The 251,175-nt window shown below is 39.2% G+C and overlaps 3 protein-coding genes and 1 long non-coding RNA gene across 13 annotated transcripts; 3 read left to right on the top strand and 1 right to left on the bottom strand.

The window, feature by feature from the left end:
• Positions 1–38,315: 38,315 nt before the first annotated feature.
• Positions 38,316–47,413, top strand: GPR160 (G protein-coupled receptor 160). Its single transcript, XM_008705346.2, has 2 exons — positions 38,316–39,609; positions 43,580–47,413. The coding sequence occupies exon 2, from the start codon at positions 43,652–43,654 to the stop codon at positions 44,666–44,668; it is 1,017 nt and encodes a 338-aa protein (XP_008703568.1). The 5' UTR covers positions 38,316–39,609; positions 43,580–43,651; the 3' UTR covers positions 44,669–47,413.
• Positions 47,414–53,498: 6,085 nt separating this feature from the next.
• On the bottom strand, positions 53,499–123,574 carry PHC3 (polyhomeotic homolog 3). 10 transcript variants are annotated; one of them, XR_572025.2, is made up of 17 exons: positions 123,465–123,574; positions 120,594–120,759; positions 116,287–116,442; positions 115,111–115,188; positions 101,862–102,020; positions 99,717–99,815; positions 91,649–91,895; positions 84,109–84,980; positions 83,769–83,816; positions 79,379–79,529; positions 74,557–74,807; positions 71,608–71,767; positions 63,397–63,511; positions 60,266–60,398; positions 59,943–60,174; positions 59,645–59,772; positions 54,558–54,631 (listed from the first exon to the last, which is right to left on the bottom strand). XR_572025.2 is itself a non-coding variant. In XM_008705347.2 (16 exons), exons 1-16 carry the CDS (start codon positions 123,476–123,478, stop codon positions 54,477–54,479), a joined length of 3,036 nt encoding a protein of 1,011 aa, XP_008703569.1. In that variant the 5' UTR covers positions 123,479–123,574; the 3' UTR covers positions 53,499–54,476. The 10 variants fall into 10 exon arrangements, 9 of the variants coding, with proteins under 9 accessions (XP_008703569.1, XP_008703570.1, XP_040477553.1 ...); XM_008705347.2 differs by lacking the exon at positions 59,645–59,772 and having other exon boundaries at positions 53,499–54,631; XM_008705348.2 differs by lacking the exons at positions 59,645–59,772; positions 83,769–83,816 and having other exon boundaries at positions 53,499–54,631.
• LOC121100432 lies at positions 120,810–125,235 on the top strand. Its single transcript, XR_005832237.1, has 2 exons — positions 120,810–123,276; positions 124,536–125,235. It is a non-coding gene; the product is annotated as an uncharacterized LOC121100432 (long non-coding RNA).
• Positions 125,236–147,479: 22,244 nt separating this feature from the next.
• Positions 147,480–220,955, top strand: PRKCI (protein kinase C iota). The gene is made up of 18 exons (XM_008705387.2): positions 147,480–147,798; positions 163,926–164,047; positions 186,135–186,224; positions 187,871–187,921; positions 191,152–191,237; positions 192,788–192,928; positions 196,028–196,082; positions 200,104–200,162; positions 205,164–205,340; positions 205,769–205,866; positions 206,861–206,947; positions 208,720–208,855; positions 211,984–212,071; positions 213,508–213,633; positions 214,165–214,244; positions 216,360–216,449; positions 216,827–216,942; positions 220,796–220,955. The coding sequence occupies exons 1-18, from the start codon at positions 147,698–147,700 to the stop codon at positions 220,881–220,883; spliced, it is 1,791 nt and encodes a 596-aa protein (XP_008703609.2). The 5' UTR covers positions 147,480–147,697; the 3' UTR covers positions 220,884–220,955.
• Positions 220,956–251,175: the final 30,220 nt, after the last annotated feature.

The following is a 251,175-nucleotide window of genomic DNA, read 5'->3' as shown; positions in this document are numbered from 1 at the left end:
CCCCCCCGCCCCAACATCTATTGCCTTCCTGAGCAACCTCTGCGTTCTCTTGGAAAGGTAGGGCAAGTGGATATCAGCAAGGCAGTGAGCAATGTCTGCCCCATGAAGAATATCCCACAGATCAAAGATGTTGGGGGAGGAATAGTCACCTCAGAAGTGCTACTGGATCAAACAGATTCTAGGGGCTCTGGGCACCACTGTGGATGAATTTTGTTGCAAGAGAGGAAATGTAGTCTTTGTTCTAAGCGGCCCTAGGCTCAGCTTCAGTTCTGTTATTATGGAAGGAGAGGCTAGATGTTGGGGAACAACCAAGGGCTCTGCCTCAGTCCCTCCACAGGCCCCTGAGACTGGGTTCCCCTTGGGAAAGAGTCTGATGTGCACAGCCAGGAGCTCCGGAATCTTTCCTAGACAGGAAGGGTCTGAGGGCCGTTGTTGATACAGGCTTTGGAGATGGAGGGAAAGCAGTAGGCACTCCGGGGACATCTGGGGATGCTGGGAGCCTCTGAAGACAAATCCAGCCTGCTGGTCCGGCCTGGAAAATGTAAGGGTGAGGCCAGCCCCCCCGAGTCACCTCTTCCCAACTCTGTCCCTAGCGAGCCTTCATTTCGTTCTTGGAGGAGTAACAACCCTACCTCGTAGGGCCGGTGTGAGCTTAGTTTCAAGTGATGCATGTCCAGCTCCTGCTTTATATACGCTCCAGAGATGGCAGGAGCATCATCTGGCCCCCACGGCCCTGGCTCTAACTCAGCTCACATGCTCTCCTTCGCAGCTACACTGACTCACGTGCCACTCCTCTATCAGAACACGCACACCCGCCGAGCTCCCTGCTTCTGGCGTTGCTCACGGTGGACTCCCGGCTGGAACACGTCACAGCCCGGTGAGTCCTGTAGCCCTTCCGGACAGCTCACCTCTCCCCTTCTTCAGGGAGCTCCTGGGTTCCCGTGCCAGCGCACCCTTACTCCTACCACGGCTCGGTTCTTATTGCACCCTCTGGCGGGCGTTTACTAGATTCCTAACGCCAGGCCAGGCTAAGAACGGCTCCGCCACTCCCCTCGTTCAAGGCACTGCCTGAAAAGGAGGAGGAAATTGTGCCACATTTTGAATGTTTAAACGACTGGCAAGTTGTAAGTGTTCAACAAATACTTACTGAATAAAAGCAACACTTTAACACCGTTGTTGACAAAAAAAAAAGATAATGCAATATAATAGTGCTATTTGCAAATGTGCTATTTGCAGATTTTTATATAAAAAGGTGAATTCATAGCGCGCTACAGGCGTTTGCTTAGTGGCACGCATGTTTCAAGCTCTGTCACCCTGTGTGTGCCTTCATCTGGAGACAACTGCCAATGGCCCCTGCCCATCCTGCAGATATAGGAGCTCCTTGGGGTTGGGGCTGGGGCCTCAAGGCCTGGTACGCGGAAGGGGGTCTCACCGAGCGGCGGGCGGCTCCAGCTCTCCCCGTCCTCCAGCGCCTTTCGCCCCCCCGCCGGCAGGCGGCGCCCCTCCGGCCAGCCTCCCGCCGGGGTCGCGACGGGACGTGCGCGCTCAAAGGCTGCCCGGCTCGGACGCCCGCACTTCCTGGTGGGAGCGGGCCTAACGGCGGCGGCGGCGGCGGGGTCCCACTCGGGTCCCAGGGGCCGCGCTCGCTGCCCCCGCCCCTCCTCCTGGGAGCGCTCGGGGCGGAGCCGGCCGGGCGCGCTGGGCTCCCGCCCCTCTCCCGGCGGTCACCTGGGGCCGGGCGCAGCAGGTGTCTGGTCTGGCGCCCCGAGCCGGCGACGCAGAGCGCGAGCCCGGAGCCTCGACGCGTCGGGTGAGTGCGAGGGCCGGCGGTTCGCCGCTGCTTGCCTGGCCCGGGCTTCGGGAGGTCTGCGGCACCCGCGCCGCTCGCGGCTTCTCCGGCGGGCGCTTTGCGCGTCGAGGAGGGAGACGAATTTCTCTTGCAGGGATTCAGAGGCTGGGGTTTCTCTACCACTTACGAGATCGTGGAGTAGGGCGCGGGGGCCCTTGGCAGAAAGCTGCAGACGCCCGAGCCTGGCCGCTCGGGCTTATCGTGTAGCCTCCGCGGTCTGTCGTGGGTTTGGGGTCCAGGGATGGAATCAGCTGGCCTGGGTTGGCCGGACACTCGTACCCTGTCTTCGCAGTGGAGATAGCTTTTAAACATTATAAAATAGGTGATGTTTTAGAAATGGTGTATGTAATTTTCATTCTTCTGGCACCCCGAGGTGGGTGTAAGCAGTCACGTACACAGACGCACGTGTGTTCGTTGGGTCGGACTCGGCGTCCCCTCTCCTCGCCCCTGCGCGCCGGGCACTGGCATTAAGCCTCAAGGTTTTTGCGGGCTGTTTTTCGCCCGGAGACTGTGGCGTCCTGGCTGGCTCGAAATTCTCCCTCGGAACTTAGGACTGCCCTCCGGAACTCGGCTGAAGCTCCTTTTCTCACCTGAGCAGGTGGCCCGGAGGTGTCGGCGGCCCACCCGCTGGAATTCAGAGCGACGCTAGGACACAGCCGGCGGAGGAACGTCCAGCTGGGAGTAAAAGTGCTTGCTTCGCCCCACCTTGTGCAAATATTCGAATGGCGGGGTATGCTCAAACCCCAGAAATAAACCCAGACGGATCAGAATTGCAATGGACACGTGATTGAGTGTTTGGCTCTGAGAATTGCTAATTGCTCAGGTCAAATCGTTTCGCTTGTGCTTTTCAGATTATTTTTAAAAACTTGTTTAATTATAAAAACCACTGCTTAATATACGTATCTGATTTTTTTGACAAGACTCTAAGACTGGAATCTTTCTGTGGTATCCGCGGTATCGAATTATTGGGAATTGCCAGTAGAGATCAGCCTGGCCGCTCTGAGAATCACGGGGGAGGGGAGCCTACGGTTTAAACACTGTTGAAGAGACATGACACAGCATCGTAGTGGGCGAACATTGGTTGGATCCTGATTTGAAGGAAAAAAGTTCATGAAAAATTGAGCTGATAAAGGAATTTTTACTGGTTAGTTGGTAGGATTAAGATTGATTTTGCTATTTTTAGTAATGGTGTTATGATTATGTTGTTTTTTTTTTAAACTGATCTTTAGAACTACATACCGAAGTTGAAATACAGGTTGAAATTTAGTTTAGGGGAGCGCTGCTGGTGGAAAAGTGAGGGGGGGAGCTCCAAAGGAGATTGGCTGTGAGTTGTCACTAGCTGGGATGAAGGATGAGGTATGGAATTCCTTACACTATTGTCTCTACTGTGGTATGTTTGGCATTTTCCTTTAAAACTAACACCACCACCATCATCACCAGTGGACGTTTTTTTGCAGTGTTTCTAGATTCCAGGCCTTTCGCAGACCCTCAGTCTTTGTGTAAATCAGGTGTAAAGCTTGCTTCTCCAGACTCATTAAAAAGTCTTTTTCTCCCTCCTGTGTGCTTTATTATTATTATTTTTTTTTTTTTTTTGTGGCTCCGAAGGCATCAGGTGTTGCTGAGCGTGACAGAGCTGAGGAGATCAAGTGGATGCAGGTGGATGCTGGGTCAGCTGTTTTGATACAAAGGGCATTAGCAAGCTGGGGATTGAGTTGTGTGCCAACAGACAGGTTGTGTAAAATGTGTTAGCAATTTTTCTGAACTGCCCAAATCCTTTCCAAGTTATGCTCATCAAAAAAACAGAGCTCAGAGTAGTAAACACATCACTTACCCACTTAAGACTAGTATATACTGGGCGCCTAGGTGGCTCAGTCGGTTAAGCATCTGCCTTCGGCTCAGGTCATGATCCCAGGCCCAGCTGGGTTTGCTCAGCGGGGAGTCTGCTTCTCCCTCTACCTCTCCCCCCTGCTTGTGCTCTCTCTCAAACTTGCTCGCTCTCGCTCGCTAATAAATAAATAAAATCTTAAAAAAATATATCTGTATAATTCTGGAAGCATGGTATACATCGATAAAAAGTGTATGTTATAAAAACAAATCACAGGGTGAGTGGAGAAGTGCTTATTGCCTGAAAGACATCGTACCTGTTTGTATTGCCCTTTTCACCTTGTTTGCCTCAGGCTTCATAATGTGTAAATATTTAGCAAAGAATTGACTCCTAAAACATTCTGCACTGTTCTTTTTGCTTTCCAAGAACCTGTTTTGAAGGGGAGGGACATGGGCAGTAATATCTGTATATTCATCCAATTTGCTCATTTTTTTTCCTCTAGATTTATCATACAATTGCTACTCATTCTGTCATGCTTGATGAGTAATTCGGAAATGTGGCGATTGCATGAGGGGGGCTGTTAAAATTGGGGGTGGGGGAGGCGTACTCCTGAAAGATAACCCTACATTTCTTAGTACTGTCAGTAGAGCTGATTTTAATGCCTCTTTGCTTTTAAGAGAAAAACGACGTTATACTGTGACCGTTGAAAGTTGGCATGCTAGATCACCCCGGCCCTTGCTGGTGTGGCTCCACTAGTGGAGAGAAGTTGTAAAGATGCTGTAAGTCGGTCTGTGGAGGAAATGCCAAGCATGTCCCAGTTTTGTCACAGGGTGTGGGGAAATGAGAACTGACAAAAATCCCCTTACAGTTGGAAAATGTCATAGTGAATTCTTGAGGATACTTGAGTGTAGTCATTTGGCCTGTGGCTCATTTTTTTCTGTGTGGGTAAAAGAAAGATGCAGCTGGTCAGTGACTCTCTTTTCTACCTCAGTTCTCTAAAACAAGAGCGTGGAGGGAGAAAACAAACTCGCTGGGCCCTTAAGTGACCAGGCAGTGACCTAATGTTTCCTGGCCTCTGTGTGAGGGTGGGGGGATTTGGCGCAGAGGAGTTGATTGCTAATAGCTGTTTTAAGGAATGACCACAACTGTGATTCCATCTTCTCCCCGCCTTGCGTTATGGAAGGGTAGAAACGCATTAGGGAAGCAAATTAGTGCGTTGTTGGCCTTGAAATGAGAGGGAAAGGTGTTGGCAATTATACTTCTCTAATTTGTAAGCACCCTGCTTTCATCTGCGCCACTTCATGCCATCCTGTGGCCTAATTTCCTCGTCTTGAAACTTCCAGTTAAGGGTCATGGAACAGATGTTCTCACCTCTCTCCATATCTGGAGTTTTCGTATAGTTGAAGCTTCTGTTTTGATCTGTTTCCTTCCCCCTGAAGTCTGAGTGTTCATAGATCTCGTGGGGGGAGAGGGGGTCGAAAAGGAAGAGAAAGTACCACAAATGGAACCTCATGGAGTGGTTTTGAGGACATGTCAGGTGATGTTTTGTGCTCTTTGTCACTAGAACTGTCAGTGCATATACATACCTTAGGGGATAGAAAAGAACACATGAGGAACAAAAAGAAGAAATGGTAGAAAAGAACACCACCAAAAAAGTAGCATGCCTTGTTTGCTTGAAAGACAAGCTTAGAGACTGGGTGTTTGGGATATGCTGGACTAGCGCCTTGACTGGATCCTTTCAGAGCTCGGATTCAGGCTCGTGGGTGCGCGCCCCCTCAGCTAGGAGTTAGAAGTGCTGGTCGAGCGACAGCCGGCCAGGGAAGGCGGCTGCGGGTTATTGGCCAGACCTGAGGCGCTGAGGCGGGGCGGTCCTGCGTGCGGACTGTCGCCAGATCGCTGGGATTCTTTCTGGCTCTTCGGCTACCTCGCTGTGTGTCCTTGACCGATTTTTTAGGTCATTCTGAGCCTCGGTTTTCCCCTGTGTGGAAGGGAGGTAGTAATACTGCGGATCTGGTAGGGCCGTGTGGGTTCCATGGCACGTCACGCGTCGCGGAATGAGGGTCACCGGGGTTTAGCTTTTACTGTGGTTGAAGAGCCCCGCCCCCCTCACTTTTGCCTTTGTTTGCAGGACACCCCCCCATGGCTTTAGAAGGCAGGCTGCAGGGAAGAGAGGGGTCCCAGCCCTGGCCCCTCTGTTTTCAGAGTGAGCCGAGGGCTGCCCATCGGAGCTGCCTCGTGGCCTTAGAGAAATGTTCTCCACGACAAATGCTAACAGGGTGTTTGGTGCAGCGGCAGCTTTGGACCTGATGAAGAGAGCGAAGCCCGAGCCCATGCCGGTGAACCCTGAGCTTCGGCTCTGTTGTCGGGGGATTAAATCTGCCCTGACTCTGGAAAAGAGATGGACTCTCCTGGGTTCCATGTGCGTGCGGACTCCGTCCTGTGGTGGAAGGACAGGCTGATGTCAGCGTGGAATAGGGGGATGCAGGAGCCCTCGTCCCATCTCTGCCACCTTCTTTGGTGGCTTGTGGCAGATGGAGGACGCTGTGTGACCAGTGCCCCTCCGTCAGCTGGGGATAAGTGTGTCTCATAAGGGTGTTAAGAGAGCCTTACAAAAAATTTGTGAAATCCTGGCACAGGTACAGTGAAGTCCAACTTTTTTTTTTTTTTTTAAGATTTTATTTACTTATTTGACAGGCAGCGAGAGAGGGAGCACAAGCAGGGGGAGTGGGAGAGGAAGAAGCAGGCTCCCAGCGGAGGAGCCCTATGTGGGGCTCGATCCCAGGACTCCGGGATCACGCCCTGAGCCGAAGGCAGACGCTTAACGGCTGCGCCACCCAGGCACCCCGGTGAAGTCCAGCTTGCCCCTTGTTAGAAGTGAAATCATAGGGCTGGTACTCTGGCGGGATAACCCTTTAACTTGGAGACATAACGGAGATGCCATTAACTAATACTTACATAGCATTTTGCAGTTTTAAAAGGAGTGATCTAATTCGATCATCAACCAGTGGTGCAGATTTATTTGTATTTGTTTCTGTTGCCTTTCATTTCCTATCAGGAGAGGTATAAAAGGGAGGTGAAGATCAGGCCAGAAATGAGCCCAGAAATGGGAACACAGCACTGGGCTTCATTAGAGGAGGTCAAGGTCAGTGTGTATTCCTTATGCCCTTAAGGAATTCTAAGGAGCCATGACATCCTGGGGAGGGAAAGGGGGAGATCGATAGTTGGGTGTTCCTAGGAAGCAGAAATCATCCATTGTGTCCAGGGAGGCTGAGTGGAGGCGCAGCTGGCCCCCTTCCCTGTTGATAGCTTCTGCCCAGCCCCATTCGTGGACGTGCCAGCTGGGGGTCAGGGAGAAAGGGAGTGGGCTGTTGGACAACTTCGTCCTCCCGGCCCGTCTCCAGACTTAGAGCTTCAGCAGTCCAGCCTGCCTGCATTAAACCCATTGTCCTCCTCCTTCTCTGATTTCTCTCCCTCCGCTCCCAGCAAGGTGTTCCACTGAGCTCTCTTGCAGCCTCACGCTCGCACCCCACCCCCCAGCTAATAAGCCCCCAGGCCTGCTCTCTGTCGCCGGCTCTTGGATGGACTTCTCTCCACTGCCTCCTCCACTTTCCATGGGTACCCTTCCAGCCAGTTATCCTAATCTCGCTCAGCCTCCTTCCTTTCCATTTTATTTTATTCTGGAAAGGTGAAAGGAAAAAAATCGTCTATTACCCCCACTATTCAAGGACCCAAAGACATGAACATTTTGGCATATTTCTTGCCAGTTTTGTTGTGTTTTGCTTTAAAAAAATGGTTTTAACATCTTACAAACATTTACTTCATTTTATGTTAGCATTTAGCAAAGTTCTCATACTGTGATTAAAATTTACCATTGCGTTTTTTCATGTCATTATAAATGCAATATGTAATAATTACATGCTATTTCAACCTTTCTTAAGCCATTCTCTTAATATTAGAGAACTAGGTGGTTGCTTATTTTTTGATATTATAGATCATGCTAAGTTGCATGTACAGAAACTTGATTCTGTGATATAATAAATACACTTGGTCTTGGTCCCCGGTTCTGGCACAGAGCTCCTGGTGAGAGGAGTGTCTTTTGTTATTCAGAATAAGCCCCTCTCCATTACAAGGGCGTTTATGCTGCTGAGGTGATTCTGACCTTACGGGGGCTGGGTGCCAGAGGAGCCAGCCCTGTGGTTAGAGGGGTGGAGCTTGCGACCCCTTCTCCCCCCGCAAGGGGCTGGAGATTGGCTTGATCACTAATGGCCAATTACTCCATCATGCCTGTGTCACGGGGTTTGGAGAGCTTCAGGTTGGTGAGCACATCGGGGTGCAGGGAGGGTGACGTGCCCAGAGCAGCTGTGGAAGCTCTGCACCCTCCCCTCGTACTTTGCCCTGTGCGGCTCTTCCGTCTGGCTGTTCCTGAATTGTAGCCGTTATAATAAACCAGTAACAGCAAAGTGTCACCCTGAGTGCGGTGAGCTGTTCAGTTGTTAAACCTGAGCAGGGTGTTGTGGGAACCCCCAGTTTTTACCTTGGTAGAAGTGTGACAGCCTGGACTCGTGGCTGGCGTCTGGAGTGGGAAGCAGCCTTCTTGGGGGCGGGGGCTGAACCCCCACCCTGCGGGGTCTGTGCGAACTCTAGGCAGTGTCAGAACTGAGTGGTGTGGAAAACCTCACGTTTGGTGTTAGAAGTGTTGTGAGTAGAAATGGTGTTTTTAACCTTTTGATTCTATTTCACATTATTTGGGGATGGACTTAATTACCGAATAATTACCGAGTGCCAGGTTTTGAATAGTAAAAAGTTTTCTTTCTGATTACAAAAGCAACATATTTTCATTGCAGAGGATCCATTAAGCGTGGTGGGGGGGTGTAAAAAGTAAACGCGCCCATCCCGTGACCAATCAGAAAGTCACTGTCAGTGTAGCTTGGCTGCCCTTCGGGATGTGTGCACCTGCAGCCATGCTCTCCAGCCACGTGTGGCCGGTGGACCAGAGTCTGGGCGTCACCTGGGAGCTCGTTAGAAATGCAGAATTTCAGGGGCGCCTGGGTGGCACAGCGGTTAAGCATCTGCCTTCGGCTCAGGGTGTGATCCCGGCGTTATGGGATCGAGCCCCACATCAGGCTCCTCCACTATGAGCCTGCTTCTTCCTCTCCCACTCCCCCTGCTTGTGTTCCCTCTCTCGCTGGCTGTCTCTATCTCTGTCAAATAAATAAATAAATAAAATCTTTAAAAAAAAAAAAAAGAAAGAAAGAAATGCAGAATTTCAGGCTCATGCCAGACCCTGAATCAAATCTGTTTTTTAAAAGATTTTTTTTATTTGAGAGAGAGAGTGAGAGAGAACGGGTGGGGGAGTTGGGAAGGGCAGAGGGAGAGGGAGAAGCAGACTCCCCGCTGAGCAGGGAGCCAGCTGGACTCGGGGTTCCATCCCAGGACCCCAAGATCGCAACCCAAGCCAAAGGCAGACTGTCAGCCAACTGAGCCACCCAGGCACCCCCAGAATCCATTTTTTAACAAGTCCCACACAGCTTGGCGAAGTGTTGGTTTACAGAGCCATAATCTTACTAATCACAGGGGCCTGGCACTGATTGCCCCGATCTGTATATATACATACATTTTTCCTAGTCAGCCGGTGTTGGGATAGCGCTGTCCGTACCACTGTGTTTCAGTCTCCCATCTGCCCTACCGCAAGACTGTCTGAGGGCGAGCTCACTCCCCTCGGGAACACCGATTCCCGGATCAGCGGAATCTCTGGGAAGCAGGGGGATTCCACTCTGCCCCGCTGTGAGAAGCCCTGACAGATACAGCTTTTAGCTTGCTTCTGTCATCGACCATTTGTCAGCATCTTCCGATACTCTTTCCCGCCAAGCCTGCCTTTCATGGCTGTAGGTAGTGTGACTATCATGATTCATGTGACTGCGTCCCTGTTGTCAGGCACCTAAGTTGTTTTGATTCTTTGGGGGCGCGAGAGTGTTCTGTAGGCAGTTATAAATATGCCAAAATGAGCTGCTCATGGGGTACTTCCTTCCTTCAACTTTGATTATTTCCTTATGATAAATTCCTGAAGTGGAGATACTGGACCAGAAAGCATCAACATTGTAAACGCTCTTGAGGACGTACCCGGAGTGTAGGAAGTACCCTGACACTGTACCCTCCCGGGCACTGGCCGCTGTGGTCTGTAGACAGCCTCCCTGCGGAGCAGAGCTCATGCCTCCTTCGTCATCACATCTCCAGGCCTGGCTCAGAGCAGACTCTAAGTTGTGCCTCTAAGGGGGGTTGGGGGAGTGGAAGGGAAGTTACTGGAAGGGTGGTGGCTTCCTGTGGTGGCAGCGTTCCCTTCCTCCTAGCCTGAGTCCTGAGCTGTAAAAGATGCCACTGTGCAGACAGCCGCTTCAGGGCAGCTTACAGCGGTGGAGGGGCGCAGCCGTGTGTGTTGTGTGGGTGGACCCGTAGTTGGCGGGAGCCCCAAGTGCCACCTCATTTACTAGTCCTGAGTCTGCTGGCCGTGACTGGCGCCAAGCGTGGTTTTGCCTCAGAAGTCTGAGACGGTTAGGTGGTCTGACACTTTTTCTTCCCATGACCAGACCAGGAACTCATGTGAAGCAAACATCGTTCTGAAAGGTACACTCTGATTCTGACATAAAGAAAAAGCGAACGATCCATATTGCATTTGTGATTGAGTTGCAGTTTGAACCTGGATGCCTGGAAAATATTTTTAGCCCTCCATAAATGTTTTTGGAGTAAATGAGTGAATGAATATACAAAGGATAAATGGGTTTGATTCTGTTCCATAACACACATAAGTTAAATATATGTGTGTGTATCATATGATACAATTAAAACATTTAAAAATGAGTATTAAATCACTAGCCAGTCATTTTTATTAACTATTTGACATGATACGGTTTCCAAATAGACACATACCATACTTCCAGGAAATAAATGTGATAGGTTTGTCCAGTAGTAAGGTTTTTGTGGAGTTTGGAGGGCATTTTTAATCACTTAAAAATTCGTCGAGGTGCATACAATAAAATGCACAGCTCTTAAGTGTTGTGTTTTGATCAGTATATGCACCCAGATAAACAACATCCCTGTCAAGGTACAGAACATTTTCGGCGCCTAGGTGGCTCATTCTGTTAAATGTCCAACTCTTGACTTCAGCTCAGGTCATGATCTCGGGGTCCTGGGATCCAGGCCCTCGTTGGGGCTCTGCACTCAGAGGGGAGTCTGCTTGAGGATTCTCTCTTTCTCTTCCTCTACTCCTCCCCCCACTCACTCTCACTCTCTCCCTCTCTCAAATAAATAAATAAATCTTTAAAAAAAAAAAAAAGTACAGGACATTTTCATGCTCCAGAAAGTTCTCTCATGCCCCTTTGCAGTCAGTCTCCCTACCCTAGAGGCAATTGCTGTCCTGATTTCTAGCACCGTAAGTGAGCCTTGCCTGTTCTCAAAGTTCATATAAATGAAATGTAATATACATTTTATAAATGGAATACAGTATATAATAGAACAAAACTGGCTTCTTTTTGTCAACAAGTTTTGGAGATTCATGCATGTTGTATGTTTCAGTAATTTGGTTTTTATTAACTACTCTTTTTTTTTAATATACCACAATTTATTTATCTGTTCTCCTTGGAAGATCATTTGGGTTGTTTCCAGTTTGGGGCTATTATGATGAATAAAGCTGTTATAAACGTTCTTGTACAAGTTTAAAAAACGTTTTATTGAGGTGTAATTTACATGCTCTAAAATCCACCCATCATAAGGTTACAGTTCTTTATTTTTATAGACGTTTACACCCATCACCACATTCTAATTTCAGAACATTTCTATCACCCCAAAGTTTGCACATGCCAGCTTACAGCCAAGATGGCCATTAATCTACTTTCTGTCTTTTGCCTTTTCTGGATATTTCCTATCAATGGAATCCTAGAGTACACAGTTTTTTGTGTCTGGTTTCTTTCACTTAGTATAATAGTTCTGAGGTTCATCCGCGTTGCCACATTTGTCAGTAGCTTGTCCCTTTGTATTGTTGAATACTATGTAATTTTACGGATGTGTACCGGAGTTTGTTTATCCGTTTACCAGTTGATGGATATTGTAATTGTTTCCAGTTTGGGGCCCTTGTAAATCATGCACGCGTGTTCATGTGGACCTATGTTTTTATTTTTCTTGGGTGGATTCTTAGGAGTGTGATTACTGCATCATATAGTAAGTTTATGTCTAACCTTTTAAGAAACTGCCACACTTTTCCCAGAAGTGGCTGTACAGTGTTCGTCTCACCAACAGTATAGGAAGGTCTTGATTTCCCCACATTCTTGCCAACACTCAGTGTTGTTAGTGGTTTTGATTCTAGCCGTTCAGGTGGATGCGTAACGCTCTCTCATTGCAGTTTTAATATACATTCCCCAGTGACTAATGATGCTGAGCACCCTCCGTGTGCTCCGTAGTCATTCATATATCTTTGGCGAGATCTTCTGCTCATTTTTAAAATTGGGTTGTCACTGTTATCTTAGTTTCAAAATTTTAACAATATTCTTCAAAATGTTTAATAAAAATATTCATATTTTTAAAAATTCTCTTAAAAAGTCTTATCAGATATATGTTTTGCAGATATTTTCTCTGAGTCTATGACTTAGCTTTTTAATTTCTTTTTTTTTTTTATTTTTTATTTATTTATTCAACAGAGATAGAGACAGCCAGCGAGAGAGGGAACACAAGCAGGGGGAGTGGGAGAAGAAGAAGCAGGCTCCCAGCGGAGGAGCCTGACTTGGGGCTCGATCCCATAACGCCGGGATCACGCCCTGAGCCCAAGGCAGAGGCTTAACCGCTGTGCCACCCAGGCGCCCCAGCTTTTTAATTTCTTGATGGTGCCTTTTATAGAAAAAGTTTTAAATTTTGATGAAGTCTAGTTACCCATTTTTTCCTTTAATGGTTTGTGTTTTTAAGTACACATCTAAGAGATAGTTCCTAACCTACAGGCCTTTTTTTTTTTTTTGGTGAACTTTTTCTTTTAGAGCAATTTTAGATTCACAGCAAACTTGGGCAGAAGGTACGATTTCCCGAAGAGATTCCCCGTTTACACCCCCCCTCCACACGCGCGCAGCTCCCCTGCTGTATCAGAGTGGTGTGTTCGCTGCAGTTGTTGAACCTACATTGACACATTCATAATTACCCAAAATCCAGTTTACACTGCAGTTCACTCTTGGTGGTATGTATTCTACGGGTTTGGACAAATCCGTAAAGACATGTATTCACAATTATAGTATCCTACAGAGTGATACTAAAAATCCTCTGTGCTCTGCCTGTTCTTCCCTCTCTCCCCTCTATCTCCTGGCAACCACTGATCTTTTTACTGTCTCCCTAGTTTTGCCTTTTCCCGAAAGTCATACACTTGGAATCATATAGTGTGTAGCCTTTTTAAATTGGCTTCTTTCACTTAGTAATATGCATTTAAGTTTCCTCTGTGTCTTTTCGTGGCTTGATAGTATTTTTCTTTTTAAAGCACTGAATAATAACCGTTTATCCAAGGACATCTTGGTTTCTTGCAAATTTGGGCCATTGTATGTAAAGCTGTTTAAACACTCGTGAGTAGTCTTTTGTGTGGACATAAGTTTCCAACCCCTATGGGTAAATACCAAGGAGGACGATTGTATGATAAGACATTTAGGGGCGCCTGGCTGGCTCCGTTGGTGGAGCATGTGACTCTTGCTCTCCAGGCTGAGTTTGAGCCCCATAGTGGGTGTAAAGATTGCTTAAAAACAGTCTTTTAAAAAAAAATATGTTTAGTTTTGTAAAAAAACAAAACAAAAAGAACTGCCAGCCTGGCTTCCGAAGTAGCTGTACCATTCTGCACCCCCACCAGCAAGGAGAGCTCCTGCTGCCCCAGTCCTTGCCAGCACGTGGTGGTGTCACACAGGTTTTTGGTGAACGTGTATTTTGGTCTCTCCTGAATACACACCTGAGAGTAGAAGTACTGAATCGTAGGATGGGTATGTGTTTAAGTGCCAGACTTTTTCCAAGGGGTTATACCATTTGACACTCACTCGTCTTTTCCAGTATGCGGTGTTGGCCATTTTAATTTTAGCCGTTCTGATGGACGTGAAATTGTGTCACTGTGGTTCTGATTAGCTTTCTCCTGGTGACTAAGGATGTTGAGCACCTTTTCAGTTGCTGTTGATCATTTGTATATTTTCCTTTTGAGGTGTCTTTGCAGGTACTTTGTCCATGTTTGTTTTGAGTGTTTGTCTTTCTATTATTGGTTTGTAGGCTGTATACGTGTGTGTGTATGATCTGACCCTGGGCACAAATCCTTTGTCAGATGTGCATATTGTGAATATTTTCTCCAGCGTGTTTCTTGCCTTTTCATTTTCTTATGAGCAGAAGATCTTAATTTTATTGAGTCCTCTTTATCAATTTTTTTTTCTTTTATGGTTGGTCCTTTTGTGTTTTGCTTAAGAACTTTTTCCTACCCCAAGATTGCAAGGATATTCTCCTTTGTTTTCCTTCTACAGGGTTTAGCCTTAGCGTTTATGTTTAAACTTGTGATCCATCCTGAATTAATACTTGTGTGTATGGTATGAGGTGGGATTGAGGTCCTTCCCCCCCCACACACATATATTGAGTTGGTCCAGCACCATCTGTTGAAAAGACTTTCCTTTTCTCCATTGAATTGCATTGATATTTTCTTGTAAATCAAATGGGCCTTTGGAGCCTTCTAATCTGTTCTCTTTGTTCTTAAGTCAGTACCTTTGGTTCTGCGACTAATAGGTCTGGAAATCAGGTAATGTAAATCTTCCAACTTTGTTCTTTTTCAAAATTTTTGGCTACTCCAGTTCTTTGTATTTCCTTATACATTTTAGAATCAGCTTGGTTGGTTTTCTATAAAAAAAGCATCGTTGACCAGGACTATATTAAAATCTGTCAGTCTGGGGAGCATTGCCATCTTAATAGTAATCTTCTCATCCACGGACACGGCATATTTGTCACTTATTTAGGTCTCCTTCAGTTTCTCTCAGCAGTATTTATAGTTTCTGGCCTTGATGTTTTGTACATATTTTAAAAGTTTTGTTTCTATGTATTTGATGTTTTTGAGTCTATTGTAAATGGTATTTTTTGCATTTTAAAATTTTATTTGTATATATATAATTTTTTAAAATTGGTCTGCAACCTTAATAAAATTAATTTATTAATCCCAGTAAGTTTTTGGTTGTTGCCTTAGCATTTTCTCTATACAGTCGACCCTTGAACAGTGCAGGGATTAGAAGTGCTGACCTCCCCCCACAATCGAAAATCCACATACAACTTTTGAATCCCGAAAACTTAACTACTAGTAGCCTACTGTTGACCAGAAGCCTTACCAATAATATAAACAGTTGATTAACACATATATTGTGTGTGTATTATATACTGTATTCTTACAATAAAGTAAGCTACAGAGAAGAAAATGTTAAAACCATGAGAGAAAATACATTTACGGTACTGTACTGTATTTATTGATACCACAAGTTGATGTTGTTTGCTTACAAGATGAATCATTGTCTCAGTATTATTTATATGGCAAAAACACTGTAGCTGTTACATATATTGCTAACACTAGGCGTCAGAAATGACAGACAGTGTGAAAAAGAAATTCATGTTTATTTACAGGTATAATGATTCATGCATTGATAACAAAGAAGCAACAATATGATTGCTTTTGGTAGCTTAGCCTATATGCTAATGAATGAATCATAATGTTTTTATGGCAGGGAGCTTAGGTAGCTCAATCAGTTAAGTGTCCAGCTCTTGGTTTTGGCTCAGGTCATGATCTCAGGGTCATGAGGTCAAGCCTTGTGTCCAGCTCTGTGCTGAGCATGCAGTCTGCCTGAGATCCTTTCCGCCTCTCACCCCCCCACCTCATACTCTCTCTCTCAAATATATACATCTTTAAAATTTTTATGGCATACGGTATTACAGTCATGTTTGTAATGCAATATTGGAAATACTACATTTTTTTAAAACTGCTTACCTGTGGTGGTAGGCTGATACGGTTTCTCCAATTGGAGAGAGGGGCATACACTATGGTGGTGTTATTCTTTGAAAACAAAGTTATAGAACAATATGAAAAATAACACCTTAATTTTACATTAACTATCACTCAGCTTATGCCCGTGTAGGAGAGGCTGTCCACGTACATACAAGCTTGTGCACGATGTTTTCTACGATGAATACTTAGGTGATGATGATGAGCTAAAAGTGTGTCCTACGGTTCTTGCCGTACAGTTATCAGATTTCACACGAGATGCTCACCCCCCCACACACACCAGACAGGCTTGTTAACCGTACAGCATGATGATTATTTACTGCTCAGTAAGCGAAAGGGGGCCGTTGTAGGTCTTCGTCCTCGGCCTCCTCACACTGGGCGAGCTGAGGAGGCTGGCGGAGGGAGCGGGGGTGGACGGGCAGGCAGGCGAGGTGGGCACGCTTGTGTGACTTTATGGAAATCCGTCGTCATTTCTATCTGAAATGTTTGCTTTTTCACTTCTCTAAAAGGTTTCTGTATGGTGCCAGCCCTCCTTCCACCGCTTGCTTTAGCTTCATGCCCGTGTTGAAGAAGAGTCCATGCGGCGAGAGCAAAGAGCAGTCGTGACTAAGCGGAGCCTTACTGTCGCCCGGACTGTCCGGTCTGTTTTCTGGGCCGGCTTGGGGCTCTGCGTCTTCTTCCTCATCATCTTGGCGCAGGTTCGGAAGCTCTCAAGGCATTTTCTGTTCATTCCCCTGGTGTGGTGTCTATTAGCTCTTGAATTTCTTCAAAATCCATATCCTGTAACCCTTTCCCCCACCTTTCCCCCCCCATATCCACAGTTTCTGTCATGACCTCTTGGATCGGCTCGGTTGTAAACCCTGTGAAGTCATGCACAACATCTGGACAGTTTTCCCCAGCAGGAATTTGTTTCAGGTTTGATGGCGTTTTCAATGGTGTAATCCTTCCAGACTTTCATGATGTTCTGCCCATCACAGTTCTCTACCGTAGCACTGACATTCCTTTCCCTCGAGTACCGTGCGTGATGAGCCCTAAACGGTCTCTGTGACCCCCTGATCTAGAGGCCGGGCTGGAGACACTGTGTTCGGAGGCAAGTGGGCCACTTCAATGCCTTGGTGCTCACTCAGTGGGGTTCTGGGGTTCATATGGGTTCTGTCATGTTATTCAGGGTTGGTGGTATTGAGCTAAACATGATGAAAAATACTCAAGAACTGTGAGAATTCACTTTTTACTCCGAAAAGCCTTTTACTGGAGAGGCAAGCTGCTCATGAGGAGATGAGTAGGTTGGCATCACAGGGCATCTTACGTGGATGCTCACTGCACCTGAGCCCACCGCAGATGCGCGGTGGCTGGGAGACTCTTACAGTAGCGCTGTGCATACCACAGTTAATTTTATGGCGTCGTGATTCCACACTGCGTCTTCACGCCTGTTCACATTCTCTTGACTGCAGATGGTGCCATGTATGACCTGTGTGTGTGTGTGTAAGTTGTGAGTTTAACTTTTTATAATAAATTTGTGTATATTTTACATTAGTAAATGATAAAACAGACTAGTATATTATATCTGTATATATTTTCTGCTTTCATGGCATACCTTTTACTTAATTTTTTCAATATTTCTAGGATACACAGTGTGTGTCTGAGTTTTTTCAAATTGTCACAGATCTCCAAAGAATTTCCCCATATGTTTATTGAAAAAAATCCACACGTAAATGGGCCTCCACAGCTTAAACCTTATCGTTCAAGGGTCAACTGTCAACTGTACGCATCACTTACAAGTAGTTTTACTTTCCCTTTCTAATCTCTGTGCTTTACCCCCCCGCCCCCCGCCTAACTGAACTGGCCAGGACATCCTAAAATGTTGGATAGAAATGATCAGAGCAGGTATCCTTGCCTTGTTCCCAGTTTTAAGGGGAAGTGGTCAGTCTTTCACAACTAAGTGTGATGGATGATAGATGTCTTTGCTCAAGCTGAGGAAATTTCTCACAATTCTTACTTTGCCAAGAGGATTTTTTTTTTATCATGAATGAGTGTTGAATTTTGTCAAAAGCTTTTTCTGCATGTCTAAAGATTATCATATGATTTATTTTCCTTTATTCTGTTAATATGAATATCTCTTTTTTTCATAGGGCAGTTTCTCCTCAAATTAAGGAAAAATTATTAGGGGGAAAAAAACTATTACTCAATTTTAACACTTGAACATCTTGGTATCATTCATGGAATGTAGGTTCAGAAGCATGATTTAGACACTTTGAATCACGCAATCTCTGTGAAGTATAAACTAAAAAGCACGATATATATTTGGGTAGAATTATTTGACTTGAGGGATCTGCCTGCCCCAAAAAACTTGTCTCGGTCTCTGAAACTTCCACCGTTAGTGTTATGCTTTTAAAGAAAAAAAAAATCAGTCCGAGGAGATGTGTACGTTATCTTTTCTGAACGCTGAGGGAATGGAAACGGACCAGGCAGGTGCTCGTGGTAGTAGAGGAAGCTGGTGCAGGACTCCAGTGCCGTTGTGGCCGATTGACTAGGCTATCCCAGATTGTGTGAGGCTGAGAAAAGGCTCTCCCTCAGGTGACTGGCTTGGTTCACTTTCTCAGCAATGACACACAGAGCCATTTAGAAGCCATAAATAACTGAACTGGCGCAGTGTCGTCATCTCTCTGGCTATTGAGTTATCCCAGGAGCTGTGTTCAGTAGCTTGGGACTTCTGAGTAAGGTCTCAGGACTACTGAGCATATGTTCCTGACTGATACTTCCTAGGTCACTGTACGGTCACTCTTCCTTTGCTTAAGAGCGAGACTAAAGTTGATGATAATCACCGAGGACTAAGAAACAGTCTCTAGTTCAAATGCGCTCTGATGACAGAGCGGCTTTTATGAGCGTGTTTGCTAAGCAGTCATCCCATCTGTATTTGGACATTTCTGGTGGTGGCACAAACCTAGCTCCCAAACAGATATATCCTTTCAATAACTCCCGTTCTTATGATCCTTTAACTGTTGCTGTTATGAATAGCTTTGTTAATTTCTTCAGGTATATTCCTATTTATTGATATCTCAAAATGTGATATCTTCAAATTTGGTAGCAAAAAGTGAACAACCAATACAACTTATAAAACTCCTTTTTCCCTAATTCTGAGCATTGTACTTATATTAATTATCTGTCCCCACCAAAATGATGAAGAGATGAATATATGTGTGGAATTCTCAGTAAATAAGAAGTCACAGTCACATTGTGAGGGGAGGGATATGTTAAAATATACATCACCAGAATATTAATTTACTCTATTTAATCAAACATAGAGCATTGGGTAAAAATTAATGGTAGCTGTATGGAAAACTGAATCATATCAGTATAACCTAATTTTTTCAAGAACCATTGGAAGGATTTGGAGGAAGCAGGGCACATATATCTTGACTTTCTCATACTGCTTATTTAATTATGAGAAATGTAATCATCAACAAGCCAGGGAAACATAGTTTAGCTCAGATGATACCACAATTAGATGGTGGGAAGATCATACAGAGACATTATAAAGGATATGGTGCTGTATGGATAGCTTTTATCAGTTAACCTTTCAGAGGTCAGGCTGGGACCCAGTTTTATTTAATCAGTTTTAGTCCATGACTAGTGATATACTGTGTATATGTTATTCATATGCCAGAAATACTGGAAACAAGTCAAAATAACCTAGATAAATTGGGTACTTACAAATTGGACAAAGTCAAATGAAGACTAATTAATTTTATAAGTAAGTTCAAATTGCTAAATGATTGGCTTTGTGCCTGTTCCTGGTGGGAAAAGCCCCTGGGCCATGGTGAGTCACAAGGTAGTTGAGCCATCAGTAACCGTAATCAAGTACTTGCAGAACACCACATTCCATAAATGTCAGCTCTGGTTCAGCTGACAGCAGGCCAAGGATAGAGTGAAGGCTTACAGTGAATAAAGATTTTTGATGGAAGTAGGGACATAGGCAGCAAGAGGGGAAAGATATGAAAAGAACCGATTAGAAGTATATTGTATTAAGTAGAATGGGCTAAAATGCTGTACAAATAGACCAGAAATGGCTCAAATTTAGTACAGGTTTATTTCTTTCATGTCACAGTCCTGGGTGGGTATTTCAGGTTGTTGGGTGGCTCTGCGTACTCAGGGACCCAGCTGATGGTAGGTCTGCTGCCTTCACCGTGTGTTCTTTAGAGTAGTTCTGGTTGCCCACAGGAAGGGGGATGAGCTCAGCCCAGAAGTGGGCAAAGTCACATCTGCTTACATCCCTTTGGCTAGAAATCAGTTATGTGTCCATACATAACTGCAAAGGAGTTTTCCTAGCTGGGAAATACAGGTCAGCTCTGGATGTCAGAAAAAGAAGGGGACCTAAATTTTGAGAGCTGCTGACGGTTTCTGCCATACCTCTAAGAAACAACAGTTAAACTGACAGCAGGTTTCTCATCAACAATAGAATTTAGAACACAGGAGACTAATATTTCATCTTGGAATTCAGTATTAAACCATCATTTAAGAATGAAGGTCAGCGAGGGGAAGGATGGCAAAGTAGGAGGATCCTGAGCTCACCTTGTCCCACAGACTCTGTGAGGCAACAGTTACATCTGTGCAGCTAACTCTGAAAGCCTGAAGACTGGCAGAACAGATCTGCTGGTTGCAGAGAGAAGGCCACACCGAAAAGGGTTGGACGGGGGGAAGTGCAGTCTGGGACCAAACTCCCTGCTGTGACTCACTCCGGACAGAAGGGGCATCACAAGCATAGAAGAGCGAGGGATCACATGACCCCCACTAGGCACCCTGGGCCTGGGGACCCGCCCTGGGGAAACAAGACCCTTTAACATCTGGCTTTGAAAATTAGCCCAGGCTTAACTCTGGATGACAGGAAACCAAGTCCTTGCCCTTATAGAGCCAGCACACTAAGCCAGGAGGGATGGCTGGGTGGGTCAGTTGGTTCAGCGTCTGCCTTTGGCTCAGGTCACAATCCCAGGGTTCGGGGATCAAGTCCCACATCGGGTTCCTTGCTCAGCAGGGAGTGTGCTTCTCCCTCTGCCTGCTGCTCCCCCTGCTTGTGCACACACGCTCTCTCTCTCTCTGACAAATAAATAAATAAAATCTTTAAAAATAAATAAAATAATTAAATAACTTGCCCAGAGACAGCACAGACGCTGCAATTTGAAAAGCACCTGGGGTATACATGAAGGAGATTTATTGACTAATCTTGTAACATGTACTGCAGGGACAGGAATCTGCAGGAGATTTCTCCTGGAACAACAGTACTGGTGGGTGCCATTTTTCTTGCCCTCCCTTAGCCTAGATTGCCAGACACTTGCAGGAGCCAATTCTAACATTCTCCATCTACCTTGCTAGCACTGTGTGCTCTGGTCCAGAGTTCCCCTGCAGACCCAGCCCACCTGCCTCTGCAGGCACTACTCCAAAGTGATTAGTGTCCTAGGGAGGCAGAGAAAATAACCCCACCTACTTGCATACCCTTAGTTCCTGCAGCCAAACCTCTTAGGTATCTGCTTGGGGAGCAAGCTCTGCCCTTCAGTGTGCCTGTAGCTATGGCAGAGGTTAATTGCGGATACTTAGGCTGAGTGCTAGCCCCACCCACCAGTGAGTCCACCACAGCTGCAGCTGGACCTCTCAACAGCATGGGCAGTAAACTCTTAGTGCACCCACATTAGATGAAGCAGGTCACTGCATCCAGCTGGGCTAAAGGCCAGCCCCATCCACCAGCATACCCACAGCAATTGTAGCTAAGCCAGTAGGGGAGGTTTGATGCAACCCGCACAGGGGATACCCCTGGAGAACTGGTATGGTTGACCAGTGGGGACTGTGCTGTAGGGAACCATAGGACCTTTTCTACGCAAGACCACTACTTTCAAGATTAGGAGACAGCTGACCTACCTAATACATAGAAGCAAATAGAGTTAGACAAAATGAAGAAACAGAGGAATGCATCCCAAATGAAAGAACAAATCAAAAATCACAGAAAAAGCTAAATGAAATGGAGATAAGCAATATACCTGATACAGAGTTCAAAGTCATGGTCTAAAGATACTCACTGGACTTGGGAAACAAATGGATGAATGAACTCATGAGAACTTCAACAAAGAGATAGAAAACATAAAAACCAGTCAGAGCTGAAGAATACAATAACTGAAATGAAGAATACTCTAGAAGGAATCAGCAGCAGATTAGAGGGTATAGAAGAATAGACCAGCAATCTGGAAGAAGGGTAATGGAAAACAACCAAGCTGAACAGCCAAAAGAAGAGAGGAAAATAAAATACGAGAACAGGTTAAGGGAACTCCGTGACATCATCACGAATGATAACATTCACATTATAGGGATCCCAGAAAGAGAAGAGAGAGAAGGGACCAAAAAACATACTTGAAGAAATATTAGCTGAAAATCTCTCTAATCTGGGGAAGAAAAAAGACATCCAGGTTCAGAAAGCACAGAAATCCGCTAATAAGATGAATCCAAGAAGGGCCACACCGAAACACATAATAATAAAAATGACAAAAATTAATGATAAAGATCATCTTCAAAACAGAAGAGAATATCGGTATACATCGGGAAACCCCATAAGACTGTCAGCTCAGTTTTCAGCAGAAACTATGTGGGCTGGGAGAGAGTGGCATGATATACTCAGAGTGCCGAAAGGACAAAACTACAACCAAGAATACTCTCCACCAAGATTGTCATTCAGAATTGAAGGAAAGAGAGAGTTTCCCAAACAAAAGTTAAAGGAGTTCATCACCAGTAAACCAGACTTACAAGAAATGTTAAACCAAGTTCTTTTAAGTAGGAAGAAAGGGCCATAAGTAAAAGAAAATTATGAAAGGAAAAAATTTCACAGGTAAAAACCATATAGTAATGGTAGTAGATTGACCACTAATAAAGCCAGGGGAGGTTAAAACACAGCAGTAGTAAAATCAATTGTATCTAAAAAAAATTAGTCAAGGGATACACAAAATAAAAAGATGTAAAATATGACATATGTAAAATGGAGGAGGGAGGAGAAGTTTAGGGCTTTTAGAATGTGTTTGAATTTAAGTGACCATTAATTTAATATAGACCGCCGTACACACAGAACGTTGTATATGAGCCCAATGGGAACCACAGATCAAAAACCTGTAATAGATACACAAAAAATAAAGAGACAGGATCCACACACACCACTGAAGAAAGCCGTCAAACCACAAGAGAGGAGAGCAAGAGAAGGGAGCAGAGAACAAAACTACAAAAACAACCAGAAAACAGCAAATAAGATGGCAGTAAGCACATACCTATCAACAATTACTTTAAATGTAAATACACTAATGCTCCCATCAAAAGACATAAGGTAACTGAATGGATAAAACGACAACATCCATCTATATGCTGCCTATAAGAGACTCACTTCAGACCTAAATACACATTCAGACTGAAAATGAAGAGGTGGAAAAAGATATTTTCCGTGGAAGCAAAACAAAAGAACAAACTGAGGCAGCAACTTAGAGAATATAGACTTTAAAACCAAGATTGTAGCAAGAGACGAGGGCATTAAATGATAAAGGTATCAATCCAAGAGGAGGATATAATGATTGTAAATATCTATGCACCAACATAGGAACACCTAAATACATAAAGCAAGTATTAGCAGATATGAAGGGAGAAATTGAGAGTAATTAAATAATAGGAGGGGACTTTAACACCCCACTTACATCAGTGAATAGATCATCCAGACAGAAAATCAACAAGGAAACAATGGCTTTGAGTGCCATATACAGACCAATTGGACTTAACAGATTTATAAAGAACATTCTGTCAAAAAAACAGAAACACATTCTTTTCAAGTGCGCATGGAACATTCTGCAACATAGGTTACATGTTAGGTCACAAAACAAGTCTCTGTAAATTTAAGAAGATCAAAATCACTTTAAGCATCTTTTCTGACCACAACGGTATGAAACTAGAAATCACAAGAAAAATCTAGAAAAAACACACACACATAAAGGCTAAAACATGATACTAAACAACCAACGGATCAATGAAGAAATCAAAGGAGAAATAAAAAATACGTGAAGACTAAAATGAAAACAATGATCTAAAATCTTTTTTTTAAAAGGATTTTATTTATTTATCTGAGAGACAGAGCGCAAGGAGGCAGAGGCAGGGGGAGGAGAAGCAGACTCCCTGCTGAGCTGGGAGCCCGATGTGGGGCTTGATGTGGGGCTTGATGTGGGGCTTGATGTGGGGCTTGATCCCACAACCCTGAGATCATGACCTGAGCCAAAGGCAGATGCTTAACCAACTGAGCCATCCAGGCGCCCTGGATCTAAAATCTTTAGGATACAATGAAAGCAGTTCTACGAGGGAAGTTTATAGCAATACAGTCCTGTCTTAAGAAACAAGAAAAATCTCAAATAAATAATCTAACTTTATACCTAAAGGAACTAGAAGAAGAACAAACAACACCCAAAGTTAGGAAGGAAGGAAATAATAAAGATTAGAGTGGAAAACAATGAAGTAGAGACTCAAAAATAACAGAAAAGATCAATGAAACCAAGGGGTGGTTCTTCAGAAGGATAAACAAAATTGATAAACCTTTAACCAGACTCACAAAGCAAAAAGGGAGTTCTCTAAAATGAGAAATGAAGAAGGAGAAATAAAACCAACACCACAGAAATGCAAAGGGTTATAAGAGAATACTATACAAAATTATATGCCAACAATTGGACAACCTAGAAGAAATGGATAAATTCCTGGAAACATACACTTTCCCAAAACTGAATCAGGAAGAATAGAAAATTTGAACAGACTGATTACTAGTAACGAATTAAATCAGTTATCAAAAAACGAAAGTCTAGAATTAGGTGGTTTCACAGGGGGATTCCACCAAAGAAAGAAGAGTTAATACCTATTCTTCTCAAACTATTCGAAAAAGTAAAAGAGGAAGGAAAACGTCCAAATTCACTTTACAAGTCCAGCATTAGCCTGATACCAAAACTAGACAAAGACACTACAAACGAAACAGAAGTATAAGCCAATATTCCTGATAAATACAGATGTAAAAATTCTCAATGAAATATTAACAAAACTAATTATAATACATTAAAAAAGATCATTGACCACAATCAAGTGGGATTTATTCCAGGGATGTGAGGGGTTGTTCAATATTTGCAACTCGATCAGTGTAATACATCATATTAACAAGAGGAAGGATAAAGACCATATGATCATTTCAACAGGTGCAGAAAAAAGCATTTGACAAAGTACTACATCCATTGATGATAAAAAAAAAAACTTCAACAAAGTAGGTTTAGAGGGAACATACCTCAACATAATAAAGGCCATCTATGAAAAACCTACAGCTGTCACATTATATTCAATGGTGAAAGACTGAGAGCTTTTCCTTATAAGATCAGGAACAAAACAAGGATGTCTGCTCTTACCACTTTTATTTAACATAGTACTGGAAGTCCTAGCTACAGCAGTCAGACAAGAAAAAGAAATAAAAAGGCATCCAAATCGGTAAGGAAGAAGTAAAACTCACTGTTTGCCGACGACATGGTACTATATATAGAAAACCCTATTAGAATAAATGAATTCAGTAAGGTTGGAGGATACAAAATTAATATACAGAAATCTTCTGTATTTCTATACACTAAAAATGAAACAGCAGAAAGAAATTAAGAAAACAATCCCATTTGCAATTGCACCAAAAATAATAAAATACCTAGGAGTAAATTTAACCAAGAAGGTGAAAGACTTGTACTCTGAAAATGATAAAACACTGACGAAAGAAATTGAACACCACACAAATGGAAAGATATTCCATGCTCATGGAATGGAAGAATTATACTACCCAAAGCAAGCTACAGATTCAGTGCATTCAATTTCTATCGAAATACGAGTAGCATTTTTCACAGAACTAGAACAAACCATCCTGAAATTTGTATGGAACCACAAAAGACCCCTAATAGCCAGAGCAGTCTTGAGAAAGAACAAAGATGGAGGTATCACAATCCCAGATTCCAAGATACACTACAAACCTATAGTAATCAAAACGGTGTAGTACTGACACAGAAATAAACACATAGATCAATGGAGCAGGATTAAAGCCAAGAAATAAACCCATGCTTCTATAGTCAATCTGTGACAAAGGGGGCAAGACATGGGAAGACATTCTTCAGTAAGTGGTGTTCGGAAGACTGGACAGCTACATGCAAAAGAATGAATCTAGACCGCTTTCTAACACCATACACAAAAATAAATTCAAAATGGATTAGAGACCTAAATGTGAGGTCTGAAACCATTAAACTCCTAAAAGAAAAATAGTCATCTCTTGGTCATCGCCCTTAGCACCATTTTCCTAGATATGTCTCTTCAGGCAAGGGAAACAAAAACAATAAGCTGTTGAGACTACATCAAAATAAAAGGCTTTTACACAGCAAAACAAAACAAAAGGGCAAGCTACTGAATGGGAAAAATATTTGCAAATGATATATTTGATAAGGGGTTTATATCTAAAGTATATAAAGAACTTTAACAACTCAACACAAAAAACAAACAAAACCCCAAAACAAACAAACCGATTAAAACACGGTCAGAGGACCTGAACAGACATCTTTCAAAGGAGATATATGGATGGCCAACAGACACATGAAAAGATGCTCAACATCACTCATCATCAGGGAAATGCAAAATCCAAACCAAATGAGATCTCACCTCACATCAGTGAGGATAGCTTAAATCAAAACCACAGGAAACAACTATTGGCGAGGATACGGAGGATACGTGCACTGTTGGTAGAAATGCACACTGGTGCGGCCAGTGGAAGATAGTATGGAGGTTTCTCAAAAGACTAAAAATGGAAATACCCTGTGGTCCGGTACTTCTACTGGGTATATGCTCAAAGAAAACGAAAACACTAAAAACTAATGATGTACTGTATGGTGACTAACATAACACAATTAAAAAAAAAAAAACACTAACTCAAAAAGATACATGCGCCCCTATGTTTATTGTAGTGGTATTTACAATAACCAGGATATGGAAGCAGCCCACGTGTGCACAGACGGATGGATGGATAAGGACGCTGCATGTACACACACACACAATGGAACATAACTCAGCCGTAAGAGAAGGAAATCTTGTCGTTTGGGACAACATGGATGGCGCTGGAGGGTATAATGCTAAGTGAAATTAGTCAGACAAGAAAAATACCACATGATTTCACTTACATGAGGGGTCTAAAAAACACAACTATCAAACCAAAAAACAGACTTAAATACAGAGAACAAACTGGCTGTTGCCAGATGGGAGATGGTGCGACGGGCAAAATTGGTAAAGCAAATTCAGAGGACAAACTTCTAGTTACGAAGTCAGTTGTCATGGAAATGAAAAGGTCAGCATAGGGAATGTATTTAATAATATTGTAACGATGTGGTATGGTAACAAGTGATGACCACTTACCGGGGTAAGAAAAATGAAGTCAGCAGTCACCACGGAGGAGAATTTGGTGAGACCTAACAAAGCTTGTAAGCATCGACCCTTTGACCTAGCAGTTTCACTTCTAGTAATTTTTCCAGAGGAAACCCCCCCACAAATCATTTTTGCAGAAGATGCTTAGGAACTGTAAACCAGGAACAAATGGTAAGTGGGTGGTGGGTGTGGTTGGAGGGGCGTAAGGATGGAAATGGGGCTTCCCTGAGTATTCTTTTACATATAGCCTTGACTTTCAACCATGTAAATATTTTACATATTCAATTACATAAAATAAAATGAAAACAAAGCAAATCCTATAACTGAATATATAAAGAGCAACTAATATAAACAAATTGATTACATAAACACAAAGTAAAAAAAAAAAGTTCGGTGACTTTTAACGCAGTGCTCTGACTGTACACCATAGTGGAATATGTTCTGGGGACAAAAAGAGTGGGAAAGAAATGTTGCCCTTTATTTCATTGTTAGTTATTGGCAATAGTGTCAGTGTAGTAAGTCAGGAACTATTAAGTACGTGTTATAATCAGAACAAATCCACATACTAATGTAATTGGGAACCAGGCTCTCATTATGGGAGAAGGGAGATAAAAATAATGAGGTAAGGTGAAGGGAAGAATCTTGTGATGTTGGCTTTGAATCGGAGGTTATCATTATGAACTCTTGATTTAAAAACATTAATTTCTAGCCCCACCTACTGAAAGGGCCTAGACGCAGTGACACCCCAGTGTAATGTGCATACCTGGAGCTCAGATGTTGCTTTCTAAATACCATTTTTTTCAATTAAAGGAACTAGGGTTCCTTGAAAACCATGCCTGGGGCGGCAGAAGTTCAAGATGCCAGAAAGCAACCAAGTGCTTAGAGACTGAGACCCATCAGGAGGACACAGGAGCTGGCTTGAAGGGACTCTGACAGGAGGAATTTGGGGTAACTCAGGCATTCAGAAGAATAATGATGGTGCTGGATTATAACACATTGAATAAAAACAAACCCAAAATATGTTTCCAGGGGGAAAACCTGCCAGTTCATGAAAGCAGAATGACTCCTAGAATTAGAAAATCAGTTTTCCCAATCTGGTAATTGATTCAGGCAAGGATGATAAATGGATGATAAGCTCTGAGGTGAAACTTTGTTGCAGAACAGTGTAGCTGTCTGGAGGTCTTAGCCTGGAGATTCCTTAGCGATTACAAAAGGAGGACGGTACCCCTAAGGTGGAGAAGTATGGCACACACCTCCCTCAAATGATCCAGCTCCACGGGAGCGGTAACAAGACGAACGGACATAAGGGGACGCGTAAGCTAGGTAGTGTTTTTGTGAAAAATGTTTAATGCTGAAGACTGACTGTAAGAGGCCATCAGCATCCTGACTCAAGAGATAAAAAATGTTGGGGAGCAGTGTGCCCTAAAAAATCGGTGAAATACAGAATTTTGTTGTAAAGTAAAATTTCCTTATTGTCATTTTCAAATATAACTTTAATTTTCACCCAAGTAACAAAGGTACATTGTTCAAAGGACTACCTCATTGGGGGTCACAGGCTTATTCCAGGACTTAAAGAAAAAAAAAAAGGAGTCCCTTCTCTGCCTGCTCCTCACAGGCAACTTCGGTCCTTTCGCTGACGGTATTCACCCTCATACCTGGTACCACGCTGGTTACACCTTCTGCACTTCTCACTCGGAGCATTAGCTGTTCACTTCCTGAAGGGAAGGTACTTATCCAGGCCTCTTGTGTCTTGCTGGGAAGCCCCACTACCGCCATTCTGTACCCGTGCACCCTTCCCAGGCCCCGTGCTACCACCGTCACTCTGGTCTAATCACGTTTGGAGCGCTGTCCAGTGTTACCATCAGTAGGACTCTGCAAAAACCATCCACAGCCAGCCAGTGTTGTGTGTCTATTACACTTGCATTTCCTTTCCCCAGCGACATGTTTGTTTCCCTTTTGTCTTTTTTCTTCTTTCTTTCTTTACATTTATCACTAATTCAACTGTAAGCTCTTCCTTATTCTGTCCGTCTCATCAAGTACACTCAAAGGTGTTTGGAATGTCCATCTTCTCCTAGAAATTTCTCCCCTAGCCATATGCCCTGCTCTAATTTACATGGGGTGCTGTGCACAAAGATGTTTAGCTTAATGGATTATAAGGTGGACACCCTTGTAACTGCCGCTCAGATAAAGAGCTAGGCCTCTGCCCATACAGCCCTTCCGTGTGGCCTCTCCCATTCCCAGCCCCTTCCCCCCAAAGTAACACAGCTCTTAGAGCAGTCATGCTCTTGTATTTCTGAAAGATCGTTTTATCACCCGAATGTGTATCCCTGGAGACTTTAGTCTTACTCTTTAAAAAAAAATATTTGAGATGTCTTTTTTTTTTTTTTAATAGGCTCCACACCCAGTGTGGAGCCCAGTATGGGGTGAACTCACAGTCCTGAGATCAAGACCTGAAATGAGATCAAGATTCAGACACTCAACCGACTGAGCCACCCGAGGTGCCCCTGAGATGTCTGTGTCTCTTTTTTGCCCTGTAGATTACTTGTCCATTCCCCTTTCCCCTATTCTATTGAAGAACTGAACCATTTGACCTTCAGAATTTTCCACAGTGTGACTTTTGCTGATTACACGCTCATGGTAGCACCAGCTTTACTGAAGTATAGCTAACATACAATAAATGGCACATACTTACTCTGCACAGCGTGATATCTTCTGCCATATATCTGCACCCCTGAAAAGATCACCAGCATCAGGATATTAAATACAACTGTCAGCCCCCAAAAGTTCCTTGTGCCCCTTTGTAATTTCTCCCTGTTGCCTCGCCCTATCTCCTTTGCAACTGAGGGTCTGCTTTCCTTATGAGAGGCAAGTTTGTATTTTCTAAGATTTTATATAAATGGAATCATAAATGGAATCGTGCATTCTTTTTTTTTCTTTTGTCCTGGCCTCTTTCATTCAGCATAATTATTTTGAGATTCATCCCCGTTGTTGCAAGTTTTGATATTTTCTTCCTTTTTTATTGCTGGGTAATATTCCATCGTGTGGCTACACCACTGTTCGTCCAGTCAGTTGTGGAGAGACATTTGGGTTGCTTCCAGTCTGTGTCCTCTGTATTTCTTTCCGGAGATTTTTATCAGACTCAGGGTCAGTCTGTAGGAGACACAGAATGTCTGGTTTCTCTCCCGTTGTGATGATGGTGGTAATAGTTGCTTCAGGCGTACACCGTTAATTCATGGGTGGGAGGTTGGGGAAGAAGAGCTGGTTGCAAAATGATGGAATTCTAAGTCTACAGCTTATTTTTTATTTTGCAAGTCAGAACACTCTTTAAAGAGCTACTCCCCCCCATCTGCTGCTTGGTTGTCCAGTGGTACATCTCATATGGAGTGGGGTAAATGCTTTATTCTTTCCCTTAATTTACCTGTTTTCAAGACATCCACCCCAGCTCTCATTTCTTCGAATGAAACCTGTTGTTTTTGGTTTTGTTTTTCTGTTGGAAAAACTGGTAATCTCTTTGTTACCTCTGTTTTGAAATTTCCAGTGATGTATCTCTGTTTTCTTCCATCAAGGTGGGCACTGATGGACTCTTTTACTTTTGAAAAACCAGTTCTAGAAAATGTTAGAGCCTTTTCTTTGATTTCTTCTCCTCTAGTTCATTCTCTTTCTGTGACACCCATTATTGAAATTTTGCACCTGCGGGTTTGGTTCTCTAATTTTGTCCTTCATTTTTTTCTGTTTTGCCGGGGGCGGGGGGAGGGGGTATTTCCTGAATTCTCTAACTCTTATGTTCAGCTTATCATTTCTGCCATGATCATACTTTTATTTTCCAAGAGTGCTTTCTTGTTTTCTGTTGTTGTCATTGTAAATAGCCTCTCTCCTTGTTTCATGGAGGTAGTATTTTCCTCCTTGAAAACAACGTTTCTGAATACAGTTTTCTTCTAACATTGATTGCATCTCTTTCCTCCAAGTTGTCTTTTTCTCCTTGTGGTTTTGACTTTTCATAGTAGAGATTTTACTTGAATGTCTGATGATCTTTGGATGTGTGGTCACATTGGCCAACAGGGCATTATCTAGGTTGTTTCCTTAGGGAAAACTCAAGGTCAGTATCATTAGGTATTTTTGTGATGATGGAATCTCTAAAATCCAAGTGAGGAAAAGAAGGCTGGAGAGGTCTCCGCTTTTACCATGTGTATTTTGCCTTGGTCTCCCTCTTTTTCGGCATGGTATCCCTGTATTCTCAACTCTTTCTAGAGTCCAGAGACCATCCGTTTTACTCTTGCCAGAGGAGAAAACCTCCCTTCTTATTCCATGGAGAGGCAGTCATCTGTTGCACCAAGTCAGGGGATCAGGGATCGAATTGTTTTTCATTTGCCACAGTCCTGGTTTTAGCCCCACCTTTGCATCCCTTTCCAGAGTTACCTGAGCCAGCAATTCCTGAGCCTTTTGGGGGCCCGGAGGTAGAAATTAGGCTGCGACTGTGCCTGCTTGCCTGCTAGCTTTCTTCAGGCTATTATCAGTGTATGTGGTTCATTGGAGCATTTTATTAAAAATTTGCACATTGAGAAGCGCCCGGGTGGCTCAGATGGCAAAGCGTCTGCCTTCGGCTTAGGTCATGATCCCAGGGTCCTGGGATCGAGCCCCACATCAGGCTCCCCGCTCACCAGGGAGTCTGCTTCTCCCTCTGCCTCCACCTCTCCCCCTGCTTGTGCTCTCTCTCTCAAATGAATATATAAAATCTTTTTAAAAATAAATAAATAAAATGCAGAGTGATTCAGTAGGTCCAAGTCGGAGCCTGAGATTTTGGATTTATGAGCAGCTCCTAGGTGATGCTTATGTCTCCGCTCCTCAGACCGCACTTTACGTAGCAAGATGCTAAGTCACTGGCCATTCTTCCATTCGTTCTCCAGCCTCTGGACTTTTTTTTTTTTCCTGGTGTCTGCTCTAAATTCTTTTGTCATTGGAAGTTCTTCCCTTTAAAAATTTTATTAAAAATTTCAGACATGCATGCAAATAAATAGAATAACCATTAACCTGTGGTCGATCCTGCCCCATCTATACTCCCATCAACACCCACCCCAGCCAGACACATACACTGTGTTATTTTGAAGCAAATTCCAGAGCATGTATCTCATCTGTAAATATCTCAGTACGTATTTTTACATTTTTTGAATTACCGAAGAAGTTGTTTAGGGCTGCACGCCTTGGCTTGCAGTAGCCGCCTGCTTGGCATGTCCTTGCGTGGCCTTTCCTCTGTGTGTACCCAGCCCAGGGGTCTCTTGTGTGTGTCCAAATCTCTCCTTCCTAGAAGGATACCAGTCAGATTGGATTAGGTCCCAGGTGGCCTCATTTCAATTGTCTCTTTAAAGGCCTCATATTCGAATACAGTCACATTCTGAGGTACTGGAGATTAGGGCTTCAACATATGAATTTTGGGGACCGCAGTTCAGCCATCACAAAATACCATTATAATGCCAAAAATTAATAACTCATTAATATCATCAAATTTCTAGGCAGTGTTCCAATTTCCAGTTGTCTTATAAGTGTAATTCTCTTTAAAGATTTTATTTATTTATTAGCACACAAGCAGGGGCAGCAGCAGGCAGAGGGAGACGGAGCAGCAGACTCCCCACTGAGCAGAGAGCTGGACGTGGGGCTCGATCCCCCAACCCTGGGATCATGACTTGAGCTGAAGGCAGACGCTCAACCAAGCCCCCCAGGTGCCCCATAAGTGGAATTGTTTCGCTGAATTCAGATGAGTTCTACACAGTGCACTTAGCTGATGTATCTGAAGTCTTGCTTGGTTTTTTGTTATCGATGCAGTTTATTGAACATATGAGCTGTTTGTCCTGGAGAGGTGGCCTCCACCTGGATTTTGCTTACTGCGTCTCCGGGGGCAGTGCGACGTGTTCTTTTGTAAGTAAGTAGGTGAGTCTCCAGGCTTGGTCAGGCTCTGTTTTGGGCAAGTCGGCTTCACAGATGGTGGTGCAGCCTTCCTTCTGTCCCTTCGGATGTTTGTAGCTACGGATCATCACTGGCTGCTTCCCTTAACACGTCAGGAGTTACCGGATGGTGATTTTTCAGATTTTATTATTCCTTATTCACTTATCAGAGTGCTTCTCTAAAAGTAAACATCCCCTCACTTACTATTCTGTCACCTAGTGGCACAGTTAAAAAAAAAAAAAAAAAAGGAAAAAAAAGAAAAGGCAGAAAAAAATGCTTGATTGTTTCCTATTTTTACCGGTTTAAAAACATAGTGACTTGGTTCCCTAGTGTCCTCACATGGGACAAATTAGGTTTGCTTGTTCATTTTCGAATCAGGTACAAATTCAATTTACTAGTAGTTTCGTGGCATTATGAGAGCGAGTAGAGGTAATTGCATTCATTCAAAATGCCATCTTTCACTGGAAGCTGTATCATAATTTATACAGCCAATTTCTTATTGTTGGATATCTAAATTAATTCTGGGCTGTCACTTGTATGTCCAGTACTGTGAGATGAACATCCTTAAAAATAAATACCCTCACTTGCAGGGCACAGCTTGAGTTGTGAGAGCTACTCCCTCGTTGAACCACCACCTCAATCCAAATACAGAACATCTGCCTCTCTACCGGAAGTTCCCTGGTGTGCCTTTGCCCCAACCTGGCCCCAGATGTCCACTGACAGTCCGCCTGGCTTGTGGGTTTGTTTTGCTGTTCTGGAATTCCGTGGAATCTTGCCATCTGTACTCTTTTGTGTCCGGTTCTTTTCATTCAGCACATTTCGGAGGTTTACCCCAGTGTAGCACATATCCTTTTTATTCATTCCTTTGTATTGCCGGGAAGTACATTCTGCGGGTGCAACACAATGTGGCCATTCCTCGTCCTGTTGGTGGACCTGTGAGACATTTCCAGTGTGGACCCGTGGTGAATAAAGCTGCTACACAGTTGTGTACCAGTTCGGGGACATCTGTTTTCACCTCTCTTGGGTAAATGGTAGGAGTGGGGTTACTGGATGGAATGGTAATTGGACGCTGGGCACCGTCAGAAAGCTCCGACGTGCCCGCGCGGTGCCGAGAGCTCTCGCCCTACTCCCTGCCAGCACGTGCGCGGTCAGTCTTCCGAACTTTACTGTTCGCGCGCGCACAGCAGCGTCTCCTTGTGGTTTTCATTTGCATTTGTGTCTGTTCAGTGTGTCTGTTCAAATCTCGTGCCCATTTTTCTAACAGGCTAATTGCCTCACTGAGTTGTAAGAGTCCTTTTACATTCTGGATTCAAGTCATTGGTCACACAGTTATCATATTTTCTCCCAATCTGTAACTTTCCCTTTCTTTTTCTTAACTATGCTTTTAAAGAGAAGTATTTCTTTTTTAACAAGCCCAATTTTTCAATTTGTGTATATGTACCTGGATGGCCTAAGAAAAGCTGTGCTTACTCTAGTGGATTGACTAGGATCCCCCCAAAATTCCTGTCCACCTGGAATGCAGCCTTATTTGGAAATGGGTTTTTGCAGATGTAATTAAGGTGAGGTCATATAGGATTGAGGGGGACCCTAAATCCAATAGTGCTCTTACAAAAGAGGAGAAGGCCACATAAAGACAGAGGCAGAGATAGGTGGTGTGCTGCCACAAGCCACGGACTGCCAGCGGCCATCAGAAGCTGGGAGAAATGAGGAAGGGTTCTCCTCCAGGGCCTTCGGTGGAGTGTGTCTTGGCTGACACTTTGGTCTTCTGGGTTCTAGAACCGTGAGAATAAACTGTTGTTTTGAGCCCCCCGGTGGTTAGTTTGTTACGGCAGGCCGAGGAATCAAATACACCTGCCTCGGATCACAAAGATTTTCTTCTTTCTTCCAGAAATTTCAGTTTCATGTCTACATTTTTAAGTTTTTTAAATGTTTAAGTCTTAAGTTTTTATTTAAATTCCAGCTAGTTAACATACGGTATAGTAATAGTTTCAGGTATATAATATAGTGATTTCAGCACTTCCATACAACAGCCACTGCTCATCACAAGTGCACTCCTTAATCCCCACCACATATTTCACCCATTTCCACATACACACACATACACACAAACATTTAATCTTACACATTTTGAGTTTATTTTTGTGTATGATGTGCTGTAATTTTTCCCAGATGGATATCCACTTTCCAGCATCATTTTTAGAAGAGACTGTCCTTTTCCCCCATTGACTTACCTTGCTTTTGAAAATCAAGTGACCATAAATATATGGGTCTATTTCTGGATCCTCGTCTGTTTCACTGATTTATAGACTATGCTTATGCTGATACCACCCCTCTTCCCTCTTTCTGTACCTTTATAACAAGTCTTAAAATCAGGTAGTATAAGTCCTCCAACTTTGTTGTTCTTAAAAATTATTTTGGGGGCGCCTGGGTAGCGCAGTCGTTAAGCGTCTGCCTTCGGCTCAGGGCGTGATCCCGGCGTTCCGGGATCGAGCCCCACATCAGGCTCCTCCGCTAGGAGCCTGCTGCTTCCTCTCCCACTCCCCCTGCTTGTGTTCCCTCTCTCGCTGGCTGTCTCTCTGTCACATAAATAAATGAAATCTTTAAAAAAAAAAATTATTTTGGCTCTGCTCAGTCCTTTACATTTCCATAAAAATTGTAGAATCAGCTTGCCAGTTTCAACAACAAAAAAATATACTGAGTCTTCCAACCCATGATATATATCTTCATTGATTTAGGTCTTTAATTTTTTCCCATATTGTTTAAAATTTTCAGAACACTGTGCTTGCCTGTGCTTTTGTCAAATTTATCCCTAAATGTTTCATATTTTTAATGCTAATAAAATGTTATTTCATTTTTCAATTGTTTATCACTACTGTCTAGAAATATGATTTTTTAAAAACCTGCAATCTTGCTAAATTGTTACTTTTAGATTTATTATAGATTCTTTAGATTTTCTAAGTACATGACCCATGACTACGGTTTTACTTCTTTCTTTCTAGTCTTCATGCCTTTTATTTCCCCTTAAGGCCTGTTGCACTGGATAGGGTGTCCAAACTATGTTGAGGAGTGAAGGTGGATCTTAGGGGGGGAATGGCCACTCTTTCACCACTAAGCATGAGGTTAGATGTAGGTTTTAGGTTTTTCGTAGCCGCTTTTTATCTGGTTGGCAAGTTCCCTCTCGTTGTTTGTGGAAGCTTTAATCATGTTGGATTTTGTTAAATGCTTTCAGATGATCATACGGTTTTTCTCCTTTAGTTTTCTGGAAATGCTTTTGCTTTTGGTATCAGGGTGATTCTGGTCTTGTAAAAGAAGTTAGGAGGTGTTTCTGTCTTCTGTTTTCTTTCAGGGTTGGTGTTTCCTCCTTAAATGTTTAGTGGAATTCATCTACATTGAGCCGAGGTTTTCTTTGTGGGAAGGTGTTTAAGTGCAAAAGGAGTTTCACAGACATTGTTCGGGATCTTTTTGACTGAGATTTGGTGGTGTCCCTCCAGAAATTTATGTTCCGTGACAGTTGTCTCATTTATTAAAATTATTCATAACTGTCCCTTATCATCCTTTTAATGTTTGTAGGATCTGTAGTGAGGTCCTCTCTTTCCTAATTTTGGTAGGTTCTTGCTTAGTTTGGCTGAAGTTTTATCAATTCGTTGTTGTTATTGTTGTTGTTGTTTTTCCAAAGAACCAGCTTTTGGTTCACTGGCTGTTCTGTTTCTTTTATAAACTTCATTGTTTTCTGTTCTTAGAGCCTTCCTTTAGCTTACTTTGGGTTTAATTCACACTTTTTTAAGGTGGAAACTTAGGTCATTGAATTGAGACCTTCTTTTCCAAAACAGACAAATGTAAAGAAAACCAGAACAAAACAATGCAAAAGCAGTTAATGTATTGGGAATTAAAAGTGGGCTTTTATTTTACCCATTTTCTGACATTTGCACTGTTGCTTTTCAAAGTTGTTTTCTACTATACCTTTTTAAAATTCTGATAATATAAATAATACATGCTGTTGAAAATTTTCAAATTCTATGGAAATGTGTTAGTTAGGATAGGCCATAAGAAATAATCACAAATCCTTACAGCGTAATATGACAGACTTTTATTTCTTGCTTACACCATACATCCACTGTGAGTCATCAGGGGCCTTGTCCTACAGTCACTCAAGGACCCAGGCTGACAGAGGCTCCACCATCTTGAGCTGTACCATCGGGAACACATGGCCTCTTTATTTCCTGTGGCAGGAGAAGAGAACACTGAAGGGGCTCTCCTCTGCAATTAAATGCTTTGGCCTCATAACCTTTTGGCTAGAAATAGCCACATCACGGGCCCACCTAATTTTAAGGGTCAAGGAACTGAAATGTCCACATGGGCCTAGAAGCAGAGAAGTAGGTAGGAGTGAGCACTGTAATTCTACACTCCAGGAAAAAGAGCTCACCTCTCCCCCTACTCCAGGATCATCCTTACTTCCTGTCTTCCTGCCTGGCCTCGCTGACCTTCCTCATGGCCAGCCTCATGTTTGGGGTTGGTGGGAATTACTCCTGATCTGACTGATCATTGACTCCTATTTTGGGGTGCTCTACTTTTGCAGCTCTTATGTGATTTTATCAGTACACGAATGAGACTTGGGAAAGGGCAGATCAAGAATCCTTTGCTAACTGCCTTAACAACATGGAAATTTCTTTTTTTTTTTTTTTTTTTTTTTTTTAAAGATTTTATTTATTTATTCGACAGAGAGAGAGACAGCCAGTGAGAGAGGGAACACAAGCAGGGGAAGTGGGAGAGGAAGAAGCAGGCTCATAGCGGAGGAGCCTGATGTGGGGCTCGATCCCGGATCGCCAGGATCACGCCCTGAGCCGAAGGCAGACGCTTAACCGCTGTGCCACCCAGGCGCCCCACAACATGGAAATTTCAAGTTTGTTTTTTAAACCTTGCTTTAGAGTATCTCTGAAAGATAGACAAGTAACTGGTAATCATGGTTTTATCTAGGGAGGGAACTGGACTGGATAGCGAGGAGTTGGGGGTAAGGAGTGTTGAGAGAGTGGGCAGGATGAATAATTTTCACAGCATACACTTCTATAACTTGACTTCTTTACCATGTAAATTATGTTACCTATTTTTAAAAACAAGTTAAATAAAAACCTGTTTCCTATATTTTAACTTTCTATATTGGATTTAATTATACTATGTAAATGAATGAGAACATGTTTCTTTAAAAGTTGTCAGTTGAATGACTTTTTGCTTTTTTTAACTGAACTTTGACATATCATCAAGCAAGGACCATATTTTGAAAAGTTTATTTACAGTTACCTTTTAAAGGAATAAAATTACATTATCCACGTAGATTAGTTCCAGTCCTTTGGGTATCAGTAATCAACCTAGTCACTTTTATTGGATGTTACCTTTTCAGAACTTTTTCACGTACATAATTTGGGTCCCTTTCTACATCTCCAGTTGTGAGTTGAGCCATAATGTAACTTAGTGAAGAATATGGGCTTTGAACTCAGACCTGAGCTTGAACTTCGGCTCCAGCGTTATCAGTCATCCACCCTTGGGAGATGCGCTTCTTTACCCCGCTCCTGTTTCCGCGTGCGGAGAAATCGCTACCTTTTGGGATTGGTGTAAGGGTTACTAGGTAAAAGGTATGCAAACCCCTGACGAACAAGGCTCAGTCCGTTATTTCTACGATAGGTTTTCTCCATTCACTGGGATCAGCGAGTCTAGCTACAGTGCTCGTTCCGTTTTCCGTACGAGAGGAGACCGGGATGTTACCCCGCTCCTGACATACTGCTGCCGAATGCACTTGGTTCTGGAAAACCTGAGATGGCATAACACAGCTCCGAGTACAATATTATGTATTTGTATTCTCGAACTCTCATCATGGAACACAGGACTTTGCAAAAGCTACCTTATGGGCGATGGCACAACTGACCGCAGAGGAGAAGCTCACTGCCTGCCGTCAAGCTGAGCACCAGAGCAGTTCGTGAGATGTGAAAAAATGCCACTCTGCTCGCTAAATGTTTCTTTTTGGGAAAATACAGTAATTTTCCATTAAAAAAAATGTTACTTATGTTACATGCAGCACGTGTCAAAAGGTCCTGAAACCAAATAGTTTGGGAACTACTGGTTTAGACTCTGAAGCCCCAGGGCAAAAACTGCAATGCAAGCAGGACTTCTTTAAATAGATGCCGTGTGATATGTACATGTATCTTAGGGTCTTCGGGGGCTTCAACCTAAATGTATCCTCTGTCTTCCCTTCCCTGGAAGAAAAGAACATAGGCAGTTAATTAGTGGCTCTAATCCCCCAGAAAGTTACAGTTTTTCTAAGCAGAGTTGGAGCCAGTTAGTTACGGTGAACTCCCACTATGACTGCTGTTAATGGTGGTTATTTATGTTTTCTGTCTCCCACAGAGCTTAGTCACATGGCATTCTGGAATGCCAGGTACCAAAAGTAAGATCACTGAAGGCAGTACGACTGAGATGATCAGTCAAGACAGACCTGCAGAAAGCGGAGTAAGTATGTTAAGTGTCATGTGTTGCTAAGAATTAATTGGGTTTGTTGTTGTTTATTTGAGAGAGAACTCGAGGCAGGGGGAGGGCAGAGGGAGAGGGACAAGCAGAGTCCCTGCTGAGCTCAGAGCCTGACACAGGGCCACAGGGCTCTCACTCAATCCAGGAACCTGAGATCATGACCTGAGCTGAAATCAAGAGTCAGATGCTTAACCAGCTTAGCCACCCAGGTGCCCCTGCTTTAAACAGGAACCCAGAGACTGGATCAGTGAAAAGAAATCATGGTTTGTTTCCTGCTAATTCTTCTAAACTGGCCAGATCAAAAAGCCCAAAGATGCCTTAAAAGGACTTCCACATTAACTACTCACTTTGTATATGAAACATATGAGTCGATTCATACATAGTTTTAAAAAATCATTCAGGAAAAGAGCCATTATCTTATAAATCTCTGGACCCCTGCAGTTATTGTGAACGTTTTTCAAAGGAAAATTCAGGACAGGTAGCCTGTCAACGGATTTCTTGTCTTGGGAGGTTGTTTAAAGAACAAAATACTGGAGTTTTGAGTACTTTCAGTGGTTTATGGGGGAAGCGTGGTGTAAAATTGGTATCACGAGAAAGTTCTGAATGGTTTCCAGGATCACGATATTCAGGAACTGGTGTAAAACGACTAGAACCTCTTGTTCCGATATACTTCGTTTTGGTTGCTTAAATTGCCTCGAGTTGCGTATCTTCCCAGGGCCTTTTCCCCCTCATCTCTAGTTTCTTACAGCTTTCTGATTCTCTGACGTGTTCCATTTCAAACTTGTCTTCATTCTTCTACTCCTCTTCTAAAGAGGTTCCTGGCTGGTGCCTTGGTGGCCATGGCTGATCGTCCTTCTCGCGACTTTCTTCTTCCAGGGACTAGCGTGCTTTTCTGTCCTTCCAGTCGGCCCCTCTCTGAGAGCCAGTGAGGTAGTGGGAACTCTGGAAAGATCCCTTGGATGCTTACCACTTAAAATGGGTTCCTTAGCTTTATTTAGTTTCGGATGAGTTATAAAGGATGCAGATAATTCTGTTTCTTTTATCCTAAAGATACATTTCTTCGAATGGGGGTCTTTATAAATATGAACCTACTCTATTTACCCTCTTCACAGCCCTTCCAAACCAACATCGGCTATTTAAAACAGCCTGGGTTTTTTCTTGGCACAAGGAAGACTTCATATATTATCATTCTATCTGGGCTTCCTTATCCAAACACCGCCACTTATAAAGCCAGTGGCATTTGTCGAGGTGGTAGCCATGAGTCAATCCTTTGTACATCAAATCTAAATGGAACTTTTTGGGAAAGGGTCAAGTTAAACTATGTAATTTAAACTATATATAATTTGGGGGGAAAATTGAGCATACAAAAGAACTTGTTTCATTGGTTCTTTTATAGTTATGAAAGTAGGTATTAACTGATTTTTTGGTAACTGTCTTTACATATATACACGTGTGTCTGTGTGTGTGTGTAAATACATATTTGTGTACCTTAGTAAGTCAGCTTATGACATGGTAGATTTATAGCCATGACAGTATGTTAAAGAAAAAATTATTCATGCCCCTTGCTCAAGAACAGTAAGGCAGACTTACCCAGGCCCCTTGCACCAGCTGTAGGGACCACCACAGTGGGATTCTGCAGTTGGGTAGAAAGATTGGGCTCAACTCTGGATACAACAAAGAATAGTGGGAATTTATAGCCAAGGAGCAAGGTGGAGGTTAGCGGGTAGAATATTATTGAGGAAACATCAGGGATAATAAGGGATTCTTGCTAAAGGCAGGAGAGGGTGATAGGTCATCAGTGGAAGATGGTGTGGTTAGATAAGGAACCCAATCCGATATTGAAGGAGGTCAGATTCCGAGGATGACAGAGTCTAGCTAACCTCACTTAGCAGGAGTCTTGCTAAAGTTGGACAATGGAAAGATGAACAAGGAAGCTCAACTTTCTTCTCAACATGGAAAGACTCAAGTTAGGTTCAGTCTGTCGAGAGAACGGATAGCCTTCCCTCACCCTGATCTTTTTTCTTTACCGTCAGACAATGTCGTCAACGACTCCCTTGAAATTATTTAATCCTCATTTATCTGGTTTCAGGCAAATTCAGTTTTTTACTTTTCAGACTTGATATTCCCTTACTTTTTTCCTTGAAGTTTGAGAAATTCAGAGAACGCTGTAACACTATATTCATAACTCGATGTGTACCCTTTTAGTCTTTTTCTGTATGTGTATAATGTCTTAATAATTAGATGTTGCGGCAGAATTCTGTAACCTGCAATTCACTTAACATACTGTAGAAATTTGTATTTTTAACATGTAACAAATTCATTAGGCTTAACATTTAATGAGTACAGAAGAGAAAGAGTGAAAACAGTCTTCCTCCTATCTGGAGAAGCATTTTTAGTAGTTGCCTTAACAGTGTATCATAAGGATGTACCCTGTATTATTTTTAACCCATCTCCCAGTTGTTGACATTTGTGTATTTCATTATTTATAAACACTGTGGTGGAACAGTCCTACAGAAACAACTTTTGGTCAACCGTGTGTTTTTTTTAATGATAAATTTCTTGAACTTCCTTCCATCCTTTTTTTTTTTTTTTTAAAGTAATTTCTACCTCCAGTGTGGGGCCCAAACTCACTACCCTGAAATCAAGAGTCGCAGGCTCTACCAACTGAGCCAGCCAGGTGCCTCTCCTTCCATCGTCCTTTTTCTGATTTCTTCCCCTTTGACCTTTTTCATCATCATCTACTACTCCCTCCAAATGCCTTAGTCCCTCAAGCCTTAACTCTTATCCCTTTGCCTTTACCTAGCAGTTCTTAATGTTCTCTGATATCCATACTCAACCACTGTTCCTTCCCTGGACTCCCTCATTTGTCCGGGTGCCATATCTGAAAGATCAGGTCCCAAAGCGAAATCTTGTTCTTTCCTTTGGCTATGTCCCCGGTATTTTCAGCTTTACCGTCTGCTATTTATATCTTCAAGTTTCAGAATGATGATCCTGCAGCAAAATGCTATCATAAACTTCACTGACAAAAAGAAAGCTGGTCGGTAATAATGCTCATTGTCTGGAGTCAGGGTGAAACTGGGTTAACAGCCATCAGTGATCGTTAAGGAGTATTTGTCAGGCTGCTATTTTTGTGTTTTGGTTCTGGTAGCTAAAAGTACTTTTCTATCTCTACAAGTTATTAAAACCTGTACTTTGACAGAAGTTGTAGTAATATATGTAACATTTTGCTTATAGATCTGAGAGTTCTGGACCATCTGGGTCTCAGAAAATGACCGAAGTGTACACATTAATTCTTTCTGATCATATTCTGTATTATGAGAAATATAAATTCCTATTTATATATAGTGGGCCCCTGAACAACACAGGTTTGAAGTGCAAAGGCCCACTTATATGCAGATTTGTCCAATAAATATGGTACAGTGCTATATACGTATTTGCCTTATGGTTTCCTAATATTTTCTTTTCTCTAGCTTACTTTACTGTAAGAATACAATATATAACACATATACAAAATACGTGTTAACTGACTTACCAGTAAGGCTTCCAGTCAACAGTAGGCTATATTAGTAGTGAAGTTCTGGGGGAGTCAAAGTTATATAACAGATTTTTGACTGTACAGGGGTCAGCACCCCTGACTCCTTCCTTGTTCAAGGATCAACTGTAATTATCTGGGAAGTGACTGAATTAAATTAGTTCTTTGAAAATAAAGTTTGTTTTAAAGATTTTTATTTATTTATTTGACATGCGGGGTGGGCACAAGCAAGGAGAGTGGCAGAGGGAGAAGCAGGCTTCCCACTGAGCAGGGAGCCCGATGCGGGACTCGATCCCAGGACCCTGGGACCATGACCTGAGCCGAAGGCAGACACTTAACTGACTAAACCACCCAGATGCCCTGAGAATAAAGCTTTAAAACAGACATAGCATCAGGTTTTCTTTTCATCTTTCCTTACAGGGATGGAAGCTACAGTAAAGCAGTGTTTTATCCTATGTACTTCAGCAGACCTTCTGCAATTCAGCTAAAACCATGACTGCTCTTTCTTCAGAGAACTGCTCTTTTCAGTACCAGTTACATCAAGCAAATCAGCCTCTAGATGGTAACTGTCTGCTATTCTTGATTATACTTGGGAAAATATTACTGAATATCCTCACACTAGGAATGAGAAGAAAAATCATCTACCAGAATTTTATGGAATATTTTTGCATTTCACTAGCGTTCATTGATCTTTTACTTTTAGTAAACATTTCCATTATATTCTATTTCAGGGATTTTGTGCTTTTAGGCATTAGGTTTACTAAATACCACATCTGCCTATTTACTCAAATTCTTTCTTTCACTTACGGCTTTCTGCATTATCCGGTTTTCCTGACAGCTTGTATAGATTATTACCTGAATTTCTCTAAAACCACAAAGCTTGCATTTAAGTGTCAAAAATTATTTTATTTCTTTATAGTAATTTTAATTTGGATTTCAGTCCTTGCTTACGTTTTGGGAGATCCAGCTGTCTACCACAGCCTGAAGGCACAGAGTATTTATTCTTACCAGTGTCCTTTCTACAGTAGCACTCAGAGTTACTGGCTGTCATTTGCCATGGTGGGGATTTTATTTGTGGCTTTTCTAACCTCTTGGTCAGAAGTTACTGCTTTGGTACAGGCTGTTAGGATGACTTCCTATATGAATGAGACTATCCTATATTTTCCCTTTTCATCCCACTGTAGTTACACTTTGAGCTCTAAAAAAACACTCTTGCCCAAGTTCATTATCTGTTTTCTCGGTACCTGGTTACCATTTGTACTACTTCAAGTAATTATCCTTTTACTTAAAGTACAGATTCCAGCATATATTGAGATGAACATTCCGTGGTTGTACTTCGTCAATAGCTTTCTCATTGCTACAGTTTATTGGTTTAATTGTCACAAGCTTAATTCAGGAGACATTGCATTACCTGTGGATCCATTCGTCAGCTGGAAATGCTGCTTCATTCCACTTACAATTCATAATCTTGAGCAAAGTGAAAAGCCTATATCAATAATAATTTGTTAATGTTGCCATGTTAAAACTCATTAAAACTGACAACTACAGTAAGAATCGTAATTTTACAAACGGGAGAGGAATTACAAAGATTGAACTGAACTGAAGCTCCCTTCCCCGGCCCCAACTTACATACCTTTGCAGAATGTGTCTTTTGGGGGCTATGGTATTAAAAACAAAATAATTCCAAGACAATTTTTTACACCTGTTCAGAGCACTGCGTGTTACCAATATTAACACAAAGTGAAACCAGTTAATATTTGGCCATACTGATTTCATGTTACCCAAAAAACTAATGGATGCAAGCTGTTATGTCAATGTGAGATTCTCCTGCCAATAATATACAAATGTAAATAAACATTTTTATTAAATTCAGAGCAAGAAAATCAAGAATCATTTTCTTAAAATTATTTGGTGTAAATATTCTTTTAACATAAAGGGAAGATTAGCTCAATTTAAATGTCGGTAATTTTCAAAAATATATCTCTCTTTTTAATACGGATATTCCTGGAAAAAAAGTTTTAGTTGCTCACCTTACAGAACTGGGAGTAGTGACTAGGTCTCTTTCCATGACATACCAGATTCATTTTCATTTATAACTTATAGGTCACATACTTGCATGTCAAATCATAATCATATGGGCAGTGTATCACACTGTAAAAGTAACTGTTCACAGTCTGGGGTGGGTAATTCTTGGTTGTGGGAGACTGCCCTGTGCACTGCAGGGTCTTCAGCAGCGTGCCTTCCCTCTGCCCGAGACATGCCAACCAGAATGTCTCCAGACATTGCCAGATCTCCGCTGATGGGCAGAACTGCCAGAGTAAAGCAGTCTAAGTGGCAGAATCACCTGAAGTCACTTTGTTGAACTACCTGTCACCATTTCCAAACTTGGTCCCCCTCCTTCTCGGTGTTACTCTCCCCCTGACTGTACCACTTTCTAACTGGCCATTAAATAGGACTGAGATGCTTTAAAATATATTGTACTTAATTAGTAAAGATATTTACACTCTGCAGATTTTTGTAACTATTTCAAAGCCCTCATAAGCTTAAAGAAAAAAATTATTCAATAGACCAGCCAAATGGAAGAGGCTTTTATTTGTAAAGAAATGAACTTACAACTGGTCTACAATATATTATTGTAATATAAACAATATAAATAAATGATCCTGTAGGCCCACTAACCTTCCATCCAGACCCACACGAGGCAATGTTAACAACAATATTCTATGTGAAAATGTGCAGGTAACAAAAGGTGCAATTACAAGCAAGTTTAAGCAGCAGAGTATAAGGTGCTTTAATTTAACAGTTAATGTTGCCATCAACAAACATCTGAATGCTCAATTTTACTTCACTGAATACAGACACAACAAATATGAAAATCTAAAATTCATACACATGCTACTTGTTAATATGAAAGTGCTTTCTTTTTTAAAAAAATACACCAAATGGACAGTCTTTTTACATAGATCATGGTGTGCTCTCATAATGCAAAATTAACTTCATTTTCAGGTTATACATTTTAAAACTGTAGCTATAGACACCAGCCTAGGAACGCTAAGAGTGCTAAAACTATTTCATCTCTTGTAAGGAGACTCTAATACAATATCCAATGGAAAGAATACATCTATACATAATCTTAACACATCTGTTTTCTGTAAAAGTAAAAAAGGTTTCCTTTCCCCTTGGTGATGCTTTTTTCAACCTGGGTAGATGAGCTTTTGAGGTTTTAGTAATATGAAAGTCCTCTTTTAGAACAGTGGGGGGAACCAAAAGGAATTTAAAAATCAGTTAACATGTGCTTGAAACATCAAAAAAAAACACAATTTGCCTTTGTTAAATCAACAAAGTAACTTTTTTTTAAAGAAGAAGACAAAAGCAGTAATTTAACAGAGGCTTGAAATGCCCACCCTTGCCTCTCCTGTCAGTACCCCTCTGCACACTGTGTCTACAACTCCAGCCTTCACCACAGCTCACGCCTCACTCTGAAGATAGTTTTTAGAACTCACTTTTTTTTTTTCCCAATGGAAAAAACAAGACCAGACTTCTGAATGAGTTGACTGGGAATCTAATTAAGTGTACTGGCAATCAGACATCTAAAATTATACCATCTTTGCACACTCCGTTAGCTTTTTAAAATTTAAAAATACATATACAAAAAGTATGCAATAGCTATTTTGACAGCATAACATATTTGAAAAGTTAGGTAAATTAAAACATTTTAAAAGTAAATTTTAACTAAGACCATGGCAAATTTTTTTTAAGCCGAGACTATCTGGTTACTCAGATGTCAGTGTTCTACTTTCAATCCGTTTTAGATTCTAATCTAACATGTATTGGGACATCTTGCTTTAAAAGCTGCGACTATGATGCATAAAAGGTCTTTTTTAATATTAGATATTTTTATATTGAGGGGGTGAGGAAAAAAGATATTTTCACTTTGTATCTTCACGGGGAGCGCTGGCATCAGGTGATGTTAATGTGTACTGCTGCTCAACGGGAGTGCGAACGTAATTTCCCAGAACCCCAAGTGGTAAGGAACCTTCACCCGATTAACCAGTGCCATTCGATATTTATCCCCCAAGTAGCTGTCAGTTCAAGCATGGGATGCTTTTATGTTGACCAGTTCTGCATTTTAAAGGAAACCCTTTTACTATGTAATACATGTGTGCTTTCTAAAAAGTAGATTTTGTAGTAACAATAAATTTTGTGTAATTTCTTGCTTTATAAACAAAAGACAATAAAAAACCTGTTTAGCGATCTCCTTTGAGACTTTTCAGTTTTAGAAAGTTACTCCACTGTCAATACTGGGTGTGAAGCTTTTGTAGTTAAAAAAGCAGAGTAAATCAGCACCAGCTTCTTTCTGTATTGTTCTGCCACACACCCTGTATAGCAACACCTCTGGAATAGTCAAGTGTCAATAATTCTGAGAAACATGGGCTGTCGCAACAGTCTCAACATGTAAATCCTTATCAGGGACCCTTGATTTTGTATCCTAATCAGGTATATGACTGACTATGGTTAGTACGTGAAATGTGTTTGAGGAATATTGTGCTGTGATTCACTCAGACCCCTTAGATGTCATCTAATGTAATAATACTTTATTTGCCCAGTGCATAAAAATTTCCCTCTCGGTTCCAACTTCACATTCAGTACAGTAAGGGGTAATAACAATGTCCATGTTCGTTTAAAGCCACAATTAGAATTTTGTCTGTACTTACTACCAGATCAAGTCCTGTCTACCACACACTGCACATAGTAAGTGTTCAAATGGTTTGCTAAATGAATGGATCGATGCACGAATGACAGTGTTCATATGAGTTCATATGTTCAGTGGTTAACTAGTAGGAAGCATTTAGAAAAATGCCCTCATTTGCTTGTCTGTACAATTTTCCTTCTCTACTTTAATCCGTAAGAGAACAAAGACTGCAGGCGACCCAGGAAATGGACGCTTAACAATTACCTTTCAGCAAAAACTCTTAGTATGAAATGAACCATCAAAAAGTGAAAGAGAATTAAGTAGAAGCAACTTTAAAAATACCCCATTATGTGGCCTAGAATCACAGATTTCGAGCTGGGAGGTGCTTTAAAGATGATTTAAACCAAAATCAGCCTTTTGAGTAGTAGAGGCTCCATACTGTGTATTCAGAAGACGGAACACATTAAAGGCTAAGGAGGGGCTGAAGGTGTCACTCGCCCCTAAGTCCACAACTGCAAGTAAAACTCCCAGCCCCCCAACCAGCGTTTTATCTTCATTCATCACGTTAACTCAATGATTATGTTCATCTATTATTTACTACTGAAGTAGACTATTTAGTACTACCTAAAACAAAAGACGACTTTAACAACACAGTCTAAACAAAGATTTTAAGCAATGGACCCTTCTGGTTTGCTTGAGGCAAGACTAAAAAAAAGTTCCTCCTTTCTAAAACAGATTGATGTTTATTTCACTACCAGCCCCACCACTATCATAAACACCAACTTCTTCACCTCCATTAATTAAAGCTCCACAAAACATGGATTTAACACTGATAATATTCCCTAAAGCATAACTTTTAAGCCAATAAATGATGGCTACTATCAATCCTTAAGAAGATTACTGGAGTCAAATAGGTGGTCTAAAAGGACTTACTAAATTACTCTTATATTTAAAACTATGCATGTTAGCATAACAGTATTTTAAATTTATATTAAGTTTTTTCTGAATTAAAATTCATCATTAGATTTCTCTTCAACAATACATTTTAAAACCTTTGTACAGGTTTTCTTTCTGTGGATTCATACTGACGCCATCAATATCACTGAGAGCAATTATACTTTTCAAAAGTAGTGGGAACAAATACTTCTCTAATGTACCCTCTTCTCCAACATCTGAGATTAAAATTGTCATCTTTAAATAAAATTAAATGTTCACAAGCTATAAAAAAAGAAAAAAATGAAACATTCATGGAAAACCTTTCCTAAAGGGTCCCATGAACATGGCACTTAAGAGGTGTGTGTTCATGGGTTTGAGTAGAACGGGTTTTCATTAGAGAAGCTGGGCCTCAGAACTGAGGAGGGGGGAGACCACTCCCTTTCAACGTCTGTGAGCTCAAGTGAAAGTTCAGAAAAAGCCAAACACTGTGCTTTGGGAAATGATGCTGTTTGTATTAGTGCTTTTACAACTTTCAAAAAAAGCTTTCTCATAGTATTATTTTAGAATAGATTAAATAAGCTCTAAAAAATAATATGTAAAACTTTAAATTCTTAAAAATTTAGGAAACTTTTTCCAAAGAAGGTAATATAATTTTCAACATTTTTTATTATTGAAGAAATGGCTTGTATTGCTGCTATGAAGGAAACTATATAGTGGTACATATTATGAACTAACAAAAAAGGAATGTCTTCCCAAAGAATTTTTTTTAAGATGTACAGCTTATAATAGGTTGAAATTAAACTTTAGCAAGATTGCATATTTATTTTTCTAATACTGTATTTGTGCTTATCTAAATTGAATCACAATCTTCAAGATGAAATCAAATGCTCTAAATAGACTGATAAAATACCAATATTGATGAATGTGAATTAAACCATTCATTTCATGATCCACACTACTGTGCATCAAAGAAATAAGAGGTAGGCTTCTGTTGAAATCCATAGAGAGAAAGCTATAGCTCTTTAGTCATCCAATTCTTAGATACAACCTAACAAAATACTATCTTAAAATGCCTTTATAACAATCTACAAGGTTGATTCAACTGTGGTATCTGAAAATGGATACTGTCCTCTATAATTCCAATAACTCAATTGTAACAATTAACCTTTGAGTTTTTGACAGATATTCTCCAAATACAAGTTGTCACCTTTTTCTGAAGTCAAAAATCACTAACTTATGTATCATTGGAACTATTTATTAATAGTCCTGTTAGGGGCAGGAAGTCCTCCTAAGGGCAGAATCACTTGACAGACTGAAAGAACCAGTATGATTACAGGTGAATCTTATTGCTGTAACTGGGATCCAGCCATTACACTGTATTATTTTGAACTGAAGGTCATATCTATACTATACAACCTCACTCCTTTAACTGTACTATCCCCTGGTCTGGAATGCTTTTCCTCCTGTTTGTCTCTTCCTCCACTTCCCTATCCTTCTCCCTGGAAAGCCTTCCTCAAGGCCCAGCTACATATATGGTATACAGGAAACAGACTAAACATTGTGCATAGATGGGCCAGTTTCCACTGCCCAGAGGTTTCACTGAAACATGACCGTTAGGTATTAGAAAGTCTTGCCCCAATTGCCTTCCTAAAATTAACCTTACTACAAAATCTAAGGATTTTCAGACAAAGGTGTCTAAGAAGTTTTCCCACAGTTCTCTTCCGGCTAGAACAGGCTTTAGGGGAGGAAAGCAGTAAGCAAGGCCCTCTGAGGCTGTCGGGTCAGGCTCAGTGCCAGTTGCACACAGGCAGCCTGTGTTCCTGCCAGTCATTAAGGGTGAGGATCTTCAAACCACAAACTATAATCACATGGTTCTAGTTTAAAATGTCTTTAAAACTTTTTAACAGTGTGTCCAATCAGGATTTCAGCTACTCAATATGGCTGTGAGGATAGCATCATTCCCATCCATCTATAATAGTTTATTCTTTCCGAAACAGTTTACACGCGTGTAAACACAACCTAAGAGTATACGATCTATATACTGCCTTCCTACCATACTTACGCTGTGATGGTACCAGAAGCTTGCAAATGCAAATAACAGGACTTTATAACATTTAACTGAACAAGTCTGTGATACAGAACACTGTAACAGATTTCAGTCTCACACTGGTATCTGAATAAATGTCTGACCATAATTTCACACTAGATATATGAAGATTATTAGCTAAGTCAAAAATTATTCAAAGGCATGGGCACAACAATACTTACTTCATACAGTTCTAAGTGTTTAAACACACTAGGAAACAAAAACAAACAATGGGCTACCTAAAAAAATCATTTCTATTTAACACTAGGTAAATCATGAATATTAACTTTAAAAGTGCAGAAATGTGTTCAGTGTTGAAGTGGGATAAGCAACGTGGCAGGTCTCTTGTCTGCCCCTCTCCCATTCTCAAGCTTCTTCACTACCATGTCTTCCCCCCCATTCCACCTTCTCTAGTCCTATGTGACAGCCCTTAAGCTGAGACTAAGAAAAACATCTGTTTAGCGATGCCACAGCAAATTGAAAGTATCATCCTGGAAATAATTATATGCCACGTAAAAAGTGACAGGTTTGGGGACAGCACTCTGCCTTATACGGTAGTGATTATATGAAAGCTGCATAGCTTGTCAGACACGTGCCTACACAAGGCTTGATGAAAATCCAGGTCATGTAAAAACGTTTACAAACCAGCTCTCTCAGTGTTATTTTCTTAGGAACACATGGCTTAAAGCAAATAAAATTTGAAACGTGTAGGTTTTATTTCCCACAATGGGAAAAGAGTGCATCAGTTTAAAGAAGTCAAAAAACGCAAACTTAGGTAGCAAAAGTAGGAGGAACTTCCCATGTCCCCTTTTTGTCATTCCTTCTCAGTGAAAATCCTAGAACAATTAGTAGCATGAAGGAAAAAGAAAATAACGCTGTCCCCACCTACATCATACTAGAACTGTGCTTAGAACTTAGGAGAGAGGTGGACACCCAGTGTTATCGTCCATATCCATCATACATAACTGAAGCTGACTTTAAGATGGTTAAATCCTCTAGAAAGAAACAGAGGCATCAACAGGGAAAACTACCAATTGAGCAGATAAGCCATTTCTAAATAAAATAGCTCATTTGAAAAACCAAGTATATTTTCTAGGTATGTTTTAAGTGAGAACAAGAGAAGATGTGGACTACTTTCGAGAGTATTACAAGATTTAAGATTATAAGGTGCTCTCATCAAATGGAAAACCCCCCTTCTTATAAGAGCTTTCTTGGATATTTAACACAGTGCTAGGCACCGGGGCTTTCCGTTAGTATATAATGACTGATATTAGGAAAAGGGAGTAAAATAAAAGGAGAACCTATACATAGTTCAAAGTTAATACCTTAAAGGCTATAGATGACATAGTTATGGGAAGTAATCATTATTGCTAGGGGATTCTATCCCCAAATAATCAATTGCTTGTGGATTACCTATGAAAAAGTTTTAATTCCAGGGGAGATTTTCCTCTGTGCCCTCCACACCCGCCCCCCTACAGCAGACCATCTGCTACTAATGCTTAGCCTATACTTGAGTTCTGAAACTGCAAGATGAGGGGGGAAGTCAAGCATATGACAACTCTGTCATAACGAATAACTGCTAACAAATGAAAACCGACTGTAGAGTACCTACCTGTCCTTGAAACTTTAATCTAATAATTAAAAACGTGATATAAAGAAATATGTAACGTAGACTACAAGCTATTGTAGGTCTGGAACATGAGCCTTACACTATATTACACATTCTAATCCTACACGTAACTATCAGTAAACAGCTTTTCTCAAAGATTACTACACAACAGAATCCCACAAAGCATACATTCAAACAAGAGGCATCTAAAGATTAAAAAAATTACCCGCTGTATTTTTGTATAAAAATAATCAACATTCTCTAATGTACACAAAGCCAAAAGATAAATATCTGTGATGTCTTTCATGACATCTTTAGTCCTCTACTAGCTCAACACAGTCTTTTGAAAAGAGCAGTGACAACGACTGAAACCCATGGACTCTTCCCCACTTACTGAACTTCTGCCAAGTATCTGTGTATATTCCTTCAATTTTAAAACATTTCCATCCTGTGGCAAAGATTAAAAAAAAAAAAGATTAAAACAAATTCTTTTTATGTCCAGGACTATAAGGCTCTCATGGCTCCCACAACGAATCTGTTTTAATGTCGTAATTCTGATAGGACACTATTCAGTGAAAATTTTTGCTTTAAAATTTTTTTCCCTAAAACATGTACATACAAAATTAGGTCTGATGATCCAAGAGATATTACTTGGTGGGTACTTTGTAGGAAGCATGCAAGGGTTTAATCAAGGAAAAAGGAATGTGCATTCTAGCTAGACCCAGCATGTTCAAGGTTAGAGAAAAATCCAAAGACCAACCACATATCCACTACAAACTTCTGTCGTGCCAAGTAAGCCTGGACTACTTGCAAAGGTTATGCACTGGTTCATAAGGTATAATCACATTATGCCTTCATCAGTGCAGAGAGCAGACACTGAAGATAATTAATATGAATCTGTACTTTCTGAGAGATTATTTGTACGCTAGTCCTTATTTTACAAGTCAATGTAGTGGACTGTTCCCCTTTTTTCTAGTATGCATAAAACTGGGGAGCATACTTCAGCAGGATACTTCACATATCATGTATTCCTTATTGTGCCCGATCTTTTCAAAATATCCCTCTGGGGAAAAAAGAGCAACATTTATCACTCCTACAGGAGGTTTTCCGAACTTTGACACTACTTGACATTTTGGACCAGATAAATCTTCGTTTTGGAGGACTGTCCCACGCATGGGGGGATATTTAGCAACACCCCTGTCCTCCATGGTCTAGATGCCAATAACAACCCTACCCAGCCCCTCTAAGCTGTGACAACCAAAATGTCCCTAGACATTGTCAGATGTCCCCTGGGAAGCAAAACGGACCTCTGTTGAGAACCACTGTTCTAAATATACAAAAACAAAGAGCAAAACTAACTTTCTTAGCCGCACCAAATTCTTAGCCAAGTTTGGAATAGAAACCAACTCTTCTGGCTTCCAGATGAGTATTATTCATGCTAGAATGCAATCCTTTTTTATAGACAAAGCAATTGTCTATAAATATTTTTTAAAATGCACACTGATATCTCATTGCATACAATTTCAGTCACTGGACTCCTAAACTATTCCTAAATTACTCCTAAATTATATCCCTCATGACAACCTATAGAAAACTTACAGGGTAGAAAAATGTATAAGAAAACCGAATCAAAAGAGGAGAAATGTAAATCATTAAATTACTTTTAAAAGGTTTCTTTATATTAACGATAAACATCACCTTTAAAAAATTATCTAGTATAACACGTTTCTTTGAAAAATATCATGGCCCTCTATATCAGTCTTTCGTTGTTGCATGTAACCTGTAAAATTAATTTTACCAATGTTGGCTAATTATGAAAATGTATGATGAATTATATCTGTAGAAGAAATGCCAGCTGTTGATGCGGAGACCCCACCGTGCTTGGCCATCCAGCACAATATATGATAACATTCTCGGTCACCTGGAGCCTTTACCTCACAGGTCTGTTTAAGAAGAGTAAAAAGTGCTATTTTCTCACAGCCTCATGATCCTGTTACGATTCCTTCAGAGAGTTGATGCGTGCACAGATCTTTAGGGCTGGGCCTAGTTTGATATTCATTGCACTCATAAGATGGTCTTCTTTTAGCAAAAGAAGGGCCTGTCCATCAATCTCCTGTGCTCTGAACTCATCTGCAATATCTTGGCAGCCTAGAATTTGATCAGAGGAAGGAAGTTAGCATTAATACATAAAATCAGATGTTACTTCTAATAGTCACAGTTATGTTCTCAGTGGGTCTGAGTATCTGAAATCCAGGCTGAGAAACAAATGAAATTTATTTATGGTAGTCTTGGGTTCACTCCTGAAGAAGAGAGTATTTCTTGGCATTCTGAAAATAAGAATTCAAAATCCAGGTAAAGCACTTTACTTGGAATTCTTGTTCTAAAAATATTATTATAGAAATAATCAGTAAGAGTCAGGAAAAATGTAGATTCATCAGTTCAGATATAACATACCTTGACAAAAAAGACAATGTTACCTCAAAGCATGCCACACATATCACAAGTTTGCATTAACTAGTTAATACACCTCATGAACTTGTCTTTGTATAATACACCCTTCTCGTACAGGTACAGAGAAATAAAATACAATGTTCTGTCATTTGAGTAACAATTTAGAAATATTTTCTCAAGTACCAGAGTACCACTTTCATTATCATCTGTACCTTATTCTAATTTACAATCTTCAATTGCCAAGCACATGCAAAACACTTTTATTTTTCACTCAGGAAAGAACTGAAACAAGATTGTAGTGTCAATCTACTGCAGTGCTGCTGAAATGTATTACACTGCTTGACTTGTAATTTCAACTTCAAATCTTGGTATCACTGGATTTGTCTCCACTTTTAATAAGAAAACATAAATTCCCATTGAAATGATGAGCTTGCTCTCTAATCTCTTGACAAATAATAGTTTATCTCTCAGTATAAACCAGGTGCTTTAGCAGGTACCAACGCTAACACCTACTTGAGCCTCAAACGTTCTTACTATCTACCAAATTCTGCACAGCAGGCTACTCAGTAAACTCCCCCACTGAGGGTAAAGAACCAACCAGGGACCAGGGAAGGGAATGAGTTAAGGAACCAAGAAAGGAGAGAATGCAATAATGTGGAAACTTCCTTAGAAGAGACAGTGAAATTATACAAATGAATTTAAGAGTAAAAACTAATAGTTTCAAGTCTATTTTATGCAAATCAGCATTCTAAGAGAAAACACAAAGATAACAAATAATGGAAATGGTTACATTACACTGCTTAAGAGCACAACTTTGCTGGAATGATTATCCTTTTTACTGCAAATGTGTCATCCACTTGTTTACATAAAATGGTGTCACCCCTATAACCCCGGTACCAAGCACAAAGCATTGTTAGGTGCTAAATACATACATTTCTGTATAAGTGAAGGACTGGATGAGTGAATAAACAAACAATAAACAAAATAGAATCTGCTAGGGAGGAACTATTTATAAGAAAGAGTAATACACTTTCTTCGGTATTCAGCTGTATGGCCATCTTTTCTCTTGGTTATTTCTTTTCCCATCTTCTCTGTTAGTTGTTTCTTTCCTGTTTCACATATAGCAGCCAGCTTTTCAATTTCTCTCTTTTAATTTCTCAGACTTAAAAACTGACATTTCAAAAGTACCCTAAGCAGAATGTTATGGTTTTGCCCATTTACCATATAAAAGAAATTATACAGTTAAAATGGGATTACTCACCATAGAAAAGCTCCCTTTCTTTTCCCAGAGGTAGCTCTCAAAACTGGGCAGACAAAACTGACTAATCTTGCATCTAGTTGTGACTTCATCCTTCTTTTTATGAAAGAACTAATGTTCTTCTCTCTTCAGTCTTACTTACAAGAACACAGGAAAGAAAAGAAGAGAGAGAAAGACAGGGCGGGACTTACTTAGATTCAGAAAACAGGAGCAATGAGAAGTAATGAGGACTGTAAGAGCTACATTTGGGAATAGAAACAAGGAGTTCTCCATGAGGAAATATACAGCAGGTGTTGTTCCTCTGTCCTGGGAGATCCCTCTTCAAATGTCTTCTTGTAGTAGGTAAATGTATTAGCAAAATAATAAAGTACAAAAAAATGTTTTGGGAAACGCATGATTGTGTAGGAATGCATTATCTTCAGAATTTTAGATCACAACTTCATAAGCCAACCACAACAAAGAGCAGTTATGCTATACATTAGTATAGAAATGAAAAAATAAAATTACTTAAAAAAGAAAAAGGGGGGGAAGGCAGAAGCAAATATTTTTCCAGAAACTCATTTAAGAAAAATGAATTTTCAAAAACTGTTTAGATGCTCAAGGTATTCTGAGCTCTAAAGTTCGATGAGTTTCTGACATTAGAATCTACTTCTCTAAAAGGACTTACTGCCCCCAGGGACTCGTGTAAAACATACCCCAATTGCAGCAACCAGTCAGCATTGCTGGCTTTGTGTCACCAGAAGCAGCTATCAGGATGGGCACGGACCTCTGCAACTGGACAAGTCCCAACCAAGGTCTGCAATGTCCAGCCACTTTTCCAGCTAAACCCAAAACAAAACACTCTGCACAAAAATGATCTCAGTAAGGCTGGTGAAAATATATCACCTGCCACTTAATATTACATAAACAAGTCCTAATATTAGTATTATGAAAACCAATAGTCATATGTTTTTAGGTTAATTCCTACTTTATCATATGCCTACAGAGAAACCAAATCTGCAGATTCACAAATCAATAAATACAGAATAAATTGACCTCTGCACTGTATCAAGAGTTAAGAAGATAACTACAGTTAATTGAAAATAAGAATCATTCCCGTAGAGACCTTTTTAATGCACAAAAATTAGAAGAAAATATATATTTTTTAATTTAGAGAGCACGCACACGAGTGTGTATGGGAGGGGGGCAGAGACGGGGAGAGAATCTTAAGCAGGTTCCAATCTCAAGGCCCTGAGATCGTGACCTGAGCCAAAACCAAGAGTCAGACACTCAACTGACTGAGCCACCCAGGCAGCCCAGAAGAAAATAATTTTTCAGTTTGGTAGCAGCTCTGAGATTGGATATACAGCATACAGCTCTAATATGGTCCCACCAGGATGGTTCACAAGATGACATTACACACAAAAAAAGAGAAAACTCCAGGAGTAAATATAGGTGCCCTGATGAGAGAGGGAAGCCTATCTCAACTGGAAAGAAAGAAAATACAAGAGATTACAAAATGTGTAAGTTTGTACATTCTATGAGGAAAGGTTGGAGGTAGACCACTTGGGGGAAGAAAAACAACGCAGCCCTGAATGAGCTTGAAAGAGGCTCAAAAGATGATTACAAGGGCCAGAGGAACATAGAGAAATGAAGACAAAAGCGTTTTCTGATATGAGATTTACTTTAGGCCACAGGGATTATTCAGAAAGAAACACTGAGAAAGAAGATATAACTGATCACATAAATAAGCCTAGCCCGTCAAAGCAGTTTGGAAGTACTCCCATTTAATCACTAAAAGCAAAGCAGACTCTTCAACAGTACCAAGCAATTCTAAATTATAAAGCAGTTTCCCTTTAATGATAAGTAATGTTCTCTAAACAACTGGCAACAAAATTAGGTCTTGATGAACTAAGGTAAGCATCTCAAACATAAGCAATCATGTTTTTTTTTTTAAGTGAAATGAAGCAAGAATGAGACAAAGGAGTTTAGCCCTTGTTCTAATACAGCAGCCAAGAGTAACCTCATAGCAAATGGATATTGGGGAAAGTTAGAAAATTAGCCCTAAAAAAAAAGCATATGAGATGCTGGAAGAATCAGAGACCTATTATTTGTTAATTATTTGACCAATTACTTTCCTCAGGATATGAACCAACGCTCCTCCCCAAAGAAAAGGAAATAGTTTCCCCAAATGAGAAATCAGGCTAACAGTTCCAATGCCCCACGTGGAAGACTGAGACCACCGAAGATGACAGAATCAAAGTCCAACCCCAGGGGATCAGCAGAGATTCTGGTGTTAATTCAAGATATCTAGACTGGTCTAAAAACTAAAATTTATGTCATTAAATATTAAAACCACAACCAGTGAAGACTCACCATCTTCTAACATGTCAGTTTTAAAGCGGATTCAAAACCTATATGGTTAGCACTTAACTCACACCTACGTTTCCTTAGGTACGTGTTTAAAAATCTTCCATGAAAAATGTATCTTCTCTTTAAACAACTGCAATCTTTCTTTAAAAGTGACCATATCTTGTTTAAAAAAATAATAAAAAACTTATTTAGCATTTCTGAAACAAGCTACTGAAAAAATAATAAAACATCATAGAATTCTGTTGATATAAGGTAAAATGGCAGGCAGTTGTTTTTTTAAAGCAGTTAACAGTTCTGAATATACTTTCTTCACTCAGCACATTAACTCTAGTTTGCTTCTGAGATAGTGGTTACCTTCACAGAAAGACTCATCAGCAAAAACAGCCGGATTAATTTTATTAAGTCTGTAGAGTTCAAAGGGGATATATTTTTCTGGAAAGCTTGTATCAAGAGAAATAGTGTGACTCACAATAAAATCAAAATGGAGCAAACATTTAAAAAATCTCCTTGTTTTCTACATTCATAAGGTCAAAATGAGTAAGATTTGCTGATTTAAAAAAAATAGTCTTAACATATATAATCAGTGTGGCTCTGATCATTGAGCAATGGTGCAGTTATCTTTAGTAACCAGCCCCTTGAAGAAAGTAGATATAAAAGACTGCTGCATTAAAGAAAAAAAAGATAAAGAACACAAAGAATTAAGCTGATGGAAAGAGTACCAAAATGAGAGAGCAGAAAAACATAAATAAGAAAGTTACCCTCAATATTGGAATGGAATATCATAACTGAATTTTAGTTGTCTACTTAAAAAATCAAATTTTAGAAGTGTTCTTGATGTCTACTTATTGAAAAGAATCAAGGAATGCAGCTTCCTTTAAGAGAACCAGCTTGATTTTTTAAAAAGAAACCAAAATGTTATCATATTCTAAAAGGTCTTGTTTAGCTTTCTAAAATGCAAAAAAATAATAATAATAAATATATATATATATAGTCTCTCTTATTTTATTTAAAAAAGGTTAAATAAGGAAATAAAGAGGAAATAGAATAGAAAAATAGAAGAGCAGAAGGGAAGAAGTGTCTGACTCAATCTCTCTACTGACCTCTCGAGAGAAATCAGACTGAAGAGAAGAGAGCACCTTTAATATCTTCACCGGCTGAGGTGTCACAGCAGAAGCAGGACTAGTCAGTTTTTATCGACTTGGGGGGTATGAGAAAATACCCAGTTGTGCTGAGGGAATAAGCAAGAGGAAACAGATCACATTTCAATAGCAAATGCCATTTAATTAATACATATACACAGTACTTCCCTAGCCCTTTCGTGCAGTAGGTGTGGATGGATCTAACACTCCTGTGGTGAACGCACGAGGAAATGTAAGGCCTAAGTGGTGCATTACATACCAGGCAAAGAATGGATGAAGGCCCAGACATCATCAACTGTCCAGATAGACGGCTCTGTTTGTGCAACTGGTAGTAAGTCACTGTTCTCGGGCATTTTCCTAATTCTCACATCCCGAAGCTCACGCTCTCTTTCCCGCTCACTCTGCCTGCGCAGGCGCGTTGTCATAGCAGATGGAACAGAATCTTCATGAGAAGCCAAGTCTTCTTCTGCAGATGGATAAGTAATTGGAAGCTGGAAAATGTAGTACAAGTAAAATACAGCATTGCACTTTCCTTGCGTTTCGGAAAAGGGTATAGTACATTGAAGCAAGGTTTCTACAGACCTGCCTAAGGATATGTTCTCTTGCTGCCCCATCAGGGCCACTTGGACGACGGCCACGATGCCCAAGACTTTGATTATCAGGCTTACGATTCCAACGACTAAGTGCAAATTTTTTAGAACAGCTAACATTGTACCTAAGAAATTCAAGTAAGAAAAAATATTAAACGATATATGGAACACTCCATTTATATTTAATTATGACTTTAAAGTGCACTTGTGAATCAGTAAGTGCCAGATACTTCATTAAGGCCTGCAATATCTCAGAAAGTAAACCACAGTGTTCAATGGATTTACTTATGCTGACAGTCAAAAATGGCCTCTGTATATTTCATAATATAGCTCTCAATACATTACTGGACACCTACAACAAGGTACTGATATTTTCTCCTAATAACAGCATGATAGTGGGAAACTTCATGCAAAATACAGATGATAACCGATTTTTTGCAAAATAATTCAAGGGTCAGGAGAAAACAACGTTATGAATGAATTGTGTAGATGTTCAAACTGGTGTTTTCCCAAGTAATCATTTCTGAAGAGAGATTAATATAAAGAAGTTAAGGGAGAAGAGAGGGGGAAATCTCAAATGGCTAGTAAAAAGTTTTTCAAATATTACTGAAATCAAAAAGTGAAAATGTAAAGTTGAGATTTCAGAGTTACACAAGGAATTCATAGTTCTCACTATTCAGGAAATTCAAATACACATATTCTTTAAAGTTAGCTGAAAGATTATTTTCATTTTATCAAAATAGACTAGTATTTTTTAATATAGACCTTTATAAGGCATGGTGACAGTTTAAAAGAGTCCTATGCTATTTACTGGGTTTCAAGGCCTAGAACAGGACCGGCAGACTTTTTCTACAAAGGGCCAGACAGTAAATATTTTAAGCTTTGTGGGCAATACAAGTCTCTGTCACAACTATTCACCTCTGGAACTGTAACATGAAAGCGACCATAGACAATAACAATGAGCACGGCCATGTTCCAATAAAATTTTACTTAGACCAAAATTTGAATTTCACATAATTTTCATATGTCATGAAATATTATTCTTCTTTTCATGTTTTTCTCAACCATCTAAAAATTTAAGAACCATCCTTAGCTCAGGCACCATCCAAAAACGGGCTACACGAAGGACTTGGCCTGGGTAGTTTGCCAACCCCTTCTCTAGAAAGAAGAGTGAAAAATAATCTAAGAAACAAATTTCTGAGAAGCTAAAGAAAGGCAAAGAAAACTATGTAGTTCCTTTTTAACACATATAAAACTGTCACTGTGATTTCTTATTTTCAAAACTCCTTTGCTCTAGAATATTTCTCAGAAAAAGGACAAGAATAAATCCCAATGAACTTTGCTATTGATAACTATTCTAGGACCAATATAGAAATACCAAAATAAATTTTCCTCATCTACGTTTTATGAAAATATCGGGAGGTGGAAGTAAAGAATGCTATGAAAATAAATAGGCTATTTTTTCCCCCAAAAAATAGATTTTTAAAAAAGTGCCCTGATGGCCGCTTCCTTTTACCCTAAAACGATTCAATAAGCCCCCGCTGTGTTCAATATGCTGACCTGTGCGCTCAGCTCTACAGGTTTCTGATTTCCACTCACAGTAATCTACAAAATTTCCTTCCCCACTGACTAGAGAACAGACAGACTAACCTTGCACTTGCTATTTAGTCCCTCAATATTTAGGTCCCCAAGGCAGACATGTAGATAGCAGTCCTTCCCTGACCTAATTTATCCTGTCCTCCTTGCTCTCTCTTCTGCATTCCCCTTATATTAGGATCCCTTACCCCCTAAAGAGGTTCACCTAAAGGTATAACAACTTTGAACTCAGCAATCATCTCTGGGAGGAGTGATGATAGTGTTAAATGTTCTGAAATATTTAATAGTCAAGACATTTAAAATAGTCTGAAAAGCCATCCTTTTCCCTCAGTTGTTAATGACTTAGAGAGCCACCCATCTTTCTTGTGATGTATGCAAACTGGAAAACTCCCGAGTTAAAACAGGAGTTACATAACTTGGTTAAGGCTATCAGTAACATGAGATAACATGTGAATAAAAGACTGACAACTTGAGAAACCAAATGAAGCCATTTTTGGAGGAAAATACTCCCATTATTTATTTATCTTAAGTTTTACTAAATATATTGTAGTGGCATCATACAAAATAATATGTTCATGCAAGAAAATCCCTAGATAAAAACAATTAAGATCTTATATTCTTGGGGCGCCTGGGTGGCTCAGTCGTTAAGCGTCTGCCTTCGGCTCAGGTCATGATCCCAGAGTCCTGGGATCGAGCCCCGCATCGGGCTCCCTGCTCGGCAGGAAGCCTGCTTCTCCCACTCCCACTCCCCCTGCTTGTGTTCCCTCTCTCGCTGTGTCTGTGAAATAAATAAATAAAACTCTTTTAAAAAATAAATTTAAAAAAAAAAAAGATCTTATATTCTTTGAGAGAATAATCACTTCTTGGAACAGAGAACAAACTTCAAAATAACCTGTGCATACACTTTACCTCTAGTGGTAAATACCTATATTAGGATTTATCATCAGTATCAGAGGGTTTTTTTTTTTTTAATGGAAACTAAACCTGTGATGAAAACAATGAAGATACTGAACATTTCTTTAGTTATGAATACAGTTTACCTATCATATTACTATTGAAAACAGATTTAGAAAAGACCTATTTGCTCTCTGATGATTTAATAATGCAGGGAACTAGTGCTGCAGCTATCCCACTTAAAAACCCAGGATAAACAGGGTATAATAAAAACAGTTTAAAACAAAACAAAGTAAATCCTGGTATTTTCATACTGATCAAACAATGAGGTGATAAAACAAATACTATTTTGATACCTTAAGGACTAGTAGGTCTGTTCACAAGAGACATTCTCCTAAGCGTATTCTTACCAAGAGATTGCTACTTCAATGTGAGAATATGCTGTAAAACTCACTGTAAATGTTATGAATATTGTAATTCACAGAGCAAAATTTAGTAACTAAATATCAAAGTAGCTCCAGATAATGCCTATTTGATATTCTTCCTTTTGGCAACGTAAATTCTACACGTTTTTTGGCTTTCTTACAATAGTTGTTGGTTTCCGCTTTAGGAAAGTCAAGGGAATAGGAATACCTTTTGGCACAGGACATAGTGCAGAATCGTTTTGACCGAAGAAACTCATTAGCATATCCCATCTTCCCACAGAATTCACACTTGAGCAACTCACTGTCCATTTCTTCTAATGTCTCTAAAAAAGAAAGAAACAAAGGGGAAAACTTCCAAAAATTTAATTGTGGCAGATTTTCTTATCGCATCTACTTTGGTTGGATACAGTTAGTTCAGTCTCTCCAGGAAACTTAAAGGAATGGTCTTTTAACTTTTCAATCCATAGCCACTGTGGCAGGAAAAATACTCCAAAAACAACTGCCTCCACCAACTCCCTCTTACTCCTCCATAAGCATTTTAATGGAGTTTTCTCTGTATAAATAAGCAATGCATTTTTAAAGGTTCATTTTGTTAAGAATCCAATACCTAAAATGGGCAAATAACTTTATTGAGCAGTGTAAAAGAAACGAAGATGAATAAGGCAAAGTAACAACCTTCACAACGAACACTCTCAAAAAGCACTGTGTAGAAAGTGAACTTCGGTGCATGGTGCTCTGAAGACACATAGCAGAGAACACTTATTTGTAACTGGAGAGAATGAGGGTGACTTCAAAAAGAAGCTAAACTTTTGATTAGCTTGATTTTAGAGGAGCATGTAAGATAACATTTTCAAAGGTACAACAGAAAATACAGAGACACATATCTAACTGTAAAACAGTCCCTTTGAGGTATATCATATTAAAACAAAAAAAATTTTAATCTTAAAAATCACAATTAACTTTATAATTTCGAACTTCTCCTTTTTGTCAGAGCGCTCTCTATTAAGTTAGAATGTCCTTCCCTCCACCTCTATATCCATAATTTTCTTCAAGCCATATTATTAGACCCAAGGAAACTTCCTACCTAAATCCTCAAGTATAAGCAGCGATCACCTATAAGCAATAAATTGTATTTTCATGACCCACAGTATCTTCATCTGTAAAATGAGGTTTATAATACCTTTCCCAAAGAACTGCAATGGAGACTACATGAGTACCCAGTAGATAGGAGACATAAAAAGTGACAGTTCCGTTTCCTATTTTCCACATAAGAATTAAGAGTACCAAGACCTGTAATAAGTATTTTACAAGTAAAAATGGTTAAATTCTTTTTTTTAACTGTTACAATCTTAAATCCACCATATTCTGCCATGTTCTTGCATCACCATAATTCCTATGCCAAGTCACGTAGAACAAGTAAAAAAGCATACTTCACTAACTAAAGCCTTTAGCTCTGAGCCCCCTGTGTGCTTCTCTATGTTACTCATTTAACCAAATAAGATGAAGAAAGGGACTCTGAAACGTAGACATGGATGACACGTACTCAGAAAATTTAAGCAGTCACATTATCTTAGTGTTACTGAAGCAGCAAACAGCAAAGTGCTAAATCAAGATAAGACTGCAAGAACTACTAAAAAACATACTGTGAAATATCTAAAGTTCCAAGGGACATCCAAATATATAAACATGACTGATCAAATCATGAACCAGCAAGAGTTCATTGTAAAAAAATTTTCAGGACGACCTTCATAAGCAAGTCATCCGGTGAGTAGCAATGAGAAAGAGTCTCAAAACAAGTAAAATAAAAATTGCTCCTTCCAATGACCTAGAAATGGCTTTTACACAACTGTGGCTCAACAACACATTCCTGGGAACTGATGTCATAACTTCCAGTATTGTTTTCACTTTGTCATGCTTGTAACCTGGTCTGACAGGAGACAGAACCTCTCATTCCACCACCACTGCCACCAATCTGGCCCCAAAGAATCTAGTCAAGTTGTTCCATTTCCAGACTACACTGAAAGCTTTAAAAAGCTTGTATTCATTAATGTAGCAATATATAACACCTGATAATGGGTTAGAATCCGTTATAAAGGAGAAGACATGTTTTTGCTGGTGAGAGAGGGGAGATCCAAACAGGTATGGTCTAAGGCAAGACAACCTAACAAAAAATGAACATCGGTTTTATTTCTCATAACGAAGAGAGGAACATTAACCTTCAAAAATCCCTGTTCTCATGTTTGTCAGAATTTTAACAGATTTGGTATTACCAAGGCTACTTTTTCACATTTGTGAATAAAAAATTACAGAGCCAAATGAGTTCAAAAATTGTTGCTTTAGTTAATAAAGATGGAAGTCTATGGCATAAACAGCTGGTAATTCTCCAACATCCATTCTTCACTTTTTTCCCACAGTAACAAAATCCTAATTTTCAGCAAGGTTATATGGGCTCTGAAAATAAACTACGGTTTCTGCCCTAGGTGTGGCCATCCATGACATGTGAATGGAAATGCTTGCAAATACCAGGTGGTATCCTTTTCCCCCATCTCACTTCACTGATTAGAATGTGAAAATGAAAATTAGCCATCTTGGAAACGAAAGCAGCATTCTAGGGACGAGAGAGCCATAACACACTGGCAGCTGGCAGCTTGGGTGCCCAGCACCTGCTTGCATTGGGGCAAAAATTAAACTTCTACCTTATTTAATCAAAAATTATTCTGGGGGGGCGCCTGGGTGGCACAGCGGTTAAAGCGTCTGCCTTCGGCTCAGGGCGTGATCCCGGCGTTACGGGATCGAGCCCCACATCAGGCTCCTCCGCTATGAGCCTGTTTCTTCCTCTCCCACTCCCCCTGCTTGTGTTCCCTCTCTTGCTGGCTGTCTCTATCTCTGTCAAATAAATAAATAAAATCTTAAAAAAAAAAAAAAATTATTCTGGGTTTCTAATGGAGTGGCCAAATATATACCCTAACTAAGAGATGTCCCCTTTTTTGTGAGGAGTACTTTTTCGTTTTCCAGAAAACTTGAGATCCCTTAACGATAAGAAGCGAAAGAGAGAGGCAGTGAGCCAGAAATCATGATATGATGATTTACCAGGGAAGCCACAAGATATTTTGGTAAATCACAGTCTACTGGTTGGAGATATTACAGAACCAGAAACAGAGATTATCCTCTAAAAAGACAATAATCCTCACACTAAGTTTTTAAGTACTGAATTACACTGTATATAGTACTAAAGCCAGTAAATAAATGACTTCATTTCACTCTATAGTACTGAAGTACACAGTTATAGAAACACTTTATAAAATTACCTTGGGAAATTAAATTATGAAGTATTTAAAAATTTGGCATATTTTATGTAAATAAAGCTCCACTATGAAACAGATTAATCTTTTTTAACTATATTTACCTTATAACACTGTGCACATTTAAGTGTACAATGTGTTAATTTGATACATTTATATATTATGGTTGTTGTTGTAGCAATATTTAGCACCTCCATCACCCTCTATCACTTTACATAGTTATCCTTTTTAGTGACTGGAATACTTAAGTTTTAGTCTCTAAGGAATACTGTTGTCTATATTTGTTATACTATGCATTAGATCTCTATGGCTTATTTACTACTCAATGCATAGATCAATCATCTTTAAATCTTCCTTTTCTTTACTCTGGTAACTTCTCCTGTTAAACTACCCTTTGCCTTGTCTTCCATAAATCCTTTCCTTCCTCTTCCCACTATAACTACAAGTATCAATTACAGACCAAACCTACACTCATCCTACAGATGACCAGCAGCTCTAAAAACACCCCTTTCATGTAACCTACCTAAAAATCTTCAGTAAGCATCCTCTTGACAAGAAGACAACTCCTAACGACTTGGTCAACTATCCAAAATACTCTAGAATCTGATTCTGCCAGTCTTCTCACTATTTCTTTTTTTTTTTTTTTTTTTAAGATTTTATTTATTTGACAGAGACAGCCAGCGAGAGAGGGAACACAGGCAGGGGGAGTGTGAGAGAAAGAAGCAGGCTTCCCATTGAGCAAGGAGCACGATATGGGGCTCAATCCCAGGACCCTGGGATCACACCCCGGGCTGAAGGCAGACGCTTAACGACTGAGCCACCCAGGCGCCCCTTACTTCTCACTATTTCTCTAAGCCCACAGTCCACTCCTCACTGCCCCCTCCTGAAGTTATGTGAACATCCTTTGTACATTTATTCATGGTTCCAATCTGAAAGGCTCTTCCTGTTTGTTATCTATGTTTTATCGTCCAAGACCCAGGTCAAATCCCATCTCTACAGAAAACTTACCAAACTGGCAATAATCTCAGCCACGTTTGTTGTTGTTTTCCATCATGATAAGCATATTCTTCAATCCCCATCACCTACTTCACCTACCTCCCCTCTGGAAGCCAGTTTGTTCTCTACAGTTAAGAGTCTGTTCCTTGGTCTCTTTTTTTTCCTTTGATCATTTGTTTCTTAAATTCTACATGAGTGAGATCATATGGTTAGCTGTCTTTCTCGGACTTATTTTACTTAGCATTATATTCCCTAGCTCTATCCATGTTGTTGTTATGGCAAAATTTCATTCTTCTTTTTGGCTGAGTAATATTCCTTTGTATGTATATACCACATCTTCTTTATCCATTCATCCATCGATGGATACTTGGGCTGCTTTCATAGTTTGGCTGTTGTAAATAATGATGCAATAAACACAGGGGTGCATATATCCCTCTGAATTAGTGTTTTTGTTTTTGGGGGGTATATAGTGCTATCACTGGATTATAGAGTAGAGTAGAACTACAGAGTAGTTCTATTTTTAATATTTTGAGGAACCTCCATACAGTTTTCCATGGTGGCTGTACCAGTTTGCATTCTTTTCAAGTGTTGTACAGAAATAACCATAAAACAAGTAACAAAACGGCAATAAGTACATATCTAATAATTACTTTGAACATAACTGGACTAAACGCTCCAATCAAAAGATAGGGTGACAGCATGGATAAAAAAACAAGATCCATTTATATGCTGCCTACAACAGACTCATTTCTGACAGAAAGACACCTGTAGATTTAAAGCGAGGGGATGGAGAAACATTTATCATGCAAATGAATGGCGAAAGAAAACTGGGACAGCAATCAGACAAAACAGACTTCAAAACAAAGACTGTAAGAGGAGACAAAGGACACTAATAAAGGGGACAATTCAACAAGAAGACATAACAATTGTAATTATTTATGCACCCAACACAGGAGGACCCAAATACATAAAACAGTTACTAACAAACATAAAGGACATAATCGACAGTAATACAATAATAGTGGAGGACTTTAACACCCCATTTCCACTATGGACAGATCATTCAAACAGAAAATCAACAAGGAAACAGTGGTTTTGAATGAAACACTGGACCAGATGGATTTAATAGACATATTCAGAACATTCCATCACCCAGGTTTTTTTTAATTGCAAATATAATTTACATGTAATATTAAATTAGTTTCAGGTGCACAACAGTCATTCAGCAATTATACTCATGAAATACTTGCTACAAGTGTATTACAATATTAGTCACTATATTCCCTATTCTGTACACTTTTCAGCCCTGTGACTTATTTATTTTATAACTGGAAGTTTGTACCTTCTAATCGCCTTCATCAATTTCACCCATCCTCCAACCCTATCTCCTTTGGCAACCACCAGTTTGTTCTCCATATTTATAAGTCTGTTTCTTTCTATTGTTATTTGTTTGCTTGTTTTATTTTTTAGATTCCACATATGAGTGAAATCATAGGGTATTTGTCTTTCTCAATCTGGCTTATCTCATTTAGCATTAAACCCTATAGATTCATCCATGTTGTCACAGATGGCAAGATTTCATTCTTTTTTATGGCTGAGAAATACTCCATTGTGTATACATACCACATCTTCTTTATTCATTCATCTATTGATGACGGACACCTAGGCTGCTTCCTTATCTTGGCTATTGTAAATAATGCTGCAATAAACATAGGAGTGCATGTATCTTTTTAAATTAGTGTTTTCATTTCCTTTGGGTAAATACCCAGAAGTGGAATTACTGGATCATATGGTACATCTTTTTTTGTTTTCTGAGGCACCACCATACTATTCTCCAGAGTGGCTGCACCAATTTACATTCCCACCAACTGTGCATGAGGGTTCTCTTTCCTCCACATCCTCTCCAACACTTGCTATTTCTTGTCTCTTATCTTTTGGATACTAGCCATTCTGACCAGTGCGAGGTGATACCTCATTTCAGTTCCAAAACCACAGTGTGGTTTATCTCAACTGGTTTTAAAATCAGTTTTAAAGTCCCAAATTCTTACCATCTATACAATTCATTTAAAATTTACGTTACTCCTTAGTTATCTTAAATTCACTAGTTCCTACTAGATCAAAAGTTCCTCTCAGATTCTACCACAGTCTAACATATGCTGTATGTCTATTATAAACCACGAGTATCATGACATATGCTGTGAAGCTTCCTAAGCAGTTTTCCATTTTTCTCCAATGTGTACACACAACAGGGCACAATATATATTTTTTGTAGCCTAGAACTTTCATTTATACACTTCTTGTAGTTCAAGGCAAGAAAAAGAATCCCTGCAGGGTACCTGGGTGGCTCAGTCGGTTAAGTATCCGACTCCTGATTTTGGCTCAGGTCATGCTCCTGGGGCTGTGAGATCAAGCCTCACATAGCAGCCCTCCCCCACCCCGCGCTGGGCATGGAGCCTGCTTGAGATTCTCTCTCCCTTTGCCCCTCCCCCCTCAAAAAAAAGAAAAAAAGAAGAAAAAAAAACCCTGTATATTCATCTTTACTACTCTTCATCTCAAATGAAACATTTTCTCAGATAAAAGTATTCAGGAATTAAATGAAATTAAGTTCATAACAAAAGGCAAAATGTAGACCTGTCTGGATTCTGATTTGAAAAATAACTATAAAAGGATATTTATAACAATTTATACAATTATACAATTGAGGAAATCTTAATATGAACTAGGTACTAGATGACCCCAAAGAATTACTATTAATATTGTTTTGTGTGATATAGCACTATAGTTACATAAGAAAATGCATGTTTTTTAGAAATGCACAATGAGTTATATACCAGTGAAATGAAATGAGGACTATGATTTTTTTTTTTTTAAACAGAAAGGAGGGAAGAAAAGAAGAGAAAGAGAAAGGCAACAGAGAAAGAGGGGGAATGGAGGGAGGAAAACAAAAGGGATAGATGAAGCTGGTATGGCAAAAATAATGTTTGAAATTGGGTAACAATGCTGAGTCTGGGTGAGTGAGGATTCATTATACAATTCTAATCTATGTATGTTTGAAATTTTTCATTGTTAACATTCTTTTAAAGTGAAAAAAAATCAAACCGATCTCAATATATTAAGTTAGCAGTAAAAACCAAATTTTATACCACTAGCATACTCTTTGCTGTTCAAATAATACATTTCAACAGTTTATAACCTACTAACAATGACACAGGTGCCTTCCTCCGAACAAACAGGAAAACCGTGGGCGAAGACTATTTTGTTTACCAGCATGCTATTTTGCTTAATTTACCAAAGTATAGGCACACATAATACGTGCTCAATAAACATGTGAATGTTAATTAATTTTAGATGAAATATACTAAGATATTAAGGACAATTACTTAGACACAGATGTTAATTAAATCACTACTGTAGAGCCCTGACTACACTAAATGCTATTTGATTAAACTGTATCACAATTACAGGACCATGATCAGAATCAATAAAAAATAAAATATATAACTTCTGCATTTATTTGTGTTTGTTTTCCTATAGTAAATTTGTATATGACTGACTTTTCTGTAATATTTCACTATTAGACTAAAATCTATAAAGAAGGAATCTCTGACATTAAGAAGATTTAGTGATATTTTCTTCTTTGAACAAATTTAATCACCTCTTGATTGACAAGTACATCCTTACTACAATTGTTAACACCTACCCGACATCAAACATCAGGATATGGAAAGTCTAAAACCAAACAACCCAGGAGCTTTAAATTTTTAAGCAAACTCAGCAAAACAGTCACTTAGTTAAGTCTGCTTAGAAAAAAAAGACAGAGAACCGGTTGCTTTGATGCTAAAATTCTAAATTACTTTCATATACAATGGAACTTTCCCTCCCACACGCCTTCAAAAATCAAATTGACATTATGCAAATTAAACATCAATCTTTTTATTTGAATTATTTATCCATTAAAAGTCTGATTAGCTTTCCATTTACGTCAGTTAAATAATGCATTATATAAGAATAAAAGTGAATAGCTTCCTAGTGTGTGAAAATATGTGTAGAATAAAAATCCATATCCTGTTTCAAATGGTAAAGGTCAAAGTTAAACAGTATCTTAAGTAAAATCCACAAACCTTCAGCAATCATGTCTTCCATCTCTGTGTCAGATGAATTATCTGCATGCTTCGTATTATTCTGTAGCTCTGGCTGAACACATACAGAATTTATCACCTGATTATCCAAAAGAGGCCTTTTTTTCACAGGCTGTTCTATTAGCAAAGATGAACGACTCACCTTTAGAAGAGAGAATAAAATAATCTTTTAAAAGGCTTTTCAGAAATAACTTGGTTAAAAAACCTCTTGAAATGAACAGCATCTGTGCTAATTTACTTGTTCAACTGATCAGTTGAACTGATTCGCTAAGTGCTTTATTCCTTAAGAACATTTTAGGCAATCTGGACATCAACAGTTTGTATTTCAAATCATCAGCAGTATGGATGCTTCAAAGTCTCTGTCAAACAGAACCTAGTGTCCTGGTTTAGGCAAGTAGTTAAAAAATGTCCTTAAAAGGCAGTAATAGGGGCACCTGTGTGGTGCAGTCAGTTAGGCATGACTCTTAGTTTTGGCTCAGGTAGTGATGTCAGGGTCGTGAGATCAGATTAAACCCTGCACTGGGCTCCACACCCAGTACGGAGTCTGCCTATGACTCTCTTTCCCTCTCCCCTGACCCCTTCCTCCCATTCCCCATGCTTGCTCATGCTTTCTCTCTGAAATAAGTGAATAAATCTTTTTAAAAATAAATAAATAATAAAAATCGGTTATAAATTTTGATTAACCAGTATCCTTAATTTTGTTTCTGCAACAACTTTTAAGATTTATTTTTCATGTATAAGCCTTTTTACTCATAGGGTTGGTCTCCTCAGGATAGATCATTATTGTATGTATTTTAAAGATGAATGAACTAATAATGTTCTAAGTGTTTAGGTGATTTCTTTACAAAAGCAGAATCAGGACTAGAACTCAGTCTCCTGACTCCTACCTAGTTCAGCAACCTAATCCACTATGATCACAAAAAGAAATGGAAAAATCCTCAAACGTTAGCATGAAAATCAATAACAAAATATTCGCTTATGTTCAATATACTTGGTTAAGACATAAATACTACTTATTTTAGAAATGTTCTCAGCAAAAACAATCCAGACCAAAAATATTTACCGATTTACGAGTGAACCTTTAGCTAATCTGATATAGAACCTCCTTTAAGAATGCTGGTTAAGTCTCCAATATCTGCCAGATGGTGAATGATAGCTTATTGTAAATTTCTACATTTAACTTTAGAGAATAAAGCACCCATGAACTTTCAAATTTTGTTCATTTCAGTTAGTATATTTAATATACCTCAAGTAAAATTTACAAAGGGTATTGCTGAAGAAACTAATACTCAGTGCTGCTAAGAGTTCACACTTCTAGTGTGTGAATATATTTAAATAATCTTTCCAGGAGCGCCTGGTTAACTCAGTCAGAAAAGCATGTGACTCTTGATCTTGGGGTTGTGAGTTTGAATCCCACACTGGGTGTAGAGATAACTTAAAAATAAAATCTTTAAAAATAAAAATAAAGCAAATAAATAATCAATCTTTCCAGAAAATAATTTGGCAATATATATCATGAGCCTTATGAATATATATGTAATGTGATTCAGTATCTGTACTTTTAGAAATTTGTGCTAAAGAAATTACTAAATATGGAAACCTAAAATGTCCAATAATAATGCAAGGATTACATAAATTATGGTTTTCCATAAAGTGGAGTATTATGTAACCTTTCAAAATGTTTCCAAAGTACTATTAAGCATATGAGAAAACAAAAACTAAATATACTGACAGAAGGACTACATATATATATTCTTGATCATATGAAATATATACCTAAAAAAATACACATTGTGGTATTGCTTGGGGATTATTTGCTCTGTACATTTCCCATATTTTCCATTTACGATAATACATTATTAATTTTGTAATCAGAAAAAAAAGTTGTCATTGTCACTAGTGATTATTAATAGCAGCAACTATGGGTATTAAGTGCCAGGAACTGCACAGAACAACATGTGCACATTTAATCCTCACAACAACCCTCAGAGCCAAGTATCATCTCCATTTGTCAGATGAGCAAAAATTAAGATCAAAAAGTTTGAGTGACTTTATGCAGCACTGAAAGATCCAAACCCTGAGGAGCAGGGAAAAAATACTGCTCCACTATCAGAATTCTTACAGGAGATCCAAATTTGAAACACACAGTTAACTGAAGCCAAGGCAAATGATGAGGCAACCCACTATCACAATGCAAGATCTTCACCACCATGAATCTAAAACACCGGATATAATTCAAAGGCTTTTGAAATGAATGCTTTTGTTGTCTTAGATTTTGGCTTTGACTTTGGCCACTTGTCTTTATTTTCTAAGGAAAAATGGACGTTCATCTCTAGATATTAGCATATAAATTATGTATAGCTAGTCTCAACTTATAAGACTTTCAGTGACAGAAATAGCACCTCCAATGTGAATATTTTAAGGCATTTTTAAAATATGGCTAAAGGCTGAGATTTAAGAATGAGAAAATCTATTTGCTAATTATAAACCATCAACTGGGTAACTTCAGAAGTATCAGGTCATTGGGCAGTTATTATTTTATGCACTCAAGTTAAAGATCACAAAGTATCACATTATATAAGAAACACCATTTTAAAAAAATAATGCACTTTAGGTGTCATTTCACGCCCTTAAACAGAAAAAAGAAAGATTTATTTCACTGGAGTAAACTTCCCATTATCTTTCTCTAAAAATTTTAAAACTGGTATCCTTAATATCCTGAAATTTTTTCCCTTAGTTTATACAATAGCTAGCATAAAAATTCTAGAAATATATTTGGAAATAAATAAAGAATATATAGAGAAATTCTAGACAAGGGATCGACAACTTTTTGAAATAAAATTGTAAGTATTTTATTAAAGAACAACACACTACATTTAAAGATAATGCTACATGAATAATTAAAAAAATACAAATTTGCTTACTACTTACAGGAAATGGCTCCAATCCCTCCTGAATTACAAAGCCTTCAATAACATGGGTTAAGATCTGTGGTTTAACAATAGCCTGTGGAGGTTTGTTTTCTATACTGGGAATGCTACTGGGCACGGATGTACTATTACTCCTCGTGGTAGCAGCTGGAAGTAAAAGTGGAGGTGGAGGAACAGAAATATGTGAAGGATCTGATGGAGATTTAATTACTGAAGCACTGACTGATGCCACAGCAGGTAATTCCACTTGCTCTGGAAAAAAAGTCATTTTTTTATCTTTAGCATTCTGTGCAGGCAAATAAGAAACAAAATTCAAGAATAAACATTTATTAACAGTCCACACCTGGTGCTTTAAAACACCATTCTAAGAACTTTATATTTAATCTCATTTAATCTTATGAGATAGAAGCTACTATTATCCCCACTTTACAGAAGGGGATAACTAGCTAAAAGTGATCATTCCAACCCTGGTTAAAAAGAACTGTCCCATAAGATATGAAAAGTGTTTTAGAGTGTCAATTTAAGAATAATTATGAATACTGTTGCTTTTTTAAAAAATTTCAAGCTACACAGATATTAAATTCCCTATGTTCCTATTTATGTACTCCAGATGGCATGGCGGAAAAAGTACTTTGAAAGTACACTTAAATAGGGGCGCCTGGGTGGCTCAGTCGTTAAGCGTCTGCCTCCGGCTCAGGGCGTGATCCTGACGTTCTGGGATCGAGCCCCACATCAGGCTCCTCCGCTGGGAGCCTGCTTCTCCCTCTCCCACTCCCCCTGCTTGTGTTCCCTCTCTTGCTGGCTGTCTCTCTCTCTGTCAAATAAATAAATAAAATCTTAAAAAAAAAAAAAGAAAGAAAGAAAGTACACTTAAATAAAAAAGGATCATAAAATCCACAGAATAAGTAGAGATTTTTAAAGGATTACACAGCATCACCTTTATTTCAAGTAGTAAGGTTAATCCAAATCCATGCACAATTTTTTTTTTTAACAATTCTTCAGTGACACTGTGTATGTCAATTTGGGGGAACACTTTAGTGCCCGGCAATTGCAAAATATTGGGTTGGATCACTGTGATCCCTCCCCTTCGAACTCTGAAGACCACAATAAGATAGACCCCACAGCCTATGACAGACTTTACCTACCCATACGATAGCACCAAACCTTTACTCACTGTACTAAAGTGGGAAGATGGAACCAGCTGGCAGCTAAAAACATCAGTGAGTACAGATGTCTTAGAAAAATAGCGCAAAAGAGCACAAGTGTAAAGATAATGCTACAACTTACCGAGTACTAACATGCCAGGTACTGTGTAAATGCCTCACATGCTGTAACCATTTAACCCTCAAAACTAGCCCAAGAGTAGGTACTGGTGTTATCTCCATCTCGTAGTGCGGAAACAGAAAGATAAAGTAACTTGCCCGAGGGCACACAACTATTAAGTAATGGAGCTGGGATCAGTTCCTGAGACAATGTTCTTAACTGCTGTGGTTAACTCCTCTCCACTAGTATGAAAAGGGTTGACACCACTATCAAAGATGCTCGAAACAAAGCCCAGTTAGGTGAAAAAGAAAGAACAGGAATCCCTACAGAATAAAAATTTCAGCTAAGAAAATAGTGTAGTGATCATCTGTATAATCTCAGATATGGAAAAGCTCTAATAATTCACACTCAGAAATTGTGATTAATATAATATAGCTTATCACTGCGCTATGATAAGGCATCAAATAATCCACCAAGATAAACTGCACAGGAAAAACACCTTAAAATTACACAATCCCTTATTAAAAACTAAACAAGAAAGTCAACAGAAAATGCTAGTTTGCTGATTTCAGGAACACACACAGTATTGTACACATGCATTACCAAACTGAGAAACTCCAGGAAAATCCTATCCTACATACCAAATCTTCACATTTACTCCTAGAGGAAAAGGGATAAAAATTATAAAATTCTAAAGTGGGACTGAAAGGTATTTTTCCCTGTCTGAAGGAAAGTATAAATCTATGGGGTACTGAAAAATAAGATAAAATTTTAATGTCCCTTACAGATTTAAAGATACTTTGTTACTTTAGAAATATAAAGCTGCCTTGGGGCACCTGGGTGGCTCAATCGGTTAAGCATTTGACTCTTGGTTTTGGCTCAGATCATGATCTCAGGGTTATGAGATCGAGCCCCATGTCAGGCTCCCAGCTCATGCAGAGTCTGCTTGACATTCTCTCTCCCTCACCGCCGCCCCACCCCCCACTGCTACTGCTCTCCCTCCCTCTCTCTAAAACAAATAAATAAAAGCTTTAAAGCTTTAAAATATATATATATATAAAGCTGCATTAAGTATAATATGGTTTGTTAAGAAAATATTGCTTGGTGTATGTTCTAATTAATTTTTAGATCATATGTACCCATCTTTTAACATCCTAAGTGTTGTTAAAACTAGAGCTGTAAGTTACTACTGACTTTTTGAAGAAGCTAATTGCTATTACTTGTCAGTGTACAATCAGCTGTTAAAATAAAACATATGAGAAACACTGATGTATTACAGTAGAACAAAACCACAATTATCACACTCTTTAGATTTAAGGTAACTGTGAGAGAAAACACAACTGACAGAACTTTGCCACAGGGTACTCTCTGCCTATTCACAGTCTCATTTTCTGCGCAAGATCTATGAGCTTCTTCCACCCTTTTTTATGGATGTTTTTCACTTCTAAAGAATTTTTAGAGATTTATGAAAACTGAATATTGGATGGAAACAAATCCCTCTATTTCTGCAGGTCAGTTTATTTCATGATTTGATGAGAGTTATTCTAAAAATCAACTTGTGCTTGCTTTTCCCCCTCACACGCAAAGTAGTAAGAATGAATTATAGGAAGATTCAGAAGTCTACATTGTACTCAGACAACTTAGCCAGAGGGATTTGCTTGACAGGATCTTGCCCTGCATTCTTGAGGGAAAAAATGTGAAGATGTTATTGTGTTCCAATATTTCAGAAGTGTTTAAATTTTCTTTGCGTTACCATTAGTAATGCTTTTTAGGTAATTAAATCACAGTCACAATGCAAGCTTAGTATCCAATTAAACTTTTATTTCTGCCTTTAAATCAAACTCCAGGAAATCTGCAGCAACGTTAAATCCATTTTCAGTTCAGAGAAACTACAAAGATTTAATACTATAGATTTTCCTAAATCTATCTTTTGAGGTATTATTATGAATAAACACAGGCAATACCATTAAACTTGTCTTAAATATTTTATATCATTTCATTGACTAAACATTTTCTATTTCTTGGGAGGGAGAAAATATTGAAGAACACTGATTTTCCCCCCTTCTGTGCTTTCCGAAGATTCACACTGATAGTATAGTAAGGGAGAATATCAGAGAGAAGGAAAGGGTTAGAGTGCTGGCACAGTTGAAAAAAAGAGAGGGAGGGCAAGGCTTTGGTAGCAGTTGAAAAAAAGAGAGGGAGGGCAAGGCTTTGGTAGCAGTTGAAAAAAAGAGAGGGAGGGCAAGGCTTTGGTAGCAGTTGAAAAAAAGAGAGGGAGGGCAAGCTTTGGTAGCAAAGTCAGTGTCCTGTTACAATTTGTTTGCCTGTAAGTGATCGTGGTTCTTGTTTACTGTAAATAATCACGAGGGCCAAGAGATGTTCAAGAGAACTGAATCCTTACAAGAAAGACTGACTCAAGATTAGCTGGGTCAAGGGTCAGCAAGCTTTCCATGAAGAGCCAGCCATATGGGCTCTGCAACTACTCTTCTTTGCCACAGTAATACAAAAGTAAACAAAGATAATATTTGAATAAGTGAAGGCAGCTGTGTTATACAGAATTTTATTTATGGACAATGAAATTTGAATTTGGCATAATTTTCACGTGGCATGAAATATTACTCTTTTATTTTTTTTTTCAACCATTTAAAATTTTTAAAACCATCCTCAGCTCATGGGTCATGCAAAAAAACAGGCAGCAAGAAAGATTTAAAGCATGAGCTATAGTCCGCCAACCCCAATCTAAATAAATTATTCATAAATTTTTAAAAAATCTAACAGTCAGTACAGCATGCAGCTCTTGATCTCAGGGTTATGAGTTCGAGCCCCACATTTAAAGGGGAAAAAAAGAAAAGCTTTTATTAAATAAATAAAAATAAAAATCTAACATGGACTATGTCTTTTTTAGTACTTAGACACTGGGCTCTAGGTCATACTAATGTTTTAGTAAAACACTCAGGATTCAGTCACTTTAATATTGTGAGGAGGAGAAGGAGCATACAAAAGATTTACTTGATCTCATGAGTAGCACTAAAGTAGTGAATAAAAATTTAAATGCTTAAGGCCAACGATTTTTTGATTTTTTAATCCATGTCGTTAGTAAGAATTAGTGAGGTTTAATTTAAGAACTGTCTGGGAAAGAACACTTTTAAAAACATACTCACAGCCTGGATCAAAAGCAATTATGAGGAATGTCAGATATGACTCAGAATGCTTTGTGATTTCTGGAAAGCATAACTGAAATCTTTTAATAGAACTCGATTTATTCTAATTTTTCAAGCTTAGAAATAGCTTGACACATGAATCTGAATGGGCATATAAAATATATCTGTGCAAACCACTGAAAATTTGAAAGCTAAAGAATGTTTTTTATTTGGGTGGTTCCTCATCAACTGTTTTAATTGTTCCCCATTTAAAAAAAATCTTGAATTCTATTTATATTTGGCTGCAATTATATAATAGCTTAATACCATCTCCAGTTATTAAACTTCACTAACTTTACTAAACTTTGTTGCTATCATTTACCTAATAGAAAATTCCCCAACATTTCAGTATTTCCTTACCTAACAAAGGATGTTCCGAAGTCAAATCTTCTCTCCCGACAGTTACAGCTGCTGGAGACAGTGTGGGTGGTGGTGGGGTTCTGTCCGTCCGGACACACTCATCAGACTCTTCTGGCATTTCTTCTTCACACACGTCTTCTACTTGATAAACCTGCAACGACAACCACACTGCCTTAAAATGTTTCTCAAAATACATTTACTAAGGTGTTCCTAACTTAACTGAAAAAAAATAAATTCTAAGTGTTTTAAATTTTTAAAAGGCAGAATAATTATTTGACAGGCTGAAAGGAACCTTTAAAACAGCTCAAATGAGGTTTTTCATAATGCTTGACAATATTTCACTAAAAGCAAGTTGTGCATCAGGGGCGCCTGGGTGGCACAGTGGTTACGCGTCTGCCTTCGGCTCAGGGCGTGATCCCGGCGTTCTGGGATCGAGCCCCACGTCAGGCTCCTCCGCTATGAGCCTGCTTCTTCCTCTCCCACTCCCCCTGCCTGTGTTCCCTCTCTCGCTGGCTGTCTCTATCTCTGTCAAATAAATAAATAAAATCTTAAAAAAAAAAAAATAAATAAATAAATAAAAGCAAGTTGTGCATCAATATCTAAGCTACAAATTACAAAAGTTTCAAAAAGGTGAAAGTCAAGTCAGAACATATTTTTAATTTTGAGAATAAAAAAAAGTTTTGATTTTATACACTCATATAACTACTTGGGGAATTCACTACCGTTTCTATTAACTTCAACTGTCATGAATCAAAATAAATACTAGTATTTTTCACAAGCACACTAAGTAATTCTCCAAAATGACATACATCAGGAACTGCTTAAAGGATGACACCCCAGGCTCTTCTTTTATTTATGTGAACTGAAGATTAAATCATAAAAAGTAATGCTTAAAAACATACAAAAAAGGTACGCAATTATATCTTTAATTCTTTAATCTTCTGATCTACGCAATCTAATGAATTTTTATAAGCTAGTACCAGGTAAACAGAAAATATATGTCCTTGAAATAATACACACACACATACCCCTCCTAAGCCATTTGACAAATTTTTAGTTCTTTAATATCGTTCCATACTTATAAAGTTTTTAAGTTTTTAACTTAACAACTTAACAACCTTGTTATCTAATGCTAAAGAGCATACTGTAAGAAGAAAACATGGACTCAATCTGAGAAGGTAATATGTAACTAAAAATAACTCATTAATTTTTTCATTAAACTTACGGCTGTTTTCAAAGGCCACTTTTAGACTATTTTGTGGTCATTATTTAAACATTATTTTTGAAAAATGATAGGTTACTAAAAACAAAGCCACAAAGCAGTTCCCTTCCTTCCTTTTATATACAAACTTACTACTAAAATTTACAAAGGCCATGAGTTTCACCTAAACTGATTAATATTTCTAATAAACGTTAAAACAAAAATCTCTCAACAATATTCACAAAAAACTCTATGATATATAATATTGTATTTTTAATCAAATTATTAAAGTTTGATGATTTGAAGTATATAAAATTAAATATAAAAATGGTCAAGATTATTAAAACCAGCATAAACCATGTGTTATAAAAAGGATATCAAGTTTCACCTACAAAGACATAAATCTAGCAACAGTGATACAGTTTTTTAAAAACCAAACTTTCCAAGCCTCTATTAAAAATAAAATATCTTTAAAAAAAAACAGTCTTTTCCTTTGTCTTTTTAAAAATTTAGAAATCCTAAAAAAAAAAAAAAAATTTTAAGAATCTTCCAGTTACTGATAATTTTATACCAAATATAATATCCAGAACTGTGATCTGATAACTGAGTAGACTACATTTTTAAAAGTTATTTGCTCCGAACCCTGCATCTGGAAATCTGTTTCACCAAGAGATTCCCTGCCTCATGTTTGGATCCCCTGAAGTAAAAACAGTTGCTTATTATTGTACATATCGTACAGCACAACCATGATAGCTGCTAGTATCTGTTCACATGATAACTTTTTTAAATGGCAATAATGTCCAATACAGGGAAAGTCATCCAAAAGAAATGTCCTGGGGGTTAAAGGAAAAAAAAAAAATTTTTTTCTAGTGAGGGACATCTGCTGTCATGGTGATTACCTTAATTTGGCAGTGGTAGGGATGTTGATTCAGAGGTAATTAGACAAGTATGGTTTTATCAACCAGTTCAACTGTATCTGTGTAACATTCCCTTATTAGATATTATCTTTTCTCAAAATGTTGAAATTCTCTCTGTAACATTAATGCTGTCACAAGTTTTTCAAGCACCTACTATAGTAGCTTTTAAGGAATCAAAGTTTGATCGTGCACAGAATTCTGGTTTTTAAAAAATAACGAAAGAGTTTTAAAGGATAAGAGTTATAATAACATTAGCAGCATATTCTGAAATAATCCATCAAAGAATATTATAAAATACTTGTCATTCTTTATAGGTAAGCCTAACTACACACACTTTCTTTCAAATCTGCTATGTAAAGGCAAAATAAGTTAATAAAAGAAGTAGGCAAAAACAGACCTGTCACAGACATCTGGCACCATCAGCATAAAAAAATCTAAGTGCAACAACTAAAATATTGAATAAAGCAAAGAAATGGAGGTTTTACTCACAAGATCATTAGGAGACTGTACAACACAATTTCTGTTTAGCTCACAACTACAACTATTCTAACACTGGCAATGACTGCCAAACTTACCTCAATAAAACACATTAGTCCCATCTGTCCCCCTTTCCTAAACAAACTGTAGAACATTTATTAGCTCTAAATTATCTACTCTCACGTATCTTATCATACCCAAATGTCAATGAAAAATTTTAGTTTTATAAATGTATCTTTTATAAATATATTTTTTTAAAAATACACTTTGATAATTCACACTTAATCTTTTAAAATTTCACAATTCTTAAGAAGTTAAACAGATACTGCTATCTTTAAATATTTGAAACAAACAAGTAATTGTGAAGAAATGTGCAATTCATGAAGAAACATGATTTGATAAAAAAATAAGATGTGATCAAAGGTAATAAAAGAAAAACACAGTAACTTAATAAATAGGCTATGGTACTCAAAGAAAAAGGTAAGAAAGATAACACAGGAACATCTATAGCAAGTATGACCACACCTGTGACAACAGAAAAAGTTACTGTTTTCATGGGGGAAAACAAAAACTTCCAAGAATGAGATAATATAAATTTTTTTTAAATCTTTTTTTTTAAGAGAGGACAGCAAGAACAAACAAGACCTTAAATTTTTTAGCTTTTATGTTGATATTTCTATCCCAAATACGTTCCTCCAAAGTTTCCCCTGACAAAAACAATTAGAAAATTAGAAGACATACAAAGAAATTTTATTTTTTACTTATTAAAACCCAATTCACTGAACTAGAACGAATATAAATTTAAATTTGATTCTTTGAAATTACTGTACACTTTGAAGCCTGTGTTTTTATGTTACAATTTCCACTGTGAGTTCTTCAAAAATCTAAAAGAAGATATAGAGACATAAGAATTGAATGACAAACTTATTTCTAGAAGCCCATTGTTTTTTCTATCAGGCTGTTTTAATAAAAGTAAATTAGAAGTGGAACTCAATCTCTTTATGTCTATTAACATCAATGAGGACAAGAATAAAGAATCTACAAATTTGCATCCTAAAAACCAAAATGTTTCCCATTAAAGAACAGACTTTGAAACTCCTTTCCTTCCTGAGTTAATGGTTATTAATCTTTAAGTGATAAAATCCCTTCAGTGAAATCTGATATGAAACCTGCTTTGGGAAGACTGCTTTCCCCAGTTATAAATTAATTATTAATTTGATCATTCTGCCTAAACATTTAGAGACTTACTTCAATTTTTATTGTAAATTATTTTACAAATTTAAAAAGTCTTTTAGAGAACGTTTTAAAAAACATTCCTTAAGCTAATTTTCTTTTCTAGGCAACATGTACCATTGCTAGAGGTTTATTCTGATAAATTTCTCCATAATCTCAATTATTCAAAACTTTTATTCCTGCCAATGGATTTTTTCATCCTCAGTATTCAATTCATGCACTCAGTTTTTTTAGCTTTTTAAATGAGAAATATTTAAAGTATATATTTTCTCTTCAAAGAAATTTAAAAATCATAAGTTTTAATAATTCTAAAAGATGGGCTACAGTTAATGTTTTTTGCAAAGTTGGATTCTTTCCTAGAGTAAATGTCTTTTTTTACAAAATTTAATTACAAAATATAATCTTACCCCAAAATTACATCATACAAGCATACCTCCACCTTAAAACCAAAGCCCCTAAAGGCCCAGGACTTCAGAATGCACACAACCAAAAGGGTTAGGTAGATAAACCATACGTTTAAGAACATACAAGCCAACAGAAGGGATCTATGAAGGATAATCACCTTAAGAGAAAAAACTTTGTGCAGATGACACTGGTTCAAATGCATTCCCTTGGGGAAAAAAAATCAACTCTGTAAAGATAGCAGATGGATTTGTTTAAATAGTAATAAAATTAACGAGGGACTTTAATAACCATCACAAATTATCAAGCATGCAACCATACTACAACAAATGGCATTATTTTTTTTTGCCCATACAGCATGTTTGTCAGACACTGACAGATGGAAATTTCAAGCTTTTTAAATTCATAGGCATTTAGATCTAGCGATATAACATAATGTGGGAGAAAATCGTTTTTACTCTCAGTTCAGCAAGAAAGTCAAAGAGCTTCCAAGGGCTTACCACTGGTGGATCAACAGGTGCTGGTGGTTGTACTTGTAGGTTTACCGCAACAGTCTGTGGAGGAGGAAGAGTCTGAAATGGCAACTGGACCAAAGCTTCTGCAGCAGGAAGCTCCTCTTCTGACACCAAAGCATTCTGCACCAAAACCTGGCCCTGGGATAGAATTTCAGGCTGCACTTGTAAAGACTGCATAGACTGCAAGGGCAGTGGTGGAATCTGAGCTGGAGGAGATGCCGACATCTGCGGAGGGGTTGCAATTGGGATTGGAGAGGACTGCAGGGTTGAATATTGCTGGTGTGATGTTGGAGACACAATCTGCTGACCTGGGGACACCAAAGCGGACTGCTGAACTGGGCCAATGTGTACAACAGGGGAAGGTGGAAGTGGAAGATGGGATGGAAGATTCAGCTGTGCTGTAGGCTGCACCTGGTTAGCAGTGGATTGCTGCAGGTTTGGCCCTGGCTGGAGAGCAGATGACACAAGAGGGTGTGGCTGAATAAGTGCTTGTGGATGGATAATTATAGTAGGAGACTGACTTGGTGAATGAGGCGGTGGCGGAGACACCACTACAGACTGCTGTGCTGACTGTGACTGGCTAGGAGACATTGTTAAAGGAGGGGGATGGCTCTGAATTGGTGAACAATGCTGTGACTGGGCATTACTAGGAGCTGGAGGAAGGCCATGGTTTTGGAGTGGCATACAGTGCTGGGATGGGGGTGGGTCTTGAGTCGGATTTTGAAGTGTGATTGGCTGAATTTGCTGTTGCTGCTGCTGTAATATCAGCTGATGATGGGAAACCTTGGGAGGTGGTGAATGAAGAGGAATCTGCTGATGTTTTATTAGAGGATGAGGCTGAATTGGAGGATATGAAGCTGTGAGAGAAAAAAATGACAATTAGTATTTTTTCCAAAAATAGCATAGAAATTTATAAACAAATCTAAAAGAGGAAAGTCTTCACATCAGAAAGTTATAATCACCAGAAATCTTTTACAAGTCTTCCAGATAAGAGTGATCTGAAAATGTAATGACAAACGACTTTTCCTTGGAAAACTATAAAGACTTCCTGAAATAAACTGTACTATGATAAGCTCCAAAAGGAAAAACGGCCTAAAACGATTGATTCATAAACCTGAAATATACACGATTTATTCTTATTAAATTTTAGAGGTCACCAGAATATCTGCATTAACTTTTAACAAAGTATATCCATCTGAATTCCTCCTTTGGGGAGAAGAGGAGTATCCCTGAACAAATATAAGATCTATAAAAACAACTTCAAAATCATAAAAATGCAATATCAAAATTCATAAAATAAAGGTCTCATAACTTTCTAATCTATGTCTAAATAGTCTTCCAACTAACAGTCAATGTAATTATTTTCCCAAATTTGAGCCAAGATGAAAAGTTGGTATTATTTGACCCAGGAAGAGAAAATGTCTTATATAACAAGTTAATTCAGCTAAGCAAAACACATGTGTGAATTCTATAGCACTGTTTAATAATTATTGTAACTAAGAAATACAATTTCAGGGGCCATTCCAAATTCAGGAGAGCACTACACTAGTTTTGCTTGCAGAGAGAATGAGGCAATCGGATCTTGTTTTACTTTTCCCCCTGACCCACCCCCCCAAAAAAAAAACAACAACAAAAACAATAAAAAAACTCTACAGTAATCTACAAATGACAGTATCCGTTTTTTCCACAGAGGAGTCACTCACAACAGGGATAATATTTACAAGAATTAGCAAAATCAAGTAGTAAATAGTTGTCCCATTATTATGCCTCTTCTGCATACTAGTGCGTATGTTTACACAGAGGGAGATGCTGGTGAAATCCTCTCTAAATAAAAATGAAAATGGGGCTCACAAGAAGATAAAGTGAAAAGATTGCTTAATATCATACAAACGCTATATGCATTTAAAATAGGTCTAAAGAGAGGGCAAAATTTTTTTCTTAATCTCAGAATATTAAAATAAAAGCTATAACATCTTGCATCTATTTTTATAGTTAACCACATTTGTGACAAAGGCCCTATAAAAAACATAACTTTTTTTTTTTTTAACATTCTTGCTTTTGGTTGGTTATCATTTAAAATTCTGGAGATCCTTTAAGGAAATTAACATCTGATTAACATCTCAAAAGAGAAGCATTTAGAAGGCTCAACAAATATCCACAAATTTTATTTAAAAAAAAAAAAGAGATTAGGTCTAAAATTTCACCTAACAAAGTAAGTTTCGCATAACTAAACTAGCACTTCAAACGAAGGCTGAAAATTTTATGTCAGCACTTTATAAATGTGTTGATAAAGACTCTATATTATAGAGCATTCAACAAAATCTTAGAATCCTAGAGTGTCTTTCCTCCAAAGGGCACAAGATGCTTTCACATTTCTCTCATTTTGTTCTCACAAAATGCCTGTGGAGTAGGTAGGTATTATTTTTCTTCTTTTACATATAGGGAAATATAGGTTTTGCCAGCATAACAGCAAAAGCCCAATTTAATTCAATTTTTAAGTTATAATTAAAATACCATATTCTTGATGTACAATGGGTATATTTATGGGAATAAAATTTCTTTCTCAGCTCTAGTTAGTAAGCAATCTTTTTTTATATTCTAGAGCTGATAATTCAATAGTATTCAATTAATACTCTTTCACCTAAATTAAATTTTTCTTTGATGAGAAACCAAAGTGAATCTATATGTTTTGTATTATTAGTCCCTAAGCCCGACTGACAAGCATATATTAGAGAATAATTGTGAGGATATCTGAAACAATACTTCCTGTATAAGAAAAGTCCTAGTGCTCTGGAGAATGATACCATGTTTGTTAACTTCTCTGATTTTAATAAACCCTTTATTATTGTCAGGATGGCCTTTATTTGGAGAATTTATGATTGGCATCATCTCCGACATACATAGAACTCTTTATATAATTACTTACAATTAAATACATTATTAAATAATTATATATTATTGTAAATTATTAAACACATTATTTTACTAAGTAGTTACAACAACCCCATGAGGTAGACAGGGTGCTACATTAGTCCAATATATTACTGTAGAGGAAACTAGGCAGTTAAGTGCATTGCCTGAAATCACCTGGCTATTGAGGGGCAGCCCTGGGTGTAAAAGAACACATAGTCCCAGCTGAGTCTGGGTTCCTATTAAAGACTGAATGTTTGAGTCCCCCAAAAAGCACATGTTGAAACCCTAAACCTAATGTGACTGTATTTGGTAATGGGGTCTCTATGGAAGTAATTAAGGTTAAATGAGGTCAGAAGGGTGGGGACCTTACAAGAAGATATATCAGAAAGCTCTCTCTGGCACGTAGATGAAAGGCCACCTGAGGACACAGCAAGAAGACAGCCATCTGCAAGCTTCGAAGAGAGCTCTCACCAAAAACCAAACACTGCCAGACCTTGATCTTGGGTTTTCAGCCTCCAGAACGGTGAGAAAATAATATTCTACTGTTTAAGCCACCTAGTCTATGATATCCTTTATGGCAGCCTGAGCAGACTAGCATAGGCTTTTCACTACATATTAAATTAATGTCTACAAAAAGTGGTATATTTTTTTTCCAACAAATTTCATAAAAGCCCTAAAAACTGCTATAAAAACCTGAACTCAAATACAGTTCATGATAATTTCCAGTCATATGGTTAAAATTCACCATTATTTTATATATTAAAAATAGATTAACTATAAAATGAGAGCTACACATTCAAGAAGAAATGAAGAAAACCAAATGATTTTAGCACCCTAGAAACAAATTTAAGGAAACAATAACCATACCCATTATCTATACTACAGAACACCAGTAGATTTTTTAATATTTGAGAGCGACCTATATAAATAGGCATTTTTCTAACTGAGGAATAGGATAAATTACCAATTCAAGAATCTCAAAAAAAAAAAAAAATCAAAAAAAAAAAAAACCAAAAAAAAAACTTTGCTTCAGACTAATTTCTCACCAACAAAAGCAGAAAAACTGAGTGGAAAAATCCAGCTATTGCCTAGCCAGAAGATACAAACTGCTTTGAATAACTGCAGTGTAAGGCTTGAGTGAATTTATAAGTTTGGTAACTGCAAAGGTTTTTGTGGCTTAGGGTATTTCATTTGGTTTTATTTCTAATCAACAACACCATGGGAAACTGGAGTTTGGTTAATACACTTAAGAGATCTAAATTTGGAATTCCAATTGTCCTGAGAGTCTGATGGTTTTAGCTTACTGGTCTCCTCCATACCTACCTAAAATATTGGCCATCAGATGAAGGCAGCTATAGGGATCCTATCACACTATCAGTGAAAGAAAAGGGAAAAATTGTCGACTTAGAACCAGGTACTGGGAGTTCAGGAGAACTGAAAATCTAAAAGTAGATCTTGTTTGAACTAACCCTGCAAGAGGTCCTAGCTTTATCTGAAGGTAGCATTCTCTTTGGAAAGAAATTAACCTACCCTCCATTATAATCTATCAAAACTATAAGAATCACTAAAAATTGTCCCGAGCAGTCGTATCAAGTGCAGTGGGTCACTACTGCTCCACAATGACTCCTATCAAAGCTGGCCAGAGGCTGGTTTGAGGCTGAAAATACTCTGGACAGTACAGTACAAAAATCCTGTTATCAAGCCATACAGAGAGCAGGACCTAGGCACACAGATGTTTAGCAAAAAGAATTCACATCACACTATACTATGAATGGATTTATTAATTTATATATTACAACAAAGACTGCACTTTTCTAAAGATTCAGATTTAAGAATTCCAAGCAGTGATACCCAATCGGTATGAATGAAAAAAATTGTACTGTAATTTCCAAAATTCTAATAGAAAAAAGATCAACTGTTAATCCAACAAATATTTACTATCCACCTATTGTAGGTAAGTACATATAAGGCACAACTTAGTGCTGTCAAAATAAAAGGATGAAAAGGTGAAACTGAAAAAGGATTAAAAAGTTAATAATTGTAAAGTACCTGACATGTAAGTGCTCATTATTATAATCCTACTCTCAAAGAGCTTACTATACAGTAGAAAAGCTAAGATCAGTAAGTATATAAATAACTATAAAAGAAAAAGGACCACAAAGAAGCATAAAAACGCTATACAAGTTCAAAGTGATGAGATATTTCTAACTAGGGGAATCAAACAATTCCAAGACACTGAGATTGGGTACTACAGAGAATGCAAGCAATATTAGCACAGAGGAAACATGCAAGAGAAATAGGTTTAGGTAGAGAAAAAGCAGACTTCAGTAGTATAAAATGTATTTTTAAAAAGTAATATAGAGAGGCGCCTGGGTGGCGTAGTTGTTAAGCGTCTGCCTTCGGCTCAGGGCGTGATCCCAGCGTTCTGGGATCGAGCCCCACATCAGGCTCCTCCGCTAGGAGCCTGCTTCTTCCTCTCCCACTCCCCCTGCTGTGTTCCCTCTCTCACTGGCTGTCTCTCTCTGTCAAATAAATAAATAAAATCTTTAAAAAAAAAAAAGTAATATAGAGTTATAAAAAGACAGAAGGAAGGTGCTTATTTGAGGAAGCTGAATCAAGGAAGGATTTTTTTTTTTTTAATTAAACATGTGGTGTCTAGCCCAGTGCATGACACACACACATACTTTCAATAAACAATAGTTGGACTAGAATAAAAACATATGCAGATATATTACAAATAGAAGAGATCCAAGTATGCTTGAGAAGCAAAGGAAGGGATCCAGCACAAGGGAGACAAAAGATCCTATAACAACTACAAGAGAAGGTTAGGAGCTGGTAAAAAAAGATGCAATCAATGACACAAACAGTATTAACGTTAAAGTAGAAAACGAATAACTCCTTATCTTATTAGAAGTGAAGAAAGCTCAACACTGAGTAATTGTGAGATGAACAGAAGAGGTGATAAGGAACTCACTCTGGATGGCCCCAACATTTTCAGCATGAGAACCATGAAGCAGAGGATCTTATCTTGTGGATAGCAGAGGGAACACATGTGGGATTCAAAGGTGGATGAGAATGGAAACGACTTAGTTAACTGCCTGACCTCTTCCTCTCAGAGATGAAATCAGAGATGGAAAAAAAGCAACATGGTAAAAAAAATAATTATACAAAATCATTATTTTTGGAAAGTGGTAAACTCCACTCACTAATGACAACTTTAAGCAAAAAATAAACGTGCTTTAAGAGCTTTTAGTTTTGTTCCACTAAAGCATACTAAATAAACTATAGGCAAATCTTATTATTATTATTTTTTTTTAACTAAAAGGTTTTATAAGAAACAAGTGTTGACGAGGATGTGGAGAAAAAGGAACCTTCTGGCACAGTTGGTGGGAACGCAAACTGGTGCAGCCACTGTGGAAGACAGTATAGAGGTTCCTCAAAAAATTAAAAACAGAGCTGCCCTACAATCCAGTAATCACACTACTGGGTATTTACCCAAAGAATATAAAAACACTAATTTGAAAGGATATATGCAACACTGTTTATTGCAGCATTATTTACAACAGCCAAACTATGGAAGCAGCCCAAGTGTCCATCAACAGCTGAATGGATAAAGATGTAATACACACACACACACACACACACACACAGACACACAGAAATATTATTCAGCCATACAAAAGAATGAAATCTTGTCATTTGCAACAACATAGAGCTAGAGAGTATAACACTAAGTGAAATAAGTCAGAGAAAGATAAATACCATATGACTTCACTCATGTATGGAATTTAACAAACAAATGAACAAAGGAAAAAAAGTAAGAGACAAACCAAAAAACAGACTCTTATCTATAGAGAACAAGCAGATGGTTACCAGAGGGGAGAGGATTGGTGAGGGAGAGGCGGGGGAGGAAGAAACAGGTGAAATGGGGGGGTGATGAGGATTAAGAGAACTCTTTTTTTTTTTTTTAAGATTTTATGTATTTATTTGATAGAGATAGAGACAGCCAGCGAGAGAGGGAACACAAGCAGGGGGAGTGGGAGAGGAAGAAGCAGGCTCATAGCGGAGGAGCCCGATGTGGGGCTCGATCCCATAACACCGGGATCACTCCCTGAGCTGAAGGCAGACGCGTAACAACTGCGCCACCCAGGCGCCCCTAAGGGCACCCTTTTTTTTGATAGGCACGGAGTGATATACAGAATTGCTGAATCACTATATTGTGCACCTGAAACTAATGTAACACCATACATTAACTATACGGGAGTTAAAATTTTTTTTAAGTAAATCATTAAAGTAAATCATTAAGTAAATCAATAAAAAATAAAAGCTATCGGTTTTACCAATACAATGAAAGACCAGCACATAATGAAGATGTTAATCAAATGTCAATTAACCAAAAAAATTTATTTTATTACTATTATTTATTTTAGCTGTTGGGCTCTTTGATTTCTCTTTTTTCAAGTTACAATACTGATTTTTTTTTAAACTCATGAAATTCACATTTTAAAATGTTTTAAAAGTATTGTTCTTGTTCAAGTAATAGACATCTTCTGTTTTGCTCTGCCTGCTAGTAAAGTGAATAATGCAACTATTTTCAACAAGTTTATCCCACCTGGTGCTATTAACTGGTGAATACTTGATGTCCGGGTGACAGCTGTGCTTCGTGATTCCAGACTTGGGCTTTCTCCCTTCTTATTACTTTCTGGAGAAGGATCTCGTTGGCTGATTTTAGAACTGGTCACTGTTGTTTTGTTATGACAAATGGTCAATGACTGAGTTTGACTAGTGCTTTTTGGCGGACCATTCTGTGAGCTAGATAATACACCCAACTTCTGGCTGCGTAATGTTAAATTCTGAACCTAAGAACCACACAACAAAAAATAAGGATGAAACAGATGGTATTAATTGAGATGTGATAATCATTACGATTATAACAACAATACATTTATATTGTTTTTTACATATCAAGTTTCAAGCATTTGAAACAACTGATTAATCCTAAAGGAAAGGGAACTTATTCTAAGCAATCATACCTTAAATATTAAATAAAAAATTTTTTAGAAAACATTAAGGGAATCATTAAGAACAAAATGAAAACAGTATATATATGTATCTCAAATCAACTATGAGTATGAGGAAATCACTCTGCAACATACGGCATTTTGAAGTTACCAGCTCAGAGACAGCCAAAGGGAAGGAGAGAGAAGGGTACTCCAGATAAAAAGGAAAACTTGAGCAAAGCTGCAGAGGCAGAAAAGCTCAAGGTGCATAAGGGAAGGAGCAATTCCTTCAACTTTGCTCTGACTTCTCCAGGCCAGGAGTGTGAAACATTAAGGTTACAAGTGCTTCATACCCTGTGGGATGTTACTACACACAGTTAGGAGTATGCATATACAATACTGTCATCCTCATAAAGATCAGAAAGAGAGAACTCCAAAAAAAAAAGCTACCCATTCTACAGAGATTATAAGGGAACACTCATCTTGTAAGTTAGAAAAGTCATTCATCAAATCACCTACCCATTGTGTTAATTATGAAAAGCATTTCCCATCAACTCCTCTTTAAAGTCCTGTTGTTGTTATGGAATGCTCACTTGGCTTTGAGAACTAGAGCACATACGCTGTGCATGGCCTCGAAATGGCTTACATCATGGCTCCTGTCTACACTCGCGGCTATTCTGAACACACCACCAGTCCAGATGATGGCAGAATCATCCCAATGACTCTCACCTGAGGTTTATAACATTTCCAAATGATAAGGCAGAAAATGCCTTCTAATAGCTGCCTAACCTTTTACCTATATGGAATGAATGCATTAAATACATTTATGCTAACAATGACCCGAGAAGGAAACTGAAGCAAGATTCTAAATTAACAAGGCAAATGAGATACTGCTGCTTTATGAACTTTCTTCAGTTTCATGTGTCTTCTGTCTCTACAACTATATCATTAACTGATATTCACAGGCTAAACCTTCTCTTCCCAAGTGCCAAATGCAGCGGGCAGCCAACAGCAGGTGCTAAACAAATGTTCACTTCAGAGCAGGTGAGGCTTGAATCAGTCTATTCTAAGCTACTGAAAGAATTTTCTAAGACCATATGGAGCATGCTCTCGGATTTTTGTCAAACATTTCATAGCAATGTAAGGGGACTAATAATTGTTGTATTGCTGAAATTTAATACAAAAGAAAATGTGCTAAAATCCAGGTTTCTCAGCTTGCCACTCAAAGCCCTCCACAGTCTAGCCCCAAACCACTTCAAGCCCCACCTTCCACTACTTCAATCCACAATATTCACATTCTAGCCAAACTGTTCTGCTCACCCTTCTCCAAACACACCTTGTACTTCCTCCATTTAGAGGCCTTGCTCAAGTTTCTCTCGCCTAAAATGTCATTCTTCCTCATAGCTGTCTCCTAAAGCCCAATCCTTTCAAGGCCCAGTAAAAATCCCACTCTCCCCCAAAGAAACCTTTCCCCTGGTTAGAAATTTCTCCTCCCCTCTACAATGCCTTTCCCACAGAATTTCGATCATACTGGCCTACAGCACTGACAAATGTCTAGCTTATTTTAGAATTACTAATGTGTCTATGAAATGCTGAGACACTCACTGGCAGGCTCTCATCTCTGACATTCATTTTTGTACTTCCCACAGTTGAATGCTACAGACATAACATAAACTCCACTAGTCTGAGATATTCTCATATACCTGATTTTAGAATATATATTAACTGACTTTTTTTTTTTTTTTTTTGCTAAGTGTTTAGTTCTACTTATGGTTTTTTTAGGCAAGCGGTAAAATCTGTTCATATTTAACCAAAAAAATCTCAACAAAAAAAATAATGTGGAGGCACATTAAAATCTTTCAGGAAGAAAGGGGAAAATAGCATAAAATTTAACATCTGCCATAAATGATCTACAAAGGGAACCAAATCATAATGATATCCAAAGGCTAAATTATAATCTGAAAATCTTGAAAACTTTCTTTCAAATAAAAAGCATATTCACAGTAAATGAGGATTTCACACAATGAACCTTAAACCTGCAGCAGTTCATTTCTATAGAATAATATACTTTTTCTTCTAATTTTGTTCTCTGAAATTCTGAAAGAAAATGTGTGTGTGCTTATTATATATTTTATATACATTACTTATATGAATAAATTTTGGAACATGGCTATAATAGCTATGGTCATCTTGGCTTACATATTCATAACAAATTTCAAACATGTCAACCATACTCCTAAAGTATGTTAGAGCTAATTTAGCTGTTAGTAGAGAGATCACATATTCAGATGTCCTTGACAGACCTTCCCTTTTCAGAAGAACCCACCCTTTCCAGATACAGAATAGTTCTCTCATGTCCAACTTTCATTTCATCTGAACTTTTCCTAAGATCAAATTATGGAAACATTCTAACTTTTGAAAAAGTCTAGGTTGCACATGACTTATTTCGGCTAATTTCACACATTACATTTTTATAATGGATTACTCAAATACTCTCACATCTATCATTTAATTTGGTTCTAACAAATACTGTGTGAATTACTGTGTAGCATCCCTTTTTTGCAGATCAGGAAACTAAGATTTAATGTCACACTGCCAGCTGTAGAGCTCAGTTTCTAGCTTTTAAATCCAAAGGGCTATTTTCTTCTCAATTCTAAATGCATTCCCCAGATAGCCTTTGTTAGTAAGATTTGTTACTTTTAGTCCTACGTCTTTCTGAAAGTCATATTTTTACTTATTTTTATTTTCTTAGTCATGGTGGGGAGAAGGTATAGAGCATTTAAAATAGTAAATAAGGGTAAGATGTTCCAAATTTCTTATTTTTGGACAGTATGCTACAAATGAATTTTAATACTAAGGAAAAATTAACTGTTATATGACTTCTGTAAAAGAGCATTAAAATAAAATGTCAACTTTGGCATCTCTCAATTACAAATTCATTGTTTTAAAATATTTCATGTAAGTTTAAAAGTTAACAAAGTGGAGCACAAATTTTTTCAAAACTAACAGCCCCGAATTTGAGGAAAGTTACCACTAGAATATGCAAGGTATTAGCATCCCCTACCACTGCCAGCTTCATTTACTGCCATTTCAAAAGCACAGAAAAGAAAAAACATTTGAAGATAAATTCCTAAAGGTCAATCCAACCCTTTAATTTCTCAAAGTCTATCCCTGAATTAAGCCAGATTATCACAGAGCTATATACCTACATCACATCAAACTGGACCCCAAAGAGCCACTTTTATAAATTACTTCGACTATGCTCACATTAAAGGTACTACTAAAGACACTCTAAGATGTTTTCTCCATGAGAACCCACAAGACAGACTCTAGAGCACTCTCTAGAGAGCATGTTGTTTTTCTAACAACTGGTTTATTTTATCTTGGAAACTGTGAATCATTTAAATGGCTGTCTTTCTCTCTTCACTATTAGCTACTTGAAAGCTAAGAACTAAATTCATGACTTATCTTTAGACAATATATAACAAAATGATCAGTGATTAGTGGCTTGTGATATGTGCCAGGTGCTATGCTAAATACTTTGAGTATTGTCTCATTTATTCCTTTTCACAACTCTGAGCTATTCTAGTTCACAGTGAAGAAACTGAGGCTCAAGAAATTATATCCAACATAATTTCATTTGAACACAGTTTAAAAAACAGGCAAAACTAACATAGGTCAGGATAGTGTGATCCTTGAGGGGCAGTAATGGCAGGACCAAAACAGGCCATCAGGGAGGCTTCTTTTGGTCCTAATAAGGTTCTCCCTCTTGATCTGGGTGCTTGGGACATAAGTGTATTCTGGTAGGGATTGTTGAACATTTAAGATATGTTCTGGATGTATATTATACTTTAATAGAAGCTTTTAAATGTCCAAAAAAAAGAAAAAAGAAAAGAAAAAAGAAACTGAGGCTCAGAGCACCTGGCTGGCTCAGTTGCTAGAGCATGTGGACTCTTGATCTCAGGGTCATGCGTTCAAGCCCTACACTGGGTGTAGAGATTACTTTAAAAAAAGAAAAACATAGGTAATAAAAACAACTAACATCTAGTAAGTGCTAAGTATTAGATACTGTTCTATTTTTCAATTATTTTTTAAGGATGTATTCATTTATTTGAGAGAGAGAGAGAACGTGCATGAAAGAGCGCGGTGGGAAGAGCAGAGGGAGAGAGAATCTCAAGCAGACTCCCCGCTGAGTGTGGAGCCCAACACAGGGCTCCATCTCAGGACCCCTGAGATCAATCACCACCTGAGCTGAAACCAACAATCGGACGCTTAACTGACTGTGCCACCCAAGCGCCCCTTATTTTTCAATTATTAATATATTTAATCCTCACTCCAGCCAATGAAGTATTTTATAAATATCTATTTTATATTGTTGAAACTGAGGGGAGAGATCAATGATTACAATGAAAAAGTGGCAGAGCATGTACTTGAACCAGGAGAGTCTAGCTCTAGAGTTCAAATTTTAACAGTATGCTACACTATCACCTTGTCCAAAATCAATCAACTAGCAAGCGACATAGCTGGCAGTTGTTGCTGAAGTCAGAATTTCAACCCAAGTCTTTCAATTCCTCCCTTTGCAAAAAAAGTACTGAGTACCTGTAATGTTCTAGACACTAAACACATCTATTATTCATTCTTCAACTTACAAGTATGTATGACTATATACATATATATGATAAAAATGTTTGATAACTTGGCTAAAGTCATGCAACTAATAAATAATTGAAGTGGGAGCTGAAATTAAATCCAAGGAGGACCTCATGAATGTAATTTGAAAAGGAACCTCACTCCTAACTCTATGCCACTTTTCTATTTTTATTTCTGCTTTTTTCATGCATGTTTTCAATTTATTTTATCTTGTTTTATTATATGCTTGTTATCAATTAAAATCTTAGTTGGAACAAAGTCAAGAATAAATAAAATAAAATTTAACATGTTTTGAAGGTTGATAATGGTCTATCTTTATTAGGTTTTATAAAACCAAAAGAAAACAGGAAGATCATTACTTCAACAAATCACTCCACAAAGAGATATCAAAAAGGTTTAGACCTCAAAGAACCTTAAAGGTAAAAAGGTCTCATTTTGTAAATATGGAAACTTCTGTAAATATGGAAACTAAAAAACAAAAAAGTTAAGGAATTGTGGATGGTCGCAGAGCACATTAGAAACCTCAGTTTAACTGATCACCATCTTTATATGCTGATATATGAAAACTGGCCTTTATTATTAAATAAAATAATAAAGAGGTTCTAGGAAAACTACCAAAGAATATAACTACTCTCTCATTTTTACCTTATACCAAAAAATTGAGATTAAATTAAAAATAAAAGCCAAGGATGACTCTAAGTTATATCTATTTCTGCCATATGTAGTCTAAAACATTAGCTATGGAAAAAATACCAAAACAGTATCATACAAAGTAATATCCTACTCGATTGAGTTGTTTTTTTTTTAAAGGTATGTTTATTTGAGAGAGAGAGAGAGTGTGTGTGTGTGTGTGTGTGTGTGTAAGAGAGAGAGAGAATCTCAAGCAGACTCCGTGCTGAGCACAGATCCCCAAGCAGGGCTCAATCCCATGAGACCAAGATCACGATCTGAACCGAAACTAACAGTCAGATGCTCAACTGACTGCACCACCCAGGTGCCCCTTCTACTCAATTATTTAATTTAAAATTTATTCAGGGTGCCTGGCTGGCTCAGTCAGTAGAGCATGAAACTCTTCATCTCAGGGTTGTGAGTTGGAGCCCTGTGTGTAGAGATTACTTGAAAAAAAATAAAATCTTAAAAAAAAAAAATTAATTAAAAAATTAGAATGTATTTAATTCACTTTAATCAACTTTACTGAGGTGTAACTTACATACAATAAGATGAATGAACCAGTTCAATGAGTTTTGATATATGTAAACACCATGTTACTACCACCTTATGAAAATATGGAACATTTCTATCACCCATGCCCGTCCCCAGTCAATCTCTCCCACCTTCTAATCCAGGTACCACCAATCCAATTTTTTTCACTATAAATTAGCTGTGCCTGTTCTGGAATTTCATATAAAAAGAATCACAGGAAGGGCTCATGGGTGGTGCAGTCAGTTGAGTGCCTGACTCTTGGTTACGGCTCAGGTTGTAATCTCAGCATTATGAGATCCAGCCCCACTTCAGGCTCCATGCTCAACCTGGAGACTGCTTGGGATTCTCTCTCCCCCTCCCCCTCCCACCTGTGCACTCTCTCGCTCTCTCTCTCTCTCTCTCAAGTAAATAAATAAATATTTTTTAAAAATCACAGGGTAGGTACTCTCTGGTATCTGCCTTCTTTTGCTATTACAATGTTTCTGAGATGCATCAGGGGAGTGTCCTTTTTTATTCCTGAGTAATATTCCACAATTTGTTTATCCATTCACCTGTTAAAAGACATTGGTTGTTTCCAGTCTGGGGCTATTCTGAATAGAGCTGCTACAAATATTCATTTACATGTCTTTATATGGATATACATTTCCAAACCTCTCAGAGTAAACAACTATAAGCAGATTTGCTAGGTCACATGTTAAGTGTATGTTTAACTTTATAAAGAACTGACAAACTGTTTTCCAAAGCTGTTGTACCATTTCACATTCTCAACCAGCAATATTATGAAATTATGGTTGCTCCAAGTTCTCACCAACATGTGGTTATTATGAGTCTCCTTCATTTCAACCACTTTAGTGAGTGTGCAGTGATACTCATTGTGGTTTTGATTTTAATTTCTGCAAGGATTAATGATGTTGAACATGTTTTCATGAGCTTATTGGCCTTTTGTGTATCTTCCTTTGTGAAATGTTAAATCTTTGGCCCATTTTTAAGTCAACTGCTCATGATCTTACTGAGTTGTAAGCATTACTTTGTATATTCTGGATACAAGTCTTTTGTCAGATACATGTATTATGAATATTTTCCCCCTCAGTCTGTGGCTTGCCTCCTCACTTTTGTAACAATGTCTTTTGAAGATTTTAATTTTGATGAATTCTGATTTGTTATTATTTTCTTTTATGGTTAGTGCTTTTTGTGTCCTAAGAAAGCTTTGCCTAGTCTATGGCCATACCACCCTGAACGCACCCAATCTCATCAGAAAGCTTTGCCTACCCTAGAGTTCTAAAGATAATCCTTATGTTTTCTTCTAGAGGTTTTATAGTTTAGGCTTTTACCTTTAAATCTATATTCTACTTCTAGCTCATTTTTGTGAATGGTGTGAGGAGAAAATTAAGGTTTCTTTCATAGTACCAAACAAAATAATACTCTATTCCATTTTCAAAGTTAAAAATTTCCCCAATTCATTTTTAAATTTAAAATCTATCTTGACTTAGTTATTACACAACTGCTTGCAAAGGAATCTATACAAAAGAATACAACTCACAAAGTAAGAAAAATAAGCCTGCTTTATAAAAAAACTAAACAATGTTATAGCAAAAACTCATTAACTTTCACTAATGTCAAATAACCTAAATATCTGTGCTCAATGGAAATGTAATTTCTAGATAGCCAAAAAACTTTCCTGAAGTTCTCACAGAATTTCATTAAATTCCAATCCGAAATGTAGGACAAAGAGCACTGAAATTATCAGTAACTTAAACACAATGTATGTTTATCTTTAACCTGAAGATCCAGACCTCAAGTACCACATTATGAAGCAGACAAGCTCACCTGAGTAGCTGCAGACTGACAGGAAGATGACGATGACGACGAGACAACAGGAATGTCAGACTGTACAGCAGCCACAGTGGTAGCGGGTGTGAAAATCAGCTGTACAGACAGAAAAACCAAAAAAATACCCTAAGACAAAAGAACGTGTCCCACACACAATGTATAGCAGGCAAGAGAGACTGAAATTTGTGACAGAAAGACAATGCAGTTTAGGATTGTCTCCTAAGCAAAAGGTTTTACGTGACAAAGAGAAGTTTCTAATAGAGAACTCAAAAAAAAAAAAAAAAAAAAAGCATAAACATTTTGAAACAGCTCATGATTCTGATGAGTAGAAAAATAAATCAGTGCTCAAAAAAGAAAATGTATTTTGGTAATGTGAAATCCTCATACCAAATTTTGCCCCAAATAAGCTATTATTACACTCAAACTTTTCCCAGCTCAAAACTACTATGGCAGGATTCCTAAAATGGAAGTTATTTTTAATAGACAACCATAGTCACTACTCTTGAATACAAATTTCAGTGAGAAACCTGAAAAGAAACACAAAAGTCTTTTCGGTCTTCTTTATCACAAAAGATAACTATACCCCATACTACACTATTTCACTCAGCTACATGGGATCCATAGTACAAACCTAGGTTGCTCTTGATTTTAAAACTATTCATAAAGAAATATTCATTCCAAATGTAAATGCCACAACATGTCAAAATGCAACAACAAAACTGCCTGCAAAAAAGCTTCACATCAAATAAAGAAGGAAGAAAAGACATACTCGATTTATTTACTTATCACCATCTCTTCAAATGTTATTTTTCAATACTGAAACAGAATGCCATTATTTTAAAAAGGCACTACAATCCACTCAGAGATTATCCAATTTAGTAAATTATGACAGTCATTTCCAACAATGTGTAAATACTCTTTCAAAATTGCATTAGGAGTTATTCAGTTCCTTGAACCGTTCCTGTTGAAATTAGAAGTACTGACTAAAAGATCTTTTAAATTTCAGTTCTTTATAATACTAAATTTAAGTGAATTAAAGAACAAAGTATAACTTTCACAAGAAGGTAACTGCCAGAACAAACAGTTGAAAGCACTCAAAATAAAGAGAAGATGTTTGTTCTACTTAGCTTGAACCAAACGAAACTGCAAGTTTTATAGAGGTCAAAAGTGGTCATTTCAAATGATTTAGCCCAATTTTAAAGCATATTATTAATTAAGATCTCCTGGAGAAAAAAATCCAGAAATATGGTAATGTCCACTGAATAATCTGTAAATAAAAGGTGGGTCATGTCACTGTTTCCTGTTAGAAATATGATGGAAAACTTTCTTTATAATTTTAGTAGAGAACTGGGGATCCAGATATATATTCTCAGTTCATTGGACAAAAAAGAATATACGTAAATATATAGTAGACCAAAGCTCGTGTCTAGCTACCTGTAAAGACATCAAATAAAGTAAATGCCAACCAACTCCTTAAAGAAGCTCAACAGTTACATTAGGAAATCAGTAGGTACTCAAATATAGAACAGCCAAATTAACATTCCTGTATTAACAAAAGATCAAAGTGAAAATAAGAACACAAATACCTTGCTAATTTTGAGATGGGAATAACCAAAGCTAAAAATCATTTGGTAAATTACCAGGAACTCAAATCCAGATTTAAGAAGATCCCACGGTATAAATTCTAACTTATACTTAACCACCAACTTTTTAACACTGCTAACTATTTCATCAAATTTAAGATGTCAAAGATATACAATGACTTGATATATATATCTCACTGAAAATATTAATTATAACTGTAAGATATCATCAATTATAAATGCATCTCAACTTTCAGAGACGTTAAGATGTGAAAAAGGCCTGAAATCCATAAATTTTGTTATTAAAAAAATAGTCACTCCATGGTACAGAATCTGTTAGCTTCCCAATGTTGCTACTATTTGATACACCAAGAAGGCCTACCAATTAAAAGCAGAATTTTTCATGACATAAATGTATAAGAGCTAAGCACACATACATAAAAAATTTGTTAAACATTTCTTAAATATTAAAAATGCCTCTTATTGCATCAAATCAAGAAACATTTCGATCTCTCTCAAGTCCTTAAACACTGAAAAAATTTGGTAGCTCATATCTTACCATTTGAGCTCGGAGATACATTTGAGCTTGGCTTGCCGTTAGGGTAGGGGAGGTACTCCCTAGTAACATAGTCTGTTGGGTAATACTGCCGCTGGTAGAACTGGAAGCCTGGGAACGGCTTATTAACTGTGCAGGTGTAGGAGAAGTGGAGAGGTTGATCTAAGGAAGAAAACATATAGGTCATAGGCTTCCATTTCTTGCTTCCATGCCAGTGAATTTCACCACGCTGCAGTTAGGCAATCAATGGTATAAACTATGGCTAAGGAACCTAAAAGAGAGGGCTTCATCTTTGACAGAGCCTCCCTCACTTCTTTGGGCAATTATTTGCACATATGCAAATAAAAGTATGTACTGATTAATAATTAGGATAATTTTTAAGGATATCCTCAAGGTGCTTCACTCAGTAAGATTCCACTATCTTAAAATATCATTTCCACTACCTCCCAAAAATTAGGGTTAATGTTCCACTATTTTAATATTCCACATACTAACTTAAAAAGTCTGAATCAACAGTTTATACTATTTTGTCAGATTCTGTCACATTTTGAGGGGTTTCTCAAGTGAACAAAAATTAAAACACAGATAATCCATTCACATATATATAAACATACATGTAACATATAATTAGTATAACGTTCTCACTCAAAAGCTCTCAAAGAAGAAAATAGAATTGCTACTTGTCAAATAGATGGAAAAATCCTGAATTCTGGTTACAAAATTAAATTATAAGCACGACTTTAAAGTTAAAACTGCTGTCAGAAAAAAGAAAACCAGTTCAGAGACTATCTCTAGGCTACATGAGAACCTCATAAATGGTTCTTATCTATGAAGGCAAACTGGCTGAGGCAAATTTCACACCACACCACATGCATATATTATCCTTTTTTCCTTCTTTTTTTTGTGTGTGTGTTTCATTCTTCTATTTGGTTTTTTTCTTCATTTTTATGTGTTGTCCATTTTAAAAATAAATATTTTAATGAGTAATGTAACCTGACCACAAGTACTTTTTGTGGACAAAGTATTCAGTAAGAAGTTATAAATAGTTTATTAGACTTTTGATTCAAGCAACAAGGTAGCCTGGACTAATACATCCATGTGCCCAAATATTCTCACTGAAATGACAAATCAACATGAATTACTAGAACACAACTGAACTCATAAAAGGGGAGGGGGGAGGGAAATTCCCAGGTTCCAGGAAGGAAGAAACTCCAGCTTGACACCAAGCACCAAGGCAGACTGAGGGGACACTGGTCTAGAGACAGAAGACCTGATTTTGAGCCTATTTCAGGCAAGAGCTGGAGGTAAAACCCCTATTTTGAACCAAGATCTTCAAAAGGGGTGCTCAGTATGTGAGAACGGAGCAGGAAAAGCTCCACTCATGCCCTAAGAACCAGCAAGGAAGCTTGCCATCTGCCTTGCCCCCAGTGGAAGGAGAAAGGCTCCTATGAGAATCAAAACGCCAGGCTTGTGCCATGTGGTGGGGTACAATATCCAAATTTACACTATCTGCAATTTCATAACCCATCCCAAAACATCAGCATTTAAACCAGTCCAGGACATTTGTTAAACTGTACAAGTGCCTGGAGGAAGGAAGTGAAGGCTATACTGGAGGACCTCTCTGTGCTGGTTTTGCATAACTTCCTGTAAGTCTATAATTATTTAAAAATTTAGTTTTTTAAAACTGAAAACAACTGTATAGGGAGTACACAAGAGTTGGTTAGCTAATTCTCTAAACTTATCTGTAGAAGTATTTTTAATTTTAATAAAATACATTGTACTTAATTCTATAATTCAGTGTATAAAGGCAATGAATACATATAATTATTCTGCAGTATGGTTTTTACTCCTAGCACACCACCACTAAAGTCACATTAGCAACAATCACCAACACCTTCCATCTGACAAATTCAATAGATCTTTTAAGACCATTCCCTCTCAACCTTCTTTACCAGCTCTTCTTTCAGGCCCACCTCCAAAATGTTCAACCCCACATTTTTCTTCTTGAACTCCCAGATTATCACATCCATACTCCCACAGTTTCAAAATACTCAAACCTGATGACTCTGAATCCTTAATTATAAACTCATTCTGAGCTCCAGATCCACATACCTACAGAACACATCTTCCTGGATATCTCTTATCAACTCATATTCAATATGTTCAAACACCAAACTCATTATTATTCCTTCTTAAACCAGCTTCTCCTCCAATAGTCACTGGCATCTCCTAAAATCCTACAAAACAGATTATCTGGAAGTCATCCTGATTCTTCCTTCTCCTTTACCACACATACAAAATCAGTCACATCGTACTGTTTATACACCTTGATTTTCTTCATTTTTGTTTTACTCACTTAGTTTGAGAGTCTGGGCCTATGGCACTTCCAGCTAGATTACTTTAACAGCTGTAAACTGACCTCCCTGCCTGAAATCTTGTTTCCTCCTACTTGCCAGATAATCTTTCCCTGATTTAATTAATTAACCATTTAAAAATCTGGATAACATTCGACCTCCCCTGACTAGCCCTCTAGCATCATCTCTTCCCACTCCTCCATATACACCCTCCACATTAGCTCTATGAAGCTATTTGCAATAGCATAACGTTCCAGGCCTCTGTGGTCCTAGTAACAATGCTCTGGATTGGTCTGGCATCCCCCTAGCCCCATGTCCCACCCCATCTGCACCTATGTAGTGAACAACCCTCTCCCAAAAATCATCTGCTCTAAAAAGCTTTTTCAGGCATCCCTACATCCCCCAAACGAAATATTTCCCTTCCTTTTTTCTTGTTATCATCCATATACTTCTACCTCACCCTTCTAAACAATAATTTCTGTTAAGGGTAGGGATCATGAACTATTCATCTTCATATACCCAATATCTACAAAAGTACTTTCATTCAATGTTTAAGTTAACGAATGCCATGTTATTTTAAGGCATACTTCATAGTTTTAATGTAATATATAAGCTCATCATACAGTGTGTGTCTATAAAAAAAAAACCATTTTGGTGTAGTCTCTAACAAAGCAGAGTAAAAATGAAGAGACAGTGTGGTGATATTAGTTCAACCCTATTTTTGATGTGCTACAATAATAAATTATCAGTAAGCCCCCCAAAAACTTTCTATTTTCCTACACCTCTACAAATGGACATTTTGTATAAAGCCTTGCTACAAAGATTAAATCACTTAGGAGGATAAAACTGGACCCAGGTTTTCTGACTCATGTATTTTGGCATTCAGAGTGGTTCCTACACCCTGATAGCTTGTGAATTTGGGTCACTGCAATAATAGTGCAATGGCACTTTTTTTCAGTCAGTGGAAGGAAGAGAAGAAGGGAGGGAAGGAGGGAAAGAAGGAAGGAACTCTAGTAAGGACAGATCACATAGTCTTTAAACAAACACAATAAAAGTCTTTTTAAAAAATGACTGGTTGGGGGGCGCCTGGGTGGCACAGCGGTTAAGCGCCTGCCTTCGGCTCAGGGCGTGATCCCAGCGTTATGGGATCGAGCCCCACATCAGGCTCCTCTGCTGGGAGCCTGCTCTTCCTCTCCCACTCCCCCTGCTTGTGTTCCCTCTCTCGCTGGCTGTCTCTATCTCTGTCAAATAAATAAATAAAATCTTTAAAAAAAAAAAAAATGACTGGTTGGTAGCTAAAATGCCTGAGAGAGTGCTCTTTAAGGAAGCAGAACACAAAGTACAAACAGAATGCTTTTCTTTTTCTTAAAAAAGAAAAAAAGGAAGTAAGAAAACGAAATAGTAACTTCCTAACCACCTGCATTCCATTTTCTCTAAGTTATGAGATCAAAAAGCCAATATCATGTTTATTTTTAAGTTCCATATAGCAAGTAACATTTCAGGTAGTGTCTACTAACAAACGCCCAACCTGTGAATAAGGGCAATTATATTTCTGCAAGAAGTCCATCTCCACAACTGGCCTAACTAAAAAAAAACTTCCCTTCTTTTCCACAACTGATAAGGCTCTCCTCTACTTTCTGCTGTGCTCTGCTGACCTGCATCCGAGGCCTTAACTGTTTGCGTTACATTCTCTGTCAATTCCATCCCACCATTCCTAGTTCCTTTTCACTTTAAAGCCTTGGTCAATCCTGTCACTTCATACCTCAAGCCCCAGACTCCATAAAGGAACGCACTCCTTGAGCCCTTACTACTGGAAGCTCTCTCCCCAGTTGGAAGTACTAATTCCAAGAGTCACCAGAGAAAACCTTGTCTACAAAGAAAAGCCATTTAACTCACAACCACATCTTGGTGTCCCTCCAAAACGAGGTTACATAGGATTTCTGGCCCAGAGTACTCCCTAGAACCAAAGCCCATTTGAGAACCACTGCTGCCATTTGATCAGAAGCCATCAGGTATATCTATAGAAACATAGTACACAGACATTAAAAGGATAATGTATACCTGTATTATTCAATGACATGAAAATATCTTTATAACCCACTGCTGAATGAAAAAAACTACAGAATAACATACACAGTAAAATCCCGTTTATATAATTACATAAAAATGTATTCATGTATACATACATACCACACGTGAAAAATATGTTGAGAGAAAAACAATAATGCACACTCATAAAGCTGTGTACGATTAAATTTGATATAGATATGTAGGCATACACACACCACTCTGGAAGAATAATCACCAAAATGTAAAGGTGAATAATGCCTACTAGGGGTAAAATTTGGGATGATGTGTGCTTTCTTTTACCTTTTATGTCTTTTCTGTGTCGGTATTAACTTTAGAATCAGACAGGAAATACTACTTTCCTTTTTTTTCCCTAATGTTTACTTTAGTACACTGTTTGTTTTTACCACTTCAAAGCAGTGTATACATTTACTTGCTTCATAATTCAGTGGGGATTTGTATATGAGTAATTCAAGTATCTAGAAGTGTAAAATGCTATATTAAAATTTCAAATAGTAATATCTACCCATGAAGGATTTCCTTTAAAGACTGTATTCTTTTAATAATAATATGAAACAAAATATGAATCCTATTTATTACAGAAAACCATTATTTCTACTATTTGCAATACAAGCTATAAACACAATAGCAGGGACGCCGGGGTGGCTCGGTCAGTTGAGGGTCTGCCTTCGGCTCAGGTCATGATCCCAGGATGGGATCAAGTCCCATACAGAGCTCCTTGCTCAGTGGGGAGCCTGCTTCTCCCTCTGCCAACTCCTCCCGCTGCTGTGCTCTCCCTCTCCCTCCCTCTCTCTGACAAATAAATAAAATCTTTAAACACACACACACACACCAGCAAAACAAACAAGAAACCTCGTAATTTCCCATTTGCTTTCAGATTTAGACATCTTTAAAAAGTCGCAATGCTGAGACAATTAAAATGCTGGAAATAAAGTGTTCAGCAACAGAGATGGTCACATAAAATAAAGTGCATCCATACCGTGCAACACCATGCAACAGCTTGACTAAGTGAGACTGAGCTTTGTGTGCTAATACATAAAGATCTCAACACTGCTGGGTGTAAAAAACGAAATGCAGAATACTGTGTTTCCAGTGTATAAAAAAAAAAGTGTGTTACATATACATACATTTCTTCATGCTATATATGTCCATAACACATGGGTAAAGATATGGAGGGATATCCAGCAAACTGAGGAGTCAGAAGGACTGAAGAGGACTGAAAGAAGGCTGAAGGGGACTTAACACTTTCTCACTTTTTCTGTACTATTGGAATATTTTACAAGAATGAACTAAAGCTGCTCATGACCATACAAACTTCAGGCTACAGTTTTACTTTAAGGTAGTATTAAGTTTTGGAATAGATTTCTAAACTCAATCACCTGAAATTATATTTTTAAAAATCCTTGATTAAAGTACCCCCTAAAATAGGTAAGAGGATGAGGACATTAGCAATAGACCACTGAGAATGACTGGTTATAAGCAAGTAATCTCTCAGAAGAAACTTAAATGGGTTCATTTGATATGTTATTGATCTGATTTAGACATTTTTAGAGAAAAGTAAACATTTTTAAGTTTCTTGACTTAAAAAAACAATCTCACTGACACAATAAGTGTACTCTTAAGAAATTTTTTAGGGGCGCCTGGGTGGCACAGCGGTTAGGCGTCTGCCTTCGGCTCAGGGCGTGATCCCGGCGTTATGGGATCGAGCCCCACATCAGGCTCTTCTGCTATGAGCCTGCTTCTTCCTCTCCCACTCCCCCTGCTTGTGTTCCCTCTCTCACTGGCTGTCTCTATCTCTGTCGAATAAATAAATAAAATCTTAAAAAAAAAAAAAAAAAGAAATTTTTTAAAAACAAATAACTAAATATGTATACAAAACAGAATATCCAATGCAGGTTTACTTGTAATAGCAAAATTTCTAACACAGTCACGTGGGGTTTAGGGGCTTCAACACATGAACTCTGGGGAGATGCAATTCAGCGTAAAACACCCTCCGCTGAACCTCCTCCTTGATCTAGACCCAGGGTTATCTGGATGAGAAGAGTAATAAAAACCATGTAATTAGACAACTGAATTGTACACAGAAGAAAACTGGGTATATATAAATGACTAAGGAGTCTAAATGACTGGCCCTAAGTCACACCACCAGTCAGTCACAGAATGAGGACTAGAACCGATGTCCCTCATCTCTTCTGTTCTACCAATGTTTCATGATAACCCAGAATTGGTAATAAAGTCATCATGTACTCTTTCTTGTGACTTCAATTTTCAATGAGATTCACAAGACATCACTGATCACCAGACCTCCACATGAACTCCAAACTCATATATCCAATGTTTATTCTACATCCACCACAAAGTCAGAAGGCCCAAAACTGAACTCCTGATTTTCTTCTCCAACATCTGCTTTGTCAGATCCTTCCAGATGTGCAAGCCAAAATACTACAGTTATCCTTGACTACTCACCTTTCCTCACACCTGTGATTCAATCCATCATTATACCCTATTAGCTCTGCTTTTAAAACATATACGAATTTCTGTAATAAAATATTGGTGAAAAAAAAAATACCTAGAATCTGGCCAACCGCTTTTCACCACATCTACTGTCACCATCACAGTGCAAGCCACCAAACTCTCTTAGATTACTACAAGAATCACTTACCTGCTCTCCCTGCTTCCATCTTTGCCCCTAGAGCCTAACAGTGTCACTAAGTTAAAACCTGAGATCACGTGGCTTCCCTACTGAAACAGCTTTCCAATAGCTTCCCAACTCGAGTTTCATAATCTCCTCATGATTGGATTACAATTACCTCTCTAATGTCATCTCTATCCACACTCCCACTCTCTCATTCTACTCCAGTCACAATACCCTCCTTTCTGTTCCTTAAGCATTTTTGCCTCCTTCACTCTCTCCTTCAAATACCATCTTTATTAGCAATGCCTTCCCTGACCACCCTAGTTAAAGCAGCAAATTCCCTCATCCCATTCCCCTTTCTTGCTTTCTTTACAGCACTTACCATCTGACATATTATATACCAGTTTACCATCTGTCTATCCCTAGCACCATTAAGAGCTGAGAGTTTGTCTGTTGTGTTGCTGTGCTCCCAGTACCTAAAGGGTTTTGGCACATATTAAATGCTCAATAAATATTTGTTGTATGAACGAGTGAATGTATGAATGAAAAAAACCATAAAACTAACCCGGCTTCAAAAGCTCATCTTGTCTAGCACCATAACTAGAAAGCTATCACAAACAACGTTTTTTTTCCCTTTCTGACTAAATAGTGCAGTGAATTAAAGTCAAAACATCTGGGATTAATGTAGATTCCGGGACCAAAAAACAACAAAGAAAGAGAAAGGGAATGGGATACAAACAGCCCTTGAGTCATTTAGAGACTTATGACTGCAATTTTCAGCTACATAATCCTTTCCAGCTGAAAATACTCAATGAAGCAAAAGTATAGAGAATGATAGAACTTCACTTATATTAAAACAAATAAAATTAACCACAGGCCTATCTATTTACATTTAGGTATAGAAACAGTAATAAAATAGAAAAGCTTCACACAAAACTTTTTCACGGCAAAAGGGACTACTGAAAAGGGATGTCCCTTTTACTCTACACATTTTTAGTGTCTGTCCCTTAGACAACAAGAGTATATTCATGTTTTATTTAGGCAATATAAAAATTAACAAAATAGGGGCGCCAGTCAGTTGAGCATCTGCTTTTGGCTCACGTCATGATCCCTGCAACCTGGGAGGGAGCCTCACATTGGGCTCCCTGCTGAGCGGGGAGCCTGCGTCCCCCCCTCCCCCCTCCCCCCTCCCATGCTCGCTCATGCTCTCTCACTCTCTCTCAGATAAATAAAATCTTTATAAAAATTTAACAAAATAAAGCTCTTCAACCTACTTCCTCAGAGATAACCACTGATTAACAATTTGTTGTGTATTACAGATTTTCTTCTTGAAAAATTAGATAATTTTTTAAAAAGTTAAATTTTAGGAATTCTGTTTCCAGAAACAGACATACTTTTCCCTACTCTTTCCCCTAAATACAACTAAAAACCCTGAATGTAACATATATAATAAGCGTAAGAAGATCCCGCAAGATGGAGAAAAGCGGACTGGCTAGGGACCTCAGAACATACAGAACCATGTGGTTGTGAGCTCCCTGGGTTTTCCTTTTGTCTTATCTAAGCCAAACTTAGAGCTGAAAAAGTCTGTAACCCAGAAATACAAATGGGTGCAAACAAACAAATAAAGACCCAAAAGAAGCCTGCTCTTTCTAGCCAAAGGAACAAGAAAGAGACTTCCTAGCAACATAGAAAACTTTTAGACAAGTGCTCTACTCCAGCCAAACACCACAGAAAACACTATGGCCCCACCCACACCAGTAAAGACTTCCACCTATACCAGGTTGTAACAAGGCACCCCAATTCCCCTAATCCCTCCAACGGATAAGCATCCAAGAAGGTGAGGTAGAGAGCCAGGACTTTCATCCCAGCCATGCAGGAATAGACTACCCCTACCAACCCACCCCATCCCTAAGGTATCAGTGGAGACCAAGTGGGGAGCCATAACATGGCATTCTTATTCCCTCCCCCCACCCCCTCCAGCCAGGGATGCATCCATGAAGGTCTAGTGAGGAGCCAGACCTCTCACCACTCCCCCCTCAGCACTTAGGAGAAGCACCCTCTCAGGTGTCAATGGAGACCAAATGGTTAACCTGGACTTCTACCCTCAGAGAGTATTAAGGAGTTGGAACACATTCCCTTTCAGAAGCCAGCCAAAACACAAAGTTTAAATACGATCCATAGTCTCATAACACTCAAAATGTTGAGGTTTCAATCAAAAATCACTCATACCAAGAACCAGAAAGACCAACGCTGAATAAAAAAGACAATCAATAAGTAGATGCCAACACCAAGATGAAAGAGATACGATAATTCAAACAGATTTTAAAGCAGTCATCATAAAAATGCTTTGAACAAGCAACATGAGCCCACTTGAATGAAAAAGCAAAATCTCTCAGCAAATAGAAGATATAAATAAGAACCAAATGGAAATTTTAGAACTGAAAATAGAACCTAAATAACTTATGAGATCATATATTTTTGCTTTTTTTACTTAATACCTAATGAAAATCTAAGTCTCTCTGTATACACTCATACAGCATTTTTTATTAGCTATAGTATTCCTCTGTATGAATTAACTATAATTTAATCTTCGATTAATGGGCACTTATTTATATTGTTTATGATTTTTCACTATTATAAACCATGCATATTTGCATAATTATGTCATTTTTACATGATTATCTGTCATAATTATCTACCATTTTTAGTAAATGACATCACTAAAAATAACAGTGATAAGTGAAAGGGAATGCACAGTTTAAATTTTTATACCCATTGTCAAATAATCCTCCAGAAAAGTTGTACCAAAATATATTCCCACTGATTGTGCATGAGTGTATCTACTTTCTCATATCCTTGCCAAGAACAGGTACTGGCTCAGTGTTTTTCCCTGTTTTCTAATTTGAAAGATGTCATTGTTATTTCTACATACATTTCTTTATTACTAATACGGCAAATACATTTCCACATGTTTAAAAGCCAGAAATAGTCTTTCTTTTGAAAATTACCAGTGCAGGTCTTTTGTGAATCATTGTTTATCTCACCACTATAAAAGAGCCTTCGTTATTCCACAAATATAAGCTGGTTGACCTACAAGGTACAAATATTTTTTCTTTTCTTTTTTTTGCAATGGAACTTCTTTATTGAGCAATGAAACATTGAGAATTTACAATGAATTGGCTGCTAAAGACTCCCTGAAAATAATTTCAAGAGGGCATTTTAAACACAGTTTGAATACATTTCTGTAAAAAATAGGGGTATATACAAATGCACAGATTAATACAACACCAAGAGTGCACCCTAATGTAAAATATATTTTCAAATATGTTTTTTAACTTTATTGATGCTTTAAAATGGTTTAGATTTCATTTTGACAAATCAGATTTGACTAAATCTAAGTCCTGTTCAGTAAAAGTACAGAGACATCAACCTAAACACTCAGTCCCAACTAGTTTTAGAGCCAAACAATCATAAAACCACCACTCTCACTACTAATCAGTGTCTAGAATTAGTCTTTCTGTTTTGATGAGAGGAAAGAGGAGGATGCTGGCACTCACTATTTACCTATATATTCAATTAACAAAAGCCTTCTCCAGTTTCCCCAGGTCATAATGGTTGGACTTATGATTACACTGTTTAATCATACTCCATTTTCCCCACTGGGATCCCACTCCTACTCTAAACCCAAGTTTACCTGGCTGATGACTTGACCACCTACTTTCTAGTCCTTTTTTCTACTGGAGGCTGGACCCTTCCCCACGGGCTTTCACTGTTAATCTGGAACCCCACCTCGAAATAACCAAAATTCTGAAAATTTCTAGACTGCCACCTAACATGGGTCATTATTATTATTACCTAGAGATTTCTGCTACCACGTCCTGCCACTCTTTTGGAGACTGACCCATATTCACTAAGATACCTTGGTATCATAATTTGGACACCTAGTCAACTCACTTGAGCTATTATTATTCAGCTGGGATAGAAAATGAAGCAAATGCAATGCACTATTCCTTTTTTTTTTTCCTGGACATCTGTTCTCCTTCCCCCACCAACCACTCACAGGTTCTGGCATACTTTATCATACAAGGCTGCCTGGTTTATGACAAGCAGCACTAACATCATAAAAAATAAACACAATCACTGGAATTATAATTTCTGTGAAAGTCACATACATAAAAATCATAATGAGAGAAAAATAGTTTAACGGATCTCTTTTAATAATTTGAAAAAATTCAAAAATACCTCTCTTTATACATATAGACCCTAATGTTATTCCAGTATTTCATAGAATAAAACAATTGTCTGTAATTTTTTTAACCAGACCACAAATGTTTATCAGTGCTTGCCTTAACTACCAACATATTAAAGACAGACATGACATCAATAACCATAATTGTAGTATTAATGCTTAGGGCTAGATTACACTACTTAAATTTTTCATTTTCTTCAGTCTAACATTTTCAAGTCATAAATAATTTCTTCACTAATTTTATTTATGTTCCAGGATACTTCCATGCTAAAAAAGAATAGAATTTTTTAATTAAAAACGTCATGGCTCTTACATCGGAAACCGGGGATGTACTGTATGGTGACTAACATAATATAATAAAAAATCATTAAAAAAAAAAAAATGTCATGGCTCAGTCAGTTAAGCGTCCAACACCTGATTTTGGCTCAGATCATGATCTCAGGGTTGTGAGATCGAGCCCCACAACAGGCTCAGCACAGGGTGTAGAGCCACTCAAGAGTCTCTCTCTCTCCCCTGCCCCTCCCCTGCCTTTCTCTCACCCTCTCTTAAAAAAAAAAAAAAAAAAAAAAAAAAAAAAAAGATCGACTTCCAGAAAAATAACCATAGGCATATATATATTCAGCAAAGACCAAACCCCTAGCTAAAGAAATACAACACAAGTTCATCTTCAATTTCTTGGCAATCTACAAACTAAATTCTACTGGAGTCAATTTTACAAAGTATCAAAGTATTATCCTCCTGGATCAGGAAAAAATAGATAGTAAGGATATGATTAGGTTAACTTAATGGATCTCAACCAGAGGCAGGTGTGCCCTCCAGAGAACATTTGCCAGGGTCTAGAGACTTTTTTGGTTGTCACACTATGGCAAGCAGGAGAGCCACAGCCTACTAGTATCTAGGGGCAGAAGCTAGGAATGCTGCTAAGCATCCTATAATGCACAGTATAGTCCCCCCCACAACAAAGAATTATCTGGTCTATAACATCTACAGTGATGAGGGAGAGAAATCTGGAACAAGTGATGAAATGTGAAAATGGACTACACTGCATCAATGTTAAATTTCCTGAATCTTATCGTTTTCATGTCGCTCTGTAAAAGAACAACTTTGTTCCTAGGAAATATATATCAAAGTATTTAGAAGTAAAGGAACATGTCACAACTTATCTGCAAATGGTTCAGAAAAAGATATATCTATGTGTATATATGTAGAGAGAAAGAATGAATGATAAAGCAATGAGCCAAATGCTAACAACTGGTGAATCTGAGTAAAGAATGTACAGAAATGTCTATTATTCTTCCAATTTGAAACTAAATCAAAATAAAAAGTTAAGCAAGTATTACCATGCCCATAAATTTCTTTTAACTGAGAAACTTTGCACAATTTCCCAGTATATATGTTTAATATAGCAAATCAGATTTACTCCTTTCTCAAAATAAATTACATTATCATGAATAGATACTTGTAAATTTGGTCGAGATAAGTAAGCATAACTGAAAAGTATTAATTTCTAAAATGGGAGGTGCCTAGAAAAAGCTAGAAACATTTAGATGTCTACCAAGAGTTAACATTCTTTAGTATATCATAGTATATCACAGTAAATGCACGGCCTAATATCCCTTGCACTGGATATTTCAGGCTTTCAATACACACTGAAAACTGCAATCATTTTGAATCACATAAGATCTGAACAAAATCAGTGGGAAAACATGTATAAGAAATAATAAAAAACACTTTTTTTAAGACTCGGATTTTCAGAAGCTTCACATTAGTTCTGAAATCTTGAAACTTAACATTTCTATTTCTAGGCACTTATTACTTAATTAGCAATCAACAAATCACAACAGCAACTTTGTAAATATTAACAGTTTACTTTTAGAAAACAGTAGTTAAAATTTTTAAATCCAGGAAAAAAACTAGGGCACTTACAGATGTCTGCGACATACTTGACTGTTGTGTGACACTTCCTGTGGGGGATGTAGATGGTCTTCCACTGGACAAACTTGCCTAAAATAATAAGACCTTTATAATAGATCTATAAGAATCTGAAGTTAAAAGCTTTTGGTACCAGGATACCACAAAACCACGATAAAAGTCAAAACATCTACATTATAAACCAATCCATTTCACAGTCAACATAGATTAAGCTTTGGCCAGAGTATGAAGAAAAGAAAAAGCTGAACGATGAAAACAGAGGATCCAAAGGCTAATCTTATTTCAATAGCTGCACTCATTGTCAGTTTTACTCATCAGCTCTCTGTCTTCTTTGAAGGGGAACCACCATTCCAACATTATGAAAAAGAAATTGGAGCTACATCAACTGCCAGTGGGTTTCAGTTTCCTAACTTGTATCATGAACATGAGCTTATTGAAAATTACACTATGAAGAAGCAACAGCTGGGGATGTGTTTCTAACAGAAGTAACTCTTTTTCAGGTTTAGTCAACTGAGATGATCCTCTAGTAAGAAGACTTAAATCTCACATATAGTTTTATTTAAACAAACAGAATAAAGAAAATCTTTTTAAAAAAGCATTTAATCATAAAATTATCCTGTTATCAGTAGGAAAAGTATGCAGATATTAGAAAGGTGCATGGATACATATATTAGATAGAAAATTTCTGGAATGATACGTATTAAGCAGCGGCCACCTCTGAAGAATGAAAAACAGCAGTGAGTCTGGAAAAGGAACACCCCCACTTTGCCTCTTACAAACAATTTTATACAGTTCCATTTTTTTAATGAATGTAAATTACTTACATTAAATAAAAACCTTTTTTCATTGAAATGAAAATACAATTCATGCAACCCAAAGGATTCACTGTTGTACACAATTTTATACACAAATTCATTACCCTAGCATAGTATTTCTGCAATGCAGATAAAAAGCAGTGGCTAGCGACGAAGTACCATATACAACAAATCCATATTTTTTTAATTAACTTGTATTTGGCCACCTATTAATTTCTTTAAGAAAAAATTATCACAGGACATTTGAGAATTCTGAAATAATACCCAATGCTTTTATTTTCAGTAATTATCTGCAAATAATGTCAACTTTATGTCAACTCGAGCTTCATGAAGTCTTCATTTACTGAAGTCTCACCTGAACAGCAGCAAGGCTCTGCAGCTGGGAGCTGCTCAGGTGCTGCTGCTGAAGAGCCGCGGTGTGCAGCATCAGGTGCTGCTGCTGAGCCGCGTACATCTGCTGAAGGTACTGAGCCGCGGAGCTGGGCGGGCGATGCAAGGCCTGCTGAATGACCTGTGATGAGTCAATTGAACTAAGGTCAAACCATGATCTTAACATTAATCTTAACTATAAAATAAAGTATAAAAACACTGGCAGTTTAAAATTTCACTACTTTAATATTCAATGTCAAGTTTATTAACATAGTTCTCTCCTAGTTACATATCACTGAGACTCACTTATTTATACAAATTAAACCACCCAGAAGAGGCAATTCACAAAAGAAAAAAAGAACCAAATAAGCACTTGAAAAGATCTTCAATCTCATTAGTAGACAAAATTTACAAATTAAAACAAGAGACTATTTTCCAACTTTCAGATGAGTAAAGATTTAAAAGAGTATTACCACTAAATGTCAAAACAGATACCCCCACATAGTGTTAGTAAAAATGTAAATTGATATAACTATTTTAGATAAAACTTAGAATTCGGGGCTTGGGTGTAAAGAAGAATATGCATAACCCTGCAGTTGTTACAAATGGTAACACAGAGGTGCCTGGGTGGCTCAGTCAGTTGAAGGTCTGACTCTTGACTTCAGCTCAGGTCAGGTCTTGATTTCATGATCTCAGGGTCGTGAGATTGAGCCCTGTGTGGGGCTCCGCACTGGGCATTGAGCCTGCTTAAGATTCTTTCTCCCTCTCCCCCATCTCCTCCCCACAGCTCTCTTTCTCTCTCTCAAAAAAAAAAAAAAAAAAAATTATTGTAGATCAATGCTGTCCAATATAACAGCCACTAGCCACACGCGTCTCCTGAATACTTACAAATGTAGCTAATGCAACTAAGAAATCAGTTTTTAATTCTACTAAAACTTAATAGCCACATGTACCTAGGAGCTACTGTGTATTGAACACAGACATATCTACATTTATCAACAACAAAAATTCCCCAATATATCATTAGGTGAAAAAAGCAGATTACTAAATAGTGTATAGAGTAAGATACCATTTTTATATTAAAATATTTGAAGAATATTCAGAAAAACATTAAAAGACTACCAATAGATAACTAGATTTGAAGTGATTTTTACCTTCTCATTTGTACTTTTCTTTAAATGTCTGAAAAAAATCTGAGTAGTATTATATTAATAATCACATAAAATTATAAGGCTGTTTCATGTTTTAAATTATTAACTACTTTCTTGGGGCGCCTGGGTGGCACAGCGGTTAAGCGTCTGCCTTTGGCTCAGGGCGTGATCCCAGCGTTCTGGGATCGAGCCCCACATCAGGCTCCTCTGCTATGAGCCTGCTTCTTCCTCTCCCACTCCCCCTGCTTGTGTTCCCTCTCTCGCTGGCTGTCTCTATCTCTGTCAAATAAATAAATAAATAAAATCTTTTTTTAAAAAAATAAATAAATAACTACTTTCTTAAATTTTTTTTAAATGTCAGATTCCTGGGGCGCCTGGGTGCCTCAGTCGTTAAGCGTCTGCCTTCGGCTCAGGGCATGATCCCAGTGTTCTGGGATCGAGCCCGGCATCAGGCTCCTCCGCTGCGAGCCTGCCTCTTCCTCTCCCACTCCCCCTGCTTGTGTTCCCTCTTTCACTGGCTCTCTCTCTCTCTCTCAAATAAATAAATAAAATTTTTAAAAAAATAAATAAATAAACGTCAGATTTCTTTCAACATGGAATAAAACTATTCTAACTAAAAAAAAAAAATTCCTGAAAAAGTGTTACTGTGAATATTTGTTAATGAAATATAAAATCTGAGCCTGAAACTTCACAAAAAGATAAATGTAAAGTCAAGTATTCTAAAAACAGAGAAAAATCCTTTATCTGTCCAAACCCGTAAGTCAGACTACGCCAGTCCTCTGCAACCATGTCCCAAAGTCACATCGAGCCCACAGTGACTCTGAAACAGCACAGAACCCTAATCTCAGCATCAAACCACAGAGTTTTCAGAGCTAAGGGAGTAATAGAGCCATAATCCTACAGCTTGAGGTCTGAGTCAGGACACCATGAACCACAAAGCAATGAATCTCTTTATCCAAATTCCAAGAAAATATATTTCCTTGTGTTTACTTTCATGTATTCTTATCTCGTCTCTCCAACTATAGATTGCTAAACCTGCTACAGACTCTTGTCACAAAATCAATGTAGGCTTCTGACCTCCAGTTGTAGAAGACTATAGACTAGCACTAAGTGATTTAAAATTACAACAGTGTGTCTTTTTGGTCAGGTAAATCTATATATGTTCTTTAAATTACATAACAAAACTAAAATCACACTGAAACAACAAATGAATAATCTATTTGACACATTTTTGCCAGAGTGTAGTCATTTCTTCTATTGTCAGCATAGTCTTTCATCCATTCAACCATACACTCATGGGAGAGAGACTCTTGTATAAATACGAGTTAAAATACAACACACTGTTCTTATATTATTCCTCTAAAGAAATGAAGAGGGCAAGGGGATTCATAGGACTGAAAAAGAATGCTGGAAGGTATTAAAGAACTCCTTAGGTAATTCAATAAATATTGATTTGGTTACATTTAAGGGGAAGCAATTATATGACTTCATGAGAACTAGCGTTAGTGCTATTTCTGAGATACATGTATATGTATACATATCCCGGAACACTTTATTTTTTATTAACACATCCAAGCTTAGGTAAGAACTAGAGATCAAAATGGCACATTAAAATACCACATCATCTGTGTGTTCAAAGATCTGGATACTCTCTCTTATACCCTTCGCCTCAAAGAAAGGTGAAGAAAATTAAAAACACTCCTCATTCCAGTTTGAACTTTTGCTGAACTGACTCAGTCTCCAACAATTCTGATTCCACCCCATGGTAACTTCAGAATCCTAAACAACAGAACAGTTAAATAGCAATGGAGTGGAGAGAGGAATATGTTGCAAACAAGTAAGTTATTTTCAGAGTAGAATGAAATTATGGAGATTATAGAGAGAATAAGCAGGTATAACGAAAAAAATAAAACTCAGAGTGGTTAAAGGCACAACTCTAAAACCAGACAACCTACTAGCTATGTGAATTTAGGAAAAGTTATTTAACCCACTTAAAACATCGGTTTTCCCACCTGTAAAATGGAGATAATAATAGTACCTATTTCATAGAGGTGTGGTGAGGATTAAAAGAGATAATCCATGTAAAGCATTCATCAAATGCTTGGCACACAGCAACTGTTCAATAAATATTAGCTATTATTATTGACTGGGCATATATATTGTGCCCCACACAGCTCTAATGCTTCCTTTAATCCTCATAACTGGGGCAAAGGGTGGCTCAGTCGATTAAGCCTCTGATTCTTGGTTTCAGCTCAGATCATGATCTGAGATTAAGCCCCCATGACCAGCTCTGCACAAAGCCGGGAGTCTGCTTGGGATTCTCTCTCTCTCTCTCTCACTCTCCCCTCCTCCCCCTCTGCCCCTCCCCTCACTTGAGCTCATGCACTCACGCTCTCTCTCCAAAATAAAGAGAATCTTTTTAAAAATTCCTCACAGTAACTAAGGAACTAGGTAGTCTCATCCTCATTTTAGTTTCCTGATGCGCAGAGATCACGCCCCTCAGCCAACACTACATAGCTACTAACGGTTAAGAAAATGGAACTCAAACAAAGACCCTATCAGACTGCACAGCCCGTGCCCTCTTTATGCAATACCATACTGTCTCAACCTCCATTATTACAAAGATTAATTTTCTCAATCAAGCGAATACCTAAAACTTTTCCTAGTTAAACATTCCCTTCCCCCTCTGCCCCTAGGAGCTTTAAATGGATCCTCCTACTTAAGTTGTTAGGCCACTTGAGTTTAAAATGAACCTCTTAACACATCTACAGACCTGAATAGATCTTCCTAAGTGTATATTTTGGGTTCAAATACAAAAGAACCCAGAAAAACCGAGAGCCATTCTGCATATTAAGGCTGTAGGTTGAATGTCTCCACGTTGCAGCAGCACCTAGAGACCTTCCAATTATAATTTTCCTGACAGATGGTTTTATAAGCCACATGCTGACAAATATAAGCCCTCTCAAAAGAATGACTATTAAATAACTCTTTGATTGTTCCAAATGTTAACAATTCTAACTGTACTTATTTAGAGACTATCGAGTGACTTATTTGAGGATGTGAAACAATAGCTTCATCTAGCTTAAGAGGAAAGTAATGACATTCTAAGTCTCAGTCTCCCCCCTCATTCTAACTGAAATACCTGTACAGCATGTCGGTCTGAGCCACTGTAGACAGAGATCTGTGGCTGCTGCATTCGAGAGGAGGAAGTGGTGATGGTGGTGGTAGTGGTGCTGCTGGTTGTTGTCGACACAGAAGATGTGCCAGGGTTTGGTTCACTATCCATAGCTGTATTGTGGTCCTTGAATCTGTCAGATAACACAAAGGATTTGCATTGGCAAAAGCATTATTTCATGGGCTTTAAAGAATATTTAATTATTTCAAAGAAATAATCAACAACGATCTAAATTTTTAAGAAGACCCTCGCAAAATGGCATAGATCGCACACAGCCACCATAACCACTTAGAAAGGAAAAGTACTTCACAAATATGTAGCATATTTGATAGTTGATACCTACTAAATTTGTGTTCAAATGATTCAGGGTATGCAACTTAAATAAATCCTGGCCTAAACTTTATCTTTCTGTTATTGAAAGGTAAGTGAAACCAAAACAGGTTTATAAGAGAATACTAAACTACCTGAAAAATACTTAAGCAGCATCAGAGTACTTCAAAATATTTCTTTACATTCTTTTGCCCACACTAATTACAAATTAATTCTTATCTATACATTAAAATAACATGCCTAAGGACTTGTGTTGATTAGCTTACTTCTGGTTATCATATGCACTCTGCTTTAAAAACATATTCTCCTATTAAATAAGTTAATTTAAAAAATAATTTTTTAAAGATTTTATTTTTTAAGTAATCGCCACACCTAACATGGGGCTCTAAGGGGCGCCTGGCTGGCTCAGTGGGTAGGGCATGTGACTCTTGATCTCAGGGTCGTCGTAAGTTTAAGCCCAATGTTGAGCACAGAACTGACATTAAAAAAAAAATAGTAATTTTTTTATTCACTCACACTGGCTTTTCCCTAATTAGTCTACAACACTGTCCTTACTACATCTAATAACTCTGGTTATGCTTATAAGCAGATCACTCCGGGAAATCAGAGAAGCAGCTGACAACAATTTTCCCACTTCCTTACCAAAACCTCTTTTCACAAAGAATTGCTCCAAATTCTGAAAACAGCACAATTATGTCACCTTCCTCAGGTATGAACAGTAAAGTTCATAAAGTACATTTTTGTACCAGACTTTCTGATTCCCTCCCCTCCAATATTGCAAATTCACTTCATTATTGTGATATAAACTTCCACTTAACCCTGAATCTATACTTGAATACATTCAAACAACATTGTATTTTAAGTCAATTCTGAAGGCCTCAATATTGTTAGAACGTAAAACTACAATAGTTTTTGTAGCGTTAGAAATGCACCAGAATGGTGAAAAAGCACACTTGAGAATACACTGGTCTTATCTGCCTTTCTTACCCCTCTTTTCTTCTGAGAAACAAAATCTGACACACATCACATCAGCATCATTGACAAGAATGTTAACAAGAACACTTTCTACTTCATGAAAAGACAAAGGAATTTGGCACTAATTGTGCATGCATATGCTATTCCCATATGGTGTCCTTTTATGTACAAATATTCTTTGTTCTTTATATCATTTATGTAAATAGTATTTATATGCTCTTCAAGAAATTAAAAGTAAAAAAAAAACCTCAATTTAATAAAAGGAAAAGTGAAAGCAATACAGTGGAGGAAAACAGCTGACTTCACTTTTCTGATTAGTAAATGACTCACACATCTTTATACTTCTCTGGTTTTTGGGGTTTTTTTTTATAGTTTCTCAAACTGCCTTTCAATCATCAAATCACAGCATCATATGGTAACTATTCAACATCATTCAGATTTAGTAGTAGATAAGGTAAACTTTATACCAAATTACTGGTTGTCATAACACTTCTGAAACATGTAGCAGTGATATACAAAAAGCCAGTTTAAATTCCAGTCCTCTTAGAGTGCTCTTCTACGCAATCATGTCCTCAAACTCAAACCCCATGGTAGGTTTGTTCAGTAACAAACCAAAATGGTCACAGATAATCCAAATTCTAGGCACAAATCTAAACATCAGTGAGTAGAACTGGCCAAACCATTGTACTGCATTTGGAGACCTGGCACAAATGAGCAATTTTGCTAACTCCACCGTCTGTGCGTAGTACTGTCTGCAAAATACAGCTGGCAGTCCTGGTGCACAAGAGGCCTACCCAGGAAACACTAAGTTTGAGTAGCTAGCTAAGGATACCATCACACCACACCGCCACACAAGAATACGGCCCTCTAAGGAGGCATCAACACTGCAGCCAGAGATACAAGGGAAATAAGGTCCTTCTTTCTGGGGTGTTTCTGCCCGTCCAGACCCGCAGGAACAAACCCCCCCACACACACACACTCCACCCTCCGCTCTAAGGCCCGCGCTGGGACACCTTCTCCACGCCTCCCGGGGGAGGGCGGTGAGCAAACTCGTCTCGGGTTCTCCTACTAAGGAGGAGTGGGGTGACGCCGGCGCGGGAAGGAGAGGAGCGCGAAGGAGGCCTGGCAATGCCCGCCCAACCCTCCCCAGCCTCCGCGGGCCCCTGGCGCGAGCATCCGTGACAAGGCTGCCCGCGGGGCCCACTTGCAGGGATGACAGCGCCTGAGGAGCCCACTCGGGCTCAGCTCCCGGAAGACCCCAGCGATCGGGGTCCCTGGGGTGACTCTGCGCGCAGGGCCCCGCCGATTTGGGATCAGACGGCGGAAGGGGCGCTCCCGCCTGGAGGTAACTAGACCCTTACAGTTGGCCTCCGCCCCCCGGTAGGGCCAAGCGGGATCTCAACGATAAGGAAGCTCTTGGGTCTCCCTTTCCCTGCACTGCCCGCCAAAGAGCCTTGAGCTTTCCCCTTAGGGGACATGTCGCTGTCCCACTCGCCCCCCGGTTACGACATCAGTCACCAGCAAGTCACTCACTCCGCTTCCGCCATCTTCTCTCCTCCATCACTAACACGGGCTGCGCATGCGCCCCCCGGCTGCAAGCGGAGGGGCGGGGTCGACTCAGCCCGGGGGCCCCCGAGGTCACGTGGCGTCCTCGGCTTCCAATCCCCCCTCCCACCTGGGGCCTTGCTCGCTCTGGGAAGTGACTAGGTTTCCCCCCAATTTAGATACCGGTGTTTCCCCTCCAGCCCCTCCCTTTCTCTTGCCTAAGGTCTCACTTTTGAGAAGGGGTCTGTAACCAAGATATAAAAAGTTCTGTTTAGATTGTTAAATTAAAAATTTTTTAAACATCTCAAATACACGAAAGCCTGTGTAAATTGCAGAGTGAGATGAAAGAGAATAGGAAGAAGACTGGATGCTTAAAGTTTCAGTGGGAAAGAAAATGCTGTGGTGGCTGCAGGCCTTGTTACCTGGGGCTCAATAGAGTTGTGGGTCCAAACAGCAGTTCCTCTCTCAGGCTCAAAGATAGTGTTCCAGACGCTGGTGAGATTAAGGAATCACCCTGATTACCCTATGAATATCATTCATGACTACAACTTGAATTTACTGAGCACTTGGTAGGGATTGCAAACTTTTTTTTTGTTCTATATATTTTATTTTTTATTTTTTTCTAATAATTTTTTATTATGTTAGTCACCATACAGTACATCCCTAGTTTTTGATGTAAAGTTCCATGATTCATTACTTGCGTATAACACCCAGTGCACCATGCAGTACCTGCCCTCCTTCATACCCATCACCGGACTATCCCAATCCCCCACCCCCCTAGGGATTGCAAACTTGAATACCAGAAAGAGTAAGCAGGAAAGGCCACCAGTTTTTGCTACAATGTTTTACTGTTAGAGTAAATATGGCAAGTACTCTGAGGCAGAATGAGACAAACAAAGATGAGTACAAAAAGTCCCTGTCTTCCCGGAAGTCTTAATCTGGAGAGTGGGGAGAGTTTTGTAGAAATATCTGTGCAATATAAATGTTCTGAAACAGATCCATTAAGTGCTTTGGAAACCTTAAGTTCACGGAACAATCAATCTTTACTACCCTTAACAGGAGGAGGAAGAAGAAGAAGAAGAAGAAGGAGAAGGAGAAGTTGTTTACTGATCACAATGTCTTCTTTTGGTATTTCTTAAGATGTTGGAGCTGCACTAATTTCAAGACCTGAGAAATGAAGTATTGATATAAATCCATCATAAAGTGTAACGTGGTCTAATGAAAACTATACTTAATCTTAGAAATTTTGTGTTTCAGGCTCTCCCTAGGGTAAGGAAAAGAATGCTTCCAATGTAAACTAAATTGTGTTTACCTCTTCCCCCACCCCAGAACATGGGTATTTTGTTTTTTTAAAATACTTTATTTTTTTAAGTAATCTCCACACCTAACAGACTCAACTCACAACCCCTAGATCAGGAGTTGCACCCTATACTGACTAAACCAGCCAGGCACCTCTGAAAATGTGGTTTCTTTACCTTATTTTCCTCTCCGAGAGCAATGTCTTTCCTACTACTCCTAGGAGAACTCCCTGAGAGAGTCCCCTTTGAAAAGTCCCTGTAGATACTTAAAAATAAGATATTACCACTTTTTCTTTCTTTTCTGACCTGCTTGTATGATGTCATTGTCATTTGACTCTCAAGAATCAACTGTCCATTGGTATTGCTGAAATTTGTGTTTAGAGAAACAAAAGTGAAGAAAGCCGTCTTAAACCTAAAGATGGAAAATGCAGAGTTCAAAGAAATAAAAAAGGGGCAAATTGTTCCTGTCATCCTTCTTTTCCTTGAACATCTAAGGCCGAGGTCTATATTGTCACTTGGTGAAGATCGGCTTTAAATCTCCAGATGTATGTTAGGTAAAGTCAGACCAGTATTGCTTTTTAGAAACATTTCCAAATTCATTAGTTATTTTAACAGCAGCCATTTCTACAGTCTTTTACTAAGTGCAGAGGATTTTCACAAACTCATTACCCTTCGCAACAACCCTGTGATATAATTATCATCATTCCCACTTAGCACAGAACCATAGTGAGGTGATTAAGTACCCAGGGTGTCTCTGCTCAAATGTACCAGACGCAGGGTTCTAATTTAAGCTTTCCATCTCCAAAGCCAAGTTGTTTTTTTTCACAGCAGCATTCAACAAGCCACTGTGAGATATGTTAGAATAGAAAAAGTATGATAAGGGACTACTTTTAAGAAATTTATCATCACTTACCTGATCAGACGGAGGAAGGTGTTTCACTGCTTTGTGGTTTCCTCAGGAAAGGATGTATATATCATGCTAGCAGGTTGAACTTCTTTCTAAAGTTTCCAGGAACCGTTACCGTGGAGAAGTGCTAGGATCCTATTTGATTTTAGAAAAACCCCTCTAGCTTTGTGAAGAATGGATTGGAAGAAAATAGAAATGGACACAGGGCAACTAATTGAGAAACTGTATGAATCCTAAGAGAAATGGTAAGGGCTACGGGAGTGGAAGAAAGGTTTACATCAAAATTTTAGTTCCTTAGTTGCATGAGTCATACATCAAGGGCTCAATAGCCACATGTGGCCAGTGGCAACTATATTGTGCCGTGCAGATATAGAACATTTCCATCATCACAGAAAATTCTACTGGACAACGCCAGTTTGGACTCTAGATGAGGGGTTGGCACACTACTCTTTCTGCCTTAGTCAGTTGCGGCCACTTACAACAAATACCATCGACTGGGTGGCTTAAACTACTGTTATTTCTCACAGTTCTAGAGGCTGGGAAGTCCAAGATCAAGGTGCCAGCAGATTCAGTGTCTAGTGAGAACCTTTCTCCAATTTGCAGACAGCTGCCCCCTTGCTCACAGTGTCACAGACATGGGGACCATAGGCATTTGGGCCACTTCTTCATGAAACCCACTTGTGCTTTCACGGTCTGCTGGGCCCTTTCCATTTGATGAGGGAATGCTTATCCCCTAACTTTATGCCTTGGTAAGTCAGATAACACTCAGTTTATGATAGGTAGCTCAGGTCTCATGGTAACTGGGTGACCCATTCAGTCTCTACGGAGGCCCAATAGCAGGCCAAGAGCTGGTTCTCAAAAGAAAAGTAGTTATCTGCAGAGGATGGGGCTTTTTTCCCCAAAATTCTAAGGGCCTGCATGATGATTCACCTATAGGGGCCTATCGAAGGCTCCAAACAGCATCGCCAACTGCAACATACACTTCAAGCACCATTGGATCTGTTGCATCATATGGCCCAAGTGGCAACACAGCTTGCACAGCAGCCTGGACCTGTCACCGAGCCGTCTCTTGTTCGCCCCCTACAAAAGTAGCAGCTCTTTAGGTCACTCAGTAAATGGGATGGAGTAAAACACCCAAATGAGGCATATGTTGCCTCCAAAATCCAAGAGGCCCACTAGGCATTGTGCCTCATTTTTGTTTGTAGGAGGCCAGATGCAACAATTCATCCTTCACATTGGAAGGGATATCTTGATATGCCCCATACCACTTGACCCCTAGAAATGTCACTTAGGTAGAAGCCCAAAGGTCTTTTTGGATTTATTTCCCACCCTGTGACATGCAAATGCCTTCCTAACAAGTCTAGAGTAGTTGCTACTCCTTGGTTACTAAGCCCAGTCAGCATAAAGTCATCAATGTAATGACCCAGTGTGATACCTTGTGGAAGGGAAAAGTGATCAAGATCTCTGGGAGCTAAATTATGACATAGGGCTGGAGAGCTGACGTACCCCCAAGGTAGGACAGTGTATTGATGGCTTTGCCAGCTGAAAGCAAGCTGATTCTGCTGGGCTTTACTAACAGGTATCAAGAAGAAAAAGCCTTTGCCAGATCAATAGCTATGCAGCAGGTACCAGGGTATGTGTTAATTGGCTTAAGCAAGGAAACCACATCTGGTACAACAGCTGCAACTGGAGTTACCACCTGGTTAAGCCCATGATAGTTCACTGTCATTTTCCAGGATCCTCCTGCCTTCTGCAGGCCAGCTAGGGGAGTCGGATGGGTATGTGGTAGCAGGTATCTGGGCAGTCCCTCCAGGAATGGGCTATTGATTTTTGGCTTACTGTTCTTCTAGGTAGAAGCAGTTCCAGGGCCTCCCACTTGCCCTTTTCCACCATAACAGCCCTCACTCCACAGGTCAGGGAATAATGTGGGGATTCTGCTGGCTGCCAAGTGTATCTATTCCAAGTATTCCAGAACTGAAGAAGAAACCGCGAGATGGAGTTGGAGACCAACTGGGCCCATGGTGAGACCGCCCTGAGATCAAACTCCACCAATCACCTGACCTCTGTAAGCCCCTCCTCTGACTAATGGGTCACAGTGACATTTGGGTCTTCTGGAATCACTGTTAGTTCAGAGCCATTGTCCAATAGTCCCCAAAGGGTCTGATTATTTCCTTTTCCCCAATGCAGTTACTCTAGTGGAAGGTTGTAGGTCCATTTGGTAAAGGCTAGAGAAAGATTAACTATAAATATTTGGTAGTGTCCAGCATCCTTCCTCCAGGGGATGTGGCCTCCCCTTCATTTAGGGGTTTCTGGAGTCTGTAAACTGGCTGGAGTCTGAGAATTGATTGAGGGGCTATGACTCTTTTTATGATACAGGTTAAAGTTTTGTTTCCTTAACCAAGAACTTTTCTACTGATCCAGTTCAAGTAAGAATTTAGTAAGCTTCCTATTTCCCTTCTAGGAACACCATGATGAACTAGCTAATGACATAGGTCTGCACAAGTCAGACTCTTTTGATTGCTGCTTGGACTCTGCTGTCCATCATGGTAACCATGCCCACTTAGCCTTTGGCAGTTAAGTGCTGCCACTTGGCCCCTGCCTGCTTAGGATCCAATTACTCCTATTGCATTTACTTTCCCAAGTCAGTGACTGCAGTTCCCACTGTAAGGTCTGGCCTGCAGAGAAGAGTGAGCACAGAACTCTTCAAGATGCCAGGGCTCCCCTCATTCAATGCAGTGGAGTGAATGTGCCCCCCCCCGCAAACTTCATATATTAAAGCCTTAATCCCCAATGTGATGGTATTTAGAGACTTCTCCAAATTAGGGAGGTAATTAGGTCATCAGGGTGGAGCCTTCATAAATGGAATTAGTGCCCCTATAAGAAGAGACAGGAGAGAGAGATGATTTCTCTCACTGTCCTGTGAGGATATAGCAGTGAGGTGGCCATTAGCAAACCAGGAATAAGGCTTTCAGCAGACACCACATCTGCCAGCATCTCGGTCTTTGACTTCACAGCCTCTAGAACTGTGAGAAAGGATTGTGTGTCGTTTGAGCCACCTAGGCTGTGATATCTGTTATAACAGCCCAAACTCACCAACTCAAGCCCATGGGCCAAATTCAGCCTGCCGCTTGTTTTTGTATGGCTCTCAAGCAGAGAATTGTTTTTCCATTTCTCATGATTGGGGGGGTCAAAAGAAGAATGGCAGAGACAAGTGAAAATTACGGGACATTTAAATTTCATTTTCCATTAAGTAGAGTCTCGTTGGAACACAGCCATGCCCACTCATTTCTGTTTTGTCGTCTGCGGCTGCTTCTGTGCTACAAGGGCAGGACTGAGTGGCTGCAACAGACAATATAAGAATCTGCTCACTAGGGGCACCTGGGTGGCACAGTGGTTAAGCGTCTGCCTTCGGCTCAGGGAGTGATCCCGGCGTTATGGGATCGAGCCCCACATCGGGCTCCTCCGCTATGAGCCTGCTTCTTCCTCTCCCACTCCCCCTGCTTGTGCTCCCTCTCTCACTGGCTGTCTCTCTCTCTGTCAAATAAATAAATAAAATCTTAAAAAAAAAAAAAAGAATCTGCTCACTATGTGGCCCTTGACAGAGAGAGTTTGCTGACCTCTGTTGTAGATCACTGACACCCCCCCTTGCCGGACACTTTCCGGGTGGTTAGTACAGCTCACACACTGTCCCATGGCCCAACTAGACCGTGATCACTCTCATAGGATCCCGTGTGGGGAGACAAAAAAATCCAGCAGACCCAGATCTGAAGACTGGGTTCACTCCCTTACCACGTGAGCCCCCTTGGGCAAATGATTACACTCTTTCAGGTTTGAGTTTTATCAGACGGAAAAGAAAGGGGCAACAGCACCTTGTAAGATTGTTGTGAAGTCTTGGGGCGCCAGGATGGCTCAGTTAAGCGTCTGCCTTCAGCTCAGGTCATGATCCAGGAGTCCCACATTGGGCTTCCTGCTCAGTGGGGACTCTGCTTCTCCCTCTGCCCCTCACCCCACTCGTGCTCTCTCCCTCTCCCTCTCGCTCTCGCTCTCAAATAAATAAATAAAATCTTAAAAAAAAAAAAAAAAGATTGTTGTGAAGCCTTAAAAGGCCAAGTGTAAAGTCTAAAAAAGTCCTCTTGTTTATTTTTTAACTTTTTCTCGTGGTCTCCCTTCACCTAAATTTGCTCAATAAATGTTATTGAGTATGCCTGACACTCAACAGGTTTTAAATGCTTGTTGAGGGAATAAATGCTTGAATATTTGGATGAATGAGGTGTAAAATTCTAGTATATCCTGAAAATTAGAATGACAGCAATATATAGACCTGCTTTCTCTTTTCTTTGAAAGTAATCTCCTAAAAGCAAATACTTTTACTAAGCCAAATAGTGTTGAAACTGAAAAGACGGTCTCTAGTCCTGCAGCCTCTCATCTGCTCTAGCGGTAATCAGTATGCTAATCATATGCTAATCCATGTTATCTTCCCTTGTACACCTGTGGGCAGCACCATACCCAGTCAGCTGTGTTTCCCCAGGTGTTCAGTAGTGGAAACAGAGCAATAAAGCTAAAAGGGACATTAGACGTCATGTGACCCAAGCTGATGAAGAATCAAAGGCAAAGCAGAGTTTGAACCTCGATCTCCCATCAGCCCAGTCCAGAGTTTTCATGTGTTGTGCCATAAAGCCTTACTTCAAGTATAGAGGTGCTCAATAAACACTTAAAATACTATGTACTTTCCATTCTGCCTTTACACTTTAGTCATTTAGCACTGTAGTGCCTAGAATTGTCGTTAGAAGCATGGCTGTCAATCAGACAAACTTAGATTTGAAGAATGACTCCACCACTCACGAGCTGTGTGACCTCTTGTAATCCTGTGAGCTCCACCTTCAAAATATCACCTCATCCCTGGCCGCACCATCATGAACATGCATGAGATCATCAAGATACACACCGAATCTGACACTTGTCACCGCCTCTGCTGTTACCTGCACAGGCCCCGCCACCGTCATCTCTTTCCTGGACGACTGCAATAGGGTTCCAGACAGGTCACCCAGCTTCCAGTCTTGTTCCTCTACAGCCTATTTTCCACACAGTAAGTAAGCTTTTAAAACTTTACATCAGATCACGTCACAGCCCTGCTCAATTCCTCCAATGGCTTCACATCACACTAAGAAGAGGGTCACCGGGGTGGCACAGTTGGTTAAGGGTCCAACTTCTGGTTTTGGCTCAGGGTCCTGATCTCAGGATGGTAAGTAAGCTCAAGCCCCATGTCAGTCTCCACACTCAGCATGAGTCTGCTTAAGACTGTCTCTCTCTCCCTTTGCACTCTCTCTCTCTCTCTAAAATAAATAAATACATCTTAGGAAGAGGGAAGGAAGGAAGGAAGGAAGGAAGGAAGGAAGGAAGGAGGGAAGGAGGGAGGGAGGGAAGGAAGGAAGGAAGGAAGGAAGGGAGGAAGGAAACAAGCAAGCGAGCCCAGAGTTTTCTCTTGTTCTTCTGCTCCAGCTACACTGGACTCCTTGTTTTGCTTTTCCTCCTTTGCACTTCCTACTTCTGCGGCTGGGAATGTTTCTCATCACTTTCTTTCCTTTATCCTACTTTTCTCCATAACACTGGAATGCATCCGACATGATGTTGTGTACACATTTGTTTGTTTATGACACCCCTCAACTTGCAGGTGGTAAGCTCCATGTTTTATTGTTTTGTTCCCTGCTGTATTCCTAATTCTTTTTTTTTTAAAGATTATTTATTTATTTATTTGATAGAGATAGGCAGCCAGCGAGAAAGGGAACACAGCAGGGGAGTGGGAGAGGAAGAAGCAGGCTCCCAGCAGAGGAGCCCGATGTGGGACTCGATCCCGGAACACCGGGATCACGCCCTGAGCCGAAGGCAGACGCCTAACGACTGCGCTACCCAGGCGCCCCTGTATTCCTAATTCTTAAAACATTATGTGCTCAATAAATATTTATCAAATGAATGAAATTACTTACCCTCTCTAATTATGGGTTTCCTGATCTGAAAAATGGGGATATTAACCCCAAAGTTATTGCAGGAGGTAACTAAAAATGGGGACGGCATCTGGCTGGCTCAGTCAGTAGAGCATGTAACGCTTGATCTCAGGGTTGTGAGTTCAGCCCCACATTGGGTGTAGAGATTACTTGAAAATAAAATATTTAAAAGAAGAAAAATTAAATAAATATGAAATAATGTATATAAACGGTAGCACATAATAAATGCTCACTAAGCATAGCTGTTATGATTGCTCACTTTTTTATTTTGTCACACACTATTATTATTTTGAAAGTAAAGGAAAATAATCTTCCTATCCTACTTCCAAAGGTTATGCATTTTTAAAAATTATGAGGCAGTTCTTACTTTTGAAAGTTAGTTAGCATTATACATTTTTTAATTTGCATAAGCTGTATTTAAAATATTTAGTGTTCGTATCTGAGAATAGCTTTTTGCCCATATGCTCCTAATGTATTAAACAGTGTCATATCGATTTCATCTTAAATCTCTTTTTAATTTTTTAATTTTCTTCAATATTTTATCTATTTATTTGTCAGAGAGAGAGAGAGCAAGCACAAGCATGGGGAGCAGCAGGCAAAGGGAGAAGCAGGTTACCTGCAAGCAAGGAGCCCCATGTGGGATTCTTATCCCAGGCCCCTGGAATTGTGACCCAAGCCGAAGGCAGACACTCAGGCGTCCATCATATTCAATCTTTTTTTTAAAAAGATTTTTATTTATTTGTTTGACAGAGAGAGGGAAAGAGAAAGAGAGAGAGAGAGCAAGCAGGGGGGTGGCAGGCAGAGGGAGAAGGGAGGGAGGGAGAAGCAGGGAGCCTGATGCAGAAATCAGACCAGGTCCCTGGTATCATGACCCAAGCCGAAGGCAGACGCTTAACTGACTGAGCCCCTTCACATTAAATCTTAACTGTAATGTCCTATTTATGAGAGATAGGCTTTCATAATTATATAAAATACCCCCAGGAGGCAGAACAAAATACATAATAGGGAATAAGCAAAGCTTGTGAGCAGGGATGAAAAGTTGGGGAAAAGTTATGTGGCAGAAGCATCCAAAGATGCAAAATTTAATTTTAATATTTATCTTCAGTAAATCTGGACTACAAATTGGGTAAAAATTTAAATAATGCAGAAATATATATGAAGTAGAAAGTAAAAGTCCACTGTAAATCCATGCTTTCTATGCCCCAAAATAATCATTATTAACAGCCTATTGTATATTCTTATTGTGATTTTCTCTGCACTGACATACGTGTAAGTGTATATATCTCTTTTGTCAGAAATGGTATTGGACTATACGTACCTGGAAGCAACTTTTTTTGCATCACGATATATCTCCATGTCAGCATGCCTCATTTCCTCCCAGTTCCTCAAACATGCCAAACTAGGCTTACCTCGGGACCTTCCACACAACCCTAGAATATTTTTTCCCACACTTTTCAAATCTAGTCCCTCGTTTCCCTTTAATTCACTGCACAAGTGCTATTTATTTGGATAAATTTTTCCCGAAGAATTTATAGAGTTCTCCCCACTGTTATTCTCTGTAACTACACAATATCTCTGTTGCTCAGAGCATGTCCCACAGTTTGTAATTATGCGTTTGTTCACTTGTTTTCTTGCCTATCTTTTCTCTCCAAACTGACTCTCACAAGGACAGAGACTAAACCTGTTTCATTCTTTACTGGACATTCGGTGCATAACACGGTGCCAGGCACATACACAGTAAGCTCTTAATAAATAAATGTTGGAAGAATAAATAAACATATAAGTAATGCACCAAAAAAAAGTATATTTGATCTTTCATTTCCTATACATGATGGATAGAGCATTGCCTTCCTTTTTTTTTTTTTTTTCCCAGTCTTTATTTACTCTTAGTTAAGGAACAATACCGTAGTTGTCTTGATTTGTACCTGAGATTTGTTTTAATTAGGTATGGCAAGGTGACAGACCCAGAGACAACTCCTTTGAAAGAAGAGTTTATTTTTACAGTTTCCACGGGGAGGGGGCATGCCATACTGTGCACGGTCACGTGGGAAGCACCAGCCAGGTGGGACGCCGAAGGAGTGAAAGAGAAAGCAAGGCCCAGAGCATGTATTGTGGTTTCTGCAGGAAGGAATGGACAAGGCAGTACAAGAAAGTTTGAGCAAATTTGGGATTGGATAGTTGGAATCGTGTTGGCAGGCTCTTGTCTATAATGGTGGTCTCCACTTGTCCAATGTCTGGCCCTGGAGTAGTTTAGAGCAGGGGAAATAGTGGCTTGTATATGAGTGAGATAATGGAGGTAGTTGGGGATATAGACTTTGGGGGGGTTGGTTTGCATATGAAAGGCACAGTCGCAGGGGAGTCACCTGCTGTCTCTAGGAATTAGCCAGCCCTGGAAGGGCTCCTCTGTCACAAAGGCCACCAAAATGGCAAAATCTCACAAAATACACAAAATAAAAAGCATGATTAATACATTTCCAATTTATGTATTATGAAATTCATTCCCTGATCAAATTCTTCAGATTAACTACAAACCCTGATTACTATGTGGTATTTTAAGTACACTATATATTTATGCAAAGCATACTATGATATACACTGATTTCAGAATAATTTCTGCTATGATGATTTAATACATATAGTTTATTCAAATAATTTGTGTAATATTGACATATTCCTTTGAGTAATGCTTGGGTTATTTATTTGAAATAGTTTTATGGAAATAAATTAAAACATTTAAAAGCAGACAAATCTCTCTTAGCCAATACTACACTATTTAATCTACAAATAAATTACCTCTGTCTCAATATAGTATTTAAGAGCCCAGAAGCAGCCTATTCTTCATAAGAGGTATGGAACATTCTGTAGGAAATTAAATATTTGTGTGTCTATCTGTCCGTCTGTGAGAGTCTTTGTTCAATGCAGGAAGATAGGCAGAGCCTAGCTGGTTAAGTCTTAAGCGCTGGTCCTGCTCATGTCTAGCTGGGTGCTCCTAGGCAATTCATTTAACCTCTCCGCACACCAAGTTCATCAACAGTAAAGCACAGATAACAGTCATCTTTACCAGATGAGCTTGTTGCGAGAAATCAATTAATGTAAATGTGATTGTGTTTGTAAAAGTGTTTAGTAACTGCAGTGCGTTAAGCACATGTGTTTAGAATTTACTCTTACCGAAATGCACTGCAGGGACTTTTTCAGAAGGTTTTTTGTTGTTGTAATTGTAGAAATGTTCAAGGGCAAGATCAGAGGAGGGAACACTAAAAATTGATTCAGGAAAAGAATAATAATTCACTGTCTATTTATATAGGGAAATTTCAGATTTGAAGGGTACTTTCCATCAATGAACTTCAAAGAGCTTTGAAATGTTTATTTATTTTCATAATATTTTGAAATCAGTCAGGCTAACGTTGTCATCATCTATTCTCTGAAAGGGAAATAAATTCACAGCAAGTTACATAACCTGCTTGAGTCAAAAATAGAGCCAAGTCTTTCAGTTTTGCCCTGTACTGCTCAGGAGATTGTAGCTTCCTACAATAAGCACGTTTTTTGCTGGAATCATCTAAGATTTGGTTTTATCACAATACTTAACCAAAACAAGCAATTAAAATATAGAAAGTCTGTCATCAAGGGGCGCCTGGTGACTCAGTCGGTTAAGCCATTGGACTCTTGGTTTTCAGGTCAAGTCATAATCTCCCCGTCGGGGAAATTGAGCCCCCATCACCAGACCAGAGCGCAGTGGGGAGTCTGTTTCCCCTCTCCCTCTAACTCTGCCCCCTCCCCAACCCGGGCTTGCATTCTCTCTTTCTCTGAAATAAATCTTTAAAAAAAAAAAAAAAAAGAAAATCTGACATCAAATCGTTATTAACAATTCATCAGTAAATAGGCCACATAAAGTGCTTCTAATATTCAGGCATTTGGTTTACACTTAATGAAGTTAAAAACCTACATCCTCTCCTAAGGTCCCAGAGTGACCATTCTTGTGTACTCTGGGCCACCCTTCCCTCTGATCTCATCTAAAGAACCAACATTTTCACATTCTTCTTCCCTAAAACTTCCGCAAGATGTAGAACTAAATCATAGGACCAAGTTCAAGGCGCCTTCTTTGGCTTACAGTCTCTATTTTCTGACTCAAAAATGCCTTCCTCTGCTTCCAACTCCCTTTATACTTAAGCCTCACTGAACTTCTTGCCATTCAGATACAAGGTAGGGCTTTTCCCTGCTCTGCCTTTACCCTCCACGTTAATTCCACCTAAAATAGCAATAAGAGGTTGAGGGGAGAAAGACAAGGCTATGCTGTTGAATACTTACTGAGTGCTCTGCATACAGTACCCTATCTAATTTGCACAACAAACCCATGAAATAGGTTCCTCCATTTTGCTGATGAGAATATTCATTTTAGCGGGATTAAGTAACCTCGTCCAAGGTCACACAGCTAGTGTATGGCAGGACTAGCTTTGGAGCCAAAGTCCAACTCCAAGATCCATGTTCTGGCCTTTTCAGTATGGCTGACTCTCTCCATCCACTGTTGTCATCTGGCATTATCCTTCAGATTCCCCTCAACGTTTTCTTCCTTTGGCCTACACTGCCTCTCTCAGATGTAGTTAGCTGCGTAGTACTCTGTTTATACTCCTCTGTGAGTACTTATATTTTTAATTGAGCTACAATTCACATAATATAAAATCCATCTGCTTAGAGTTATAACTCATGGGGCCCCTGGCAGGCTCCAATGGTAGAGCATGGGACACCTGATCTCAGGGTCATGAGTTCCAGCCCCATGTTGGGGGTAGAGTTTACTTGAAAAAATAAAATAATTAAAATAAAGTGTACAACTCAGTGTATATTCAAAATGTTGTATAACTATCACCACTATCTAATTTCAGAATATTTTCATCACTCTAAAAGAAACTCCATGATCATTAAGCAATCTGAATACTAGCACCTTATCAGGTACATGATTGGCAAATATATTCTCACATTCTGTGGGACGATTTTTCACTTTCTTGATGGTATCCTTTGTTTTTTGTTTTTTTGTTTACGATTTTATTTATTTATTTGAGAGAGAGAGTGAGCGAGAGAGAGAAAGAACACAAGCCTTACAGGAGCTCAGAGGGAGCAGCAGCCCGAAGCCAGCTGCTTAACCGACTGTGCCACCTAGGCACCCATTGATGGCGTCCTTTGAAATACCAGTATTTTGGGGGGCACCGGCTCAGTTAAGCATCTGACTCATGATTTTAGGGTTGTGGGATCAAGCCCCCCATCAGGCTCTGTGCTGGGCATGGAGTCTGCTTAAGATTCTCTCTCTCTACCTCCGCCCCTCCCCTCCTCACCCCCAACCCTTGTGTGCCCTCTCTTTCTGTAGAAAGAAAGAAAGAAAGAAAGAAAGAAAGAAAGACCAGTGTTTTTAATTTTGATGAAGTTCAATTTATTTTTTTCTTTTGTTATTTGTGTTTCTGGTGTCAATCTAAGAAACCACTGCCTAATCTTAGGTCATAAAGATCTACTATGTTTTCTTCTAAGAGTTTAGCTCTTACATTTAGATCTTTAATCCGTTTTAAGTTAATTTTTGTAAATGGTTTGGGTAGGGGTCCAACTTCATTTTTTTGTACATGGATATCCAACTGTTCCGGCATCATTTGTTAAAAACAAAAACAACAACAATTATTTCCCTGCATTTAAATGGCTTGGCTCTTACCACATTTTTTTAAAAATATTTTATTTATTTGAGAGGCAGAGAGAGAGAGTACGGGTAGGAGGGGCAGGGCAGTGGGAGAGGGAGAAACAGACTCCCCACTGAGCAGGGAGCCTGATATGGGGCTCAATCCCAGGACCCTGGGATCATGACCTGAGCGGAAGGCAGATGCTTAACCGACTGAGCCCCCCAGGAACTCCCCCTTGCCACATGTTTTTAAATAAATGTTGACACATATCACATATCTGTACTGTGAACTTGGGAGCAAGTTTTTTTGTATTCCTACCTCCATGTCTGGCATGGGACTATGACATAGTAAACCCTCAGCAACGAATCAAAGAATGAAAAATTGGTTGAAGATTCCTAGTGTCAACCAACAAGTACCAAGTGCCAGAGACTTTGCTGGGTGCTGGGGAAATTTAATACATAAAGAAAGTTCACAGTCCAGTGAATTTTTCAAACCCAAAAGGGTCCAAGAGATCCCAGAATCCTACAATTCTAGGCTGGAACTGGTCTTGGAGATCACGGACCTCATTTTCCAATAAGAAAAAGCAGGCCTTGAAAGGCTGCATAGCAACTTGTGGCCTATCTTATGTAAATTTGCCAAGGGACTCAGGTCCCTTTGAAATTACATTCTATTACCAGTTAACAAAGGATTTTTTCAGTGAGTCCTTGATAAAGCATTTTTTCAGTTAGTCCTTGAGAAATTCCCTTCCAGATGAAAGACAACTGCTTCTGTTTTATACCACACTTATCTTCTGAGATAACTGCTATCAGAGATTGAAAACAAAATTCCTCCACCCTCGCTGTACATAATTACTCCTTTCTCTGGATTTCTATGGATCAGACTTGCTCTTCACAAGATTAGCAATTTCTTCTGTACTGCCCTATTGCTTTCGATTGTCACATAATCTTGAATTGTTACTTATCGCAGGTTTATGTGTGACCTTCCTAAGTAGTCTGCTCCAACTCGCCTTAGAGGCCAAAACTGGATTTTATATGTTATTGTATGAAATCTAGAGCCTTGTGTCTAGGGAACATGCAGTACATGTTTCTTGATATTATTCGTCCATTTAAATAACTCATGTTTAAAATAAGAAGCTAGTTGGCCTAAGTGTCATTCTGTTTCCCCCCCTTCCACAGATAATAAGGCAGCTTACTCAGATGGCCAGGGTAATAGGCTCTAAGGAAAAAGCACCTTCTCTTATTTGGAAATTTTCCAGTGCCTCTCTACTTGCTTTCTTGAAGGAATGGAGAGACTAGCAGCCCAATAATTGGTGCATAAATATATTTAAGTATTTCTTAATATTACTATTAAAGTTCTAAAATTCTATTAAAATGATAAAAAATAGAATTCCCCCAAGAACTGAGTAAATTAAACTAACTCTCAAGGGAACTCTGAGTGGTAGTTTCAAAGTACTGAGTCAGAAAGTAGAGAAAGACATCCTGTTTCTCTTCTTATCTCAAACTTGCTTTCTAGTTATGAGATGGAGAAAGAAGATGGAATAATCTAGCCTCATATTGAATAGTGACTTGCAGGACATAACCAAAATCTTTCAACAGGGGCGCCTGGGTGGCACAGCGGTTAAGCGTCTGCCTTCGGCTCAGGGCGTGATCCCGGCGTTGTGGGATCGAGCCCCACATCAGGCTCCTCCGCTATGAGCCTGCTTCTTCCTCTCCCACTCCCCCTGCTTGTGTTCCCTCTCTCGCTGGCTGTGTCTATCTCTGTCGAATAAATAAATAAAATTAAAAAAAAAAATCTTTCAACTGTTTGGGTTTATTTTATTTTATTTTATTAAGATTTTGTTTTTTTAGGTAACCTCTATGCCCAAATGGACCTCGAACTCACAACCCCAAGATCAAGGGTTGCATGCTCTACTGACTGAGCCAGCCAGGCATCCCAATTTAAAATTTTGTTTTATGGGGCGCCTGGGTGGCACAGCGGTTAAGCCTCTGCCTTCGGCTCAGGGCGTGATCCTGGCATCATGGGATCGAGCCCCACATCAGGCTCTTCCACTAATGAGCCTGCTTCTTCCTCTCCCACTCCCCCTGCTTGTGTTCCCTCTCTCGCTGGCTGTCTCTATCTCTGTCAAATAAATAAATAAAATCTTTAAAAAAATAAATAAATAAAATTTTGTTTTATTTTTAAAGATTTTATGGGTTTGTTTGAGAGAGAGAGAGGGAGAGCACAAGAAGGTGGAGGGGCAGAGCGAGAAGGAGAAGCAGATTCCCAACTGAGCAGTGGAGCCCCGATGCAGGTTCCATCTCAGGACTGGGAGATCTTGACCTGAGTCAAAGGCAAATGCTTAACCAACTGAGCCACCCAGGCGCCCACCTGATTTAAAATTTTAAATTAAGACTAAATAAAAGGTTGCTAAACGAGAAAGAATGAGTATGTCGGGAGATGATACTCAGTATAATGTCATGCATCTTTGGGAATACAGTGAGCCTATTAATTGATTGTGATGAAAAACAAATTATGTGTGGGTTAAAGTGTTTCTCTAATTACAACAAATCCCAACAGCATTTTCACATGTGGTTAGATCATGGAAAACAAACAAAGAAAAAAGAAAAAGAAAAAACAAAACTAAGAATTTGGGGAAGGTAATTTTTTTCTTCATCTGCCAGAAATCACTCATTCCCTGTTTCAAATTCACAGTATTTTAAAATTATGCTCATGAATGAAAAGCTCCGAAGCAATGATAAAAATCATTGTCATCTCACTTCTCTGGACTTCACTTGCAAAACAAGGCCCAGACCTTTAGCTCCTCAAACTCATCAGCGGATCAGCAGCATAAGCATCCCACGAAAGCTGGTTTGAAATGCAGAATCTGGGTCCCATTCTATACCTTTTTAAATCAGAATGTGCACTGTAATAAAAACTCCTTTTAATCTGTATGCCTGTTAAAGTTTCAGAAGACTGAATTAGATGATACAAGTAAGTTCTAGCTAGTAAACTCTCCTAACCCACGACTCGAATTGAAAGGTTCCATGTTCCAATCAGAGTCACTTCCTTACAAGCTGTGTTTGACTTGAGTAAATAGATTGCTCAGCAAGCTGAACTAACTTCTTAGGCCACAGCTTTCACAGCTTTAAGGCAAACAGCAAATAGACTCGCTCTGCTGGTTTGGTGGTGCCAGCTTCCTTCCTCTTTCACTGAGATTAATGTTAGTATTTAAGTGGACATGAACCAATGTAAAATTTAAATATTAAATAATTTAATATATGTTAAATACCTAGAATTTTCTAAATGCCAAAAGAACTTACAAGGTAAGATTCCTGCTCTCAAGGCACCTAATGAAGATAGTAGCTTTGCTGTAAAAGTCTCTGTGTCCGGAGCGCTTTGCTGATTTAATTATGGACCGATGCGTAATTTGTTATTATCTGGAAGAAGAAGCCATAGCGATTCCGGGAAGTATCTCCTGCTCCAGTTGCAGGATGATAAGCCCAGTGTGCAGATGAACTAACTGTCAGCTTTATCTCTGGAGTGCTGTTCCCATTGACATTGTATGTGTGATTAAGCAGCCAGAAATCATTATACATTGCGAGCCCTGCTTTTTCCTCTGATTTCTCTGTGGCCCAAAATAGACTATGGTTTAATTCAAGGTCAGCAGAAATTCAATATGAAAGTATTTGAGTCCAATAGGAAGTGGGTGGAGGCTGCAGAGAAAATGAGTGAGGCGTCTGTGGCAGGGGAGAGGGGTTGTCTGTGCTGGGGAGAGGGGTTGACTCTAGAGGATGTGAGAAAGAACTGGGTCATTGAAAAGGCCAGTGCTGGGGTGAGTGAGCGGCTGGAGCAGCGAGAGTTTATTAGATAAAGTTTACATTTTCAATTGAATGTGCCAGCCTCAAGAACAGGTTTGCTTTTTCAAATTGGAGGGGAGTTTACATTTAATGGTTGATTGCCGTTAGTGACAGCATCCTGGGTATGCAAACATCATGAGACAATGACACTTCTAAACGAAGTTTCTATGTGTTGATGGAGGCTCTTTCAACATGTTTTGTTTTACTAGTCAACTTTGTGCCTTTCGATCTAGCCAGTCACCAGTGGGTTCTTCTGGCTCCCAAAGAAGACGAGGCAGGGTTCGTGAGCTGTTGCAATTACTCTTTATCACTTTTTGGCACACAGCTTGCTCTTTGGGTTTTTTCCCCCTCTTTATTGGTATATGTCCTGACATTCTACCTGGGTCATACCTTTCTTGAAAAGGAGACAACAGTGCCTGACACCAATTAACCTTATAGGAGTTAATTATGCTGAGATTCCTTAGACTTCTTGGAGTATGCAGCAACTTTCATTAAGTAAATGTTGTATAATTTTTTGCATTACTGACTCCTCCACTTAATGGAGCTCTCCACTGATGGCTCACTAAAACAAACCTCTTCTTTCATGTGTTGTTGTATTAACATCGTTCTGCTTTATATTTTAAGATTTAAATAATTAGTCCGGTCCATCCTTCTCAAAAAAAAAAAAAAAAAAAAGTCTTTCCCTATCTTACAGATAAGAAAAATGTAGCAGGGGCGCCTGGGTGGCACAGCGGTTAAGCATCTGCCTTCGGCTCAGGGCGTGATCCCGGCGTTATGGGATCGAGTCCCACATCAGGCTCCTCCGCTATGAGCCTGCTTCTTCCTCTCCCACTCCCCCTGCTGTGTTCCCTCTCTCACTGGCTGTCTCTCTCTCTCTGTCAAATAAATAAATAAAATCTTAAAAAAAAAAAAAGAAAGAAAAATGAAGCAAAGGGGTATTGTTCAGTGTCAACAGACATTATTGAGAACCCGATATGGGCTAGGTACAGGGGACACAGTGATGAACCAATTACAGTTCCAGCCTTATAAACATGCAAGAACATAAACTATGATACTGTGCGAGATGTGCTATGTTTGATATATAAACAGAATGCGGAACAAGAGTACAAACAGAGAGGAAAAATGAAGAGAATGCGTACCTAACGGCCTAGTGGAGCAGAGGCTGTAAACGGTTCTTAGAGAAAGAGTGGGAGTCGGCCACTGGTGGGGACTGAGTTTGGGACACCATGCAGACTAAGCAGAGGATACTACAGGTAAAGAGACAGGGCTATGTTGTCATTGGCATAAATAAATGAGCTTCCTTTTCTGTGATTGTCAGGGAATGTATGACATGAATCTTAAAATTATTTTAAGGTCAAAGTGAAGACATTTTATTTTTTTAAAGATTTTATTTTTAAGTAATCTCTACACCTAACGTGGGCCTTGAACTCACAACCCCAAGATCAAGTGTCGCATGTTCTACTGACTGAGCCAGCCAGGTGCCCCAAAGTGAGGACATTTAAATAAGTAAGGCTAAAACTGCTGTATGTCATTATCTGTAGTGCGGGAGTGAGATTGGGAAACATAATGGGAATAAGTGTGTGAGGCTGGAGTGAAGGGAGTCCCCAGATGACTTGGAGATGAAGTAGGCCATGTCAATGGGGCAGGGAGAGGGCATAGAAGAAGAGGGAAGAAGGACTCAAGGGGGTATTCTCCATTCTAAATCAGCAAGGTTAATCAACATAATAAAAACCAGACTCTCTCACTAACCTCAGCTGTCAGGATTCCAATCAGGAATTTTGGTCAAGGCTTCTGCTCTTGAAGCTTACGTAAAACAACGTGATATTAAGACATGATCTCACGAGGCCCATGTCTACTATTTATTATCTCATTTGCCATTTTCCAAACATGTTTTTTAATTTTAATTTTTTTAAAGATTTTATTTATTTATTCGGTCTACTATTTATTATCTCATTTGCCATTTTCCAAGCAGTTTTTTTTTTATTTTAATTTTTTAAAAGATTTTATTTTATTTATTTGACACAGAGAGAGAGAGCACAAGCGAGGGGCTGGAGAGGGAGAAGCAGGCTCCCCGCTGAGCAGGGAGCCCGATGTGGGGCTCAATTCCACGACCCTAGGATCCCGACCTGAGCCAAAGGCAGAGGCTTAACCAACTGAGCCACCGAGGTGCCCCAAGCAGGTTATTTTTGCTCCACATTGGGACAATACTCTTGTGATCACAAAATGAGAAAATGTTGGCCAAAATATTTTAAATCTTTTAAGCCTGTGGATTTGCATGTTAATTAATTTTTCCTATTAAAGTTATTGCAGTGAGCCAAAGCAGGTTAATTGAGCCCAGTGCTCAACGTTTATCTCTGCAGGTCACAAAGTTCCCTCTCTCTCCCCGACAAATGATCAGGACTTGCAGTTTGAACGCTTTTTTTCTCCTTTTAATGACATTACCCCATGCTCAGTGTAACCACTGAAGGATGCTAGGTTAAGGGCAGCAGGCTTACCCAAAGCTGAGGGTGTTTGTAAGCACCAACAGAAAGAAAATGGGCTGTGGGAGACTTGGTCACAGTGTCTACCATTGACTTTCCATTGTGTACCATTTGATTCTCAATTGAGGAAAAGGCATCAGAAATACCGTAGCAGGATTTATTAGATGACATAAAGAACATGGCAAACAAGTTTTCATATTTGATCCTGACTGCAAGACAGGTGAGGCTCATTAAGACTGAAAATAAAGGTCAACCTCTTCTGATTATTCTTGTTGGAGCAGCTCAATCTATAGAAAGGAAGTAGAATTTTCCTAAAGATATGATTAATGGGATGCCAGGTTCCTTTTAAACCCTTTTACAGAATCGTCTTTTCTTTAAACTAAAGAGATGGCTCAATAGTTTTCAGGGTTTTTTCTGTTACTGAAAATAACATAATTTCTGTGACCCGATCATCCTATATGCATAACTCTTTGTACCTTACATCTGTTTTAATTGCATCACATTGACTTTAAAAACTAATGTCAGAGCACTTCCAGAATGGAAACACGAGGAGCTCCCTAGATATTCTCCCTAGTGAAACAACCATAACTGGTGAAAATTATAAATAAAAAATGACCATCGGATCAGACCATGGAGCCATTTATGGCCCAGGGCATTGTCAGAAGCACTGGGGCAATCATTTGCCAATTAGTGGAGGCTAACAGCTAGGAGTAATATCAATAAAGGCAAACCAACCAGAAGCTGGATAGGGAGAGAAGGAAAAGAGTCAGAGAACCTGACTAAAACCACTGTCATCCCCAGGGGCGGGAGAAGGAGTCAGGGTGTCAGCACACATGCCAGAGCCCCGGGGAGACATCAGAGCTGCACACTGTGGGGGAAATGAACCCTACTGAACTCGTCTGGACAAGTCACGCAACAAATACAGACTTGAACGACAATGACCACAAACCCTGGAGCCAGTCTGGATCGGTCTCCAGAGTTGCTACAGTGGAAATGCACAGTTTGCAACAAAAAAATAGTGAGACATACAAACAGGCAGTGGAGACCCAGGCTCATAGAAACTGGCCTTGAGAGGATGCAGATGTTGGACTTAGCGGAAAAGACTTCAGAACGGCTATCATAATTGTGTCCAAAGAGCTAAAGGAAACAATGCTTATGAGTGCGGATTCGCGATTCCTCAGCAAAATACTAGCAAACCGAATGGAGCCGCATATAAAAAGGATGATGCGTCCTAACCAGTTGGGAATTGTCCTAGGAACGCAAGGTGGGCTGACATCCAAAAATCAATTAATGTGCCATACCATATCAATAGAATAAAGGACAAAACCACAGGATTATCTCAATAGATAGAGAAAAGGCGCTAAACAAATCCCAACACTCTTNTCTTTCAAAATAAAAATAGTCTGGCGCCTGGCTGGCTCAGTCCGTAGAGCGTGTGACTCTTGATCTCCCTGTCTTGAGTTCAAACCCTATGTTGGGCACAGAGTTTACTTTAAAAACAAAGAAAGAAATAAAGTCAACAAACTAGGAATAGAAGTTCCTCAATCTGAAAAAGGGCATCTGCAAAAAAAAAAAAAAAATCTAGAGTAATCACATCTGATGGTGTAAGACTGAAAACTAGCCACATAAGATTGACAATAAGACAAAAATGTTCACACTCTCCTCTTTATTCAACATAGTACTAGAAGTTCTAGCTAATGTATTCAGGCAAGAAAAAGAAATAGAAGGCATCCAAACTGGAAAGGGGTAAATCAATTTGTATTCTAAAATGGCATAATCTGGTGTATAGGAAATTCTAAGGGATCCACCAAAACACTATGAGAACTAATAAATGAGTTCAGCAAGTTGTAGGATACAAGATATATGAAAAATTAATTTTCTATACACTGGCAATGAATAATCAAAAAATGAGATTAGGATGGTAATGTAAATTAACACAGCCACTATGGAAAACAGAATGGAGGTTCCTTAAAAAATTAAAAATAGATGACATGCAGCAATCTCAGTTCTGGTTACTTAGCCAAAGAAAACAGAAGCACTACCTTGAAAAGATATCTGCACCCCCATGAAGCATTATTTACAATAGCCAAGACATGGAAACACATATTTACAATTTACAGATTCTTATTGATGACAAAGTAAGCAATAAGCCTCCTCTGAAAATAGTAATTACCGTCAGAGCATTAGGCCAATGATGAAGGATTTTTCAAACTGATAAGAATCCAAAATAAAAAGCTTTTCATGTCATACGTTTCTAAATTCTCACTTCCCATATAACGTAAATTTCCTTTTCTAGAGCATTATATAATCTTTCAAATTTGTCATAAGCATCCTAAATTTTCTATTAAGCCAATTAAAATTTCACAATCTCACTTCAGAAATAGCTTATATTTCAAAATTAATTGATTCATATTTAACATGTTGATGCAGGTCCCCAATTCTCAATACTCTGATACCAAGTCTTTCCACAAGAATTTTTTATTAAGAGTTTATAATCCAGGGGCGCTGGGTGGCACCGTGGGTTATGCATCTGCCTTCAGCCAGGTCATGATCCCAGGTTCCTGGGATCCAGCACAACACCCTGCCCCCCCCCCCCACGCGGCCTCCCGCTCAGCAAAAAGCATGTTTCTCCCTCTCCCTCTGCTGCTCCCCCTGCTTGTGCTGCTCTATGTCAAATAAATAAAATCTTAAAAATAAAGTGTTTATAATCCAAGTTTGTAGCATTTGAAAGACATCATGCCAGACTAAGTGTCAGACGTAACTGATGAGTCAATCCTCTAACCCTATTTTATCATAGTAGAGAAAGTTATTTCCTTGATTATTCCAACCTTTTTGGCATGTGTCGGTGCCAGGACTGATGCAGGAGCTGGATTCATGTATCTGTAATTGCAGTATGTGACAGAGCCAAGATCAGTGGATGATCAGAGACTAGGCTACAAGGTCGGATCCTTTATACTGCTATCTCTGGCTAGGCAGCGGCAGAAAAAAATACAAAAAAAATTTTTTTTTCTGCTGGATGGATTGGATAAATACTGTGCACCTGTGCCATGCGATGGCACTATACAAGGGCCTAGGTATGGGGGCTGCAAAGGAAGAAATGTCGGTCTTTCATCATACCTTCTGGTTGAGTTTCCTCCTTTATTACGTTCATTTTTACATTTGTTACATATGTTATTAAATTCTTTCCATAAAAGAGCCTGTGCTGAGCTGGTAACCAAAGTCTTGCTTCCCAAAAAAGCGCTGTATAATTGAGATATTTATGCAATTGGAAGGGAGACTTCATCAGGCAACAAACTGTAGATCGTGACGAAGCCCAATCATTTGCAGTGACCTCAGATGCCCAAGTTGAATTCAGGATTTCCGAGCCGAACACTCCCGGCGGCGTGCAAGCTGGAGACAGCCTCAGTCGGCTAGAAGGGGAGGGTGGTTTTCTACGTAAAGAACCTCCAGTCCCAGAATCCCATCGGGACTCCAAATCCCAGAAACCCGGCTGGGCAAATCTAGCTCAGTCCCTAGTCGGCCGACCGCGGACGCCACCAAGTTAGGAAACAGGGGTGAGATGCCGCAGCCTTTGTCCCCTAATGTTTTCCTTGCAGGAAAGGGGCCTTTTAAGGAGAACTGTGGCATTCTCTCAGTCACAGCGTCCAAGAAAGCCTCCCTCCCGGCCTATTTGATGTGATAGCCAGCGTCTCCCATCGTCTCTCCCCTTTTCCTAGCCCCCGTAAGAATGGTTCAGCCGGGCGCTGAGGCTCCTTGAAAAGGATCGATGGTTGCGCCCGCCCTCCCCCGGAATGTGGGCCTTTGGAGCGAGCGAGGTGGGAGGGACCGAAGCGGGGAGGCGTGCTGGGCCCGGGCGGCGGGAGGAGCCGCGCGGTTCCGGCTGCCCCGGCGAGGCGACCCTTGGGTCCGCGCCGCGGGCGGAGTGGACGGGTAAGCAAGCGGCAGCCGCGGCTCTGGAAGAGGCTCGGGCAGCGGAGTCCCCCACGGCGCCCGGCGCGCCCCCCGCACCCTCGGCCTCCGGCGTTCAGGCGGGGGAGTAAGGAGATGCCGACCCAGAGGGACAGCAGTACCATGTCTCACCCGATCGCAGGCGGCGGCAGCGGGGACCATTCTCATCAGGTCCGGGTGAAAGCCTACTATCGCGGGTGAGTGTCCCAGAGTAGGGGTGGGGGTGGGAGGGGAGAGGAAAGGCCCTCTCGACTTGGACTGGAGGAGGGGAGGGTGAGGGGCTGGAGATGTTGTGGGCGAATTGGTCCGGGCGGGCGACTCTAGGGACTCGGGATGGGTGACCAGGTGGTCGGGGGAGGAGCATGGGGCGCTACGTTGGGGCACCCCAAGGTGTGTTGCGGGGTGCCGGGGAGTCGCGCGGCGCCGGGGAGTCGCGCGGCTGATGGTCCAGACTAGGGTCCGAGGGAGGAGCCTTGGAATAGAGTAGGTCCACCTGGTGGGTTCGAGAGAGACTGGCTTACTAAGAGATTTACAAGGGCTTTACGTCATTAAGTCTGAATGTGTTTGGGATTGAGAGTTGATTCGGAGTGATGCCTCAGTGAACTAAGTTTGCTAGGGGCTGAAAAGACAGACTACTTTAGTTTGCTGGCTCTTTTGATTACCAGAAGGCCTAAAGCCTCTGGTTCTCTAACTCAGGTTTACCTTCCTCGCCTAGAAGAGTTCACAAAGTGTATCCGGACTATGGTCAGGTTGCCTGTGTATTGGGCATAGGAGTTATTATTGAAGAGCACAGTTGACGCGTTTTTAGGGATGTGCGTTAGGTACTTATGTCTCGTCAAGATTAGGTTGTATATGTGTGAATTAAAAATTTGTGAATGCTTCTTTGTTAGTGTTGCTTGAGACCATTTGATAGGGGGAGATACTGCAAGGAGAGAAGAGGACCGGCCGAGGCACAGTTTTAAAATCTGTGATCTTTACTCCTGTTGTTACTAAGTTATAACTCCTGTGCTTACCAGGAATAGCCTAGTCCTAATATTATTGTCTTAACTCATGTTCTATAATCAGTGGCCTGAAGTATCCCCCTTCCTTTGAATTCTGTGGTGGTTTGAAAGAGGAGATCATTACATTTAGTAGCATTAGAAAGGTGAAATGTTAGTGTGACCATGAAGATTTGAAGCTAAGGGTTAACAGAAAACCCAATGGCTTTGGCCTGTCTTACTGTTTGTCCAAGCAGAAGTAAATTGCTTTAAAAAAAAACTCAAGCACTAGGAGGTTGAAACTGCAATGCATACTTTTACATTCCTGAGGGGATCAGTGAAGATAGCAAACTTTCAAAACGCCTCTCTTGTTTTGATTTCAAAGGCAGTAGAAGCCCTAAAATGTGTTATTGATTTGATGTAACGACTTACTTGTTCACTTGCTGCCATGTAGCCTCTGACCTCTTGTTAATTAGCTTGACTGTATTCAGCAATAGCTTACAAGAATTATTTTGGACAGTATCAGTGTTTTTGCTTAAACCGATCAAGGAGGTCTTCATTTTAAAACAATACCAAGAAGTGTGTGTATGTGTTTTGGAAGTTTGTAGTGGTCGTAAGAGCTGTGCTGACTGGAATGTGGTCAGCTGTGACCTTTGCACTGCGGAAGGAGAAAGCTTTGCTTCCTTTACCTTACCTTTAATTTGATGGATGAGATATTTCACTTACCTTTTTTTTTTTTAAGAATGGTGATTAGTCATATAGGCTTTTTTTTTTTTATAAGATTTTATTTATTTATTTGACAGTGAGAGAGCACAAACGGGGGAGCAGCAGAGGGAGAGGGAAAAGCAGGCTTCCCGCTGAGCTGGGAGGGGGGGGACGTGGGGCTCAATCCCAGGACCCTGGGACCACGACCTGAGTTGAAGGCAGCTGCGGAACCAACTGAGCCAACCCAGCGCCCCTTACTTTCCATTTTATAAAGTTGACAGTCCATGAGTTATTAGGCCCAGAAAATGAAGTATATAGTAGGTATTTCCTTTCTTTTTTTTTTTTAAGGTGTCTCATTATTGACAGTTAAAAAAAAACTGGATTAAATGAATATACTCACATGGTAGGAAGGTGCAGATTGTACAGAGGTATAAAATAAGTGTCTTCCATCCCATCGTCCCAACTCCCAGAGGTATACTGTTGACAGTTTATTTCTGTTATTCTGGAGGTTGCCTTTATTACTTTAAAGTTATGCTTTGTTTCATGATTCAACTTTAGATAATACCTATTAATTCCTTCCTCTCAAAGATGAGAAATTGGGTGAATACTGACTTTTGCTTACCCTTCTCCTGGTTGGTGCTTCTCAATTTTTGATTGTTAAACTATTATTTTCAGCTCTCTGGTTTATATTTAAGACTTTAAACAATGTAAATTAGTGGCTTATTAAATTTAGATAGTTTCCAGTGATTTTAACTATGAAGAGGAAGAAATTAGTTTTTCCTTCCTGCTTTTATTGGTTTGACAAATGTAAATAGGCCTGGTTAGTAAATCAAAATTATTGTAAACTTCTCCTTTGGAAAGAAATCAAAGTCTGTTATATTTTAGGAATGTAGGTGTCATATTATCTTGGCTTATTGCTACAATTATTTTTACAAAAGAGAATAAAAGAGGACATATAACCCTTTTAGTGCCTAACTAAAATTTCTCCAAGACTTATTCAAGTTAACATTTTGTTTTTTAAAATCTATGAATTTTTGCTAAGGAATGAAGGAATAAAGCCCTTGCCCTTTATTGCTTTTTATTCATTGAAAGCTTTTCTAACAGTGCCTTCATTTCAAGCCTCATTTAAAGACAACATCAGCACTCTCTAAATTGTACCAATTTCTGTCCCCCGAAATTAGATCTGTTAAGATTATATGTTTATTAACAATAGTCTAAACTGGTGGTTTTGATATTACAGAGTCAGCTGCTCATTACTACAGATGAAACTAAAATGAGTCACCAATGAGGATAGCTAATAAACAGGTTGGCTAACTAGAACACCTACCTGATTTTAAAATAGAAAATCCTTCCTTTATATCAAGAAATGTAAGGACAATCTGCATTTGAAAAAAATTCTTTTCTTTCAGGCCATTATCGAGAAGTTTTCTCCTTATCCCCTTCTAACAGTATTTCTTTCCAGTGAACGCTGAATCTTGGAATAGCCAGAATTTTTTAGTGAATAAATTGCCTTCTCCTTTCAAAGATGTGTGTAGTGTTCTCTCATTCAGTTAAATTTGTTCTTAGTGCAAATGTGATGTCTCTCTAGATAACAGATTTAATTAGATTTTTTTCTAGTTTTTAAGCAGGAGATTAATAGCATTGAGAATCTGACTGTATTGGAGCGCCTGGGTGGCTCAGTTAGTTGTCTGACTTGATTTTGACTCAGGTCATGATCTTGGGGTGGTGAGATCGAGCCCAGTGTGGGGCTCCACGGTCAGTGGGGAGTCTTCTTGAGATTCTCTCTCCCTGTCTCTGTGCCCCTCCCCCAGCACGCACCCAAGCTTTCTCTCTAAAATAAATAAATAAATATTTTTAAAAAAAGAAGAATCTGACTGTGTCACGGCCTATAGACCCTTCTTTCCTTGACATGGGAGCTTGTCAGTGAATGGCCTTCCTTCTTCAATCATTACCTAGTAGTGTTAGGAGGAAGAGAAACAGGTTTTGTTGGTTAGTGATAAATTGCTATTGCATGTGCTTATCCTTATATTAAAGTTACTTGATATTATGGGATAGAGTTTAACAAGGAAATGTCTGGACTACTCATTTCATTTTACATTATAAATGTATGGGAAATTTTGCAAAAAGGTGGTAAAACTTGTTAAACCACTGCTGTTGAACAGTTATAAAATCTAGAGGATTCTTTCTGTGCACATCTACAAATAGGAAGAGATTAACTCCTTGTATATTTGGATTGTATAGCTGGTTCAGTGAAGAAGTATGCCGGATTTTTCTGTGAACAAGTCTTGGCAAGAGTTGTTTTTAAAAGTATTGCAAAATAATTTTAGCAATATAAAGTATATCTCTATAATGTTCTAAGGAAATACAAATAGTATATTGAGTTGGGAGTTGGGGGAATGTTAGTTACTGGTCCTGGAGCTTCTGGCATGGTGCCTAACCACAGGACCACTGATCATAGTAGCTTTATCAGAGAAAGAAAGGACTTGGTGGCCTGGTGCCAAAAACCAAAACAGCTCTCTCAGAAATTTGAATCAGATAATATAGAGATAAATTGCTTGTTAGCAGTGAAGACTGGAGCTGAAGAGTTAAGGGAGAGGCTAGTGAGGCCAAGACCAACCATGTGCAAAAGTCAGGTCTGAGAAAGCAGAGAAGGAAGCAGCTTTCTGCAGAAAAAATTCTTCCTGGAGGTCCATGATAACTTTCTAATACAACTCCCAACCCTCTTGTTAAGGGAACTTGAGTTTTGCTTTTTTTTTAATGGTTGAAATGAGCATAATTAAAACCTGAATTTTTAAAATTCCAGTCTTGCTTAGGATTTCACATATTACGGAGAATGTGTTTAACCACACTTTAATGAATACTGTTGAATGCCTAGTGCGTACTCTAAGGTAGGCACAGGGTGCTAGGGTGGACACAGAGGGCGCAGAGATGGGTGATCTAAGGCTCTGCCCTCACGGGACTGAGAAACTTCTAGGAGGAAAGGCATAGAAGAGTTAATAAAGGAGTGTGTATGTGGTTGTGTGTAAGGCACTTGCAGGGATGGGTATTGGGGAGGTGTTTGGGGTTTGGGAAACCTTCCTAGAGGATGAAATGTTTGAGGCTTTTAAAGGTTAAATAGGTTTGCCTGGTTGATGAAGATGTTGGGTGGGGGTCATTCCAGGCATTGCACAACTGCGTGTGGTATGTTTGCGGAATTCAGATCAGTTTAGTTGTTAGTCCGTAGTCATTCCTTATTAGGACATAAAGTGTGAAGTGCGCGCTGATAAGAAGCGTGGCGAAGAAGAGGGCTCACAAGCACTGCTCACGAAGATTCTCAAATATCATACTTTGGGCTTCGGACTTTTTTTCATTGGGGAGGGTTTTAAGTAAGAGAGATTCACGCTTAGATTTTCATCTTAGAAAGCTCACTCTTGGAACCAGTATGGGCAATGAATTAGCAGTGGATGAAGACTAATTTGGAGGCTCTAGAAGTAGTCTCACTGAGAGATTCAGAGGAGGACAAGAGGATATGGATTGAACAGTGATTTTAAGGGATAGACTCAATAGGAATTACAGATTGATTGCCTGTGGGAAAGAGAGGGAGTCTGACAACAATAGGTTTCTTATTTGAGAGAAAATAGGGAATAGAGGAGGAAAAGATTAGTGGGAGGAGGTAATTCATTACCTGGAACAAGCAACCGGGTTTTGAGTTCATCATGCTTTGCGGGCATCCAGGTGGAAATGCCCAGAATTAACAGTCGTTTATTGTGTGCCTGCTGTATGTCCCAAGCCCTGTACCTGACAGCTAACCTACGTAGGAATGTGGCTGAGAATGATGATGGATAAATGCCACCAGTGACCAAATACAGATGACGGAGGCAAGGCATTAAAACTAAATTTTAAAAATACAGATGTACGTAAAGTGGAAAGTTCCCCTTGTAGCTTCTCACCCCCACTTCCTAATGATAGCCATTGTTAATAGTTGGGGCTAGTCTCCATCATATTAATGTATCTGTAAGTATAGGTATTGTGTACACACATAGCCTTTTATTTTTCAAGTAAACAGATTCATATTTCTACACGTTTCTGCAACATGATTTGTTTTCATTCATGATCATCTTTCCATGTTAAGGTAGACAGGGAGATACATTTATAGAGAGCAATCTGCTTACTTTATAATTGATATAAAGTGTTCTATAGTATTGTTATACCATAATTTAATCTTTTTCCTGATGAGCATAAAAAATTACTTTCATTAAATCACTATTTCAAATTATGCTGAAGGAACATCCTTTTTATTTAATATATATTCTTCAAACATGGTCCAAATTTGCCTGTTTTAAAACTTGATATTGTCCTCCAAACACTTACCAATTTACGTTCCAAACAACAGTGTACAAATGAAGTGTTTTCCTTGTGTTCCCATTGCACATTATTGGCCTTTAAAATTTTTCCCAATAGGGGCGCTTGGGTGGCTCAGGCTGTTAAGCCGCTGCCTTCGGCTCAGGGCATGATCCCAGGGTCCTGGGATGGAGTCCTGCCTCGGGCTCCCTGCTCAGTGGAAGCCTGCTTCTCCCTCTGCCTGCTGCTTCCCCTGCTTGTGCTCTCTCTCTCCTAAAAATAAATAGTCTTGAAAAAAATTAAAATTTTCCCAATAGGCAGCAAATGCTAACTTTTTTTTTTTACAGCTGCCTTTTTTATACATTACTGCATTTGTAGTTCCTCTATAGCTTGTTTATTCATGTCTTTTGCCCAGTTTTTCTCTTGGATTCTGTCTCTTTTTTTATTAATTTATTTGAAGGGACATTGACATTTTGTCTGTTAAAAAAGTTGCCAGCATTTCTCTAACCTGTTGCTCGTCTGGAGTTTTTCACTTTTATTTAATCAAATCCATCCTTCCCCACCCCCCTCCTTATGGCTTCTGGGTTCTCTTAGGTGTGTGTATTTCTCATCTAAAAATATTTTATTTTTTCATCTATTATGTAAAGCTTTTCAAGTGATTATCTTTTCAATAAATCTGGTATTTGGGGGTTTAGTTATTTGTGGTGTACTGATACAACTTAATTTTTAAAAAATGTATTCTAATATGGTTATTGAATAGATTCTTTCACCACTGAGTTGAAGGACAACTTTTTCCATACTAATTTCTCAGATGAACATAAATACTTTGTATTCTGTTTCATTGATTTTTTTTTTTAAAAAAGATTTTATTTATTTGAGAGAGAGGGGGAGAGAGGGAGAGAGAAAGGGAGAAGCAGACTCTCTGCTGAGTAGGGAGCCTGATGCGGGACTCTATCCCAGGCCCATGGGATCATGACCTGAGCCGAAGGCAGACGCTTAACTGACTGAGTCACCCAGGCACCCTTGTTTCGTTGATTTTGGGGAGAACTCTATTTTTGCACATACCACCATTGGTTTAGTTATTGTAGTTGGTTTTGATATATGCTATGGAAAGGCAATTTCATTTATTTTCTATTTCCAATTTTTCTTGGCTATTCTTGTACATTTATTTTCTCTTCCAGATCAATTTTTGAAGGTTTTTCTAGGTTTCAGGGAAAAAAAAAAAAACTTTCATTTTTATTTTTTTATCTTACTTTATTTTTTTAAAAAAGATTTTATTTATTCCAGAGATAGAGAGACAGAGCGCGCGAGCGCAAGGGGAGGAGCAGAGGGAGAGGGCAATCAGATTCCCATTTGTGCATGGGGCCCGATGCAGGACTTGATCGCAGGACCCTGAGATCATGACCTGAGCTGAAACCAAGAGTCAGAAGCTTAACTGACCGAGCCACCCAGGTGCCCCCAGGGGGGGAAAATCTTACTGGTATTTTGATTTGGAATTGCTTTGAATTTATAGGTTAATGTGAGAACTGATAGTTTTATAATATTGAGCTTTGCCTTGTAAGTATGAGGTATAATACCTATTTATTGATTTTTTTTCACTAAGGTTCCTGTCCCTTAGTTCTTACACATTTCCTGTTAAATTTATTGTTAAATGTTTTATAATTTTGTTCTTTTTGTGAATAGGATCTTTTGTTTTCATAGGTTTATTCTATACCATCTATTTTTGAATATATTTTTTTAAAGATTTTATTTATTTATTTGACAGAGAGACAGCCAGCGAGAGAGGGAACACAAGCAGGGGGAGTGGGAGAGGAAGAAGCAGGCTCATAGCGGAGGAGCCTGATGTGGGGCTCCATCCCAGAACGCTGGGATCACGCCCTGAGCCAAAGGCAGATGCTTAACCGCTGTGCCACCCAGGCGCCCCTATTTTTGAATATTTAACTGGTCACCTTATTCTAATACTTTCTTAGTTAACTATCTTAGAATTTATAGCTGGATAATGTCATCTGCAAATAACAATTTTGCCTCTTCTTTATATATCTCACTTATCTTTCTTAACTATTTGGCTAGGTTTTCTAGACAGTGCTCTTTTATGTTTTTTGTTTTTTTTTTTTTTTTTTTTTTTTTTTTTTTTTAGAGAGGGAAAGGGGGAGCTCCGAGGGGCAGAGGGAGAGATGGGGAGAGAAAATCTCAAGCAGGATCCTTGCCCAGAATGGAGTCCAGTGCAGGACTCCCTCTTACCACTCTGGGATCATGATCTGATCTGAAATCAGCAGTTGGACGCTTGACTGATAAGCCACCCGGGCACCCCAGCAGTGGTCTTTTATTTTAATGAAATATTATCAATAGTTAGAAAAATTTCACAAATTATCTTCAAAGATACCCAGTCTCCTTTTCCCCTTTTGCGGAATGCCAAAGAGCATAGAAACTAATCTTTGTAAAAGTGTACCCAGTTGTTCCAAGAACTATAAGTGTTTTGCCCTTATTTTTATTTAATCTTCACAACAATAGACAATATTCAGAGTGAGATATCATTATCTGCATTGTATGAATGGTAACATTGAAGCTTAGTAAGCCACAGCACAAAGCTGAGTCTTAGCCTTCAGAGAAATTTCTTTTTCTCCTTTTACTGTATTGATGGGGCTTTTAAAAATCACTTGTTTTGCTTTATTGTCAAATTCATATTTCACAGTTCTTTCTGAGCCAGTTTCCTTTTTTTTTTTTTTAAGATTTTTTATTCACTAGAGAGAGCGCGCGCGCACACGCAAGGAGGGGCAGAGGGTGAGGGAAAGAGAAATTCCAGCAGACTCCTACCTGAGCTCAGAGCCTGACTCGGGGTGGGGATGGGGATGGGGGTGTGTGTGGGGAGTGTGTGTGGCTCACCTCGATCTCACAACCTTGAGACCATGACCTGAGACCAAATCAAGAGTTGGACACTCAACCAACTGTACCACCCGGGGGCCCCATCTATGGTCTTGGTCATTTAAAAATGGAAATGGCTTTATAACTTTTTTATGAATAACAGTTAATTTGAGGAGTGATACTATGAGATTGTATAATATTCTTTTTCCTCAGAACCTTTAACCCAGTGATTTTACCATCCATGGATAATTCTGCCTAAATCTATTATACCAGTGATTACAAATAAGACTTTTTTCTCTTTATACTACATTTAATTTTGGAGAAAAGCTTATTTTGAGATAGCAGAAGGACTGAACTGGTGGTTCTTTTTTCAGGTTTATTTTTAAAAGCAATTAGTCCTATGGAAAAACTTCAGATTCTGTATTTTAGAACATAGGAACGTAATGAAAGCTTAAAGTAGTTTGTCTTCCGAAGCCCAGTAGCAGAATTAAACTGCTTTTTTTTTCTTTTTTAAAAATTCAGCTAAAACTATATCTAAATTTGCCATTTTGGGAATCTTTGTGGTGAAGCAGACTATATTCTCTCAAAGACCAGTGGTAAGATAATTTATGCTAACGCTGAAGTTAAAACCAGAAAAAAAAATCTTTCATGCATAATTCGTTTTATACCTTTAGAATGTAATATCTTTATTTTGCAGCTCATTTTTAGCTTTCATGCTATAATAAGGATCTGGTGTTTGTAGAGGGTATGAACATGGTGCTTTCTCAATTACTTAGAGAAATGTTTATATAAAACTCCCTTAAATGTTTTAGTTCCTGGAACTTAAGGAGTGGCGGTTGATAAAGCATGACTCCTTCACAGAGTCTCTTTAGGATGTTTGTACTTATGTTTTTTGAGGATTATTTTAAAAATATTTGTTCTGATAAATATTTTTTAGCTCTTGAAAAATAAGTATTTCTTAAAAATCCCTATTGTTTACAGACACGCTTACATATGTGTTAATTGTAACTTCATGTGGACCTTAATAAGGAAGTCATGTTTTGACGATATCTGATGTTAATTTTTTCCCCTTGCATTAAAAAAACATAGTGCCATACTTGCTCTTTGCCAGAGAAAGTCTGTGGAACCCTTTACGTCTCTTTTTTTTTTTTTCTTTAAAGATTTTATTCATTTGAGAGAAAGAGAGAGAGACAGAGCACGAGTGTGAGCAGGGGCAGGGGCAGGGGCAGAGGCAGGGGCAGAGGCAGAGGCAGAGGCAGAGGGAGAGGGAGAGGGAGAGGGAGAGGGAGAGGGAGACTTCCCGCTGAGCTGGGATTCCTGTCGTGGGACTTGATTCCAGTACCTGGAGATCATGACCTGAGCCAAAGGCAGACGCTTAACCATCTGAGCCACCCAGGTGCCCCTCTCTTATTTAATTCTAAAATACATTCTCTCAACCCTTACTCCCTCATACTAATAACCTTGAGGGTATTTTGAAAGAAAAATTGCTGGGGAGGTGGGTGGGGGGATGGGCTAACTGGGTGATGGGTATTAAGGAGGGCACTTGTGATGAGCACTGGGTGTTCTATTAAGTGATGAATCACTAAATTCTACTCTTTTTTTTTTTTTAAAGATTTTATTTATTTATTCGACAGAGATAGAGACAGCCAGCGAGAGAGGGAACACAAGCAGGGGAGTGGGAGAGGAAGAAGCAGGCTCATAGCGGAGGAGCCCGATGTGGGGCTCGATCCCATAACGCCAGGATCAAGCCCTGAGCCGCAGGCAGACGCCCAACCGCTGTGCCACCCAGGCGCCCCACTAAATTCTACTCTTGAAACCAGTACTACACTGTATGTTAACTACCTTGAATTTGAATAAAAACTTGGAAGAAAAAAATATATAAAAAAATAAATTGAATAAAAAAAACCCCCAAAATTGCTTTAAGGTAAGCATATTCTCTTATAATGTTGTTAGAAGAAGGAGCTATTTTTTTATTTTCTTTTTCAAAAATAAAATTTGAAAATATTTAAAACAATTTTATTTATAAAAGTCATTAAAAAATTTTAAAGTATTTATATATTTTACTGGAAAGTAAGTTTTATAATAAAATCATATCTTTATATGGTAGAGAAATTAATGATAATCTATATACCATTCAGAAGAGTCTAAGTACAAAGTACATCTTCTTTCCATCTCTAATCTCTCCCCAATCCCTAGAGTTAACTGCTTTTAAAATTTTGTTTTGTTTTGAGGCACCTGGGTGAGTTAGTTGGTTAGGCGTCTGACTCTTGATTTCAGCTGAGGTCACGATCTCAGGGTCCTGAGATGGAGCCAGCTTTGGGCTCCACTCTGGGTATGGAACCTGCTTAAGATTCCCTCTCCTTCTACCCCTTCCTCCCTCCCTATGCTCACGCTCTCAAAAAAATAAATAAAAATCTTTAAAATTTTGTTTTGTTTTATTATATCCATTGATCAATATAAAAGATGAGGAATTTAGTACTTCTTCATCACCGTCTCTCCTGTTTTTAGTTCTTCTAATGGTTATGTTTGTAACTTAAGTAACGTACTTTCCTCTGCTTTTCTTTTTAATTGTGGTAAAAAAAAATTACATTTACATCTTAACCATAAAAATGTACTGACTGTACACACTTAAAAAAGCGTACAGTCAGTAGTGTTAACTATATTCACATTGTTGTGCAGCCAATCTCTAGAACTTGTTCATTTTGTAAAACTGCAACTGTACCCGTTGAACAACTCCGCATTTCCTTCTCCCCCCAGCCCCTGGGAACCACTGTTCCAATTAAGTGGAATCATACAGTATTTGTCTTTTCATGACTGGCGCCTTTCACTTAACATAATGTCTTCGAGGTTCATCCATGTGTCAGACTGTCCTTACTTTTATTTATTTTTATTTATTTATTTAAGTTATCTCTGCGCCCAGTGTGGGGCTCTAACTCACGACCCTGAGATCAAGAGTTGCGTGTTCCTCTGACTGCGCCAGCCAGGTGTCCCATAATTTCCTTAAAGGCTGAATAATATTCCTTTGTGTTTATATATCAGCTCAGGTCATGTTTATCCGTTCCTCTGTTAATGGACACTTACGTTGCTTCCACCTTTTGGCTAGTGTGAGTAATGCTACTATGAACATGGGTGTACAAATACTTGTTGGAGTCCCTACGTGCAGTTCTTTTGGACCTGTACCCAGAAGTGGAATTACTGCATCATATGGAAATTCTGTTTTTAACTTTTTGAGGACCCTCCATTCTGTTTCTGTAGCTGCTGCACTGTTTTACATTCCCACCAACAGTGCACAAGGCTTCTGTTTCTCCACTTCCTTGCCAGCACTTGTTATTCTGTTTTGTTTTGGGTTTTTTGATAGTAGTTATCCTAATGGGTGTGAGGTGATATTTCATTATGGTTTTGATTTGTATCTCCCTAATGATTAGTGATGTTGGAACATCTTTCCATAAGCTTGTTGGCTACTCATATATCCTTTTGAAGAAATGTTGGTTCAAGTCCTTTGCCCATCTTTTATTTGGGTTATTTGCTTTTTTCTTTTTGAAAGATTTTATCTATTTATTAGAGAGAGAGAGAATGAACAGGGGGAGGGGCAGAGGGAGGGGGAGAAGCAGTCTCCCCGCTGAACAGGGAGCCCATTGTGGGACTCACTCCTAGGACCCTGAGATCATGACCTGAGACTAAGGCAGACACTTAACTGACTGAGCCACCCAGGTGCCCTTATTTGGTTTTTTCTTGTTCCCTGTTTTTATTTTTTAAATTATTAGTTTTGGATAGAGTATTGACGCTCCACTAGGAAAGAAACATTTTGAATTTATACTTCCTTTTACTTTCTCCACATCTTGATTTTTCTTAGTAATTTTTACATTCTAAAAATTTATAACAGGGGTGCCTGGGTGGCTCAGATGGTTAAGCATCTAACTTCGGCTCAGTTCATGATCCCAGGGTCCTAGGAGTCCTGGGATCAAGACCTGCCTAGGCTCCCTGCTCAGTGGGGAGTCTGCTTCTCCCTCCTCCTGCTCCTGCTCTCTCTCTCTCTCTCCCTCTCTCAAATAAATAAATAAAATCTTTAGAAAAATAAAAAAAGTTTATAACATTATTCTGTTCTTTAACTTATAAATTTTTGTTCTCAAGCAATTTTAAAAAGCATTTATGGGGCACCTGGCTGGCTCAGTTGCTGGAGCATGCAACTCTTGATCTTAGGGTTGTGAGTTCAAGCCCCACGTTGGGTGTAGAGATTACTTAAAAATTAAATCTGGGGCACCTGGGTGACTCAGTTGGTTAAGCATCTGCCTTAGCTCAGGTCATGATCTCCGGGTCCTGGGATCGAGCCCTGCATTGGACTCCACGCTCAGCAGGGGGTCTGCTTGTCCCTGTCCCTCTGCTCCTCCCCGACCCCCAGCTGGTGGTGCTCTCTCTCACTCTCTTTCAAATAAATAAAATCTCTTTAAAAAATAAAATCTTAACAAAGAAAGCATTTATAATGAGTGCTTGTGTAGGTGTTAAGCACTTGAAGAGTCAAGTAGTATGATTAGATGCTTGAAGAAGGAAAAGTAATCTTGTGTAAATAAAACGTTTCTCTTTTAAGGGTCCTACTTAACTTTGTTGTTCGGGGCTGGTATGTTAGTCACTTTTACCCCATCTGTTTTCAGTTACCTGGGATTTTTACTTTCTGGTCCGGTGCTGGTGCCTTTTCTGATTTCTAAAGCTTAGATAATTTGCCATTTCAGTTTTCTGTTGTTTCAGTGGGCCCTTAGAATGAAGGGATATAGCTGTGTGTTCCCCCTGCCATATTAAACCAGAATCATCTGTTGCTTCTGTGTGTTGCTTTTAGAAGGTTTGATGGGGAGGGAGAGGGTCAGATCACAGTGTCCACTGAGGTGTCACTAGGTTTGGGTTTGAATTCATATTCTGTTCTTTAACTAGGAGAAATTGGCAAATATTCCTTTGTGCTTTGCTTTTAAATCTGTAAAATAGATGAGTATGTCTACTTTGACAGTTATTGTGAAGGTAACATAAGATAAAGTTTGTTTAAACACTCAGCGCACACTCAGTATTCTATAAATGCTTACAGGCAAAGGAAGCATAAACCTTGATATTTCCTTGTCAAAAGTGCATTTTCTGGAAGATAGGTTTCTCCTAGAGAGTATTTCTTCTGCATTCAGTTAAGAAATGTGTAAGTCCTTATTATGCTAATAATTATGTGAATCTATGAAAAAGTCCGAGAATTTTTGTCTTCCAGTTGCGTACAATTTAGTTGAGGATGTGTTATGAGTATATGAGTTAAATAACAGAAGATGGAACATAAGATACATGTTGGACAGATTTAGAAGTATAGACCATTGGGCTTGTGTGGTTGAAAAAGGTTTAATGGAATTTCATGTTGAAGCACCTGTGAAAGAATCGATCCCCACCTCCCTCTATAAACTGCGCCTTGAACTGTGGAAAGGTCAGAATTAAAACTCGGATCATCAAGGTCTTATGTGTGGGGGTTATGAGTAAACCAGAGGTCTGTAGTAGAGTATTTGTGTTGGGAATGGTGGGTTCAAGTTGAGAATAGAAGCAGATTATCAAGAGACTTAAATACCACACAGAAAGCTGGAATTACAGATTTAGGAGACCCCCACATAGATAGAGTTGTTAAAACATTGAATGTGAATTAGGTTTAGAGAGAAAGAGTGACAGAGAATGAATATGAGAGAGGGTGTAAAGACCGTCTTGTGGTTGACGGCCGAAGGAGACTTAAGTGTTCAAAAAAGCAGACGGCCAGGGTGGCCTGCTATTACGACAGCCAAGGCAAGAGGGTTCTCAGAGGCGGGGGGCAGAAAGCTATGAGAGGCTTAGAATGATTATCAAGAAAAGGCCGATCAGTTTTCATGCTCTGCTCTCTGCTTACCTTTGACAACCCCTAAAGACTATGGTTTTTTAACTTTTTTTTTTTTTACAGATGATTTAAAATTCTAAATTCCTTTTTTCCTACTCTGTGTTCTGTGTTCCAGCTACCCACGTCTGTTCACAGTTCCTTTCTTCAGTGAGTATTTCTCAAGAATCCGTTCTGTGCTAGGCACTGTGTTGGCCACTAGGACTATAATGAACAAAACAAAATCCCTACTTTCACCAAACTTACATTCTAGCTGGGGTAGATGGTAGACTGTGCACATTGGTTTACCTGTTGAAGCAGTCTAAGAGGTTGGTCAGAGAGGTAGCCAGGGCCTGGTAGACCCTGCAGGGACTTCGGATTTTACTCTGCGTGAGAGAGAAAGGCATTGGGAGAGTTTAAGACAGGAAGGACATGAACTACATTATCTTTGTAAAACTGTGAGAACAGTCGGACACCTAGAGAGCACTCTGTAAGTGTTAGAGTCATTCAGTCTGTCTGTGTTTGAAAGGATGCTGTGGCTGGCTGGGCAGAGATTAGATCATAGGACGCCTTCTTGTGGCTCCTTGGAGGAAACCCCAGGCCTCTGCTCTAAAACATTTTGTTGCAATTTTAAGTTTTGTAGTGAGTAGCAGCTGGGTAGATCTATTTGAATACTGTCCAATGTTTTTTGGGTATCTACCTTAAAATATTAGTCATATTATAAAACCAGTTGTGGCAAATGGGAGTTCTTTGGGAAGAGGTGAAAATGAAGGTGTGAGGTCTAAAAATCGTGCCATACAAAGAACTGGTGACAGTCTCATGGGGGGGGCTAATCTGTGGAAGGGAGGGCTGAGGAAGAGGATGGGACAGATCTTTGTCAAATATTGAAGAGTCATCTCTTAGACGAAGGGTAGACTTCTTAGGGAGGGGAGATCTGGGACCAGCGACGGGAGCAGATTTCAGTTAAATATAAGGCAGAAGCTAATCAGTAACTGAGCTATTCATCTGTGGAGTGCAGTGCCTCACAAAAGAGTGTGCTCCCGAAAACTAATACTTAAGCAGAGTGGGAGAACCGTCAGAGCAGTTAGGGTGGGCTTCCTGAACGAGGAGGGAGATGGAATTAAAGCTTCGCACAGATCCACTATATTTACTTCTTTATTTTATTTTTAAAGATTTTATTTATTTGCCAGAGAGACAGTGAGAGAGGGAACACAAGCAGGGAGAGTGGGAGACGGAGAAGCAGGCTTCCCGCCGAGCAGGGAGCCCGGTGTGGGGCTCAATCCCAGGACCCTGGGATCATGCCCTGAGCCGAAGGCAGCCGCTTAACGACTGAGCCACCCAGGTGCCCCGTCCACTACATTTATTTTTAAATTTTTAATTTAAATTCAGTTTAGCTAACATTCCACTATTTTTATTTTTCAACATTATTAATATGGATTTTTAAAAATTTTTTTACTTTTCAGAGAGAGTTTACCGGAGCCAATGCATGTTTGATGTGCTCTCAGAACCCCCGGTGTTCTTCAGACTGTCAGGCACTTAGTAGTGTGCAGAGCGTCATTAGTTTCAGTCATCCTCAAACTTAAAATTCTTTTTCCTTTTTCAGGGATATCATGATAACACATTTTGAACCTTCGATCTCCTTCGAGGGCCTTTGCAGTGAGGTTCGAGATATGTGTTCCTTTGACAATGAACAGCTCTTCACCATGAAATGGATAGATGAGGAAGGTGAGTGATAAAGAGAGGGCTATGTGTGTAAGCATTTGATTGAAGATGCTATTTTGTCATTTATTTTTAAAATGTAGTAAAAGTCCTAATAAATTAGGACTGTTAGGTATAGAAATTTGATGCCATTTTTATTTTGCTTCAGGTACTTACATGAAAAGAATACCAAAGGGTACAATCTTTGTTTTGTCCTTTTTACCCCGAGATAGAGTGAAATCAATGTGACTTACTTCCACCATTAACATAAACATCTCATCAAATAGTGTTATATTTTACTTTGTTTGAATATGAATGTTATTTTATACTTCAGAGATTACTTTCAATAATTTGGCAGTTTTTTGGCTGAATATTACTTCAAAGAAAATGTTATAGAATTAAAGTGATTGTGACACCATGATTTCAAAGATGGTGGCATTGATACCTTAATGACTTGGACTCAGAAAACATTTATCGAATATCTGTGTACTGAAGATAGATATTTTCTCTCCTCAAACTCATTGTCTCATAGGGAGATGGACATGTAAATAACAAATGTGGTAATTTGAACATAGATGCGTGGGGGTATTAGAATGCAAAAGAAGTAGCATCTACACGTGCCTGAAATATTTGTGACATTTGGACTAAAACAGTGACAAAGAATAAACGTTTTCGCAATGGAGGAGGTGAGGGGAAAACCATTTCTGACGAAGAATAAGATAGAAAAAGGACAGAGGTATGAAGAACATGGTGTGTGTGAAAGAGCAGTAATTCAGTTAATGAAAGTGTGGGGAATGGTGTGGGATCAGGACTAGATCCTTGCTCCTCAGAGTGTGGTCTGCAGAACTTTTAGAAAAGGCCCCGTCACAGACTCCTGGATCTGAATCTATATTTTAACAGGAACTACAGGTAAGTCACATGAATATTAAACTTGGAGAAGCTTAGGGTTGACTCAGTCCTGAAAGGCTTTGCAGACCATGTTAGATTTTATTTTACATGATGGAATGTCACTGAAGTTTAGCTTAAAGATACCCTAAATATACTAGCTTTGTATTATGGCCCTCTATTAATTGTAATGCGAATGAAATTTCTTTTTAAGGAGTGTTATTATAATATGTAGCTCAATATTTGAGGCCATTTCTATGTTTCGTGATATGAAGAGCCCTGGAAAGATATCCCAGATCCAAGCTCTATGTAAACTGAAAATGCATTTTCACTCTTTAAACACGTTTTTTAAAAAAGTTTTATTTTTCTAACCTCTGTGCCCAATGCGGGGTCAAACCAATGACCCCAAGATCAAGAGTCACATGCTTCTCCAACTGAGCCAACGAGGCACCCCTTTAAAGACATTTTTAATTTTCTCTAAAGTAATCCATGTTTGCTGTTGGGGAAAAAAAGTAGACCTGTTCTGAAATGTTAAAAGGGGTCTGTTTGCCCTTTGTCTTCTTTCCTTCCTCATCAGTCCCAGGCATGAGAGACAAAACCACTGTAACAGCTTAGTATAAATCCTTTGAGGTATTTTCTCTATATGTACAAATATTTTTGTTTCTGTACATTATTTATAAGCATACTTTTTTTATACAAAAAGAATTAAATCCTACAAACCATTAAATGACGTTTTCCTTTTACATTGTGAATTGAACAATGTTTCATTTCAGCGTGCATGAAATTACATCATTACCTTTTTTTTTTTTTTTGAAGATTTTATTTATTTATTTGACAGAGAGAGACACAGCGAGAGAGGGAGCACAAGCAAGGGGAGTGGGAGAGGAAGAAGCAGGCTACCCGCCGAGCTGGGAGTCCGATGCGGGGCTCGATCCCAGGACCCTGGGATCATGACCTGAGAGCTGAGGGCAGGCAGTTAACGGCTGAGCCACCCAGGCGCCCTACCTTTTTTTAATTTTTTAATTATTTTATTTTTTTAAAGTAATCTCTACACCCAAAGTGAGACTTGAACTCACAACCCCAAAATCAAGAGTCACATGCTCCATTGACTGAGCCAGCCAGGCGCCCCTACAGCATTACTTTTTTAAATGGTGTATAATATACCACATCATTGTAGGTATTTCATGATTTATTTATTTAATCCCTTATCGATGGATCTTGGACTGTTTCCTGGGGGTTTTTTGTTTTTTTGCTACGGTAAGCAATACATAATGAACATCTTTATATGTAATTTTGTGCTATCGTATGGGGCTTTGTGTGGCAAGTTCATAGAATACGCACATCATAAATTTTGGCAGCTAGCGACAGTTAGCTATCAAAACCAGTTTACACCAGTTTATGGCACAATTATATTAAATGAGAGCAGCCCTTTGCTCTTGCCCTCACTAACCTCAGATATTCTGAGTGTTAACATTTTTTGAAGTCTAGTAAGGAAAATACTAACTTGATATTTTCAATTCTCTATTATTTAAGGATGAGACCATCTTTATTCATCCACTTTTGACACAAGATTAGTTTCAATATTGTTAATTCTAGGTGGGGTGGGTATCTCACAGTATATCTTCAGCCTGAACGTGAGAGTCTATAATTTAGTGCAGTGTATACAATATAGTTAGCGTCAATAAACTGATTCTTATCAGGAACTAATGTTATTCTCATTTTTTTAAAAAGTAAACTCTCTGCCCAATGTGGGGCTTGAGCTCCTGACCCTGAGATCGAGAGTCTCATGCTCTGCCACCTGAGCCAGCCGGGCACCCCGGTGTTATTCTCATTTTAATCCTGGCCTGATCATTTCATGCCATTTATTTGCCACTTAGGATTTTTTTCAGTTGGTGGTTTTCAAACTAGTGCACATAGGAATCATAGATAATGCGTTTTATTAAAGAAATTGATTTAGAGATAATCCATTAAAAATTGTTATAGTATTCGGGGTGTGTGGGTGGCTCGGTTAAGCATGCGACCCTTTATTTCAGCCCAGGTCATGACCTCAGGGTTGTGAGATCAAGCCCTGGGTTGGGCATGGAGCCTGCTTAAGAGTCTCTCTTTCCATCTGCCCCTCCCCCCATCTCTCTCTCTCCCCCTCCCTAAAAAAAAGAAAATAAAATAAATTTTGTAGTAACTCTTATAGTGTGTATTGTCTTTACCTGGGGAGTTCCGTTCCCAGAGTGTTATGTGGCTGTCATTCAGGTTACTCAAATGTCCTGTCCTCCAAGAAGCCTTTACTCCTATTCACTTTGTATCTTATTTTATGGTAGAATATAAGCTCCATGAGAACAGAGATCTTGTCTTTGCCATGGAGCTCCAGTGCCCAGAGCAGTACTCAGTAATAGTATGCTCAAAAAACACTTATGAATTGTAGAAAAGGCTAATAGCAAGCCTTTCCTATAGTTTTATATTCATTATTGAAGATTTAAGCGTTGGGAGTTGTGGTTTATTCTATTTTTTCTTAACATTATAGCATATTTTAATTAACAGATTCACATAGTAAATTAAATTAATTCTCTGGTGAAATAGTCTTATCCTTTTATAATGCAATTCAAAGTTCTTTGTCTCTAAGTAGCTATTAAGTGTCCTAATTTTCTGGGGAAAACTATAAAACTATAGCCTCATTCAAGTAAAAGGTTAAACTTTCTATTAAGGTCTGCTGATTCCCATGTGATCCTTCTTAACCCTGGTTAATTTTGATACCAGTTTCTTCTTAATTTTAGGCATATAGAGCCAGTAATTATTTTTAAGTTCCTTATGATTATTTTTCAGTTGTAATTTTGTTACCTTTATTTTTAGCCAGGTGGGCATTGGGGCATGCTTATCTAGAGAAAAAATTCTCTCTAGAATCAGTGGAACACAGGACTGTGATTTCTCTGGTTTATGAGCAAACTGTCTAGAAGCTAAGCTTTTAATTGTGGGATTTTTTTTATATTAGAGCAAATAATGCTCATAAGCTTACTTCATTTCTTTAAATAGATCTATGACAGCCATTCTTTTTCCTTGTGTTCAAAACCAGTTTTACTGATTTGTTTTGATGTGCCTGTGGAAAAACTGGTTTGCTTAATCTAACTCGGCATTTTAGAATGATTAGTAATTTTGTAACAATTATACCTCCCTTCTCATGTGAGGAGAGAGTATGGGACAGAGAATGATAAATGATTTTTTAGTTCATCATATTTTAATTGTGACTGTTTTTCCATAAGGATATGCTTTTTTATGTTCACAATCTAATATTAAGTATTTTCTAAATTTCTGTCAATTTCTAATTTATTCAGAGTCTGATTACCAGGTTTATATTTAACTATTTCTATTCTGTCACTTCTCTATTAGAAACTAGCCTTTGGATATTTCATTTCTTAGTTAAGTTTTTATTAAGAGTGGTGCTTGCTTTTTAACAAAAATACTGATTTGGTTGAAGGAAAAAGTATCTCTGAGGATCCTCAGATCCCCCAAATAGCTCCTATAAACAAACTGATGATGTCTTTTTCGGTGAATATACAGCTAGAAGGGATAGGGTATCAATTTTTTTCTTTCTTACAAATAGTCAAATATTGTACAAGCTGATATTTAACCTACCTTTTCACTTAACATCTTATGGATTATCTTTCCATGTCAGTGTATGTAGATTTATATAACGTGGTTTTATATAATGTTTAGATAACATGGTTGTACCATAACTTATCTAACCAATACCCCTTTGATGGATATTTGGATTATTTGTAGCATATAAAAAATATTAGTGCAGAGAATATCTTTGTGCATATGTTTTTTGGGACACCTGCAACTGTATTATTTATAGGGTAAATTCCCTGAAATGGAATGTGTCCTTGATAATAGGAGGTACCAAATTGACCTCCAAAAATATTGTACCTTTTGTTATACTTTTCACCAATAACATATGTAAATTATTATTTTATTTACATCCTGTCAAAGACTACGTGAGGAGAAAAAGTAGGTGATTTGCAGCGAGTTGGAGAGGATTTTATTCGGATGTAATTCTTTAATTCATACCCTGTTGGCTTCAGTAGGTGAGATTCTTGGAAATTTCAAATGCATATAAACATTCTTTGACATAAACAGTATATGTATGGAGTGTTTCTAAATTCTACAAGGTTAAACTTCTTCCTGCTTGCATTATTAAATCTGATGTGTTCACACGGGGGACATTGAGTATCAAGATGTAACAAAACCACACTTAGGATGATAGGAAACAAACTTCTCTTACGTGACATTTTCCAACCATCTTTAATCTGCTGTATTTTTAGCTGGTGTGTTAGGAACAGTCATTCTTCATACTTTTTCCCTGTTACCTAACACGGTATACTGACAGTGGTAATCATGTCAAAAGAAACAGTGAGGAAAAAATTTTTGACTGAATTCAGAGTGATGTCACTTACTTAGATAGCACTATTATGGATCCAAACCTGGAAATTAAAAAATGAAAATCGCCATCAATAAGAAAAACATCTCCTTGAACAGATCTTGTTTTGTAACTGGTATTTTCCTTTTACTTTGAGAACTTTTTAGCTTTCCTGTAGAAGTTTGTGTTTGATTAATTTTTTCCTCTTTTTCATATCTATATTTCACCTTTAAAAAAAAACAGCTTTATTGTGGTGCCTGGGTGGCTCAGTTGGCTAAGCATCCAACTCTTTTTTTTTTTTTTTTTAAATATAGATTTTTTTTTATTATTATGTTAGTCACCATACATTACATCCCCGGTTTCCGATGTAAGGCTCGATGATTCATTAGTTCTGTATAACACCCAGTGCACCATGCAATATGTGCCCTCCTTACTACCCATCACCGGTCTATCCCATTCCCTCACCCCCCTCCCCTCTGAGGTCCTCAGTTTGTTTCTCATAGTCCATAGTCTCTCATGTTTCATTCCCCCTTCTGATTACCCCCCCTTTCTTTATCCCTTTCTTCCCCTACCGATCATCCTAGTTCTTATGTTCCATAGATGAGAGAAATCATATGATAGTTGTCTTTCTCTGCTTGACTTATTTCGCTTAGCATTATCTCCTCCAGTGCCGTCCATGTTGTAGCAAATGTTGAGAACTCGTTCTTTCTGATAGCTGAGTAATATTCCATTGTATATATGGACCACAACTTCTTAATCCAGTCATCTGTTGAAGGGCATCTCGGCTCCTTCCACGATTTAGCTATTGTGGACATTGCTGCTATGAACATTGGGGTGCATATGGCCCTTCTCTTCACTACGTCTGTATCTTTGGGGTAAACACCCAGTAGTGCAATGGCTGGATCATAGGGTAGCTCAATTTTTAACTTTTTAAGGGACCTCCACACTGTTTTCCAGAGTGGCTGTACCAACTTGCATTCCCACCAACAATGTAGGAGGGATCCCCTTTCTCCACATCCTCTCCAACAATTGTTGTTTCTTGCCTTGTCTATTTTTGCCATTCTAACTGGCGTAAGGTGGTATCTCAGTGTGGTTTTGATTTGAATTTCCTTGATGGCTAATGATTTTGAACATTTTTTCATGTGTCTGTTAGCCATTTGTATGTCTTCATTGGAAAAGTGTCTGTTCATATCTTCTGCCCATTTTTTGATTTGTTTATTTGTTTCTCGTGTATTGGGTTTGAGAAGTTCTTTGTAGATCTTGGATACCAGTCCTTTATCTGTAGTGTCATTTGCAAATATATTCTCCCATTCCGTGGGCTGCCTCTTAGTTTTTCTGACTGTTTCCTTGGCTGTGCAGAAACTTTTAATCTTGATGAAGTCCCATAAATTCATTTTATCTTTTGTTTCTCTTGCCTTTGGGGATGTGTCATGAAAAAGGTTGCTTTGGCCGATGTCGTAGAGGTTGCTGCCTATGTTCTCCTCTAGAATTTTGATGGATTCCTGTCTCACATCGAGGTCTTTCATCCATTTGGAGTTTATTTTTGTGTATGGTGTGAGAGAGTGGTCAAGTTTCATTCTTTTGCATGTAGCTGTCCAATTTTCCCAGCACCATTTATTGAAGAGACTGTCTTTTTCCCACCGGATGTTTTTTCCTGCTTTATCAAATATTAGTTGCCCAAAGAGCCGAGGGTCCATTTCTGGGCTCTCTATTCTGTTCCATTGGTCTATGTGTCTGTTTTTGTGCCAGTACCATGCTGTCTTTGTGATCACAGCTTTGTAGTACAGCTCGAAATCCGGCATTGTGATGCCCCCAGCTTTGTTTTTCCTTTTCAACAGTTCCTTGGAGATTCGGGGCCTTTTCTGTTTCCATACAAATTTAAGGACTATTTGTTCCAGTTCTTTGAAAAATGTCCTCGGTATTTTGATCGGGATAGCATTGAAAGTGTAGATTGCTCTGGGTAGCATGGACATTTTAACTATGTTAATTCTTCCAATCCATGAGCATGGAATATCTTTCCATCTTTTTATGTCTTCCTCAATGTCTTTCAAGAGTGATTTATAGTTTCTAGAATATAGGTCCTTTACGTCTCTGGTTAAGTTAATTCCAAGGTAACGTATGGTTTTTGGTGCTATTGTAAATGGGATGGATTCCCTAATTTCTCTTTCTTCGGTCTCGTTATTCGTGTATAGAAATGCAACTGATTTCTGAGCATTGATTTTGTATCCCGCCACGTTACTGAATTGCTCTATAACTTCTAATAGTTTGGGAGTGGCTTCTTTTGGGTTTTCCATATAGAGTATCATGTCATCTGCAAAGAGAGACATTTTGACTTCTTCTTTGCCAATTTGAATACCTTTGATCCCTTTTTGTCGTCTGATTGCTGTTGCAAGGACTTCTAGTACTATGTTGAATAATAGTGGCGAGAGTGGGCATCCTTGTCGAGTTCCTGATCTTAAGGGAAAGGCTTCCAGCTTTTCCCCATTGAGAATAATATTTGCAGTAGGCTTTTCATAGATGGCTTTTATGAGATTGAGAAATGTACCTTCTATTCCTACACTCTGAAGGGTTTTAATCAGGAAAGGATGCTGTATTTTGTCAAATGCTTTTTCGGCATCGATTGAGAGGATCATATGGTTCCTGAGTCTTTTCTTGTTGATATGATGTATCACGCTGATTGATTTGCGAATATTGAACCACGCTTGCATCCCAGGTATGAATCCCACTTGATCGTGATGGATAATCCTTTTAATGTACTGTTGGATTCTATTAGCAAGTATCTTGTTGAGGATTTTGGCGTCCATATTCATTAGGGAAATCGGTCTGTAATTCTCCTTTTTGAGGGGGTCTTTGCCTGGTTTGGGGATCAAGGTAATATTGGCCTCATAGAATGAGTTTGGTAGCTTTCCTTCTGTTTCTATTTTTTGAAATAGCTTTAGGAGAATAGGTATTATTTCTTCTTTGAATGTTTGGTAGAATTCCCCAGGAAAACCGTCCGGGCCTGGAGTTTTGTTATTTGGAAGGTTGTTTATCACTGACTCAATTTCTTCATAATTAATTGGCCTGTTTAAGGAATCAATTTCTTCCGGTTTCAATCTTGGTAGTTTATAGGTTTCCAGGAAGGATTCCATCTCTTCCAGATTGCTTAGTTTATTGGCATATAGCTGTTGATAAAAATTTCTAATAATCCTTCCAATTTCAATGGTGTTCGTCGTGACCTCTCCTTTTTCATTCATAATTTTAATAATCTGGGTCCTTTCTCTTTTCTTTTGGATAAGTCTTGCCAGTGGTCTGTCAATTTTATTGATTCTCTCAAAGAACCAGCTTCTAGTCCTGTTGATCTGTTCTGCTGTACTTCTGGTTTCTGCTTGATTGATTTCAGCTCTAATTTTGGTCAACTGCTTCCTCATGAGTGGATTAGGCCTGTCCCTCTCTTGGTGTTCCAGCTTCTTAGGTGAGAATATAAAAACTGCATTTTAGATTTTTCTATTCTTTTGAGTGAGGCTTGGATGGCTATGTATTTCCCCCTTAGGACTGCCTTTGCAGTATCCCATAGGTTTTGGACTGTTGTATTTTCATTCTCATTGGTCTCCATAAATTGTTTAATTTGATTTTTGATTTCCTGGTTTATTGAGTCATTCCTGAGCAGGATGGTTCTTAGTCTCCAAGTGTTTGAGTTTCTTCCAAATTTTTCCTTGTGGTTGAGTTCCAATTTCAGAGCGTTGTGGTCTGAGAATATGCAGGGGATAATTTCAATCTTTTGGTATCATTTGAGACCTGTTTTGTTTCCCAGAGCATGGTCTATTCTTGAGAATGTTCCATGGGCATTAGAATAGAATGAGTATTCTTTGGTTCTGGGGTGTAGTATTCTATATATATCTATGAGGTCCAAATCATTGAGTATGGCATTTAAAGCCTTTGATTCTTTGCTTAGTTTTTGCCAGGGTGTTCTGTCTATTTCTGATTGTGTGGTGTTGAGGTCCCCTATTATTAATGTATTTTTATCTATATGTCTGTTTATTCTGGTTAAGAGTTGGCTTGTGTATCTTGTTGCTCCCCTGTTAGGGGCATATATATTTATAATTGTCATATCCACTTGTTGGATACATCCTTTAAGAATAATATAGTGCCCTTCTGTGTCTCTAACTATAGTCTTTAGTTTAAAATACAATCTATCTGATATGAGAATTGCTAACCCAGCATTCTTTTGAGGTCCATTTGCGTGAAAGATGGTACTCCATCCCCTTACTCTCAGTCTGAATGTATCTTTGGGTTCAAACTGAGTCTCTTGTAGACAGCAAATGGATGTGTCATTTCCTTTTATCCAATCTGCAACCCTGTAGCATTTTATGGGATGGTTCAAACCATTTACATTAAGACTGATTACTGAGAGATATGATTTTAATGTTGCCATGTTGCCAGTAAAGTCTTTGTTTGTATTGGCTGTGACTTTCTGTTCTGTATCACTCTTGGGGCCTTTTTACTTTTATAGAACCCCCCGTAATATCTCCTGTAGGGCTGGTTTCGTGGTTACAAAATTGGTTAGTGACTGGCGATTCTGAAATGTCTTTATTTCTCCATCAATTCTGAATGACAGCCTTGCTGGGTAAAGGATCCTTGGCTGCATGTTTTTCTCTGAAAGAGCTTTAAATATGCTCCCCCAACCCTTTCTCTCATTCCAGGTCTGTGTAGACAGGTCTGACGTAATTCTGATGCCTTTGCCTTGGTACGTGAGAAATTTCTTTGCCCTGGCCGCTTTCAATACTGTATCCTTGGATCTAATATTTGCGAATTGCACTATGACGTGACGTGGCGTAGGTTTGTCGTGGTTCCTCTGTTTTTCTCCATCCCCTCAGGGATGCCGATGATTCTAACATTGGATCGTTTCATTGAGTCAGTAATCTCCCGTAACCTACATTCGTGGGCGTGGATTTTTTTAAGACCATCTTCTATTTTCATTTTTTCCTGTATTAACACATCCTCCAATTCACTAATGCGTTCCTCTGCTTCTGTGACCCTGGCCGTCAGAGCCTCTAGTTTTGCCTGCATTTGGCTCATAGAATTTTTAATTTCTGCCAGATTCACTCTCATTTCCGCCCTTAGAGATTCTATATTCTCATTAACATTTTCGTTAATACTTTTTTCAAGTCTACACATCATCTTGACCATTGTTACTCTGAACTCCATTTCTGATAATTTGGTTATATCCATATCCCACACACATTATTCTGTGGCAGAGGCCACAGACTCACTTCTTTCTTTGCTGGGGGGCTTCTCCTTCTTGTCATTCTGATGAGGAGAGGTTGCGGAGTTGTCCAGAGCCCAAATTATTGACTGGGTCCCCGGCCGTGCCCCTTGTTTTATAGGGATCTTAGGGATGTGGGCTTCTTCTTTAAAGATTTTATTTATTTATTTATGTGGCAGCCAACCAGTGAGAGAGGGAACAGAAGCAGGGGAGTGGGAGAGGAAGAAGCAGTCTCCCAGCGGAGGAGCCCGATGAGGGACTCCTTTCTGGAATGCCGGGATCACGCCCTAAGCCGAAGACAGGCGCTCAATGACTGCGCCACCCAGGTGCCCGGGTTGTGGGCTTCTTGAGTTTTCAGCCTGCCTTCTGTGTTCTGGGGAGAGGGCCTGCCGCGCGCGATACTCCAGGCAACCCTTTTGGGTAGGATCTCCGCGTCCTGCGGGGATGGGGATGGACACTCTCTGAGCCGCAGTATTTCCAGGCTTTTGTTCTCTGGCGGCTTTCCTGGCGGTTTGCTGTGCCTCTTCTGAGAGTCAGAGCAGCAGGCGAATTTCAGCCTCTGTCACAGAACAGAGGGATTGCGGCCCGTTCTCCACTGATGTTCTGGCCACTTTAACTCTGTTACTGTTGGTGCTGCTCAACCCTGCAGCGTCCCGGGATGTGTGCCCCACACCCGGCGTCCCAGCCCTCACTTCCAGGGCCGGCGCGTCTCTGTCCTTTGTGTTTCTAATGCCGCCAGCCGCCAGCCGCCCCGCGCGCGCGCTCCAGAAGCTCCCGGTCTCAGTCTATTTCCGGTGAGCACACCGGTCCGGTGTTCCGCGAGATGCCTGGTGGTGCGCACCTGACTCACGGTCTCAGTCTGCTGTTTTTGCGGGTGCTGTCCGTGAGCCCGCCCGCTCCCCCGTGCAGGTGGCTACCGCTTCCCGGCGCCAGAACGCGGCGGCTCCCTCCCCCTTCCGTTTATCTTCTGATATCTGTGCACGGTTTCATGGCTCCCCGCTTCGTACCTCAATACTCAGCGCTGGAGATGTTCATTTGTAGAGATCCAGATGCATCTTCCTGCATCTCAGGCTGGTTCCGTGGTTGTTTAGGCTGGTCTGGTACCTATCCAGCTCGACTCGGGGGACCGGCTGAAAAAAGGTGTCTCCTACTCCTCTGCCATCTTAACTCCTCTCAAGCATCCAACTCTTAATATCAGCTCAGGTCCTGATCTCAGGGTCATGAGTTCAAGCCCCTGTGTTGGGCTCCATGTTAGATGTGCAGCCTACTTAAAAAAAAAAAAAAGGCGCTTGGGTGGCTCAGTTGGTTAAGTGTCCACCTTCAGCTCAGGTCATGATCCCAGAGTCCCAGAATCAAGCCCTACATAGGGCTCTCTGCTCAGCAGGGAGGCTGCTTCTCACTCTCCCTCTGCCGTTTCCCCTGCTTGTGCTCTCTCTCACATGTGCTCTCTCGCTCTCAAATAAATAAATAAAATCTTTTAAAAAAAGAAATAAAAGTAAAGAAAAACACAGCTTTAGTGAGACACACAATATACTGTACATATTAAAAGTGGATAATTTGATGAGTTTCAACACCCAGGAAACTATCACCACAGGCAAGATGGAGACCACATTCATTACCCCAAGTGTTCCAGTGTACTTTGCAATTCCTCCCTCGTAACCCTCCATGCCAAGTGATGTTTTTCTGTCACTATAGATTGGTTTGCATTTTCTAGAGTTCTATAGGCGTGGAATCATACAGTGTGTACTCTTTTGGGAGGGGCTAGTCTGGCTTCTATTACTGGGCAAAAGTATTGATATGTGTATTGTGTGTATCAATAGTCCATTTGTTTTTGTTGGTGAGTGGTAGTCCATTATATGGATGTACCACAATTTGTTTATCTGTCCTCTGCTGATGGACATTGAGGTGGTTTCCACTTTGGGGAGATCACAAATAAAAGCTCTGTGGCAGTCAGGTGTAAGTCTTTGTATAGATACATATTTTCTTTTCTCATGGGCAAATATCTAGAAGTGGAATGACTGGATCATCTGGTAGATATACATCCTTTTTAAAAAATAAAATAGGAGGGGCGCCTGGGTAGCGCAGTCGTTAAAGCGGCTGCCTTCGGCTCAGGGCGTGATCCTGGCGTTCCAGGATCGAGTCCCACATCGGGCTCCTCCGCTGGGAGCCTGCTTCTTCCTCTCCCACTCCCCCTGCTGTGTTCCCTCTCTCGCTGGCTGTCTCTCTGTCACATAAATAAATAAAATCTTAAAAAATAAAATAAAATAGGAAAAGAAATATTTGAAAAGGAGATGAGGTGGGGTCTTGCACCCTGGGTACATTCTTGGGCTGATGATTTTTAGAAAGGAATTTATATGAAGTTGAGGATATGGAAATTGGTATCTTTTAAAAACCGTGTAAGCCTGGTCATCCCTGGAAAGTCTTGGACCATTCCTAAGGATAGAGTGCCCCACACAGAAGACAAGGAGCTGACTTAGAGGGGTCCTCAAGTACTTCTCTCAGTTCTGGCCTCTGCCCCAACTCTGTGCTCCAGGCATTCTGTCCGGTAAACTCTCTACACAGCAGGCCGTGTAGATGCCTGAAAGGCAAAGGGATCAGACGGGGGCCCACCTGCAGAAAATCCCTTGCAGTGGTGGGGTGGAGATGAGTTGAGAGGTGAGACAGGAGGGGCCATAAGAGCCTGATTGGGCACCAGGGATCCCAAACTCCAACTTGTGTGCTGGTCTGTTGGAAGGTCTGTCCTTGTTGGCATTCCCACCTCCAGTTGCATTGGCTTCCTTCCCTCTTTAAGGGGCAACTACTGTCATAGGATAAGTTTATAATCCAAACTATTTCTCACATCCCTCCACCCCCAGGTAAACATGGATCTGTTTTCTGTCACTGTTCTATATATTTATAAAACAAGATATGGTGTTTTCATGTGCTTTTAAATTCCTATAAATGGTATTAGCATGTATTCTGGAATATTCTGAAACTTCACTTTTTTCACTGGACATTATATCTTGAGGTCTGTTCATGAGAATAGAGAACTAGTGTACTTCTTTTTTAAAATTCTTTTTTTAGGGCACCTGAGTGGCTCGGTCGGTTAAGTAGCTGCCTTCGGCTCAGGTCATGATTCCAGGGTCCTGGGATCAAGCCCTGCATTGGGCTCCCTGCTCAGTGGGGAATCTGCTTCTCCCTCTCCCTCTCCCTCTGCTGCTCCTCCTGCTTGTGCTTGCTCTTAAAAAATCTTAAAAAAAGGAACTTGACGGGGCGCGTGGGTGGCTCAGTTGTTAAGCGGCTGCCTTTGGCTCAGGTCAGGATCCTAGCGTTCTGGGATCGAGCCCGGCATCAGGCTCCCTGCTCGGCATCAGGCTCCCTGCTCGGCGGGAAGCCTGCCTCTCCCTCTCCCACTCCCTCTTGCTTGTGTTCACTCTCTCACTGCCTCTCTGTCAAATAAATAAATAAAATCTTTAAAAAAAAAAAAAAGAAGAAGAAGAATTTGAGAAAAAATTCTTTTTTTATTGTGGTAAAATATACCTAACATAAAACTTTAACCTTTTTTAAGTGTACAATTCAGGGACATTGAGCATATTCACAGTTTTATGCAACCATCCCCCCTACCCTATTCCAGCATCTTTTTATCATCCCAAACACACTCTATACCTATTAAATAATAATTCCCCTGATTGAATTTAAATTAAAAAAAAAACCCATTTCCCCCTCCAGCTCCTCTTCCTCATACGCATCACTTATACTTTCTGTCTCTATGAATTTGTCTTTCCCTACGAATTTCTCTGTGAAATGGATTTCTGACTCCTTGCTCTCTAGGTCACATTTGTTTTTGAAAGATAATTTTGCTGAGCAAGTAATTCTAGGTTGGCATTTTTTTTTCATTCTGTACACTGTCTTCTTGCTCACATTGTCTCTGATGCAAATCTGCAGTCAGCGACCTTTGTTCTTTATGTAATGTGTGTCTCTTTAACTGCTTTTAAGATTTTTCTCTTTATTGGAAAAATTTTGGCCATTATCTCTTCAAGAAAATTTTTTTTCTGTCACCAGACCCCTCCTTTAGGGACTCCAATTACATGTATATTAGGTCTCTTGAGATGTCATAAAGCTCACTAATGCTCGGTTCATTTTTTTCCCCAGTCTTTTTCTCTGCATTTCATTTTGGATAGTTTTATTGTTGTCTATTTAAGTTCAGTAGCCTTTTCTTCTGCTGTTAATCCCATCTAGTATAGTTCAGTTTGGGCCTTTTAAAGTATCTTCCATCTTTACTTGACATACCCAATACTTACAGCTCCTTGAACACGTGGAATATAATTATAATAACTTTTAATATCATTTCTACAAATTCTTTCATCTTTCAGGGTCAATTTCAACTGATTGATGTTTCTCCTGGTGTGGGTCGTAGTTTCCTCTTCTTCACGCACATGCCTGGGTGTATTTTATCGGGTCCTAGACATGGTGACGTCGGTGTTGTTGGGTGTTGGATATATTTGTATTTTTATGAATATTTCTGAGTTTTGTTTAGGGATGCATTTAAGTTACTTGGAAACAGTTGATCCTTTGTTGCTTATTTCCAGTATCTTGAATCATTTTTTTCACTTGTTTAGTGTAGTTTTTTGGTGTTTTAGGTGGAGGGTTAAATCCAGTTCCTACTACCTCATCATCTCCAGAAGTAGAAGTTGAGGATGGGCAGCTCGATAGGTTAACATACGCTTCTGTAACCGCTGATTTCCGCCTCCCATAGAAAAGGAAGCGAGAGGCCAGAAATCCATTACTACCGTGATTGGTCCTAATATTGAAAGGGTGGCCACTTAAACACGATAGCATTCTTGGAAAGTTTTTGCCAATCTGTATTTTAAGCAATGCAACCCTTCCAAGTAGGGAGTGCCAGAACTTTCACAGGTGGTATGTAGTGTTCTGAACCCAGTGTCCAGAGGTGGGTCCGGTGGGAACAGGGTGAGTCTGTAAATCTACGGCAGACTCAGACATCAGGGAGAGGAGTGTGGTGATGCTATCTCAGGCAAATGTTAAATGTTGCCAACTTGGGTTTTACGCTATGTTGATTCTTTCCAGTGTGGGCCACTGACTTGAGTCACATGCTGAAATACCTAATATACCTAATGTATGTTTTTTAAGTTCTGCATCTTGTCAGGTTATCTCATAAATAACTGAATCTTGCATATATATCAAACACCTGAGGTCCAGTGCCCTAATTTGGTTCTTTCTTTTTATAGGTGAAAGAAAATGTAGATACATTGAAAGAGACTTGATCTTCTGGTTATAATACACAGATTTTATTACCTTGAAATTCATTGACCTGAGCAGATCTCACTGTGGCTGTATGCCTGTTGCAGGATGTGAATTTGGACTTTAATAAACGAGTGGGCTTTGAGAAATAGCTTTTCCTCTTTGTTTCATGATGACTCTTCATGGAATGTTTTACTTCTGAGTTATGTGTGTGTCCTGCTTTATCAGGCATTAAACAGTTGGCCCAAAAAGGTAATACTTGAACCACAGACATTCAGTCCAATAAAAACAAAATAGGTTTGAGTATACGTAATGTCAGTAATTAACTTCTATTTTCACACTTCCTTGTGGTTATTCAAAAGTATCAATCTCTAGGTAAATACTGAATACAGGTACTTTACCCGGTCCAGGTTTCAACCAACAGCAAACAGGTACTGGTCTGGCAAAAAGACAATGTCTAGTAGAAGGGCAAGATTGATTTTTTAAAATATGGTTGTAATGATACTTTCAACAATAGTAAATTCCATTCATGGCATTTAGTCAAGGTGCAATAATAAAAGCCCCATGTGTAATGAACCAAGCATACTATGAGTCACTTTAAATATATACTCCCCAGTGTTCCCATCATCCTCACAATATAGGTAATAGGCCTCTGCAGAGAGAGATGATAGATATGTACACACACATACATGTATACACATAGGAATGACATCGATGTTTCTCATTGTTTACAAACAACCCGAGCTACGTTTGCATGTATTTTCCAGTGTGGATTCAGTTTCCTTACCTGGAAAATTGGAAATGAAGTGTTAATTAAATTTCAGTCTCAATCTATTTCTAGAATTCTTAGAGTATTTCATTATTTAGAATTAATTTAGTCAACTGGCTTGTTTGTCTAACTGGAAGAATAATTTACACACCGATATGTGAAATTTTCATTACTTTTATGTTGCTTTTTTATTTTTGGCTTGTACTTAAATCTACTTCTGTAGAAATGGAAGTTTTTTTAACCTGTGTCAAAAATGATATGTAAATATATCGACTTTTACTTTCATAAATGTGGCAAAATGGGAGAAATTTGGGTAACTGAGAAAGTGAGTCTGTGACTGAATTACTTTATTTCTTTGAGGCAAACTAAGACTTCGCTTTTGGACTAGAATGTTATTTTGCTATCAGACTCACTTTTATAAAAATGCTGCAGTAAACATTTTTTCTAAAACAGCTTCATGGAGATATAATTTATTATTTAAAGGAGTGTCTAGTATATTCACAGAGTTGCACAGCTGTCACCGCAGTCAATTTTAAAACATTTCATCAGCCCAAAAATAAGTTGCATGCTCGTTAGCATTCACTACCTATTTCCCCGTAAGCTCTTTACCGCCCGCAGCCCTCAGACTTAGGTAACCACTAATCTACTTCATGTTTCTATAGATTCGCCTAATCTAGATGTGTCATATCAGGACTTGTTCAGTTGACGGACATTTGGGTTATTTCCATTTTTTGGCTGTTATGAGTAATACCGCTATGAACATTTAGTTACAACTTTTTGTGTGGCCGTATGTTTTCATTGCTCTCAGATGTATACGTAGGAGTATAATTGCTGGGTCATATGGTAACTATGTTTAATCTTTGGAAGAACTACCAGACTGTTTGCCAAAGTGGCAGCACCATTTTCTTTTCCCACCAGCACCATATGAGGATTGATTCCAGTTTCTCTACATCCTCACCAATACTTATTATCAGTGTATTGAGTGTTGGTCCAAATATGGTGTATCTGTGTAACCTGGTTGAGTCATTTTGACTCACTGTTTTTCATCTAGCATCTTTAAAATATCAATAACAGTAAGTTAAAAAGTGGGTTTATGAGAGAACCAGTCTTCCTTTTATGTAAATTATACTCAGTCAGAAAGTATATCGGAAGAAAAGATCTCATCCATAGTAACAACATAATTTTTTTTTTAAACCTAGGGATAAACTTTAAAGAAATGTGAAGAAACCATTTAAAGAAAACTGAAACAGGGGCGCCTGGGTAGCGCAGTCGTTAAAGCGTCTGCCTTCGGCTCAGGGCGTGATCCCGGCGTTCCGGGATCGAGTCCCACATCGGGCTCCTCTGCTGGGAGCCTGCTTCTTCCTCTCCCACTCCCCCTGCCTGTATTCCCTCTCTCGCTGGCTGTCTCTATCTCTGTCAAATAAATAAATAAAATCTTTAAAAAAAAAAAAAAAAAAAAGAAAACTGAAACAAAAACAACTGGATGCCATGAGCAAAACTTTAAATGAATGGGGTTAGGAAGAAGCATTGTGTAAAATGAGAGCTCCCTATAGATCAGTCTAAAGAGCATGATCCCCCCCAAAATTCTAATAGGACTTCTAAAAAACTGACAGTTTCATTTGGAAAAATAAACAGGAAAATTCTGAAAACAGAAATGTAAAGAAGGAAGAATTTTCCTAATTTTTATGTTGAAAAACATCATAATCACAGACATAAGAATAGTTACAACTGACAGAAAATATTTGTAACTTTTCCAAAGGATTGCTATCTCTAATATAAAATAAGTAAAAAAAGTGAAAAATCTACTTAAAGAAATGTAGATAGCTAATTCATAAATGACCCAAAAAAGCTCAAAAATTACTAATAATTAAAAAAACCAAAGATTTAAAAATAAGACATTTTCACTACATGATTTGAAGATATTTAAAATTTAATAATTATTTGTAGGTAGTTAGGAAAGATACCCTGTTGTGTATATGATAACCTTTTGAAGTTCCTGTCATTCTAAATTTTGGAATAATTGTCAAAATTTTAAATGGGGGCACTTTATTTTTTTAAAAGTTTTATTTTAGAGAAAGAAAGAGAGAGCACAACAAGCAGGGAGAGGGGCAGACAGGAAGAGAGAAGGATAGGGAGAGAATCCCAAGCAGACTCTACACTGAGCGTGGAGCCGGTCGCATGGCTGGATCTCACAACCCCGAGATCGTGACTTGAGCCGAAACCAACAGTAGGACATTTAACCAACTGAGCCATCCATGTGCCTCACATGGGCACACTTTAATCAATCCTACTTTTAGGAAATCATCATGAGAAGTTACTCAAACACTCAAATACTTCAAGAATATTTGCTTTATTATTCACTAATAAAAAAGACTGAAGTACTGATACATGGTACAACATGGATGAACCTTGAAAACATGCTCAGGGGAAAAAAGACAGACATGAAAGACCACATATTGTGTGATTCCATTTATATCAAATGTCCAGAAAAGGCAAAAATATAGATACTGAAAATAGATTAGTGGTTGCCTAGGTCTGGCAGTAGGAGGAGAGGTTGGGGGGAAATGGAGAGTGACCGCTGTGGGCAAGGGGCTTTTTTGAGGAGGTAATGAAAATGTTCTAAAATTGATTGTATTGATAGTTGACAGCACTGTGAACATAAAACCATTGTACAGTTCAAACGAGGAAGTTGGATGCTATGTGAATTATATCTCAATAAAGCCATTATTAAAATTAGGTTATCTTTAGACTTTTCCTAAAATGTGAAATATTATCTCCTTAGGTAAGGCTGTTCAGAAGAGGTGGCCTTTGTCCTGGGTCTTGTAAAGATCCACGGAATTTCAAGATTCAGCTTCAAAGATGATAGTAAGGTGTTGGTTCCGTAACAACTCACCTCAAAGTGGAGTAGCTTTAAAAAAACCACCACTTTATTTTATAATCTCTCGCACTTCTGTGAGTTGACTGGCTCTGCTGGTCTCACGAGAGGTCTCTCGTGTAGTGGCTATCAGAGGGCAGCTGGGTCCGGAGTCACGTGGAGGCTCACTGGGGATGCTGGCGTAGTTGGTTCTCTCTCTCTCTGTGTAGTTTCATCGCAAGGAGGTGGTATCTCATTGATTTTCATTTTGTTAATGATTAGTGATGGTGAACATCTTTTCATGTGCTCGTTGGCCATTCGTATCTCTTCTTTGGAGAAATTTTCAATTTTTTTCTTTCCTGTGCTTTTGGTGTCATATCTAAGAAGTCATTGCCAAATCCAATGTCATGAAGCTTTCTCCCTATGTTTTCTTCCACGGGTTTTATAGTTTTAGCACTTATATTTAAGTCTTTGATCCATTTTGAGTTAATTTTTGTTTATGGTATAAGATAAAAGTTCAACTTTATTCTTTTGCATATAGTTATGTTTGGATATTTTATAGTTAATTTTTGTTAGTGTTTATAGGTTTATAATGGTATTGTGATTATATTAAGAATTTTAATCTAGAGTTATAGGGATTTGTTCAGACTGATATGGTAGAAGGGAATAAGTGAGTGGAAATATAGGGGGAAGCCAGATTTGGTAATGTGTTTGAAAATTCCCAAAACGAGGGCCGCTTGGATGGCTCAGTTGGTTAAGTATCTGAATCTTGATATCAGCTCGGATCTTGATCTCAGGGTCATAAGTTCAAGTCCCACGTTGGGCTCCACACTGGGAGTGGAGCCTACTTTAAAAAAAAAAAAAAAAAAGAAAGAAAGAAAAGAAAAAGAAAATTTCCAAAATAAAAGGTTAAAAAGGAGAGTTAGTAAACCAGAAGAATGGTGTTTAGAAACCTAGATGCGTGTTGGTGGAAGGATGGGGTAACTGGGTGACGGGCATTAAGGAGGGCACGTGATGTGATGAGCGCTGGGTATTATATGCAACTGATGAATCACTGAATGCTACATCTGAAACTAATGATACACTGTGTGTTAAGTAATTGAATTTAGATAAAATAAGTTAAAAAAAGAAATCTAGATGTAGGGTTTCTATAAATAGTAGGCAGCTTTGTTAGATGCCATAGAGAGGTCAATCAGAGTAAAGACAGAAAAGGTGCTATGGATTTTAGCGGCTCTTTTCATGAGCTTGGATATAGCCATTTTAGTAGCATGTACAGACTAAAATCTGTTAGCAGAATTTTGAGAGGATAGGAACATGGAGAAAGCAGGGTGGGGTCACTCTTGATATTAAGAAAAGTTATTACTGGTAAATCTAAAAGATCATAAGCCTCTGATTAAAATTACAAAAGAAAAGTATGAAGCCAAACATCAAAGGCCCTACCCTTTTTCTTCCCCTCTTCTCACTGACCCCCTTCAGTTTCAGTCTTGAGTTTGCTCTTGAGACATGTGGCTGCTGAATGAATGAATGGCACGGCAGGCTGAGCGTGAGGGAGATTATTGAAAGGCAGGCTCAGACCTGCCTTTCCCTGAGAAGAGCCAGTGGAAGGAAAGAAAAAATGAAAATGGACCTGAAGGGGACTAGTGGGATAAGGCCCAGAGAAGATAAAAGGAAGAGATTCGTTAAGGGACTCTCCAAGTTGGAGAAAGGTACAGAGGCGCTCATTTCTTTGAGACCAGAGGGAAGGAGATGGCTTTGTTTTTCTCTCTTGAGTAATAGACATAGTTGTCCGCTGAGAGTGACTGAGGTTTGGATAAGGCTGGTGGCATCTTGTGTGCGGTCACATTTGGTGTAACCACAGGAATGAGCAAAAGCGTTGCAGTGTGGAGGCCCCAGCTCAGGCCCCAGCCACCATCAAAGTGAGTTTTCATTGAGGAATGCCATCATCTGGGGAGGTGTGCCATCTCACTGTTTGCCAGGGATGACTCAGTTCTTTGGCAGGTTGGCTAGGGAGCTGCTTCTCCCTTAGCCTTTCTGTGGGTAAGTTTACTAAAACGACGCATTCACGTTCGAAAGCGGCTCAGGCAGGACTGCTCTTCAGTCCAAAGTACTTGAGTAGTTCGGCTTCCTTTCTGTGAGCCTCTTGGGTGAGGAAAGGCTCTCAGGTGAAGGAAAAGTTTGACGAAATGATTACATGGAGACCCCTAACCAACCATATTACAGCAGTGAGACCACTTTCACTTCCTCCTTTGAAGATGTAGGTAACAAAAAGCTTGTCCCTGGCCATTAGTCATATTGTAGTAATAGTCCAAAGGTGGTCAGGGTAGATGCCATTTGCTATATTTTGAATATATATGTTACTGAGAATTAAATGGTTTTTATATGTATCAAATTTGGTGTTGATGAGCCTCATGTAATATTCTGTAGAAATAGAAATGGAAGTTATGTTACCTACTTTAGAAAATAGAATTGTCTAAATAAATATCTAAAATTTGTCCTTGTCATATACTTCTGTGTGTATGTATACATATATATATATGTGTATATATATATATGTATATATAATATAAATACATATATATATAATTGTTTTTCTCAAGATTTTATATAACAGAAATTATTTTTGCTCAAGATTTTATGTAATGGAAATTGCTTATTAAACAGTACATTTTAGAGGATTTAAAAAGTGAGCTTTGCTTTACTTTTTATATTTTTTAGGAGACCCGTGTACAGTATCATCTCAGTTGGAGTTAGAAGAAGCCTTTAGACTTTATGAGCTAAACAAGGATTCTGAGCTCTTGATTCACGGTAAAGGAGTAGTCGTTTCTTATTCTTCTAGAGCTATAATTTTTTTTTTTTAAATAACCCTATATTCTTGATCATTTTAAAAAACATGATCCCGATGTCATTTTCTTAAACTCTGTCCCTCATTGCTATGTAATTGTTCATATTCAGTAGTTTATCAAATGCTAGAGAAAATAAAATCAATTTTCTTACCATCTTAGGAAATTTGTTATTTGAGTATGCCTTTGTGGATATTAAACTGATCATCTCTCAAGTGTTTCACAGCCGAGTTTAGGAGAGAATTTAAAATTGAGTGCCTAGTAGAATTCTCCTAAGCCATTCCCTTGCAGCTTTGTAATGTATGCAAATAATGATCTCCAAAGAGAAGGTATCAGAAATGTCCGTTCTTTTATTTGAGGGTTAACAGTGAACTATTTACATAGTTATAGAGATTAGTGTGTGAAACATCAGCAAGCCCACAAGCTGGATAGTGGTGTAGAAGAAGAGACGAAACTCATCCATCATGTAATGGTGCGTTGTAGGCCTGGGTATACAATCTGGGTATTCTGCTTCCAAGTCTGTTCTTTTACTATGCTACCCCTCAAATTTTTTATGTCAAGTAAAACCCTGCTTATATATCCCATTTCTTTGCAATTCATTGGCAATATTTCATGTAACATTTTTAGGAGACCTAGGGAACTCTTTAAAACTTGAACAAATAGAAATCGCCCGTAAGTATACCGAGTCAACACCTTGTTATTATTCCCTTGTACTTTTCTTTACAGTGTGTTTTTTAAAACTCAGTAGCTTAATATTTTTCTACCTTCTGAGTTTGACATAGTGCTCCTAACGGATCCATTATCTAATTTATTGAGGTTCTAGCAGACCAGAAGTCATCCATTTTTGGAGTCACCTCTTTCTAGAATAATACTACAATGAATGTTTAAAGAAGTGATTGATCAATAGTATTAAACAGTTTGTTTAAGTTTTCATTATTTTTATATCACAAATCTGTTTTCAGAAGTTAGCTTATATTTCAACTTTTAAGAATATATGAGGAACTATGCTTCCCATACTTTGTGTTTTTTTAAGCCATGTCCTTTTTTACGTCACCAACTACAAATAGTTGGCTAGTTCATAAATATACTGTGTTTATAAAAATGCCCTGAATTAGCATGTTTATAAATTTATAGTTCCTAAGATAAAACTTACATTTTTTGGAGTTGGGTACTCTTAGTGGTGTAATTTTTTTCCAAAATTCAGTATACATCTTTTAAGAACTGTAATGGTTTATGTTCATATTTGTATACTTTTTGTAATTCAGTTTTAATTCTTCATTGTAGCAAACTTGACAGTACAACAAAGATTTAAGGAAATAGTTAAGGATTTCTCTAAGGACAAAAAAATCAATTAGTAACATAATAGGAACTAGCATGAATAATTTGAGCTTCTAATGCGTTTGTTTTTGGCCGTTTACTTTCATGAAAACTTCTTTCATATAGCCTTGATAAATGAGTCCTTTGAAAAAATATTACTGGCCATATGCTAAGTATCTTGTGTCAAGAGAGGGTCAGGTTGAAATTTGGGTCAATTTTTTGATGTAGAATTTAAAATTCTATAATGTGTATGTTTTAAATTTGCTATATTAATTTTAGTTTCTTTTCTTTTAGTCTTCCCTTGTGTACCAGAACGTCCTGGAATGCCGTGTCCAGGAGAAGACAGTGAGTGTGTATATACTTCATATCTTTGAGTGCAGAGTTGTTTAGGGCACAATTGTACAAGTGAAAGGAAATCAGAAATAGAACTTTTAGTCCATTTGGTTTCTTTTCCATTCTTCAGCCTAATTTAGACTATCTTAGCAACTGCCTAAACTCTCTACTTTTGCCACATGAAAATCGGGCAGTTCTTAGCTGCAAGTTACTGACTTAAGTGTTGTGCATTTGAAAGGAGAATTAAGTGCACTTTCAGTCATGTTCCTTCCTGGCTTTTAATTTGGGAAATTTTCAAACTTACAAAGTTGAAACAACATTGAAAACAAGGACACAAAGATACCCTTTGCCTTCATTGACCAATTATTGACTTTTTCTGTGTTTGCTTTATTTCTGCATCTGTATGTGTTCACACATAGGCATACATGTATGTACGTAAGAAACATGCTTGTTTTTAAAATTTTTTTAGTGTATCATTTGAAAGTAACATGATGCTTCCTCTCTAAATACTTGAGTATGTGTAATTAGAAATAGTTAGGGATTTTCTTTTGGATGTCGAGGCTGATGGTTACCATTAGTGAGAACTGAAGAGTCAAACAACTGGTCTGATGGAGCTTAAATACGTAAACTTATTTATGATCATCAGTTATTGCTTTTGATAGACAGTATAACTTATTAGTTGTGGATATTACTCATTTTCATTTGTGGTTTCTGTACATATCCATGGCTTTAGAAAGAATAGTGATAAGTGTTTTCCTTTGAAATAAATGAAATAGTTCTAAACTTTTAGTCCTGGGACTCTTTTTTTGTTTGTTTGAGAGAGAGAGAGAAAGAGCAAGAGAGCACAAGCAGGGGGGAGGGGGAGAGGGAGAGGAAGAAACAGGCTCCCCGCTGAGCAGGGAGCCTGATGTGGGGCTCAGTCCCAGGATCCTGGGGTCATGACCTGAGCCGAAGGTAGACGCTTAATTGACTGAGCCACCCAGGCATCCCCAGTTCTGTGACTCTTCCTGCAACTTGGTGAAAAGGAAAAATTAAAGAGCTATGAGTATTTATATAGAATTGAATGGGGGCCATGTACTGTATAGGAAGATGGGGAAATTTAAGGGAGTAGGTAGAACCCTGAAGCAATATCGAAAAATTTAGGTCTGGATTCAGCTAAGAATATTTTGCCATAGTTCCAATGATGGATGGATCAAAGACTGAGCCACCCAGGCACCCCTAGGTTCAAATATGGTTAACAGAAACTTTCTGCTTTGGTTACTCCTGACAGAATAAGTAAATAAGAATAAAAGCATCTGTATTTAAAGTTCCCTATTATGCTATCTTAAGATTTCTAATTCAGAGCATTTCAACTTGTTTTTTCTATCTTAATTTTAAATGGTAAACCCAGTGCTACATCTGCTTTAAAATATGAGTTTAGAAACCTAATGGAATCTTTCTACAGTATTAGCTATCACTGCGGAATATTAATATGAATGACTAATAGACAATATGTATAATCATGATTGTCTTAACCAAAATTACATAGGTCAACTAGATTTGGTCTTAGGGAACCTCTTAGTTTGTTTAGAAAAAGTATTAATATAAAAACCATTGGATTAAAGATTAATGGGGAGGGGCACCTGGGTGGCTCATTTGATTAAGCCTCCGACTCTTGATTTGGCTCAGGTCTTGATCTCAGGGTTATGAGATTAGCCCCACCTTGGCTTAGTGCTGGGTACTAGCCTGCTTAAGATTCTCTCCCTCTCCCTGTCCCCCTCTCCCCCCTAAAAAAGAGAGAGAGAGAGAGAGATTAATGGGGAAGATAATATTCTTGTGGTTGCAAAGTGTCCTTTTTAGAGCCTCTGTGAAAAGTAAAATGTACCCTTGCAATGACGAGAACAAGTAGTCACTGCCTTTAACAGAGTGATTGAACACCAGTAGTGGGAGTCAGCAGTCTGACTTTTGCGTATCTCTTGATGTGACACAATAAGCAATACATATCACCTATATATTATTTTTGCCAAAAGTATTTGATACTGATTCGAATGAGGAAATAGGCAAATCCAGAATGTAGGATATAAGACAGCTGCCCGGATTCTTTAAAAAAAAAAAACAACAACATCACAAAGAATAAACAACAGCCAATATGGCAGCATGACTGTTTCTGCATACATTCAAGAGACAAAAAAGGTATAGTAACGAAGGGCAATGCTTGGATCTTGATCGGATCCTGCAGAGAAAAAGAAAGCTATCAAAGGTACTTTAAGGGCAAATAGGGCAATTTGCATATGAGCTGTCTCTTAGGTGATATTGAATTAATGTTGATTTTCTAAGACATGGTAATGGTATTAGGGTTAAGTAGAATTAGGGGAAACACCCTTAATCTATGGCAGTGAGTGGATATTTAGGTGTTTAAGGGTTAAGTGTTATGTCTGCAACTTATAAATGATGCAGACCAAAAAGGCATCTGCAGAGAGGAGAGCAAAGGCGGCATAATGTTAGATATTGGTAAGTCTCCGTGAGGGAGGCAGCTGTCTATTCTGTTCTTTAAACTTTTCTGGGGACTTAAAATTTTTCAAAGTTAAAGGTTGGGGGAAAAGTTTTTTTTTAAGCTTTTATTTATTTTGTGAGAGAGCGAGCAGGAGAGTGAGCAAGAGCGTTGGGTGGGGAAGGGGGGCCGAGGGAGAAGCGGACTCCCCGCTGAGCAGGGAGCCTGATATGGGACTTGATCCCAGGACCCCGGGATCATGACCTCAGCCGAAGGCAGATGCTTAACCGACTGAGCTACTCAGGCGCCTGAAGGTTGGGGGGAAAATTAAAAGACAGAAAAGCCTGAATAGTAACTTTTCATAGATTTTTACTCCATGGGCTTTGTTCTCATCTAGTCCCTTGATAAATCTGTTTTATTTTTTCACTTTCAGGTTTTTATCAGAACATTTTTTTTCTTGGGGTGCCTGGGTGGCACAGCGGTTGGGCGTCTGCCTTCGGCTCAGGGCGTGATCCCGGCGTTATGGGATCGAGCCCCACATCGGGCTCCTCCGCTGGGAGCCTGCTTCTTCCTCTCCCACTCCCCCTGCTTGTGTTCCCTCTCTCGCTGGCTGTCTCTCTCACTGTCGAATAAATAAATAAATCTTAAAAAAAAAAAAAAGAATATTTTTTTTCTTGAAGTGGATATCATGAAAAAATCACAGACTTAATTATAAAAAGGCTTTTATTCACACTTGCTCTTTTTCTTTTTTTAACCTTTTATCTCTCTTTAGAATCCATCTACCGCAGAGGCGCACGCCGCTGGAGAAAGCTTTATTGTGCAAATGGCCACACTTTTCAAGCTAAGCGTTTCAACAGGGTAAACCTTAGTTCATTAAATATTAATAATTTGAGATAATCTATTTTTTTCTCACTACTGTGAAAAAAAGGTAGTCTTGTTTTCCCTTTTATTTTTTTAAAGATTAAGGTTTTCTTTCTTTTTTTTTTTAAGATTTTATTTATTTATTTGACAGAGAGCGAGCGAGCACAAGTAGGGGGAGCAGCAGGCAAAGGGAGAAGGAGGGGGAGAAGCAGGTCCCCCCTGAGCAGGGAGCCTGATGCGGGGCTTGATCCCAGAACCCTGAGATCATGACCTGAGAGCTGAAGGCAGATGCTTAATGACTGAGCCACCCAGTCACCCCTTGTTTTCCCTTTTAAAGGAGTAAGTAGGGTGACAACATTCCCAGTTTCCCTGGGGCAGTATCCCTGTTATCTTGAGGTAATTTTTAATAGCATCTCCTTTCACTCTTAAAAACACCCCTGATTAAATTATATAGTTACCTTAGCTAAAAGAAAGTTGGCTTTTTTACTGTAATTCCAGACAACCGGAAAATAAGCAGTTTATTTTCCAAACCATTTAATGTAATTTTAACTTTCACTGTTGCAAAAATAATAATTGCAGACCACTTATCTAGCTTTTACTACGTACCAGATCCTTTTCCAAATGCTTGACAGATATTGACCCATTTAATCTTTACAACAACCTTGTGAGATAGGTACTATCTATTTCTGTTTTATAGATAAAAAAGCTGAGGTGTGGGGCGGTTTACTTGCCCAAGGTGACACAGCTAGGAAGTAGCAGAGCCAAGGTTTGAAAGAAGTCTGTTTCCAGAAGTCCATGTTTTTAACCACTCTCGGTAACTACAAATATGTGGACCCCATTTCCATTGTAAAACTAGTTTCATGTTCTGAATTCATTCATGTAAATAAAAGCTACGACCGGAGGTTCCCAAAATCCTTTTCCCAGTAGCACTGATATTTAAAAAGCTTTGAAATGAACAAATCACTTTAGGTATTGTTTTTTGAGAGAGCAGGGCTTTGGTTTGACCTCTGAATGATCTGGAAGGTTTATATTTGCTTGGGAGTCCTTGCATAGCTTTTTCTGCTGTATGTTTTTCAAGTTTAATTCACTTTTACTATTTTCAGTACTCCGAATTTATGGGAAGACCAAAAATTCTTGAACATATAACAGAAAACAATATGGTGGCAAATTTCACTCTTGTGACCATCATAGCTTTGGGAAAGTTATGTATGATAAAGGGAATTGAGTTAGAGAAGAAAGCCACTTGTTTTCACTTTTTTTTTTTTCTTTTTTTTTGAGAGAGAGAGCAGGTTGGGGGGGGTGCATGGGGAGGGCAGAGGCAGAGGAAGAGAGAATCCCAAGCAGGCTCCACACCCAGTGTGGAGCCCAATGCAGGGCTTGATTCCCACAACCCTGAGATCATGCCCTGAGCCAAGATCACGAGTCAGACACTTAACTAACTGAGCCACCCAGGCGCGCCTTATTTTCACAATTTTATCAGCAAAGTGTTGGCAAATGATTATGACTTTTCATTTGTTAATAAAATACTGTTGAATTACCCTTTCCAGCGTGCCCACTGTGCCATCTGTACTGACCGAATATGGGGACTTGGACGTCAGGGATATAAGTGCATCAACTGCAAGCTCCTGGTTCATAAGAAGTGCCACAAACTTGTCACAATTGAATGTGGGCGGCATTCTATGCCACCGGTAAGACTCCGTTGTCTTTTTTTAATAGAACATTTTCAGTAACACTACTAGGACAGAGAGCTAAAACACAGAGGTGGTAAGGAATCGCAGTTGTTACAGAATGTAACTTTACAATCCAGTTGGTATATTGTGAATTTTGGAATTGTTATTATAAATTTGTTTATAGTATACGGTTAACTTCTTGATTTAATCTGCTACAAAATCATCTGGTCTAAATTAGGAAGAGGTCGGGAGAACTATTTAAAAGACTTTTCTCTCTTAGGATAAACTGATTAGTTTCTTGCTCGCATTGTTTTAGCACCTACAATAAACAGAGATCAGGGAAGAAGAGTCAGAGGCTTCCTGTTTGCTCTTTAAAGTGTGTGATTCCTGGGGAGTTCTTGAATTTAAAATTTTTATTTTCACTTTCTGTTTTAAATATACAATTACAACATGTTCATTATAGAAAAAATAGAGAATAAAGATAAATGAAAATTACATAAAAATCCCCCATGAGATCTACTGTCTAAAGGTAATTGTCTTCTGGTGTATATCCTTCCAGAACTTTTTCTTTGCAAATTTATATGCATAAATGAAAAATGTTAAATGGAAAATTTCTATGTGGAAAATTTTAAGTATTTTTAAGATTAACTGTAGCAGTATAATGAACTTATACCAGTCACCCAGCTTCAGTAGGGTACCAGCTCTTGACCAGTTTTATTTCAGCTACACCCCTACCCATGTAACCTGCTCGCATCCTGTATTATTTTGAAAGAAATCCAAAAGCTAAGGACTCTTTAAAACCTAAAATGCAAATTCCTTAATCAAATATTCATCTAGGCAACATTCAAAACTTCAGTTGCCTCATAAACGTGAAAATACTGTTTTTAAAGCTTTCACTCTGAATCAGGATGTAAACGAAGCCCGTATTTGCAGCTGCCTGATGTGTGTCCTGGATAGTTTTTAACTGACTCTTCCCTCTCTCTCTCTCTCTTTCCCCCTCTTAAATTTTAAGTGTAGAAGAATTTAGGTTGTCATTTGAAGTGTTTCGGTATTTTTCTCTTTGCTTCTCTGTGTTTAAAATGTTCCCCTGTCCTCTTTATTTTCTGTGTATTATAGTTGGATCTAGAAGTTTAGTTAGATTCCAGCTTTTCATTTTTGGTTTTTGTAGATTGTTTTTGAGATTGCTTCATAGAAGGGGGAGTGCTTATCAGAATGTACGTAATGTTTGATTGAGTCTCATTCTGTTACATACTTTTTAACAAAAGTGAGCTCATACATATACTGTTTTCTAACCTGTTTTTTCACTTAACTATATTTTTTGGTCACTTTTCCATATCTGTCTATCCATCTCTTCATCAGTTTTAGCATATTTTGTTATATGTCTATGTCATGATTTACTTAACCTGTTCCCCATGATTGTACATTTGAGTTGTTTTCTACATTTTCCTGTAAAGAAAATTATAATGAACTTTCTGGTAGGTAAATCTTATTATTTCCTTAAGGATCCAGAAGTAAATTATTGGCTTAAAGGTTATGCATTTTTAAAAAGATCTGGATACCGGGGCCCTTGGGTGGCTCAGTCAGTTAAGCATCTGACTCTTGATTTTGCCTCAGGTCATGATCTCAGGGTTGTGAGATCCAGCCCCACATTGAGCTCTGGGTATGGAGGCTGCTTAGGATTCCCTCTCTGCCTCTCCCTCTGTCCCTCCCTATCCCACCTTAAAAAAAAAAAAAAAAAGATCTGGGTGCATCTTTCTAAATTGTCTTCTAGAATGAGTATACCATGTTTATTCATAGTATCTTCTTTGGACATTGTGAATGAGGTTATTATTGGTGGCTCTATTACAATTATTTAGCTAGTTCATGTAAGCTCAGGAGTGAGTTTGTCGTTAGGAAGGTGAAAATCCCATCTTAAGGAAAAAAACATGGCCAAAAATTGTGAACATAATTTATTTAGGTTACTGTTGATATTCTTGAGTATTTTTTTTTTAAGATTTTATTTATTTATTTGATAGAGAGAGAGACAGCGAGAGAGGGAACACAAGCAGAGGGAGTGGGAGAGGGAGTGAGAGAGGGAGAAGCAGGCCTCCCGCCGAACGGGGAGCCCGATGCGGGACTCGATCCCAGGACCATAGGATCATGACCTGGGCCAAAGGCAGATGCTTAAGAACTGAGCCACCGAGGTGCCCCTATTCTTGAGTATTCTTAGGTGTTGGAATGACCTGTGTAAATTTATAAATGTGGAAGGAAAGAGGGATTGGATTAGTGACTATATTGATAATCACTAAATGCATTGTAAAATCCAGGGGCCTATCTTTAAGACAGCCTTAAAATTATACCTGTGTAGGGGCGCCTGGCTGGCGCGGTCTGTAGAGCCTGCGACTCTTCATCTCGGAGCTGTGAGTTTGAGCCCCATGTTGGGTGTAGACATTACTTAAAAATAAAATCTTAAAAAATAATTTTAACTAATGCTCCTTCCCAACTTTTCCCTTTCTTGTTGGTATTCATTAAACCTGGGTTCAAGTTTAATGCATTAGTAGCATTTTGGTTTGAATTAACATTTTTCCTGAGGTTATTGGCAGTGAGTTGGTTAAGTGAGTTTGTAGAAGGTATTTCTTTTCCTTATTTGGGTCTCTGGCACCTTTGAGAATCTTCAGAAAAATAGAAAACCCACAAAATTTTAGGCTCACAGACCATCTTGAAGTTCATCTCTGGTCTCAGCAAAGGAACTTATGGACCAGGGACTCCCTTTGTCGAAGATGTCAAGTGAGTGTATGGTGCTCAAAGGAAGAATAGTGTAGAAGAGAAACAAAGTAGATAGAAGTTTAATTTGATTTCTAACTTCAAGAAATTACTGAAATTACTTTTCTGTTTCGTCTGTTGTCTGTAAAATGTGACTAATGTTACCTCATTCACAGGAGTATTGCATAATTTCTTATAATTAAATATAAATTTCATATAATTAAATATAGTAATGCAGTTTTCACTTAAGTTCTATTCTTTGACGTTTAAATTGTAACATGCCGTGTCTCATTGAAATAATGTTTCTGAATTCATAGTGGTGTTGGGATTTAGAAAGAACCCACTGAGTTACTGTGTCTTTGGAAATGTTTGTAGGAACCAATGATGCCCATGGACCAGTCATCCATGCATGCAGACCACGCACAGACAGGTAAGAATGATGCTGGTAGGAACCAGTGTTCATCGACAGAGTATCATTTAAAGACTTCTTCTGGTGACTCTTTAAGTTTAAAACCATTTATGTTCTTCCCAAATAAGTTAGTTAACCCTGTTTTGCTGTGGCACTATCAGTCATAATACTCAACATATGCCTTTGGCATTTTAAGAAGACGACTATGTACAACAAATGACTCTTTTCTCTAATTCATATAATTTTCTTCTGAGACTTTTTTTTAAATTGCGCAAACCTAGTTTTTTCAACAACGAAAACACGTATGTGATTTTGTGGGTCATGTTGACTGTTTGGGTGATCTGTTTTTATTAAAAAGGTTTGTTATCAGACGTAGAAATTATGTAGAAGATACAGAGATGCAGCATAAAATATTCAAAAAAGACGTGTGTGAGTCTTTTAGTGTGAGTCAAATAGATACAGACCTTAAATACGTATCTGTGACGTTTGGAGAGCGATTAGCAGGGCAGAGTATACTGATCTTGGATGAATCAAGAAAGGGAAGGTGAGGGGGTTTCTCTGAAAGGACAGAATGTACTTTCTTGTTCATACAAGAAGCTGGTTATATGAAACGTGGGCTTTTTTTGCCTGAAGCAGCTTTGAGGAATAGAAACCTAGAGTTCAATCTTTGTCAGTTCTTTACTTGACCTGTATGGTATGGTACTTAGGAACATTTTGAGTATGAAGGAAGTGAAGAGTAAAAACCAAAGGCACCCTATCTCTGTGCCTTAGTCATACTAAAATAATTGAATGTTTAGGGGCGCCTGAGTAGCGCAGTCATTAAGCGTCTGCCTTCGGCTCAGGGCGTGATCCCGGCGTTATGGGATCGAGCCCCACATCAGGCTCCTCCGCTGTGAGCCTGCTTCTTCCTCTCCCGCTCCCCCTGCTTGTGTTCCCTCTCTCGCTGGCTGTCTCTATCTCTGTCAAATAAATAAATAAAATCTTTAAAAAAAACATAAAATAATTGAATGTTTATAGAGTCACCCTTATAGAAAGAATTAGTTTGTGAAGAGAAATATTTTTAAAATACCAAAAATATTTGTTAGAATCAGTACTTGGCTGCTAATTGGTTCTTGCTCTCATTAAAGATGAGGATTTAACTCATAAATACATACAAGTTATTACTAGTAGGACAGATACTCAATTTTAAATAATGAAAACTTATTCCGAAATAAAAACTTAAATCAAATTATGAGTACATTTTAAGTCAAACTCAGTTAATGGATCCTATGTTTTTCTCCCCCCCCCCCCCCCCCCCCCCCCGCCATTCTCATGTCTCTAACTTCCTATGTTACAATTGTTAGAAAAGTTGCATGTGTGTGTATTATACACAAGGATGTCAGCTCTAGGCAGTTGCAATGGACAGTCCCTTGCTAGTTATAAGCAGCAAAACTTGAATACATAAAGCAAGTCCAGTTGAAATTTGTCAAATGGCAATTCTTGTCTCATTAGCTGGGTATTGATGTTCTACGAGAAAGCTAACAGTTTTATTCTGATTTAATCTAATCATTATTAATTTCATTTAAATTAAATCTGGTGAGATAACTGCCTTTTTTTTTTTAACCAGAGAAAATCAAATTTAATAGCATACAGGGATAACTTATTTCATCTTGAGATAGCATAACCTGAACAATATAATTAAGAATGAAATTTAGAATACTTGGTAGTATTGTTAAGATATATTCTAACTCCTTCCATTTTATGGGCTAATTGTTTATTTAAAGTATAAATGATTAAGCATCTTAACTACTATTTTTTCTATTAAACATTTTGTCCGCTTTTAAATTTTTAATTAAAATGTCTAATTAATATGATTTTTTTTTTTTAAAGATTTTATTTATTTATTTGACAGAGATAGAGACAGCCAGCGAGAGAGGGAACACAAGCAGGGGGAGTGGGAGAGGAAGAAGCAGGCTCACAGCAGAAGAGCCTGATGTGGGGCTCGATCCCAGATCGCCAGGATCACGCCCTGAGCCGAAGGCAGACGCTTAACCGCTATGCCACCCAGGCGCCCCTAATATGATATTTTTTTGAAAAAAGCTTGTAGTAAAAAGATTTATCATGCCTTACACCTTCCACTCCCACTGACTTCTGAGAGACAACTCTTCTTCATCTTTTCTAGTTGTGCCTATAATATTTATACCTCTGTTTTTCAGTTTTCCAACTTTATATATTTTAGGCCATAAAGATTTAGTTCACAGTACCTCCCCCTTTTCCCTTCTCTTTCGTTTGATAGGTGCATTATGTTTTACTCTTGGTTACCTTTAAAAAAAAAAAAAAACTTTTCATTTTGGAAAATTTCCAACTTAATTAAAAGTAAACAGAGTAGTATAGGGCGCCTGGGTGGCACAGTGGTTAAGCGTCTGCCTTCGGCTCAGGGTGTGATCCCGGGGTTGTGGGATCAAGCCCCACATCAGGCTCCTCCGCTATGAGCCTGCTTCTTCCTCTCCCACTCCCCCTGCTTGTGTTCCCTCTCTCGCTGGCTGTCTCTATCTCTGTCGAATAAATAAATAAAATCTTAAAAAAAAAAAAAAGTAAACAGAGTAGTATAACAAAGCCCCTGTATCCATTAACCAGATAAAACAATTATCAATACATGGCCAGTGTTGTTTTGTCTACCCACTTCCTTCACTCCTGAATTATCTTGAAGCACATCTGTTGATTCCATATTTAATCTCATATCTTAGTTTTTTGTTGTATTTAAGTCAATACCTTGACTCTCCTTTAGCCATTCCTTCTCTTTCTTCCAACTTTCCTCTTTTACGTACATATTTTTTTTACATTGCCACAGTTGTTAATGTTTATAATCCATCCTGCAACTGTAACTACATCTTCCATATTTTGTTCACAAGTTGAATGAATCATTCAAAAGAGGAAATTCCTAATAATAAGGAATGAATAATCTATTCTTCTAGCACCATGATTGCTAATATTTCTTTCTTTTCAATCCTTGACACTCTTACAGCTTTTTATTCTTTTTGGAGTTTCTCGCCTTTATTGTTTTTATTTATTGGTTGGTTGTTTACCAAAGACTCATTTGCTTGTATCATCAAGATTTTTAAAAATTTTTAAATTGAAGAATAACATACAGTGAAGTACACAAATCATGAGTATATATCTAGACGAATTTTCAGAGTGGACCCTGTGTAATGACCACCCACCCAGATCAGGAAATAGGATCTACTAATATCCCAGAAGCCCACCATGTGCCTTCTCCCAGTCACTAACACCCCCTCTCCCCATGAGTAACCATTGTCTTAACTCCAGAGATTAGTTTTGCTTTTTCCCCAAACTTCATATGAATGGATTCATACAGTATGTATTTTTTTTGTATCTGGCTGCTTTTTCTCAATATTGTTTTTGTGAGATTCAGTCATGTTTCATGTAGTAGTATTTCATTTATTTTCACTGTTGTTTCAATTTATTCTCTTGATTTCCCCCCCACATTGGGATTATTATGATACTCTGTTATGAACATTCTTGTAAGTGGAGTTTGGTGCACATATATAAACATTTCTGTTAGGTATATAATTAGGAGTGGCATTCCTGAGTCATGTGTAACTGAACTTTAGTAGATAATACGAGTTTTCTAAAGTGCTTGTATCAATTTATACTTTCCCCAATAATGTGTGAGTTTGGCTCCACAAATCTTTGTCAGCACTTTCTGTGGTCCTTCTTTTTAATTTTAGTGCATCTGTTGAATATATAGTGGTAGTCATAGTTTTTTAATGTGTATTTCCTTGCTGCACAACTTTTCATGTATTTATTGGCCGTTTGGGTATCCTCTTTAGTTATGTGTCTGTTTTTGAGTGGCCTTTGTTGTGTTGATTTATAGGCATTCATTGTATTTCTTGACATTATTAGCCTTTTATCAGTTATATATTGCAAATGTATTCTCCCACTCTATGGCTAGTATTTTCACTATGTTAACGGTATCTTTGGATGAATAGATGTTCTTGATCTTTAATGTAGTGAAATACATTCATCTTTTCCTTTTTGGTAGTGCTTTTGGGCCTTAAGAAACCTGTTTTTCTCAAGACTATTGAAGATATTGAAAAGGCTGTACCTTCGCCCATTACTCTGCAAAGCTATCTCTTCATTAATTATATGCTCATTACATGATCTAATTCTGGATTCTCTTATTTTTTGTTATTTTGTTATTGGATATCATGCTTCATGATTACAATAGCTTTATAATAAGTCTACCTAGCAAAATTCTTCTACTTTGCTGTTCTGGGGATTGCCTTGACTACTCTTTCTGGCTTTTTGAATTTCCATGTAAAGTTTAGAATCATCTTGCTGGTTCCCACAAAATCAAGCAAATAAACAAACCAAACTGATAGACACATTTCAGAAAAAGTGACAATATGAAGTCTTCAGACCATGAGCATGATATGTTCTTTCACTTGTTTACATGTTCTTTAAACTGTCAATGTTTCGTAGTTTTCAGAGTCCTTGAACTGTAGCTATTGGATGTAAGTGGTATTATTTTAAAATACAATTGTCTATTTAATACCATTATATAGAAATAAGGTATTTTTCCCAATTGCCTTGTATCCTGACGCCTTGCTAAATTTACCTATTAATTCTGATAGCTTATCTATAGATACCTTTAGTTTTTCTCCGTCTATGATCATCTTATCAATGAATAACAGTGTCCTTCCTTCCTTTTCACGTCTATAGACTTATAGTTTTCTTACTTTATTGAATTAGCAAGTACCTCTACAGATGACCAAAATGATGTTGGAAAAAAGTGGTGATCAGATATCATTGTCTTGTTCTGTATCTCAGAGGAAATCTAGTATTTCATCAGGAAGTTTGATGTTTGCCACAGGTTTTTATTTTATAGATACCCCTTATCAAAATGAGGAAGTTTGTCTGTATTTCTAGTTTGCTAAGATTCTTGTTTATCATCAAAAGGTGTTGAATTTTATGAAAAACATTTTATGACATTTGTAGAGTTGATCATATGTAAATTTCATTAACTTTCAATTGTCAAGTCTATTTTTTATTTCTGGAATAAACTCCATTTGTCATGACATGTAATTCTTTTATATATTGGTGGATCCAATTTGCCAATATTTAGTTTAGGTTTTGTTTTTTATTTTCTTTTAAATATTAATGCGAGTCATTGACCTGCAATTTCTGTGTTTTAAATTGGATTGCCAAGTTTTGGTGTCATAAAATATTTTGGAATTTTCAGTATCCCTAAGAAGAATTCCTATAAGATTGCATTATTTCTTATATTTTTGAAAAAGTCCATCAGAAAAGCACGCTGGGCTTGACATTTTCTTTGTGGGAAGTATTTTAATTCTGTATTTTATGTCTGAATAGATCTGGGACAGTTTAGATATCTCTATTTTGTCTTGTGCTTATGTTATTCTTAGGAATTTGTTTAGCCTAAATTTTCAGATTTAGCGACATAATGTTGTCCATTTCTTAGGATATGAAGTGACATCCTTTTTTATTCCTGACAAAACTTACTGTGCATTCCCTTTTACTTCATCATTCTTGCCAGGGGGATATCAACTTATTAGTCTTTACAGAGAACTAGCTTTTGACTCTTCTCTATTGAATGCTTATTTACTATTCTAGTGCATTGATTTTTCCTCTGATGATCTCCTTATGCTTTTTTGTCATTCACTTTAAAATATATCTTAATCTCTTTTAAGATTTCTTCTTTAATCAGAGCATAATTTTAAAGTACACAGATTTTTACATATTTGGAAAATTTTTTAACTTCTAGCTTAATTCCTCTACAAATCAGAAAATGCATTGCATGTGATCTCTGTCCTTTGAATTTTGTTGAAACTTGCTTGAAGACCAAGCACATAGGCATTGGTATATGTTCCCTACATATTTTCAAATACAGTTATGTTTTATAGTTATTGGGTGTGATGTTCTATACAGGTCAGTTAGGTCAAGATTATTAATGTTATTGCATCTCTGTTCCCTCACTGACTGCTTGTTCTTTCTCAACCACAAGGTTACATTGTGGATTTGTCTGTTCCTTGTTTGTTTTGTTAGCTATTGCTTTATATATTTTGAGGCCATGTTATTAAATGCATACAAATTTAGAATCATAATATCTTCTATTGGATTAACCTTTTTTCATCATGAAATATCCCTTTCTGTTTATAGTAATGCTTTTTGCCTTGAAGTCCTTATGTTAAGTAATTGCTATATAACAAATAATCTCAAAATTTAATGACTTAAAACAAGATTTATAATGTCGTAGTTTCCATGGGTCAGGAATCCAAGCATGACTTATCTGAGTCCTTTACCTCAGAATCCCATACAGGCTACAGTCAAGGTGCTAGCAAGGACTGCTGTTATCTCCAAGCTCTACTGGGGAAGAAGCCACTTCCATACTTACCTAATTGTTGGCAGGATTCTGTTCCTTGCCACATGGGCCTCTCTGTAAGGCAGCTTACAACAAAGTAGCTGGCTTTATTTCATCAAAGCAAGTAAGCAGTAAGATCCAGAGAGAGTGAATACTAGCAGAACAGAACTCAGTCTTTTATAACCTAATCTCAGAAGTGACATCATGTCACTTTTGCCATATTTTTTTAATTAGAAGCAAGTCTCTACATCTAGCCCATACTCCAGGGGAGGGCATAACACAAAGGCATGGATACTAACTGGTGGGGATCATTGGGGGACATCTTAGAAGTCAGCCTACCACGGGAGGCTATAACTACTTTATCTTATACTGGGTTAGCTACAACTGTCTTTTGGTTAGTGATTACATGGTATACAGTTTTTTATCCTTGTACTTCTAACAACCTTTCTGTACCCATATACTTAAGGTATGCCTTGTTAAGGTCATATTGTTGGGCTTTTTTCCCCCTCTAGCCTGATAGTACTTGGCTATAGTATTTAATATGTTTTATTATTTATGTATTTTTTTACATTTAATGTAATTATATTTAAGCTAATTATTGATTTGTGTTTAAATCCTCCATTTTATGGAGCACCTGGGTGGTGCAGTTGGTTGAGTGTCCGACTCTTGGTTTCGGCTCAGGGTTGTGAGATCAAGCCCTACATTGGGCTGCACGCTCAGGACGGATCCTGTTTCAGATTCTGTCTTCCTCTGCACTTCCCATTTATCCTGCCTTTCTCTCTCTTTCCAAAATAAACAAATCTTTTAAAAAAATTTCTCCATTTTCGATGTTTTCTATGTCTCTACTTTTATTGTTACTTTATTTTTTTTTTTGCCTTCTTTTCAGTTAATTATTATTTTTTCATCTCTTTTAGCTTATTTGACATTGTTTTCTGTTCTATTACTGGACGTTCTAGAGACTGCATCTTATGTCTTTAACTTACTTAAATTCAATGCAAATTATTAACGATACTTTTACCCCTTCCCAAGATATGCAAGGACCTTAGAATAATTTACTCACTCTCCCTTCCTGCCTTTGGTGCTATTTCTTTTATACTTTCAATTTTTTTTTCATATTTTATAATTCTGTATATGTTCTGTGTGTATGTACTAGTGTTTTGGGTTTGTTTTAAGATTTTATTTATTTATTTGAGAGAGAGAGCGAGCAAGCATGACTGTGTGGGAGGGGCAGAGGGAGAAGGAGAAGCAGACTCTCCACTGAGCAGGGAGCCGGATGTGGGCCTCAATCCTACTTCCCTGGGATCACGACCTCAGCTGAAGGCAGATAGTTGTCTAACCACCTGAGCCACCCAGGCATCCCTGTAGTAGTGTTTTTAAATAGTCCTTATTTAGGTTTATCCACATTTTATTCTTTTTGTTGTACATTCCTTCCTGTATATCTCTCCATCATATGAGATTCTGTTTCTTCTTGAAGAACTCGGTATTTCCTTTAGTGAGAGGCTACTAGTGATGGGTTTCTTTAGTTTGTGTTTGTCTGCAAATGTTTTTATTTTACTTTCATTTTGAAGGCTATTTTTATGGGTCAGCAAGGTATTTTTTAGATCCTTTGAAGGTGACATACCACTAGTTTCTGGCTTCTGCCTTGTTATCGATTCTATGGAGGTATTGTGCTTTTGTTCCATGTCATTCTCTTTTATAGTTTCCAGTTAACCACATTTGAAGTCTGTAGATTGCCTTAATCTTCTTACCATTCTGTGCTTTCTTAATCTGCTCTAATCTGATTTCTTTCACTCCTCTTTATTGATCCTTGTTACCACATCAGATTTTTATTTCTAGATTTTTATAAATGACTCTTCTCTTGAAACATCATTCTCCTTCAGTTTTCATAATACTTTTTTTTTTTTTCTGATTTGTGCTTACTAGTTTTTCTCAATTTGCTCTTTGCTTTTCTTGATTCTCTTCACTTGAGAAAATTCATACTTAATTCTTATGGGTACATCTGTTGATTGTATGCAGAGGATTTTGCAGATATGTTAAAAAAGATTATCTTTGGTCTTCTCTATAAATTACCAGAAGCCCAAGTTTCTAGTTGTAAATGCATTATAAGGCTGATTTTGTCATTCCAAAGGAACCTTGGTAGTGTGTAGAAAAAAATGTTTTCCATTAGTTAAACTGCCTCACGCTCGTGTTCTGTGTATAGCTTCTAAAAATGTCTCTGAATGTGTCCTCCCGTTAGTTCAGATGTCATATATCAAGCTTCCAGTAGACTCTTTAATCTTGATATCCCATTGTAGCTTGTATCTTCAGGATGAAAAACCAAGCCTATTATCTCAACAGCTCTGTCAATCTTATCCTGTGTGCACACTTTGTTTTTCTGTCAGTAGTACCTCCAATCTCCCAGTCATCAAAGTTAGTGTCATTTTTTGAATTCACGTATCTTCATTGCCTCCAGACCCAGAATTCATCAGATCTTAAGATATGCTTTAACACTTCTCAGATTTCAACTTCCTGTCACTATCCCTCTGACCTCAACTCCTGAATTCATCCTACCTCTTGAGTAGTTAGATTATCTCGTTTGGAATGATGTAAGAAAATAATTATTAAGAACTTAAATCAGAAGATATTTTAAGGTCATCTTAGGTATAACCAGGTGTTAGAAATATACTGTATTATGCAAAATTCCTCCAGGTGTAACTCTTTGATATAAATGTTCTCGACAGGCAATGAATACCAGGGAAAGTGGCAAAGCTTCATCCAGTTTAGGTCTTCAGGACTTTGATTTGCTTCGGGTAATAGGCAGAGGAAGTTATGCCAAAGTACTATTGGTGCGATTAAAAAAAACAGATCGTATTTATGCAATGAAAGTTGTGAAAAAAGAGCTGGTCAATGATGATGAGGTAAGCACAATGATTTATTATTTCTGAACTGTTAAATTGCTTAAGTGTACTGTTTCAGAGAAAACCTCAATGTTTGTGTCTTATAATTTCAGTCTATTCTAAATATATGCTTCAAACAGATTACATAAGATAGATTGAATGTAATGTGATGATTACTAGATTTTTAAAAAATAAAAATCAAACCATATTATTCCCAAGGGAAAGTACTGGAGCTTTGTAAAAGGTTTTCGACCGTTTCATAATACTGAAAGATTTGTTGGTGGTGTTTTTCTCTTTGTATATAAGCTCTTATTTCATGATTATCAGTGCTTTTGCTGTTTAGTGTAGTTACTAATTGCGATTGTGGTAATTGAACTACTAAGGACAAATTTATCATAGTTTTGATGATAATTCAATTTGACATAGATTTCTTTCATATTTTGAAATAGGATATTGATTGGGTACAGACGGAGAAGCATGTTTTTGAGCAGGCATCCAATCATCCTTTTCTTGTTGGGCTGCATTCTTGCTTTCAGACAGAAAGCAGGTAAGATTGAAAGATAATGGAATGATTACTGGGCTTTACACATTTTGCTATATTCCACAATGAGAACTGCTTTCTACTATAAGCCTGAAGTGGAAGACATGGAGATGGACACAACAGTACTATGCTTAAAATTTCCTACTACTCAGACTCCAGTCCCTGATGTCATTTTAACATGGGATCAGCATCAGGAAATTACCCGCTTTAGGCAAAAAAAAAAAAAAAGGCCAGGTCATAAATATCTCCAAGATTCTAGTTTTAGTACTTAACGTTTCCTAAAGTTTAACTAGAGAGAGATCCTAACTTCTTTACCTTAAGTGACAGTTGAAAATGACTAATCTTGCAAATGCTAAAATCGGGGTGAGAGTGAGAGGCTCTGGGTTGCTAGTGGTACTACTTTCAAATAGAAGAAACAGTTTCCACAATTATGCTGGTCTATTTTCTTGTATCTTCTGTGATTAAACAGCTTTCCACTCCAGCTACCCTTTGTTTGCACCAAATTCCTGGAATGTTTGTTAAGGGTAAATCTATAGACTGCTCTCTGTGTTGTACGTGGTCTCTGCGGTGCTTAAAATGCAAAGTGACACTGCCTTCTTTTGGATCTTGGTTTCTTGTGCTCTCCTGTGTTTATTTTTTTTTAAAGCCTGCTAACATGTAAAGTTCTTGGATTTAAGCCCTGCTGATTTTCTTTTCTTTCTTTTTTTTTTTTAATTAAAAAATACTTTTTTTTCCCTCCAAGTTTTTATTTAAATTCCAGTTAGTTATCACACAGTGTAATATTAGTTTCAGGTGTACAGTATAGTATATCAGCACTTTCATACAACACCTGGTGCTCCTCCCAGGTACCCTCCTTAATCCCCATCACCTCTGCCCCTGCCCACCTCCCCTCTAGTAACCGTCAGTTTGTGCTCCAGAGTTAAGAGTCTGTTTCTTGGTTTGCCTTCCTTTTTCTCCCCCATGTTCATTTGTTTTGTTTCTTATCTCTTCTGTGTTTTAGGTTGTTCTTTGTCATAGAGTATGTAAATGGGGGAGATCTAATGTTTCATATGCAGCGACAAAGAAAACTTCCTGAAGAACATGCCAGGTAAATGTGTACTGTTTGTGTTAGATTTTTGCTGGAGGTGGGGGTGGTGGGGGTGGTGGGATGCTAGTTAGTTTTTTGTAAGTCATGTAGGGGCTAAGCTAAAAGTTAGTTTACATTATATAACGTAATGTATATTATATACATATATATATATTAATATAAGCAGTTGAAAGGTATAAACAAAGGGGGAACCTTTAGTTTACTAAACCCAGTTATTTTAAAATACTTTGTCTATTCAACATCCACAATTGAAATAATTGATAAATTTACAAACACTTATTCATCTAAGGTTTGCAGTGATCTCGGACAGTTTTTATTGATTATTATTTGTATATACTTGAGAGTAATCAGATTATTCTTCTGTAATTATAATCTCTGAGTTGTTCTGCCTTTGGCTTTTTTTTTTGGCCCCTCTGCTCTCACACGTGTTGATAAATAAGAGAAAATATCATTAAATATTATTTATTTGTTTATTTTGTGCCTTTAATTTGATATTATTATATAAGATTGTAAATTGCTTATATGTTGGGGGAATTAGGTAGGGAACGATCATGGCCTTGGATAAGTTTAATCCATCTGTGCCATGTTTTGTTTTGTTTTGTACTCAGAATTAGGAATAATTCTCACCCTTTTATGTTCCATAAGAGTAATGCAAGAATGAAGCATATGAATTTGTATATGCATGTAATAAAGGTTAAAGATTTTATTTTTATAAATACTTGTTTAGTGGAAATCTTGCTAGGACATTGATTATTTCTTGTCAAAAAGAGATAATATCCTTTCATTGATTTTATAAGAAGGTAGAAATTGTACTAATCTAACCTCGGGCCTAACTGTGTTCTGTTAATTTCCTGTATGTTCATTTCCTGTATTTAGTCTTTATTAAATGATCACCCTTCTCAGCAAAGCCACAAATGATAGTTCTAATTGTGACCATAACTGTATCTGTTCCTTGTTTGTTCAGTTGGACTTGGGGAAAGTAGTTTTTACTGTATTCAAGTGCCAGTTCTGGTTTTATTTCATCTTTACTTTTCCGGGGAACCAAAGTACAAAATACAGGCTCAAGTTCTCTATGCATAGAATTAAGTAGCTGAGAAGGTATGTGTTATGCACCTCCAAACATGATCATGGTAACAGTTACCAAAGTAGCCATAAACGAACTTGGGTGTTTCATTTTCATTATTAAGGTGAAAAGTTCTGGTTATCACCAATGAGTTAGTGGCAGTTCTAAAAAGCTCCTTAATATTAAATGGTATGGTTGTAGAATAATTTATTTTAATTCCCTCTGTAGAATTTTGGTACGGATTTTATAGTTTGAATAGAACTTCTAGTATTTTTTCTATTCTAGGCGAATCAGTGATTCTTGGGATTTGGGGAGATCGTTTGTTTCTTAGAGAAGTGTCGGAAGCTATATACACCATATGGAGATGCACGAGTACACATGTACACACGCTGTGCCTCCGGTTGCAGCGGTACGGACTGCCTGAAGTCCGCCAAGGACCCAGATTAAGAACTTCTGTTCGAGACTTGCAAATTAATAATTTTATGAACAGTATGAGTTTAACGTAGGCTGGAATTTCTATAATTGTGTTTTGGGCTCAGATACTTTAAAGTGGTACTTCAGTTTGTGTTTTGGTGGTGTTTCTAAAAACATCAGTGGAAAAAAATCTTTTGACATGATTTTGATGTTTTCATTTGCAGATGGGGGTAGGACTTCTAGAAATTTAACACAATTTAAAAATTTGAATCAAATGCGTTATTTTTCATTTTAGATTTTACTCTGCAGAAATCAGTCTAGCATTAAATTATCTTCATGAAAGAGGGATAATTTATAGAGATTTGAAATTGGACAATGTATTGCTGGACTCAGAAGGACACATTAAACTCACTGACTACGGCATGTGTAAGGTGAGGGAAATTTCTAGGTAATCAGAAGGTCTCAGCAGCTCATAAAATTGTTTTGGTAAAATAACAATATTTAAAGTTGAGGAAATGACTGCTACTTGGGATACTTTTTGGGATTTTAGCACAAGGACAAATATACGTATTTTCTAACCATTTACAAAATTTGGTATTTTCTGTGAGTGTTATATTTACTATAATAAGAGTTAATTTCTTTTTTTTGTCTGTAACTTTTTATCTTGAATGTCGTGATGCCATAGAAGAAAATTTGGAAGTAAAAATTGTTCGCAATCCATGACTTTAGCATAACTACTTGCATGTCACCTTCCAGTTTTTGCCATTTAATTGTAACTCTTGATAATGCATTCAAGATTTTCCCAGGAAATCATCATTTTTTTTATATTTAAGGTTAAATATCTGACATAAAGTACAGTAGAACAAAATAAGAATTTCAGTTACAATAAGAATCTCAGGACAATGTCCTTTATTTCTTGGTACTTTATTCTTTTTGTAACAGTATTTCATTTAAGGGTCCAGTGTTTTTCCACCAAATGTGTAGGGAGCTACTCTCCTTGTTAAAAGTAGCTGGGATAGAATTATCTTCACACCGTAATATGGCAACAAGCATGTAAATGTGTGAATTACACTTCCCCATTCACCCGAGGGAAATGCCTCCAGAGCTTGGAGATTATTTAAATGTTAACAGTAAGTAAGACACTCTAGTAATACTGAAGATTTGACCTTATCTGTTCAGCAACATTAGAAAAGAAAATCTTTACCTAAAGTATTTTTGCTTTTAGGTACAAAACTCAGACATTTATCTTTTCTTATATTAAATTTCTGTATCCTTAAATTTTTCTATTACACAAATCTTATTTTAAGATTTTGTTGATTTATTTGAGAGAGAGAGAGAGCATGAGACGGGGGAGGGGCAGAGAGAGAAGGAGAAGCAGACTCCCTGCTGAGCGGGTAGTCCAACACAGCCTGATCCCAGGACCCTGGGATCATGACATGAGCTGAAGGCAGACGCTTAGCCCACTGAGCCACCCAGGCGCCCCTCTTGATCACTTTTTTCCCCAGTCGATTTTTTTCTTATTTCAAAAGGAAAATGACAATAACAAAAGTCTTATAATTTGTCAAAGGAAAATAAAGCTCAACAACAACAAAACCATGAAGAATGCTAACCTTGTTATCAAGTGTACACATTAAAACAATAATGAGACTTCATTTTTGCATGCCAGGTACTGGTTTTTAAAATTATAATAGTCACTTAAAAGAGTTTAAAGAAATGGGTACTCTCCTGTATCATTGGTGAGTGTATGCATTGTTACAATCTTTTGGAAAGTAGTTGGTGGGGAAGTATCAGGATTCTTCAAGATGTACAGCCACACTCTTTTATCTAGTACTTTTGCCTCTGGCATATTCTGAGTAAATATTTTGGTCTATGAGGAAAAGTTTATGAGCAAAATTTTTTATTGTAGTTTGTGATAAATATTACAAATATCTAAATGGCCGCTGGTAAGGAGAATGATTAGGGAAATTACGGCATGACCACAGAACAGAGCATTATGAAGTCATTAAGAAAATGTTTACCAAAGTTCATAACAATGTAAAATGTTTATAACATTAAATCAAGTTCTAAAGTATAGGATTGTCTAATTCTGTATGTGTTGTTCTGTTATGTAGCATTGCACATTTATTTTGTTTACTTTTACATATTTTTTAAGTTACTATAATGGGCATGCATTACTTAAAACTGAAACTCACAAAAATGAATTGTCTTTCTCTTGCTTGCTTAATTGTATATTTAATGTTATTTAGCTTGTTTTTAAACTATCTTTTTATTGTTTTCTTCTTTAATTGCCTTGTAGCCAGCAAATGGTCTGAATGTTACAGGTTCTTTGAAAATATATTGATTTTCTTTTGTGACTTAGTATTTGATCAGTATCCCACATGTACTTAAAAAAAGATATGTAATCTCTTCTTTGCATGCAAGGATTCTCTCTGTCCTTTACACTCTCTTTCCCTCCTCCCTTTCTCCTCACATGCACATAGATTATACATATTCTATAAGTACATATGTTATATTTAGCTCTAGCTTTTGTCTAAATCTTAAGTCTGCTTACAAAAATTTTTTTGTATGATATACATTTTCTGATATAAACGTGTTAAAATCACCTGTCATGATTGGGGATTGTATTATCAGTTCAGGCTACTATCTCAGTATACTGTAGACTAGGTGGCTTAAGCAACAGACATTTATTTCTCATGGTTCTGGAGGCTGGGAAGTCCAAGATCAAGGTACTAACAGAACCAGTGTCTGGTGAAGGCGCTCTTCATGATTTGCATGTATCCTTGTATCCTCACATAGCAGAAAGAGAGAGGGAGCTCTCTTCCTCTTATAAAGATACTTATCCCATCAGGATTAGGCTCCAACCTAATGACCTAATTACTTCCCAAAGGCCCCATCTCCCAGTGCTATCAGATTAGGGCTTCAGCATATGAATTTTGGGGGCATATAAATGTTCGTTCCATAGCAGGGATTGTGAAATTCTCCTTATTTGTCTATTTTTACTCTTTGTATTTTGAGACTGTGTTGTTAGATGCATACAAGTTTGTTATAACTTTTTGGTGATTGTTCCATTTGTCATTGTGTAGTTTCTCTATTTATACACATTAGTATGTTTTGCCTTAATTTTTTCAATTGAGATACAAAACCAAAAAAATTTATGCCTTAGGAAATACAACCAGAAGGAAAACATCATAATGCCAGCAGTGCTTGTGTTAGGAGATGGGATTTACAGTGCTTCTTTTCTTCATAAAATATGATGATTCCTTTTACTCATACAATTTAAATTTTTGTATTAAATTTTTACTTGAATATAAATTACTTCAAGTGCAGTTTTTATCTTAACTCTACCAACATCTAATGAGGACAGGTTTTCTTTAAGCTATTTAATGGCAACCTGTGATTTTAATAATATGGACAACTATGCTAGTGATATTTTATTTCAGCTTAGTATATTAGCTATAGATGCTGAGTTTTTTTAATAGATGAAATAAAAGAGGTGAATTTAGAAGATAATTTTCTATCTTATTATATCTTTTTTTTCTTTTCTTTTTTTTTATAAAAGGAAGGATTACGGCCAGGAGATACAACCAGCACTTTTTGTGGTACTCCCAATTACATTGCTCCTGAAATTTTAAGAGGAGAAGATTATGGTAATAAATAAATAGGTGGCATTTAGCTATATGCTAGATGGGTGGTTAAATGTGGTACCAATTGCATTATAGTATAGTATAGTATTTAAATACTAATCTTATTAATATAAACCTTGATCCCCTTAAAACCTACATGAAAACCCTAAACTATGAAATCGGAGACCATGGGACCTTAGCAGTATTTGGGGTACAGATTTGAATAATATTTTATTAATGGCAACACTAAAAATATTAGGCACTAATATAAGCAGTTTACATATATTAATTAAGCCTCTCAATAATCCTAGGAGTTAAGCACTGTTAATTTCCATTATACAGAAAGTTTAAATAACTTGCCCAAGGTCATACAGCTAGAAAGTGGCAGAGTAGGGATTTAAATTTTAGCCATGTGACTCTAGGGTCATGAACCCCTAGAAGATTGTTCATATTTCCTGGGATGTTTCCTCCAGGAATCTGAAAAATGAGGGAAAGATTGACTGCTTGTCCGGAACCAGAGGATATATTTATCTTAAGAACACATTTGACTTCTTGGGTTCTGGCCCTCTGATTTCAGCAGATGTAAAGGAGGATGGGTACTTCCGACAGCTGCTCATAATCTGATTCCAGGGTCCTTCAAGGATCTTTAATCAGCTAGCAGAAGATCAGGTTTCAGACCAAGGAAGGTTATTCTCAAGTACAATTTAATTATATCCTCAAAAACAACATGTTAGAAACAGGTCATGAGTCTGAAAGTACAGGCCCCTCTGATTTCAGCAGACGTAAAGGAGGATGGGTACTTCCGACAGCTGCTCATAATCTGATTCCAGGGTCCTTCAAGGATCTTTAATCAGCTAGCAGAAGATCAGGTTTCAGACCAAGGAAGGTTATTCTCAAGTACAATTTAATTATATCCTCAAAAACAACATGTTAGAAACAGGTCATGAGTCTGAAAGTACAGGCATATTTGGGGAAAGAAACTTACGTTTCGTTTCCAATATTTTATTTTTTATTCTTTATTTTTGAAGATTTTATTTACTTATTTTAGGGAGAGTGAGAAAGAGCCTATACAGGTAGGAGGAAGGGCAGAGGGGGAGGGAGAGGAAGCGGGAAGGAATCCCAAGCAGACAGCACTGAGCCTGAACCCAACGCGGGGAACAAACCCATGACCCTGAGATCACGACCTGGGCTGAAACCAAGAGTCAAGCGCTTAACTGACTAAGCCACCCTGGCGTCCCTCCAGTATTTTATTTTTAAAGTAATCTTTTAGGTACCTCCCCTTGTTAAGTGAATTATTCCTATAACCTTCGGTGCCTACCATGATAGTTATAATGCATTTGGAGTTTAGTTTTTTCATTATGTTTATTTTTTTATTATATGATAAAATGAATCTCAAGTTACTGACTTTCAAGAATTGCAGAATAGATAATTCGTTGCTTCAAAAAATTTCTTTTTTGAAGGTTTCAGTGTCGACTGGTGGGCCCTTGGAGTGCTAATGTTTGAGATGATGGCAGGAAGATCTCCATTTGATATTGTTGGAAGCTCTGACAACCCTGATCAAAACACAGAGGATTATCTCTTCCAAGGTAATGTACAGTATTTTACAGAGATTCTCTGTGAATAAACCTATTCCAGGGCATGAATGAGGATGGCTCACATTTTTACCTCTTAATGTGTACTTCTTAATATGTGAGTCTTCAATTTTTTAAAAAAATATATCTTCCTACCTCTGAACCTTCAGTCCATTTACCAACTGCTTTCTTATACTCGAATATAACAAAGAGGTTCCTTCAGATTGTATATCACAGAGATTAGAGGAAGGAATCCTGTGGCTAGAGAGGACAGTCTCTTCACGCGGACCCCGAGGGTGAGCGTGTAAGTCCAAGAACAATGAAGAAAAAGTAGGGTCCCCAAAACATAAGAGAATCGAAAGGTGAAAAAAAGGGCCCACGATTGGAAATACAAAGAATCGAACTGGATAAAAGCAAGCAGACGCCGAAGTAATATATGTAATGTCTTATTTCTTCTGCTGGAATACCTTATGTACCTCGTAATAAAAATGTGAAGCTTGAAGCCACGTAAAAGTTAAACATAATGCCATAATTTTATTTTTCTAGTTATTTTGGAGAAGCAAATACGCATACCGCGTTCTCTGTCTGTAAAAGCTGCAAGTGTCCTGAAGAGTTTTCTCAACAAGGTAGAAATTGCACGTAACAATCGCTAGTGGTTTATCTGTATGTAAATGAAACTGTAAGTCGAAGTTCGGGCAGAGTCACATTCCAGAACATCAGAGTATGTAATTTTTTCAGTTAGATCTGGAATTTGTCTCTTCACCAAAGAGTAATTTGACAGCGGGAGAACCTGACATGAGTTGTCCTTTCCATTTTGGCAATATAATTCACCCCCAGCTATTTACATATGGTGTTTTTAGTGTAAATGATAGCGTACCATGTACACAATTAGGGAACAATTACATCTTGGGGGATCACCTCAGTCATACTTATAGCTCTATTATCCAGTGTTCTTTGGATTATTATTCTTAGAGTCTCATTACTTCTTGAGCGCTTGGCAGCAGTGTTCCCTACAGATTATCACGTCAAAAGCCCTAGCTAAAAGTCAGAAGAAATGAAATGCCATCGTTGGTCTTAAAAAATCTGAAAACCATTCAATTATTTGTTGTGGTCTGTAGGTTAGAAGAGTTTTAGGATCTAAGATTATGATTCGGAACAGTTTTTACTCATAACACTTTTAACACCAAATGTGTAGGTTTTTTCCATACCAACAACCAATTCTCCAACTCTCCGGACATGCTGGGTGTCCTAGAATTCATTTTTTTTCTCACACTAACTGCCCAGAGTTAGCATCAGATTCCAGGGGCTTAAGGGCTCAGTCCCACAAGACTGTCTTCACTTCGGATGCCAGTCACAAGTACTGAGTACCCCTAGTTATGTCTGACTTGGCTACACAGATGGGGGTTCCCACAACCTTCCCCCTTCAGGTTCAGTAATTTGCTGGAACGGCTCACAGAACTCAGGGAAATAGTTGACTTACTATCACTGGTTTATTATAAAGGGTACAAATGCACAACCAGATGAAGAGATAGACAGGGCGAGGTCCAGAAGGATCCTGAGTACGGGAGCTTCTGTCCCTGTGGAGTTGGGGTCTATCACCCTCACAGCACATGGATATGTTCACCAACCCAGAAACTCTCCAAACCCCAGGGTTCAGAGGGTTTTATGGCGGTTCCGTGACATCGGCATGATTGATTCAATCACTGGCCATTGGTGATTGAACTCAATTTCCAGCCCCTCTGAAAAGGAGGCTGAAAATTAGAACTCTCTAATCACATGGTTGGCTCCTCTGGCGACCAGATCCCATCCTGAAGCTATTACATGCCCACCGAAAGTCACCTAACTAGCATAAACTAAGGTATAATTGAAAGGGACGTGATATGAATAACGATGTGTCTGTGACTGAGGAAATGACAAGGGTTTTAGGGGCTCTGTGTCGGGAACCTGGGACAGACCCCAGATACACTTCGTATTGCCTCACAGTGATCTTGGCAATCATAAATCTTATTTTAAATAAATCGTAGGTTATAAAGTAGGTTGATATGCATTTAACTTCCTAGGTACGTATAGATAAGGTAATGAGGAATTTTAATAAAATAAGAAATTGAAGCTTTTGAGTACTTTATATGAAGAAAGATTTAAAATGGAAATCTAAATATTACACTGAAAAATGAAGGTGAGAGGTTTTATATTGAAAACAAAATGTCTTTTATTGGAAAGGAAAATAGTAACATGTTCTCATTCGTAGTAATGAATAAGCCGTGACTTTTTATAAGTTGCAGCCCCGTCTCAGTCCAGTGGTTCACATAACGGTTGTATCATCGTACGCAGATTATGGTTTGTTGCTGTATTTGGGCATAGGGCTTTTAAAATGAGCCACGAGCAAACTTGTGAAGTTTGGAGTCTGTATATTTTGACCAGCACTCTAATCTATGCCAAAGAAATATCAGGATGCTGCTCAAATGATTCTACTGCTTTTTCCTCCCATTTTTCTTCAGCAAGAAGTAGTGACCTGTGTCCACTATAATCTCATGATAGCTGGACAGAGAGCCGTGAGGAAATCTTACTTGTCACAAGCTTCAGACACCCATTTAAGTCTAGTGTTGTACTATGTAGAAATGAAAGGCATTCTGATTTCAGATATAAAGGTATCATAATAGACACAAAACCCAGGTCACAAAGGTGATTTATTCTGAAGCATGATATCCATCCACTTCTTGAAACATTTCTTCCCACCATAGGACCCAAAGGAACGATTGGGTTGTCATCCTCAAACAGGATTTGCTGATATTCAGGGACACCCATTCTTTCGAAATGTTGATTGGGATATGGTATGTAAATTTTCATTGTTTTCTATATTAGGTTTCATTATTCTCTTGGGCCACATTTTATTATCTTAAAAAGATTGTTGTAAAACAAATATATCACAGCCTCAGTAACTTAAAACCACTCTCTGAAGTGCTTTTTAAAAAGCTTTTAAAACAATAAAAGCTTAGAATACGAATTTAATGGAGCGGGTTGTAATATTAGTAAGGCCCGCATCAGTGTTCAGTTTAGTGAATAATTTCCATCATTGTGAATACCGTAGAGCCATTGCTAGGAACTCACTGGGGTAGGACAGGGGGCATCTGAGGGCAGAGGAGCAATGTAGAGGTGGCATTTTTCTGAGAACGTAGGCTTGAGCTGTCATCTAATATGTCTTTTCTAGATGGAGCAAAAGCAGGTGGTACCTCCCTTTAAACCAAATATTTCTGGGGAATTTGGTTTGGACAACTTTGATTCTCAGTTTACTAATGAACCTGTCCAGCTCACTCCAGATGATGAGTAAGTAATTCTATAGACGGAGATATTTCTAAAGTTCTTTGAAAGTTTCATTGTTAATGGCTACACAGTGCTTCATTCTCACATTATAGTATAATTTATTTAGCCATTCAGTTATGGGATATTTGAATCTATGACACTCTTACAAATTATAACGACTGCCCTCTTCTACTTTGCCTTCCATGCCTTATCTCTAATTCTCACGACAACCTTGAAAGTCTACTTACTGTCCTCCCCGTCTTACCGACGGGGAAACTGAGGCTCAGAGAGGTGAAGCAGAGTTTCACAGTTGCCAGGTGGCAGCGTCAGGACACAAACCCTAGTCCGCCCGAGGCCCACGCTCTTGCCGCTGCCCTGGGCTGCCCTTTTGTGCAGATGGCCATCTTTGAGTCCCCGCGTGTTACCTTAAGACAGATTCCTAGAAAGGGAATGAGGTCCAAGGGGATCAAATATTTCAAGCTCTTGATGTGTATTGCCCGACTGGTTTTAAAAAGATTACATTACCCTACCATGTCCAGCCAGCAGTGATCTGACGAATTTTTTATGTTCATGTTGCATCTTTTAAAAGTATGGTTTAGAATAATTTGGGCACATTTGATCGTTTACCTGTCATTACAGATTCGTTCTCTGATCTCAAGGAGGACCTTCTTCCTGGGCAGTATTTTTACTCACATCTTGTTAATTCCTATCACATTCCTCATGCAGCTCTTCCAGACTCTGTCCATTTTAGAAGCCTTCAGTCCTACCCCCGCGTCCAGCACCGTTAGGGGACCGGCCTTGCCTTGACTTCAAGGATTGGGGACCTCCTGGTGTGAGCTTGCTCCCTTTTCCACTCTCACCAGACCACCGCGCGGCTCACAGTTGCTCTCTTCCCTCCTCTTCCTTCTTCCCTGTGCTTGGATGTCCCTCGTTTGCAGGGAGTGCTCCATTTCCCTACGTCTGTCTCCTTAGCTTCTGCCAGGATTTCATTTTGTCAGTTAACGTTCATTCTTCCACCTCCTTTAATTTCTCTTTTCCGGCTGCTTTTCTGCTACTTATCAGCATGCTCAGAAATCCTAGTTTTTCCCCAGAATCTCAGCACATCTTTGAACCGTCACATTTTCTTCCCTCATTTCCTTTTCAGAATAGTTAATAGATGCTCTTGGTAAAAGAAAAATAAATAAGCAGTATCTCTATCAAACTCCTTCAGGATAGTCAACGTTGATTGTCTTATGCTTTCTTACTACCAGCACTTGAACGCCTTACAATTTAACCTGTTCCTTCAGCATCCAAAAGTTGAATTGACTTGTTAATTTCTGATTTTTAAAGCATATTGTGATCAGTCCTCATCTCCCCTGATGTCTGTACAGCATTTGGTGCTCATGGCCTTGCTTTGGTTGGCGCTACCCATCCTGGTTCTGCTGCATCTCTGTGGCCACTTGTCACCCTTTTTTCCCTGTCCCCTTGAGACTGGAATGTTCCACAGTTCTGTTCATGTTAGCCTTCTCTTTGCTATATGCAGTTTGAACCTTGGAGATTTCAGCCAGGCCCACAATATTGATACCAGCTATTTAAGTGACTCCCAGCTAAACTGGCAAATAGTGTTGAGCGAAAGGCACTGTGCTAAGTACTAGACATTGAAAGATGATTAAGATGTAGGTCAGTCTCACAAAACGTTTAATGTCTTCCAAAGGAGAGAGATGTGTACCAATATCATTACTTCTGACAGCGTCATATATTAGAAAGAACACTAGATTCCATCAAAAGACAGGAATTTGAATCCTGACACCACCTCTTACCAACCGGGTAACCTGAGTTTGAATTTCATAACTTCTCTGAGCCTATTTGTTCTCTTACTGCCTGCATCACGAGGCTGCTGTGAAGGGTAAGTGAACAATGATTCTGAAGCACCTGGCCTCCACCTGGTACTCTCCTGAGCTGCACTGCTATCTGCTTGTTTAAACATATCCCCTAGGGGCGCCTGGGTGGGCCAGTCGGTTAAGCGTCAGCCTTCGGCTCCGGTCATGGTCTCGGTCCTGGGATCGAGCCCCACAGTGGGCTCCCCGCTCAGCGGCAGAGTCTGCTTCTCCCTCTCCTTCTGCCCCTGCTCATGTGCGCTCTCTCTCTCTCAAATAACTAAATAAAATCCTTAAAAACAAAAAAAAAAGATAAACATCTCCCCTAGTTTGTCGGCTACACACTTCAAACATACGAAATCTAAAATACTTTGAGTGACAGCTCTCGAGGTGCCTGGCTGGGTCAGTCAGGAGAGCGTGCAACTCTTGATCTCGGGGTCATGATTCCGAGACCCATTTTGGGCATAGAGATTTAAAACAAAGAAAGAAAAGAAAAGAAATGACTCTTTATGTTTGCTTTTTTTATTGTTCTCAATCTCTTATTTTTATTTACCTTTTTTCTGCTCACTGTGCCATCTTATATTCGTTCAGACTCAGAGTGTCCATGATTATTGACTCTTCCTTAACAAACGAGAACACATCCGGCTGCCAAGTCCTTGTCTGTTCTCCCTTTACTTCATTCCTTGCATCAGAGCCTTCATTTCCATTCCATGGCCATGAGTCCAGTTCACGTCTCTTTCCGATCGTACCCAGAATATTACACCATCCTCCTCATTGGGCATCTTCTTTGCTCTGCCAGCCATTCCGCACATCTCAGTAGTGCTCCCAGTTCTGTAACCCTCCTTGTCAGAAGCCTCCAGGCACTTCCTGCTTGCCTAGCAGATAAAATCTGTCCCCTTGGCCAGCAGTTACGGCCCTGCCCTCTCCTCCCGCCTGCCTGTCTGGCCCTCTCTCACTGTGCTCTAACGCAGATGCTGTGTTCTGGCCAGTGTGCGTGACTCTGCGTTCCCTGATGCTGTGCTCTTGTCTTTGCTCGCGCCGTTCCTCCGTGCGCATCCTTCATTTTTGCATATTGAGATCTTCTCCATCTTTCCGAGCTGCCTCAGATGCAGCCAGATCTTTGACGAATCAAGGTGAAACGCCTTAGTGTGAGCATCACTGGCTTCTTGGAGCTAGCCATTACCTTCCCTCCAGATCATCTGCCGTCTGACATGCTTCTGTTCCTGTGCTTCCAACTCAAGTAAATTACTTGCATTTTCTCAGACCCAACATCTGATCTTTCATAATTCCATTTGGTAAGTGTTTATACGATGAACGTTGGCGTTCTCAATTTCTCTAACTAGAAGTCACCCTTTTTTTCTTTTTCTTTTTTTTTTTTTAGAACTGTGGTTAGATCAGGCTTCGCTGTCCTTTATGAAACTTAGCAGGCACTGCTTTCTCTTGCAGCTTTTTGTTACATGAGATACCTTCCCTCCTTGAAGGAGGGGACTGTATCCTGTGTAACTTTGTGCTCTGCAGTATGGGGTGTGCATTTAAGTGTTAAAACATTCAGTAGTACTACTCTTATTGCACCTCCCTGCGGTGTCCTCTCCTTATTTCAGGTCTTTCCGGCTACCTGCCCCTATTGCCTTCTCCTTGCGGTTAACTTCTTCTGGGCCTTGTCACCATCTTCCTGTTGAGGTGACTACTAAATTGAATTCAGACCTGGATGTTCACCTATAAGTATGAAAGTTGTTCAGGTCCAAAGTTAACATTAGCTAGACTTGTGACAATTTGCGACTTTTTAATTCCTAGCCTTCAATTTTGGACCACGTTGGGATTGTTAGTCTTCTTTTATTTTCAGTACTCTTGGTTCTTCTAGAAAATGTTTTGGAACTAATCTAAACATAGATTCCCCCCCCCATAAATCATGTAAATTAGCCTAATTTTTTGGGTTTTTTTCCATTTTATTTTACCCATTAAATAAATAAAAAGGTAAAGAAATCTAGGTTATGAAAATTAATGTATTTTTCTTTCAACAGTGACATCGTGAGGAAGATTGATCAGTCTGAATTCGAAGGTTTTGAGTACATCAACCCTCTTCTGATGTCTGCAGAAGAATGTGTCTAATCCTCATTTTCCAACTATTCCTTCTGCTTGTGTGGCCATTTAATGCATGAATAAACTTGTTACCAGCCTGGATACAGTGAACCATTTTATATTTTTCACCCCCCCAAAAATCACTCAGTATCTTCTGTTATTGGCTGTAAGAGTCAATTATTACATCTAACTGTGAAAAAGAAAATGAAACTACCTGTTTCCAGACAGTCGTGTCAGCGCTTAACTCTACTGGTAATCCAGCAGCCCACTGATGAGTCATGAAGTTATCCTTTTTGTTTAAAGGCAATACTTAACCACTGCTTTTAAACAGAGTATCCGTTGCATTAAGGCACCTGGTGGGACATTACGTCATAAGCCTCCCGTGATTTTTTTGTCATTCCTCATTCACTTCACCTTGAAGTGTTTAATTTTGATATGAAAGAATAATTCAAAAAACAACAATTTATTATATTACCTATTACTTTCTGAGTTGTGTTTAAAAATTCAGCTGTAAATTTTATTGCCTTGGATAATTAAATTATTGATTTTTAAGGCAACATTTATTAAATTGGTAATAAAAGATGTCGCTTGCTTAGAGTTAGGGAATACAAATTCTCCTTGAGGGAAAAAAAACGGACACATTTTACTAAGTATCAGATTCTAAATCATTAGCTGTTTTTGAAAAACCGATGAGAGGGATTTCTTTCATATCGGGGCTTTAGCTTCTGAGCTTACCCCTTAGCCAGAACTTTAACTGGTATGTTAATAAATGTCACTCAAAGAGCCCAGGATGCATTTGAATGGAGCATTTCTCAGTATATAGAAAGGGAAAAAAATAGAAATTTAAAATAGATACAGAAAAGTGCAATGGTGAGATTTATTTCTTTATTAGCAAATCCCACGGCTATTTTTTGTGATTTGATTTAGATAATAAAGAAGCACTTGTTATCAGACTTGTAAAAGCATTCCATTATCCAGTGGAGACAGAATGTATGCTATTTTTTTCCTTATAATTTAGTATACAGAAAAAGTATTTATCTTCCAGATAGTGTCTTAACCATACTCACTTCTTCACCAAAGCCCTATTATCCATACGTTTGGACCCTGTTTATGGAGTCGTCAGTGAAATTTTAAAAAATAAGATAAACATGATCAAATATTAGGGAACTCACACATACATACCCCATAGTTCCAGCTCCTTAAGTGAGTTTTTATTAAGTAGGTAACACATGTAATCAGAGTGGAGTACATTTCAGGGGCAGAGTTCTTCAGATTATTTTTTATTAATATTAATGTTTAGCAATTTATTATTTAAAGGGATGCCAGTGATAGCATCTGTTTATTTTGAATATTTTTTTAATGAAAAGGGATGTAAAAAGTAACCCTGATCATGTAAGTCACAATTGTCCAGTTTAGTAAAACTGAGTTTTGGGGGAAGCCATCTAGTCTTAAATTTAGGATGATTTAAAATTTATAGGCGTTTAAGAAATTATCTCCCTTTTTTTTGGATGCTACATTTTATTAGAAATGTGATTTTTCTGAAGTTTCTGGCCATATACTCATTTTTCGTGAAATAACTAAATCTGAAAGCAACGAAAACCTCAAAGGAAAAAGTTTATATACATTCCCACGTTCATGTAACAGGTATATATGTTTTTCTTAATACCTGAAACTTGTTTTAAGAAGCAGTATTCACTGCAAACCATAAAGTCGTAGAAAATTCTGATATATCAGAAATATATTTATTATCTTTTAAGTGGTACTGTTTCCCTAGGGCATTAGTTCTCAGATTTCAGAATGGGGAGCAATCACCTGGGACATTTGTTTAAAATGCACATTGCTGGGCCTACCTTAGAATTCTGCTGGGTCTTTGGACCTTATTTTGAGAAACACTTTCTTTGAGCTATTCTTTTATTGTCCTGTAGTTATATATTAGAATATTCATGATAAGTTTTGAGAAAGGGGTAGGCAGTGAGTTACTATCTTATCTACAATTTTACATAAATTTTGAATGACTTCTTCAAGTTAGAGATCTCCCCCCACCCCGCCGCCAAAATCCCATCTATTTTCTATCAATAATGTTAAAATGATGAACATTTTTCTGTGATGAGCTTTTAACCGTTATTCAGGGTGGGGTTTTTTTTTTTCGTTTGTTTTTAAATATTTTTTTTAACTAATAAGATTTACCGTGTATATTTTATACAAAATTGCATTACAAATATGTTTTTAATTGCGTTCTGTTTTTTTGTAGTTTTTAAGTGCCATGCCAGTTCCTTTTCTATAGAAGTGCTCTCAAAATACTCAATGGGAATAAGGCAGTTGACAGAATGGTGTTCTAAGAAAAAATTTATTTTGCATAAGCATGTCTGGTCGGACCGTTCTATGTGTATGCAGCCTGAGTTGCCTATCAGGTATTATGCTTGTTTAGTATCTGTACGTCCACTTTTTAAATTTTGTTTTGATTTTTGTCATGTAGAATACTGCCTCTGTCATCATGATGTAATCTGTATTTGTGTACCCTTTTTTTACTTTAAAAATCTTTAAATAAAATGTTTAATACTCAAGACTGGGACAGGTTTAATATGTAGTATTTCAGAAATTTGTGTAAGAACAGGGTGCATCAAAATTGATTCAAGAAGGAAAGCTGAAATTTTAGAGTTTGGAATTTTGCTCTACGTAAAGCAGCATCTGGTAGTACTAATGCCGTATCACAGCCATTCATTCATAAAAGATTGAGTGTATTTTTTTACTCACTCTTCTGTGCATCCCTGCTATTGGAAAACAAATTAGTAAAAAAAAATCAGCTGAACATAGAGCATTTTAACTAGTTTTAAAACTGAAGCAAATTTAAACAGATTCAGAACAGGTTATTCCCAAATTATTTAGTACAGTGACCTGAGGTTCCAGGACCTCTCCTTTCTCGGTTGTAGCTCGTGTCTATATAGAACAGGTGTGAGCCCAGCACCCCACACTTCCAAACCTCTTTACCATAACTTAACGTCTCCTCTTCACGAGGAGAATGAAATCTTAAGTGCCTTTACTTTTTTTCTCAGTGGACTTGTCACAGAGTTAGGACTTGTGTATTAAAACCCCCAAAGATTGATCTCCTCTGTCTTATTTTATTTTTTAAAAGGTTTTATTTTAAAATACTACAGCCGGGGCGCCTGGGTGGCACAGCGGTTAAGCGTCTGCCTTCGGCTCAGGGCGTGATCCCGGCGTTATGGGATCGAGCCCCACATCAGGCTCCTCCGCTATGAGCCTGCTTCTTTCCCTCCCACTCCCCCTGCTTGTGTTCCCTCTCTCGCTGGCTGTCTCTATCCTGTCGAATAAATAAATAAAATCTTTAAAAAAAATAAAAATAAAAAAAAATAAAATACTACAGCCAACATGGAGCTCAAACTTACAACCCCGAGATCAAGTCACATGCTCTACCAACTGAGCCAGCCCCGCACCTCCTGTGTCTTACTGTTTTATCCTAATTTCAATTCTTGCTTAAAATGGAGTTATAGGCCATATTAAGGAAGCTCTGTTCAGGCTGACCCCTGTATCAAATCATAAATTTGATTGTTCTCTTGAGATAGTAAAATCCCAAAATAAGTCCAAAGAGGAGCTTGAAGCTTTAGGGAAGTTGAGCACTAAGGCAGTCACTAGGGCAACCAGTTTCTCCCTGATAGGTAAAGCCAACCTCCAGTTTTTAAAATTCACCTGCTTGGTTTCTGGACAACACCCAACAGTAGGTTGGTGTATTGATGGCCGGTCTCCCTAGATTTACCCTCCCCTGCCCTAGCACTTAAGGGATCAGTTAAGACCCAGATAGTCCGAGTAGTTTGTGTCCATAGTTTATTGTTCCAGAATATACACTGTAATTTACTATGCGTGGCACTAAAAAAGAATCTCTGACCTTGACCTTCAAGATAGAGCAGGGACGCACTGAGAAAGATGTTCACGTCTACAACAAACCGTCCAATGATAGGAGCCAAGTTAATGCAGTAATATCTACAGTATGTGGTCGTGATAGTTTATCAGCTTCACCAATGAAACTTGTTTGAGTTTTACTTGACATTCGTAAGTAATTTATGCTAGACGTTTTTCAGATTTATGGTAGATTCCACAAAGCTTTCAGAATTCATAAATACACAGAATTCATTTATATACAATAAGAATTCATATATATACATATATGCTTTCGTATATTTTTATTTGATTGTTTTTGGCTCTTGTGCCCAGAAATAGGAATGGGAAGGGGAGAGAAAATTGCTAGATGCTTCTGCTTAGATTGAATATTGTACAGTTCATCTCTGAAATTTATGATGAAAATGAATCCGGCTCAGAATTTGAGAGTGACTTTCAGCAGTCAGTCCACCTTCATGTAGCCATTTGTGCCTTGCTGCATGACACTATTTGTACTCTAATTACCATTCTTATTGTTGAAGAAAATGAAATGATAATTTTTCTAAGAGTTAACTGTGTGATCTTTTCTAAGAGTGCTTGGTGTGACCTTTTACAGGATGTCTGAAAGTTAAAACCCATGCCAGATGGCTTTGAGATTTGAGAGAGCTTTAGCTGCTTTTTTTTTTTTTTTTTAAGATTTTATTTATTTTTTTGAGACAGCACAAGCAGGGGCAGTGACAGGCAGAGGGAGAGGAAGAAGCAGATTCCCCGCTGAGCAGGGGGCTCAATGTGGGGCTCAATCTCAGGATCCTGGGATCACAACCTGAGCCAAAGGCAGATGCTTAAGCGACTGAGCCACACGGGCACCCCAGGAGCTTTAGCATTTCATTGTCAGTTTAGCTGATCAGAAGCAAATTCTAATTATATAGGAAAACCCGTTAGAAAAGAAAAAAGAGCCAGGTGAAAAGCTCTCCCAAAATCCTTGAAAAATTAGATGCTGCTTTTTTTCCCATAAAAGGTAAGTGCTGGGTTTCTAGAGGTAGTGACACGAAAAGAGATTTGAAACTTACATGATATAAACTGTCTGCAATGTGGGTGGTTATACTTGGTGACTTTTTACATTATTCATAACATATTTAGGGGAAAATCAGGTAAAGGTAGTTAAGTACGGGAACCTATTCTAACAGTTTATGGCCTTTTACAGGACATTTTTTTCTAAGCAAAATTTTTTTCTAGGCACTCTAGATTTTTATTTAAAAGCCAGATTTTTTAATTTAAGGATCATGAAAGAATGCACATTTGTGAGCAGTTTAAAAGTTTACCCAGTTTGAAACAATATTTTAATGAGGAAATCTAAAGCATTGTGGCAAAGACTCGATATTTTGCTAAATTATTCTTTAAGTTTAAATTTTTAATTATATATATTGGAGGCGTTACAATGTGTCTAGCACTCTGCCAGTGCTGCAAGATTTAGAAACCTTTTATTATGAGGAATTGTTTGTGATATAAACAATAAATTCGTTCAGAAAAGTTGGCGTAAGTTCAAAAGAAAGGTCTGTGGGGGGCGCCTGGGTGGTTAAGCGTCTGCCTTCGGCTCAGGGCATGATCCCGGCGTTGTGGGATCGAGCCCCACATCAGGCTCCTCCGCTGGGAGCCTGCTTCTTCCTCTCCCACTCCCCCTGCTTGTGTTCCCTCTCTCTCTGGCTGTCTCTGTCGAATAAATAAATAAAAAATCTTTAAAAAAAAAAAAAAGGTCTGTGGGTATGTTATCCCTTTAGCCAGGGGATATTCCCTATGATTAAAATAAAAATTGACATTTCCCCCCCAGGCAGTGAGGTCTGAAACGCAGGGCAGTGGGAGACAGCACTGCATCCACCTCTCAGACTGGTGATTCTATTTGCCTTACCACCACCAGGGGCCAGTCTGTTGCTGTAGTCAAGGTCAGAGTTACCAGCACCTTAGCCCTCTGGAAGAGGCAGTATGGTGGCTGCAGTCGGATTAACAAGAGGTTCCGGGAATTCGTGGGTGCTAAGCATGTGTATTGTGATTTTACAGAACTATCGGAAATCAGCATTTGAACTGCTCTTCTGAAGCATATCTCAAGTATGTATCTGGGAGTCAGGCAAGTTTCCACAGAAGTGCTTTGCCTTCTGGGTGTCAGAACTTTTATAGTTCTTCAACACAAGTGAGGACCTACTATGTGCCAGGCACGGAGGCTATATCAAGCAAGAATTTAGTCATATCATGTCTCATGCTATCTGGGCATTTTTCCCACTAGGGAGGGTACCTTTAGCTGAAAATAAAACCCAGGGCTGTTTTTGGTCATGTAAATACTGAGAAATTCAGCAAAAACAAAATCTACGAAATTGTCCACATTCTTTAGTTGTGGAACTGTCTACATCAAATATAGTGTGGCATTACCGATTTAACCCACGAATGTTTGTAGACACTCAGAGTGTCCATTAAAAACATGATTTCAGAAGAATTTTGATTCCGTTGCTATTTCAGAAACACTAAACACTTTTGTACTGGAGGTAAATGGTTGAGAGCATCAATATGCCAAGAAAAAGCATTTTCTTGTTAATCCTGTTGAAAGTTAATTTGCACCGTGCCTCAATTCCAGGCAGGTATTTACCTCATTGCCCAAAATAATTGACTGTACAATGTGCCGTAAGTTGCATTAAACAACCTCACACCCTCTCTTTCACAGGCTTTTCATCAACAACTTTTTTAAGACTGGTCATGTTGATGACACCACTTCATAACCTGCACATTGCAACTTGGTAGTAAGAGTCACTAGGAAGTATAATATCCGTCCACTTGCACAGTAAGCTTAGAAGTACAGGAATTCCTTTTTGTTTTTTAAAATAGAGGGGAGGGGCGCCTGGGTGGCACAGCGGTTAAAGCGTCTGCCTTCGGCTCAGGGCGTGATCCCGGCGTTCCGGGATCGAGTCCCACATCAGGCTCCTCTGCTATGAGCCTGCTTCTTCCTCTCCCACTCCCCTGCTGTGTTCCCTCTCTCGCTGGCTGTCTCTATCTCTGTCGAATAAATAAATAAAATCTTTAAAAAAAAAAAATAAATAAAATAGAGGGGAAAGCTTGTACTTCATAATGCTAAACATTTTGCATTCAATCCTAAGAATCCTCTGGCAGGGCCTCCTGCCCTGGAGCCACTAAACTGAAATCTCTGGAGCTGGGACCCGGGGCTAGCATCTCAGACTGGTCTCAGTTTAAAATTCGAGAACCACTAGCCTGTATTAATACGTACTCCTATCACTATTCAACAGGTGCAAAACAATGGCGATTTAGGAAGTTACTTGCTCAAGGTCCCTCTGGCTCCAGTGTCTACTGCTTCCCAAGAGAGTTTATATAAAGTTTGCTCTAAAATCTCAGTCTCCTTCCGAGAAATTACACACAACGAATATTGTTTTTCAAGTTCTGTCTTGTAAGCTGAAGGCCATCTCCGTGGGTCTGTTTAAGGCCTTAGTCAGGTCTCTGCAACGGTGTCAGCTCAAGCTCCCCAGCCTTTCCGGTGATGCTGTACTCTATCTTTCCCTAGTGTGAGCCTCCCGCTTCACAGACAGCCCAGGCCCCCTTCCTTCCAGAACCATGGGGTAGTCCGTCAGAAACTGCTCCGACATCCAACACTGGGTGCGAGCCTGCCCAGTGCAAGAAGCCTGGGCCTGGCCTCCTCACCCAGCGCGGACACCCTCAGATCAAGACGTCCAGGGTGCTGCTGGTTTCTGGGAACTCAGGGTGCCCTCTGACACACACCCGTCCCTAATGCACTTGGTGACTGTAGGGGTTCATTCTTTTAGCTCTCTTGGAGCTCGCTGTGCCCGCACGCGCGGTGATCTGTGCGCACCGCCCTCTGTGACTCAGGGGAGGTAGCCGGCCCCACCCTCGCTGTCCCATTCTTCTCTGTTCTCACCCTTCCCTCCCCCCCCCCCCCCCCGTTTCCCCAGTGTCCACTGGGACCCTCCTTCCTGGGTCAATGAACATCAATGTTCTCAGCATATTCATTGCACTTTCCCTCTCCTTCTGACTCCCCTGAGGTCATTGCTTTCCCTGCAATCCTGTCACGTGGAAGCTCCTTGTTCTCTGGATGGTTCCCAGCCTGGGGGTCAGCACTCTTCCGGTTCCTTAATGCCACTGCCTGTTCTTACTCCTCCCCCCAAGTATGAAAATCCCCCTTCTTCGGGGTTCATGCCGTGTGGCTCGACCTCTTTGTCCTATAACGTACTCCTGTTTATTCCGTTTCACCCGAGGGGGATTTGGCACCTGGCGCATTGCTCTCTCTACGCTGGGGGCTGCCTCCATCCCAGGACCAGAGATCATGATCCGAGCCAAAGGCAGAAGCTTAACCCACTGAGCCACCCAGGCGTCCCCTTCGTTGGCTTATTTTATTAACATCTGTCACTTCCACCAATCTGGGGGTTCCACGAGGACAGGGGCCATGTCAACTTCATTGACCACTGTAATCCCAGCACCTGGAGCAATGCTTGGCACACAGACCCTCCAGAAATATTTATTAAATGAATGAATAAACAAGCGAATGAACAAACATCAGCTCTGTACTGTGGAGGGAGGAAGCTCCCGGTGGCTTGTGGCTTCCCTCTGAGTGGAGATTGCCAGGGTAACTTTCATTGCCGCAGCAGAGTTGGGGCTAAGGAGCCAGGACTGCGAAGAGACCACACAGCTGGTTTTGATGCTTTAATAGGGACTGGAAAGCGGAGCCAGGAAAAGGCCTTCACCCACACACTGAATGCTGACCTAGGCTAAAGAAACTTTCTGCTACAGTTGGGAAGGTGAATCATTCTGGGGTTTTGTGGGATTCCCCAGCACTGATGTAAACGGAAGCTTTTAGAGAAGGCCCTACATTTCTCAGGTAATACATGGAAATCTGGGGAAGGGGGGCTCCTGAAATAATGTAGAGACTGCAAAGCATAGAGCCATTTATTGATTATTAGTTTTCTGTTTTGTAGGAAGAATTGAGGAGAGGAGAATTTCAGTGTCTAGATTGCCTCGATTGCCTTGACCGGGTGGAACCTCTTGGAAATCCTCAGTGGCAGCACATTTCATCCTTTGAAGATGGATTTGATTCTCAGAAATCCTCAAAAGCTATTCGGAGTCAAGTCTCAGGTGGGTGGCAAATCTGGGGAATATTGTTCTGGACACTCGGACCTTAATTCTGCCTCCTTTCTACCCCCTGATGGAAGAGCCTCTGTTGGAATGACTTTGAGGTAAATAGGACATTTTGCTTCTTCTCTTTGGCTCACAGAGGAAGACTTAAATTCTCAGGGGAGAAGAAATGATGACCTAGAGAACATCTTTTTCTCTCTCTCTCTCCAGCATAATAATTCCCCAAAGCTGTGTCCTTTGTTTTCGCCTGCAGTGCACTGGGTCTACCTCGGGGGCTTGGCCGTGGACCAGGGGGTGGAGAGGGTGTACTTCCAAAGCTCTTCTAAGTCTATATTTGCAGAACCCGGAAGAATATTTAATTAGTTCTGTACTCCAGGCTACTCATAACAGGAGTTCACAGGGTTGGGGTGTGGGGGTGAAAAGAGAGGCCTCGTACCTCTAGTTTAGAATCCTCGTCCCTGGGGCGCCTGGGTGGCTCAGTCGTTAAGCGTCTGCCTTCAGCTCAGGGTGTGATCCCAGCGTTCTGGGATCGAGCCCCACATCAGGCTCCTCCGCTGGGAGCCTGCTTCTTCCTCTTCCACTCCCCCTGCTTGTGTTCCCTCTCTCGCTGGCTGTCTCTCTCTCTGTCAAATAAATAAATAAAATCTTAAAAAAAAAAAAAAAGAATCCTCGTCCCTAGAGGCTTACACAACTGCAGGGGCTCGGCCGCAGGCCTGGAAGTGTTCTCCCGTGGGTGCTCTCTACGGTAGCAGGGAATGTCCCACTCAGAGCCCCCCTTTCTCCCTCCGCATCGTCCATCTTTAATCCACCTCCTCAGCCCATGAGTAACTGCTGTTCTTACCCCACATCCCACCGCGGCTGCTCAGATGGGTGTGGGGGACAGGCATTTCGGGGTTGGACGGGGGCAGAAAAGAATCACAATTGCCTTGCTTTTGTTTTGTGTTTTTTGTTTTGCTTTGTTTTGTTTGGGGTCCCTTCTAAATTCCTTTTTCTAAAAAATCAGACGCCTTGCATCGTGAGGATTAATATCTTGTGGCTGCATCTCCAGGTCTACCATTAAGATTCATACTCTCTCTGCTCACATGATTCTTGGGCCTTTGGGACTTAAAAGAGCATCTGTCTCCTTTTAAAACCTGGAGTATCATTACCAAGTCCCTTTCTATTAATGTGAGCTTAACAGAAACCACGTCTGATTTCCCCTTCTCAATTTCCTGTTTTCTTCGCCCTCCAACATCAGACGGAGATGTTATAAATGATGGGAGACTGTATCGAGTTGTTGTTTTTGGTATTGTAGGTTAAGCAAGTGTAGGTGTGAGGACCTAACTGCCATTTCTAACACCATCTACATGGGGAAAGATCTTCTATGTTCTGAATAAGGACAGACAAGCAAACTAGTAGACCCAGTGTTACCGTGGAAACAGTCTCTATGTGTCTGCATGGGTGGTCACACCCATAGCACACATAAAGGCCTTGCTCTGGGGCATTCTCTCTGTGACGGTCCTTTTGGGGCCCTGGCGAATCTGTGGCCTCACTGAGTACTACTGTAAGGTAGCCTACACTGCTCTAACAAACAGACTCGTAAGGTAAGGGAAGTTTATTTCTTCCTCTCCTAACAGTCCAGGACAGATGCTCTGGGGCTGGAGCTGGAAGGATGGGGTTCTGTTTCCCATTGACATTCAGGGGCCCAGGCTGATGGTGGCTCTGCCGTCTTCAAACCATGGGAAGGGGAAAGGCTGGGAGGGATGTCCACGTGAGGTGTGATGACCCAGCCCCAAGCAGCTTGCCTTACTCAAGCTCACGTTTCTTCGGCTAGAACTCGGTCCTTTGGCCTTTCCTAAAACCAGGGAGGCTGAGGAATGTCAGCCAGCTGTGCCCCTAGGAAGAAGAGGCCAGCTGTTTCCACCATGCTGCGGCAGAATTTCTTTCAGACTGGGTCACGTCCGATGAGAGGCCCTGAACTGACCCTTGGAGGGACGTCAGCATATGTTTCAGACGGAGAGATCAGGTGGGACGTCCTGAGTTGACCATCGGAGGGTCACTGGCACGACCCCCTCTTGGTTCCTGGTAGATGCGGCTGCTATGTCCTGCTTTGACTTCCTTCTCCCATCCCTGGCTCAGCTGGACTTCCGGCTCCTTCTTTTGCTCTCCTCCTGTGCCCTGCTCCCAGGCAGTGTGGCCTCAGGCTCACAGTCTCTCCTTGCTACCCACGACCTGCCAAGTGAGCTTCCTGGTCCCTTATTCGACTGCCTGGGGACTCCTTGGCTTTTGGCTCGTGTGCCTTGGGGGTCCCTTTGTTCCTCCTAATGCAGAGAATGGCCGGGGGGCTCTGAGTCCTTGTCCTGATTTCGCATGCCCATGATGCCTTCATGGCTTCCCATTGGCTTTGGCACTTTGGTCTCCTCCTTTGTTCTCCTCACCTCCATCTGACCTCCCTCCAGGCTGATGGCTGGTTTGGCCTTTTTTTTTTTTTTTTTTTTTTTTTTTTTTAGTATATACTGTATTATTTGTTTCAGGGGTACAGGTCTGTGATTCATCAGTCTTACACAACACACGGCGCTCACACAACACATGCCCTCCCCAATGTCCATCACCCAGCCCCCCCATCCCTCCCACCCTCCTCCACTCCAGCAATGGTTTGGCCTTCTTGAAGTTGTCTCTTTCACACTCAAACACACTCAGCTTTTTGCTCTCCCAAGCTGCAGACTGTGTCTGTGTTGGAGGCCTAGGGCTGACGGCCTAGTTCCTCCTTCCCGTGAGGAGCTCCCTAATTGGAAATCTTCTGTGGCCCAAGCAGTTCAGAAGACAGATAGACCTAAAATACCCTCCATTAAGAATCCCCACTTGTCACTTCACATGTGTCAACAGCCTTGTTGCGGGAATTTTTTTTAGATTTTATTTATTTATTTGAGAGAGAGAGAGCACAATCAGGAGGAGGGGTAGAGGAAGAGGGAGGAGCAGACTCCCCGCTGAGCAGGGACCCCCCAACCCAGGGCTCGATCCCAGGACCCTGAGATCATGACCTGAGCGAAGGCAGACGCTTACCCGACTGAGCCCCCCAGACTCCCCAGGAATTTTTTTTTTTATGTGGGTGATCTGCCACCCGCCTCCCCATCTAAGTTGTAAACCCTTGGTCTATATTTACTGAGTATCTTATTATGACCTAAGTATTGTGGCGCATGTATACTTCTTTGTTTAGCCCAGAGCGCCTAGCACATACTAAGCACTCGCTAAATGCTATCAAGACTAGCTTTTCCCTCATCCATTTATTATTTTAAGGGAAATTCTTTTTTTTTTTAATATCATCACAGCAACTTTTAATTTTTTTTGTTTTTTAAGACAGAGAAAGAGAGAGAAGGAGTGAGTGTGGGGTTGGGGGAGGGGAGGCAGAGAGGGAGAGAGAGAATCCCAAGCAGGCCCCACCCTCAGGACTGGAGCCCGACGCAGGCCTCAATCTCAGGACCCTGACATCATGACCTGAGCCAAAATCAAGAGTCCGACATTAACCAACTGAGCCACCCAGGCGCTCCAGGAAATTCTTTTTATAGTGAAGATTTAGATGACTTAAGCATTGGCAACTCAGCCCTTAAAATAAATATTACAAATGAAGCAACGACAGAATAGACAATAGAAAAGGCTAAATATACAGCCCTACTGAGGAAGATTTTATAAAAAGCTAAAGAGAAAAGCAGTTTAAAGACTATATATACTAGAAGGATGTAAAGCTAGATATTTATTGTACTATTCTAAAGCTTGCTTTGTCATTGTACTTACACTGTGGCTTACTTGTGCTTTTCACAGCATTCTAACTACATGTGGAAATGAGGATCTGTCCTGGTAAAAATATGGCCGCTATAAAGAGAAATATCACCTATGCTGGCTAGAAGTTGACCTGATCAAGAAATTCTGCAGACACTCATCTGTATCTTCTGGCTAAGTGAACCTGGAGAAGGAATTGTAAATTATGGAATAACAGGCAAAATGTGAAAAGGGAAACCTGCTAGGTAAGAAGTGAATTCTTTTTTAAAGAACCCCATTTATTTGAAATGGAAGAAAAAAACTGATGGATGGTTTAAGAGGAAATGTTTGACTGAAGCCTGCCTGCTGTACCCATAGCTACCTGCCCACAAGAATGTGGCTCCCTGGTGACAGCTGCACTAATTATAGAAAAACAAGTTGAGTGGAAGAAGATGAATTATGTAAATTTACATTGACTGAAGATCCTGTTGGAGCATTTAGGAATTTTGGTTATTAAAAACAAATCTAAGATTTTCTTACATTGAAAAACAATTGAACCAAAGGATAATTTGCTACAGTCTTAGCATGAAATCTGGACCAGCAAAAATAATGTTTATTAACATGACTGTAAATTACTTGTAGGTAACAGCCATTTCGTGGATGTGAGGGCGAATGTCAAGTTTTAGGCTATAAATTTACTTTTGATTTTTTGTTTATAAAAAATAGGTACCCCCCAAATCATCTTTTTCATAAACCGTCGTTGTCAAAATAGAAGGCTGCAACTCTCTCGGTTCCATTGCAAGCGGCTTTCTTATTCTAAAACAAATCTAGCTTAAAGGCTGAGGATTAGAAAATAATAAAGAATGGAAAGCCGCTTAACCTTCTAAAAGAAAACGTTTTTTATTTGTGTTCAAAGATGGGCCATTGAAACCCATACCTTCGCAAGGAGGATTCTTTACACATTTAGAAATTTGATAAAGTCAGTTTTAGTGACTGTGTTCACAAAAGCAAATGAAACTGGTATTTAAAAATTTTTCTTAGTGAAACATTACTCAACACTTCATTTAATATGCTGTACTTTTAAATGAATCTTTTTTCCTACTCAGACACATTGAAGATGCAGCTACATTGTTTCAGTCGCCCACTCCCTGAACCAAAAAATGACTTATTGCTTGGTACATATCAGGACGGTGGAGGGTCTACCACTAGCGCAGCACAATTCACAAGGAAGGTTCTTTTCTCACTCACTCCCCACCATCATAACACTTTGACTAAGTGGGGAGAGCACTGTTATATCGGGGTCAGAAGAACGTGTGAATGCAAATAGCCCTGTGTTTCTTGCGACTCTTGATTCCCGAGTATGTGTATTTTAATAAAAGCTACAGTTCAGAGCCCAAGCCTGAGAGCATGCCCAAGCCTTTTTCCAATGCAGATCTTTCACGATTTGTCTTACCACGAAAACCCCTGTGCAGACAGACAAAGGACAGCTTGAGGATACCGAGGGTTCGTATTAGCACTGATGCAGCACTTTCCTCGGGAACGTGCCTTACAAACATTAAGGAGCAACACCCCTGCAAGGTATTTAGCAAGATGCAAAAATGAAAATCTACAAGCGAGACAGACAGGATGCATAAATCATGAAGTGTTAAATCAACATGACCTAAACCAGCAGGACTCCCTCCCCCTTTTCTTGCCACAACCGTCTTTTGGGAAAGGCAAGAAGTCAGATTTTATGCCAAGTGATTGGGGTGGGGGCAATGTCTGAGTAGGGGTGGGTGGGAGCACGGAGAGATAGTCCCAAGTATCACATTTCCAAAAGGGAAACATTCTACTAACTCAGAGGAGGGGTTTCAAGGATATAACGCTTTTAGAAATACCCCAGAGAATAGAAAATCAATCCAGTGTTTAATTAATCTACTGCAGATCGACTTCACATAAAGAAGCCCCAACCAGGAAAGTCCTACGCTCGGAAATCTGACAGTGAACAGTTGGAGAGTCCAAGAGGGCAGGAGAATGCCCTGTGGTATAATTTTCAGTTTTTGTTCTTTCAGGGGTGGGGGAGGGCATCCTGACAAGACCCTGTGGTCTTGCTGCAGATTTTGCTCACTGGCTCTCTGAAAGCCTTCTCAGTAGGTAACAGCATTACACAGCGGTGAGTGGAATCAGTTCAGTAGCTGGTAGAGGAAGGAACAGAGTGTCATTTAGAAGAATCTGCCATTCAGGGCTTTGGATGAAGAAGACTGGGATTCTAACTAGTGCCGTGCTCCGAGTCTCTGCCTCTTCACTTCATATGGTTTAATAATCTCTCTCTCAAACGGGGTGCTAGAATATGAAATGGCATGGCTGGAAACACGCTGAAGCCCACAGCGGATACTCCATGAACTGTCGTTCTCCTCCTCACTGCCTCGGGGTGTGCACAGATACGAAGCAGGTGCACCCCTGTCTTAACCACAGGAGGTCCCCATCTTAGAAGCAGTTCCTAGAGTCCAGTCAGATGCCCTTGAGTTGCACGGTCTCACGTGCTGGCCAGGAGCCACATGCACTACTGAGCATTAGGCTAGTTCAAATTCAGATGAGCTGTCAGTGTAGACTACATGCCAGATTTCAAAAACTTGGTAAGAAAAAAAAATGTAAAAATTTTTATTAGTAATTTTTATATTTATTGCATGTTGAAAGGAGACTATTTGGGACATAATGTGTTAAACAAAATATATTTTAATGCATATTTTATATAAATACATTTTTACGTAAAAAGTAAAATACTTTTTACTTTTAAAAATTGTGGCTATGGAATACTTAAAGTTACATAGGGGGCTCACATTTGTGGTTCACATTACATTTCTATTGGACAGTGTTGGCCTAGAACATAACTCTCAAATATCTTAGATCACACAATTCATCAGTGAAGGGGCACCTGGGTGGCTCTGCTGGTTAGGCATTTGCCTTTGACTCAGGTCATGATCCCAGGTCCTAGAATCGAACCCTGCCCTGGGCTCCCTGCTCAGCGGGGGTCTGCTTCTCCCACTGTGCTCTTTCTCTCTTTCTCTATGAAGTAAATAAATAAAATCTTGAAACATCAATAACAACAGTTTATCAATGAAAAAGTGTTTGAGACTGCACCCCCCAAAAAGTACATTTTTTGTTAGAAGTTTACGGGGCGCCTGGGTGGCTCAGTCTATTAAGTGTCCGCCTTCAGCTCAGGTCATGATCCTGGGGTCCTGGGATCAAGCCCCGCATTGGGCTCCCTGCTCAGCGGGGAGTCTGCTCTCCCTCTCCCTCTGCCATTGCCCCCCCTCCCGCCCCTGCGCTTGTGCTCTCTGGCTCTCTCTATATCTCTGTCAAATAAATAAATAAATAAATAAAGGCTTAAAAAAATAAAGAAGTTTACTTTATGTACATTAGAAAACATGCAAAAATAGAAAGCAAACATACGAATAGAAGTCTCAGTATCTTCTTCCCACACCCGAATGATCTCCATGTGTACCCCTGGGATGTGCACATACCCCTTTGGAAATTGCTACCTTAGAACTGGTTCTTGATGAGGCAAAGGACCCATTTATCACACTCCTTTGGGGAGTAGGGGAACTGGTGCTTATGATGGGAGAGAAACAAAATTACAATAAAAATTGAAACAATACACAGATTACACAAGTACAACCAAAGTAAAATATTACAAATGTTACACCTTGAGTTAAAAAAAAAAAAAAGAAAAAGGACTAGCAGGAAGCTCCTCTCAGTTGCAGCTGCAGAAGTTAGTTGCTTGGTGGGCAAATGGAGGAGGGGCCAAGTGAGAAGCGGTGAGATCTAGCCCCGAAGCTATCTGTATGCAAAACTTCACATAGGATTGCAAAATTGTCAATTGTTGGAATCAAAGATTATGGGAGAGGGACTAAGGCAGATGCTGCTTGGTATCTTCTCCCCTCCACCACGACTTCTAAAAGTTCATTAAGAAGAGAAGGAAAGGAAAGAAGAAAGTGGAGAAGGAGCCAGTGCCTATGTTTTCAGGTTCTATGAGCAGGGGCAATGGAGTCCCACTCCACATAGGGCCCCGAGAGGTGACAAGACCTTTCTGATGACAAGTGTAGGGAGATGCTAAGATTTGAAGGCAGCAGTGAAAGACTCCTCTGCCCAAGTTTGGACCAAGAACTGAAGAGATTATGGGCTTGGACATTGCATAGGAACCTCTTACACTAGAGACTAGAGGACCTGCCCCATTTGTTTTAGAATACATGAGACCATCTGGGACTCTTGAATGACCTTAAGGAGAGGAGGATTCCAAATCATGACTGAGATTAATTTCTTGGCAGTAGAATTATTTGAAATAGAAATGTGACAAGCTTTTTTTTATGTTTTTAATTTTTTTTTTTTTTTTTTACAGATTTGATTTATGTATTTGAGAGAGAGAGAGAGAGAGCATGGGGGGGAGGGAAGGGGCAGAGGGAAAGGGACAAGCTGACCCCCTGCTGAGCGGGGAGGTCAATGTGGGGCTCTGTCCCAGGACCCCAAGATCATGACCTGAGCTGAAATCAGACTCTCAACCAACTGAGCCACCCAGGCACCCCTGAAATGTGACAAGTTTTTAATGAAAAATATCTTAATTTATAAATGTACATAGTTACATAATTTGAAACGTCAAATAGAAATGAAAATAAAAGTCCTTCACCCCACCTCCACACTTTAGATTCCCACTTCCCAGGAACAACCACCTTCAACTTTTTTAGCTGTTTCTTCCCACATTTACTTCCATAATTCTAAATAAGGTAATTCATACGAATTCTGAAGTTTCTGAGTTTTATGTATTATCTAAGGAATTCTTACTATGGAAGATAAAAGTTCAACTCCCTTACACACACACACACTACCTCTCCTCCTTCCTCTCGATATAGTCATATCACAATTTCACAATTTTGGTTATTTATAGAGGATTTACATTACTATGACTATATCAGTTTTATTCACAGCAGAGCCAGGTAATATATTATGATTTCCTTTCCTGAATAACTTTTTTCCCCTAGAGTTAGTTAGCACCTAAAAGCACAAAACAAAACAACTTTGCTTAGTTCTCTATATACCCATTTATTGCTCATTCATCTTCAAACTTTCTCCCTACACACTAGGGCTCTCTCAATATGTTGGGAAATGTGTCCTTTTCTGTCATTTCTCATTCTCCTGTACTAACCTCGCCTGGAACATGCCTCTCACCTGGGGCTTCCCTTCCACAGCAGTCTCATCTTTCTGTCCTGTGTCCTTATCTCTGGCATTTTGTCACTGTTGTTGTGGCTGTTCTTGTTTATTCATTCACTCCCCCTTTAATGAGGGTTCAGAAAGACGCACAGATCATTTTTCCAGGATGGCTGCTTGTCGGGTAGTAGGAATGTGGTATTTCCCAACCTCAGTCTTGTAGAGTAAAAGTCATAGCAGCCACACAGAAACAGGAGCGCCTGAAAACCGCGAGCAGCACAGTACCAAGGACACACCGAAGGAAAGTTCCTTCTCCCAGCTGGAGCTGACTCCAACCACCTTCACAACCGGCAGACTTCACAGAGGAAGGCAGAGTCCTCTTCCACCCTAGTAGCACACAGATTTCAGTCTAGAAATACTGGATTTAAGTAATTCACAACAAGTCATTTTGTAGGTTCTGGCAAGTAGCTCTTAGACATACGGGAAAGTGAGCGCTTACGTGATTGTGGGTCATTCATCTCTAAGAACCAAAGCAGCTGCTATGGCTGAAAGTGAAACATTGTGAACAAAAACACACTGGAATAGTTTGAGATGCAGAAAATATGCTAAAATCCATGAGTTCATAAGAACACAAAGATTAAAACCTTAAATATTCCTTGGTCATCTTTGGAGGATGCTCATTATGCTGAGAACTGGTGAGTAAAAGGCAAACACCCCGCCTTCCCTGAAGAACAAGACAAAACAAGAAGCCTCTACCTCAGGGTAACCAATAAATGACGAGGGAGAGTTCTTCTTTTAAAAACACATCCTAGCTAATAAATGAGGAAGGAGTAGATGATACCGCAACCTCTAATGAGATAATAAATCCAGGCATTGCTCATCAATGGCCTCTGAACTCATTTGTTGAAAGCTGACGGGGAACATTATAATAGATGAAAACAGGCTGAAAACCATGATTGATCTCAATCTTACAGGAAAGAGAGTCAAGCAGACATCGTGTGTCTCAGGTGATGTAAAGAGGAGGCACACTACATTGCCAATAAGCTCTTCTTGCCGACAAATCACACGTAATCTGATCAAGTCTGTAATTTTACTACCATTATCAAAGAAAATGGAGGGCGCAGGAACATGAAAAATTGACATTACAGGGATGCAGTCAACAAAATCAGAATATAGGCACCTGTCCAGGCCCCAATGACAGCATCTTCCACAAATAGATTGCAAAGAAAAAGGAGTACCTATAGATTTAAAGGCACAAGAAACACCCAGCTGTAGGAGGTGGGCCTTGATTCAAATATACCAACTATGAAAACAAGCAAACAAGACTTGATCAGACACCCAGGGAAATGTGAACACCGACAACATATTTGATGATATTAAGGAATTGTTATTAATTAGTTAAGGTACGGCACTGGTGTGGCGATTGTGTTTTAAGAGGATTTGTTGTTTAGAGGTACACACCAGAGTAAAGAGAGGTTTATCTTTTTGCTTGTCTTCTTTGTCCCACCAACTGTTATCCCACGGGATGGGCTCTCTTTACAAGAGAGTCAGAAAGCTGGTGTAGATGTCCAGGCCTCCTCTGGCTTGTCACAGAGCCCAGTCTGTGCGGGCCCTTGGAGTCAGGCTGGGTCTTCAGAGCAAGGAAGATCCAGCGTAGCTGACACTGTGAATGGTAGTAATTGCTGAGTGTGAAAATGTGTGCCAGGGTCAGCGCTAGGGAGTATTGGGGTCACGGTAAACTGAAGAGTACACGCTCTATCCAAAAGCATTCAGATTCAATGTCACACAGAAAGAGAACACAGGAGAGCAAAGAGTACAGGTCTAAGCTGTAGCCTTTCGTCAAACTCGTGATCCCTGCGGTAGACCTAAACCTTAACCTATACTTGAGCTGAATCTAGACTTTTCTTGGAAGTACAACTTCTGGCCATATCCATCTCTTTGACAGCCAATAGGGAACTCTGACTAGCTAGCGCCTAGTCAGAGTGGATTAAAAAATATTTCGCTTATCAAACTGACAAAGCAAGAATGGGTAGGAAATGCATGACCGGGAAAAAGGCCGTCCCATAGGGAGCCTGTCTGTGTTGACCTAATGATAAGAATCTGTACACCAACGGTGTCAGCCAGACAGGAAACCCATCCTGGTGGAGAGTCAGAAGTGACCCAGTCAGGACTGACAGGCTGTGGCCACATTGATTGGCTCCAAAGGGCACCCTTTATACACACAGGCAAAGGGCATGTCTAGACTTTGCAGTCACCAGAGATTTTCTTGGACACTGTAAGGGAGTAAAGGGCAGTGGGAGGAGGATTAAGGGCCTAGGAAAGAAGCAGGAAACCTACTCCTTTCCTCCCTGTGATTGGTTGATTTTTATTCAATTTAAAAATAATTCTGAGGGGTTCAGTCGGTTAAGAGTCTGCCTTCGGCTCAGGTCATGATCCCAGGGTCCTGGATGAAGCCCCATGTTGGGAATCCCGGCTCAGCGGGGGGTCTGCTTCTCCCTCTGCCCCTCCTCTTCATTGTGCTCTCTCTGTCTCTCAGAAATAAATAAATAATCTAAAAAAAATCATTCTGAGATTCTTCCTAAGTATTAGAGAAATATCTGTGGCAGGAAAGTATTACAAAAAACCCGGGATTTTTGGTGTGTTTCAGGATCTTGCTGATAGGATTATTAGCTTATGGGGTGGGTTAATAGGAAGGCTGACCATATCAACTTTTGTGTTGTCAAGAACAAATACTGAGAGTACCACGGAAAGGAACCATACGAAACCCCGTGGGGGATACGGACATGAATAAGACGCAGGTCCTGCCCTGTCAGATCTTTCAATACAGATGACGGTCTGAGATCATGAAATGACATTCTAATACACAATGTGGTGACTACCAATGGCTGTGAGATTAGCAAAGGCTGAGATAGGCAAATCTGCACAAAAGATCTGGGAAATGACACTAGCTTTGAAGGGTGGCCCAAATTTTAGTAGGCGTTGGGGGGGAGGGAGCCTCCTTATCTAATTCTTTCATGATATACTAGATGTTGTCTGCATTCCCTCTAAAGAAGCTGTCTTGCCCAAGGCTCTTCTAGGCAGTCACGTTTTAACGCCCATGGCCTCTGTTCCAGCGAGGTAGGTAAAAGTTGGTTACATGACCCAGGAATGTCACTCCCACGTGTGGCCCGACCAGCCTAGCCCAGCTTACAAAGACATTCTGAGCCCGTGAGAGTCTCCTTTTTGACAATGTAAAAGTAGAGATATGAAAAGAGCTGAATGGAAGGATGCCATGTGTAAGTCAAAGTTCTGAAGGACTTCAGTGGTGGTACCAGTCTACGAGCATTTTCTGGTTCCGGTTAACGGTGTCCTTGTAATCCTCCGCCTCTAAGTGACTTGAAGTAAATGGAATGGATCTGTTTAACCAAATCATCTGATTAAGTTACATGGACAAGATGAATGGAAATAGTAAGTTTTTGCCCTCCCTCTTAGCTCTTTATACTCTCTTGGTACAAATACCTTGCAAGCCGTCTTAGTATTTATAGGGTAGACATTACCCTTACATTTGCATGCAACGGGAACTAAGAAGGGGCATGAGTTAACCAGAACTTCCAGTTTCTCTTTCTCCTACTCCCAACTTCTCTCTCCCCCTCCCTCCTTCCTTGTCTCATGGATGAAATGAGAGCAACGAGAAACTTAAGGTGAGAAATAAAATCAAACCAGGTGTAGAGCCAACACAGGTCTGTAACTGGATGTGGTCTACAAATCTGATTCTGAGCTTGTAACTAGCCGGGGGGAAATGTGGTTAATAACAACCTTGTTAGTATTTGTAAGACAGAAGTACAGCAGCTGAGGCCCAAGGGAAATACGTCTCATGGGTTCTCGTGAAGGAAACACCACGTCATCCTCAACCAGTGAAGGACATGTGGCTCTTTCTTAGAATAACCATTACACAGATGAAGAGCATAACATGAAATTCTGCTAAGGAAGGATGTTTTAAGCATGAATATTGATGGTTTGATTTGATCCCAGGAAAAAGTCTAAGGGGGGAAATATAATATGCCTAGAGGAGCGGACAGCCTTCCAGTCCTCCAGGAAATGTTTGATGAATAACATTCCTCACAACCGTGCTTTCATAAGAATTAAAGGATAGAGAGGTTATATCCCGAAGGGCAGAAACTGGATACAGCTGTTTCACAGTAGATGCGTATTTCTGACATTCTGGTAGGCGGACAGTCAATGGAGCAGGTTAGTTATGGTTGGCATCAAAGAGACAAACGTGGAGCGGTGACACCTAGTTTAGGTACAGGTCTCAATTGGACATCTGAGCAGGCGTGGGGTTGCTAAGGTCCTAGAGGTCTGTGGGAATTATTATGACCCACCACAATCCCTGCAGCGTGTATTTCATGGAGGGCCTTAGAAGTTCCAATACGGATGATTGTTTACAACCAAATAATTCTGTAACGTTTATTGGCAAGTTGTTCTCCCTGTGCCTAAAATTATGGTAATGCCATGTTTATTTTATCTATTTTTAAGTGTGTAAAACATACTGACTGCCTGGCACTTGTCCATCCGGAAGAAAGTGACTAGAGCACATGAGGAAAATATTATATACAGCTTTATTTGACAAGCTGATTTATTTAAAAATCAACAGAGTGGCTAATGGAACTTCAGGGTAGTAATTTCACATTTATATTAACCTTTAATGAGCCCATGTGGTTTCTTTAAAATCTATATTACCTGTGTACAAAAAACCTATTCATTAGAAATCCAGTCTCTGATTTTGGTAACAGAGCCAATATTCATATCCCACAGAGGCCAATTCTAGTGAGCTTTAAAATCCAAGATATTTAACTTTGTGAATATAAGACTTTATTACCAACACTTATTTCCCATGCTGTCAATTGAAAGAATATGTTGACCACCTACTGTAACTAATTTAACTGGTAAATAGTTGAGACATTAATGGATGAAACAACAGTGTTAATATTTTCTTATGAAAATAACTTCTGTACTTACATTAAGCATATTTTCAAGTAATCATTTTATTGCCTGACGTTTTAATATATAACCTTATAATTTATTTATAAAGAAAAATGTATATGTCGATTTCCATTGCTAGTTCTGTATTTTTCTCTTAAATTGTAAAAGGAGAAAGTCTAATTGGCCTAATTAGTTAATATCAACCCCTCTGGGCCAGGACTTTTGGGTTAGGCTAAGTGTAAGTTATTGGCCAGCCTCTGATTCAGGGCCCCACTCCTGATCCATTCAGTGACTGCCCTTTGCTCAAAGAATAGTCTAGGTCATAGCGAAAGACTGAGCAGGATGGGTTCTGTTAAGAGGATGGAGAAGTTGCTGGCATCGCGGTTGATGTGTTTCATATCAGAAGTTTCCAGTCTGTCTTTGTTGTGAACAACACTGATGTACATCCTTGTTTTATATCTTCTTGCACTTGTCCATTAACTCTGTTAGGATATATTTCTAGAAGAGTAACTATTAAGTCCAAGGATCTAAAAAATTTTACTTTTGCTACCTGCCCTGCTATATGTCTACCCTGTGTTCGTCTCTTACTATTTCACTTACCGAACACCAAGAATATAATACTCCTTTTTTCCATGTGTGTAAACGTAAGAAATACAAGTTTTACTTCTGCAATCAGCTCACAAAAAGGGTTGAGCCTTACCACTTTGCTCTCTTTCTTGTTTTTCTGTGAAGCTGTGACGAAAGATTTTTAATGTGATGTTTTGGGAAATTGTTACACCTTTAGAATTTTTTTACTTCAAGAAAAGGTGAGGGTTTGCTTGACTGCTGCTAGGGAGGCTAGCATCCGAGGGAGAGAAAAAGATAAAAAATATTCTTTTTCACTTAATTTTGTGAATGTTGTAAAAGATCAAAAAACAAAAGTCAAACTGCCCTCAGTGTGGGGGTGACAGCTGACAGAGGCTGGAAAGTGGGCCTGGCTGTTGTGTCTGGGAGAGCTGCGGGGGTATTCTGCCCTGTCTGCCCAAGTGGCTGGTCTGAGTGGTTCTGCTGCCGGTTGTTCGGGTAGAAGAATTCTCCCCTTTACCTTTTCTGTATACGTCCCTTGGTGTAGAGCTTCTCAGACCTGAGAGGGCAGAGACACATCTGGATGTTTATTGAAAGTGCCGATCCCTGCGCTCCAACACCTGAGATGCTAATTTGGTAGTTCTGGGGCCCGAGAGTCTAGATTTTTAACAACTTCCTCAGATGACTCTGGTGCAGGTGCTTGGTAAACCCCACTTGGAGAAAAATTGTTTGGGGGACCAAATGGGTACTTTTTGGGTGGGAGGAAATAAAAAGCAAAAATTTTCTATTTAACAAAATTTTCCTATAAAAAATGGTTATGCTACTCTTTGTTTCAGTAAGTCAGATCTAGATGCATCTTTTTTATTTTTTTTTAAGATTTTATTTTTAAGTAATCTCTGCACCCAACGTGGGGCTCAAACCCACAACCCCAAGATCTAGAGTTGCACGCTCCCCTGACTGAGCCAGCCAGGCGCCCCAGATCTGGATGCATCTTAAAGAAGAAATTGACCCTGTTTCAAACCCAGTACTTCCCTAACAAGAATGCTGCTGGCCCTTGCTTTCTCTTACTATCCATCCTTTTTAATTAACTCATGTGTTGGGGTGCCTGGGTGGCACAGCGGTTAAGTGTCTGCCTTCGGCTCAGGGCGTGATCCTGGCGTTATGGGATCGAGCCTCACATCAGGCTCCTCCGCTATGAGTCCGCTTCTTCCTCTCCCACTCCCCCTGCTTGTGTTCCCTCTCTCACTGGCTGTCTCTCTCCCTGTCAAATAAATAAATAAAATCTTTAAAAAAAAATTAACTCATGTGTCTCACAGTCTTCCATTCCTAACCTTTCTGGTTCTCCTGCTTTTATTGGCCCATGCCAGAATCCACTGAGGAGCTCGAGAGTTTCTCTTGATTCTACTTTAGGAATTTATATTTCTAGAACCAGTCCCTGGGACAGGTCAGGGATTGTGTGGGAAGGCCATTTGGCTGTCTGCCAGGGCTCGACCCGGTTGGCCTTATCTGGCTTCATTAGAACCTGGTTCTTGGCCTTGAAGGTTCAGGCACTTGATTTTGTCAACAAACAAGATTGGATCTGGTCTGCGAGCAGGTTCACTTTAACCAAACTCGCAGCATCTGGTGCGCACAGTCGGCACGGCAAGCTTTTGCTTACAGTTAGAAAGGCACTGGACATTCGCACTGACGTGCACTCCCCACGTGCCCGTGGTTTGGGAAGCTCAACTGCAATCAGAAGTTTGCTTCAGAATAAGGAAGGTTAAATACACAATTTGCTTTCTGGATACCTTGAGGCTGATGCATTCATCTCCACAATTGAGACAGCCTTGCTAATCTTGGTGACCAGTTAGGCCTTCTGAGGAATACGTTTATTTGGTAGGTTTGTTCATGTTATCAGGTCAAGAATTTTTTTTGAAGATTTTATTTTTAAGTAATCTCTGCACCTAACGTGGGGCTAAAAGTCACGACCCTAAGATCGAGAATCACATGCTCTACCGACTGAGCCACCAAGCGCCCCGCCATCTGGTGAATTTTATTCTGACCAGAGAACCATTTTATTTTATTTTATTTTATTATCATTTATGTTTATTTTTTTAAGATTTTATTTATTAGAAGGGGGCAAGGGGCAGAGGGGGAGGGAGAGGAAGAGGGAGAAAGAATCTGAAGCAGACTTTGCACTTGATCTCAGGACCGCAAGATCATGACCTGAGCCAAAACCAAGAGTCCGACGCCTAACCAACTGAGGCACCCAGGTGCCCCCAGAGAACCATTTTATGTCTTCAAAGTGTTTTTGCCTCTCTCTGCTTTCCTCCTTCTTTCCTTTTTTTCTTTTTTTAAAGGTTATTTATTTATTTATTTGTCAGAGAGAGAGAGAGAGAGCACTCGAGCACAAGCAGGGGGAACAGCAGGCAGAGGGAGAGGCAGGCTCCCTGCTGAGCAAGGAGCCTGATGCAGAACTCGATCCCAGGACCCCAGGATCATGACCTGAGCTGAAGGCAGACGCTTAACCAACTGAGCCACCCAGGCATTCCCTTCCTTCCCTTTTTTGTTCCTTTCTTTCTTTTTGTTTGTTTTACAAGTAATTCCTATTATCCTTTTCCATATTGATATGGGTTGGGAGGTAGGGATGTAGTTTACAATGACTGAGTCAGGCACTTCACAGTTGTTCTCTGGTGTTTCTGCACTACTCCCAGTTTTATTCTGATTTTCATTTTGACGCTGGAAACCAATTGTACTATTTGTATTTTGTCACAGAAGAAAACCTATTTTTAATGGCTAGAGAGCTCTGCTGTCCATTGTGAGAGTCACTAGCCACATATAGTTGTTATTTAAACTTAAATGTATTAAAATAAAATTAAAATTTTCTGTATCTTAGTTGTATTAGCCACATTTTAAGTACTCAATAGCCACATGTAGCTATGGGCTTCTTATTGGATAATGTAGATACAGAATGTATCCCTCACTGCAGAAATTTCTATTGGACAACACTAGCCTGAAGACCCCTACATTTAAAAGAAGCAAGAAGTTCTTTAAATATTTTATATGCCAAAGGCAAAAAAGATGGGGTGTTTTAATAGTTGGTTTTTTGTTTTTCTGTTTTTTGGTTTTGCTTGAGGAACCTAAGTCTAGTGAGATTTGGTAGTAAAAACTAAGTCCAGTGATATGAAAACTGAAGCGGACAGGTCTTTCTGACCCGTGGTTGCAAAGACTCTGACTAGCTCAAGTGCAAAAGGGGATTCAGTTCAAGGTTGCAGGAGCGTCCAAGGACAGGAGTACAGCTCAGCCGGGAACACACTCGAGCCTAAAGCTTGAGTCTTATCAGCACTCTATCTGCCCTGCTCTTTACACCTGCCTCATTTTGGTTTCTCCCGGCAGAACGGCTTACACTGTTTTTCCACTCCACGATACAGCAAGCGTGACCACCAAAAGTTCTGGAGGTTATATTTTCTCTGTTCAATACAGGAGCCAGGCTGAGGCTAGCCTCTTTTAGTGCTCATTCCAAACACCTCTGGGAAGGTGCTCCTTGGCCTAGCCTGGCTCGGGTGTCTGTTCCTGGTCCAGCTGGCTATGATTGCGAGGAAGGTCAACCGTAGCTGTAGAAGCCCTGCTGTTGTGGCCATGTGGCTCAGAGAGTTGGGACAGGAGCCAGGAAAAGACACAGAGCTGGGCAGCCAACCCTGTGGGAAGCCACTACAATTCTCAATCTACCATTTGGTGGCCCAGAACTCCCTGCTTTGGTCCTTTACCCGAGCTTTCCCTCCCTGAGCTATACATGAATACCTTCTATTTCTACATCCTCCTTTAATCAAAGTTTCCTTATCTTGTGTACCATTACAATAGGATTCTGCTAGGTGACCAATGAATCTGATATAGACAGCAAACCAGAGCAAAGATTTCAGATAAACCCAGAATATCAGTTTTCTCATCTGATAAGTAGGGATAATGTTGCCTAACTTGAGACAGTGTTGTGAGATTAATAATTATATAATAATAGATTAATAATAATGTTTATTCCCTTCTATGTACTACATTTGCAGTTTAACCTGGATATTAATGAAAATAATATATCATGGGAATCTCAAACACTATGTCAGAAAGGCAGTGGGGGCGATAGACTCTTTTGTGACCCTCGAATCATATAACATAAACCTTAATCCTATTTCTTACATCCAAATTGATCTTACATAGAACTCAGATTTGAAAATCATGTGTATAATATTTTTCACAATTTGAAGGGGAGGGTGTACCCAGCTGTGCGATCTTGAGCACAACTCTGTGTCACTTTCTTCATCTGTAAGATGGGGCAATAATAGCCACCGTTTCACTGGGTTGTTCTGAGGATTAAATGAGGTATACATAAAATGCTTAGAACAGAGCCTAGTAATAGTAAATACTATAAATATGTTAACACTGGCTATTATTCTTCAATGAATTGTTTCCTAAACCATAGGTTGCATGCATTAGTAGTGAACTGAAATATAAAGATTCAGAACAGAGAGTAGACTATCAGAGAGCATTACTCCGCAGTAAGGCTAAGTATTATTGTGGGTTGTGATAAATATTCCCCAAAGCTTGGTACAATGCTGCTACCTGTAAGTTTCAATATTTGCTCTTTTTTGGCTAATTTGAATCAGTCCTTACAGCTTATGGGACTGAGCACCGAGAAGAGTGAGGAAATGAAGAGTGGAAACCCTGGTGATGTGGGTCAAATGCATGTCCTACTAACCCCTGTTCTGCCACTGATCAGCATGGTGGTTTGGCTCATAACCCAAACTCTGCCTCAACTTCTCTTTTGTTAAAAAGGGAATTTCTTGTATGTATCTCATAGGAAAATGTGAAGCACTTTGAGCTACTTACAGCCTAGCGCTACAGTTAGACAGCACCTCTTGCCTTGCAGGTTTCGAGTCATAGCTTGGCAATATCATAGGGCTAATTATGACTTTTTCTTCCTGAAAAAGAGAAAACGTCTCTGGTTTGTAGTAAGTCAAACTTTGCCACACTTTCTAAACACTCATGAAATTCCTAGAATTGATGATGAAATTTCATGTGTCTGTTACGTTGATTTTAGAGTTTGTTGCAATTTATACACTGAGAATTCAAACACTTCTAACGTGATCTTTCTCTGTTTTACCCTTTCTGGCTATTCCTTCTTGCTTTCTTCCTCATACTTCCCTTCCAGTTTCACAGAGCTGAAGTTAAAACCTGAAAAGAAAAAACAAAGTGCTGCATGACACTATTCAGGAAGAGGAGGTTAATAGTTTTTAAGCATCTGGTTCTCATCTTATTTAAGGCATGAAAATGGGGATTAGGATCTTGTAGATATAGTATTGACTTGGCGGATAAGAGGAGAAAGCCGAGTCAATGAGGGGGAGGAAATTTGCACCAGCAGGGACAGTGACATTAAACCAATATGGGGCTGAAAGTGCACTGGGTTTGGGGGAGTGGGGGGCTGGGGGCTGTACGGACAGGAGGGGGGAGGAGGGATGGGTAGGAAAAAGATGAGAACACTGTGAGGAAGTTAAAGAGCATCAGCACGGTCATAGAGTAGAAATAAATGAAAAGCTACAGAAAACAATGAGGTGGAAAAGGAAATAGTTGAGATTCTTTTGTGAAATTGAAGGACCTTGTAGCATCTGATTTGCTGCTGAAAATATGTCAAACAAGTTTTTTTATTGAAGATCAAGGGAGAGGGGAGAAGAGGCGCTAGAACCATCAAGCTACAACTGGTTTTTCTTCCTTAGAAAAGAGCACAGGGGGTGTAAACAGAAACAAAAACAAGCTAGTGTTTGTGGGTTCCGGTAACATTATTTGACCTTTCTTCCCCCTCCTTCGTGAAAATAAAATTAATTTACATCGAGTGTTTGCACTTTACCCTATCCTTTCCATTTTCATATTCTTCCTAATTAATATTGGTAGGTCAGTGAATGAGGAACTCCGGACCATCTAGTATCGGTTAGTTTGGATCTTCTAGCTGTAGCGCTTAGTGGAAGAGGAGACAATGGGTAGGCTCCTCTTCCCCTCCAATCATTTGGAATTCTTATATGCACACAGGCACACACTCTCACAGTAGTCTTGCTCAGCTCCTGGCAGCCAACAAGATGAGGTAGGAGGCCATTTGAAACCTACCTAACAGCTATTTACTAACCAATACTTGAGGTGACTTTTCAACACAGGTGCAGACCATCGGTATATGGGAATCACAATACTCATTACCTTACAGTGCTTATTTTTTGTAAGGATTGTATTCTCTGTGTCCACTTAATTCTGAGATAAAGAACCATTATCATTTGCTGCTGTGTTCTTTTTTTCATATTATACAATCAATTTTGCTGATAATTCCTGAAAATCTTTAAATAGGCCTGCAAAAATTTGGCTGGGAAAGAGCCTCCCCATCTGCATCAGACCTATGTAAATGTACTCTGGCTTAGTTTCACTTGTGTTCAAACCTGTACCTTTGAGGCTGAGACCTTGGGAATTCAAGGGCAAAGTGAATTTTAATTTGGTACGTTCTGTACTTTGATGAATAATGAAAAAAAAATGCCCTCAAAGCTTGATTGGTTCTAGCTTCATTTGCCTGTCACTATTTCTCAAACCATTGTACATAAAATAACAGGCACAAAAGATCCTTCCCTCGAAAAAACAGATTCCTGGGGAAAGCAAATCAAAAGAACAGTGGAGGGGATAATGAATTTGATTTCTCAAAAGTCTATTTACTGTCCAGTTTATTTGGTCCTTAGGCCTTTGGACACTCTAGCAAGTAATTATTTTTATGGCTGATAAAATGAGTACTAAACATTTATCATTAATTGTAGTTGGGAATCACTTTTAAAAAAATCTGTCATTTTGG

Source organism: Ursus maritimus, unplaced genomic scaffold (genome assembly GCF_017311325.1).
Source record: "Ursus maritimus isolate PB19 unplaced genomic scaffold, ASM1731132v1 scaffold_4, whole genome shotgun sequence".
Lineage (NCBI taxonomy): Eukaryota > Metazoa > Chordata > Mammalia > Carnivora > Ursidae > Ursus > Ursus maritimus.
This window is presented reverse-complemented; position numbering and strand designations above follow the sequence as displayed.

Bases quoted from the DNA above. Each gene is read 5' to 3' on its own strand.
- GPR160 (XM_008705346.2), top strand. From the start codon at position 43,652: ATGACTGCTCTTTCTTCAGAGAACTGCTCTTTTCAGTACCAGTTACAT.
- PRKCI (XM_008705387.2), top strand. From the start codon at position 147,698: ATGCCGACCCAGAGGGACAGCAGTACCATGTCTCACCCGATCGCAGGC. The intron at 192,929-196,027 runs GTAAGACTCCGT...AAATGTTTGTAG, and splicing joins GGCGGCATTCTATGCCACCG to GAACCAATGATGCCCATGGA. The intron at 213,634-214,164 runs GTAATGTACAGT...TTATTTTTCTAG, and splicing joins AGAGGATTATCTCTTCCAAG to TTATTTTGGAGAAGCAAATA.
- PHC3 (XM_008705347.2), bottom strand. The intron at 74,808-79,378 runs GTAAGGAAATAC...CTTTTTTTCCAG, and splicing joins TTCGGAACATCCTTTGTTAG to AGCAAGTGGAATTACCTGCT. The intron at 71,768-74,556 runs GTAAGTAGTAAG...TCTCTTCTAAAG, and splicing joins AGGGATTGGAGCCATTTCCT to GTGAGTCGTTCATCTTTGCT.